The 288,358-nt window shown below is 36.6% G+C and overlaps 1 protein-coding gene, 2 non-coding genes and 1 pseudogene across 8 annotated transcripts; 3 read left to right on the top strand and 1 right to left on the bottom strand.

The window, feature by feature from the left end:
* Positions 1–52,076: 52,076 nt before the first annotated feature.
* LOC145674539 (uncharacterized) lies at positions 52,077–244,240 on the bottom strand. 6 transcript variants are annotated; one of them, XM_081744697.1, is made up of 6 exons: positions 243,697–244,240; positions 206,698–206,918; positions 202,020–204,104; positions 200,389–200,486; positions 192,598–192,909; positions 186,624–186,969 (listed from the first exon to the last, which is right to left on the bottom strand). In XM_081744697.1, exons 3-6 carry the CDS (start codon positions 202,147–202,149, stop codon positions 186,952–186,954), a joined length of 558 nt encoding a protein of 185 aa, XP_081600823.1. In that variant the 5' UTR covers positions 202,150–204,104; positions 206,698–206,918; positions 243,697–244,240; the 3' UTR covers positions 186,624–186,951. The 6 variants fall into 6 exon arrangements, 4 of the variants coding, with proteins under 4 accessions (XP_081600823.1, XP_081600824.1, XP_081600822.1 ...); XM_081744698.1 differs by having other exon boundaries at positions 192,619–192,909; XM_081744696.1 differs by lacking the exon at positions 186,624–186,969 and having other exon boundaries at positions 192,430–192,909.
* On the top strand, positions 231,105–231,176 carry TRNAD-GUC (transfer RNA aspartic acid (anticodon GUC)). The gene has a single exon. It is a non-coding gene; the product is annotated as a tRNA-Asp (tRNA).
* TRNAD-GUC (transfer RNA aspartic acid (anticodon GUC)) lies at positions 233,352–233,423 on the top strand. The gene has a single exon. It is a non-coding gene; the product is annotated as a tRNA-Asp (tRNA).
* Positions 244,241–249,543: 5,303 nt separating the features above from the next.
* On the top strand, positions 249,544–253,961 carry LOC145674004 (cytochrome c oxidase subunit 2 pseudogene; annotated as a pseudogene).
* The last annotated feature ends 34,397 nt before the right edge of the window (positions 253,962–288,358 follow it).

The following is a 288,358-nucleotide window of genomic DNA, read 5'->3' as shown; positions in this document are numbered from 1 at the left end:
TTTTTCATTTTCTTTTTTAATAGCGTCGATAGGTTTCATTTTAATAGTGGAATGAATAGTATTATTATATTTATGTAGTAATTCCGGCAGAATGCCAATCCATTTATAATTTCCTTGCAGTGTAAATTGTCTCCACATTAAATTACGTAATGATCTATTAAATCTTTCAATAATACTTGCTTTCACATCACTGTACGTGGAATAATGTTTAATGTTATTTTGGTTCATCACCTTCTGAAACTCTGAATTATAAAATTCTCGACCCCTGTCAGTTTGTAAAAATTTAGGGCTTTTGTTTGTTTTTCTCAGTACTGTTATAAATGCTTGTGTAATTTCTTTTCCAGTTTTATTTTTCATAGGAATAGCCCAAGCATATTTAGAAAATGTATCTATGACAGTTAATAAATATTTGTAATTTCGATTAATTTTTGCTAGACCTTTTAATTTTCCACTATTCATTTCGACTAAATCAGCTTGCCATAAATCATGAATCCCTTTCGTTATAACGGGTATTCGAGGATAGTTTCGTCTTGCGCTCTTATGTAATTCTGCAACTATTTGTTCTCGAACTGATTGTGACATATTTTTTAATACTAATATATCCAAAAAAATTATATCATATTTACAATATACAAATCGTACATGTTAAATCTTTATTATGATACCCCCAAGGAACAGTGTGTCTATTGCAATTTAAAATTTTTCTTTTGTCATCATACGGATCTAACGCTAATTTTGTCACCTGATTTGTTGTTAAATTATGGTATTTACTTTTAATTTCAAATTGTGTTTTATGAATCGTTTCGTTTTGAAATAAACATGATTTATAATCGTCAAACGTAATTTGTTCTTTAACTACATTTTTCTTGATCCCTTTACATTTTTTTAATTCTTTATTTTCACCAGTTTTTATTGCATAATTTTTTGCTCGTAAACCGACATATTCAATTATGGGAACTCCACCTAATTCATCTTTCATTTTACCTAAAACGTGTTTATTTTTTGTACTATATAAAGAATTATTTTCAGGATAATTTGAGGTATCAAAATAGTCATTCATATCTTTTATATCGTTATAAATATTGTTAGTTTTAATATAGTAAATGAAGGAGTCAGTATCCATATAAGCAATACTAATCTTATCTCCATATCGAGGTTTCATTATATTATAATGGAATTCATACATTGCTAATTTTGATAATTCTAAAACTGTCGCTCCTACGTAAATTGGTTTATTAAGGGTTACATATTTTTTTAACATATGAAACAATGCCAGATTATCTCCTAATTTTACCCAATTTTGAAACTGATCTTGCGCTACTATTTTTTACACTTTTTTTCATTGTTAATTAATTTTATATCAATTCGTTTTCGTACATTCTCCATTGTCTTTCCGTATACAGAATTATTTAATAACTTATAGAAATCTTTTTCAAATTCAATTGTAGCATTTGCACGGCGTTGAGTATTTTCTTGAATATAAGATGCAAGCCATTTAGATTGACGAAACCATAATATTTTATGTACTTTTACCAATATTAAACCTTGTTTTAGATAAAATTGTAATACTCTATAATGCAAGATATAATTCGATTTCGATTTAAGTGTCAATAGTAATTTTGAGTATTTACCATTTGGTGGAACTTCATTAGTGGGAGCACATGTAAAATCAGAATGGTATTCGTTTAAATAATTTGGATACTCTAAGTCCACTTCTAGAAAAAAAAACATTCACTATCCGTGGGCCAATTGATAATTTTATTTTTATCTTGCCAATTGTCAATTTTATCCTCCCACCGAAAACCACCATATGGTAAATAGTCAATCATTGATTGTCCGTACAGATTGTTCATGTCAATATACAGTAAATAAGATTTTTCTTTTTCCGCATCAAAATCATGTACGTAAGGATTATTAGCTTTAGCATATCTTAACACAGCTTGAGTAATACCTCCGCGAATCGATTTTTCTACAAACATATACATATTAATATCTGATAAAAGTTCAAGTTCAATTTTTGTTCTATATAACATGGCTTGCCATGCCAACCCAGGTGCAGTAAAACAATTAATCGGATCAATACAAAAAGCATTTAAACATGTCTTTCTAAAATTCTCCAACACATCTGCTGTGAGAAGTACATCACATTTTAAATATAGATCGTGGTAGTCCCCTAAATTTTCACATTTAAACACACGCCAAATCAGTTTTGCATATTGATAATCAGTCTCGGAAATTTGTGTTCCATTGAATTTGCTACTAAACGCCTCTCTTCCAGGAAATTCAGTTTCTTTAAATGTATCTAAATTTGTTATGTATTCATAAAAATAAATTCCCTTACGGAGAATTAAAGGAAACTTATCATCGGAAAAATATTACTTTGTATGGACAAATTGCTCAGGTTTAATTTTGACACCAAATTTTCGAGACTGTACCGCAGGAATTTAAATAAGTCTACAAAACGTAACTCGATAGGTCTACTATTAAAATTAAAGTGCTTAGAGAATGTTATGTATTTCTCAGTGCTTTCAGCAATTACAGAAATATTTCCAGGGGTGCAACCGAATTCTTTCACAAATAAATGTGCATCATACCCAGACAAATTACGGAAGAAGACAGGGATAAAATTACTTTGACGTTTAATTTGTAAATGGCAACTGTTGCACACCATGGCAATATACTGACCAGTTAAATGGTTATGATGTTTAACTTTTCTATTGTTACTCGTATATTTACTATCACAAACTGAGCATTCAGTGGATAGGTTAAACTCCTGTAACTGAGAACTATTTAATGGTATTAATGGTTTTTGTTGATCTAATATGTTTATATTTTTTCTTAATTCATTCTCCATAGCAGACATAAACTTTATCGATACATTTTCTCCTCGATAAATAACTAAATCTGATTTCATATAGTTGTTACTCCAACATACAATATAACCAAAACTGCATGGTATATGTTGCTGAATTTGTATTGTATGAGATCCACTTTGTTTATTTATAGGTTTTAAAAAACTTTCAAAATCTGCAAGTATTATCACATCATTCTGTAATGACAATTTCAAATTTCGAAATTTTAAAACTTCTCCTTGTTTCGGCATGTTAGTTTTGGTTGGAGTGTGTTCTTTAGATAGTTTGTCATGTTCATCTAATTTTGATTTGTTATAAAAAGATACTAAACATCGTCTACAAATAAATGTTTGATGAGTACCTAACTGATGTCTGACTAAACCATTTAAATTTGTAATTAAACAATAATGAGAGTTTAAATATAATAAATCTATATGTTTAAATACACCTGTATTTTCGCTTATACGTAACGGAAAAATACTTTCATTATCATAATTAATGCCATATATATTAATAGAAATTTGTTCCTTGGTAAATACATAATTATACATATGTTCAAATTTGCTTATGTGTGCTATTTCGACTGGAAATTTTTCAAATAACGGTAATAAAGTATTAATATATTGTATGTAATTATTCACACGATATGGATTATCTTTTGTGGGATGCAACGCAGCTAGAATACTATACATAAAACTTCTATTATCATTATTTTGAATATTTAAAACACATTTTGTGGATAAAATCCATTGAGGCAATTTTACATAAGTTTTCTCTTTATGACTCTTCAATAACGCATTGAGATTTTTTATTAAACAATAATGAGTGTTGAAATTTTCTTCACAATACAGTAAATCTATACGTTTATCTACACATGTGTTTTCGCTTATACGTAACGGAAAAATAGTTTCATGATCATAATCAATGCCATATATATTAACGGAAATTTGTTCCTTAGTAAATACGGAATTATACATATGTTAAAATTTGCTTATGTGTTCTATTTCGACTGGAAATTTTATATTCGTTTTTTCAAATAATGGTAATAAAGTATTAATATATTGTATGTAATTATTCACACGATATGGATGTTCTTTTACTGGATGCAACGCAGCTAGAATACTATACATAAAACATCTATTATCGTTATTTTGAATATTTATAACACATTTTTTGGATAAAATCCATTGAGGTAATTTTATAAAAGAAGAACCTGACAGAGGGTCATATTTACTGATTTTAATTTCTAAGTGATGGTTTGGTTCAGAACATAAAGACCACCCTGATTTCTTAATTGCTCTATTTTCTTGTTCAACTAAAATTTTATTAAATAGTTTTTCTATTATAGAATTCACATCTGTACTAGGTAAAATAATTTCGTTACCACTATTTACCAAGAATCTACATGTTTCTAAATCTACTGGTTTTACAAAAGTTGTAGCCAAAGAAAATTTTACTTTAAAAGATGAATTATCTTGTTCCTGTTTTAATATATCTAAACAGTCTTTTCTTTTATTCTTTAAAAAACATCCACTATCCTCATTTAAATCAGTATCACATTTTAAAATATTTTTTTTAATTATTATTAAAAAGAGTATCAGTTGGTGAATTAATATTATTTAATTTAACCTTTTTTGTTGCCATTTTTTAACTAACTCAAAGTTACTATAATAATTCTGAACTGAGTTTTTATAATATAATATTATTATTATGAAATGTCTTACTTACAAAAGAAAACAAAACCACACTAATAATAAACCACACTAATAATAAACACACACACACACACACAAAATATCTGAACTTTAGGCTTCAAACAGCAAACAGGAAGTGATTACAAAAAAAAACATGTCGGTCAGTCTTTTATACCTGTCTGACCGCATTACGTCATATTGCGCAATAGGTATGAGTCATGCTCGGGAATTCCCCTCTTTTTTATACCTTTGTGATTGATTACATTACGTTCAGGGATTCCTATCGTTGAATGACAAGTTATTGTCTGTTAAAGAGAAAACTAGTTCAATGTTTTTAAAATCCGGATGAATGACGTAATGAGAATTATCTACATATGGCGGAAGTTATTATGTAACTGATAACAAAACACGGAAGTTTCGCATTCCTTTGCAATCTTTAAATAATCTCTGTTATGTTCAAATATAGGTTAGAACAAGTTCACTCCTTAAATGATTATATTTACTATAGAGGGTTAGAACGAGTTTACCCCTTAAAAATGGACTATGCTCAAATAGAGGTTGAAAAATGAGAACGAGATCACCCCTTAAAAAGTGCTCATAAAAAAGAGAACGAGTTCACCCTTTAAAATGGACTATGTTTAATCTTCGATGGAACGAATACAACCTCATTATTGTCTTAGTTTTAAGTAATTTCTACTATGTTCAAATAGGGGTTGGAAAAGGGAACGAGTACACCTTTATATGATCTTCACTATGTTTCGTAGTCTCTGTCTGATGCGCTATGTTGAAATAGGGGTGGAACGAATACAACCTCATTATTGTCTTAGTTTTATGTAATTTCTGCTATGTTCAAATAGGGGTTGAAAAAGGGAACGAGTTCACCCTTAAAATGGAGGTCGTAAAAGACCATGGGCTCAAATAGGGGTTGGAAAATATACCATACTCTTTTATTAGCTGTGCTGTGTTCAACTGCTGTGTGTTCGTAAAAACGAGTTCACCCCTGCTATGTTTCGTAGTCTCTGTCTGATGTGCTATGTAGTCTGATGCTAAGGAGTTGAAAAACGAGTACACCCTTAAAATGGAGGTGGTTGTGTGTTACGTAGTCTTATGCTCTGCTGTGTGTTCATAGTCTCAGTGTAATTTCTGCTATGTTAAAATAAGGGTTGAAAAAATATGCTCATAAAAGGGAACGAGTACACCCTTGCTATGTTACGTAGTCTTATGTTCTGCTATGTTAAAATAGTGCTATGTGTTATCAACTCTTCTATGTGTTCGTAATCGTATGTGTTATCTCCTATGTTAAAATAGGGGTTGAAAAATATGCTCATAAAAGAGAATGAATACACCCTTGAAAAAGTGTTCATAAAAGGGTACGAGTCTTATGTGTTATCTGCTCTGCTGTGTGTTACGTAGTGTTATGTGTTCGTAATCGTATGTGTTATCTCCTATGTTAAAATAGGGGTTGAAAAATATGCTCATAAAAGAGAACGAGTTCACCCCTGAAAAAGTGTTCATAAAAGGGTACGAGTTCAATCTGCTCTGCTGTATGTTCGTTATGTTACGTAGTCTGATGTTCTGTTGTGTGTTCGTAGGGGTTGGAAAATATGCTCATAAAAGGGAACGAGTTCAACCCCTAAAATGTGCTCGTAAAAGAGAACGAATACACCCCGTAAAAAGTGCTCATAAAAGGGAATAAATTCACCCCTAAAATGGAGGTCGTAAAAGACCGTGGGCTCACGGTGTACGATGGTCATTTTCCCAGGGGCTCCTGAGTTGGCCTAGGTTGAGCCAGATCGATCCATTTTCTACTACTAGAACCTTCCATGAACTTTCATTTTTGGGCTTTCGGCCAGGTTTTCGGGGTTCCTGGTCCACTGTACATTGTTTCACATAAGAAATGAGTCCCTTGTCATTGCTGAATGTTTTCTTCTTGCATATGGACTTTCAGACGACCAAACAAGAAGAAATCTGAAGAAGCCAACTCCGGACTATAAGGAAGCTGAGAGACGACCTCCCATCCATTTTCTTGATTTTCTGCGGTGTTATTATGGCTGTGTGAAGCTTGCATTGTCATTTTGGAGTTTGAGAATTTACCTGTCAGTTCTGGTCTCTTGGTCTGGAAAGCATGTCGTACCTTATTCAGTGACAAGCAACAACACTCCATATTAATTTTGGAGCCATGTTACGAGAAGTCTATTAAAATGACACCACACTGGTCCCAGAAAAAGGAGGCCATAATTTTCTGGCTTGATCTGAAGTCCCAGTTCCTTACACCGATAAATCTAAGTTGGATACTAGTCAAAGTTTTGATCCTTATAACCCGGATTCAACTTTCTATAATTTTATGTGGATGATTCATTAACGGTTTCGAACAGGAATTCCGTTACCGAAAGTTGTCGGGTCCTACTTAAGTGTACATTATGGTTTATCTGTAAACAATATTAAACAGCAATTATTAGCCCTTTGAAGCCAAAGAATCTAACTATGTTCACCTAAAATTTCATTATGATATTATCACTATTAAAAATATCACACCCATTTGTGGAAAAACTTATTAAACGACCTTTGTGTTTTATGATTGTTTTCTACACGTAACGTAAAGGAAATTCCCAGATGGTCTATTTCAATTAGACACTGTTCATGTTGCTCTGTAACTTAACGGAAGGGAAATCGATCTCCCTTGTAAGGAGATCAGAGTAACGTAAGGATGTAGCTTCAACTTTTTGGATTTAGACTCCGGAAAGCAGTCTAGGTTTCTGTGACCAAAAGTATACATAACTTAGGAACAAAAAGCACGCACACCCATATATTTAACACTCTTATATAATGGATCTAAGCTTACCACAATGATAAGTTTGATATTAATGGGATGATTTCGATATATTGCTTTACGTTTTCGAAAATATGGCTCCAAATTTTATCGACCATAACCGGGAGATCGAACTACTCAACATAATATTTCACGATCTTTTATAGGAGGCCAAAATATATGACCATACCAGTTCTGACCTTAATCGAAAGAGTATGAATGAACTCGTACAATATAAAGTACATTTCATTTTTCAGGGTAATGTCAAATTAAAGACGAAAAACGCAAATTGATGGGCTGAAAAGCAAAAATGGTGCAGTTACTTGAAATTCTTAACTGTAACAGTTTTTCGCCAAATTGAACCAATATAGTTTTACCGTTGCAATTAAACTAGTTTCTGCTTTAGTTCAAATAATACAACAATACAACTTTTTCATTGCAATTAAACCATTTTCTCGTTAAATTGAAGCAATAGAGAGTTTACGTTCCAATTACGTTGTAATAATTGGAAAATTGACAGCACGTTAGCGACATCTACTAACGTCAGACAGGAAAGCGATTGCACACAGCAAGCGACACCTTTTGCTGAGAGAGTTGTCGTTTAAAAATAGGATCTTAAATGTATTACATCTGTAAAAGAAATAAAGAAAAACTCTTACTTTCTTTGTTTCTTCATCGCTATAGATCCATGCCTTGTACAGCACGATTGCAATACCTTCTGCTACATATCTTTTGCAGGTTTGCATTACAAAGGTGAAGTGTCTGTTAATTTTTCTGAAAAAATAAATAAATACATTAATAAAGTAAGTCAATAAGAGTGTTCGACATGTGTAGGGAGAATAGCTAATACTTGTTGTTTTGGAATATATTTTTCTTTAAAATGGATTCTGAATGTGTCACCCTTCTAGTTTCCTTCTTTTTAATTGTGAGTGGTTTATCTAACGTTACGTTTCAGAATTTACTTTTATATTCGATCTACAGAGAAAGAAAAGAGGTGGGAAGAAAAAGGGGTGAAGGTTGCAGTTATTATATTAAGATGTTCATATCCATTAAGGTTAGATATTTTTAGAAGAAAAATAAGTGAAGGTTGCAATTATAATATTAAGATTTCAATATCTCTGAATCCATTAAGGTTGCATATATTGCAAAGAAGAAGAAATGAAGATTGAAATTATAATATCAAGGTATCAATACCTCTGAATCCGTTAAGGTTGCATATATTGGAAAGAAGAAAAAATGAAGATTGCAATTACAGTTCAAGGTTTCAATACCTCTGAATCCGTTAAGGTTGCATATATTGGAAAGAAAAAGAAATGGAGGTTGCAATTATAATATCAAGGTTTCAATATCTCTGAATCCGTTAAGGTTGCAGAAAGGAATAATGGAGGTTGCAATTATAATATTAAGATTTCAATATCTCTGAATCCGTTAAGGTTGCATATAATGGAAAGAAAAAGGAATGGAGGTTGCAATTATAATATTAAGGTTTCAATATCTCTGAATCCGTTAAGGTTGCATATATTGGAAAGAAAGAGGAATGAATGTTGCAATTATTGTATTAAGGTGTCCATACCTTTGAATCCATTAAAGTTATAAAATTTAGTATTCAGACTTTTCGTTTAAAATAATTAAACAAGAATTGATACATTATCTAGGATTGAAGAAAGGGGGAAAGGAAATTCAGTGAGATTCCCATATGAGGTGTCCAAGTTTTGTTCGAGATTTTGAATCGAGGCTAATGGTGTGTGAAAGCCTAAGGAGGAACCTCCTGCAATAATACGCGGAACATTCATGTCCGTGAACCTGGCCCCACCCACATCGGCACTAATTTTAAAATATATGCCAAAAATTAGTGCCCAATTAGTGCTGACGACCTGTAATGTTAAAACAATTTGTGCCGTTACACAGACTTCAAAAAACAAAAAAGATTCTGGGTGGGACTAGGTTCACGCTAGCCCCACCCACTCAACCGATCGAGATGAAACCTATACCCAAGGTTAGTGTTAATTAGTGCTGTCGATACCACATAAAAAGAAAATTAGTGCTATTATCAGAAGGCCAAAATATATTCAAAAATGTTAAATGGCGGCGTCATCAAAGAGAACCAAAGGTCCCTCATTTTTATGATAAGATATATAGCACGAATCTTCTTTCTATCCAGTATCGTCAGCACTAATTTAGCACTAATTTTTGGCATAGTTTACAAAATTACTGTTTCATTACTAAAAGTGGGTGGGGCTGTCTCCACGTGAACGTGGCCCCACCCACAGCGGCACTAATATTAAAACATATGACAAAAGTTAAAGCCGAATTAGTGCTGACGACCTGTAATGTTAAAAAAATTAGTGTTGTTACACAAACGTCAAAAAACAAAAACGATTTTGGGTGGGGCTAGGTTCACGCTAGCCCCACCCACTCAACCGAGTGAGATGAAACCTATGCACAATGTTAGTGGTAAATTAGTGCTGTCGATACCGCATAAAAAGAAAATTAGTGCCACTATCAGTAGGCCAAATATATTAGAAAATCTAATATGGCGGCATCATCAAAGAAAACAATCGATCCTCATTTTATCATACTATACATAGCACTAATTTTCTTTCTATGCGGCATCGTCAGCACTAATTTGGCACTAATTTTTGGCATACATTTCTAAATTAGTGCTGTTACACAAACGTCAAAAAAACTAAAAAGAAGTGGGTAGGGCTAGCGTGAACCTGGCCCCACCCACTCAACCGATTGAATTGAAACATATACACAAAGTTACTGTTAAATTAGCACTGTCGATACCGCATAAAAACAAAATTAGTGCTATTATCACTAGGCCAAATAATTCGAAAATCTAATATGGCGGCATTAGCAAAGAAAACAATCGATCCTCATTTTTATCATACTATACATAGCACTAATTTTCTTTCTATGCGGTATCGCCAGCACTAATATAGCACTAATTTTTGACATAGCTTTCAAAATTAGTGCTGTTACACAAACGTCAAAAAACTAAAAAGAAGTGAGTAGGGCTAGCGTGAACCTAGCCCCACCCACTCAACCGATTGAGATGAAACCTATACATAATGTTAGTGTTAAATTAGTGCTGTCGATACCGCATAAAAAGAAAATTAGTGCCACTATCTGTAGGCCAAATAATTCGAAAATCTAATATGGCGGCATCATCAAAGAAAACAATCGATCCTCAGTTTTATCATACTATACATAGCACTAATTTTCTTTCTATGCGGCATCGTCAGCACTAATTTGGCACTAATTTTTGGCATACATTTCTAAATTAGTGCTGTTACACAAACGTCAAAAAAACTAAAAAGAAGTGGGTAGGGCTAGCGTGAACCTGGCCCCACCCACTCAACCGATTGAATTGAAACATATACACAAAGTTACTGTTAAATTAGCACTGTCGATACCGCATAAAAACAAAATTAGTGCTATTATCACTAGGCCAAATAATTCGAAAATCTAATATGGCGGCATTAGCAAAGAAAACAATCGATCCTCATTTTTATCATACTATACATAGCACTAATTTTCTTTCTATGCGGTATCGCCAGCACTAATATAGCACTAATTTTTGACATAGCTTTCAAAATTAGTGCTGTTACACAAACGTCAAAAAACTAAAAAGAAGTGAGTAGGGCTAGCGTGAACCTAGCCCCACCCACTCAACCGATTGAGATGAAACCTATACATAATGTTAGTGTTAAATTAGTGCTGTCGATACCGCATAAAAAGAAAATTAGTGCCACTATCTGTAGGCCAAATAATTCGAAAATCTAATATGGCGGCATCATCAAAGAAAACAATCGATCCTCAGTTTTATCATACTATACATAGCACTAATTTTCTTTCTATGCGGCATCGTCAGCACTAATATAGCACTAATTTTTGGCATGGTTTTTAACATTAGTGGTGTTACACAAACGTCATAAAACTAAAAAGAAATGGGTGGGGCTAGCGTGAACCTAGCCCCACCCACTCAACCGTTTGAGATGAAACCTATACACAATGTTAGTGTTAAATTAGTGCTGTCGGTACCGCATAAAAAGAAAATTAGTACCATTATCACTAGGCCAAATATATTCGAAAATCTAATATGGCGGCAACATCAAAGAAAACAATCGATCCTCATTTTTATCATACTATACATAGCACTAATTTTCTTTCCATGCGGCATCGTCAGCACTAATATAGCACTAATTTTTGGCATAGTTTTCAAAATTAGTGCTGTTACACAAACGACAAAAACGGCACTAATATTTTCGTTGTTTCTGCCAGGTTAACGCTGTTTTCAAAGGTTTTGTATTTACTTGTAGCACCTACATTAATAAATCAGGAACGGTAGGTTGTTGTGCATTAAGAAGCACTAGCGATGCACTAACAATTGCGCTGGAAGGGATCATCAGTGCTTTTGATTTTGGTGGAAATTTAACGGAATGAAAACTTCCCCATGGATTTCTTATGGCGTTTCCTGACATGTAATTAGCCATATCTACATCAATAGTTATGCATTTACGAAACTATGTGTGTTTTGTAGAAGCACAAACGATGCATGAACGAATGAAACTTACTTTCCGTTAGTGCTTAAAATGGGAGCCAAATTCACGCTGGTCCCAAATGTTTTTCTACTTGTAGAGCTTACACTAATGGAGCATTAACGTTAGTTGTCGGTGCACTAGGAAGCACTAACGAATGACACTAATTTTTTCATTAGTACTTGAAATTTCAGGTGCAGCGTTAACTTGGCGCCACAAAAGGTTTTTATTTGTAGCTCCTATAGTAATAAAGCATTAACGATAGGCTTTAGTGCACTAAGAATCATTAACGATGCACTAGCGATTGAAGGTGTTAGAAGGAAAACCCATCGTGGGACAATTTCTCGCTGCTACAGATACTTCAACCACTAACGGAAAAATTAGAGCCATTCGTTAGCGCATCGTTAGTGCTTCTTAATGCACCAACACGTAACGTTAGTGCTTCATTAGTATAGGTGCAACATGTAAAATACTTTGGGAAATAGTATGAACTTAGGCCGTACTATAAGCACTTAGGAAAAAATTAGTGCGATTCGTTAGTGCATCGTTAGTGCTTCTAGAAAGAGTTTCGTTAGTGTTTATAAGAAATTTATGAGGAATTTCTCAGTATATCAAAGTTCCACAACATTTAAAAGCACTCGTGACCTCTTCTAGTGGAATCGTTATTGCAGTGTTAGTGCTTGTTAGTGTAACAACCCCTAACGTTAGTGCTTCATTAGTGTAGATGATAAAACTAAAATATATTTGGAAGTTGGCTTGAACTTTCCCCACTTCAAGAACTAACGAGAAAGTTAGTGTCATTCATTAGTTCTAGCAGACACTAACAGCTTGTATACAATTTGATATTTCTGTAGTTTGTCCCCACCGAAAGCCTTAAAGAAATACCAAAATATGGTAGCAATGACGTTAGTGCCTAGTGCGTTTAAGTATTCTAACAATGCACTAACGATTTGTCATTAAGCCCATGTTTCTACGTCAATTTGTATAGATTTGGATATTTCTGAAGTTGCCCTCACCAAAAATCTTAAATAAACCCCAATATGTGGTAGCACTAACGTTATTGCTTAGTGCGTTTAAGGGCACAACGATGCATTAGTGATTACCGTTGACCCTATGTTTCTACGTCAATTTATATGGAATTTGATATTTCTGAAGTTGCCTCCCCCAAAAATCTTGAATAAATCCCAAAATATGATAGCACTAACGTTAGTGTTTAGTGCGTTTAAGTGATCTACTATCGATGTACTAACGATTGCCGTTAACTCCATGTTTCTACGTCAATTTGTATAGATTTGGATATTTCTGAAGTTGCCCCCACCAAAAATCTCCAGTAACTCGTAAACGCTGATAGCACTAACTTTAGTGCTTAGTGCGTTTAAGTGCACTTTCCATGCACTAACGATGTGCGACGTTTGGTATAATTTGGGAGAGGTGGGGGGCCAACTTCAAGCACGTGTATACATAGCAATATGTTTATTTCTATGCGACGTGTTTGAAGTTGCTCTCTCCCTACCTCTACCAAATTGCAACAAACGTCGTACATCGTTAGTGTATCGTTAGTACACGTTAGTGCAATCACAATTTACGAGATATTGAAGATTTTTGGTAGGGGCTAACTTCATATGTAATTATTCTCCCCACTAAAGATGGATTAGTGATTGCCGTTAACCTCATGTTTCTACGTCCATTTGTACGGATTTTGATATTTCTAAAGCAGCCCCAATACCAAAAGTATTCAATAAATCACAAAATATGATGGCACTAACGTTAGTGCTTAGTGCGGTTAAGTGCACTAACGATGCACTAACGACTGCCGTTAACTCCATGTTTCTACATAAATTTGTATGGAATCTGATATTTCTGAAGTTCGCCCCTCACCAAAAATCTTCAATTACTCGTAAACTCATATAGCACTACCCTTTGTGCTTAGTGTGTTTAAGTGCACCAACAATACACTAACGATGTGTGACGTTTGGTGTAATTTGGAAGAGATGGGAGCCAACTACAAGCACGTTTATACATAGCAATAATATTCTTTCTATGCGACGTGTCTGAAGTTTGGCTCCCACCTTCCAAATTACAACAAACGTAGCAATTGTTAGTGCATCATTATCCACTAAACAAATAAGCACTAACGTTAGTGATATCAGAGTTTACGAGTTATTGAAGATTTTTGGTAGAGGGCAACTTCAAAAATATCAAATTCCATATAAATTGACGTAGAAATTTGGGGTTAATGGCAATCCTTAGTGCATCGTTAGTGCGCGTAAACGCATTAAGCACTAACGTTAGTGGTATCAGATTTTACGAGTTATTGGAGATTTTTGGTTGGGGGACAACTCCAGAAATATCCATATCTATACAAATTGATGTAGAAACATGGGGTTAACGTGAATCGTTATAGCATTGTTAGTTCATTTAAACGTACTAAGAATTAACGTTAGTGCTACCATATATTGTGATTTATTGAAGATTTTTATTGAAGGGCCAACTTCAGAAACATCAAATTCTATACAAGCTGTTAGTGTTTAATGGAAGCACTATCGATATATTAATGAATATCACTAATTTTTTCGGGGGGGAGTTCAAGCAAACCTCGAAAGATATTTTACTTTTAGCACCTACACGAATGAAGCACTAGCGTTAGTGGTTGCTGCACTAAGAAATACTAATGATGCACTTACGATTGCACTAGAGGAGATCATTAGTGCTTTTGAATTTGGCGGAATTTGACACAATGAAAAATTAAACATACATTTCTTATCTGTGTTCTCTGACATGTAATTGGACATAAATACACTAACAGTGAAGCACTAACGAAAATGTTAGTGTTTCATACAACCACTAAAGATGCACTAAGGAATGGTACTAATATTTACGTTAGTACTTGAAGTGGAGGCGCAAGGTTCACGCACGGCCTATACTAACGAAACACTAACATCAGGTGTTGGTGCACAAAGAAGAACTAAAAATGCATTAACGATTTCCTTAGAAGAGACCCAGACAGCACAATGCACGTACAGTATCCGTATAGTACATGTACAATTGCACGGATGCAACATGTGCATCATCTGTATACATGCACGCCTGTACATGTGATGCACATATACATGCCAGGTTCTATTCAACATCTTCACGTGCACAGAACATGTGCAATGCACACGTACACGTCCTGCACAAGTGATTTACACCTACCGCGCAGGTGATTTACAAGTAGCACATATTCAATTTACATGTAGTTCACAGGTGATTTACATATAGGACAGCGGTGATTTACACGTAGCACACAGGTGATTTACATGTAGGACAGAGATGATTTACACGTTAACACACAGGTGATTTACACGCAGTACCCAGGTGATTTACATGTAGGACAGAGGTGATTTACACGTAGCACATAGGTGATTTACACGCAGTACCCAGATGATTTACATGTAGGACAGAGATGATTTACACGTAACACACAGGTGATTTACATGTAGGACAGAGGTGATTTACACGCAGTACCCAGATGATTTACATGTACGATAGAGGTGATTTGAAGCAGTACCCAGATGATTTACATGTAGTGCACAGGTAATTTCCTCGTAGTACAGAGGTGATGCAACGAAAAAAGGACTTTATATATTTGGTGTCTCACGCAGTAACACCATCTATAACTGCAAAGACATCACCTTCAAAGTATATAACAAGTAACTAATAATTGTCAGTGAGAATTTAGGTTTGGAGTTTATTATTTGCAACGAGCAAAGCTTTAGGTAGTATCTTTGACATGTTTGCCAAGTAACAAATAACGCAACATATTCTGCTGTAATTGGTCACGAAAATAATTTTGTAAACCTATGAACTGCCTGACTGTAGTTACATCAGTACAATGCTGCCACCTGTTTATCTTGTATCCTAGCTCAGTGGACGTTATGGAGTTTTTACAATCATTCAACTGTTATTCGTCGAAAAGTCTCTATAACACCGCCTGGAGGAAAAACGACACCTACTAAAAATGGAGGTTACTTTCTGTTGATGAGAACGAGAGTAAAAGAATGAAAGTAAAAGTATACACTTACACGGTATTATGGACGTCTCATACACACGTGCAGTAGCCGTGCAAATACCCATGTGCACACAACGGTTTAAGCACCGGTAATTTAAATGTGCTTCATCCACGCAAATGCACATGTGCACATGCACGGCTCACGCATGGGTTATGTACATGCACTGCATCCACGCAAAAGCACATGCATACATAACGGCTACAGCACGGGTTATATAAATGTGTGCTTTATCCACGCAAAAGCACATGCATACATAACGGCTACAGCACGGGTTATATAAATGTGTGCTTTATCCATGCAAATGCACATGTGCACATAACGGCTTAAGCACGGGTTACGTACGTGCGCTGCATCCATGCAAATGCACATGCGTATATAACGGCTTAAGCACGGGTTATATAAATGTGTGCTTCATCCATGCAAATGCACATGTGTACATAACGGCTTAAGCACGGGTTACGTACGTGCGCTGCATCCACACAAATGCACATGTGTATATAACGGCTACAGCACGGGTTATATAAATGTGTACTTCATCCACACAAATGCACATGTGCACATAGCGGCTTTAAGCACGGGTTCTGTACTTGTGCTTCATCCACGCAAATGCACGTGTGCACATACACGGGTTTTGTATGTGTGCTTCATCCACGCAAATTCACGTGTACGGCTTATGCACGGGTTATGTATGTGTTCATCATCCACACAAATGCACATGTGCAAATGTACGGCTTATGCATGGATAGTGCACATGTGTCGTACACGTAAGTGTTGTCTGGGTTGTGGTGTCCTATTTCCTTTTGTACCAACTAGAACCATTCTAACTGGCTTAGAATTTTATACCTTTTTGTATAATTTGTACCAAACAAAAAAGCAAGGGAATACTATTTGACTAACTTATAATTTTTGTGCCAACCAAAAAAGCGAAGAAAGACCATTTTAACTAACTCAGCATGCTATAACTTTTTGTGCTACACATTTGAGTGGTCTAGCCAATTTTGTACCAACGAGAAATGCCTTTTTAACTAGCTCAGAATTTCTTGACCATGTACTATTTAAACAAACAAAGGAATAAATTTGTACTAACCAGACTTAAAATTTTATATCACTTGGTAATACTCAAATGGACGAAGGAATAAATTTGTGTGACTTGTCCACTTTTGTAGCAAGCAGAAAAAGGAAAGAACTAACATTTTGTACTAATCAAATAAGCGAAGGAATAAATTTGGGTGGCCTATTTAGTTTTGTCCCTTCTGTAACTAGCTCAATATTTCAGTACCATTGTAACTAACTCAAACAAACGAAAGAATAAATTTGAATTGCTTACGCAAAGAAGGTCAATGGTTACTAGCTCAGCAATTTGTACCTTTTTTGCTATTAAAATACACGAAGGGTTAAATTTGAGTGACCTATTCAATTTTGTACCAAGTAGAAAAAAATGAAGAATGAATAAATTTTGTTTGCTTCTTTACTTTTGTGTTAGCAAATTAAAAAGCGGAGAAAGTCTATTTTAAGACGTTCATTATTTATGTACATTTTGTACTACTGTACTTATGTACATTTTGATATAATTTCTTCTTCTGACTTCCTCTATCAGCACTGTGATTCAAAATAGCCAAGCATGCTGTTTCTTTTTTTCTATTATTGTCACGATTTCTCGTCCTTCATCAGTTTTCTTTAGTACGTCTTAGTCTCTTAATAACTTCAATTGCTATGAAGTATGTTCTACAGAATTATGACGCAACTCTCTTCTGTAACCAAGGGCAACTCTGGTTTGTTAAATCCTACGTTCAAATATTTACTTAGTGACCGGGAATCTTTGGACTTTCGCGTCGCCGTTAGTACTTTGTAAAACTAATTCGCTAAACACACGTCAATACCCATACAGCTATGAACCTTACTTAATGACGGGAGATGCAATTAAACATTTATTTAGCAATGCTACTTTAAAGTGGCCATTTCTGTGGGTTACAAAAAATATACAAAATATAGCACCACAACTAAATGAACTTCTCGTTTATTTTAATCCCTCACAAAGGTATAAAATTCTCAGCTAGTTAAATGTATCTTGTTTACTTTTCTTCTGATTGTTACAAAAATGAAAAAACCACCCAAATTTATTAAGAGTAGTACAAAATGGTATAAAAATACCGAGCTTGTTATAATGGGCCATCTTCCCCTTTTTTCGTAGTTGGTACAAAACTAAAAGAGGCTTTTTCTGCTTGCTATAAAAGTGAATAGGTCACACAAATTTATTCCTTCGTTTATTTGATTAGTACGAAAGAATATAAAATTATCCTTCTTTGTTTCTTCGTTTATTTGAATAGCACAAAAAGGTGCAGAAATTCTGAACTTATTCCTTCGTTTGTTTGAGTAGCAGAATATGGCCTTTCTTTGTTTTTCTCTGGTTGGTACAGAAAGTAGAACATCAAAATTGATTCCTTCGTATATTTGAGTAGTACAAAATGTACATAAATACTGAACTATTTAAAATAGACCTTCTCTGCTTTTTAATTTGCTAATACAAAAGTAAAGAAGCAACAAAATTTATTCATTCTTCAATCTTTTCTACTTGGTACAAAATTGAATAGGTCATTCAAATTTAACCCTTCGTTTATTTTAATAGCAAAAAAGGTACAAATTGCTGAGCTAGTAAACGTTGACCTTCTTTGCTTAAGCAATTCAAATTTATTCTTTCATTTGTTGGAGTTAGTTACAATGGTACTGAAATATTGAGCTAGTTAAAGAAGGGACAAAACTAAATAGGCCACCCAGATTTATTCCTTCTCTTATTTGATTAGTACAAAATGTTAGTTCTTTCCTTTTTCTGCTTGCTACAAAAGTGGATAGGTCACACAAATTTATTCCTTCGTCCATTTGAATATTACAAAGTGATATAAAATTTTAAGTCTGGTTAGTACAAATTTATTCCTTTGTTTGTTTACATAGTACATGGTCAAGAAATTCTGAACTAGTTAAAAAGGTATTTCTCGTTGGTACAAAATTGGGTAGACCACTCAAATGTGTAGTACAAAAAGTTATAACATGCTGAGCTAGTTAAAATGGTCTTTTTTCGCTTTTTTAGGTTAGCACAAAAATTATTAGTTAGTTAAATGGTATTTCCTTGCTTTTTTGTTTGGTACAAATTATACAAAAAGGTATAAAATTCTAAGCCAGTTAAAATGGTTCTCGTTGGTACAAAAGAAAATAGGACACCCCAATAAATTTATTATTTTTTTAAATGGTACAAAAATTATAGAATGCTGATCCTTCTTCGTTTTTCTGGTCAGTACAAATTTATCCCTTTGTTTACTTGATTAATTCTTTCCTTTCTCTGCTTGGTACAAAACTAAATAATCCATCCAAATATATTTCTTCGTTTATTTGAGTTTTACAAAATGATATAAAATTCTGAGTTAGTTAAAATGGTTCATGTTCGCTTTCTCAAATTTATCCCTTTCTTTGTTTAAATAGTAAAACATGGCCTGGAAGTTCTGAGCTAGTTGCGAATGAAATTTCTCGTTGGTACAAAATTCAATAGGCCACTCAAATATATTCCTTCGTTTATTTAAATAGTACAGATATAAAATTTTCAGTTAGTTAAAATGGACCTTCGTCGTTTTTTAGGTTAGCACATAAATGTACATAAATTCTGAGCTAGTTAAAAAGGCATTTCTACTTAGTACAAAATGGAATAGATCACTTAAATTTATCCCTTCGTTTGTGTAATAGTACAAGGTGATATAAAATTGTCAGCTAGTTAATATATCATATCTTTGCTTTCTTAATAAGTACTCCATCCAAATTAACTTTTGCGTTTATTTGAATAGCCCAAGAAGGTACAGAAATTCTGCGCTAGTTACAATTGTGTTGCTTTGATTTCTTTCTCATTAATACAAAAGTAAAAAAGCCACTCAAATTTATTCCTTCTTCGATTTTTTCTGCTTGGTACAAAATTGAATAGATCACACAAATTTATCCGTTGCTCTGTTACGAGTTATTTGTCCTTTTGACCTCAATAGTCAATATTTTCGTACATGTAGTTAATGATTAGTTACTAAACGAGGAAACGTCATCTCAATATGTGGCTTCGTTTACGAGTTATTAGGTTTTAAGTATTTGACCTTTGACCTCGATGGTCATTATTTTTGGAATTTGTAGTTGTTGATGACCAATGAGGAAACACCACTTCAATATGTGGCTCCGTTTCCGAGTTTCTCCTTTGACCTCGAAGGTCAGTATTTTTGGAACTTGTAGTAGTTGATGACCAATTGCTAAATGTGGAAACACCACCTCAACATGTGGCTCCGTTTCCGAGCTATTAGGTTTTAAGTATTTTGACCTTTGACCTCGATGGTCATTATTTTTTGAACTTGTAGTAGTTGATGACCAATTGCTAAATGTGGAAACACCACTTCAATATGTGGCTCCGTTTCCGAGTTTCTCCTTTGACCTCGATGGTCAGTATTTTTGGAACTTGTAGTAGTTGATGACCAATTAATAAATGTGGAAACACCACCTCAATATGTATCTCCGTTTCCGAGTTATTAGGTTTTAAGTATTTTGACCTTTGACCTCGATGGTCATTATTTTGGTGCTTGTTGTAATTGATGAGCGTTTACCAAATGTGGAAACACCATCTCAATATGTGGCTCAGTTTCCGAGTTATTAGGTTTTAAGTATTTTGACCTTTGATCTCGATGGTAATTATTTTTGGTGCCTGTAGTAGTTGATGACCAATTACTAAATGTGGAAACACCATTTCAATATGTGGCTCCATTTTCGAGTTATTAGGTTTTAAGTATTTTGATCTTTGAACTCGATGGTCATTATTTTTGGAACTTGTAGTAGTTGATGACCAATTACCAAATGTGGAAACACCATCTGAATATGTGACTCCGTTTCCGAGTTATTAGGTTTTAATATTTTGATCTTTGACCTCCATGGAAAGTATTTTTGGAACTTGTAGTAGTTGATGACCAATTGCTAAATGTGGAAACACCACCTCAATACGTCGCTGAGTTTCCGAGTTTGAGCTTTGACCTCGATGGTCAACACTTTTGGGACATGTGGTCTTTGATGACCTATTACTAAATGTAGCTCCGTTTTTGAGTTTGACCTCTGTTCTCGATGGTCAGTACTTTCGGGACATGCTTGTGTCATTTCCGCTATGTTAAATTAGGGGTTGGGACGAAATCTGTGCTACGTTAAAATAGGGGTGGAGCGAATACACTCCTGCTATATGCTAAGTTAACGAGCACACCCTCATTATTGTCTTAGTAGACTTTGCTATGTTACATAGTTTGTGTTCGTAATGTCTGTGTAATTTCTGCTATGTTTAAATAGGGGTGGAGCGAATACACCCCTGCTATGTTAAATAGTTGTGTGTTCGTAATCTTATGTACACCCTCTTTGCAATGTTAAATAGGTATTCATTGTCTGATATGTTGAAAGAAATGCTCATAAATGGGAATGAATCTTATGTATTCTCTGCTCTGCTATGTGTTCGTATTCTTATGGAATTTCTGCTATGTTAAAATAAGGGTTGGAAAATAAGCCATACACTTGTATTAGCTCTGCTATATTACATAGTCTTATTTAATATGTGCTATGTTAAATAGGCCGTTGGAAGATGTGTTATCGATCTCTTATGTTAAAAAGGGGTTGAAAAAGTGCTCATAAAAGAGAACGAATACACCCCTAAAATAGGCTCATAAAAGGGAACGAAGTGTTAATGTTGATAGTCTTTGCTATAATGTGCTCATTGTCTGCTATTTCTGTTATGTTAAAATAGAGAACGAATACACCCCTAAAAATGCTCATAAAAGGAAACGAGTACACTCCTTAAACTGGAGGTCGTAAAAGACCATGGCTGGACGGTTCAGGGTGTTCGTAAATAGTTGGAACTGCTATGTTACGTAGTCTTATGTATTATCTGCTATGTTCTAATAGGGGTGGAAAAAGTGATCAAAAAAAGGAACGAGGTTTTACTCTGCTATGTGTTCGTAGTCTCCATGTATTCTCTGGTATGGTAAAATAAGGGGTGGAAAAAGTACCTAGTCTTATGTATTATCTGCTATGTTCAAATAGGGGTGGAAAAAGCGATCATAAAAGGGAACGAGTCCACCCCTTAAAATGTACTCATAAAAGATTATCTGCTCTACTATGTGTTCGTAGTCTCCATGTATTCTCTGATATGGTAAAATAAGGGGTGGAAAAAGTAATCATAAAAGGGAACGAGTACACCTATTAAAATATACTCATAAAAGATTATTTGCTGTACTATGTGTTCGTAGTCTCTGCTATGGTCAAATGTTCAAATAGAGGGGTTGACTGCTATGTTCAATTAGGGGTGGAAAAAGTTGTCATCAAAGAGAATGAATACAATTCCTAAAATAATTATCTGTGCTACTGCAATGCCCACAGGTTGTAACGAGTACACTCCTGCTATGTTACGTAGTCTTATGTTATGCTAAAATAAGGGGTGGAAAAAGAGAACGAGTCCACCCCCTCATAAAAGTGAACGAGTACAAGTAGGGGTGGGAAAATAGGCCAACTGCTATGGTAAAATGTTCAAATAGGGGTTGAAAAAGTGATCATAAAAGAGAACGAATCTTATGTATTCTATGCTCTGCTATGGTAATATAAGGGGTGAAAAAGTACCTAGTCGTATGTATTATCTGCTATGTTCAAATAGGGGTGGAAAAAGTGATCATAAAAGGGAACGAGTCCACCCCTTAAAATGTACTCATAAAGGATTATCTGCTCTACTATGTGTTCGTAGTCTGTTCAAATAGTGGTGGAAAAAGTTATCATAAAAGGGAACAAGTACACCCCTAAAATGGAGGTCGTAAAAGGAACGAGTACACCCCCTAAAAGTGCTCATAAACAGGAACAAATATACCCCTAAAATGGAGGTCGTAAAAGACCGTGGGTGGACGGTTCAAGGTGCTCGATTTCCCAGGTGCTCCTGAGTTGTTCTAGTATGTTTAAGATCGATCCATTTTCTACTACTCAAACAAATCATTACAAGACAGGAATTTTGATTCCTACGACAGTTTTATTTCCCAAACAACACTTTGTACAGTGTCTTCAATCCTTTTGTGTCTCCAATTTCGTTAGCGAAAAATGAGGTTTTAGGTTATGCCAAAGATTTAGCATATTTTAGTGAATTTCAATGTTTCAATGTACAGTCAGAGGATATAGATTCAGAGCAGTTGTTGAAAGATCAAAAATTGTTTGTAGTACAAAGCTAGATGTTGGTACAGAGGTTAATCCTGAGATTAGAGAACAATTGATTGATTTATGTTATAGGTATGCCAACGTGTTTGCTTGGTCAGAGGATTCTACAGGCAGAATTAAGAATGATGAGCATGTAATAGAGTTAAAAACACAGGTTCCTTTCCGTAGAAGACAGTATCCCATTCCTGCGGCCCTTAGACCACAAATTAGAGAACAAATCAACCTTCTTTTAGTCCAAGAAATGATTGAATATAGTGAAAGCCCATATAACTCGCCCGTGCTGTTTGTAAAAAAGAAAAATGGAGATTTACGTCTATGATTGGATTCACTTCTTCCTAACTCTCTTGCAGTGTTACAATCTGTTCCTTTACCACCAATGCACGACATTTTATCTACTATAGGAGGAAGATTGTACTATTGTTCGTTAAATTTCAAGAACTAATTTCATTGTGTTCCTTTGGCAGAACAATCTAGACCTTATACAGCTTTTAATTTGCCTCAAATTGGGTCATTTCGTTATCGTTCAACTCCCCAAGGTTTCTTAAATTCTCCAGCAATATTTAGTAGAATTATGTCCATGTGTTTAGCGAACGTTTATCCTGAACATGTGTCGTGTTATATGGATGATGTAATAATTTCAAAAATTCTCAGGAGCAGATGATTGAAATTTTAGAAAAAGTGTTTCAAAGATTACGTAATGTAGGTCTAAAGCTTTCTGTTGAGAAACGTGTTTATCCACGATAAAGTAATAGCGTTAGGACATGAATTATTCAGGTTTGGTAACAAAATTTCGGATAAGACCATTAATTCAATTAAAAGATTTCAGACACCAACATCAACTAAAAAATTAAAATCATTTTTGGGACTTACGAATTTCGTTTGAAAATTTGTTAAGGACTGTGCAGAAATCGTGGACACTCTTGAAAAACTGACGACAAAAATTTGAAATTTCATTGGACAGACGAACAGCAGAGAAGTTTTGATAGACGAAAATCAGAATTAATGAAGTCACCCATATTCAAGCCGTACGATCCGAAGAAACCTCTAGCTTTGTACACAGATGCTTCCCGAAAATCTGTGAGCGGAATTTTGATGCAATGCGATGAAGATAAGAAGTGGTATCCAGTAGCCTACTACAGCAGGAATTTACGAGACAGTGAGAAGAATTTGGACAGTTATTCTTTTGAGTTACTCGCAGTGCTAAGTGCATTCAAAGCGCTTAGAGTACTTTTAATTGGTCGAGAGTTCAAGTTGCTTTGTGACAATAGGTCAATTACCTACTTGAAAAATACTCCTAACCTACCATCGAAAGTAGCGAGATGGCAATTTCAGCTAGCGGAATATCACTCTAATCATGTTCAGTCTTCATGTTAAGTCTTCAGACAATGTGGCAAATGTACTCTCCAGGGAAACAAATAATCAACCAAAAAACGAGGACATTCAAGTTGAAAACCTGAATACATTAATTTCATTCAAGGAGGACGTTGATGTCGTCAAACTTAAGACGGAGGACTCTCTCTTCGGTCCAATCATCCGATTTTTGGAAGGAGAAGAACCGAAGGACACAAAGACGGAAAGACAATCGTACTACTTTGAGATTAAGCATGGACGCCTTTTTCGTAAACAAAAACATCCTGGTGGTACTAATTATTTCTTATTTATTCCTTCTTCTTTGAGAGACTATGTTTTTGACTGTGTCCATTCTTCTAATCTAGGAAGGGGACATCTAAGTTTTTCAAAAAAGTATTTAGCCGCAGTTAAGAAAGTTTACATGCCTGCCTTACAGCAGTACATACAGAAACGTTGTCAGCAGTGTATATCTTGTCAGGTGAGCAAACGAAGATCTGGTCGAACACCTCTACATCCACAAACTTATCCAGCATACTCTGCTATGAGTACGATAGTGATTGACGAGTGTGGTCCTTTTCCCTTATCGGCTACACACAGACATAAATACATTCTAACAATGGTGGATGCTTGTACAAGATATTTGGTGACAAAAAGACTTCCTGACATTTCGGCAGAAACGATAACTAATGCCATTTATGAGAAAATAATACTCAAGTTTTGAATTAATCTATTCATTTATTTATATCGATTAATATCTCACAAATCGAAGATCATGGAAGAAATGGCAGGACGATTCAACATCAAGTTGAAATTTGCGAATACAGCCAGTAGCTATACCATTGGGTTAGCTGAGAAATTTAATGACAAAATACCAACATGCCTTCGGCATTTTGTAACAAGAAATCAAATGACTGGGACACGGCATTGGCATATATAACATTTTGTATTAATACTCACAAACATGGAGGTGTCCGTTTTCCGCCTTTTTATCTTCTTTTTGGATTTGAAGCGAGAACGATGTTGGATGCGATGTTAGATTTTCCATGCAAGTTCGTGGAGAACGAAGTCCGAATCTAGAATGTACAGGATGCGAGGGAGATTGCAGCTAAAAATCTTTCCAAGAGATTTGTGTCGCAGAAGCAATATTTTCAGAGAAAGTACTCCAGTTAAAAATTTCATTTAGGACAGAAGGTCTTAATCCATGACGTTAACTCGCAGAAAGGAGTTTCAGCTTGGTTTGGAAACAAATTTAGAACGCAAGGGACAATTGTTGAAAAATTGAATGAGAATTCGTATCGAATTCGCTATCGAAATTCGAAAAATGAAGAAGTCGATGATTCATTTGACATTAGAAGACTACGTCCGTTTTACAAAGATTCCAATTGCCAAGTAGGAACGTTAGTGTAAAAAAAGAAAAGAAAATGAAAAGTTTATGAAATATAACATTAATTAGTATAGGCATTAACTGGTGGTGGACTATCTTATTATTTTGCCTCTTGATATGCTTCAGCGAATTCTGGACGCTGAACCTCAACCAAGTCCAAACAATCGACGGAAGTTGACATAGAAATATGCTAATATTTTCTAAATTTCAATATCAAAACGTAATTTAATAATCCTCAATTGTGTCGTTTTCTATTCTATCCTTTTGGGTTAGATTAGGAATTATGGATTTTTCTTCCACACTTAGAGAAACGAATCAACATTAGAAAAAAACGATCTTGTAAAGTAAACATTAGATTAGAAAACATCCTATAAATAAATTTTAAATCTGAGATTTCATTTTCAACAAGGCGCTTAGTGGAAATTTTTATTCATTTCAGATGAATTGGATTTCCATTACTCTGAGACTTATATGGTCCACGAGTACCTCCTGTGAGCTAAACTTTGACCCTCAGCAACAAATTAGTTTAGCAGAACTAGGCACTGCTATTTCGCAAGCAGGCCTTGCAGTTCATGATGCAGAGAACATGTATACTACACTTCGGATTCATTTGGATATTAATTTTACGTTACCACACAATGATAGTTGTGCAGATTGGTCTCAATTCAGGCAAGAATTGTTGCAACACGAAAAAGACGTCATAGATCAGAGACCATGTGCTTTCCAATTTTCGAACAATTCAGTCCATTGTGTACCTTAACAACGTAATCATAGGTCAATTGTATCTTGGATACTTGGTCTTACATCTTTAGGTCTTTCAGGTTATAATTTTTATCAAATCAGTCAATTAAAGGCATCTGTAAAAGCGTTACAGGAACATGATCATTTGTTAACAACAGAGGTTCAAAATCTTAAGAAAGCTTTTAATCATGAAGTTAAAATTATACAGAATGTAGCCATAACAGTCAAACACACTATGCTGAAAATGAAATCACAGATAGAAGAAGGATTTTGTAAAGTAGTTAGCGTAGAAACCTATTTGCTTGTAATGTTGACGTACTATCAATCACAGCAAAGGATTATGAAAATGATATATGATATTCTTCAAAATAGAGTGACTCAGGAAATATTAAGTTCAAAGCAAGTTTTAAGTTTAGTTTAAAACCACGCAATTTTAAAAGATACTTTGTATACCAATGATACAGGTTTATTTTATTCAATTTCATCTGTATTTTTGGTTAACTTCATTTTTGAGACAGGGAATGTTGATTTAGTTTTGAGAACACCAGTAGTAACACCAAACAAAATTTCAAAATTGTTTCAAGTTTTCAATTTAGGAATGTTACATTCTGATAAGTTTTGAAGTATAATATTCCAAAACAGGTATATGAAAGCGACAACAAATTCATGGAAATCAAGAAGTTATGTAAATGGCATTCATTTTTATTTTTATGCGTGACGTCTAGTTTACGAGTCACTTCTTCATCGACATGTTTAAAGTACGTGATTTTTAATAAATCATTTACTGATTGTGAAGTTCAAATTATCCCACAAAAGCTTGAGTATAGTCATCTTTATACTCCTGCAGGATTATTAGTTAATCCCTTAATACCAGGACACATTACAAAAAGAACATCTCATAACGTTCTTCATACTGAACCGTTAGTCTATGGTAACAACAAAACACAATTCATTTTGTATGAAAACTTTGAAAACATCTTTGTAAAACATACTGTATTGCCCTTAAGACAAACTATTAATGTGGTCAACACGAACGTTGTTTTGACAATAAATATCTCAGTTCCACACTTAAACGTAACGTATGGAGTTAAATCTTTAGATCAAATCAGTGCCGAATTTGAATCACTCAAACTTAATGAAAATAGTTTGCATATGCTACATTTTGACAACTTGCATATAATGTTTTCAATTGTAATCCCGATTATGTTAGTCTTGTTTCTTGCTCTATTGTTGTATTTATTTCTTTAAATTGCGAAAACTAGAGAAAAATTATGTTAATTGACATGCACACAATATTGAAGGTAGTAATCGTTGAGCTACTTACCGAACCATGTATATTTATTTATCCTTGTCAATATATTTATGTATTTAAGCTTATTATATATACATACATATCTGGAAAATATATTAAAAAGAAAACAGAAACAAAATATTAGTTTTCTTTTTACTTAAATACTTCCCAATATTAGTAGAAGAAAGTTAGTGTTGTTAGTAAATAGAGATAGTTCATAGGAATGTGGGCACTGTACCTTGCATGAGGCGCAAGTACACTTCCCCACCTCATTCCAAAGTCAAGTGTTGATTTTGGGAACTTCTAAAGTTTCTTCTAAATAATTTAAGATGTATTTAGTTTTAGTTAAATAATTTGTAGATGTATTTAGTTTTTATTTGAATTAACTTAATTCATGATCTAAGGCTACGAAGGGGTGAGACGTCATGCTAAATTTGTTAGTCGTATTTTCATGCAATCATGTTAACAGTATGTTATTTTTGGTCTGCGTACTAAAGCGCAAAGAACATTTAGTTTTTATTGGAATATTTTATTAAGGATATAAAATATTAATCGTAATACCAGTATATTTAGGCACGAGACTCAACCTGTCTCCCTATTTTACAGGCTTGAGACTGTTCAGAACATAGAGTATCCTGAGCTAGGTTAAGATTGAATAACGTACTTTTTGTTTATGATGATTATAGAAACTTATAGTTGATCTCTAAGGTTCAGTCAGATTAAGAGAACGCACAAGAAAGTAGTTAAGAAATAGAAAATAAGTTTTATTATTGCTTGTAGTTGTAGATATTATGTTATTTCATTTCGTTATGTTCAAACATATTTAGTAGTCCCTTCACTCTCTTTCTTTTACAGAGAATGGACGGACAAATTATTTTTATCATCGAACTTACGACACGAGTTTGTATAATTATTGCAGTTATATTATTTATAAGGCTGTTGTTCAAATATGATTGCACCTTCTCAAAATGCTGTACGCAAAACTTGGCAACAGCGCAATCCACTGGCACTCACGTATCTCATTATGTTTCTAATCTGTCATTCGAGTCACGTGACAACCAATTTATAATTGCATCTACGTCAAATTGATTACATTTATATGACGATATCAATATTTCTATTATTAGTAATTATGTTTCTAATATTCCTCTATCCATTGATAACTTTACCTCAATTTCTTTGAATAAAACTCGTTCAGCCGTTTGCGATATGCAAATGACCATTTTCTAAAACAGATCATTCCTTTAACCTATATACCCTTCCTAGGCAATGCAGGTTACCAATTTTTAGAACAACTAAAAGCAACATGACTGATTGATTGAGGATAATTTCTACAAATAAATAAAGCAGGACTAGTTATGAAAAGAAGTGAGGATGGATAAAGAAAAGGGAAAAAGTGGTTTCACTTCTGATGCACAACACTTCTGAACTGTAATTGAATTCACGACATTTGTTCACTTTTGTTCACAATCCACTACAACTCTAAAAACACAAAGGACTATCACTATATTGTGTTGGAAGCACCATGAATCACAATAAAATAAAAGAAAACATCGAAAACAGCAACTATTATTTTTCAATAAACTTTTTGTGACATTAGGTAACTTCATACACAGACAAATACAGACAGAATGCATTTTGCACTAGCACAAAAATTATTTTACGAGGGGATTCATCCATTCAGCGTCATCGTACGCATCTCCAGTATTTTCTCCCCGGCTTCCGCTGTCCATGAACACTGCTCCGCTGCAATTCAGATATCAACTGTGAATATTCAAGAGTGTTGCTAACTCTAAATATTCAAGAGTTACTGATATATAATGAAGTGATTTAATTTGCCCTTTTTTCGTATTATTTAATCATATTAAGTGATGAAATAAGTAAGTGAGTGTATGTTCCTAAACAATATATTTTTAGTATTGTGTGCAAGCGCTTATTCTAGTGATTATATACTTGTTATATTTTGTACTTCAACATACCTTGTGTGATTAAAATTGGTGAATTTAAATACAGTTGACAACGACCTGTGAACATTCATGAGAACTTAGTCTCTGAGCCAATAACAGAGAATGGTGTTTACTTCCCACAGACATAAAGTGATAATTAGATAGAAACATTATCTGTTATCTAACATGACTTCATACTATCTTTGCTTATTCTACGTTCTGAAGGTGTTACGTGTCTGCATTTTACAGACTTTAGCGAACAATATTGCAGAGACTTATTTACCATTGCAATAAAATGTTCTTTTTTATATACAGAATAATCCAATATGGACAATATTTCAGAACACTTTTTTTTATTCTGAATCAAGCATTATTTTTATTTTATTCATTCTGACGTTCATTTTATACATCATGTATTACGTATAGGACACTTCATATATCACATACAAGGTGTTTCATAATTTATGGGTCAATATTTTAAGAATTGATTGCTTATTGTTATTATCATTTTATGTATTTTTTTGATTTTGGTTTAACTTTTCATTATCTTTTCACGCTTTTGTTTCAAACACCAAAGAAATAAAATATTTAATTAAAGCACAGGGAATATTGCGTACCACAATGTGTAATCAAACAAAATATTTAATTGAATTTTAAAATGTGTATAAAATAGGCAATGTATCAAGTGGAGGCAGTTTGAATATTCTTTAGGATTCATAGTCCAATGGAAAATTTAGAGTGCCTTGACTTCTACAAGGCAAATGACCGGCTATGACTTCTAGAACTAGGAAGACGCAGAAAGAATGTGTAAGAATGTTGACATGACGGAAAAATCATAAATAATACTGGATTCTCTTCCCGGTATGGGAAGTTATATTTTGACGTCGAAACTCTGCGAGTCAGATCATTCATCATTAGTTTTGTCACTCCGTCATTCTGTCCATCAGAGGTTCTGCTCATCATCGTTACTAAAAGTATGTGATTATGCATTGTCTTCTCCAGTCTTTAAGTCATACCAGTTCATACCATGCTCTGTGATTATTCAATTATTAAAGATCAGTTCATTAAATTCTTATTCTAAATTATTTTTGTGTTATCGAATTTTATCTTTGAACTTCTACTCCCATGTTTCTAATTAATTCTGAGCTACGCTATCCAAGACGCTACGCTACCTTCTGTCCATCAGAGGTTCTGCTCATCATCGTTACTAAAAGTATGTGATTATGCATTGTCTTCTCCAGTCTTTAAGTCATACCAGTTCATACCATGCTCTGTGATTATTCAATTATTCAAGATCAGTTCATTAAATTCTTATTCTAAATTATTTTTGTGTTATCGAATTTTATCTTTGAACTTCTACTCCCATGTTTCTAATTAATTCTGAGCTACGCTATCCACGCCCCCAAGACTTGCATTAATTTAAATTACTTCTTGGAGGAACTGGGTGGATGTTAAGGCCATTCAGTAGTTTCATATACGAAAATTGTTTGGGGTTCGCGGCCTTTTACACCACAAAACCGCTCACGATTAAGGTAGATTGCGAACCTATTTTTAAGGTTTTAGCAATATATATATATATATATATATATATATATATATATATATATATATATATACACCAAAAGAGAAACATTTTTAGAATATTTCCACTAGAATACCAAAACATATTTTAGTGCAGAAATCCTATAAATGTTTTTTCTTTTGATATTATGTAAATATTTATACTAGAAATATTCTGTAAGTGTTTCATGTTAGTGGTTCAGTGAATATTTGAAAAGCAATGTGTGATAAAGATTTATGTAATATTAAATTACAATGTTCTACTTAAAGACAATATGTTTGCTTTAATAAACATTCATAGAATATTTATAGTAACATAGTTTCAATATTTAATAAATGTTCAATGTGTTGTCAAAAATGGGCCGGTTTTCAATATTCAATAAATATTTGACCTCCAGAAAGAAATGAAACTTCAATATTTTATAAATATTATTTCACGATTCCTTGTTATTAGGGATGAAATAGACACACAATACCATTCTCAAAGAAGTTGCTGCTTCCCTGTTATCTGTCCAAGCATATTTCTGTTAGGTAAAGCATAAATGTAAACTGGGTCCTACATCAGTTAAATGCCAACTCGGACCCTTAAAAGTACCAATAAAATTTTAAATTCTCCTTACCAGAAGTTACGGCACTGTTTACAACTTTGGTTATTAGGAACCTATAAAAGGCATGCGTGATGATAACCAAATTAATTTAAGATTTTATGACCGAATTGTTTGAAATAATTTAGATACGAGGGACGATCATTAAAAATTTTCCCTGTCACATTTTCAGACATCGTAGAAGCATGCGATATCGTATGTGAAGTTCTGCATATCTGTATAGATCGAGGTTCACAGTGGATGCCCCTGCCGACTATACCTATTGATTATAGAGAGATCCGAACCACTTTCTTCGGTTAACTGTACCCCACCAGGAATCGAATCCAGGACCATGCGCCCCGAAGGTATGCACTCTAGTTACTAGACCAAGCAAGGGTCCTCCTATATACTTTGGATTTGAAATTAGTCAGAAGGAAGAAAGAGGGTCGCTCGCGTCTACGATACATAGGATCACTCAATGTTTCATTTATTGCACAAAGGCCATTTTATACTATAATACCAACGCAAAAGGTATGTAAAAAGGCAGGCAGAATAAAGGTAGTGTCTGCCAACCCAGACAGCATTGCCAGAGTGTACGATAATTATTAAAACAAATTTTGTACTCACTGATTATAAAACGTATGATGGTTAGGTAGTGGAATATACAATTTCCTCTGGTACGAGTGCGTACTTTCTTTGTGCATAAAGAAGAACAACGCCATGTAAGTGGATTTTCTGAAAACGGGAGAAAATCGGACAACTCATAATTTTCAAAGAATTTTCGCTAGATTGTCTTCATGTAACGTCGCACGTATAGAAGTATATTGATATTATTATTTGTTGAATTGGCAACTATACAGTGAATATGAATATTTATTATTATTATTATTATTATTATTATTATTATAAGCGTACGTTTGAACTTGCACGGCCAAATTATTGCATAGTGTGTTATTATTTATGTAATTTTCCCGGATTGTATATTATTTCGTTTATCAGTGGACACTAATTTGTCTTTAGGTTGTCCAATAAAGGAATTTCGGCGTTCACTTTGGTGTAAATCATCTTACAGGAAGAAGCAAGGATGTTCCAAAACGAACTGAACTTAATAATACTTGAGTTATAATTTTAGGTGGCAGGATTCTGTAGGCGTAACGTCTTGGACTTACGAGTAGCATAGGTTCAAACAATATGTTCAGATCATGTTCAAGCCAAAGGTTATTCTTTTCACAAAGAGATCGTGAAGAATCGACGAGTGGCTTCTCATACTAAACCAGTAATCCGTAAGAATGAGGATGCAAACACCTTTATCATGATAGAGACGATTTACAGATGCTGGTTGGGAAAGGAAAAATTATGGCGAAAAGGGCAAACTTTGGAGGCTGCTGGGACAATTCAAAACACTTAATTGATCTGTAGTATCCTCTTTTCATGTTATTTTTCTCAGAAAGAAACACTATACCATTTGTTTCTGGTAGAGTAATTGGTTGAGTACTGGTATCGCACAAGACTTCCAAACGGAAAATCTCGATTCGAATCTCCATCAGATATTACCTTTTTCTCAATACATTCGCTAACAACAGAGATTCATCTGCGGTTCGAGAGGTTACAAACCATCACTGGGGCGAGAATCCGAGTAAACATTGTATGCGTTTTTCATCATACAGAGTAATGACAAGTAGTTTTCATAATTATATCTGTCTCTCTCTCTCTATCCATCCCTCTTGATGTTTCGTTATCATGTCTTGCATCTTTCTCTTCTCTCTCTCTCTCTCACACACACTTTTACACATACACACACGGTATGCCAAGGAATTAAGGAAAATCTTTTCTTCCTATGGGTTACCGAGACTGAATCGACTCAGTGGGCACTAATGCCACCACGGGTCTGTATCCTCGACCCAGTGGTGGACCATGAGCCAACCCACATCACCAGACTGATGCGATGACGCGTTTCAACTCTAGCGTGGTCATTCTATCAGTGCGAACTACAACGTTATATCCGCAATAGGTGAAATTAAGAGTGGATGTTCACAATAGACAAATGTTCAGGAACCACTAGGAATGGTTTCCATTTGGGTATTTCAAGAGATTTTATTTATATAAATTTGACACAAAATTCGTTTCCATCCTATAATTCAATTTCTTTTATCCATGCATGAATTACGAAATATGCAAGATTTGCTACGTATATAAGGAACGTGCAATTTTCCTTTTAAATATTTGTAACATTTCCTTACGATAAAATTTGGATTTTTAATATACGCTCTTTCTGATTGAAATTTAACAGTTAAATAGCACTCATTCATTTTTTTCTGAAGGCGCGGTGTCTTAGTGGTAGAGCGTTCACCTCCGCTGCTTGGGGACTCTGATTCGATCCCAGCTCGCGCCGTGTGGATTTTCCGGTTGACAAACAGAATGTGCTCGTAGGTTTTCTCGGAGTTCTCCCGTTTTCTCTCACTTTCTTCATTCCACCATTTCACTCATCTCTCATCACCACCGATTTCCTTAGCCTAACCGGCATAACCACGGGACGTAAAACTTAAAGATTACATTTCATTTCATTTTTCTTTCTTTCCTTTTTGTTCAGTTTGCATTAGTGCTCAGGAATTTCAGGTATGACCTACACTACCTACTAGTGTTATTATAATGCATTTGGGATCAGTACGCTTAACAATTGCCAGACCGAAATTGCGTAAAGTGTACCGTGGGACCAGTTTTATTGGATGAAAAAATGTATCATAATGATCAATTAATTTCTTTCAAAAAATCATCAAAAGAAGGAAACCAAGAGTACTAAATGTCTTTCTTATGCTTATGTGTTTGTTCATGACTGGTGATTCACACGCTTTCAAAAACAAGGATGCAAAGGTCGTGAACCACATTTGATGTACTTGGCTACGCGAAGTACACCCACTGTGAATGATCAGTGATCCATATGGTGGATAACATGTTCATGAACACTACCGAATTAGCAACCGTACAAAGCAGAAAGAAAGGGCGTGTGCTGAACTTTTGGTGTGATCCTAGATGTGTATCGAATCTCTACAGTTTCACTGCAAATTGAGTATTCAATTTGATCACCAAATGAGTAGTTTGAAAGTGACTTAATGAAGTTTTGAAGGATCCTCTATATATTCCAATAGGTCTGAAAAATATATAAAAAAAAACAAACGTTATTCCTATATTACTGTTGGGCTTGTGGAAACGGGAACGTTATAATGTTAGGTTCTTTTCTTGCTACGTTTAAATCCAACATTTTTTCTGTGCTCCCCTTTCCTTGTCTTCTTCTATCTCCTTTTCTCTCTCTGTCTCACTTTTGTACCTCTAACAGATAACTATCGGTTTCCATTTTTCATTGAGATGTGTTTAAGTTTCTCCCTACATCAACTTACGAATCTCAATTCGTCTCATTTTTATTCTTTCACTTTATTGATACAAATACATGTATATTTTGAAATTAGAATTGTGCTCATGTTGCTGATTTTAATACGGGAGAGAGAGGGTATCTCCTTAGCACAGGCGAAAAGCCCGGGGAATGAGGAGCACATTACCTCCTGAATCTTGGAACTGGTGGAATGTCACCCAAATAATCTGATTTGATTGCTTTTGCGAAAAACTGCACGGGACTGCCACTTTATCTACATCTCCTGATACATAATATATAAAAAGCTCACCTCAGAAATCAGATTCATCTTCCGTAATATGAGTCCTTTACCCTGCCCCAGAATAAGCCTCAACCCTGCCCGTCTCCCGATGTTGAAGACATTTCTGCTTCCCTGATCCACCATAGTATTCTTTTCAACTTCATAAATATTTTGAACATCGCTTAAATATATGGGAACGGTCTTACCCGTCCCCGAATGTTGAAGACAGATTTGCGCCACTGCTCTTTACCAGACACGATTATAGGATAAGAAGATGTATACGTACTGCATTACCTAGCAGCACAATATTAGCTGTTGCAATTTTTTCATGCGGAGTGTATAAGGTCAGTAATCACCGTGAATAGAGTCAAATAGAAGTGTTTTTGTAATTAAGAAATAACATCATGATATGTGATATATCCGTGAATAAGCTGTCGAGATTTGAGAGTCGACAAACTTTACACTTTCGGGTACCGATTACTTTGAAACCCCTGTCGGTAGCCTAAATTAGCTTGGGATAGGGGACTTATATTTAAAAAACGACATTCTCAGCAAAATGCAAAATTCTTTTAGTCTGAGAGATAAAAAGAAATAATATCTCTCATTTTTAGTTCTATTACCTTGTAGCTTTGAGTCTGTGGCAAAAGTACTGATAGAAATAAGGACAATGAATTATGAATATTTTGTATAACATTCCCCTTTAATATCACAGAAATTTCATCTTCTGGTTTCCTTAGTTGTGGAAAATTATAGAGCAATGGAGTCGTTATCTCTTTAAATCTGGGAACGGTCGGATGAATCAAAATCAAAGTCCTCTTTCCGACAAACGTAATATATACAAAGTTGTCTTAGTTTCTTTTAATACAATTGACTAAAATCTGGGGGATATGTCCCCCGACACCCCGCTAACGAATATATTTAGATTTTGATTGTTGATTTCAGTATATTTCAAGCATTATCTCAGATCTGGGCTTGTGTGATATGCCGATATATCGATATCGTCCATATCGATACTGGCACATATCAACATTCGATACAGAAAATATATCGACATCGATATATGAACATTCTAAATGTTCGATATCAATCTTCCTGGGGGCTATGTATAGGAAGCCAGTAAGACTTACGATGGGTGAGAAAATAAAACAATTTTTACAATAATGTCTTCTAATGACAATTTCTTTCTTGCCACAAATTTTAATATAAATAAATCCGCTTGCAAATTTGAGAATTATATACAGTAATTTCATAGCCACCAAATTTTTTCTTTCCGAAAAACACGAAACAAAGAGCACCTGTCAAAAGCAAGTGCTTGGACCTTTGACCTAGAATTTAACATAAGAAAGCTTTTTTGTTCCTCTCTCAGATGTGTCCATTCCTTTTGGCCTTTGGGATCGCTCATTGACAAAATTGCTTACATGATCGCTATATGCGGACATGCTCTTAGGCAGAGTCAGAGATTTGAAAAGGAAACGAGTTTTCGATAATAATAAGAATAAGAATATTATAACAATTGGGCTTACAACTAGGGTCCGGTCTCTTTATCTTGCTAAGGCACTGTTGTTCCTTATTCTATACTTGTCTCTTTCCGTTTCGTGTGGATGTTTGTTTCTATGCTGTTAGGCTTTTATATTAAATCTTTACATTATGCAACCTTTTTCTTTTTCTACGAGATTTTTTTTTGGAAAAAGGAAAGAAACTAATTAGAAAAGAACTTAATTCTTAACAGTTTACTTTATTCTATTATTTGCAGTTTGCCACACTGATATATTTATAACAAAATATAAGTTTATTCCAACGCCTTTCTAATTCTCAACCACCCAGCAAGCCTGTTATTTGGGTTGCCTACTATTGCAGGAAAGGGAGAATCGCAGGTGGTAATGCGATTTTGGAGTCGTCCATACATTTACGTTAACTCTTTGCATAAATATGATATGGTACTCTAATAATAATAATAATAATAATAATAATAATAATAATAATAATAATAATAATAATAAAACTAGGGTCCGGTCTCTTTATCTTGCATGAGAGGCCCGCTAGTGACCTAAGGCACTGTTGTTCCTTATTGTGTGCTTGTCTCTCTTTCCTTTTCGTGTGGATGTTTGTTTCTGTGCTGTTATGCTTTTATAATAAATCTTTACATTATGCAACCTTTTTCTTTTTTTCTACGAGATGTTTTTGGAAAAAGGAAAGAAACTGCTTTCCTCTTATGTCTATTTCTTACCATTCACCTTGTTTGAATTGCTTAAGTAAGTTCATTTTGTAACTTTTATGCCATCCATTGCCACTGACGATAATGAAATGGTAATTCTTAACAATTTACTTTATTCTATTATTTGCAGTTTGCCACACTGATGTATTTGTAAGAAAATTCAAGTTATTCCAACGCCTTTCTAATTCTCAACCACCCAGCAAGCTTGTTATTTGGGTTGCCTACTATTGCAGGAAAGGGAGAATCGCAGGTTGTAATGCCCTTTTGGAGTCGTCCATACATTTACGTTAACTCTTTGCATAAATATCGTATGGTACTGTAATAATAATAATAATAATAATAATAATAATAATAATAATAATAATAATAATAATAATAATAATAATGTAACAGTAAGATAACGACAAAAATTCACACATTGAAATTTTTTGACGCAAAGTCATATGAAAAAACTTGTTCTCTGCGGTTGGAGGTAGGTTCAGGCAAAATTCTGCATGTTATTTGAATGGGTCTTTTTTGGACCTATAATTTTATATATTAGGTAATTGAAATTGGAATAAAATCTTAAATTCGGTATGCTAGTAAGTTTTTGACAGCGTTAACCAAGTGATCACCAAAAATAAACATTTGCAACTTTACACTGATCTTATGGGGAACTGAAGAATCTTTCACATGTTATTTACATGGGTCATCCACACACCAAAATGTTTAGGCACTTCCGACAGGATTATAATGATCAATCTGGTATAATTGTGACGTTCTGGGACCAACCCACAGGAAAATTGCCAAAAGTGAATATTTTTAGATTTTAAGGAGTCTGAAGGGGGTGAAGAAATTCCCAGGTTACTTCAATGGGTGTTTTCTTGGGATACAAAATCTTATCTTTTAAACAGGTGAAACAAGAAACGAAACTTGAAATTCCGTAGAATTGCGGGTTTGAGAGATTCGAGGCTACAGGCCGAGCAAATTTGAAGACTAGTTATCATATAAATCCGAATTAGAAATCTTATTCTCAACAAAATATTCCACACTTTTTGCTTGGAATTTTAGTTTACTCAATGTTTCCAATTCATCCTTTTCGAACTTAGCCTTGATCTGGTTAATCATTTTTACCTGTAAGGGAGAGGTTACTCTTGAGTATTGAAGATGTCCGATGTAAGAAGGTACAAACTTGATTTGAAGCGTATAGATATTTAATGGCTGGGTTTGGGCTATTTTTCCATTTGGTTCCCATTTTCAGCATCACCAACGAAATTAACTAGTTAAGGGAGGCCCAAACCAACATAACGCTTTCTGGCATACAGGAAGCCGTTCGTAATCGAGTATTTCAGACGGAGAATCTTCTTGACCTTGCATCTCAATCTGGAATCTGCTTTCGATAACTACGATAAGTATGATAGAATCCACACCCAGCCTATGATAGATATGTGATAAGTTTACTACAAGCTTTCAAAAATATACACATAATAGCTTAAATTATTTTAGTCACTTAAAAAACTGGGGAGCCCGGCCACGAGCTAGATAAGCTTGTGAAAAGAGGAGAGGCTCCAATTTTGCTCAAGTTTTTTACATAGATAGTATCCAACCAAATAACAATAAATCTGAAACGGGACATGGTACCACCTCATAGAACTCGAGATATAGGGGCTTGTCTGATTGGTCAAACAAAGACCTCAACGAATATCCATCTACAAGTGTGTTTTCTCATCGGCTCCGTGTGAAAGTCGGAAGAACACGCGACTAGTAATCAAAAGGTTGATGGTTCGCGCCAAAGCCGGGTACTTTTTAAGTGTTGTTTTAGACTCACCTCAATATAAACAAATAACACATATAGGGATCTAACATTTTGGAGGAGTAATTTTGTGGTTCGTTGTCGTTTCGTCCCGTCTCTGCCGCTGGTGCTATAGTTTTCAAAATAGAAGTGGGGATACCGCGGACACTCGCTGCGGGGCGGCCAATTTTTAGCGAAAGATAGTTGCCCAACGGTAGTCCTCCGACGCTTACCGCATGGGGGGTTGTATCTGAAAAATAAGAGAATAAAGAAGCATGGTATCCATGAAGTTCATTGGCACAGCTGAAGTCTGAAACGGCGAGACAGGCCAAAACCGCAAGATATGCACTTCGTCATTTTAAAGGTACCGGGAGGAGTCCAACTCAAAATTTGCAAATGGCGAGGGTAATCAAGTAGTATATCATTTAAAAGAACTGCTAAAAGAAAGAAGTGGAAAGAGTCCCGAGTCTCTATGCTAAACTTGTGCAAAATAACGAGCAATCAAGATGATGATAAATCCTTCATTGAAAACTGCTCGGCTACCTTTAGAAATGTGAAGCTTTGAAACCGATATCAGAAGAATTGAATTGAATTGAAAAGGTTGGGGTGGGTGCGCCGACGACGAAGGTTTTTTAGCACCCATCACTAGGTGAGAGGACACACAGTAAACGCGAAGAAACACAAACACGCACAGCTAAAACACCGTACTGTCCGTAGAAGAGAAAGTTATAAGGAACACGCTAAAACCGTCACTCAGGGCAATAGTCTGAGTGCAGAAAAAGAAAAGCACAAGATAAAATAATAAATATTGCAAGAAATGTCAAAAGCGGTGCAGCCACATAACAAAACACTGCACAGTCACAGAGGCACACAGAAAAGTCAAATGGCGGATAAAACTTGGTGCAGAAATCGGAACACCTTCAAGACGATACCAGCATCATCGATGAGCAGAGTTCGGAGGTCAGCGGGTAGGCCAAACTGAGCACGCACAGCCGCACGAGGCACACAGTCCACAAGATGACGATTATTCAAGCGTTGACCACAGAGGTGACAGTCAGGAGGAGGTGTTCTCTGTAGGTGTCCGTGTGTCAAATGACTATGGCAATCCGAAGATAAGCCAAAGTCCTCTCTTCCAATCGTGAAGGGCAGAAGCTCTATGACCAGACTCCAAGACGGGGCTTCACAGCATGGAGTTTGTTGTTGATCTGTTGATCCCATGATGACTGTCAGCGCTGATGCAGAAGACGAAAAAAGTCGTGACGAACATCAGCGCTGGGAACAGAGAGGAGGCAACGACGACCATGAAGAGCAGCCTCCTTGGTAGCAGTGTCGGCCAGCTCATTTCCAGGGATGCCAACATGACCTGGCACCCAATAAAACTGAAGATCATAGCCCTCAGCAAGTAGGCCATAGCACTAAAGTAGTACTTGTTGGACAAGTGGATGCGGAGACGAGATATCGGCAAGGCTATGAAGGACACTGCTTGAATCAGAGCAGATCACAATAGCGTGAAGCTGGCGGCGACGAACATGCTGAAGAGTATCCAAAATGGCGGTGTGGACAGTGCAGAACGGATGAAGCTCAACTCGGGAACGATGGACTTCCAGAACAAGAGCAGAGCCAACAGAGTCATTCTGCTTGGAGCCATCGGTAATGATGAAGCGGTAGCCCAGAGAAGAGGCCATGAGAGAGAAATTGCTGGCGATATTCCTGGTCACTGGTAGTGGCTATCTTGAACTGCACCAAAGAGAAGTTGATCGCCGGTGGAAGCTGTTCCCAGGGTGGAAGTGGCAGGAAACCCAAAACAGCAAGTGGAGGTAGCTAGACAGCAAGATCTGCCAGTTCCAAGGCACGGATTCCAAAAGGTCTGGTGACTGTAGGCTCTGCCTGATATCGTTGAAGGCGAGGACCGGCTTCCAACGTAAACCCAGAGCGACGATCACGAATGGCCTTCAGATGAAGTAGATATCTTAGCTACAGGACTTGGCGACGGTGCAATAAATATGGCTCGGGAACTTCGACGCTCGTACGAAATGTCCCAGTGGCAATCTGCAGACTCAGATGATGGATGGTGTCCAGATGGCGAAGCACGTTGCGACGAGCAGAACTATAAGCCATACAGCCGTAATCAATCTTCGATCGAATGAGACTTCTGTAAATGCGAAGTAGCACAACACGGTCAGCACCCCAGGTGGTATGAGAAACTAGAGGCAACAATTTCATGGAGCGGAGACAACTATATTTTGAGGCGCGAACATGCTGATTCCAAGTAAGACGGCGATCAAACTGGAGGCCCAGGAAACGAATACACTCAACATACTAGAGGCGATCAGGTCCTCAAGAAAGATCTGGATCAAAAGCACAATTTCGGAGACGACAGAAGTGAACACAGTTGGTCTTGGCACAGGAAAACTTGAAGCCAGAGCGAAGGAAACACTGATGCAGGTGGTTGAGCGTCAGTTGTAATTTGCGTCCAATGGCACGAAGATCATGGGACTGACAATATATCGTGAAGTCATACACGTAGAGCATACCACGAACGAAAGTTGTAAGTTCGTGCAGCACACTATTCACAGCCACAGGAAACAGCGTTAAACTGAGCACATTTCGTTCCGAAACTCCATTCTCCTCTCGAAACGGTGCAGGAAGGGTGGATCCAATCTTCAGTAGGAAAGAACGCTCCGGAAGAAAGTTCTGGAGAAAAGCAGCCATATGATCACGGATGCCCCAAGTATGCAGTTAGGGCAGCATCCCATAGCGCCAAGTAGTGTCATGAGCCTTCTCCAAATCAAAAAAGATGGCCACAAGATGTTCACGGTGGCGAAAGGCGTTCTGGATTGCAGTCTCCAGGTGAAGGTGATCTATCGTGGAGCGACAGCTTCGGAGCCACACTGGAACTTGGAAAGAAAGCCATTATGCTCAAGGAACAAAAGGAGACGGTTGCTGATCATCTCCAAAACTTAGCAAAAGCAGCTTGTAAGGGCGATGGGTCGGTAGTTTGCAGGAAACGTAGCAAGCTTCCCAGGTTTTAGAACCGTGATAATGTAAGCCTCACGCCAAGCAGCAAGAAAACTGTACTCCAGCCAGAGCCGGCTGAAGAGATCTAGAAGATGGCGGTGATCTTCAGGCGGGAGATGACGAAGCATGGCGTTATGTATATGATCCGGACCTGGCGCAGTGTCCTTCGTGGAGCGTAGAACAGCAGATAACTCCGCAGCAGTAAATGGGGTATTGAAATTTCGATGTCAGCAGAGCGCAGGACAAGAGGCGTAAGCTCGTCACGATACTTGATAGAGAGGAAGGCCCCTGGATAATGCACAGAGTAGGAAACATCGCCTAAATGTTGACTCAATTGGGACACTATAAGATCTTGGTCGGTGACCAGGAGTCCATTGATAACTAAAGCAGGAATCCCAATAGAAGGAGAATGTCGTTGTAGACGACCAACCTTACACCATACTTCAGAGCTTTAACTCTGGGCAGAAAGTGAAGACACATACACGCGCCAGATGCATCGTTTGGCCTGTTTGATGATATACTTAGCTCGGGCACGGAGGCGGCGAAACTGTTCCAGCTTAGCATCACTAGAAGCAACGAAAAGCTCGCAAGGCTCGTCAACGTGCACGGGTAGCCTGGGCAATCTCTGCAGACCACCAAGAAACGACGCGTTTGCGACGAAGGCCATGGTGGACGGGAATGGCCGATTCGGCTACCAATAAGATACTCCGCTGAAAAGCCGCACACTCTTCCTCGACGTACTGGTGCAGATCTGGGGTGAAGTCGAAGCTGACAGTGGACCGTGCCAAGTCAACTAGGTGCAGATTGAATCTTGACGACGGTGCAGCTGGAGGGAGCTGAAACCCAGTAAGTACTAGTAAAAAATGATCGCTACTACGTAAGTACTAGTAAGATCATGATGTGCACGCCATTGAAGTTGAGCTCCCAGAGCTGGTCTGCAGGACAAATCCAGATGAGAGAAGGTCTCAGTATCAGTAGTGAAGTGCGTGGGACTGCCATCGTTCAACAGAATCAGGTCCGTCTCGGGAAGAAAAGCTACAATCTTGTGACCACGTGGTTCAGTCCGAGAGGAGCCCCATACGGCATGGTAAGATTTGAAGTCACCCACGAAGACAATAGGGGCTGGAATCTGGTGAAAGACATGTTCCAGATCGGCTCCTGTAAAGGCATCGTTGCGGGGGATGTACGCACAGCAGATGGTGATAGGCTGGTGCAGAAAGATACGGATAGCAACGATCTGAAGAGGACTCGTGACATGTAGTGTCGAGGAATGGTAGTAGTCAGGACGGCCGCACGACCATCCCTGATCTTGTCGTGACGATATAGCGTGTATCCGGAGACTAAACAGCTGATGGTAGGCGTGAAGTGAGTCTCTTGGAGACAGGAAGATCACTGGATCCAACATTGACAGGAGCTGACGAAATTCCGCATGGTGAGAGGAATATCCATTGTGATTCCAAGGGAATAAAGCCATAAGTTAAGCGGAATCTATAACAGACAGTTTCGATGCATGCCTCCCCTTATGACCAGGCACAACTTGAAATGCATCTAGATAGTCATCATCTACCCCCTCCATAGACGAGACACAATTCCTAGAAGGACTGCGTGGTTTCTGCTTAATCATCTTTTCGTCGGGAGGGCTCGAAGGAGGCTTACGGGAGGACTTAGACTTGCCAGCGTGATCAGAGGATAATGAATAAGAAGTTGGGGCCACCGTCTTTCTCTTTCGCTCTTTCTTCGGAGGCTTGCTAGTTGTGCCAGAGGTAGATTTAAGAAACTGGTCCCAGGGAGAGCGAACAGAAGTAGCTTTACTAGGGGACTGCGAGGCTGTAGCCCTGGCGGGCGAGCGAGGCGCAGAAACAGTAGAGGCAGCAGCAGTGGATGGAGTCGCACGAGACGTTGAAAGGGCACCACAAGTGCAAAAGCCAGCAGAAGCTGGAACAGGACTGCTCTGCGTGGATGCATCTGTTGCCTGATTTCCTACAGAGTTCATGGATTTCACCCAGGAAGAAAAACTGGTTTTAAAAGGTAACTTCGGCGCAGCTCTACGGCGGGCCTCCCCTGCAGAGATCTTTTCGGTCACGATAACTTCCTTAATCACCTTCTCCTCTCTGAACTTGGGACAATCTTTGGATCAAGCAGGATGGGCACCACTACAGTTGACACATTTCGGATCCATCGTGCAAGGAGCAGGATCATATGGAGGGCCACCACAATTCCCACAAGTGGCTGTCCCATTAAAAAAAGACGCAGAATGGCCAAATCGTTGACAGTTGAAGCAGGGAAGGAGTGGGAAAGGAATGTACGGTCTGACTTTCAACTGGAGATAGCCAACCTCCAAAGCAGGAGGTAAGATGGGCAGGTCGAACGTGACGATATATGAATGTGTCGTCTGTAGTTGTCCATTCTTCTTAACGTGGATCCGTTGGATTCCTGTAACATTGGAGTCGCGGAGCTCTGCACAGATTTCATCAACAGGCACATCTTGCTATTCGCGGCTACTAATCACACTCTTGCTGGAATTGAGCTTTTCATGAGCTTCAACCAGGACAGGAACGGTGCCGATGGACTCACATTTCGGCAGCAGCCGCGACTGTTTGTCCCTGACAGTATGGGCAAGTAAAGTGCCATTACGTAATTTCTTAATATGGTCATCCGGGAATGACCCCGTGGCGATGTGACAGAGTTGGCGATACAAAACAAATGGCGAAAGCTTTACTAAGGAACCAGCTGTCTCTGAACTTTTACCTTTAATTATCAGATAACAAGGGATAGTTTTATTCACTTCTACTTTGCTTTGATCAGGAGATGCGGACGAAGCAGGGTGATGCAAAGCCATAATCAAATTAAGCCCCAAATCTCCACTTCCCCGTCTGAGTTCCATAGCGGCCAACGAGGCTAACAGGCCCTATCTGCATGACCCTTGTCAGCAAGCTAAACCGTCACCCCAAGTCATGCTTGACAGGGGGCCAGACCCACTTGCACCGTCGACTGATGGGTACTCTTGAGAAGACGCATGTCCCACCGTGTTAAGGGAGAGATCCATGTTCCCTTGGAGATCCCTGTGTCGCAGACTCCCAGCGTTCCCTTTCAGGGCATCAGTCCATCCGGTTCCGCTGGGTGCGCACACGTTTCACTCCGCCGTCTCATGATCCCAGGCCTGTACATCATCCAAACAATCCAGAGGCAATCCGAGGCGAACGTTGCTACTATCGATCGATGAGTTTTACAGGCAGGGTGATCAGCCCTACCCAAACACCAAGCTGGAGGACCAGTAGCTGATTGCAGTTCCGAAGAACTGGGCGATGGGAGCGCCACTTCCCGACGACGGATATCAGAAGAGGTAAACACTTCTGTTATCATTGAATATAGAAATGGAAAGACTGCTGGAGCAAGATGACTTTAACAGCAGAAGAAACAGTTCGGCATATCCTTTCACAATATTTAAATTTTGTTTTTGTTTGTTTTTGCTTTTACTTTATCAAGCCCTTGGCTACGTGAGGGCTAGCCCCAGCACTTTTTGACGCCTCAACATGATATCTCACGCCAGTAGAAGAAATACGTATTAAGAGTTCACCGATCAAGATTAGAAAACGTAATGGTTGTCTTTTCGAATAACAAGATTTTGTATTTTTCAGAAAAGGAAGTTTTTATCGTAAATTTTTTATGTAAGATAAAAAGTTGAACTTTTTCACTTGAAATAAAAAATGTTTCGAAATTAATTTAAAATAAGTAAATAAAAAGAATATTGCAGGAAAGACAAAAAGTGTACCAAAAATAATCAAAATCGGTCCAGGCATCCAGTAAGTGCTTACGGACAAACATCGTTACATTAGTTTATATATATACAACAAATGCCCCTCTCGCCAATTTATGACTGGAATTTTCAAAATCGCTGAGACACGGGTTCTGTTATTGTAAATGAAGAATTTATGTATCAAGTTTCATCTGTGTAAGTTAAGAAAATCGTAAGACTCAATATTTTTTTAACAAATTTTGACCCCTCTTTCTCTCTCTAAGGATACGTATTTTCATGAAAATAATACGCATAGGAAACGATACTAGTAAACAAAACTTAAAACGATACGCCCTCTGCATAGACCCTGTAGGCCATCTACATCATCCTGTCACGGAACCTGCGGGAAGCCACATAAATTGATAGAGTTGCGACACAGTGTCAAACATCTTGCATGGACGGTAAAGTATACATACGGCTACGGTCCTACGGATAGAACCTGTAAAGACCGTACAGGGCCTACGATTGACAATGCAGCGTAAATAACACAGCCGCGGTAAGGGGCGAGATACATAACAGTGGCTGAAATGTTGCCTGTCGGAAGTTTGAGGCTGGTAGAGGAAACGTCACCGACGAGGAGCACACTGACCGACCCAGCACAGCATCAACAGATTCGAACATTCCTCGCATGGAGGATCTGATTCAGAAAAACAGGAGAATCACGTTATGACATCTGATGGTAGAGTTGGGAATGTCGTTCGGAAGAAGCATCTCGGAGGCCGTTGTTTCGCTTCAGAAGAGTTGGCGAAACACTTCATGACAACGTTTCTGAACACGCAAGAACAGGATTTTTGGCAGGGGGAATTCTTCAAAGTCATCCCACGATGAGACATGCGCCTCAACCGATATGGAGATTATCTAGAAAAATAACCTAGTGTGAGTACTATCTCTTGGCTGTATTGGTTGTATGAAATAATATATATACATTTTTCGGGCACTGGCTCTGTACACTTACTTTCTGATTAGCCCTCGTAAACATATATGATAAACCTAATAATTCTGCGATATATGTCGGTGTAGTATAAGTTCTTATTTCTATTGAGTTTGGTGTCGGTGGTAATTTTAGTTTCGGTGGTGCCAAATTTATGCCACACTAACATCAATTACCCGCTTCCATGGGTTAGTTCTTTTTCTTTTTTTTAGAAGTAATATGTTCCGTTAGTCAATCACTTTTTACTATTAATAAAGCCTTCTCTCATATAGGACATTTTCGATTATCTTTATATTTTTCCTCCCCTCCTAGCCCAAGTTGCATGGCTGAGTTTGAATTTCAACGGAATTAGAAGTATGACTGTTCATCTCACTGATATTATCATTTTCGATCATTATATATATATATATATATATATATATATATATATATATATATATATATATATATATATATCCTCCATTTCCCCCAAGTTGTGCGTTAAATTTCGATTTAAATGGCATCGGATGAGTCACTGTTCAGCTCAGTGACCTCTAAATTCATGAATTCTACACTAATATTGGTCAGTTTTGATCATTTTTATGTATCTCTCCCTCCCCGTTTCGAAAGTTACATAGTTGAATTTGGATTTAAAAAGCATTGTAAGTGTCACTGTTCATCTCAGCGATGCCGAAAAATGTGGGTTCGACACGGATATTGGTCATTATATATATATATATATATATATATATATATATATATATATATATATATATATATATATATATATAGTTATGTGTTTTTGAGATTGTCGTGTTTTGTGTACACTTTCTCTCGTGAAATCGTATTTGAGACTTCTCTACTCTCCACCCAGTATGTTAAAGTTGGTACTGAGTCCAACTCCCCTTAAGACTCAGTAGCGGGATGTCTTAGGCTTTACTGGTTCGATGATGATGAGAAAGTAAATGAAATGAAATCTTTGAATTTTACGTCCCACGGTTATGCCGCTTAGACTAAAGGAGACGGTGATGATGAGAGATGAGTGAAACGGTGGAATGAAGAAAGTGGGAGGAAACGGGAGAACCCCGAGAAAGCCCACGAGCACGGTGTTTGTCCACCACAAAGTTCACTTGGCGAGGGCTGGGATCAAACCCGGGGCCCCAACCACAAGAGGTGAACGCTCTACCACTGAGCCACCGCGCCCCCAATGATGAGAAAGTGTTCTAAAAGTCTCAATAATTGGGGGGAGACTTGTATCTCAGACGTAGAATTCGTACTGGAAATCGAAACCAAGGTAAATCATGAAGACTGTGGACTGAATCCAGATACGGAGGGATAGCATGACTAAATTAAAGAGATCACTTCCATCATTAATTTTATTTATAAAAATAAAGAAAAAATGAAAATAAAGAATTTTACAATTCGGAAATTGGAAAATAAATGCTTAAACTACGACTACATGACATGTATGGCCACAACCCCTACATTACAAAACTGGGTGCTAGAAGGTTATTACGCTAAACCGCGATTTATTGAAAATAGTAATTTTGATGATTTGTACTTGCAACTTGCATTGGGCAAAAGGGGGAGTGGTAAACTCCGAAGTGGAAACTTGGTCTCGTTTTCAAGTCGCAACTTAATCTCAAGTTCTAACAAGTCTCATAGTGCTCGTCCCATATCAAGGGAACTTAGAAAAATACTCACATACCTGATCTTATAACGAGCGTCCGGAACAAAGATCCAAGTACACTAGACGAATGCCGGAAGAGAACAACCTGAGCTCGGCTAAGGGCCTCGCTTATAAAGCGACTTCGTACCACGCATTTTTTGCTAGTTCTGACGTAGCTCGAGAGCTAGCGTCACGAGCCTTGACGAGCTTGGAGAAGCTTTTCACGCGCATGCCCAATAGTGGCCAAGACTTCTAGTTTTTCTATGATTTTCCCCATCACGCCGGGGCGGAAGTATCTATTTTACATTTGCTAATACATGTTTATTTCACGTTCAGCTCCAAATACATAATGTGTTTATGTATTAATTGCTTGCGTGATGTTCAATAAATTAACAGCAGCAACCCAGCACTGTGATTTGGGCAAATCAAGCCAGGGTCATGCCACTATTACATACGTGTGGGTTGGCGTCAATGAGACATCAGATTGCTAATACAATAAATGCCTCGCTTGACTCCGTTCTCGCTTTCTCTCTTTCTCTCCTACACACATAAATAGAAAAGCGCGGGCGTCTCACCTCATAGTTCGAGTCCGGCTTAGGACTTCGACGCTTAACTGTGTAACAGTTATCCGTCGACCTCATTTTTAAAAAAATGTCGAAAGTTATTGTCCTAATAAAATGTATCCAAGTACAAAAAAGGTTATCCAAGGCAAGTTGCAGGAATTTAAAGGGTTAATATAGAACGAGTCTTACTTAAGTCGCTAAGGAACCTAAAGAATTACCGAGAATCTGGAGATTATGAACGAATGAATTACAAGAGAGAGGAATTGTAAGGTTGCATGTCTTTCACCTATAGTACGTGTAAATGCTTACAATGGTTTCATTAACAAAGCAGTAGATTAGAGAACCATATATAATATTGCTTTCAGTAGAACAGGTAGATAGTATATACGAAGCTCTATGATTCGAAATTTGTAAAATCATGGTAAACTTACAATCATTGTATCCTTCTTGCATATAACTGCAAAGAGGTTTCGTGTGAAATCAAAATAATAGATTTTTTTACTAATACCAGTTTCTCACCTTAGTATTAAGCCTGAATTCAAATCAATTCTGAGTGCAACCGCTAGTAAGTTCACAATAAGGTCATAGAAAATTAAGAACTTATTATGAATAAACTTATTTGCTAAGTGCAATCAAAGTTGCTGGCAAATAATGAGTGAAGAATAGTACATAACTGAATTACAGATACATGTATTCAATGTTCTTTGTGTAGGTAGTTACACGTGTTAAATGCGATTGTCTCAGACTAATAACATGAGTCAGCTAAGAAATAAAAAATAAAATTAAGTACGCCCAAGAAATAGCGTGAAGCGCTTTAAAGTTGGACGGATCTGTACAAGATTGCAAGAGCAGTTCCATTTGTCTATAGCATAACTCAAATGAGAAACACATAACGATATAGAATTGTACACTCGACTTTTTTTTGCCCTATTTCTGAAAACTTGTGGGGTTGTGCCTTACATTTAGTGAACAAAATTCATTATGTTGTGTCATTCAATATATCATTTATAATTAACAAGCATAGGCGATACACTACTTTCTTATAAACAGAAATCAGGTAAATGTTTAATATGTATGGCATATAAGAAAAAAATATACCTTGCAAATTATTTAAGTACAATGCTACATATCCTGTAATAACATTTCTTGTAACACAAGAATCGATCGCATGCTATATGCTTAAAGCGTGTATGTAATATAATATGAATATGGTATTATACATTGCTAATTAACTATTATGATTTTAGTCATGTCCTTTACTGGTGATGTTATTATCTTGACCAATAATTAAACTAAGTTGAATAATGAGCAACTAACGATTAATAAACAATGCTTACTAAGTTTTTCGAGTTCGTCTATATACATTTGATATTAAAGTTAAATCTAATTTTATCTAAAAATATAACTAACATTATTGGCTATTACTATCTACATTGGTTGCAATAAGTGTAATACATTACAATCTTGCTGCATAACTCTGACCTATACCAGTGATCAAGTTATTTTTTTTTTTAATTTATCATTTTGTTTGCTGAAGCGACCTTGATTTGGTTCTCTCATCCTGTGTGATATGCATCACGCTAGACCCATTGACATTTACCTACACTAGCAATATACAGACATTACAAGCTGATTAACGCACCTGAGCGCACCTAGAGATTGAATACAAATAAATATGGATCTACTTTCTATGAGAGGTTCTGTCGGCAAGAAGGAGACTTAATAGTTGGAGAGCTGGCCCTATGGTTAGTGTGTTAGTCAATGCCCTAATGGCTTACAGTAATAACGGATACGAATTTTAATGGTCAGGAAGGCAGTTACATTAACAATACTAGAGTACATGTTTTTGAAGGGAATTGTACAAGAAAACTCTATAAATTATCTTCGTAATTAGGGAGGATGTTTGAGGGGTCTATAGGTTAACATTGTTAGTATTCTTGTCCTTATTATTATTAGTATTAGAAATAGTATTTGTATTAGCATTTGTATTCTTTTTTTCTTTTTTTAATTCTTTAAATACAAAACGAAGTCGAGAGTGATTTCTTTGTAGTTAAGAGGAAATCTACGTCGCAAAGTTACAGGGATCGTGTTCAATCATGTTGGTAGTTCCTGTTGTTTTTATAGGTAATATTTTAAACACAAAAGTTAACCACATCAAAAGCTATGGTTGCGATAGGGGATTTTACTTTTTTTTTAAATAACGGAAGTATATTCCATTCTCTACTTTTAAATCAAATAACATTGATTGATAATTCAACCATATGCTTCCTCTGTGGCGAACTTTTCTGTTGTAAACTTTAAACACATATTATAATTGTCTTAGTTATACAGAGAATAATTTTACATAGATACTAAATACATGCATATATATATATATATATATATATATATATATATATATATATATATATATATATATATATATATCCTTTTGTTGAGCAAAGGTTGTATGCATTTATGAATAATTTTAATGTGCAGTGGATAATTCAATAAAATACTTCCTTGTTCTTTCTCCTTTTTTTAACAACGGATAAATATACAGGGCTTACAAAAATTATGGCCTCTACCTTAGTGGAATGAGAGTGTGGAGATACCATTGCCATACTCACATATAGGTTTCTCAATTGTCTTAAACGAGTCTTGTGTTTTTACTTGACCCAATAATAGGGATTTTAAACTATATATCAGGCAACAAATTTCAATGGTTTTGTTACAATATTATCGCGGTTATTACATTGATATTGAGGTATTCCAAGTAGGATTTCATGGTCTCTTGACGTTTGCTGTTCGTTTACCATTACAATCTTCTTATGATTTGTCACAACGCCGATTAGAAAGAATTTTATTTCCTTTGCTTATGAGAATTACCACTTGTCCAAATTTTGTGTTGGGTCTGGTACGAGAAGAGTTTTTCACCTGTAAGAAATGAACTGGTGTTTGAAAAAGGTGAGTCTGTTTGTAGATGGAAGAAATTTTCTTGTCACTGCAGAAGTTCATAAGTTTTTGTGGCACAGAGATGTTCCATATCCGCATGGAGGTTTGGAGTTTAGATAACTGTTGTCCACTAATAAAAATTTGATCGCAAAAAAATCGATTTCCGTATCGTCCCTCTGAATCATCCCTGGATGGGGCCGACAAGCTGTGATCTGAACCCTTTGGTATCGCCAGATACTAGGACTGTGGGGGCCTTACTCTAGGCATCACACTGGGATAGCAATGAATGGAAACCTAAAATCAAAGAGACTATTAGACTACACTATCATTAATGCTTGACATAATAACCTTGGTTTGTGCGGAGTACTTGTTTATATGGGATGATCAAACGTATCTTTTTCGGGAGGATAGGTGTAATTGTTCATCATTAATGCAAAGCATAGGTATTACTTATGTTGTGTGTCGAGGATTAGGACATAGGAGCATGCTAAGAATGTGTTGGCTTAATTCGGAATTTTTTTAATGGGGCTGACCACACATCAGTTTAGGAAAGGTATAGTGATTGATGGAATCTGCGAAGGTTACTAATAAGAAAGCTATCTGGAAGTGAGAATCGAACGGGGAAAATATCTTTATCTAGATGTCCTTAGTGTGCTGTCCACACATCGTCAAAGACTAGGTATAGATATCTGTTTAAATAGCGTGTGTGATCATATTAATATCAGAATGAGATTAAGAATAAATTTTGTACCATGAACGAACGAAACCGGAAACCTGGAAATATGTGTATGTGCGCTGACCACACATTACTATTAAGATGCCTCTTGTGTTTGAGCTGTGACTGTGTGTGAAGATAAAGATAATACCACAGTAGGACAAGTTTTTTTACAAGATGATTTATTTACCTAATCTGGTCTGTTTCTTCGTGAATGGAACAATAATGATGGAGGAAAGTAGACTGTCAAATATAATTTTCATATACTAGAATGATTAGTGGGTGATGAGTCATATGGTGAATAAATCCAAGGTAATTTACAAGATAGGCAATACCTTGCATGTTATTGAAATGTCGGGAATTAGTTGTATTATTAACATACATCTGCCGCATATTTTGTTTTCAGAATTGGCCAGGTTGAGGGGTAGAGTGTTAAAAGGAAGTTTGGGTTGAGTCCGCTTGGCGGAAGTTAGCTAATTATGCAGTTTGTATAATGATATGTGGTTTGTAAATTATCAGCTCAGCTTACGTATGTTCGAGGGTGAGGGGAGTAAAGGAGGTTTAACAACGCAACTGAGAGAGAATATCTCGTATACTTGTTAAAGACGCCCTTTGCTCTACCAGTTTGCCAAGCACTTCAGTCCAGGGACATCATAACATTGTCAGATAAGTATATTTGTATTTCTTTCTAAAATAGAGAATGGGTGTGGTCGGTCGTTTGGACTGCTATGCATGAGTGCAGAAATTGTGTTGTATACGGTATTTTATACCTTGAGATGTTAACATTATCTACTCTTTTTTTAATTTTACCAAAGATAAAACTTAACGTGTTGATGAAATGTTTTCAAGTAACTTAGTGAAACATAGGACTATCAAGCAGATCTTAGATTCAACAAAATTTAATTGAATTTCTTTATACCTTTGCAATTATGCCAATTATTTCATGTAGATGGTAATTCCCGTAGCTTTATTTCAAATAAGGTACATTGGAGCATTTCGCTCCCTTTATTTTCAATTATTCTCGACTTTACTATTTTTATCTTTAGTTTGGAATTATCCATATTAGATTTTTTTTTTGACCAGGATAGGAACAAAGTTAGGGGGTAGTTCCAGGGTATCTTCAATATTTTTAGCAATTAATTAAACTAAAAATAAAAATAAAACAAAATCTCAGGAAAGCTGATATAAATTTGAAACATGTAGTATCTCGTAACTGAGATTCAATTCTAGTTTACATCTTATTACAACTTGTGTACGTATAATGTTCAAGATAAGACATATCCCACAAGAGGGCATAACAAGCATTTGAGAAATTCTCAGTTAACGTGCATATTTTTTTTTACAATTGTATGCCGATTTCCTCTTTTTTTAAATAGTGTCTCACTAGATCCTTGATGATATGTTATCTCAATTGCTATTAATTTCTCAAATCAATATTATAGGAATTTTTTAGCTTTGGTGCAACACTGTAAAGTTAATTATTGGCAAATTAGGCCCTCAGAGGAGGAGGCAGTCTTGTCTTGTGCACATTATGATTTGTTCATTATATCTTTATACCTTTGTAGGTAGCTTAGTAAGAATAACAAAGGAAAAGTGACAAATTTCTTTTAAAAGGAAATTGATAATTAAATGAGAAAAATTAATAACTTTTAACAAAAAATAAAAAGGAAAATGAATACTCAGTTATCTCCAATACAAGTTCATTCACTTCTCTCACCTGGGCAGGCGTCTGCTGAAAGGCTTCTAGAATGAAAGCTGTGGAACGAAAAATTCTCACACAAAATAGTATTATAGATTGAACCCGGGAGATCGAGTGTGTTTGTAGTGTCTCGAGGTTCTAGTTCCGAGTGTGTTTGCGTATTTATTTTGAAAATGAGTTGTAACCGAGAGTTTCGTGTGATGGAAACATTAGTACTATTTTCTATCACTCATTCATTAATTTTCTTATATCCTTTTCCTGTCTTAGATATTATTTAGACTTTTTTTTATCCATCAATAACCGTTTGCTGCAATATACCGGAGCTGACCACTTAGATATGTTTATGTTTGTTAATTTAGAGGTAATTATCATTCGGCGTGTTATAATAATGTAATATAATTATTAGTGGAAATTTAAAGAACTTGCTAGGTGAATGTTACTGGATTTGATTAGTGACTGATATTATCTGATTTCTACACTATGCTAATAATTAGGTATACTAACGAACGAGTTTAAATAAGTTCTTAACTTTGTGGTTCTTTTTTTTTTTCAGCTTGTTGGGATAAACTTATCATCTTTGCTCGGAGAATGCAAAGGAAAAAGGGGAGACTTACGTTTCCAAAGACAGACAATGTGGGGAGGTCTCCTGTTACCAGAAGAATTTCTTGAAGGAGAACAGAGAAGGAAAAAGGGGTAAGTACTATCTCCCTGGGTTTTTAGTGTATGATACTAGAAGCATGTATTTCCAATTACTTCAACTTCAAGTTACCAATTCGTTTAGCTATTGAGTGCTGACATGGTTCAGTGCTGAACTCTAGTGTGCTACGAATCGAGGTTCGTATCCCGGGAGTATCCCATACCGAATGCTATTATCACTGAATTAAGTGAAAGCCACAACGAAAAATAATGTCCAAAGTTGCAGTTTAACAGTGATTAGAAGGAGTGCGTTTTGCATTGCCGATAGTTGAAGCCGAGACTTCAGATAGTGTACCCTGTACTATCCTTTTGTGTGATTTCTTTTCTTTGTATTTTTCTTTTTTTAAAACAGTTTGCTAAGTACGAAACTCACTACGTGCTTCAAAATGGTAAATGAGAATTTAGACAAGGAAGTATCGATGTTTACAATGGTTCGTAGCGTATTACTTGAAACAACAATACTTTCATCGGGATTACGATCTCAGTCTTATCCGGTTCTTCACAGAGTTAATCGCAAAAGTGTAAATGCCAAGAGCTAACTAGAACTGAAATCATTGTGATAACATTTGGTTTTATACCGTGGTTCATTGTGGTGTTAAATGAAGTTATTTCAGAGTCTCGAGCTCAGAACCCCTAGAGTAGATAGTGATGATATGTGGTAAACTAGATTTCTATTGAAGGTATTTGATTTTAACCTACTTACACGTAACCAATCCGATTATAAACTTGAGCTCGTGCGGAGCGATAATTCAGATATAGGATAAAAGAAGGAATTCGTCGGGGATCGAACCAGAGATTGTTAAGAACCAATTGCTCAACAGAGACTACGGTGTATCCCAATCGTGATAATTTGTCGGGCAACATTATTGTTATTATTCGTTTCATTGTAGTTTCATTCCCCTATACTTAATTATTTATCTATTTTCTCGTTGTAAATGTTTGTTGGTGTGTTCCTCAATGTTGAAGTTACGCGCAACTATCATGAGCCCCTGATTGCAGCTGGGTTCACTCTCGTAACCTGATAAATGGTGATTTGCTCTAGTTTTAACGCTGAATGAGAGGCGGGTTTCCAGGAACTATCCACAAACATTTTACGAAATTTCATTAAACAAATGACATTCGATTAAATTTTAAGTTTGAAAGAGCACTATTTTGTCTGTTTGTTTTGACATTTAACTTATTCCAATAAAAATTATAATAAACGTCAAGTTCTCAAATTTATATCCTAAATTTCGTATATCACTCTGACGGATTATCTGGCTTTGACTTACCGTGTGACAACGGTGCTGTGCGCTGCTGCGATGTGATGTTACTCACCTATCAAACAGGGCCGCTTATGGAGGGGGGCACCCAATTTGAAAGTCTCATGACTTATAGTTTTTAAGTCTTTTGTTTGGTTTAATCATAAGTTTTATTCTGACTAGAATTAAGTTGGTTTATACCGGATTTATTAGAAACGAGTTGACAGAGCTCGAGTGTCCTTAATGTGTATCATATAAATTGTGATGGATTCTATTATTCGATTATTGAACTCAATTACGAAATGATGTACACGTAATGATTCTCTTCCAGTGTTTATTCGTTTACATATATATGTATATAATTAAGTTGGACCATATATATATATATATATATATATATATATATATATATATATATATTTAAAGTACGCAAGTGATAACGTGATTTAATACCACTCTGCCTTGTGTTATCTGCGTTGTGTGCGTTTTAATCAAACCGAGCTAAGCTTTTAACTTGTATCAAGGCAGTTACACACGGATGATTGAACAACACGAGTATAGTGGTGTAGTGGTAAGACAACATTTAGCAAGTCACTATAGCCCGCAATGATGTTATTTATGTAACCATTAATTTACATAACATATCGATAATTAATATAATAAAGTTGTAATCTTAGTTACAATAATTGAACTAGAAGCGGGGTCTAGCCCATTACTCAATGCGGGGGAAAAAATCAGGGCCTCGATCTACACCCAATGTCCTTACTTAATACATATGGTAGCCTTAGCACTAAGTATACTAACATTAATAGTTTTAATAGCAATAGATAAGCTAACATGTTTAACTATTAACCATCCTTGATGAAGTGTTAAAATATGTGGTGTTTGTAACTATTTAACTAGAATGTTAGCAATGAGATCAAGAGGTCGTAATACTTAAGTTCAGCGTGCCACAATGAACAAGAGATAGTGTTACAGTATGATACCACCAATTAGTTTGATATCATTAATGTCCTTATAACTGAAAACATTAGAATGAGCATCAGCCTTAATGAACATAACTGTTATTGCTTAATCATAATTCGACACGGGTTGAACATAACTAAAGGTAGCGTAATCTTACTAACTAAAAGTAGCGAAGTATAGTTCACAGGTAGCTATTTACATTCTTTAAAAAAGAAAAAAAAATAGCCGATACATATATAATTGTAAATGCATTATGTACAATATGCCCAGGACGCTAGTACATCACCGTTTTTTTAATCTCTTAGTAATTTTACAACAGCATAAGTTCACTTGTGCTCGCCCAGAAGGGTCGCAGGAAAGTTGCACGTATATATATGGTGTTCACAGCAGCAGAAGAAAAAGCATGACAGAGACTAAGGCGTATTTCTTCCTATATAAGGGGCAAGTCATTGGTGGAGTACACGAAGGCAAGTGAGAGTTGCAGCACTCACAGAGGGAGACCAGACGAAAGCTCATAAAAAGGCTAGAGAAATAAGAGTGCCTCTGGCAAAGAGAAGGTAGCAACAACACAAAAAAGAACAAGGCTGCAGGAGAGAGGGGGGAGGGAAGAGGAAGGGGGAGGAGGCTGGTCTTACCTAGGGAGTACCAGATGGGTATGACAATCACGGTCAAGGCCGGCTTACGCCATGGACAATATCCGTGGACGCTTCGTCCGTGTTTAGTGGTAGCTTTGGTCCATTCATGTAAGGTGTCTGATTTATTCGCCTCAGAAGCGGTCGCAAAGACACACTGGCTCAATGTTATAGCATGCGCACTGACCAGTAGCGGGACTGCATAACGGGTGGGAACTGCAATGGCGCCCCCCCAAGTGACACCTATCACCAGACAATGGGGTCATTCCCATCTGGTGTACAAATGGTCTTGGGTGCGAGACTGGATAGGCTACACCTCAGAGGCCCCTTAGTCCGGATCCCAGTTACTGGGACTAGGGGAAGGCAGATTCCAATTAACGTACGAGGTGTACATACGTTGTAGCGTGCTGTGGCTACAGCGCGTGGGATCGATTCCATGATGTGCCACCATCGAGCAGGTAAAATCAATCCCCAACTCCGGATACGCGAGCCATTGGTGCCAGGGGTTGGTGCACACCACTGCCAGGTCCATAAACAGTCGCTTGGGAAGTTTGACGTGTAGCAACTCGGTGGCGGCCTTACCGTATATAAAAATGACCGTCCCATAAGGGACATGAGTCATTAGCCTCCCCAGCACATCCTCTAAGAGGTGATGGCCAGCATTAAAGGCGGTGTGAGTGGACGCTTCGTGTATGGCTATTCGGAGCTGGTTAGCATAGGAGAGGTCAGCAGTGGAAGAAAAAGGAGCAGCCAGAAGGTAATTATCGAAATCATACACGACAGGTCCGTCCATGGGGGATTCATTGGTAACAAGAAAAGATAATTCGTAGGGGACAAAGAGATTGAGGTCCAAAGTGACCCCAGCAATGGAAAGAAAATAAGCGGGTGCGACAGAATTGACATTACCGAGCGGAAGATGTCTCTCTTCTTGGTCACCTCGTGCCATGACCAGGATAAGACTCAAGATTCAAGATGACAACCTGGAAAGGAATAACGGACATAGTTAAAGGAGCCCATGTAAATGTCTGGCGGGGAGAATCAAGCCCCCCCTTTTTAATTTACGGGTAGACAACCCAGGACAAGTGTAAAGCGAAACGTAAACATTAATATGTGTATCATAGGTAGGAGTAAGTCTGTAGGTGAGCAAAAATACTGAATCTATCTTATGTTCCAGGTCAATACATTCCTTGACACGAAGAGGGAGAGCGGCGGGTTTCCTGGAGAGAAATAAATAAAGTAATCAAGCGTCGGCAACGGATGGATCCCTGTAATGTGAATGTGGGACTTTTCAGCTGCAACGAAGTACACTTAAAGCCGGAGTTGAGTATACGCGGTAATACAGGGATATACACATGTATGTATAAATGTTCGGGATCATTAATAGTAATTTCTCTGTCAGCTATGCCAACACTTGTTTTCCTTATATGTTCTCCGTCTTTGTCAACATATTGGGAGTCTTATAGGAGAAGAAGAAGGGTAACTCAGTCGTGGCCGGCCACATTCACACAAAGAACAAAAAAATATTCATCCCAATGTGTTGGCAAAACATTCATGTAGGTATCGACTCGACGTAATTTCCCTGTGACGCGTCTAACATACTTGGTATGGTAGGGCCCTAATTCTAAAGTGACTTGTTTGATCCTTAGATCAGTCTTAGCGCCACCGAACTAAGATGAGTGCCTATCACACATGGCCTACTAGTGCCTCTTACGGCATCGAGGGGAGAGGGGAATGGATCCCAGGAAGTAAGAGGAGAATCAACTTTTTGTTTCTGATTCTCGAAGAGTACACTATAGTTTTTTTACATTTTTACTTTTTGTAAGAGATCCCTTCGTTGCTTTTGGAAAAACCTAGGGAAACCCAGGGTTCATACTTGAGATAAAGTGAAACTAATATCATGAGAAAGTGACAGGAGCAGACCCTAGTGGCCCATCCCTCTGCTGCTGGGGTGGAGTTCAAATTATCCTGAGGGGGGGATCTCGAGTCATGGTAATATGTATGTATACCTTTAGGCTCTATCTATAGCTATGTATGTACGTGTTCTGGTGTGCCAGAGGTCATGTTTAAATACGTGTACTCCACCTTTTAGTGGTCTATGCGATATATGAGATATTCAACAAACTCAACAAATAATATACTCCAAGTTTCCCCCCTTTTTTGGTATGGCATAAGCCGTTGAGGCGACTAGACCTCAGGGTCAACCTATACGATACACTTCACATTCCTCGTCCTTACTATCGCTAGAAACTTCCAGCATGCGTGAGTTGTCTCGGGGGAAATACTTCTTTAACCTTTCGATGGTTACAATCTGAGTGTGGTTAGGGTTTGCCACTAATTCGATTTTACAGGCATTTGTGAAAGAAATACTTCTTAAATAATACGGTCCTATGTACCTTGGTGTCAATTTAGGAGAAACGTCCTTCTTTGGTAGATAATCCCTACATAAAACTAAGTTACAAACCTTTAGTTTTATAGGTTGTCTAGTGCGGTCAACTCGTAATTTAGTCTGCTGCTGGACTTGTGTCACGGCCTGCTGGGCTAATTTACGGATTAATTTTAGTTGTTTCCGATGTTCCTCTATCTTTGTAAACTTATATTGGGTGTCCAACTGGGTAGGAAATCTCGCCTTTTGTCCGAAGACAATTTCATCACTAGTGTTCCGGTATCACTAGTTTCCTATCTTTGTTCATGACTCGATATAGAACACCGTCAACTACCACATAGGGTTTTAGAGCACGAAGAGTAGGGTTATCTTTCTTCTTTTGTATTAGTTCTCTAATTTTTTCGTCCTCTCTTTGCATTGTCTTTATATCTATCTTGGGGCATAACACTAGGTTGCACACGTCTGCACAATCTTCTTCTTGACTAAATTTGGAGGGTAACTCATCCTTCAACGGACACCTTGACAAGAAATCTGCGGTAACGTTATTGCGGCCTTTTACATGTTCAATCGTAAACTGGTAAGGTTGTAAACGGATGGCTCAGTGCATAAGACGAGAATTTAGCATCTTGTTATTTCTTAGATAGCAAATGCCGCAAGCATCAGTCCGAACAATAAAGGGGTGGTCTGCCAATAGAAAATGGAAGTGCAAAATTTTCTTAGTAACGCCTAAAGCTTCAAGCTCGACCGTGGAATACTTGAGCTCCGCTGAAGTCAAAGATTTCGAAAAATAGGTTATCGGGTGTTCCTTATTATCTTCCTTAATTTGCGCGACGTATCCACCGATTCCGTCTCGACAGGCATCCGAGTAGACTATGGCACCCTGAGTCGGATCAAAGTGTGCGAGGACTGGAGCAGATATCAGACAAGACTTCAAAGTATTCCATGCCTTTTTCTCGGTTTCTCCAAAGTCGAATTTGACGTTATTTTTAGTCAATGAAATGAGTGGTTTTGCGATCTTAGAGAATCCTTGGACAAAAGCTCGGTAAAATGAACAAAGTCCGATAAAACTACGTATTTCGCTGACTGTAGTGGGGTATGGTACCTTTGATATAGCCTCAATTTTCGTGGGGTATACACGAACTCCTCGTCTACTGACGATGTGACCAAGCACTGAAGCTTCTTCATAACCAAAATAGCATTTCTTAGGGTTGAGTTGTAGGTTCGCCTCCCGGAGCCGAGTTAGAATAATTCTCGTCCTCTCTATTAGAGCTGGAAAGGAAGGGCTAGGGCAAACCAAATCGTCTAAATAACATATTAAATACTTCCGCATGATGTCACCAAAGATAACATTCATCATGTTTAGAAAAAGGGCCGGGGCCGTGGTTAGGCCGAATGGTAATCTCAAAAATTCGAATTTTCCCCGGCTGCAGAAGAATGCAGTCTTCTCTACATCGCACGGACGGATGAGCATCTGATACTACCCATTTTGTAAATTTAAGGTAATTATGAATTTGGTACCATTTAAGAAAGCTAATACCTCATCGATGCGCGGCACTGGCACATAGTTGGGCCTTAATATTTTATTAAAAGACCTATAATCAATACAGATCCTTGGAGAGTCATCTTTTTTTAGGTACTATCACAATTGGTGCCGAATAGTGGCTCTTGCTTTCCCGGATAATATTACTGTCTAACATTTTCTGGATCTCTTCTGCGACTATCTCTCTCTGTTTTTGTCTCTCTCTATATGGAGGGTGAGAAACAGGAATATCTGTGATGGCCTCCAAGGGGCACATAAACTTATCGGTAGCTGCAGTGAGACAACATTTGACCCAGGCTAGAAGATCCCTAAATTCCATCAGTAAGTCCAGTAACTGTTTTTTTTCTTCTGGGTTTAAGTTTGGACCAATATTTAGAACTTGAGCTAATTCTTCCTTTGTTTGTGGGACTTTTTTTGGTTGTCCAGAGATTTCCAAATCGTCTGTTTCATCTTTGTTAGTAAGGTGTATGGTCTGGTTAACAACCTACACGTCTTTGTCTGTCTCGACATTTAATAACTCAACGTGGAGAACAAGTTTCCCTAAATAAAGGTTTTTAGACAAAGTTCTAGTTCGATCCGAATCATTAAAAATAGTCAGATAAATATTTCCATTTTCAGTAAAAACTGGTCCTCTGGGAATCATGCAGAAATGCCAATGCCGAATTCCTTTGGACGGTATGAATACCCAAATATGCACTTTCCCGATTGGCGCTGTAATTTCTATGTCATACGAATCCTTGGACGGCATGCGGACATTTGCTGGAAGGTGCACTTTATAGGTAGTGTCCGGATAAAGATCAAAAATTTCTTCATGTAACCCCAAAGAATTTGGCACAACCTCTTTTTTAATATGATCTTGAGCAAAACTCTCTAGGTCAGAGAGTGTTGTTGGATCATTTATATTTCTTTGCGTTATCGAAGGTTTTTCAAATGCCTCTGACTGTTTCCTATTTAATTTGTCCCCTTTAAGCTCATGAGGCGCCTGTGAGGCCAGGGGTGGCTTTACAGGGTGTTGGTTCTTTTCGCTCTGTTTCGTTGCATGAAACGCTTTCTTTTTCTTTCTGTGAATAGTCTCTGTACTAGAACTTTCTGTAGGACTAGCTACCAAAGTCCCACTAGGGGCTGGTTGAGGGGCAAGGTTGGATAGATTATTTTCCCCTTCTCCTAAGCCAGGCAGGTCGATAGGTTCCAGCTCAGGAGCACTGGAAAATACCTTACTTTTCTTAGTTCGTTTACGTCTTGCCTATTTACGCCTATTAACGTTTCCATCCGTTCTATTCGTAGGCTCCGGGGTAAATTTTGTAGATTCCCTGGAACGCACGAATACTCGAGATGTGATTCCTTCAGCAGGGAGTTTTTGTTTCTTATTAGCTATACTAGCAACGGAATTTGGGGGATTACCTGTGGCCAACTTTTGAGACGGATCCTTACTCCTTGGTGGGGGTTTCGTTTCCTATAGGTTTGTTTTTTCTACAAGGAGGGTTAGGGAGGTCCGGTTGTCTAGCGTTATCATCCTGTGCCAATTGGAAATCGTTATGCGATTCTTTTTCTAACTACAAACGGTGGGTATCGTTCAACATGTGTTAAATCTAAAATATCAATTAATCCCTGACGGTGCCCATTGGTACCTTTTGGGATTGTGAACCAGAGGTCTTCCACATGATTCCCGTCTTTATCTGCTAGCTCCAAGTATTTGGGATGAATTGTTGTGACATACTTGTGCAAAAAATCTACACCTAAAATAACATCATACGCGCAAAACTGTGGGTCAACTATAGCTACGTCTAGAAACCTTCGCCTGGTTGTCTTCAAGTGATCCTTGAAACAACACGCTAATCTCACCACAGGAATGTAATCTGTGGGGTGGGCACCTACCCCCGAAGCTTGACATAACCCTTCAGTCTCTCAGTTAGTGGAAATATTGGGGGTAAGAGGGTTTTCGAAGCCAGAGAGATTTCTGACCCCGTGTCAATGAGCGCTTGAGCCCAGCGGTTCCCTAATTTTATCTTGACTGTACTGAGCTGGGCTCGCCCATGACCAAAGCCATAGGTATTTTGAAGAGTGTTCCTATACATTTTATAGCCTTGCTCTGCTACTACTTCGTCTGAGTAACAAGAACTAACCTGTACAAATCCAGGTCGGGGAGTTTCTTTAAGGCTTGACCAGTCCAAGCGGTCATTTTCCCATATTATAACTAATCCTCTGTCTAACTAACCTTTGTGCTGTTTGATATTTACTAAGATATTGCATGCACTGTTCGAGATTATCACAATCATCCCCTTCAAGCATCAGCTTATTTAGGACGTCTGGTAACAGACTCATTCTAAGCTTACTCATCAGTTCACTTTCATTAATCCAACCTCGTAAGAATTTCAGATCCTTCATCAGCTTATAAATAAATGCTAAAGCACTTTCGTTGGGTTGTTGTTTCCTTACATCAACGTCATATTCTAATCTTGCGGTGTACTCAATACTAGGAAATGCCTTTTTAAGTGTTTCCTTCGACTCGTTATAGCTTAAGGGTGAAAGGTTTGCTATATCTACTAAATAGAAGGAGAAAGCTTCCCCTTTCAAACAACAAGGGAGATAATTCACTATCTCTGGGTTCGACCATTTGTATATGCTAGCCACTGATTCATATTCTTGTAGGAAAGTTTCCACGCACTCATGTATATCACCAGAGAAGGAGGGAATTTCAACATTTGTATAGATCTTAAATGCTTGTAGTTTAGCACTAATAGCAGAGTTTTGATTGTCACCCTCGGGAGGAGGGGTGCTAACTTGGCCTGTCTCAATTATATCTGTAAATTTAGATTTCTCAAAACTATATGGTATAGATCGTTCGGTAGCCGGACAAGTTTTAATTTCTTGCTCAGATTTTAAATTTATACAAGGCTTATCCTCAGGATCTAATTTTAAAAAGGACGAAAAATTTGATTTTTTGCTTGTCAAAGTTTTTATCCCCACTTGATGTATGTGAAAAAGGCTCATTCTTCATGTCTAAGGACCTGTCTAAAGAAGCTGAGGTGTTGAAATGTTCAGAAACTGACATATAGTCGGTATCAGTTGCGCTTCTACTTTCTAACCCTGAGGTTTGTTCTTGACTAAATTCTGATGTATAAGATCTAGCTTGCTCGCTAAGTACTGATTTTTCTGTCTTTTCTCCTTCGCTGAACTCTAATTCCTCCACCGGAGTCGTGGGTGAAACTACACTGCTAGGTGGCGAAACAAACACTATCTGTAAGGGATTTAACTTTTCTCCTTGTTGATATTTTTCATTTCCTTGGTCGCAGGTGATTCACTAGTCTCATGATAGGAACTAAGTTTAGAACTAGTACTAGCTGAAGTTTGAAATCCAATATTATTAACACTTAGTTTGTTTGTTAGATTTACTTTGGGTTGGAGGGGTTAAGAAATCGTCTCTATTTTCTACCTCATCTAAACAAATTACTGACGCACCATTTTCCGCGTATTCAAAAAGTCTACCAATATTCTCGTTTATTCTACTCTCAGACCAGGAATCCTTGTCTTCTTTTTCCTCAATTCGCTTCTGGTGGTCGGAGTAAACTGAGGGAAAAGCATAATCACTTTTCTTCCCATCGTATAACATCCTCTCAACTGGAGCAGGAGCGACGAGATCATTTCTCTGATCGGCGTCCTCTGTGGGAGGGTCTTGGTTCACTTCTCGGGGAGTAGAAACCGTAGGAGGGTCCCAATGGTCATATCGGAGTTCTTCGGAGTTCCAAGAAGGTTTTGACTCATCCTCCGGGGATGACGCAGGAGGAGGCTCCAGGCTGTCTTCTTGAAATTGGGCTATTTCTTCGTTTTGTAACTGGTTTAGTTCGTATTCCAACCAATCATCTTCCAAAGATTCAGCCCCATCTGAATCTGCACTAGTAATATCTCCGTTTGACCATCTAACTTTAGTAACTACACTAAGTATGTTTTCTATACTGTCCAAATATTGTAGTTTCTCTTGGAGGGTAAGACTATTTTCAAACATAATAGGGTTGGTCTGAGTAGCTGTTGTCCGAATAACATTGAGATCACGGTCCGTGTCAATCCTGATCATTTTAGGAAACTTATATTTGATCTGAACGCTAGCATCCTTCTTTTGAAAGACTTCGGTCTGTATTTCCATATCAAAATTCCCAACTACAATTTTCCTCAGGTAATAAATCTTCAAAGGGGGCTGAGGGGTCAACTTGAAAAAGAATACCTAATTTCTCTTCATCGTCACCCTGGCGACGAACAACTGTGACCTGTACTTTCTTGTTCCGTAGATGTTTTGTTAAAGGTCGAATTAACTTTCCTACTGTAGGAGACAGTTCTGTTTGTAATGAATTCCTAATCTGGTCTATTAACGCTTCATCGTTAGGTTGTGTCAGAGAGAGCAATTCATTTTCATTGTTCTCGTCAGGACTCTCAACTTTCGTTTCCCTTGGTTCGGTTTCTATATTCGCATAAATTGACTCTTTATTCGTTAAAGACTGGGGTTCGAGACCAACATTTTCGAAAATGGGCTTTTCAGTCGCTAAGGTCCATGGTTCGGGACCTATGTTAGTGTAACTAGGCTCTTTACTCGTTGAGATTCGTGATTCAGTATTTAAGTTGGCATATATAGTTCTAGGGCCGATCTCGGCATAAACTGTTTCATCATTACTACCAGCATAAAAAGATTGGAAGGCCGGACTTCGCATTTCTAACGGCGTTGTAGGATCTGACGGTTCATATTTAATAGGAAAATAGAACGCTACCGAGCTATCTGGTTCCTTTGAGACACCACTATTTTTATTTCCTGCATTTAACACTAAGTTACTTAATATATTGTCCTTATCAGTTAACTTATTATCGTTTAAGAGTCCTTGGTTCGAGGGAACACCAGGTATTACACCTGATGTTGATTCTATCTCAATTGTTACTTGAGGGCATTCCTGACCTGCAGTTATTAATTATGCGATTTCTAGTTCTTTTAAATTTAATTCATTCACTAGAGTTTTCGGATATACCCCCGGTGGGGTTTCGTCAGTATCTGAATTAATATATATTGTCCTAGGGTCTGGTGTTGGTTTATCACTCGGACCAGCACTTTGTATTTCTGTATCACCTATAGTCGGGATAGGACTGGACGCGGCAAGCGGCGTTAAGTCGTAGCCACTCGCCGGAGCGTCAGGAATTTGTGGGCTAGAGGTCGTTGGTTCGAGATGTTTGGGCTGACTCTACGTATCCAAATATCTCGGTAATGGGTTCTTTTTCCAACGGCCAAATTGAGGAGGAAAATGCCCGTGTATTTTCACTTTATTACATTCAATACAATAATAATTATTCCACCAATCCAAAATATAACGGTGCTTGCCCGTGGATGTCTTAGGGCAATGGGATTGCCCTAAATCTAAGAGTTTCTCTTGTATTTTCTGTGCGAAGCTCATTTTTGATTAATAAACACTGTTTTCCTAGTCAGTGGCCTCATAAACCGGGGCAGTGTGTAATCAACTTATTTCCTCCGATATAGTAAGAATTTAATAACTGATAGCTACTTCCCTCGGAAATGCTACGTCAATTTAAGATATTGAAAGACATTTTATTATTTCAATGTCTTACTTTTTTTATGAACTTTCTCTGAACTTGAATACTGAACTTCCCTTTCTTTATAAATTTGCTTTACTTTTTAGAACGGAAAACGGAAAGTGACTAGTTAGTTATTTATTTTAAAGAAAATGCTTATTTATTCACTTATGATGATTTTGCTTTTTACTTCTTTTCTTTAACTTTTCCCTTTACTGTTTTTTAATGCACACAGGAGGACTACGAAACAATCCAACCATTGGATCATGTACCTGCATTCCGGTTTTTGGGTTTATAGCATTTGCATAATTAAGAGTTTCAGGTAATTATCCTCACGCAGCCGACGGACGTTCACCCCTAGTATAGACAAGGGGGGCCCTGCTGAACCAGGAGGATAATATGCCTGTGACTCCCAAGCTTACACGAGAAAGGATTTTAAACATTTATCGCCGTACAAAACTTGACGAACTTTCATCCCTTGTAACAGGCGGTTCTGTTGTCCGGAGATAAACTGACTGTAATCCCCCCAAAGCTAGCAAAAGCATAAGCAGGTTTAGGGTTTTGCAAGTACATGAGACAAGAGCTGAATTATATCTTAACACTCGCGTCCCGATTTTACATTTTCATCACTACACAAGAAAACTTCGTGAGGTAGACTGAGTCTTGCTCTGCGGAAACTAGCAATTATTCCGCTGACTTATAACAACAAAGCGAGAGAAGTTGAGAATAGAAAATTTTCATCGCCACTTCACTCCTTATAAAACGCACTACTTATATAGAGCAGAAGGATTATGTACTTGTATATCAGAGTCATAAGCTGAACACCGCCTAGGCCAAGTACGCCACTGAACTTTAATGAATTTACATAGTACAGACACACCACTTGACTAGTTAAAAGAAAAAACTTCAAGTCTTTTATTAGTTTTTTCACCGTACACTTTACATTTTTGTGTATAAAAGAAAATCTTCGATAAAATTCACTCGCGATTTGCCCTAAAGCACAACTTAGATTTCTGGTTCACCAGCGAAGTGAGCGAGCACCAGGGACTTGTTCAAGGATTCAAGAACACAGTTCGTTACCCGGCGGTTCCACCATAAAACTGTTATGTGTTTTTTAGATTGTCGTCGTGTTTTGTGTACACCTTCTTTCGTGAAATCGTATTTGAGATCACTTCTCTACTCTCCACCCAGTATGTCAAATTTGGTACTGAGTCCGACTCCCCTTAAGCCTCAGTAGCTTTACTGGTTCGAAGATGATGAGAAAGTGTTCTAAAAGTCTCAATAATCGGGGGGAGACTTGTATCTCAGAGGTAGAACTCGTACTGGAAATCGAAACCCAGGTAACTCATGAAGACTGTGGACTGAATCCAGATACGGAGAGATAGCATGACTAAATTAAAGAGACCACTTCCATCATTAATTTTATTTATAAAAATAAAAAAAGAAAAATGAAAATACAAAGAATTTTACAATTCGGAAATTTGTAAATAAAAGCTTAAAGTATTACTACATGACATGTATGACCACAACCCCTACATTACAAAACTGGGTGCTAGAAGGTTACTATGCTAAGCCGCGATTTATTGAAAATAGTAATTTTGATGATTTGTACTTGCAACTTGCATTGGGCAAAAGGGGGAGTGGTAAACTCCGAAGTGGAAACTTGGTCTCACTTTCAAGTCGCAACTTAATCTCAAGTTCTAACAAGTCTCAAAGTGCTCGTCCCATATCAAGGGAACTTAGAAAAATACTCACATACCTGATCTTATAACGAGCGTCCGGAACAAAGATCCAAGTACACTAGACGAATGCCGACGTCCCACGCATTTTCAGCTAGTTCTGACGTAGCTCGAGAGCTAGCGTCACGAACCTTGACGAGCTTGGAGAAGCTTTTCACGCGCATGGCCAATAGTGGCCAAGACTTCTAGTTTTTCTATGATTTTCCCCATCACGCCGAGGCGGAAGTATCTATTTTACGTTTACTAATACATCTTTATTTCACGTTCAGCTCCAAATACATAACGTGTTTATGTACTAATTGCTTGCGTGATGTTCAATAAATTAACAGCAGCGACCCAGGACTGCGATTTCGGCAAATCAAAGCCAGGGTCACGCCACTATTACATGCGTGTGGGTTGGCGTCAATGAGACATCATATTGCTAATACAATCAATGCCTCGCTTGACTCCGTTCTCCCTTTCTCTCTTTCTCTCCTACACACACAAATAGAAAAGCGCGGGCGTCTCACCTCATAGTTCGAGTCCGGCTTAGGACTTCGACGCTTAACTTTGTAACAATATATATATATATATATATATATATATATATATATATATAGGGTGGGGCAAATAAAAGTGGCCCTAATGTAGGTATATGCATGGAACCACACCACGTGACGCGCACACTACGTGTACGCACACCGCCGGTTCAGATCTTAGTGCGGGCTCTGTCAGTGTGAGTTAAGCAGTGCACAGGTGAAGATGGTACTCACAGTGCAGAAGAGAATGTTCATTGTGGAAAGTTGCGTGAAAACAAATTCGTGGAAAGACTGTGCTCAAATATTTGCTTATGAATTTCACGGTGTCAAAGTGCATTGCCAGCAAAGAATGCAGTGCAACGATTAGTCGGAAAATGGCGTCAGAAGGATGTTTTGAACAAGACGAAAAATATTCCGAGAGTTGTCCGAAAACTTGAAATTGAGGTCATTTTCATTAATGTGGTCATTCAAGAGATGAATGGTGGTTATTTTCAACATCTACTATATGGATATTAGCGAACTGCTTCCTTTCCTTTTGTGTTTCTTTGTATCTTGAAATTCTGTTCTCCGGGCCACTTTTATTCTCCTTACCCTGTATACTCCTCTCCTCTAAGTTGCCGGACTGAATTTGGATTTAAACAGCATCGAAAATTTCACTGTTCTTCTCAGCGACACCGAAAACTATAGATTCGACATTAAGATCGGTCATTTTGAATCAATTGTAAATATTTACCCCAATCCTAAGTTGCAGAGTCAAAGTGATAAAAACCATGCTAAGTCTGAATTTCATCTATGTTGAAAATGTGATGGAGATCGGTCGGGTGGTTTAAGAGTGATGAAGTCACAACTAATTACTTTCATTCCCATTTTTCTTTTTTTTTAGAAACCTCTCCAGTTCCCCTCCCCTACGTTGCAGCGTCAAAGTGAAATGACGAAGACAACCCAGGCCCGTAATTTTTTCTATGTTTAAAGTTTGATCGAGATTGGTCTGGTGGTTCAGAGTTAAGTTTAATTCACTTTTATGTATTTTCCCTCCTCCCCTCCTAAAGTTCTACCTTCAAACTGAAATGATAAAATACTTCCTAGTTTTGAACCTCATCTATGTTGAAAATTTGAGATCGGTTGGATGATGCAAGAGTTATTAACTCACAAACATAATTACTTTTATTTTTATATACAGTGATTTTTGTATATCTCCCCCTCCCATTCGTTGCTCCGTCCAAGTGAAATAAAACACTCCCAGGCCGGAACCTCATGAATGTTGAATATTCGATCGAGATTGGTCGGGTGATTCAAGAGATTAAGTGTCACAAACATAGTCATTTTCAATTTTATAATACAGATCAGGGTTAGATTTGTTAATTTACCAGTTAACAATGTAAAACAGTGTATGTCCCTGTCTCCCAAGCACCCCAGTGTGGCAGTGTTGTCAACCAATGCTAACATTCAAGATTTTTGGATGAAGTCTACCGCATTGGCAAACATGACAACATGGGTGGTTGTGGGTTCACTAACATACTACACACCTAATATGGGCCACAGTCTAATTATATCCGCCACTCTGAGGTGCTTGGGAGATGGGGACACTCACACTATCTATTCCATTGTCCAATGCAGCCTCTATCACTTTTGTCATATATTCGTTCAATGACATTCACACCATTCTCAACATTGTAATGTTTACACTTGTTGGCAAAACTGACAACTTAGAATGGTTAGGAGACGGCCACGCTCAACATCTTTTTGCTTCAGTTCATGTGATGTTTCTGCCAAGCTTGGTGTACAAACGTCTCATCGTACGGAAAGTATTTTACAATTTCTTATTTTTATACTTGGTTGGCAACACCGATAAACTGGGGTCCTTGGAAGAGGAATATCTCCGAAGAAAATTTTCTCTAGTGACGAATGATGTCTATGCCGCGTTTTCATGGCTATACATCGAGTGGTACGGAAACCACCTGCCACATTCTATTTATAATTCGTTGGCAACACTGACGAAATGGGTACGTTTGGGTGCAAAGTGATATTATCAAACTCTCAGCCGATTCTCGTTCTAGCAGTGAGCCAAACAGGAACATGATGGGCTCAGGGGCTTACCTGTGATGCATCGTAATATTCACTTTTATTTCTGTCGAATATACCATACATAGGGTCACAAACACCAACAAACCGGCTCCATATAGGGTCAGTTTCCGGGTTTGCCCGTGATTTGAAAACGGTTTCGTACTTCTCATGGCAAGAACTTTCAGAAGATATATAGGTTTTACCCAGGTACTTGGTCCCGGTATGGAATCATCCCTAGTTAGTTTCTTATCGTCGACCATTATTATTACATGAAAAACAAAGTTCTACTGAAAAATGAAAACAAACATTATAAATATTTAAAAAAAATGACTCAGGATAGACACTAAAATGTTGACGAATGACAAATGGACTTATAGATATTAACAAAGTGCGCATTAAGCTGTTAAGCGAATGTGAACCAGTGATATTAGGAACTTAAGTAAAATTTCCCTCAAAAATGATCAAAAATTCCATTCGCACTGCCCATCTTTTCTTAGTATTCGCCCTCTTCCTCGAACCTTGTGCAACAAAAGCCTAGTCGCTTGAACTTCAATAATGTGCATTTCATTTACATTAACCATTAAGTGTGGTCATTGAACTGAAGCATTGTGCAGGAACACTGTTTATGACAAGGCGGAGCACCCTTAAGACATTTCCTTCTACTGTGATAATACAGCCCAATCCATAAGGAACATGTGCAGTTGACTTCTTTTTGTTTGTTGATTCATTCCCATTTTAAAGACATATTTGGTAGTGATATTCTCTATCAAGGTCGTGGAAGGGTTGTTGGGAGAAGAATGAAGGGTCTGTTACATTTATATTTTGTGCATGTGGAGGAACTGTAGAAAGAATGCCACTGTCCTTAGTAATATTACCGTAGTGCTTAATATAACATTTATTGAAAAGCTAAATTTCCCTACATTTTATATCATATTTGTAAAATCTCTTTTTTCCCTCTTTAAACAATCTTTCCTAAATCTCCATGAGCCACGAGAAATTTTCCTTAAACTGGCAATGCTTGTGAGTGTGGCATTCGTTCCAATGATGTAAGAGTCCATTTCAATTTCAATTGTAAAAGAGTGTTTTACAGCCAACCACGCAAAGATTACACTTTATTGTCCTTTTGTTGTATTTTATCTGCAGCTCAGTCTGTACAATGTTTCTGAAGCTATTCGGAAAATTTTTCATCGTAACATTTTCTCTAATAAATATTTACATATAAGACATAAAATTCCTTTTCCAGTTTGGTGCCCTCTTCACCTGGCGCTTTCTGCGAACGCGTAGTCCGCAGGATTAAAGATCCGCCCTGCCGAGCAGAGCCGGTTGACATCACTATCCTGGTTGAATTTCTGCTTGGGCTCTAAAATTCGACCGTAGTAGTAATGGCCTAACCTGAGGACACTTTTGGCCCCTGGTTCCCTGCCTCACAACCCATGGTCCCTGGTCCGGGTCAATGACCTAGGCGTACTTAGGACCACCGCCCCTAGATTTTGGCAGGGGTACCTTCGTCCACCCCTAAATCTTGGCAGGGGTAAATAGGACCACTCCCTTAAATTTTCGAAATTGCCAAATCTAAAAATTTGGTATGGTAGCCTAGAACCAGGGTATGTATCTCTATTAGTATTGGGGGTCCACCTCGTTTCCTTTTATGGATAAAAAATTGTCAAAAAGTTAAATTTCAGGGCTTTTTGACCTAATTTATCCCCTTTGATGAGGTCTTATTACCCTATATAGTTATATGAGCGTATACAGAGGTCCATTACCTTTCATAAGACATGGGTACATTGATGCACCCCTTTAAATTTTGGGAGGGGTACCTTGGCCCACCCCTTACATTTTGGAAATTCTCCAAATTAAGCAATCGGTATTATAGTACAGGAACTCAATATGTATCATGATAAATTTGGATGGTCTACCTTGTTCCCTTTCATGGGTAAAAGATTGTTGAAAATTAGTATGACCACGTGTTTGGTTTTGAACTAAGGTATCCCCTTTGATGATATAATATTATCTTATATGATTATATGGGTATGTATAGGGGTCAATTATCTTACATATGACATAGGTATATTAGTGTACCCTTCTTAAAATTTGGGAGTAGTACCTTGGGCCATCCCTTAAATTTTGGAAATTGTTTAATAGAAGCATTTGGTATTATAGTATAGGACATCTATATGCATCACTATAAATTTGGGTGATCCATCACGTTCCCTTTCATGGGGTAAAGAACTACCAAAAATCAAATTTCGGAGGTTATTGACCCCATTTGATGAGGTCTTATTACCTTATATGATTATGTGGGCATGTATAGGGGTCTATTCTATTTTAAGATATAGATACATTGGTGCATCCGTTGAAAAATTTGAAGGAGTACATTAGCCCGCCACCTTAAATTTTGGAAATTGCCAAATGTAAACATTTAATATAGTACTATAGGACCCTAATATGTATTAGTATAAACTTGGGTGGTCCATTTTTGTTCCCTTTTATGGATAAAAAATGTTAAAAATTCAAATTTCGGAGGTTATTGACCCCCTTTGATGCGGTTTTATTATCTTATATAAACATAGGTATGAATGTGTTCAGGGGTTTATTTTCTTTTATAAGGCATGAGAACATTGATGCTTTCATCTTAAAATTTGGTAGAGATACATTGGCTCACCCTTAAAGTTAGGAAATGCCCAATTTGGTATAATAATATAGGTTCTTAATATATACCATTATAAATCTCGTTCCCTTTCATGGGTAAAAATTACCATAAATTAGTATGACCACGTGTTCGATTATTGACTCAATTTATTCCCTTTGATAAGGATTTAGCACGTTACATGGGTATGTACAGAGGTTTATTACCTTTATATTTTTGTTCCCTTTTAAATTTGGTTGGGGTACATAGAACCATTCCTCAAATCTGGGAATTATCAAATATAATTCGGTAAACGTTTTCTAGGACCCTTTGAGAAATATTGATGTCCCTCTTATGGTCAAATATTCAAATTTCTAAGGTAATTGACCTATTTTATCTTCTTTGATACGGCTTTATCATTGAATGAGTACAGGGTTTCATAAGACACAGGTGTATTTGTGTACTAATATTAAATTTTGTGAGGGGTACTTTCCTTATTGCTAAATCAATAATTGGTAGTTGTTCTTAGAATTGGGTGGTATCTCATTCTTTGGGCAAATCATTGACAAATATTAGTATGATCACGTGGTCAGTTATTAACCTATGATGGGATTAGGAGTCCATGACATTGGTACATTGAAACTTTGTAGGATAATTTAAGAATTGTCAAAATGAAATTACGACATTAGTTTTGATTATTCCCGCCTATGGGCCAAATATAGACGTAAGCAATACGATGTACCACGTGATTGATCTTGATGAGGTAGTGAACAGGGATTCATTTCCTTTGTTATGGTACATCTTAAGTTTGAGTACACACTTCTAGAAAACAGTTGGTTCTGCTAAGGTGAACAATTGACGGACATTATTGACCTTATTGAACATATAATGATATGGTTAATTTTAAGACAGGTATATCGAGAGAAGTATTTTTTAAATTGGGAATTGTGATAAACAGAATTTTAACATAAGGCGCAAAATTTGAAACAATACTTTGAACTTTAGTCGTAGCTCATAGTCTAAGATCATTGGTGGTGGTTGATTTGCCCTTGGGCTTTAGAAATCGGATAGCTAATCTTATTCAATCTTATGACTCATCGCCTAAAGGCAATACATGCTACAACACTCAAATTTAGTCACAAAGTGATCTAATCTGACACTGGCAAAGTTATTATTGATGCAATTTGATTGGATGATCACTATCTTTCGTTCAATCTGATTGGTTGATCACTATCTTTCACGCAATCTGATTGGTTGATGATTTTGAAATCTTTGCTGCATTCAGTTTTAAGTTTTGTTTAACATTTATCGATTACTGTTTAAAAATTTTGGTTTCGTTTAACATTTTGCACTCTCTGATAAATATGATCAAAACTGTTTATTTGTTAATCGAATGGTTAAAAAACGGATCAAGTTTGACGGTTATCCGTGAAACGTAAAATTATTTGTTCGAAATTTTTTTGTTTGAAAATTTTTGTTTGTTAAATTTTTCATTTCAAAATTTTGTTTGAAATTTTTTTTGTTTCAAACATTTTTTTAAATTTGTTTGAAATTTTTTCGTTTCAAAATTTTGTTTGAAAATTTTGTTTGGATTTTTTTGTTTCAAAGTTTTTCGTTTTAAAAGTTTGAAATATTTTTGATGCAAATTTGTATGGAAAATTTTGGTTTGACATTTTTTAAGTTTGTGCACTCATTGGTAAAGAACCGTTTTGTAACTGTTTAGAACAAATCCATCTGGCAACCTTGTTTATCATGATGCAATAGTACACGTCCGAACATAGGGTTATAGTGGAACTGAAAAACACAAATCATTGAAATGAATCATTTTATTACATTGCACTGATTAATCACACAATCTATGCCAGATAAAGGATCTGGATATTGTTGATGCAATGTGTTTTGAACTTCTTGCACTAGTTTGGAGTTTCCGTATAGTTTTAATTCCAACTGAAGTCTTTTAAGGTCTATTGCAATGTCAATTGGTGGAAACTCAATGTCCATTTGATCACAAATAAACTGTTTATCAATACAGGTATGCACCCACGAACGATGTTGACAACCATCACAACATCTAGATACATGTTGTACAGTATGCATGACACATTTCTCAAAATAGTACTTTTTCAGGAATATACTTGTTTTGTTGCACACTTCCACTGCATGTTTAACACACTGGAATACATTGATGAATTTGTTCCATTCCGTTTGCGTTAGATCCACCATGTTGCAGACTTCATGCAATGTTCTCTTTTTACGTAACAGCACCACCATCTTCTCGAGGACTGTGCGTAGCACAACTTCGTGATTTGAGACTAATGATTTGACTGTGGTCACATTTAGCTCATCATGAAAATAATCATTCATTTGGTCGATTCGTGAACATAATACTTGCCATTCTTCAAAGTTCAGTTGTATACCAAATTGTTCTGCTTTGCCCAATCGAATCACAGGTTCAAACGTTGTAGCACAGATACCAACCATGACATGTTTTGTTTTAAATATATTTATCGGATAATAGCTTGCGAAGAGGAATTCTTTATCGTTAGAAGTGCACATCTTTCCTGCTGAAACGCACTTGCTCGGATGATTTCATGGGCTGACACGGTATTTGCTGATTTCATAGAGTTATTGCTGACGTCATTGGAAAGAAATCTGCTAACCAAACCAAATTCATAGATCGCATTGTGATTAAAGATTTCAGCATACAGCTAAGGCTGACGTCATTGAAAAGGAATGTGCTGACGTTTGAATTCATGATTTCATCACAATTGCTGACGAAACCAAATTCACAGATCCGGCTGTGTACTAAATTCAAATTGATAACTCCGTCCAAAGAGTCACGTAATAGTTCTTCTTGTTTTGAAGCTTCCATGGGTAAATATCTTGCCGGTAAAATAAATTCTTTTTCATTTTCAAGCTTCACTACGATTCCTTACCCCAACTTTGTAAAGACCATTTGGCTAGCTAAGATTCTATAAGGTACATTCTGTTCTAAATCAGTAATCTTGGTAAACGATTTCATCACATCTGAGTTTACAAACTGCAGACAAGTAGCCATGATGACGTTATGAAGAATACTATGTCGAACGAAGAAGCGAAACTAATAACGTTGCATTGCCATGTTCTGACGTGTACTATTGCATCACGATAAACAATGTTGCCAGAGGTTTTTGTTCTAAACAGTTACGAAACGGTTCTCTACCAATGAGTGTACAAACTTAAAAATTTAAACCAAAATTTTCCAAAAAAAATTTCAAACAAAAAGTTTGCATACAAAAATTTCAAACAAAAAATTTCAAACAAAAAATTATAAACAAAAAAAATTCGAACAAAATTTTTAAACTAAAATTTTCGGAACGAAAAAAGTATCAAACAATTTTTTTTTTCAAACATAATTTTGAAACGAAAAATTTTCAAGAAAGTTTCAAACAAATAATTTTACGTTTAACTGTTAACCGTCAAACTTTATCCGGTTTTTAACCATTCGATTTAGAAATAAACTGTTTTGATCATATTTATCAGAGAGTGCAAAATGTTGAACGAAACCAAAATTTTTAAACAGTAATCGATAAGTGTTAAAACTTAAAACTGAATGCAGCAAAGATTTCAAAATCATCAACCAATCAGATTGCGTAAAAGATAGTGATCAACCAATCAGATTGAACGAAAGATATTGATCATCCAATCAAATTGCATCAACAATAACTTTGCCAGTGTCAGATTACATCACCTTGTGACTAAATTTCAGTGTTGTAGCATGTATTATTGCCTTTAGACTATGAGTGATAAGATTCAATAAGGTTAGCTATCAGATTTCTAAAGCTCAAGGTAAATCAACCACCACCAATGATTTTAGACTATGAGCTACGACTAAAGTTCAAAGTATTGTTTCAAATTTCGCGCCTTATGTTAAAATTCTGTTTATCACAATTCCCAATTTAAAAAATACTTCTCTCGATATACCTAAGTCTTAGAATTAATCATATCATTATATGTTCAATAAGGTCAATAATGTCCGCCAATTGTTCAACTTAGCAGAACCAAATGTTTTGTAGAAGTGTGTACTCAAACTTAAGAAGTACCATAACAAAGGAAATGAATCCCTGTACACTACCTCATCAAGATCAATCACGTGGTACATCGTATTGCTTACGTTTATATTTGGTCCATGGGCGGGAATAATCAAAACTAATGACGTAATTTCATTTTGACAATTCATAAATTATCCTACAAAGTTTCAATGTACCAATGTCATGGACTCCTAATCCCAGCATAGGTCAACAACTGACCACGTGATCATACTAATATTTGACAATGATTTGCCGAAAGAATGGGATATCACCCAATTCTAAGAACAACTACCAATTATTGATTTAACAATAGGAAAAGTACCCCTCACAAAATTTAAGATTGGTACACAAATACACCTCAGTGTGATGAAAAGTAATAAATTCTGTAGTCATTCAATGACAAAGCCAATCAATTACCTTCGAAATTTGAATATTTAACCATAAGAGGGACACAAACATTTTTCAAAGGGTCCTAGGAAACGCTTATCGAATTTTGTTATTTGATAATTCCCAAATTTAAGGAATGGTTCTATGTACACCAACAAAATTTAAAAGGGAACAAAAATATAATAGTATTAAACCTCTGTGCATACCCATATAACGTGCTAAATCCTTATCAAAGGGAATAAATTGAGTCAATAATCGAACACGTGGTCATACTAATTTATGGTAATTTTTACCCATGAAAGGGAACGTGATGGATCACCCAAATTTATAGTGATACCTATTGATGTCCTATACTATAATACCAAATGCTTCTATTAAACAATTTCCAAAATTTAAGGGATGGCCCAAGGTACTACTCCCAAATTTTAAGAAGGGTACACTAATATACCTATGTCATATGTAAGATAATTGACCCCTATACATACCCATATAATCATATAAGATAATATTATATCATCAAAGGGGATACCTTAGTTCAAAACCAAACACGTGGTCATACTAATTTTCAACAATCTTTTACCCATGAAAGGGAACAAGGTAGACCATCCAAATTTATCATGATACATATTGAGTTCCTGTACTATAATACCGATTGCTTAATTTGGAGAATTTCCAAAATGTAAGGGGTGGGCCAAGGTACCCCTCCCAAAATTTAAAGGGGTGCATCAATGTACCCATGTCTTATGAAAGGTAATGGACCCCTGTATACGCTCATATAACCATATAGGGTAATTAAACCTCATCAAAGGGGATAAATTAGGTCAAAACCACCGAAATTTGATTTTTTGGCATTTTTTTCCGCTAAAGGGAACAAGGTGGACCACCGAAATTTATAGTGATCTATATTTGGGTTCTATGCTATAATACCAAATGTTTAAATTGGGCAATTTCCAAAATTAAAGGGGTGGACCAAGGTACCTCTCCCAAATTTTAAGAAGGGTGCATTAATATACCCATGTCTTATGATAGGAAATGAACCCGTGTATACGCCCATATAACTATATAAGATAATAGAACCTTATCAAAGGGGATAAAATGGGCCTAAAACCAAACACGTGGTTATGCTAAAATTTAGCAATTTTTACCCCTAAAGTGAACAAGGTGGACCACCCAAATTTATAGTGATCTATATTAGGGTTCTATACTATAATACAAATGTTTAAATTGGGCAATTTCCAAAATTAAAGGGGTGGGCCAAGGTACCCCTCCCAAATTTTAAGAAGGGTGCATCAATATACCCATGTCTTATGATAGGAAATGGACACCTATACATGACCATATAACCATATAAGGTAATAGGAACTCATCAAAGGGGATAACTTAGGTGAAAACGAAACACGTGGTACTTCGTATTGTTTACGTTTATATTTTGGCAATTTTTACCCCTAAAAGGGAACGAGATAGACCCCCAAAATGAAATGAAATCTTTTGAGTTTTACATCCCACGGCTATGCCGGTTAGGCTAAGAGAGACGGTGATGATGGGTAATGAATGAAATGGTGGAATGAAGAAAGTGGGAGGAAATGGGAGAACCCCGAGAAAACCCACGCACACGGTGTTTGTCCACCACAAAGTTCACTTAGCGGGGGCTGGGATCGAACCCGGGACCCCAAGCACCAGAGGTGAACGCTCTGCCACTGAGCCACCGCGGCCCCCAAGATAGACCCGCAATACTAATAGAGGTGCATACTATGGTCCCATTCTACCATACCCAATTTTTAGATTTGGTAATTTCCAAGATTTAAGGGAGGTGGTCCTAAGTACCCCTAGGTCATTGACCCCGGTCCAAGGTCTTTGACCTATGACGTCACCAAAATTTTCGACTTGATATAGAGGGGCCCCTACTACTACCGTGCAGGTCTCAGCCTTGACGGTAAGAACTACTGTATATGCTTATATTGGTGCTCACGACATTTGATGATATCGCGTTATAAAAATCTATTGTCTCGTTATTGAGACGAGACGAGATGCATTAGAAGTACAACACGAGATGCACTAAAAGTACGAGAACAACTGAACAACTAGAAGTATTCCTGTCTTGAACAACTAGGAGTATTCCACATTACTCCTTACATTTCTCATGGCTTTTGCTTTACAGTCTAATTAGGCCATGATTTCAAAACGAGCTGAACGAGCGAGCCATTTATGAAACTCGACTCAACTCGAAACTTGATCTCAAAAATAGTGACTCGGCTCGGAAGTCGACTCGAGACAATTACCTTTGACTCGACTCGTGCCCATCTCTATTAGCTGCTGTTAATGAAAGGCGTAAACGGAATACAAATTAAAATGATTTGTTTAAACTCATAACATATCTATCATAAAATGGATTCTGGCTGTCTAGTTTTTCCTGATAGCGTTGTATTAAATATCATGATATTTCTTATATCGGCGTGGTAGACGTTTCTATTTGTGCTGAGTTTGCCAGTGGCATTACAATTTCGGTGGTGGCTTAGCCTAATGTATACATTTTTGAAATGAAATAAAATGAAATCTTTCAGTATAACGTCCCACAGTTATGCCCTTTACGCTAGGGGCGACGCGTGATTAAAGCAAGTGAATGATGATATAATTGGTGGAATAATAATGTGGGAGTAAGGGAGTATCCCGAGAAAACCAACAGCCACGATGTTGTCCACCACAAATTTACTTGATCAGGGATGGAATCAGGGACCCTACGCACCAGAGGCAAACTTTCTACCCATGAGTCACCGAGGCTCCCTATTACATATTTTTGAGTTTTCTGTGCTAAATATGTAATAAATTTCGGGACGCTGAGTAGATTGGAAAAAAAAATCTTTTCGATATATCTTACCGTTTTTGCTGTTACCTGTCGAAAGATGGACGGACATGGGCGTTTTATGAAACTTCCGACAGGTATGCATAGCACAGTTTGGAACTCTAAAAATGACAAGTACAACCTGAATTGATTACAGAAAACTGTTTGTCGTGATATATTACCATTTTTGTTCTATGACGATAAATGTTGAAACTACAAGTGCTTAATTTGAATCACTTCCGGTTTAATAGAGAATTAATGGAGAAGGAAGAATCTATTTTGTGATAGCTGAATCAGTTCGGAAAACGCACCTCAATATCGCTTACCGTTTCTGCTCTACGGAAATCAGCATATAAACCGGAAGTAGTAGTAAATTTCAACCACTCCTGGTTTTGGTACAGTGCTGCCGATGATGATAGTGTGTTCTTGAATCGTTTGCGGAAAACAACTTGTTGCTAATACAGTGTTGTTACATGGTGATAAATGTTGAAACCAAAAATAGTTAATATAAAGCACTTCCGGTTTGAAAAGAGTGTTAACGGTGATTGCACCTATTCTTGGGATGCTGAATCAATTGCAAGAAACCGCATCTTGATATCTCTTAGTGCTTTTGCTCTTTGAAAATTAGTATTGAAACCGGAATAGTAAACTTCAACCACTTCCGGTTCTCGTAGAGTATTGCTGGTTGTGTCAGTATAGTCTGTTGATACACTGAATCGATTGCAGAAAGTCGCTTGCTGCTATCTATTAACGTTTTTATCTACGGTGATAAGTGGTGAAACAGGAAATGACTAAGTTGAACCGATTTCACTTCTGGTTTGAACAGAATGTTAACGGAGATGGAACCTATTCTTCGAACGCTGAACCGATTGAAAAAAGTTTCTCGATATCTCTCATATTTTTTTTCTGATGCCTGTTGGCAGACGGACGGACAAAGGCATCTGTAAAACTTCCGACTATTGTGCATACCATAGTTTGGAAGTCTAATAAATTATTACTGTAAGAATTTCTGCTCAATTGTTTTATGTGGCCTTAAACTTACTTAGCACAAAACGATACTCTTTTCACAATGTCAACTCAGTTCCAATATGTATAACGGCACTAGCCGTAAAAAGGGTATTAACTAGGCATAGCAAATTCCGGTATTCTTACTTTCCGGAATTCAGAAAAATTTCGGATTTCGAAAAAATCCAGAATTCAGAAAAAAATCGGATTTCGGAAAAATCCTGGTTAGAAAATTCCGGATTTCGGAAAAAATCTGAAGTCAGATAATTTCGGGAAAATCTGGAAATTAGAAAATTCCGGATATCCGAAAAATTCTGGAAGTCCGTAAAATATCCGGAATTTAGAAAATTTCAGAATCCGGAAAAATCTCCGTAAAATGAAATTTCCGATTCCGAAAAAGTTTGGCCATCACTAGTATTAACATTTGAAAACTAAGAAAGTATCGGAATTTATATCTGAATTGGACTCGATTTCAATGTTTGTTTAGAAGCAAAGGAGAAAAATTCTGGTAATTCTGGTACAAATACGGTGACTCCCTTCAACTTCATTTCTGCAGAGTAGGTATTACACTGAAGATTTCAGGGTCATTCTGTGGTAAGTTCCATCCAGAGCTGCAAAATCCCGCTAGAGCAAATCTCGGATCATGTTCAACAAGGGTTATAAGTATTTTCCCACTATTATTTTACCCCTTGTGTAGTGCAATTCCTGCCGGAGAAAATTGTCTAAAATTATAACTCCGATACTGTTACGTCATTTAATGTAAATATTTTGAAAGAGAATAAGGAAATAATTAGGAGAAAGAATATTAATTTTACAACAAGTATTTCTCGGGCCTCATTCAGTTTTGGTTTGCGTCAACGCAATCGAAAATTTGTCATTTCGTTTGTGATATTCGATATCGAATGCTGATTTTGCAATATGAGTGACAAATTTCCTCTTTTAAGAATCATTTATCCTCCGTAATTTTCCCCATAGACTCACTACCGTATCATAAGTTCTTAAAAACATGTTTTACGTTGCGTTGTGGTCGTAATCTTTGTGAAGATTGAAACGGAATGAGGCCATTAGTTTAGTTTTAAACTTAGGTAAAAAAAAAAAAAGGTTATGTAAATGATAAGTTATTTTGTCATGTCTTTTATTTCTTTGCTCCGATTTTTATAATGACACGTTAACCGGTTACTATCTTCGTTCTTCCCACCAGTTTGTTTGAGTAGCAATTTGGTGGCTCTCGAAACCCCAGCAAGAAAGCCATAAGTAAGTTGCATAATGTGTCACACTTGGAAGATAAACTGTGACACTTAATGTGATTAGCAGGGAAGCTGCTTAGTGTATAGCATCCGTCTTCAAATCCATTATGTAAAGAAACTTTCTGAATCTACTTTACTAATAGTACATAAAAGATGTCGTTAAGTCGTACTCCATGTAGGGAAGTCCCTACGCAAATAAATCAGGTAGTTGTATTGGGTGACACATCAGTGGGTTCCACATCTATCATCTATCAGATTGCTTATGGACAATTTGGACATTCATATGAAGCAGCGCCACTGTGTCACCAAAAGGATATTGTGTATTTAAATGGCCGTCAAAGGACATATCTGCTTGACGCAGAGATTTCTAAGCATGATAACATTGAAGCATTAATAAAAAGTGCAGACGGATTCCTGTGTGTGTTTTCCTTAGTAGACAGGGAATCTTTTAATGCTGTGGACAATTACATGAATCTCATATTGAAATTCAAGGGAGAAGCTACTCCAGTTATTCTGATCGGTAACAAGAGTGATCTGGTACAAAGAGAAGTTTCGTATACAGAGGGTGTGAAGAAGGCTGCTGAATGGAAAATACCATACATCGAAACCTCAGCCAAAACTAGGGAGTTTGTAGATGTTGCCTTTCGATGGATAGTCGAAAAGGTTGCGTATCAAAAATTAGTGGAGTATCATTTGGAGCTGGTTTCAGAACGTGAGGTAGAATCAACTGGAAACGTCAGTTCCAGAAGTGAAGACACTACAAAATGTTGCGTCATTCTTTAAAAATGCTAACATAGTTTATAGTGTAATGTTCTGTTTCGTGTTATAGTTGTGATTGCGAAATACGTCAATTTGTCACAGTATCGAATGAACTGCAACAAATGTAAGTAAGGTTCGTGAGATAAGGGAACTGAACGGTATTATTCCCCGAAATGATTAACTTAATGTCAGGCAACTTGTTATATGGAACTGTTCTGTTCGCCATTTTCTTTATCGTTGACTGTATTATCATATAAGTTGGATTAAGCATTACTCTCGTTAATGGCTTTACGAGACTATGAAATGTATGATTCCGTAAAATGGGTAAACTGATTTTTAAGATCAGTTCTAAGAAGGAGACTTCGGAACTGTTCCGAAGTTGTTTGGAACTGTTTCGATGATCAGATCATTATATGATTCATTTATGTTGTAATTATTCTGTCAAACAGCTAACTTAAAAATTCTTGTCTTGATCACTTGACCAAGGAAAGAGGACATTTATTGCCGAGTGTCATTTGGAAGTTACAGATAATTACGTTCAGAAAATGTATCCCAAATGTAGTCAGTAACCCTATACAGTTTGTGTTATTATTGTGTTTCTCTTGTGGAATGTAGTGGATGAATTTATGGTTAAGTTAAATGAACTGGAAAAAAATCGAAATACCATTCACGAATGTAACTGATTATGTACAACTAGTTTGTTCACTGTTCTCCTGGTACTAAAATTGTATTTGTTGTTACTTTCGTATTATTTCTGCATAAGTAGGCCTGTGTAAAATGCCAAGCAGACCATTATTATGAGAAATGCGTTTTGTGAATTCGGTTTCGGTGTTTCTCCAGATATAAAATGACTTAAAGTTGAATAGCATTGAAAAGAAAACATCAACTGTTCCAAAAGTTACAGAATGAAATTATTCACAAACGAAGCAAAAACCTCTACATATATTTGTTGTATCCCTTGTACCCTTTTCTAATACCGTAATGTAAATACTGGCAGTATTATCTTTGATTGATTGTGTAAGGTCTTGAGAGGTCAAATTGGTAAACATTATAATTTTCTCGCTAGAAAGTAAGAAAAGAGACCATGGGTAAAGCTAGGTTGTCATGCTGCAAGACTCTTGTAGCTGACCGTAAAAAAAAAAAAAAAAAAAAAAAAAAAAAAAAAAAAAAAAAAAACTTGCAACCCTATAATATTTCTCCATGTAAACATGGTCTTGAAAGGGACATGCAAAAATTTTTTTTTTTTCATTTTGCACAGAGTCAAATGAAGTGCAACTTTTTGGGATGTCTTGCTTGCTACCTGCTATCGCCCTCCCATTGATATATAGAAAAAGAAAAGTTTCCCAAACGACGGATTCTTCACTATTTGTCGACTAGAGTGTACTGATGCATATTTGGAGATATATTTGCTGCTTTCAGAAAATTGTGCTACGTAAACAGTGAATGGAAGGATGGGGTTGCAAGATGTTACGATGATACCTATAGGATTTCTGCAGTATAGCAACCTAGCTTGATGTTGAAATTCTTGTACACAAGAAATAGTACATTAAGTATTTCTTACCCTTACTTTGTAGCGATAAGACAATTTTTTCCAATGTGACTTACCTCAAGGGCTGGAATTCTGATCGAAAAATATGTGTTAGCAAAACTACACCGTATGGTTACATTCTTGGCTTTAGATTAATGATCATATATGCAGAAAAATCTTAACATATGAAATGCAGTAAATAGCAAGTTTTATGTATTTATGAGTTGTTTATAAATATGATTACATTTCTATATTTATTGTAATTTAGGCTGTAACGACCTCTAAGTAACGTATTTTTTTCTCAAAGATAATATATTTCACTATTTATGTAGAACTAAGTTCTTAATTTGTTTTGAAATTTACACTGAAATTTGAAAGAAAAAACAATGTCCATGAAAACATTTACTTTCATATTTGTTTGTTTGTGTTTGTTTACAGAGTTTAAAAAATGTAAAAACATTTAATATTTGCAGTTTTCGGTATTGCTTCCTTCACCTGAGTGCAGGCAAAATAAAATTTTATTGTTGATTCAAGACACTGTCGTACAAATTAATTACATCATCAACTCTTAGGTTTCTGACAAGAGTGGTTAAGGGTTTTACTTAATATTATAAGTTCCAATGTTGGTGGTCCGATTCAAGCAAAATTTTGAAAATTTACCGAGATGCAATGAATAATTTGCTCGTTTGTGTGCTTCATAATATATAAGAAGAGCAAAAGTTGTGTTTATTATTTTTGTACAGCTTGCGGCAAAAAACCTGCAACATGAGCATGTAAGTTGATTGTAAAACGACGAAGTATTCTGCTTCAAAATAAGTGTGCAGTTGAGGACGCCGTGGTTTCTCCTGGCGTGATTCGTGCCACTTAGCGTTATGTTGATTCCCTGCACTGTTAGGCGTAGTTTCACAATAAACTTACATGCTCATGTTGCAGGTTTTTCGCTGCGGATTGTACAAGTGGCTCTAAACATGGAACTATCTGGCAAGCGGAGGGAACTACTTGACGCAAGGTTACCACATGGTAGGATTGTGGAAAAGTAATGACGATTTGTGTTATAAACATTTATTTATTTAGAAAACAACACAACAGGCTTAATGCCTAATTATAGTGTCGTATAATAATATATAGACATTTGCCCGTACAAAGACGCGTAAATATACAGGCTGAAAATATACAGACGCGATGCCCTGGATGTGAGGTAAAAGTAGTACAGTTTGTGAAACAATGCGGCGACAATAAGAGAAACCTACTAAAAGCATCTGAAAGTAATTGCTTAATATAACTAAGAATAAATTGCAGAAAGTAGATAAGCAAACAACCGGAAACAAACTAGGAGAAAATTGTGCTTTTCACTGTAACAGTAACATAACCAACCTGGATACTAAGCGGCCTCGCTCGCTCGGCATTACTATGTAACTTGAATATTAAGGTTTGATCAAGTAAATTAAAGTAAAAACTGATTATTTTAAAATTTTCGTAACATTTATTACGCTTTTGGTCGAAAACTAGGCGGACGACCAACTTCGGAATAATGCCATTTTATATGAATAACTGTGACAATAAACAGTAGTGATAATTTTGGTTAAAAGGATAATTGTTATTTAGAAAACAGTGTTAAGTATGCAAAATGCTGCTTGCATGATTTTTCATGTGATGCAGAAATCTGAGTGCTGCCAGACAAGCTGGATCATATCAAATCGGCTAAGTATTGTCCATGCAGATTGGCCTACACGAAGTAACATGGAAACAACCATTTATGCTCATTTACTAAAATTTTGTAGATACTGGCTGACTTTCTGAACTTTTTACATTTTTTAAATAATTCAACAACATTAAAGAAAAAAGTAACGGAGAGCATACCGAGTACCCTTACGGAATAACAAAGGCATAACTTTGGCTTTGAGGGGCCAGAATCTTTTGCTTATTTTTTTTTTCTTTTTCCACTCTATGTATTTTGTGTCTGTTCAGGTTAGATTAACTTAATATTTACCTTCAGTTACTAATTATATTTAGGTAACATCAACTTATTTCCCCTGTATATATATATATATATATATTACCTGATTTTGGCCCCTTAAATCCAAATGTATCCCTAACAAACATTCAACTGTTTCAAATGTAAGGCGTTCGCTTCTCTAAAACTTTCCGATTACAGAGAAATATTTTTAAAGCGGACAGCCGAGGGGAATCGAAAATTGTCCGCTATAGAGAGGTGTCCGCCTTAAAGAGGTTTCAATATTTTCTTACGGAAATTAGTAAACAAAGTAGTATGCAATTAGAAAATAATATTTTTTTCATTTACGAATATTAAAAAATGTTATTGTACCTGCATTATCCTTCACCATCCAATACTCTTATTTCTAGCCACAACATGGAAATAAGATGTTATAGTTCTCTGCACTTTACACTTATCACTACTTACTACGTTTTCAGTATGTCGCTTTAATTTGTGCGTTAATTGCAGTCCAGTAGTGTCTCTTTTGAGACAATATACGTACCCGTGACAAAAAAAAAAAAACTTGTTTTCAGCTTGGTTAAAGATTCCAGTGGGACAGTAGAATAACGTGTCATTCCAAACGACGGGCAACTGTCAATCACTTTTGTGTCTAAAACAGCTGGAGTGGCAGTGGGATGCAAGCAAAGGACATGAGAATGTTGCTAAACAAAGGCACTTCGTCTGGATAGCTGAGCAAACAGTTGAGGAGGCAAAATGTTGTCAAAATTGCTTCCTTGGCGGCACATGTATGAATTACTAAAAATGTATTTTTAGTGTACTTTTCGATGTGTTTCTAGAGAAAGTGCCCGTAATATGGAGGTTAAGTAATACTTATAAAAGACAAAAAAAAAAAAAAAAACTGTCCGTGTCCGTACTAGAGAGTGCCCGCTTCAGAGAGGTTTGCCAATATATTCTTCCCTATTGCAGTGTTTGAGGTTTACAAAATATGTCAGTTACGGAAAGTGTCCGCTTTATAGAGGTTGCATTGTATATCAAAATTAAATTAAATCTTTAAGCTTTACGTCTCACGTTTATGCCAGTTACGCTAAAGGAGACGATGATAATTTAATGAAATGGTGGAGTGAATGAAGAGGGAGGAAACAGAAAAACCTAAAGAAAACGCACGCACACGGTGTTTGTCCACCACAAAGTTCACTTGGTGCGAGGTGAGATCGAACCAGGGACCCCACGCAGCAGAAGTGAACGCTCTACCACTGAGCCACCGCGGCCCAGAGGTTATATCAAAGTAGTGGGCAAACACTATGTATTTTTTCTTCCAGTTTAACAAAATTTTTACCTACTTTCTTGCAATTTATTGCATTTATCATTATTCTTGTATTTCTCTGTTTATTTGAAAAAGATATACGTAAGGTCTTATTTTGTATCACAAATGTTTGTGCTTCACTCAGAAGAGAGAAACCATAGCATAACTATCCAGTTTTAACAAGATTTAGTTGTTAACGATAAAAGTGCCAGAGAGTCTTGAAATCATCTGATTGAAAGAGAAAATTTTGCAATACGAAATAAAGCTGTTTACATTTGAGTCAAGCAGCCCATAGCTTCTATCAGCAGTTATATACACACACAGAGTTACATATATATACTAGAATTGCGATCACGTATTTAACACTTTGTTCGTCCACCTTTTACTCAGAGGACGGCCTGGACACAGCGTGGCATGGATTCTGGTAGTTGCTGATATGTTTCCAAGGGGATCTGACACCATACATTCCTGATGGCATTGACAGATGTCAGTGCAGGAGTCATGGTGCAAAGAGCTCGTTCCACAACATTCCATAAATGTTCTATAGAATTATGATCTGCTGAGTTAGGGAGCCAATTCATATGCTGAAGCTTCGTGGAATGTTCCTTAAGCCAAGCAAGTGCAGTACTGACTTGGTGGCATGGTGGCACCGTTCATTGTCGCCCTGAAAAATGCCGTCTTCGTGTGGGTAGAAGTGTTGCATTGCAGGGTTTACGTAATCCTCTTACATCTGCAGGAACACAACGGATGTCTCGCTGTGGCCCATGCGCACCAACGGTCCCAGTCCATACCAACAGAACCATCCCCAGCTGCCTGTACAGTATGCACCATGCACGAGTCATCCATAGCTTCGCTGTGGAACTTGATCCGTGCCAGTGTACGCCGTATAGTTTCGTGGAATATGGGTTTTGTGCACCCACCATTGTGTTGCTTACGTAATTCGCGGACACTGACGGTCCGTTTGGCTGTCAGGAGCTGTTTGAAGCGACGCTCGCCGCACATTTTGAACATCCGTACGCCCCTGCAGTGCCGTCTTCTGCAGAACGTTACACATTTTCTTCCCACTCCTTGTACACCTTCACTACACAGGAACGGACGCACCCGACAAGTTTTGATGTCTGGGTTATTGACGCACCTATTGTTCGGGTACCCATAGTCATGCCCTATTGGAATGCGGATAAATCCTGCTGACCTCCCATATAACAGTGTGCTGTCTGTCAACATGTAGCCTCGGGTATGTTCTTTCTCTGCAATACTGCTAGTCGGGGTGGTCATATAATCAGCTCGTCCGCTGGCACACTTTCTTGTATGCAGGGGTGGTTGCAATTCAATGAGTACCCAATGCAATTCACAGCATAGAAACATTAACATAGCAGGTAATAACATTTGGAAAAGAAATCTGCTACGATCTATACTCGAAGATGCAATACCAACCTTTCAATTGCTCTGGTAGGACTAAAGAGAACTGAGAAAGCTTTGTTATGATAGCGGGATTTGAATCTAAGACTTTTCAACTGCAGACTGATACATAAATTATTAAAACGATATGGACAGTTGATAACATGAGAATATATGGAGTTAATAGCAAATGTAAGTGGGGAGCAAGCCCAAGTGGAAAAATTGCGTTCAAAAATATCGGTTGCACATTTGTAAGATACACATTTAGTGACGTGATAACGAAAGCGAGCCGTATTTTACCTTGGATAGGAATATGTGGTAGCAACGTTACTACAATTGCAGTTAAGACAAAAACTGTGCCTCTGTTCTGTAAATTTCTCCGTATTGATATGTAAACTTTGCCTCCCTGAAGTGGCACTGTTGGCAATTTCCTTCTTACCCCTGGAGCTAACTTCCGCACACTATCGAAAACTTGCAGAAATGTGAAGACCGATTTCCATCCATGATAACCATCGACCAGAACTTTTTTTTTTTTGGGGGGGGGATAAATTCTATTTTTGGAGGTGGTAAATTTTTCCTAAAAATTGACCTTTTCGCTAAATATAGCCTGATTTTGCTTAAGTTATGTTAATTATTACACGGGAAGTTTAACTTTACAGCTCCATTACACACATTGCATTTCTATTCCACTCACTTCACAGATTACTCACACATTACTGTAACTACCCTTCCTTATCAACAACTCGTTTCTTCTGTAAACATTTTTTTTTACCTAGTTTTAGTCCCCAAATGCAGAATTAACCCCTTTTTATATCCTATAGATGTTAGTATCTAATTGTAGCCTACGTGAATTTCAGTTTCAAACTAAAACTAATGGAAAGTTTTAGTTTTCGATATTTTTTTCTTCGCCAAGGCTAGGTATTTGTTAGAATGTAAACTACTATGCCTTACTTTACACTAAGTTACGCAACTGAGAACTGTAAAAAAAGATACAGCACACAGCATGCACATTCAACTCAGTAAGATATACTCTGAATTAGAAAAACCTACTGCAGCCAGTTACAGTTCACTTTTAGCATACACGCGGCCCACGAGTCTCTTACTGTATGGCTAATAGAAAATAAACTTCTGATCCAATTTCACATATTTTCGCTCTGTGAATCCCTTTGATGATACGTATGCTTTGAGCTCTTTACATCTCGTTCGGAAAGGCAAGAGCATGTCGCTTCACGTAGTAGACCAAGCGAAGTACCAATGCGAGAAATGAAAGAATTAACATAAACGTTAAGAGAATGCATAAAATGGAAAAAGAAAAGTAACATTGTAAGATACTACATTTACGATATTTCATGCATTGATTTTTACGTCTACAGTTAAATGTAGGTAGTGAAACTGAATGGTTGCAACCTGATGCACAGCTAAGAACGTGAATTAAAAAGTGCCCAATATTTACAACTAATATATCACCATAGATCAGAAACCAGTAACGTCCATGACACATCGCAAATTTGGATTAGTAGTACCCTAAGGCATTGTTTGGTATTTTAAAATATTGAGAAATATTCAGTGTTATTATGTGAGGAGCTCCAAAGCAAAAAGCGCTAAACGCCAAATAATTTTTTTTTTTCAGGAGAGCAGAAAAAGTAATAGCGCCTTAACTGTCATGGACTGAAGTAAACTGTTAATGGTAAATGTAAGATAAAGTACTACAAGTTCAGATGGCATGATTAGAAAAATCAGTTATTCAGTAATAGCCGACTTATTGTTAAAAACATTTTGGACATACTGCATTTTGATGCGAACACACTGAAAATGATATATTTGAGACTCTATAAATGAAATACAAAAATAATTTTAAGCATGTTTTATTTATAAATGCTACACACAACAGTATATGGGATGTAATATAATTCTCTCTCTGTATATATATATATATATATATATATATATATATATATATATATATATATATATATATGTGTGTGTGTGTGTGTGTGTGTGTGTGAATTTGAAAGGGTTACACGTCATAAAACGAAAACATACTATTGAAAACAATGTACTTTTGTTTTAAGAATACACAATAATATACACATTAGCATGCTCTCGAGTAATATGCTCTCAATTTTGTTTTGTGTTTCATACAATATCCACTTCCTCGTCCAAGCAGTTGCATTCGAACACACTTTCGTTTTCAGTACAACGTACAGCCTATACATCTAGTGCATCATTATAGAACTGCAGCACAGGTTCACGTCTCCAGTGATCTCCGAATCGTTTTTTCAGATTTGCAACGTCAGCTTTCTTTGCATCTGAGATTCAACTTTCCAGGGGTAGTGCTGGCTGGGGCATCTGGTATGCTGTCAAACGTCATCCCTCGTTGCAGTGGTGACGCATACTGCTTAGAAGGGTCGTCAAAAGCATACGTTGGTTCCATTTTGAAAATAACTCCGGGACGTCCTTTGGGCATTGCTTTCTTCAGGAATACACGTTTCATGTCACTGATACCTGAAATTGGTTTTAGGGAATTGCTTAACGCTTTCACATCCCGCAAATGCTACGCCTAGAACTCTCACAGACCCAATTTCACGGTATATTGCTGTGTAGCTATCAGGATTCAGAATTTCGGAATGTTTACGAAACGACTTTTCTAACACTCCAAACATTCGGTCGGCGCGGAGATAGGAATGGCCCCGCACTGGAAAGTGCATAGTAATATTCGTGAGAGAAGGAGGAGATTTTCGCAGCAATCACATGATTAGGGCATGTACAATATGTGTATTTTTATTTTGACCACCACATCCGTCGGGAAAAAAATCGAATTGACTTTGTAGAGGCGTCAAACTCCTGCCTTTCTAAGAAATCTATCAAAGCAGACGCCAATTCAACAAAGCCTCTGGATGCTTGATTTTCTGTCCACACATAAAACACGGGACTCTTGCTCTCAACATCCGTTACGCAGAATGCATAATACGAAATTTGTCTAGAATAATACGCTTCGCCAACAGATAATTTCGGAAGGGGTTGCAACTGCTGCAGGTCAAAGCAATACGATACAGATGCAGGTACTTTTTTCTTCATAAGAGTGTGAATGGCACGTGCTCCTGCTTTGTGGCCAGTGACCTGAGCACAAAACATTTTCCTTTCGCTTTCATTGTTAGATACTTTGGCAAGATGATGCATGCGCGTACAATAACTACAGGTGTCAGTAGCGGGGCCCCCAAACCCTACATTGAATTGCGTATTAAAAATCTTATAGAAAAAACTCTTTTCACTTTCAACGACTCTGATACCTTAGCATTGTACATTTTGAATAACTTGTTGATTGATAGTTCAGAAGGGAGATACAATCTTTGACTTTTTTTTACGCGAATAATGACTTTCTCTTGCTCGTAAACTGACAATGAAATCCATCACCGACTTCTTTTTAGCAGCAAATTTGTCAGATGTGCGATCCCCTCCTCTTCTTTCTGTAATGCTCTTACCTTGCTTGATGCAAGCAGCAATGGTATTCAGGCGTCTTCTTGATACAGTGAAAAGGTCGGCAAAAAAGTTGGCATACACAGGAACGTCCTCGTTGTCCTTTTGTAAAAATAAAATAGAAAAAATGATCAAGGAATCTCCATTGTAATTGCATTTGAAATTAGTTAGACTAAACTTTCAATTGATTGATTAATTGGATTTGATTCAGTTGGATTAAATACCTAACATTCACCACAGTCCCATTAAATTAGTTTATAATGAGAGCCTCAGTGACAGTAAAATAGTCCTATCATTGCTAAGAATGTTGGTAAATACGTGTGAAAGGAAACTACATAACGTTATGCACACATATATAAAATAGCATCAGCTGAAGATAAGTGAGAACGAAGAATGGTGAAAAAATACTATTATCAGACCTAGTAATACTGTATATGAGAAGAGGAATTTGACTTACCTCTCTTCTACTTCTTTTTGCCTCTTCGTTGCTTTCGTCTTTATTCTTTTTCTCGTTCCTCTGCTACTGCCTGCAACAGCTACTTCATAGTCCATTTTCGCTCCTTCTGAATCTGCAAGATCTGCCTACTGTATACAGCGCTTACGTCATTCGTACCCCATCTATCGCCCTACAGACGCCAAGTGACGTCAACAAAATTCACACGTTGGCCGCCATGTGCATAATTCTGATGCACAAATAGTGGGGTACACAATACCCCGAAATATGGCTTGGCGGCTAACGTGTTAACCACAATACACGCATTCATACTGCTAACACGCAAGACAACTTAAAAGGTGATGTGATTGCACCTTCCGGCGTTGTCAAATAGCGCGTTCTGCTCTGGACAACACGGTGGACATAGCGCTTTCTGCATCAGATGCTGTATTTCGAGGCCGTTTTACGCAGGGACATTGTGTGTTCTGAACTGAATGGATAGCATAGATCGCTTCAGCGCTGGCGAATTCTACAAAATCTGTATCAAAAAGCATTTCGTCCGGGGATGGACTTAGCGCGTTTTGCTTTGGAGCTTCTCATGTAATCCACCTACATACAGGTGTAATAGTCACTTAGCATCTAAAATACTAAATGTAACTGGCAAAGGAGACTGAAAGTAAACGTTTTCCTTAAAGATAAAAACCAAAAAATATCTAGTGGATCACAGGAACACTGACTGAACAATTCGAGCCCTGACTTGCAGTACTGTTTTAAAATACTTGAAGCTGTGCATGCATGTGAATATGAAAAGTGAACTTAAATTTATCAGTATTACGTCGAACATTTGTACCGTGTAGGCAAAAGAAGACAGTGATAAGAATAAACGGAATGGTCGAATGAAGAAAGTGAGATAAACGGTCGAATCCCGAGAAGACATATGCGTAAGTGTCAGTCCACCACAAAGCACAACTGGTGCGAGCTCGGATCGAAACCAGAGCTCCCTCGTGGCTAAGCGGTTAGCGTACGCGCCTTTGGCGTGGGAGACCCGGGTTCGATTCCCGGCGGGAGCTCATGTGGTTCGGATTCCACGTTAATCAGTAGGTCCACGTCTCATATAGCCTCGCTGCTGAAAGGGACGCTAAACTAAAATCAACTCAACTCAACTCGGATCAAAACCAGAAACCCCACGCACTAGAGGTGAACGCTTTATCACTACGCCACCGTGGCACTCACACACGAATATGAATAACCCATGACTCTCCAACGAATTAGCAGATGTTAGATGGCGGGAGGGCTGATATTTCATTACGATGGAACCTTCTTCACTCGATTCAAAGCTTTAACAGGGATCAAACTAGTTGCGTTGCTGCAACACAGCAAGCAATGTAGTATTCATATTATCTTCTCGTCAGAGGACAACTGTTTTCACAATGCTGACGACAGGAATAGCAAAAATACCCGTTTATGTGACCCTTTTCACGCCAGCATCCGTGGGAACTTACATGTTAAAATGTCATCCTCCATATCTGTTGAAAGCTATCGGCATGAAAAAGTGTAACAACAGGCCTAGACAACTTGTAATTACAATCCGTTTTCAACGTCAGGCAGTGACATAAGACAGGATTCTCTCTATCCATTTCCTCTCTATATACTACATCGATGAACCGTTCGAGAGTTGAAAGCTAGGAGTTTGAATTAGTGCACAGTTCCTGACTGAGTTGACCTACTAGAATATTTTTGTCTTTCTATTTAGATGAAATTAGTAGAGCTAAACTGTGACTTGGAGAGGAAAAGCAATCATAAATAATACATGAAGTATACAGAGAGTTAGAAAAGATTAAAAAGTTTCAGTTAGCTATTTTTTGCAACAAGTGGTTCTGAAGCTGGTTTTAATAAACATACTTCAAAAAACACTTCATTTAGGAGATATACGCATGGCTCATTTGTGCTGAAATGGGAAGTCTGTAATTTAAGAAGTACCTAAACGTACAAACAGCAGAAAAGAGTCGCACAAACGAAATCAGTATTATAGAATCCAACACTACCAAAATTCCAGGCAAATGTAAGAAATAACAACACATTTCCAACGCTTCGAAGGTTTTTAAAACAAACAAGAAACCATTCATTAATGAAAAGAGGGAAAGAAACGATTTAAACTTCTTCTTACACAACAAATCCTCTGTAGGTGCGAATTCAATAACACATAAACTGTGAAAAAGTGGTCGACTGGACCGAGAGACGAGGCCGGGATGTCCAGCAGAATGAAATCACTACCGTCAAAAGGTGTTCTCAATATATGAACACTTAATTGTCCAAGAACAGTAGCTCGGCTGTGTACAAGCTATGTGGTCTGAGTAGAGGGCACCGACTACAGGAATAAGAGTGCGTGTGGCTATTCTGGGTGGTGTAGTGGTTAATACATCGGCACGTTATGCCGGCGGTCACGGGTTCCACTCCGGGTCCAATCGGTCACTTTTTAAGTAAACATTTCTCATTTAGTGAATCACATTCCATTGATTTTTAATAGGACTTGTTATCGAAAGATCTAATATAAATCATGCGTAATAATTGATTTTAGATATAGGCATCGAACCCACCACAATTTCAACACAGAGCGGGCAAAGTTTAACATTTACTGGTTCTGAGGTGTAGAGCGCATTGTTGTATAAGAAGTATTGAGCCTTTGCAGGTTAAAATTGGAAAGATACTTATGTGGTTTAAGAAGCACATTATGAAACCAAACAGACACCATTTTGCTCGATCACTGCCAGTTTTCCGGCACCAGAGAACTTCTATGTTTTTTGGTTATAAACAAGAAAAAAAGAACTGACACGTGAACTTCACAGGCCTTATTGGAAATTAACTTAACACCACTCAGAGAACTATACAGAGACTGAAACAAATGATAGTCTGACAGTACCAGGTTCGAGCTATACGTTTGATGCATTACAACCTCCAAGCAGAGTCCTCGAAATTTCTGACGGAAATGAAATTAAGTGAAGTGTTTAAGCTGTACGTCCCACGGGTATGCCGGCCAGGCTAAAGGAGACGGTGATTATGAAAAATGGATGAAATGGTGGAAACGAGAGAACCCCGAGGAAACCCATGAACACGGTGTTTGTACATAACAAAACCTACTTCACGCGAGCTGGGATCAAACCGAGGACCTCATGCACCAAAGGTGAACGCTCTACCACCGAGCTACCGCGGCCCCTACAGCATCTTGGATTCCTCAATGGAGACAAACTGTGATATCTCTGAACTTCTTAACTGATACATCTTTTTAATGGATTTAAAAGAAGTTTTCAATTTGACAAGTATATGTATAGGGTGGGCATATATTCAAGCATAATACTTAAGAGTCCCCATCACGGCGAAATTAAAATACCTCTAATTGTACAGTAATTATGTGATAGCTTCAAATATATAAAAGATAATCGAAAAGTGAAACAAGAGCTCCCTGGGCAATATTATTTTACATGAAATACCGTTATCATAACTCACTTATCTGCTTTCCATTTCCAGCCCTTTAGAAATTCGGCATTTATTTTCGCGTTTCTGAATGGCTGCAAACGGATAGCTACTATGTGATTCGTGACAACGAATAATATTGTCTAGGGCGATCTTGTTCCACATTTTGATTATCTTTTATCTATTTGAAGATATCAAATAATTACTTTAAATTTAGCGATATTTTAATTTCACAGTGATAAGGCCTCTTAAACACAAGCGCACTAGTTGTTCCACATAAACTTCATAAGGATCAGCAAAACCACGAAACTTCTCGGAGACCGCGGTGGCTCAGAGGTAGAGCGTTCACTTCTGGTAATGGCCCTTGATTCAAACCCAGCTCGCGCCAAGTGAGCTTTGTGGTGGACAAACGCGGTGTGCGTGCGTTTTCTCTGGGTTCTCCCGTTTTCTCTCACTTTCTTCTTTCCATCATTGCATTCATTTCTCGTCATTACCGTCTCCCTTACACTAGCCGGCATAATCGTGGAACGTAAAACTTAAAGATATCATTTCATTCTTTTTTCTCATGAAACTTCTCAACGGATGATAGTGTTAATATCGTAATTAACCGACTTCATTCTCTGCATGTTCAGACATAACTTCAATACAGATGTATCGATTTTGATTATTCCTTTTTTGCAGATTCTATGTAAATTTTCTAAATATCTAATGACAGGCTTTCGAGTTGGACCGTGAAACTCCTCAATAGATCATAGTCTTAATACCGTATGTATATTCACGTGCAATTCCATATCGGGTATATACGGTATATAATTGGTCACCGTAAGTTCACCAATTATACGGTGTGGTGAACTTACACCTAAGTTCCTAAGTTCATGTTTCCTAAGTTCACCCATTTTATAGGAAGTTGGTATGCTACTTTTAGTTTAGGCATGTAACTAAACTAATAGGGTTGCGGAAAAGTGGAATACAGGTTCAAGTCTACCTTCCTGCCCGGAGGCAGCAGATCATGATGCACAATGCCCTTCCAATCCCGAGAAGCGCACATTACCTTCCTGGGTGGTAGTAGTACGAGCTGTGCTACAGACTGTGGAGCTTCTCGCTTCGACAACGATCCATCTTGCACACTATTGTCGTAAGTCACCCACTTTTTACCAGTGGCGCTCAAATGCTTTAGAAATGGCTCGAGTTCTTCACGTTTCAGTAGAGATTCGCAAATAGAAATCCGCTCGAATAAAGAGATTAATACACGCAGATACGCGTGTGAAAAATGACAAAACGACAGGCAAATTGATCGTCTATGAGCTCGTTCATGCATGTTGAAAGTTTCCAAAATCTTTTGTAAACATGCATGATGGTTTTGCCGTTCCTCATGCATGTTTACCGTGTATGTGCTCGTTCATGCAAGTTGGTTGTTTTATATTTAGGTCCGCCAATCACGACAGCGGAAGAAACAATGACTCTTTCCTCCGCAATGCCAAGGTCGTTGAAGATGGATGATCTGCGTTAAGTTGGACAGCATGTTGGTACATGTGTGGAAAAAAATCCTTCGAACAAGCATGATGAAACGAATCTTTCACACATGTTGGTCATGCAAGTGTGTACGTCTATGGCCCTCTTAAATGTTTTTAAGTCAGATTATCTGGCACCAAATGGCTTAACACGATTTGTTGATGACTGTGTAGGTTATTGGCAAAGTTATGACTGCTTACATACCGGTCTTGCTCGACTTTTTCTGTGATTAGTCGCCCACTGCGAAGAGCATTTTGGACATCAAAATTTCTAGAACAAAAGCGCTTGAATCACCTTTTGCTGCTGCTTTTGATAACGTATCTTGCACATAAACAGAATGTGTTTATTTAAGGTCTGTGCAGCATATGTGCCTTCCTCGAAATAAAATTGTAAGTGTAGCTTACTTTTTCGGAACGTCCAACCATTTTCAAGGCGTGAAATCTTACGGATAGGGATTACAAGAATTACGACACTTTTTGCACATATATTAGCTTCAGCTATCAAATGACGTTAGGTGTCACTTGTTGCGACTTATATACCGTGAGATTTGGGACACTAACGCCATCTTGCGCGCAAAAGGCTCAATACTTATTCGACTAGCTGATATCATTAATGCCGGTAAAGTTTAAACCCTTCTTAATATTCTTTAATAGGCTTTTTCTTATGTGCCGAACGTTGCTTTTTATAATAATATGATGTTTGATGATGAAAAATCTAAATCGGGTGTTCTAAAAATGGCGCCCACTGACCAGAGAGCATTATTCTACGGCTCAAAATAATGCGAAAATGCTATATGATGAAATATTCTCCGGGGACGCAATAGAAGTTCTAAAAGGCACAAGTTCTAAACGACAGAAGTCCTAAAAATCATTTCGCGTCACAAGTCCTAAAAATCATTTCGTGTCACATGTCCTAAAAATCACTTCGCGGCACAAGTCCTAAACAGCACTGAGCCTAAAAATTTCTTGTGGAGCTACCATCACGTCCGTGCCAAGAATAATTTCAATCTGTTAGTCAAAGTTTTAGATATACTGTGTCATAGTACAGAACCTTAGTTCTTACAAGTAATTTGTATAAATACATATTCCATCGTTCTGAAATAATAAATAAATAAATGAAGCCTATTGTCCTTTGTTGCTCTTTCCATGATATATTTCTACGGTGACAAAATTTTAACTTCCTACCAAATGTGATTCCCAGATCTTTCAAAATGTCTGTTTTCCTCTATTCCACACCATTGACATATTAGTAACATAATATTGTGTTTTATTTATGTACGTCATAAATTTTGCTTTCCTTGTGCTGTTTTGAAGTAAATTATTTTGCACATATATTTATTGTATTCAAGTCTTTCTCTAGCAAATAGTTGTCATTAGGGATGTAATGGAGGGTATACGCGGGTATATGGCGTATATCCACCTCTAATTTTTAGAAACTATCGTATAGCTACCTAAAATTTAGGAAGTACACGCTACATTCGATCCATAGTATACTCACTTCATTGGAACAAACAACTGCTTTTCATGTACTGTATTTCAAAATAAAAATTCTCACTAAACAGCTGGTCGTCAGGCTGTTGGCGCAAATGATGTCTAAATTCTTTTAAAAATGTTTGCGTTTTCGGGGTGTGGGAATCGAGTTTTCCAAGGATCTCTTCTATAATGAAGAACAGCACTCTGAATTTGCAGTTGCTTTTCTTCAAGATGTCAGATGTGCTGTCCTTTAAGATCAGTGCAGAACTCTTTGTTTCTAAAGATCAGTGGGAGACAGAGTTGAGGGTGAGGAGTAGGGCCTATATTCATGTGGTGACATTAAAACTTTTTTGTTTTGACACAATTTTCACCCAGGCTTTGATCCAAATTCAAAGTCTGCCAATTGGATACAATTTGAGCGAGGCAATATGGGTTGAACAAGCTCCTTTCTAATCGCGGAAGTCGGTTCCGGTAAAATGCGGTTTTTACTTTAGTTTAAAGATTTAGAGGAAATTAAATGAATATATTTACGATAAGAAATCGTCGACCTCCACAAAAATAACAACACATGTGAACTATCATCGGTCTGGTTTGAAGCATTCACCGTCGTTCCCGATATCATCAACTACAACAGCGAACCTTGGATTAATATTGTTCATATGTAACCGCAACTGACATCCAAGAAAACGCCAATTGATTTTTATAAATACTCAGCACCTAGTAATGTAGTAGTAGTTTTCCGACAACCTACTGAGGAAACAAATGGAGAGGGTAAAAACAAACATTTTCTTTGTTGTTTTGGTTTCACTCATACACAAAAAAAAATGAAGAAAATTAGTTAACAGCAGGTATAGAAAACAAAAGTCAGGAAAGACTTGTAGCGTATAAGCATGTTACAGTAATCTTTGCTCATTTTAGTACAACTGACACTTTCAAAATTTTGCTTAGTAGTGTTTAAACTTTCTTTGTGGGTTGAAGAATTAAGAGTTACTTCGCAATTTGCAAGATGTCCAAGAAGGTGCTACAAAATTGGTTAAAAAGGAAAAGAGACAGAAAATGTAAAACAAAAGATATCGAGAAAGAGAGAAAAAATCCAAAGAAAAAGTTAATTTGCCAGCAACTACTTCCAAGAAAGACGTAAGTATATTTATTTATTTATTTATTTACTTCATATAACGTACATACAAAGCCGACACATGCGGATCTTTATCTCAACGCAAGCAGCTTCCATCACAAGTCACAACGTCTTACGTGCTAAACACTTTGATTTACAGAGCAGTCTCCGTAAATGACCAGGAAAGCTTAGAAGAGGAATTCAAACGCTACAAGAGAATGGCTACAGTCTTACAGATATCAACATGGCAATTAAAAAGGCCTTAATTTTCCAACACTAAGTGATGAAAAGAGTTTAGAGTGAGGATTATCTCCACCACCGTATAGCCTTTCATCGACCACACTACTAGCAAACCCACCAGAATGCTTGCCTTAGCATACATGGTATACGAGTTATTCATAAACCTCTAGCCAATTGATTTTACAAATACCACCATAGTAGTCAAGTGCAGCAATTTTTGGGACAGAATAATAAAGAAAGTCATAGCTATCTCACGTGAAAGGAACATTCCCAATACAGACAACGGGTTTCAACTCAGCGCTATCTGCTTCGCCCTTTTCAAAAATCAACAAATCCGTTTCTCGTAGCCACAAATATAGCCAATCAGGAGTCAACATTCCCTAGCCAACCATAAACCAGAATGTCGCTCAGCCCTAAATAGTCACCATATATACATAGCTCCGCCCTAAATAGTCACCATATATACATGCTCACATCTCCGGTCTCATCATAATTCAAGCGCTCCACGGACCGAGAGAGGTAAGCTAGAGTCCACGTGGCCGCAGAAGGATTATCGTCTACAGCTTACAGTAGCAGTACAAGTATATGAAAGCAAGCAGCAGCAGGATAAGTGAACGCACTATGTCCACGTCAAACTCTTAAATCGCAAAGAAAATTGACTGTTATGATTGACTAAGACAAGGATAAGGGATCGTGCCGCTCTTAAAGAGTAGTACCATTCGGCTCTTATTAGAGCCACCTTACAAGAGAGATTTTCCTCCTCGACAATATTGACCTTAAACAAATCGAACGGAGAGGTTTAACTATTTACTCCTCTGTTCCTCTTGAGTGACCAAGCTTTGAGCAGGCACTCTTGCATGTACAGGCCTTGCCGACAGTCGGACAACAAGTAGGCAAAGCTATAGCCCAACGGGACGACACTCTAGTTACACCCGCAAACAACTACACGTACACTCACCTAAAACATCATAGCTTTAGATTCCTTGTGGTGTTATACCAAGGAGCTGCTTACACCAAGAAAACAATCCTCTACACACAGAACCGGAAGTAGCCGATACTAGACGCTTCCAGAACGCTGACAATCACTTCAAGAAGGCCATTACACCAGAAAAAAGAAAACTTATTGAAAAAATCAAACACCACCACCTGAACCTAATCGAAACTGATAAAGCAGATATACACCCAGGAAACCATGACATACTGCTGCTCAATGAGATAACCCACTGAGAACTAAATGAGATACTCAAAACGAAAATATGCACTGCCGTGTCCCAGACTAGATCTCTGACAGTCATAAAGAAATCACCTCACAATCACACAGAACTCTACAATGCAAGCCTGAGAACATTTCAGAATACTGGCAATTCGATCAAAAAGGTCATCACACCAGAAAACTAACCGAAAAACTGAAACACATAATACAGCACCACCTCAATTTGATCGAAGCTAATAAAGCAGATATACACCTAGTGATGTTAGGTGGAAATTTTTCCGCTATATTTTTTCCGGAAAATTTTCCGTTCTAAAAAAATATCAGTAATCAAGTAACAATTCCTCAGTAATCATAAAACTGGTTGAATTCAGGTACAGAAGTGTTAAAAAATGAAAGATCGTTTAAAGAATCTGAAAATTTTCATGGCTCAGACAATTTTCGGTACTATGTAGGAACAAGTTAAACAATTTTTCATGAATCGAAATATTTTCTGTATCATATGGAAATACTTTCTCTCTCATTTTCATAGATCGGAAAATTTTCATGAAAATGTAGAAACAAGTGAAAAAGCTTTTCATAAGCCAGACAATTTTGAATATTATGTATAGTGATGTTAGGTGTAAAATTTTCCACTATATTTAACTGCACATAGAGCTACAAAGTTGAATTTCTGTAGAGGAAAGTTAGTCAGCAACAAATTATAATTTTCCAATTAGCTTTCGGGAACCGGAAAATTTTCTATTTCAAGTTGGGAAGTAAAATTTTACAGTGTTTCTCTCTCTCACTTCCTCTGCAAGCTCCTTCGTTGCTAAGGGGTTAGCATTCTCGCCTGGTATGGAAGACCTGGCTCCGATTCTCAGCGAGAGCTCATGTAGTTTGGATTCCACGTTAATCAGTTGGTCCCGTCTTATATAGTCTCGCTGCTGATAGGGACGTTAAACTCAAAATCAACTCAACCTCTCTCTCTCTCTCTCTCTCTCTCTCTATATATATATATATATATATATATATATATATATATAGAGAGAGAGAGAGAGAGAGAGAGAGAGAGAGAGAGAGAGAGAGAGAGAGATGCAAAGTGCAGGAAACATACATCGAGTTCGTAGAGTACAAATATACCATTCTATTATTTAAAATTTCAATTTATTAAAAGTCATGAATATTTTCCAATTCATTAAAACATGCTCCACTTATTCCTACATCGTTGTTCAGCCGTAAAATGTATTGGTAATAAATATTGTCTTAAAAAGTTTCATGAAGTGAAAATCTAACGATTCTTCATTTCAAGAATGTTCCCAAAACTTCAATGCGTTCTTCCCTCAGAATCCAACTTTGATCTTACAATATTAGATTTCGTCAGTTTAATAAGCATAAGACGGTTTTCTCATAGCTTTACAACTTTTATAGATTTACATACTGGAATATTTATAAATAAGTAGATATAATATAAAGTGCCTACTGGATATTGCTAAGACGGAAGTATTTATGAATGTGCAGAACTTAGCAAGAAGCAACAGTAAAATAACTGCAGGTAAACCTCCAAATTACGAGTTTAGGTCACTAGTTCATTTAGAAGATTCGTCTGAGTAACATGTCGGGACGACGATCACATGTCGATATGCTTCCTCAAAATTGAAGACTCGCCGTAGAAAACAATGCCACCTTGCAATTGCTATACTTACTTTTTTTTAAATATGTTTATGCCTTAGTTAGATTTTCATACTTCCTTATATGCTAGGCTATATTTCTAAGCAATAATATTTTCTATTTTGTGACGCTTGGGCACAATTTAATATATTTTGCTTCTACTGTTACAGTAACTTCTGTTTTTGGCACTTACATTGTTTTCTTCAGCGAGTCTTCAATTGTGAATCGACAAGCATGTGAGAAACAAGATAATTAGCAGATCAAGAAACTGTGAAAATATAAAACAGTATCTTCGAGATGTAGATAGTAAGAGTTCTAACCGCACTGAGTTGGCACGGGACAGAAATTAATTGTGAAGTTTTGTTCCTGTAACAAAGAATTAGTAAATTTACATTTTCATATTAGTATCTGATGAAGAGCGCAGAATACATTATAGGAAACACACACTCAAATTCTGCCAATGAATATCCAAAAACAACTTTGTGATCTCACTAATTTTCAGTTTCATTGTGTGAATATTTTTTACACTTTCAACCTTTCGGGTCTTCTCTCTAGACTTGGTCCCCGAAGAAAAAAATACGAAAGAAAACGCTAAAAATACCAACATGCCGAGGAAGTCAAGGAAAGGCCTGACCTCTCCATTCTACAGTGAGTTACTTTATCACTTGACGAAACACACTTAAATTACTACAAACAACAATATCTACACCGTACTTTCCCAGTGAGTCAGTTTCTTCTTATATCAAAGATGGCTTTATATTTCTACTGTAGGTGCACCTTGACAAAGGCTTCATAGAAAAGCCTAATCTTTCAAGTGCAAGGATTATTTAGAAACTGAAATTAAGAGCGAATGGCAGAAATATTCATGAGCGAGTCGACAGACGGTGAGTTCATAGCTATGTTTTCTATTTCATAAATCGAGTAAAGTAAGTCACACGTTTCTTACACGCTAGCTAAAATTAAATAATCGTAATTGTTAACGTAAGTTGTTTGAAACTTTGTCTTATAAACACACTAAACTAAAATGAAAATGAAATCTTTGAGTTTTACGTCCCACGTTTATGCCGGCTAGGCTAAAGGAGACGGCGATGATGAGTAATGAGTGAAATGGTGGAATGAAGAAAGTGGGAGGAAACGGGAGAACACCGAGGAAACCCACGCACACGGTGTTTGTCCACCACAAAGTTCACTTGGCGGGAGCAGGGTTTGAACCCGGGACCCCATGCACCAGAGGTGAACGCTCTACCACTGAACCACCGCGGCCCCCAACACACCAAACTAATTTACCTTGTTGTTCTGAACTGTATTACGAAATTATGAAGTAAACGCCAATCATCGAATTTTAGTCATCATGATAGGAAGCACTGTCAGGACATAAGTAAGAAAAAAGAAGCTAGCGGGAATAGTGAAATACGATTATACAGATAATAACTCCGGACAGGCATGTCCAAAGAAATCTTGGGCATGTACCTTTCTTTAAAAGGCCATAATCTGCCAGACGTATGTAGGAAATTCCATTACTGCAGCTCTATTCTTTCCCTTCCAATTCTTTTTAATTTAAAGCTAATGAAGAACATAAATATTTAGCAAGTGAGACACATAGTACCTACAAAACGCTATTAAAGAAACTAATTCCCTAAAAATTTTAAGAATATGAATCGACGCATATTTAAATATTGTACGCAGTAAATAGAAGTACTATACACGTTGTTATAATGTACCATTAGCTGAACTGTTTCGGTGTTTCCTGATACTTTTTTGAGCAGATCGGGATACTCACTGCCAATCTATATCTCTCCTCAATACTTACTCTTGCACTATTTTGTACACATGAAAATGTACATTCTATTTCAGTGAAAAACTTAAGGAAAAGACTACTCTGAGCATTATGTAATTCTGTGTAATTTCATAGAAACTTTGCTTACTGCTAACACGTGCATTATGAAGATGATCTTATAATCTTAAATTCGTAAGAGGATACTAGTCCAAGAGAATTTACATCTTTATATGAACAAAATAGTACAAGAGTAAATTCCGAGAAGAGAGGTTAATTGCCAATGAGTTCCCCGACATGTTGAGGAAGACGGCAGGGAACGCCGAAACAGTACTGTTAATGGTACATTATTTGGTCTAGGAATTAATTCGTGCGGGTGGACAAGAGATGGCGCAACGAACGGAGCGTCCCACAGTTCCGTGTATCCACACATGTGTTGCAAACCCCTGTCATCGCGTATCGTTCGTAGTATAGGGCAGTGGATTAAAGCGTCAACAACACCAGTTTGTAGTTAAGTGAACATGGCGCAATTTGTGCCTGATAAAGTGTTTTTGCGGGGTGTCCTGCTGCATTACTTTAACATGCAGAAAAGTGCGACTGAAAGTCATTGTATTTTGGTGGAAGTGTATGGTGACCATGCTCTAGCTGAGCGAACGTGTCAGAAGTGGTTTGCACGGTTTAGAAGTGGTGATTTCGGCTTGGCAGACCAAGAGCGAGCTGGACAGCCAAAAAAATTTCAAGACGAAGAATTGACAGCATTGCTCGAGCAGGATTCGTGTCAAACGCAGGAACAACTTGCAGCAGCATTAGGCGTTGATCAAACAACAGTCTCCAAACGCTTGAAAGCCATGGGAATGATTCAAAAGATGTCACATTGGGTTCCACATGAATTGAAAGACAGAGACGTTGAAAGACGAAAAAACATTTGCGAATTGCTGCTTCAACGACAGATTAGAAAGGGGTTTCTGCATCGAATTATTACGGGTGATGAGAAGTGGATCCATTACGAGAACCCTAAACGAAAAAAGGCCTGGGTGAAACCAGGTGAACCAGGTCCATCACAACCAAAACGAGATATTCACTGTGCAAAGGTTATGCTGTGCATATGGTGGGATATGAAAGGTGTGGTGTACTATGAGCTGCTGCAACCGGGTGAAACTATGAATGGAGAACGTTATCGACGACAATTAATGCGTTTGAAGCAAGCTCTGGCCAGAACATGACCAGAATGGGAGAACAGACATGATAAACTTATTATTCAACATGATAACGCTCGCCCACATGTCGCAAAACCGGTCAAAACCTATTTAGAAAATGTCGGATGGGAAGTTTTACCCCACCCACCGTATTCACCAGACGTTGCTCCTTCGGACTACTACTTGTTCGATTGCATGAACAACGATTTGATTGGACAGCGGTTTACTTCTTCAGAAGATATCGAAACATGGGTCTCTGACTGGATCGCTTCCAAGGATGAGGACTTCTTTCGCCACGGAATCCGTACATTGCCTGACAGATGGGCGAAAGTGGTGGCTAGCGATGGACAATATTTTTCTTAAGGTATTTATGTATTTTGTGTTTGTACTACAGCTTCAATTTGTGCGTACCAACCGCACGAATTAATTCCTAGACCAAATAGATAATAGACACAGCAAATGAAACAGTACATATACATTAAAAAAAATGTATAGAATAGCAAAGTGCCTGACATGACGTCATACACTGCGCAGGACGAACTTCGTGACCTATACGGTAAGGCCTGGGAACAATTCTTAATAGTTAGGCGTTACCTGGATTATTTTCTAAATTTTCGATGTCTTTCATTGTCTTTAAGCTATTTAAAAAATTCAAAACAGTAGAAATACGCGTAGCGAAGTCCTCTGGTTTTCGGTCACTTCTAAACTCTTCATACAGTTCACAGAAACTCTATTAGAAAGGTTCATTTTATTCAAAATGATCTTTCCAAGTTTCATCGTGTAAACGTCAGAAATGGGGATAGATTGAATTATGTGGTTTGTAGCATAATGTTCGCACACATCTAAAGTTTTACCAGCCATTTAGCGGAGTTCAGTATGTGCGCCATCTGTAGAATGCAGGTTATCTAAGTGAGATTCCATTTCTCCCACATCCGGCCTAACATGTCCTCCGTAACGTGTTCAAGCGGTGCGCTGATGCGAGCTCGTAGTTCCTTCGTGTCCCGTACTTGAGTCTTGTAGAACACATCCTTCACAAAGACCCAAAGAAAAAAAATCTTGTGGGGTGATGTGCAGAGATCTTGGGGGCCAAGTAATGCATCCTCCTCGATCAATTCAGAGACATCGAAATGTATCGCGGCCCAGTAAGGAGGGCACAGTCTTGCTGCATCAGGATGTCCGGTTTTAGGTGTTCGACATGTCGAGATGCAAACTGTTATGAGGTGTCCAGATAAACTGTCATAGTCCTTGACGCCTCTCCAAAGAAAAACGGTCCCAACACACGCTCATGAAAGACATCACACCACTCGTTTACCTCTGGACTGTCGCGCACAATATGTCGGCTTACGTGGAAGTTCTCGGATCCCCACACCCGCACATTATGTCAGTTTACCACCCTGGACATGCTAAAACACGCTTCGTTTGAGAATATCACTTATGCCAGAAAGTCTGGGTCCTTGTCCATGAGATTCAGAATCTTAATTGCAACTGCTTTGCAGTTTGGGCCTTCATCAGATTGAAGCGCATGCAGCTTTAGGCGCTTGTTTAGCACTCTGTGCACCGTGGTCGTAAGCTAAAATCTCTCCGAGAGCATTATTTCACAGGTGAATATTTGAAACAATTTTGCTGTCAGAATGATTCTGAGACATTTCTACTCAAGAAAGATGTGAAAGTTGGGCTGTTATACATATATACGTGAAATTGTTCCCTAAGAAGGCACTAAGATGTTGGACTATTTTGATTTCACTTTTGTTAAAGAGTCCATGATTGGGAAATAATAGAAGAAACGTAAGCTTGAGAAGGATTGTTCCATTCTTCTTTTCTTGTAATTTTCTTCAAATTCAAAATATATAAAACAATAAATATGTGTGTTGTACTGTATGGTTGAGAGACAGGTAGCTCATTTTTGAGTGTTGAACTCTGACTGAAATTGCTTAAAAATAAAATCCTAAGACAAATATTGGGATCGAAGAGGAACGGAAATGGAGAATAGCAGAAACTTCATAACGAAGAACTACATAATTTATAGTGTTTACCAAACATTCTTAGGGTCCTCAAGTCTAGGAGGCTCAGGTGGGCAGTTCATGTAGCCAGAATGGAAGAAAGTAGGAATACGTTCAAAGTTTTAACTGGAAATTCAATTGGAAAACGATCATTAGGAAGACCTAGGTGCAGATGGGAGGACAATATTAAGATGGATCTCGCAGAAATAGGAATACAAAGTATAAAGTAGATCCAATTGGCCAAGGACAAAAGTCGGTGCAGAGCTTTTGGGAATGCAGTTTCCTAGACGATAGATCGAGTTATGAATTTCTCAAAGCTTTTCTTAATTTGATTTGTAACGCACTGCGGGCCAGAAAAAAATAAAAATTATACTTTGAAGCATATCTCTCCTCTCCGAGATGACAGTTCACTTTAAACTAAAACGGTCGAACATTTTCTGAATCTTTGTTCTGTTTTGTTTTTGTTTTTGTTTAACGTCCCACAATCAAGTACAGAGGCTTAGGGAGATGGTGATAATAATGATGGAATGACAACAGTAGGAGTAAACAGGAGATCGAGAAAAAATATACAAACGATGTTTATCCAGCACAAAGATCATTTGGGCCGAGGTGGGATCGATCCAGGGACCACACGCGCCAGAGGTGAGCGATCTACAACTGAGCCACCCCGGCCCCTATCTTGCTTCTTGTTCCATGTATCTAATCGATTACAGCCTATGAGCTAGGAACACTTGAGATGTTACAAGAAGTAAGGCGAACTCAACAAAAGCTACGTACAATCTGAACGCCCGGAAATAACATTAAGGTGTTCGAGTAGTAATACCATAATGTTCTACGGAAGCTACTTCTCCTGCCTTTATGTATAACTTATGGAAGTCGTTCCTCTCCTCCTTACAAAACACAATTTCTAAGTAATGGTTGATTTTGACTGTTAAGAGTGCATTTCCGGGAAACAAGTCTTTCTTGAATTCGCCTTCACTACCTGGAAGTCATACTTTGAAATGTGAAGGCACGTGGCTCAGTGGTAGAGCGTTCACCTCTGATGTATAGGGTCCCTTGTTCGATCCCAGATCGTGCCAAGTGAGCTTTGTGGTGGACAAAGAGAGCGTTCGTGGATTTTCTCGGGGTTCTCCCGTTTCCTCCCACTTTATACACTCCACCATTGCACTTATTTTTCATCATCATCGTCTCCTTAGGCTAGCCGACACAAGCATGGAACGCAAAACTGAAAGATTTCGTTTCCTTCTTTTTTTTTCTTTCCAATTCGAAAGTAACTGTAGGAAATCTGCATCGGCCCTATAAAAACAGCTTTACCTTGTAGGATAGACTTGGTAACCAGAAAGGCTGAACAAAAAATTTTCAAAAATAAAAGCAAAAACTCGATTCTGTTGTATTATGATAGTGAATTATTCTCTTCCTATTATGAAAGAAAAGAAAGAAAAAACGGAACAAAGTGTTCGGCTCGTGGGCCGCCATTGGGACATCAAGGCATTTGATCCAAAGCATTTCCTGATGTTTCGCTCTTTTACGAAAGACATTACGGAAAAGTTCCGTCAAAGCAAACGAAAGGTGTGAAGAGCAGGAAAAACCATAGATCAGTCTTCATTAAAAAAGTACTCAGAATTGTACTGTGAACGTTACGAGAAAATGTCATTGCCTTCTTCAGCTCAGATCCTTTCAGAAAATTAACGATGTCTGTGAAACTACACCTCGTTCATAATGATCTAAATATCAGAACTCTTTAATTCCAGTAGTATTTCTTAAAATTTTCTTTGTACAGTTAGCGACAAAATTTCTTTCCCTTTGATGAAATTAGTTTCGTAAATAATTTCAGAATGGAATGATAATTTGAGTAGTTTTCATTAAATTAAAAAGAGTGTAATTTTCTGTACATTCCAGTCATACCACCGATGTTCCCAAAATAAGTTTTGCCAAACGGAATGAAGTTTTGTTGGTGACTGTATCTATGGACTCCTCTTTATGAGCACTAACAGATGTCTTATGTAGCTAACTACAAGACACACTGCTTGTAGGTTTTACATCCCTCATCTATGTTTCATCTTATTTAGATGGAACATATACGAATCTATAGATCACATTGAGCTGAACGAAGTGATATAGGCGAATTTAAATCCTCATCTGTAATTTATACAGGTAACGAAGAAAGTTCTGTCGCTTTTTGTGGAGGTCTGTGTTCAAGTGGCCCTAACACCTTCAGTTGAATGCGAATGGAGATAAGGCGAAGGTTACTTGTTGGTGTGGGTATATCCAACATAGTACCTGGTTGTGGCAACTTAGTTACACCGTTAACTTGCGTAAGGACACAGTGAACATTGAACGTCCACAGAGCGTCATAAGTGCGTGTATGCTGTACGAGTTCAATTGGAGTCAAACACCACTCCAGCGCGGCAGACGATATGGCAGGCCTTTTGTAAGGGTGTCGTGACTACGCGGACAGTGCAGCGGTGGTATAAGGACGGTGACAAAACACTCGAAGACGCACCACGTGCCGGAAGACCCAACACATGTACAAAATGAAGATCTTCAAGCAGCAGTTGAGGTGAACAGTGGCAAGACATGTGAGGAACTGGGACTACAATTTAGTGTGAGTGGAGAAACCACTCGGCAGCACCTCCATCAATTAGAGAAGCACTACAAGTTGGGTCGATGCGTCCCACCTGATTTGACTCCGGGCCAGAAGATAACGCTAGCAGACACCTGTGTTTCTTTGCTGTCTCGTCTGAGGAAGGAGCCATTTCTGGGCAGCTTATTGAAATGTGATGAGAAGTGGGTCCTGTACGAAGCTCTGTAGAGCCATCATCATTGGTTACCATCGCATGAACCGGTTCCATAACTGCCGAAACCAGTACTGCACCATAGGAGGTCCTCCTGTGTGTTTATTTGGTGCACTGCTCGCAGCATCTTGCATCGGGAACTGCTACCAGCTGGCCAGAGCATCAATGCAACTGTGTAGTCAGTAGTTAAGATGTGTTCAAGATAAATTCAAAACTCTGGACCCAGCACTTCTGAATCGCAAAGAGGTCCTCCTGTTACAGGACAACGCTAAGCTTCACGTGGTTAGGATGACCCGGAACACTATTTTAGGCCTTGGATGGGGAACACTATTACATCAGCCATACCTCCGGACTTTGCACCTTCCGATTATCACCTGTTCCATTCCTTGGACAATCACCTTAGAGGACGCCAGTCCAAATCTTTAGTAGATGTGCAAAATGCATTTGCTACCTTCGTCGCTTTACGGCCCACCAAGTTCTACCGCGACGGAATCCATGGTCTTCCACAACGTTGGCAGGAGTTCGTCCATACTGATGGGGACTATTTTTGATCTTCCAGGTACGTCCTAGGTGGCATATCGATGTTCGAAGGTGGTGTGTGAAAACACGACAGAACTTTCATGGTTACCTTATACGAGAAAATTGAGAAAAACAAATTTATTTGTAAACATAAAAGGTTGATGCTGTATGTGAACAACGACACCTATTAGCGGCAAACTAATACCGAAGTACATTTTCATCAAGCCTTCCATTATAACTAGCAAATGACTACACTGTTAGACTTCCCCATTAAACTTTAATTAATCAACGATATTACATTGTTCAATGTCCCCATTAAACCTCAATGAATTAATCAATGACGTTACATTGTTTGACGTTCCCACTACGCCTCACTCAATCAATTACATTTTATTTTTTACGTCCCCGCTAAATCTCAATCAATTAATGACATTACATTGTTTGATGTCCTGATTAAACGTCAATTAATTAATCAATGACACTGCATTGTTTGACGTCCGTATTAAAGCTCAATCAAACAATGACATTACATTGTTTGACGTCCGCATTAAACCTCCATCAATCAACCAATGACATTACATTGTTTGATGTCCCCATTAAACGTCAATCAATGTCATTACATTGTATGAGTAATGAGATATAGCGCAACATTATAATCAACTCTTGAGTTTTAATTTCTGTTTAACTGACACAATACTCAAAGTTGATATATACATCAATCGATAAAAGGCATCGAATTGAAAAAAAGAGTCGTGCTTAAGAGTAAATTTCTATGCGAAGTTTTTGAGAAAATCGAAAAAGAAATATTTTTATGGCGCCAAAAGTATATCGTTAATTGCCAATAAGAATTGGAACTTTTATTTTGTTAGAAAAGATTATCCATTTATGTACTGTATATGTAAAAAAATAAATAAATAAATATAAACGCTGTTAAGAAGCATATTTTATGTATTGTATTTAGTTATGCACACACTGCTTGTAATTAGTCGAAGAAAATGACAAAATTGGAACTTTATCTGGACACCTTTATTATTTTCTGATTATTTTTTCTAATGTGTCTCTAATTTACCATTTTTTCACTGAACCGAACGATCACTATTTAGTTGTTGTTGTTTTTTAATTATTTATTTTTTCTTTTACTAATCTTCAAATCGTGCAAAGAGGTTACATGAATTCTATTACTTAAATTAGATATATATAAAATATGCTGTATATATAAAATCTTTTTTGGTCTGCTACTTTCAAAAGTTGGGTCTCTAAACACCTGAGTACTTCTCAAACACTACAAGGAAAAACCATGCTGAAGTTTTTTTTTTTTTTTTTTTTTTTTTTTAAACCTATAATTTCCCTATTTCTGAGGTACCGTAAAACTTTGGAATAACTTTTAGTATAAACACAAAATTAAGAAAAATAAAAAGGAAATTTCTAAACAAAACTGGCTCAGCACAATAGCTTCAACATTTCGGTTTATAAATATGACTATAATTTTACTACCCGAACACTATGTACTGAAATATCCCTCCCACGTGTCTGCCCCAATGTTACCCCATCAACTGGGATAGCTTTCGGACAAGTCATGTTTTCAAGGAAGTTCCACTGAAAATTTCAAATGTACTACTATTATGCTTCTAAAGGGAATTCTTATTCTTAATTATATTTTGAACAATCGAGTTGACCGTATTTGATAAAGAAAAGAAAGAAATAAAGAAAAAGAGAAAAGAAAAGAACGTTTCTTTAAAAAACAAAAGCTGAGAATAATTGTTTGAAAAACAGATGCAAGATTTGAATTGATTCTTCAGTTTAACTTGTCTTTCAGCAGCGAGGCTATATGAGACGTGGACCTACTGATTAACGTGAAATCCGAATCACATGAACTCCAACCGGGAATCAAACCCGGTCCCACGCCAAAGACGCGTACGCTAACCGCTTAGCCGCAACGGAGCTCTAAAAATAAATGGAAGAAAACATAAAATAACTCCCATTGGACAAATTAACAATCGAAACTAAGGAAGTATAATGAAGATATAAAGAGAAAAAGAAAATGCTACACAAATGCTACAACTGAAACGAAGAGAAAAGTATCCAAAGTTAACTAAAATTAGAGCAAGCAGGTAATTAGTAATCATACAAATCCAGCTTGTTAACATTAAGTATTCTTTGGCAGCCACTTTGTGTGTGGGAATTATTATTTTAAAAATTTTGTTTGGTGTGTAGTTTAGGATATCTTCATTTCCCGTTCATTTTCAATAATTAATGCATTTTTGTATGGTGTTCAATAAAAAAAAATCATTGTTTTGGGTAATTTATCCGGGGTACAGTTAATTTTTATAGTGTCCAGGACTGTCTGAAATTACAGGAAAAACAATGTCTATGTTGCAGTCAACGACCATAGTCTCATGGTATCCGAGAGTACTATCACCAGACTTAGCTTAAGCAACTGCTGAGGAAGACAACGAACTTCTACTGGCACTGGTTTCCGCCTCATTTTACATATTTTTCTTCCCCTTCCTCTCAGAAGAAGCTCGCCTTGTGAGATAGATGTGGACTGTACAGATATACTTTCACCACTGCTGGAGGCCCCGCCATTTGCTTCTTGTATATTCTCAGAAGAGATGCTTTGTTCACCGAGAACGTTTAAACTTCCTCCGGGTATTTCGCTAAGGTTGTCACTGTTGCTTTTTGAGTGACATACAAGTATTTGAAAAACGTTTCTCCTGCCATAGACCACTTCTTCTGTTATCACGGATGATGGTAGCCTCCATAGCACTATATGATGAGTCTTACAAAGTTACCCCGCCTATGTTTCAATTTTGATAAAGACCACCAGCATAAAACTATTTTCTGGTAGATACCCACGTTATCGACAGATGCGATATATCTGGGTACTCAATACTCATTTTGGGTACCAGTTTCGTAACAATGGCTTCATTCTACATGCGCGATGAAAGTTTGTTAACAGTAGCCCACCCCTTACCTATGCGCAATACATTTCAGACTGTTGTGCTTCTGACAAGGCGTTTTCCATTAGTTCTGGAAGTTGCCATTAGAGAGCAAACGGAAACATAGAATTCCGTACCATACTGAACATGCAAAAATGTGTGTATCCCGAAATTACCCTTGCACTCCAAAAGTAATCCCGTTTTACGGTAGTGGAAAGATAAAGGGTTACATGCGTAGGATCGAAACTGCGTAGCATCGAAACTGCGTACGATCGAAACTGCGTACGATCGAAACTAAAACCGGCGTAGGATCGAAAACAGATAAGGTCTTATGATCGAACAATAAAAAAACAATTATTTTATAATCACAGAATATTAAGTAATAGTATTTTTTTTGAAGTTATATAGGGAAAAATCGGAGTAGGATCAAAACTGTATACGACCGAAACTGCGTAGCGTCGAAACTGCGTAGGATCGAAACTGCGTACGGTCGAAACTGCGTAGCGTCGAAACTGCGTACGATCGAAACTGCGTACGGTCGAAACTGCGTAGCGTAGAAACTGCGTAGGATCGAAACTGCGTACGATCGAAAGTGCATAGATACGAAACTGAGAAATAAAATAGTGACAAATATAATTAAATAATCATACAGGGGTGTACCCAGGAAGTTTTTCTTGGGGGACTATGACTTATTCAGGAGGACCAAAAAAGCTAAGTCTTGTCTCAGCAGGGAGAAAGGAGAATCCTCCCCCCAAAAGCCACTACTTCTGATCAAGTTGGCAAATTCCTTGTTCAGAAGATTGCCGTTAAGTTCAATTGACTTAGCTTAACATTTTCTTAGTTACCTAGTTGCTGTGAATTGTCACTTCTTTTATAGACTTTGCAGGTGGCACAATCGAAGGTTCATGTAATTAGTTCAAGTTTTTGCTAGTTTTGGCTTCGTCCCAAATTTACTAACTTCCACGGTTGTTTTGTTTAAAACAAAATATTTAAAACAAATGATTAAAACTTTTTTTTAACAATTGATTTGGTTTAAAACAAATTTTGTTTATGTTTTAAACATTTTGTTTTAAACACGTTTATTTTGAAGACTTGTCTTAAACATATGTTTATTTGCATTTTATTTTATGTTCGTAAAAAAAAAAAAAAAAAAAGAAATCTTCCAGAGCAAGAGAACTGTCCAAAAGTGCTCCCCAATCAGAAGACTATTTTCTTCCCATGTGAATGGTTTGATTTCTCGTGGCTACAGCAGGTCAATGTGGTGATCTACAATTTATTTTGTCTCTTTTCCCCCTTATTTTTAACGTATATTGTATTGTTTAAATGCTTCTCAGTTAACTTGCGAGAAAGTGTCGTAGTCGAAGGTTGGACTACTTATAGAACTGATATTAAAAAATAAATAAAATAATTATCACCGAAACAAACTGTTGTGTTGTATTCATTGCGACGTTGAGGTTCTGAAATTAAAATATCGCAAGCATTCGTTTGTACAGTACATGTTAGTTCTGTCTCCGTACAACATGGAATCGTTTAACATGGATTATGCGTGAAGAAAAGAAGGACATGATTTGATACAAATTTATTAGAGTAACTCAAACTCAATCAGGTAAGTAAACGATCAAACGAGTTTGTCACAAAACGTGTAAGAAAGAAATGGGTGGTTTAGTTCCAAGAACGAAAATCATTATGAAAAATGCAATGCTTGGTAAAAATGGAAACCCAAACAAATGGTAAAAATGTTGATCCGAAAATTGCTTCTGATGAATCTAACGTCAGTGGTGTGGCTGAGATGCAACTGGAAACTTCAGGTAACAACTAATTTTGTATCAACAATATCTTTTTCATTATATTATGAAAATTTTATTTCGTACCTCTTCCCCACCACAGTTCTAAATTTTCTTTGAAACTTTACAAATTGGCATAGCTTGTATGAAGAGACCAGGTGAGAAACGCAAGGTATGGCAGTCGATCGTGTAACTAACCAAGTGTGATACTTATTATAACGTTAGTGCTGAACGTCAAGGTCTGGGACAATTTGATCTCAATTTGTTTGTTTGTATGTATGTACCACGCTACAGGGTGCAATATTCAATCTTTTAACATTAATTTTTGAGGATAGAGACACGAGGCGTCGGAATTTGCTGTATAGCTTTTGACTGCGATCCCACGTAAAATTTCAAAATTAGTGGGTCAGATCCCACTTTAAACAAAAAGCCCTGTCTAATATAGCCTTGCTACTGATGCAAGATGTAATCAATCAAACTAAACAAACTAATTTTATATGTTTCGAACAAACTTTGGTTGCAGGATAAATTTGGCTTCAACTCAACATTTAGAGCACAAGGGATTTAAGTTCATTTTCAGAAAGGTTCACTTTTGCTCAGCAAACGTAATATCTTCGTAGCATAGGGTATGAAATAAATGAAACAAAAAACACGGGAAAGCGTGTGGACCAGACTTTCATAGGACAACCGCTAGACAAGGGCGTTGACGGAATGGGGAGGAGGGCTAATTTTCCCTTCCCCCCTCCTTGCTCATACATTTAAGATATTAACATTATACTTGTATTGTGTATGTTGCAGCGTTGGAATGATTAACAAGTCAAGCTCCGAATGTCATAGTCAATGATGCATAATTACGTTACATAAATGCAGAATGTGTCCAAAAGAATACATCGACGTAAAATGTCATATTTTCACAACCACGAATCCGAGATGAAAGAAAGAAAAACTACCTGAAAAAAAGGAATCTAGAATTTTGTATGATTGCCGCTAGATAGGGGCGTTCGTTTAGAAATCATCCGTCTTCTACCCTGAATTTCAGATTTTTGGGGCAGTAATGCAGATTTAGAAACATTTTGCTTAGCAAAGTACAACATTTAAAAATTGAAGTCCTTGCACCGAATAAATACGGATTTTGATCATTGGCCGTAAGGAGCTATAGGCCTATATTGCTTTCTTGTATATTTTTTTTTTTACCCAAGGATTTCAAAGGTGGCTCTACTTTCGAGTTTCGGGCCTGCTTAAAATTCAGGAAATTGGACCTAAGCAACTTCCCAGTTTTAATCATCTGTATGTTCTTCGTATTTATTCGGTGTAATTACCTCAGGCTTATTCTGTTGGACTTTGCTTATCAAAAGATTTCCAAAACTGTCTTACCGTCCCCAAAATCTGAAATGCAGGGTGCGGATGAGGGGGTTGCCCTCCTGTTCCACTGACGCCCTTACTAGCGGCTGTCATATGAAACTATCCCACGCCTTTTCGCATGGTTTTAGTTACATTTGTTTTGGATTCTTGACTGCGAAGTATTATTTTTTGAAATAGAATTCATTTGCTGAGGAAAACTGAAGTTTATTGAAAATGGATTTGGATCTATTGTGCTCTGAACGCCCCAAATATTACCTTTCGTCAATAAATTTTTGACTCAAAAAAACAACCAATTGCATAGACTTGCAGAAAATATAAAGTTAGCACAATATGAAGTGTGCTTCAAACATTACTTTTCGAAAACGTAGCCCTATTATTATAAAATAATTTTATTAGCACCAGTGTTATGAAATAGTAATCAAATTTTTCAACAAAAATCTCACCCGCCTCCACGAAACGCTAGCTTAGCCCCTAAAGGCATAACTACAAAACTTTTAGAAGCGGTAACTCGAAATTATTTTCTTTATGGTTAAAATAACCGCACAACAGCATTTCTGGTAAAATTCTAGCCCTCATGTAACATGACACCATTTGCATTTGAAATTTCGAATACTAAGCACAGATGTTCGCCATGATGTTTGATAGCACCATCTGATGTGTCAGACCACTTCCAAGATTCATCATTCTCCCTCAACCCGTTGTCAACGCACAAGGATGGTGAGAACTTTTGTTTTGCCATGTATATTGATAGATTGTGTGAAACCTCTATAGTTGGTAAATTTTAAAATCTACCTTAAAAGCTTACTATATCCAAGAAAATACTTACTGTATGAGAGTCACTGGCAAGAGGGTGTAATAAAAGGGGTCGTTATATGAAATAAGTTGAAAATTACTAATCTATACGGAAATGTTCTGTACCCAACACTGTGTAGTCTTAAAGAGAATAAAATAAATGAAAAGATCGGTTGAAAGAGCAAAAAGTCTTAATAAATACGTGATTACACGATTCTGAAATATGTTTAAAATAATATTTTAAACTGTTCAAAATGTTTAAAACATGTACTTTTTTGTGTGTTTTTTAAAACATCTTTAAAACATTTTAAACACTTTTTTCATGTTTTAAACACGCGTTTTGTTCTTTTTTAAAAAAAAACTGTATTTTTTCCAACCCTGCTAACTTTTGACCAAGTTGGAAAATTAGAATGCGTTGCTGCCAATATTTACTTAAAATACTTCCGTTTCTTTCAATTGACATTTGGATTAGCATTTTCTTACTTACCCAGTTGCTGTGATTTTCAATTTCTTTATGAACTTGGCAATTGGCAAAATTGAATGTTTATATAATCAATTTAGTTTTAAGTAGGTGGGAATTTGTCGCCAGATACAAAATTTCTCATCCTACGGCCTCGCGCCTCATAAACCTACTAACATACCAAAATTCCTAGTTTTTATTCCGATTTCAATTACGGTACCTAAAATATGAGATTTTGTACATCCAAAAAGTCTATTTAAATTACACAGTTTTTTTGTCTCTTTAAAGCTGCTAAAAATGGAAAATATTCACTTTTGGAAATTTTCTATATAGTCCCAAGAGGCTGAAAACTTTGCCAAATTTAATCCTTGTAGTTCTACTGGAAGTGCCTATACTGTAAAAAATCGTTGTATTATTTCAACGACATGCCTATGTGTTAGCACGATTGTGTTAAAATATAACACAAACAAGTGGTTAGAACAACTCACTCTCCGTTTGGAGTTGTATGTCAAATGCCGCTAGTTGAAATGACACACAGCCTGTGTGTTAACACAAGTGTAGAATCTTCGGTGTTGTTTTCTGCGTGATTGCCAAATATGTTGGGTATCTAATTATAAAGGCTTATGAACTGAAGCTACAGGCAAACACAGTAGAAAGAAATACTTAAACAAATCCAAGTATACGCAAAATTTCAAAATACAAACCGCGCGATGTGTTTTCAATTGTTTTACAAAATGTTTATGAAGAAACCCTAACAGCACAAGATGTGCTAGGCATGTACCATTTTGGTGTTCTAAATTCATCTCCCACATTTGATGCATTTATTGCTTCTTTTTCAAAGCGGTTGTGTACTAGAAGCAACAAACGCATCAACTTTATTAGATGGCAACTGGCGCCGATCATTTGAAAGTGAATATGGAAGAACTATAAAATAAAGTAAATAGACAGTCGTCATTTTGTAATAAAATTAGGTCTACATGGCGAGCAGATTTTATCTCGAACGGTTATCGTCGAATATACGCGGGTTAAAGGAGCACTTTGATTAGCCAAATTCAAAAGACCTTAAGAATTTATCCCTCTACAAGCGACGGTTTACGTGTTATAGGCTGCCAAAAACATGAAAAAAGGAATTTTAAAGGTCCACAGCTCCAAAACTATGGGATCTACCGCAGTCGGGTCAAGACTTAACTTAGGAACTAGTATGTGCCCTATCCAAAAATGCATGTGTCAGAATCCTGAGGTGCTTCCACAACAATTTTTATAGAGGGAGTTTAACTACGGGCCTATGATATAAAGTATTCTCCAACTACCTCCATAAAAATTGTTGCATGAGTACTTTAGGAATCTAAAACATGTATTTTTGGATAGAGCACATACTAGTTCCTTAGTAAAGTCTTGACTCGACAACAGTAGATCCCATAGTTTTGGAGCTATGGACCTTTAGAATTCATTTTTTCATGTTTTCGGCAGCCTTTAACATGTAAAGAAGGAACTGCCATTTCGCCCCGCTGCTACAACCGTCAGCGTCTTGTATCGTGTTTACTGTAGTTTTTCTTTCAGTGGTCGACGGGATTGCAATGATTGTTAGTGACTGAATAGGTGATTATTACTCCTTGTTGCACATTTCATGAGGACTTACGTAACACAAATGAACATACTAATACATACATAAAATAAACTATAAAATTGTATTAGTTTAGCGATGCCACGTTTTTCATACTCGATACATGTGGGGTGAAACCCGATTAGCATGTACACCTGGTCTTACCCCACCATTCGGGTACTTCCGGGTGATTTGCTTTTTTGTGAAAAACATATATGCAAAACAATAGACAGAACCTATCACATTTTTGTAGTATTCACGAATTATAAGTCAAGAGTAATAGTTCTGATCATCATTTCATTTTGTTGCCAATCTTGACTTTGACAACACATCAAACCTTAGTTACCCATTTCTATCCCACTTTCCCCTATATAAAAATTACTTTAATATCCTTTTTCATTCATACATCACAATATACGACTCAATTTCATTCATATAGTACTTTATAATATATATATATATATAAAGCCTGCCATATTTTTTCCATGATAATACGGGACACCTTCGATCTCTTCCCCCGATGATGAGAATAAATGGAATGGTGAAATGAAAGAGTTGTGGAAAAGGGAAACTCCGAGAAAACCCACACACACGGTGTTTGTTCACCACAAACTCCACTTTGCGCAAGTTGGTATAGAACCAGGGCCCCGCAGCATGTGTGAACCCTCTGCCACTAAGCCACTGCGGTCCGGAAGTCCTCGAGACGAGACACATAGGCGTATACCTAACGTGTAATTTGTTCGTAGCGGGAATTTCTGTTATGGTATAGTTAATTACATACAATGAAAAACCGAAAATGTGATGTGGACAATCGCGACCGAAAATGTAATGTGGACAATCTCGAACAAGCAATAAACAATCTGCGTGATTTGTTTTAGATTTCGGAAAATAGGTTCTGCCAGATTTACGCTTATCGACTGTAATCGTTTATTTATTTATTTATTTATTTATTTGGGAGGGAAGCAAAGTATAATACATTTCAGTCATTACACATGCAAAGAGATGTTTTATGGTAATTGTTTTTTGCTGAAATATAACTTCGGTATCTTTTATACGTGTTTAGGAGCTGAGATTATTATCTAATAATTATAAGGAAGATACAAGTTTTTTTTTTTTTTTTTTTTTTTTTTTTTTTTTTACGAAGATACAAGTTTTTCACCTTCGTACAACAATTCATGTTTAATAGGCGTATAGAAGGGGCTCATGCCCAAAACATTGGGACTCCATTTCTGGGGCCCCATGTTGGGGGCCCGGTTCCTGACCACCACTGTGCTGAGGGGAATCGGATCTTTCCAACGTCACCATCTGTATGCAACAACTCCATGCTGAAACGAGAAATAGAGTGGAATCAAGCCCAACATTTCGGAACCACATTTTCTGGAGCTTCGAGGCCAGGGCCCAATTTCTGACATTACCGCTTTCGTTAATCGACCCCGACCTTTCAAACGCTAACACTATAGTACAACACCATGTTAAATAGGCAAATAAAAGAGACCTGAACCCAAACTTTTGGGATCTCATTTCTGGAGTCTCAGGTCCCGAAGCTTTCCAACACCACAATATGTATCCAATAACTCCATGCTTAAAAGAAAAATATAATGAAGCCAAGCTCAAAATTTCGGGACACCATTTTTGGACCTTTGAGACAAGGGCCCAATTTCTGACGTTAACACTGTGCTCAGACGACCCGAACATTTAAAAACTTCACCACCCACCCACATACAATTCCATGTTTAATAGGCGTATAGAAAGAACCCGCGCCCAAAACTTCGGGACCCCATTTTTCTGGAGCCTCATGGCTGGGGCCCGGTTTCTGATATCACCACTGTGCTCGGGAGACCCAAACTTTTCCAATGCCACCATCTGCATCCACTAACTCCATGTCTAACACGGCTTCCCCATTGTAGGAGGATTTTGACGAATTTTCTGCAGGTTCTTTACAACTATTTACAACGTTTCAAACTATTCATAAGAAATGAAATTTCAATACATTAGAAACTATATTCTTTTAAAATGTTCAAAATGGATGACAGCATTGATTTCCAGTAATAGATGTAAACTTTCGTAATTTTATTCTCTATTTGAATAGTAGTTTAATTTCGAATCTTTTACGGTTAAAAATATTTTTGTGAAATGTAACGGAATACATTGAAATGCTCCTACCCCCACGGGTACGTGTTCCAATTATAAATCGATTTGAGGTTCAGCGTACAAATGAGAAACTCCCAAAGCGAAGTATTTGGTCTAGGAATTAATTCGTGCGGGTGGACAAGAGATGGCGCAACGAACGGAGCGTCCCACAGTTCCGTGTATCCACACATGTGTTGCAAACCCCTGTCATCGCGTATCGTTCGTAGTATAGGGCAGTGGATTAAAGCGTCAACAACACCAGTTTGTAGTTAAGTGAACATGGCGCAATTTGTGCCTGATAAAGTGTTTTTGCGGGGTGTCCTGCTGCATTACTTTAACATGCAGAAAAGTGCGACTGAAAGTCATCGTATTTTGGTGGAAGTGTATGGTGACCATGCTCTAGCTGAGCGAACGTGTCAGAAGTGGTTTGCACGGTTTAGAAGTGGTGATTTCGGCTTGGCAGACCAAGAGCGAGCTGGACAGCCAAAAAAATTTCAAGACGAAGAATTGACAGCATTGCTCGAGCAGGATTCGTGTCAAACGCAGGAACAACTTGCAGCAGCATTAGGCGTTGATCAAACAACAGTCTCCAAACGCTTGAAAGCCATGGGAATGATTCAAAAGATGTCACATTGGGTTCCACATGAATTGAAAGACAGAGACGTTGAAAGACGAAAAAACATTTGCGAATTGCTGCTTCAACGATAGAGCAGAAAGGGGTTTCTGCATCGAATTATTACGGGTGATGAGAAGTGCATCCATTACGAGAACCCTAAACGAAAAAAGGCCTGGGTGAAACCAGGTGAACCAGGTCCATCACAACCAAAACGAGATATTCACTGTACAAAGGTTATGCTGTGCATATGGAGGGATATGAAAGGTGTGGTGTACTATGAGCTGCTGCAACCGGGTGAAACTATGAATGGAGAACGTTATCGACGACAATTAATGCGTTTGAAGCAAGCTCTGGCCAGAACACGACCAGAATGGGAGAACAGACATGATAAACTTATTGTTCAACATGATAACGCTCGCCCACATGTCGCAAAACCGGTCAAAACCTATTTAGAAAATGTCGGATGGGAAGTTTTACCTCACCCGCCGTATTCACCAGACGTTGCTCCTTCGGACTACTACTTGTTCGATTGCATGAACAACGATTTGATTGGACAGCGGTTTACTTCTTCAGAAGATATCGAAACATGGGTCTCTGACTGGATCGCTTCCAAGGATGAGGACTTCTTTCGCCACGGAATCCGTACATTGCCTGACAGATGGGCGAAAGTGGTGGCTAGCGATGGACAATATTTTTCTTAAGGTATTTATGTATTTTGTGTTTGTACTACAGCTTCAATGTGTGCGTACCAACCGCACGAATTAATTCCTAGACCAAATACAATATTGTAACGTTGTTGACATACATATGAATAACTGGTGATTAAGTCGTTAAGCTGTACATAAAATCATATAAATTTTCATTCATATTACGCAGACAAGTACACACAGAACAGCATATGAATCTTTATCTGACTTTTGTTTCTCTAACTTTCTGATAGCCTTTAGAAATAATATCTTTACAATCGAAATATTCGTTAAACATTATTATTATTCTTATCCTTCAATATTCATTATACATCATATTCTTCATTACTTTAAATTCTTCATATTACATAACTATTTTACATTATATTTTGCCGAAGCTGTTTCAAAGTTAGTATTACACTTCTGACATAGTCATCATTACAAATCATAATTGATTCTCAATCCATACGCCTGTAACTTGTCCATCCTACCTGCAGTGTGGATCCTACGCAGTTTCGACCGTACGCAGTTTCGATCGTACGCAGTTTCGACCGTACGCAGTTTCGATCCTACGAAGTTTCGATCCTACGCAGTTTAGGTCCTGTGGAGTCCATGAATATAACCCTAATTTATAGCTGCACAGGTTAAACAAATTAAAGAGAGAGAAAAAAATATATATTTTTTGAGCGCATGATTAAAACTTAAATTATTTCAGGGCAACTGCGTACGGTCGAAACTGCGTAGCGTCGAAACTGCGTACGATCGAAACTGCGTAGGATCGAAACAGGTTTTGAGCTGAATTTTTCGATCGTACGCAGTTTCGATGCTACGCAGTGTCGATCCTACGCCGCATTCCCAAGATAAAGCCTCGAAAGTATATAATTCCAATACAAAATCTGAATAAAAGCACACTCAGAACACGAGATTTTTTAACATTATTCGTTCATTATTATTACGGACAGTTTTCATAGAACTGAGTATATTCTCCACAGCACACGAGCAAAGTATTATTGGCACGGCAAAACTGTCCTGAGGCAGCTTCAAAGGAAGCGGAACACTGCTGAAGAAAACCACATGTTTCTTTCTTGCATCAGAGAGATATTTCAATAAGTCCTTCAAGTTAAGGGTGGTCTTTAGGTTAATCTGGAAAAGAAAGTGATGCAATTTTCACCCTCTTGCTCACTGATTCTTCAGTGTAGTCTAGGCAGAAAGACACTGCGTGCGTGCTCTTTGATTTTTGAGTTCTGCTCTAATTAGATTTTTGTTACCTTTCTTTTAATTGTTTTAATTTCACATTGTTTGTTTTCGTTACTTTTTTTATTATTTTTATCTTATTTTATTATTACTACTATTATTATTTTGTTGATAGTTGGTCGCAACTTCAAAAACATGTGGAAACCTTGGGATACAAATGAAATAATTTCTCCTGCAAATGTTGCTGCGAACGATCTTTCGAATACCGAACAGCTCAGCATCAGCACATCCGGAGAATCTATCGAAAAAACAGCACAAACTTCAAATAAACAGAATCAAGCATTTGTGTGCAATGTACATAACTATGTTAAAAAAAATAATTTGGGGAAAGGAACAATTTCAGAAACAGCTAAAATTCTGAACTTACATAGAAAAACGGTGCGAAAGATTATACAGAGAGGTCCAGTCACGCCAAAAAAGAAGCGGATCAGAAAAGTAAAATGTAATAAAGTGCATGATTTTCCATGTGATTTAATTAGGAGAGAGATTTATCGACTTTATAACATAGGACAATTACCAGCTGTGAGTGAGCTGTTGAAATATTTGAAAGCAGTTTCTAGCTTTACCTATGAAGAAACAACGCTCCGAGGGAATTTTTTTTTCCGCTTTAAAACGAGGCACCTGGTTACGGAATCGGCTAGGATTGTTGCTTGGCGGTACCGGTACCTGCACAGACTATATGAACTTCGGTAGACAGTTTATGGTATTGTTTTCCTGAATGAGACCTGGCGTGACATCCATTATGTCGCATGAAAAGACTCGGATGAAGGCACTTTAATACGTATTTTGGAATCTCCATCAGGGCGAGGGATACGCATCACGGTGTTCCATGCAGGAACTAGTGAGGGTGGGTTCCAAATTATCTTTACCTATCGGCTAAAACCATTGGTGATTGCAAAGCCAATAAATAGCTATGACGAAATGACAATACAGGTCTTCGAAAATTGTTTATTAAAAAAAAAAATCTAAATAAGAAATGTGCCAATGTCATGGACAACGCCAGCTATCATTCACGTCTACTGGTAAAAAACGTCATCAATAAAGGACAAATTACAGAATATCGTTTCCCTTATGAAACAACACAAAATGCCGGTTCCGAACCCTGTCCCCATAAAAACTGTATTGTTAGAAGCAATAAAATAGGAAAATATACCCAAAAAATACGTGGTGCATGAACTTGTAGTCTCATATGTACACGAAGTGTTACGCCGTCCTCCATACCACTGTACGTTGAACGCCATTGAACGCGTATGGACTCGCCTGAAATCTTTTGTAAGAAAGAACAGTTGAGTGGCACTGTGTGTCAAATATTGCGGGGAGGAACAAAAAAAGAATTCACTCTGAGCTTTGGTTGTTGTGTATCACCCATAAAATGAAAATCCAAGAAAACTACACGAACCACGATAGATACAGCAGTCAGGAGAGATTTGTAATTCATGTAGAGATAGTGATGAAGATGGGTAAAGCTACGTCAGTTTATTCTATGCATATTAGTAGAAGTTTTAAATCTAGTGCCCGTGTCCTTTCAAAAATATTTAGTTATTACACTGTCTCTACGTTTCAATGTCCATAGGATGTCATGAAAAAAAAAAAAATGTAATTATTTTCATGGTGTGTGCTTATTTTACTTTTAAATAAGCACATTGTTAATATAGTATAAATTTCATAACAATAACGTTTGTACGAACCAAACATGTTCCTCCCCCCGCTAGCGGTACAAACACCAGTGCTGCAAAAGCCGAATGAGGAAGAAAAATGAACAGAATTTTTCATTGCCTTTCCCAGAAGTCCGTCCTTAATCTGCCACTGTCTGTATCACTACAATGGATTGTCCAATGCTTATTATTACTATTATTACTATTATTACGATTCATATTAGCCTAATGTATCACTTGTTAATGTAAGTTTAGCAATGGCAACAAGGCGTCACCTCGACACCATACACGTGCCGTTTATGGCTTGTTTGGACTGTTATATATGGAGGAGGTTAGGGAAATACGCTCCTGACACATCCGATTGTCAGTATTGCCAACCTAACACACAGTGAACTGCAACACAACCTTCTTCTTCCACGGTTCACTGTCTACTGAACTATTGCACACAGCGCCACAAGACTGACATCGCTCTTAACAGACATTTCTCGCACATTCGAAAACGGAATTTTTCCGAATTTCCCTCGTATTAATAAACTTTACAAGATTATTTACTAGCGTTTTAAAAAAAAAATGTTTAAAGATTAGACACACGAATCGATACATTTGATTGTGCTGAACTAAGTATCAGTGTAAAACTTCGTGTGCAGTTCCCGAAAAAATGAGGAAAATAAAGTTTTTGTATGTCTAAAAATTGATGTTGTAGCAGAACCGTAACACTTATTAAGATGAAAGTCATACTGAAATACGTATATTCTCATTTAGTTATTTTTATTTACGTACCAGGAAGATGACAATACAAAATCTGGTTTTAAAAAATATAGCTTAAAATTGTCTTAAATTTTAATTTGTGACTAGCTGAACCTGCGCTCTCTACACAGCGTATCATTCACATATGAACATGAATCTCCTTGTCTCCTTGTCAAAAGTGTGGTGCTGGAATGTATAACTCGCAGAGTATACTGCTTTACATTTTTAAATTTCTACACTTCCAGTTTACCCCTAAAAAATGTAATAAGGATATAACAGTCATGTTTTTTCCTTTTTAATATTCAATTAGAACTGGACAATCTACATACAATTTGGAATCGAGTTAGTGAAAATGACACATTTCTAGAACTTGTGGTTTTCGAGATCTCATTGTCGAAAGGACTGGAGACGAATATAAACTTTTCTTTGGAGACAAAGATGTAAATGCATCTCAATCAAAAGGGTAAGGATGAATTAAGTACCAAGATTTGCGAAATAGTTGATAAGGACGTAGCCAGTAAATTTGAAAGTAAGGAAGCAATAGCGATGCCATGGGTAGCACAGGAAAACCAAATTCACCCGACTCCATGAATAAAATTACATGGGGCCGGGTGAAAACTTCAAGTCTGACGACGTCTCTTCATTTTAGTAATATAAGTGGCATAATAGAGGCAAGGAATAATAATAATAGCTTTTCTAAGAACTATGGTACTATCACAGCTCTGCAGAATGTACTAATACTCCACTTAAATTTACAATCGATAAGAAACAAGTTGGCTGATCTTGAAATTTTCTTAGATACATTTCCCTGTGATATCTTATGCATTAATGAACATTGGCTTGCAAATGAAGAAATACATTTGTATGTTCCAACAGGATATAGGTTAGCCGCTATATTCTGTAGAAATTCAATACTCCATGGTGGTGTAGGTATATATCTCAAAAATACGTTTAACATTGAATACACTGTTTTGAATTTAGAATGTTTTTGTATTGAACAGAGTTTTGAAGTAGTTGGGTTATTGCTAAAAAGCATAAAAGTAATAATTGTTTCCATATACCGAACCCCAAACTCAGATATCAATATTTTCATTGCTAATTGAGAAGAGTTAAATATTTATCTTAATAAATACAAAAATTTCAAAGTATTCTTTATTGGTGACGTGAACATTGACGTTTTAACTAATTCACCGGTACGAAGTCTATTCTGTGATATTCTCAGATCTCACAACTATTATTACGTTAATGATCAACCAACTAGAAAATCTGCATGCCTAGATAATGTACTTACTAACGAAGATAAGACCAGAATGACGTGTGGTGTCATACAGCCTTTGCTATCTGATCATGAAGGTTTGTGGCTTCTGATTCCTGTGACAGTATGCATGGATTCTAACTATGTTAGAACTAAAAAGTTTAGAATAATGGGGGAAGCTAACATACAAACATTACGAAGTAATCTAAGGGAAACTAACTGGGAAAACGTAGTTTTAAACGGTAAAAATATTTCTGAAGTCTTTCATAATTTCATGTGGACTTTGACTAAATATCTAGAGGAATGTTGTCCTGTAAAAGAAAGAACTACTTCCTACAAGCGCGTTAACAAATTGACCAGAGGAAATCCCAAATGGTTTACACCTCGCCTTCAACTGCTCCGGAATAAAGTAATGACTCTTTATAACATAGCTAACGCGACAGGGTCAGCCAGTGACAAAGAGAAATATAAAATATCAAGAAAATTGTACAGAAAAGAAATTAAAATGGCGAAAATTGCTGCGAATGAGAATTTCATAAATAATTCAAAAAATAAGTGCTCTGCGGCCTGGTCTATTATTAACAAGGAGCTAGGGAAACAGGTTGTTGAAGACTCGATAAAGATATCCCCAAATAAATTCAATGAATATTTTGTAAATAGTGCTAACAAACTAATTGGTAGGCACAAAAATGGCATTAGTTCACAAGTAGATTTCGCTTGCTTATTGACACAGACAAATATTAATCAACATAGTACTCATTTTCTATGGACCCCTATAAATATTAGAACTGTACTGTCAGTGGTCAACAAATTAAAAGGTTCGAATAGTGAGGATATATATATGGGTTTTCTAACAACATGCTAAAGAAGATAATAGACATAATAGTTGAACCTTTGACCTATTTATTCAATTGCGTACTTCTCGAAGGTGAATTTCCGGAGTGCCTTAAATTCACTGTTACAGTTCCGATTTACAAGAAAAATGATAAAACGGAGCTTAATAACTATCGCCCAATATCTTTGGTACCAATAATATCTAAGGTTTTTGAGCAATGTATTAAGAATCAATTGTCAAGATATTTTGAGGAAAACAAATTATTTCATAATATGCAATTTGGATTTAGACCTGGGTGTTCCACGACTAAAGCCGTGGAAAATATAGTATCAGAAGTGTTAGATAATTTGGAGAACAATCTTCATGTTGGGGTTACATTATTAGATTTGAGTAAGGCATTCGACACCGTATCACATAATATATTAATTGCGAAGTTACACTATTATGGTATTACTGGCTTGCAATTATCTTTAATTGCATCGTATCTTAGCAATAGAAAACAAGCTGTTCGCATTGGAAATGAAAAGTCAAGCTTCATGTGTGTAACAAATGGTGTTCCACAAGGTAGTGTATTGGGCCCCTTTCTTTTTCTTGTATATATAAACGATTTTCCAAGTTTTTTTGCCCAATAGTTGTGTTTTATATGCTGACGATATTACTGTTGTAAATTCAGACAAAAATATAATTGATATTCAAAGTAGGAATAGCGAAATGTTAGAGTTGTCTTCTATATGGTTTAAATGTAACGGACTTACAGTAAATGAGGATAAAACAGAAACTATGTACATTAATCTTAGTACTTCTACGAGTCATTCAGATACACGTAAATCTGTAAAACTGTTAGGAATGTACGTCGATTCAAAGTTAAATTGGAATGAACATACAGAAAATTTATGTAGAAAATTATCCAGAGTATTGTTTTTATTGCGTAAATTAAAAACTGTAATTAGTGAGAAATCTCTCATAACATCGTACAATGCCTTTTTTCATTCACATTTGGAGTATGGAATAATATTCTGGGGTAATTCTTCTGGTGCACAGAATGTCTTCAAATGGCAAAAGAAAGCAGTAAGAATAATTAAGGGATTGCCTAAAACAGCATCATGCAAGGAAGTGTTTAAGGAAATTCAAATTATGACAGTGCCGTCTTTATTTATTTATCGATGTCTCATGTATATAAAAGAAAATTTAGATAATTTTAATCACCGAAGTGATGTTCATTCCTACAATACAGTAGTAGTGGTCCCCGTATGCGCGAATGACTCATCCTCACTCTCTTTTATGACCGGGGTGAAAGGTCAATGACCTGGCCCAGGGTCAATGACCTAGGGGTACCTAGGACCACCCCCTCTAAATTTTGGCAGGGGTACCTTGGCCCACCCCCTAAATTTTGGCAGGGGTACATAGGACCACCCCCCTTAAATTTTGGAAATTGCCAAATCTAAAAATTTGGTATGGTAGCCTAGGACCATAGTATGTACCTCTATCAGTATTGGGTGTCTATGTCGTTCCCTTTTATGGGTAAAAAATTGCCAAAAATTCAAATTTCGGGGTTTTTTGACCTAATTTATCCCCTTTGATGAGGTGTTATTACCCTATATAGTTATATGGGCGTATACAGGGGTCCATTACCTTTCATAACATATGGGTATATTAATGCACCCCTTTAAATTTTTGGGAGGGGTACCTTGGCCCACCCCTTAAATTTTGGAAATTGCCCAATTTCAACATTGGGTATTATAGTATAGGACCCTAATATGTATTAGGTTAAATTTGGGCGGTCCACCTCATTCCCTTTTAGGGGTACAAAATTGCCAAAATATAAACGTAAGCAATACGTTATACCACGTGTTTGGTTTTTGGTCGATTTTATCCCCTTTGATGAGGTGTTATTATCCTATATAGTTATATGGTCATGTATAGGGGTCCATTACCTTTCATAAGATATGGGTATATTTGTGCACTCCTTTAAAAATTTGGGAGGGGTACTTTGACCCACCCCTTAAATTTTGGAAATTGCCCAATTTAAACATTTGGTATTATAGTACCGGATCCTAACATGTATTATGATAAATTTGGGTGGTCCACCTCGTTCCCTTCTAGGGGTACAAAATTGCCAAAATTTTAGTACAACCACGTGTTTGGTTTTTGGTCGATTTTATCCCCTTTGATGAGGTGTTATTATCCTATATAGTTATATGGGCGTATACAGGGGTCCATTACCTTTCATAAGACATGGGTATATTAATGCACCCCTTGAAAAATTTGGGAGGGGTACCTTGGCCCACCCCTTAAATTTTGGAAATTGCCCAATTTAAACATTTGGTATTATAGTACTGGACCCTAACATGTATTATGATAAATTTGGGTGGTCCACCTCGTTCCCTTCTAGGGGTACAAAATTGTCAAAATATAAACGTAAGCATTACGTTGTACCACGTGTTTGGTCTTTTGGCCCAATTTATCCTCTTGGATGAGGGCCTATTACCTTATATGGTTATATGATTATGTATAGGGGTCTATTCCCTATCATAAGACATAGGTACATTTGTGCACCGGGAGGGATACTTTGGCCCACCCCTTAAATTTTGGAAATTGCCCAATTTAAACATTTGGTATTATAGTACTGGACCCTAACATGTATTATGATAAATTTGGGTGGTCCACCTCGTTCCCTTCTAGGGGTACAAAATTGTCAAAATATAAACGTAAGCAATACGTAGTACCACGTGTTTGGTTTTTTTGTCGATTTTATTTCCTTTGATGAGGTGTTATTATCCTATATAGTTATATGGTCATATATAGGAGTCCATTACCTTTTATAAGATATGGGTATGTTTGTACACTCCTTTAAAAATTTGGGGGGGGGGGTACTTTGGCCCACCCCTTAAATTTTGGAAATTGCCCAATTTAAACATTTGGTATTATAGTACAAGATCCTAACACGTATTATGATAAATTTGGGTGGTCCACCTCGTTCCCTTCTAGGGGTACAAAATTGCCAAAATTTTAGTACAACCACGTGTTTGGTTTTTGACCTAATTTATTCCTTTGGATGAGGTCCTATTACCTTATATGGTAATGTATAGGTGTTCATTCCCTATCATAAGACATAGGTACATTGATGCACCCCGGGAGGGGATTCGGTATCATAGTACATGACTCAACATGTATTATGATAAATTTGGGTGGTCCACATCGTTCTCTTTTAGGGGTACAAAATTGCTAAAATATAAACATAAGCAATATGTTGTACCATGTGTTTGGTTTTTGGCCCAATTTCTCCCCTTTGAGGAGGTTCTATTACCTTATATGGTTATATGGTCATGTATATAGGTTCATTTCCTATCATAAGATATGGGTACATTGATGCATCCTTTAAAAATTTGGGAGGGGTATTTTGGCTCATCCACTCGGTTTTAGAAATTGTTTAATATAAACATTTGGTATCATAGTACAGGTCTCCAATATGTACCACTATAAATTTGGATGGTCCACATCGTTCCCTTTTCATAGGTAAAGAACTACCAAAAATCAAATTTCGGAGGTTATTGACCTCTATTTAGCATGTTATATGGATATGTACAGAGGTTTATTACCTTTATATGTTTATGTTCCCTTTTAAATTTGGGAATTATCAAATAACAAAATTCGGTAAACGTTTTCTAAGCCCCATTGTAGATGTTGATGTTCCTCTTATGGCCAAATATTCAAAATTTAAATGTTATTGACCGGCTTTATTATTATTGAATAAGTACAGGATTTATTACTTTTTCATAAGACACAGGTGTATTTGTGTACCAATCTTAAATTTTGGAAGGGGTACATTTCTTATTGTCGTATCAATAATTGGTAATTGGATAGTATTTCATTCATTGGGTAAATCATTAGGATCACGTGATCGGTTATTGACCTATGATGGGATTAGGAGTCCAGGACATTGGTACATTGAAACTTTGTAGGATAATTTGATAATGCGTCATTGGTTTTGATTATTCCCGCCAAATATAAACGTAAGCAAGACGTTGTACCACGTGATTGTCCTTGATGAGGTAGTGTACAGGGATTCATTTCCTTTGTTGTGGTACTTCTTAAGTTTGAGTACACACACACACTTCTAGAAAACAGTTGGTTCTACTCAGGTAAACAATTGACGGACATTATTGACCTTATTGAACATATAATGATATGATTAACTCTAAGACTTAGGTATATCAAGAGAAGTATTCTTTAAATTTGGGAATGGTAATAAACAGAATTTTAACATAAGGTGCGAAATTTGAAACAATACATTGAACTTTAGTCACAGCTCATAGTCTAAGATCATTGGTGGTGATTGATTTGAAATCTGATAGCTAACCTTATTGAATCTTATGACTCATAGTCTTAAGGGAATACATGCTACAACACTGGCAAAGTTATTGTTGATGCAATTTGATTGGTTGATCACTATCTTTCGTGCAATCTGATTGGCTGATCACTATCTTTCGTGCAATCTGATTGGTTGATGATTTTCAAATCTTTGCTGCATTCAGTTTTAAGTTTTGTTTAACATTTAAAAATCTTGGTTTCGTTCAACATTTTGCACTCACTGATAAATATGATCAAAACCGTTTATTTGTTAATCGAATAGTTAGAAACCGGATAAAGTTTGACGGTTAACCGTGAAACGTAAATTTTTTTCAGTTTGAAAATTTTTTGTTTGAAAGTTTTTGTTTGAAAACTCTTGTTTCAAATTTGTTTAAATTTTTTTTGTTTCAGAATTTTGTTTGAAATTTATGTTTCAAAATTTTTTGTTTGAAATTTGTTTCAAAATTTTTTGTTTGAAAATTTTTTGTTTCAATTTTTCGTTTCCAAAATTTTGTTTCCAAATTTTTTGTTTAAAATTTTTTGTTCGAAATTTTTGTTTTGAAATTTTTCGTTTCCAAATTTTTTTTCTGTTTAAAAATTTTGTTTGAAATTTTTTTGTTTCAAAATTTTGTTTGAATTTTTTTTCGCTTCAAAATTTTGTTTGAATTTTTTCGTTTGAAATTTTTTGTTTAAAAATTTTTCGTTTGAAATTTTTTCGTTTCAAAATTTTGTTTGAAATTTTTCGTTTCAAAATTTTGTTTGGAAAATTTTGTTTGAATTTTTTTTTCGTTTGAATTTTTTTTTTCGTTTCAAAATTTTGTTTCAAAGATTTTTGTTTGAAATTTTTGTTTCAAAGTTTGAGTTGACATTTTTAAAAGTTTGTGCACCTATTAGTAAAGAACCGGAACTGTTTAGAACAAAAACCTTTGACAACATTGTGGTGCAATAGTACACGTCAGAACCTGGGGTTGTACTTGAAATGAAAAAACACAATTCATTGAAATGGATCATTTTATTACACTCCACATACATCCATACCAGATAGTGGTTCTGGATATTGTCGATACAATGTATTTTGAACTTCTTGCACTAGTTTGTCTTTAGCATATAATTTTAATTCCAGTTGAAGTCTTTTAAGGTCTAATGCAATATCAATTGGTGGAAACTCAATGTCCATTTGATCACAAATAAACTGTTTATCAATACAGGTATGCACCCAAGAACGATGTTGACAACCATCACAATATCTAGATACATGTTGTACAATATGCATAACACATTTTTCAAAATAGTACTTTTTCAGGAATATACTTGTTTTGTTACACATTTCCACTGCATGTTTCACACACTGAAATACGCTGATAAATTTGTTCCATTCCGTTTGTGTTAGATACACCATGTTGCGAGGGACATGGAATGTACTCTTCTTACGTAACAGCACCATCTTCTCTTCGAGGACTGTACGCAGCACCACTTCATGATTTGAGCCTAATGATTTGACTATGGTCACATTTAGCTCATCATGAAAATAATCGTTCATTTGGTCGATTCGTGCCATTCTTCACAGGTCAGTTGTACACCAAATTGTTCTGCTTTGCCCAATCGAATCACTGGGTCAAATGTTTTAGCACTGATACCAATCATCACATGTTTTGTTTGAAATATATTGATTGGATAATAGCTTGCGAAGATGAACTCTTTATCCTTAGAAGTACACATCTTTCCTCCTGAAAAGCACTTGCTCAAATGATTTCGTGGGATGACACTGTATTTGCTGGTTTATAGTTATTGCTGACGTCATTGGTAAGGAATGTGCTGATTCATGATTTCATCACAGTTGCTGACGTCATGCCGACCAACCCAATTCATACAACTACGGCTGACGTCATTGGAAAGAAATGTGCTGATTCATGATTTTGCTGACGAATCCGGCTATGTACTGATGACTTCGACCCAAGAATCCTTTGTAACATAAAGATACAGATCCAGTATTTAAGAAACGCAGCAGTTCTTCTTGTTTTGATGCTTCCATGGGTAAATATCTTGCTGGTAAAATTATATTCTTATCATTTTCAAGCTTCACTACGATTCTTACTCCAAACTTTGTAGGGATTTTTTGGCTAGCTAAGATTCTATAAGGTACATTCTGTTGTAAATCAGTAATCTTGGTAAATGATTTCATCAAATCACGTGTGTTTAGAAACTGCAGACAAGTAGCCATGATGACGTTATCATGAATACTAACTCGAACGATGATGCAAAACTGATGACGTTGCATTATCATGTTCTGACGTGCACCACAATGTTGCCAGAGGTTTTAGTTCTAAACAGTTCCAGTTCTTTACTGATGAGTGCACAAAGTTTTAAAATGTCAAACAAAAATTTCAAAAAAATTTCAAACAAAAATTTTCAAAAAAAATTTGAAACAAAATTTTCCAAACAAAACTGTTCAAACAAAAATTTTTTAAACAGAAAAAAATTTTGGAAACGAAAAATTTCAAACGAAAAAATTTTAAACAAAAAAAATTTTGAAACAAAAATTTACAAACAAAAAAAATTTCAAACAAAATTTTCAAACAAAAATTTTTTCAAACAAAAATTTCAAACGAAAAGTTTCAAACAAAAAATTTCAAGCAAAAAAAATTTCAAACTAAAAAAATTTTACGTTTCACGGTTAACCGTCAAACTTTATCCGGTTTTTAACTATTCGATTAACAAATAAACGGTTTTGATCATATTTATCAGTGAGTGCAAAATGTTGAACGAAACCAAGATTTTTAAATGTTAAACAAAACTTAAAACTGAATGCAGAAAAAGATTTAAAACTCATCAACCTATCAGATTGCACGAAAGATAGTGATCAACCAATCAGATTGCAGGAAAGATAGTGATCATCCAATCAAATTGCATTAACAATAACTTTGCTAGTGTCAGATTACATCACCTTATGATTAAATTTTAAACTGTTGTAGCATGTATTGCCTTTCGTCTATGAATCATAAGATTCAATAAGGTTAGCTATCAGATTTCAAATCAATCACCACCAATGATCTTAGACTATGAGCTGTGACTAAAGTTCAATGTATTGTTTCAAATTTCACACCTTATGTTAAAATTCTGCTTATCACCATTCCCAAATTTAAAGAATACTTCTCTTGATATACCTAAGTCTTAGAGTTAATCATATCATTATATGTTCAATAAGGTCAATAATGTCCGTCAATTGTTTACCTGAGTAGAACCAACTGTTTTCTAGAAGTGTGTGTGTGTGTACTCAAACTTAAGAAGTACCACAAGAAAGGAAATGAATCCCTGTACACTACCTCATCAAGGACAATCACGTGGTACAACGTCTTGCTTACGTTTATATTTGGCGGGAATAATCAAAACCAATGACGCATTATCAAATTATCCTACAAAGTTTCAATGTACCAATGTCCTGGACTCCTAATCCCATCATAGGTCAATAACCGATCACGTGATCCTAATGATTTACCCAATGAATGAAATACTATCCAATTACCAATTATTGATACGACAATAAGAAATGTACCCCTTCCAAAATTTAAGATTGGTACACAAATACACCTGTGTCTTATGAAAAAGTAATAAATCCTGTACTTATTCAATAATAATAAAGCCGGTCAATAACATTTAAATTTTGAATATTTGGCCATAAGAGGAACATCAACATCTACAATGGGGCTTAGAAAACGTTTACCGAATTTTGTTATTTGATAATTCCCAAATTTAAAAGGGAACATAAACATATAAAGGTAATAAACCTCTGTACATATCCATATAACATGCTAAATAGAGGTCAATAACCTCCGAAATTTGATTTTTGGTAGTTCTTTACCTATGAAAAGGGAACGATGTGGACCATCCAAATTTATAGTGGTACATATTGGAGACCTGTACTATGATACCAAATGTTTATATTAAACAATTTCTAAAACCGAGTGGATGAGCCAAAATACCCCTCCCAAATTTTTAAAGGATGCATCAATGTACCCATATCTTATGATAGGAAATGAACCTATATACATGACCATATAACCATATAAGGTAATAGAACCTCCTCAAAGGGGAGAAATTGGGCCAAAAACCAAACACATGGTACAACATATTGCTTATGTTTATATTTTAGCAATTTTGTACCCCTAAAAGAGAACGATGTGGACCACCCAAATTTATCATAATACATGTTGAGTCATGTACTATGATACCGAATCCCCTCCCGGGGTGCATCAATGTACCTATGTCTTATGATAGGGAATGAACACCTATACATTACCATATAAGGTAATAGGACCTCATCCAAAGGAATAAATTAGGTCAAAAACCAAACACGTGGTTGTACTAAAATTTTGGCAATTTTGTACCCCTAGAAGGGAACGAGGTGGACCACCCAAATTTATCATAATACGTGTTAGGATCTTGTACTATAATACCAAATGTTTAAATTGGGCAATTTCCAAAATTTAAGGGGTGGGCCAAAGTACCCCCCCCCCAAATTTTTAAAGGAGTGTACAAACATACCCATATCTTATAAAAGGTAATGGACTCCTATATATGACCATATAACTATATAGGATAATAACACCTCATCAAAGGAAATAAAATCGACAAAAAAACCAAACACGTGGTACTACGTATTGCTTACGTTTATATTTTGACAATTTTGTACCCCTAGAAGGGAACGAGGTGGACCACCCAAATTTATCATAATACATGTTAGGGTCCAGTACTATAATACCAAATGTTTAAATTGGGCAATTTCCAAAATTTAAGGGGTGGGCCAAAGTATCCCTCCCGGTGCACAAATGTACCTATGTCTTATGATAGGGAATAGACCCCTATACATAATCATATAACCATATAAGGTAATAGGCCCTCATCCAAGAGGATAAATTGGGCCAAAAGACCAAACACGTGGTACAACGTAATGCTTACGTTTATATTTTGACAATTTTGTACCCCTAGAAGGGAACGAGGTGGACCACCCAAATTTATCATAATACATGTTAGGGTCCAGTACTATAATACCAAATGTTTAAATTGGGCAATTTCCAAAATTTAAGGGGTGGGCCAAGGTACCCCTCCCAAATTTTTCAAGGGGTGCATTAATATACCCATGTCTTATGAAAGGTAATGGACCCCTGTATACGCCCATATAACTATATAGGATAATAACACCTCATCAAAGGGGATAAAATCGACCAAAAACCAAACACGTGGTTGTACTAAAATTTTGGCAATTTTGTACCCCTAGAAGGGAACGAGGTGGACCACCCAAATTTATCATAATACATGTTAGGATCCGGTACTATAATACCAAATGTTTAAATTGGGCAATTTCCAAAATTTAAGGGGTGGGTCAAAGTACCCCTCCCAAATTTTTAAAGGAGTGCACAAATATACCCATATCTTATGAAAGGTAATGGACCCCTATACATGACCATATAACTATATAGGATAATAACACCTCATCAAAGGGGATAAAATCGACCAAAAACCAAACACGTGGTATAACGTATTGCTTACGTTTATATTTTGGCAATTTTGTACCCCTAAAAGGGAATGAGGTGGACCGCCCAAATTTAACCTAATACATATTAGGGTCCTATACTATAATACCCAATGTTGAAATTGGGCAATTTCCAAAATTTAAGGGGTGGGCCAAGGTACCCCTCCCAAAAATTTAAAGGGGTGCATTAATATACCCATATGTTATGAAAGGTAATGGACCCCTGTATACGCCCATATAACTATATAGGGTAATAACACCTCATCAAAGGGGATAAATTAGGTCAAAAAACCCCGAAATTTGAATTTTTGGCAATTTTTTACCCATAAAAGGGAACGACATAGACACCCAATACTGATAGAGGTACATACTATGGTCCTAGGCTACCATACCAAATTTTTAGATTTGGCAATTTCCAAAATTTAAGGGGGGTGGTCCTATGTACCCCTGCCAAAATTTAGGGGGTGGGCCAAGGTACCCCTGCCAAAATTTAGAGGGGGTGGTCCTAGGTACCCCTAGGTCATTGACCCTGGGCCAGGTCATTGACCTTTCACCCCGGTCATAAAAGAGAGTGAGGATGAGTCATTCGCGCATACGGGGACCACTACTACTACTAATACTAGGCATAAAGGCGACCTTAATATGTCACAAGTTAGGTTAACCACTACTCAAAAGAGTTATAAGTATACAGGTATGAAATTATTTAATGTATTACCACAAAATGTATGCACAATGCCTCACGACAACTTCAAAAACTTTTGTAAATCCTTCCTTATAAGCAATTCTGTATATAGTATCTCTGAATTTGAAAAAATATGTTATCAAGAGTTGAAAGCAAGAACAATGATACATAGATAAAACTTGCCTGATAGTGTGATAAAACTTGTATATATATATATATATATATATATATATATATATATATATATATATATATATATATATGTTATATTTGACAATGTCTATTGCAACAAATGTTGTTTAATGACAATAAAGCATATCTTATCTTATCTTATCTTATCTAAACATAACATTTTAATATATAGATATCTAAAATAACTATCCAAAAATCAGCCGAAAGATCACATCGAGTTGAACAAAATAACATACTTATAGGTAAACCCTCATGCGTAGTTTTAGAGAAAATAAAAAAATACGTTTTTAGTATAAAGTACGCTATTCATTGCTGTTAATCAATATTATCAGTTAAGATCAATTTTCATACAAAGTATACCACTCAACGCCTCCTGCGGCGCCAACAATGTTGAGTACTAAATGTAGTTACTACTTTATAGGAACTTAAGAATCCCTCACTATTATAATCTATATTATTATAAATACAAAATCATGTACGTGTATCAAGATGTCGTGGGCACTCTGTATAGTGTGTCATCAGTCAAAAAAAAAGGTTGGGAACCACAGCATTATTCAATGGATGACACCGAACTGAACGAAATGATGTGTTAACTGTGATATCTCAAAAAGTATGTCGTTCACTGGAAAAAACAAATTATATTTTGTATTTTCCTGAAGCGGAATATTTATTTATTTAAGCACTGCATATGTTTAAGAAAGAAAGAAAAAAACTATTAACTAGCAGCTTGTACAATCCCTAAGTTTTCTAGATCAGTTAAACCTTTAAGAAAACCACAGTAAGCAAACTTCTCAATGCATAAAATATGCTATTTTGTTCATATACAAACACACTTATCAAGTTAATCAGATGTTATACGTATTCACCTTCGCTGGTACAGCAAACAGATAATCCATTAAGTCCTACATACATGCCAGCATACTACAGTCTACCAGACCCTTTGCAACTGTGATACATTACACTAGTCAACAAATTTCAACTTTTTTTCTGCCACATGAGAGAAATTACCTGATCTTAAAGGAACTTTGGCCGCTGAATTTGAATCTGCAATCCGTTTTTCTCTATCACGCACAGTTTTCCCGTGACAGAGGGATTTTCGGGAAATTTCCCCAAAAATTTCCCTTTTTCTTCATTTTTGTACCTCTACCTCGGGTACCCTTAGGCATATAAACATACAAATTATATTCTAGGGTAGCTTGATTTATACTTAGTAAACTATGTAAGTTTCATCTGAGTCGCATCATTCTTCATTGAGAAATAAATATATTTCTATAAATATACGCTTTGTGTACTGTCCATTTTACCATATACAATAGGTGCAGACCAGTACATGTAACTTCGACGGGAATTACAATATAAGCAAGGTTTATACTTCATTGGATTTGTAATGAAACATACTTTACAATGATGTATACACCATGTCCGCCATTTTTATAAGAGGGAAATTCTAGAGGGATTTTTCGGGAAATTCCCTAAAAAAGTACATATTTTGTCTCATGTCACTGTTCATATAGTGATACAGAAACGGGAATTGCGCCAGAATATAGATTTATATCAATTCAATAAATCAATAGCTCACTAGTAAACAAGGTTTTTGCCACATGAAAGAAAACATCTGATCCTAAAGGAACTTTGGTCGCTGAATTCGAAAGTGCAATCCGTTTTTCTCCATCACCCACAGTTTTTTGCGTGACAAGGAGAGGGGGCTGAGAAATTCCCTCAAAATATACCTTTTTTTTCAAATTTTCATACCACTGGCCCTTGAAATATAAATACAAAAATGACACCATATAAAACTTTGATTTATACTTAAGAAACCTCGCAAGTTTCAGAACAATCGCATTATTATTTCTAGAGAAATAAATATAGATGCATGTATGTTCTTGTACTACTTATTTTAAGACGTGATGTTGCGTTCTTTGCACCGAAAGAAAAAAAAAAAACAATTTCATTTACCCATACAGGCACAAATACGAAAAATGAGAGTATACGACATGGAGTAAGAGTTCTGTGGTTTTCTACCACCTGGCATGTGATTGCATTGATACAGCTGTACAACAACACGTGTTTAGCTGATGCAATAAAGCTGCGCAAAATCGGACTCTACTGATAAATTGTCAGGTCCATGGCAAATAGATAAGGAAATGTTGTATAACTGCATGCATATTGTAGGTTTAGTTTTAATTTGGATTTACCTGTGACAAGTTGTCGTAAGTGCGTGTGCGTGTTTGTTTTCTTTCTTCGCTATGAAGAGATCGCGGCGTGCGTGTACAAACTCACCGAACACTTTCTGTTACGTGTGTGGAAAATATACTGTGAAAAGTCAGCGCCGTGCATTAACAGAAACGTTAAAACAAGCTTATTATAGCTATTTTAGGTGTCATGTGGGTGATCAAGACAAAGTGTGGGCTCCCCATGTGTGCTGTGTAACATGCTATTCTATTCTTATTAAGTGGAAAAGTGGCGATAAAACTCGAGCTATGCCTTTTGCGGTGCCAATGGTCTGGCGAGAACCAACCAGTCATGTTGAAGACTGTTATTTCTGTCTAACAAAAATGTGGGGTCATTCTAAACGAACAAAATCTAATATTGAGTACCCAAATGTTCCATCCGCTCTAAAACCCATACCACATGGACCTGAACTCCCAATCCCTGATCCATACGCACAGTCAGAAGAATCTTCTCCAGCAGAAGAGCAAGTAGATGAGTTGCCCAAACCATCACTTTCCTTTGATCCAAACTATAGCCCAACCAAAAACACACCTCTTCTTGTTAACCAGTCCAGACTGAATGACTTAGTGAGGGATCTAAATCTGAGTATGCAACAAGCTGAGTTGCTCGGATCGAGACATCAAGAATGGAATTTACTGGCTCCTACCACCAGAATTTCAATTTTCAGAAACCGACATGAACAATTTTCAGGTTACTATATAATGCAAAATTCCCTCTTTGCATGTACAAATATAGATGATTTAATGGATGCACTAGGTTTCCAACACATCCCTGAAGAATGGAAGTTGTTTATCGACTCCTCTAAAACAAGCCTTAAGGATGTTTTGCTACATAATGGGAACACTAAACCATCAATTCCAATGGCATATTCCGTAGAGATGAAGGAAACTTATGAAAGTTTGTCTGTGTTGTTAGCTGCGATACATTATAACAAGTACTGTTGGCAAATTTGTGGTGATTTTAAGGTCATTGCTATATTACTGGGGCTTCAGGGAGGATTTACAAAATACTGTTGTTTTCTTTGCTTGTGGGGCAGTAGGGCAACTGAATCACACTACATTCAAAAAGAATGGCCCCAAGAGAAACATGTATGCCAGGGAAAAACCAATGTTAAGTATTCTCCCTTAGTTAATGCAGAAAAAAATCTGCTGCCGCCTTTACATATAAAATTAAAAACTTTGTTAAGGCCATGGACAAGAATGGAGAAGGTTTTGCGTACCTTAGAAGTCAGTTTCCAAAACTTAGTGACGCGAAAGTAAAAGAGGGGGTATTCGTCGGGCCCCAAATTCGGAAACTATTAAAGGACAACATCTTTGAGACAAAGTTAAATAATGATGAACTACCCGCCTGGAGAGCTTTCAGTAAAGTGGTGTATGGATTTTTGGGAAATCATGAGGCAGAAAATTGGTTCAAGAGCTTTTGGATAGCTATCAAAGGTTAGGATGTAGAATGTCCCTGAAAATTCACTTTCTTCATTCCCACTTGGATTTTTTCCCGAGAATTTAGGAGCTGTAACTGACGAACAAGGGGAACGATTCCATCAGGACATTCAAAAAATGGAGCAAAGTTATCAAGGTATATGGGATCCTCATATGATGGAAGACTACTGCTGGTTTTTAGTTAGAGAAAGTGACTGGCACTACAAAAGGAAGAATTAATTGTAAGTACAAATGTTTTATTTTCATACTTTGTAAAGCAGTTGTACATTTGATCCATTGTGAGTTATTGATATTTGTTTTTGAAGGTCAATATTAATTTTTTGTTTACTATCTTGAATAACGTTTAAAAGGCGTGGAAACTAAGAATTTTGTTGTATACTCTTGGAGTTAAAGAACAGTTTTTCAATAGGATTAATCTGGCGCAATTCCCGTTTCTGTATCACTATATGAACAGTGACATGAGACAAAAAAATCTACTTTTTTAGGGAATTTCCCGAAAAATCCCTCTTATAAAAATGGCGGACATGATGTATACATCATTGTAAAGTATGTTTCATTACAAATCCAATGAAGTATAAACCTTGCTTATATTGTAATTCCCGTGGAAGTTACATGTGATTTTTCTGCACCTATTGTATATGGTAAAATGGACAGTACACATAGCATATATTTATAGAAATGTATATGTTTCTCAATGAAGAATGATGCGACTCAGATGAAACTTACAGGGTTTACTAAGTATAAATCAAGCTAACCTAGAATATAATTTGTATGTTTATATGCCTAAGGGTACCCGAGCTAGAGGTACAAAAATGAAGAAAAAGGGAAATTTTTGGGGAAATTTCCCGAAAATCCCTCTGTCACGGGAAAACTGTGCGTGATAGAGAAAAACGGATTGCAGATTCGAATTCAGCGGCCAAAGTTCCTTACAGATCAGCATTCTTCTTTCATGTGGCAAAAACCTTGTTGACTAGTGTTATTAAGATCCTGGGGAACGGAAGCATGGGGGGTCACAGTGGCTCAGTGCTAGAACGCTTATCTCTGGTGCATTGTGTCCCTGGTTTGACGCCCGACCAAGTAAGTTTGCGGTGGATAATATCACGTCCGTGGATTTTCTCCCAGTTTTCCATTCCACCAATTCCTCCATCATCATTCTCACTTGCTTTAATCATCGTCTCCCTCAGCCTAAAAGACATAATTGTAGGACGTTAAACTAAAAATTCCATTTCATTTTCAGAGCACAGAAGCACATGGACAGGTTTCTCCACAAATTTCCATAAGAAAAAAAATCTTACAGAAGCTTAAATCCGAAGACGGGAGCGACCACCGTATTATCGCTCCATCTTGTTCTGTGAGTCCCATTAACCTTTGTCGTATATTTCAAACAAGATACACTCGAACATTTTCGTGGTAGTAAGTCCGGAAGCCATTGTCTTGAAAAATAACTCTTTTGAATAATGGAATCAACTAGTTTTCCAACATGTTCAAGCAAATTCACTGCAGTTACGGTTTCTCTTCAAAGTAATATGCTTAACTAGTGATATAGCTTATCCCATTCTAAGGGCTCCCGCGAAAAATGTTATAGAAGTCTTAGTAAGAGAGGATATTAAACGAAATTTGTACATGACATACTTTTATGGTTGTGAAATCAAGGTACATTGCAAGAGGTAACCACCCCCCACCTGTATATACAGTTCAACACGGCGCTGGATGTGCGTTGCCGCCAGAGTATTGCGCGTGTATAGTAGCGTTCATTTTTTTCTCTCTAAATCTTTTCATTCTTACTCTTCATACATTTGAATCTACACTAAACAAGTGGTTCTTAATTCAAGAAAATCAGATTTTAAAAATATTGTCCAACTTTTTTTTCTTCTTTCTTTAATCTCGAGAGAAGTTAATTCACTTTTACAGAATTTACTGGTTTGAGTTCTAAGCGGTAAGGATTGTGTGGAAATCCTAAACAGCATGGATAGCACACTATATCAAAACGGTACAATATTTACGAGTTATCGTGAAATGTTTTTCAGAACAGCTAATGAAGGGGGAGGGGAGAAAATAGAAAGAAGACACGCTATTATTCTCGGCTAATTTCAAACAGAAGCAGTAATGGAAATAATTAGGAAGCAACAAAAAATAAATATGCGCATTATTACTTCAAATACATATATATCAGCCACTTGGGTTCCATACTGGAAACGTACTCTATATTAAATGAAAAAACAACGTTTCCAGTTTAGCAGGGTGTTCGAACGAAACATAAGGACACGCAAAAATAACGTTTCCAGTTTAGCAGACTATTTAAAGTCTAGTTTCTTTTAATGCTGTCAATACTACTGGGCCATTCCATCGTCATCCTATCATTTACTACTGGACAATTCCATCCTATCATGTATAACCAATGTATACAAACTTTCTCACCAGTGGCATGTCCACTGTCGCGGGCAGGACAGGTTTTCAAATTGAAATAAATCGAAATTTATTAGCATCAGTCCAAAATTTTGTAGATGTGAAATGCATGTGCAAATTGATACTCCTACGTAAGAACCACACTCTCAAATTTAGTAATTCAGTACAATAACTTTTGGTACTTTTCTGTCACGAGCAGGGGGGCGCGGTAATTTTGGCACCAGTAGTTTTGACACGGTAATTTTGGCACCATTTATAATTGAAGTACAGAAAATGTGAGAAAATACTCTGAATGTAATAGATATTTAAATTCACATGTTATTAACTAGGGCTGTTCCAGCGCGACGAATCAAACCAGTGACGAATGTACAGTCAGCGACAAAATTTCTTTCTCTTCTGTAAAATTTATTTGGCTATAACTTTGGAATTGATGGGCTGATTTGAGAAGTTTTCTGTAATTTATGAAAATTTGAGTTCAGGCTCACTTTCGCGTGAAATGGCCCTACTGCATTCACGAGCTACTACTGTATAGTCCAACAGTCTACCCTGAACCAGAACAAAAAGAAAAATTTTGCTCGTAGTGACTGCATAACATAGGTTGTTGCAAGATTTACAATCGAATATTTTTTATATTGCTTCATAAAACAATGTATTTATAGCTGTAACGATTGTACTATCCTGAAGTTAACCTGCACCAAGGAGTACTATGTCACTCATAAAATATGAGTCTTGTAGGTATTAAGAATAGACAAGATCAAAAGGTAGAGTATAGGATACGTAATGGATTTTTAGTGGGATCCCTATTGTAAATCTGCATGATAGTAAGTATTACCTCTTTGAGCACCTAGCACAGCTTTGTGGTAGAGTTTTTCTTTTGCACGAATAATGTTTTCCTATTTTTGCAAAAAGTGTTGTTTTTATAGCTATTCCGGTTATGCCTTCCTAATATTAACGTGCATCTACAGAATATAGTGTTTGAAAGTACTAAGAGTCGATTATGTCAAAATCCATAGTATATGTAATACCTCTTTAATGGGACTGTATTTAAAATCTGAGCCAGGGATGTCGTTTGGGAAAAAGCAGAGGACAATTGACCCTCTCAAGAGTTTAAGAAACGGTTTTTAGTAAATAGTATACTAAAAAAAGTTAATCTCTTCTGTCGGTGGACAATCGTGCCTTCACGGTAGAAGCTAAAATAGCGCTACTGATTTGCACCATATATTTTATCTGCCAATAATAAATATTCGAACGTGCAGAACTAATTTAGTGCTAATGAGAACAGAAGTAATTCATATGTCACTTAATTATCTTTATTAAACGGCAAATATCAATTGCTGTACAACATTTGCTTCACTGGAAACATTCATAAATTAAGTCACAGATCAACCATAACGCCATATTTGTCACTACTCTGTAATGGAGACAAATATGCACACGGTCTTTTCCTAGAAAAGAACTTGACGTTCTTTCCTCTCCATCCTCTCCATCAATGTACGAATTACCGTAATCACCTAAGTAGTTTATTTGTGGATATTTTACAAACCATGACTTATGAACACATGGTCGGAGAAAGTCACAGGTACCACATTACAAAATCGGTCACAGAAGTCACTTGACACTGATCACAGCAAGCCACCGGTCAAATAAGTCACTGCCTATAGGCTCTAACGGTCATTGCAGTCACGTTTATAAGAGATGGTGTGTAATGTATTTCAGTTTAGCATCCCTTTCAGCATCGAGGCTATATGAGACAGATCTACAGTTTTGCGTGCGATTCGAACCGCGTAAGTTCCCACAGGGAACATTTATCAGAGAAACCAGTCATTCAAGCCGTATCGTATTCACTAGCCACATTGCATAGCTACCATAGCAAACAGAAAGTTCAAATTTGATCACATAAGCCACTGGTCACTATCCCCAATGGGTAAGAAAACACACATGCACAGTAATACCAAGTTGCTTTTCATACAGCCAAAATTAGAAGTTCTTCTGTCTTTCCAATCTTTAGAAAGTTTTAGTTAACATTACCATCGGCAGCTAGTGTCGTTCCGCTACAGAAAGTAACCAACTTGTCTTATGCGTCACTGCTAGGTAGTTTTGCACTTATTTCAGTCCAGGACAGAGCGAAGTATGAGGGCCTACCGGGGGTACGAATGTGGAAGCAGTGTTAATCCCTGCGTGAAGATACCAAGTGGTGATGTTAATGTAAACTTAACCGAAAACGCGAAGTTACTACAAGCTTATATGACAGAAGATTCCTGTAGGACAGCGAGTAGTCGTTACATGGAAATACCCTCATACTATATCTATACCAGCATACTGAGGTAAAACTGGATAGTTGCTGGTGTAATAAGTCTTTTCAAAAGTTAAATCTGATTTAAATTACTCGCTGAGCAAAAGAATAAGTTTATTGTAAAAAATATTAACGTGTGATAGTTTTGCCAACTATCCACTTTGGCTTCATCAGAAGACAGTGTCTGATGACCAAAGTGGATAGTTGACAAAACTGTTACACATTAATATTTTTACAATAAACTTATTCTTTTGCTCAGCGAGTAATTTAAATCAGATTTAAGTCTGTTAAAAGCAAAGCTTTTCAAAAGGTAAGAAATTATTTAAAAAGTAAAATTTACAGAAATAAAAAATGCTTGATGGCAATGCTGTACATAGTGGCTCCTATGTTCGTTGGCGTCTATGACCGCTAGTGTCAGTGACCAGTGGGTTGTTTGTCTACTTCTGAACTTTTGACTGATGTGGCTGCAATAGTATGGAGGTGGCTTGTATGACAAATTTCTCCGATAAATGAAAGTGACCATTAGCATCTATCACCAGTGGCATTGATGTAGCGTGTATTTCATGTAGTGTTTGTGACCAAGACTCGAATAAACACGGGATTAAACTAAATTTGAGCTTCTTGCCACTACAACCTTCAAAAGGATCAACAAAGTACGTTGAACTAGATAATGCATAGTCAACTCAATATCTTCCAACACCATTATTCTAACGTTTTAGACCGGAGTTCGCCCACTTTCTCTTAATTTAGTATCTCCCTAATACACTTATGATGTTAGTTCAATACGGAAATTCTATAGTTCCATCAGCAGTGGAACCACAAGGTACACGTGTTTACCATTCGACTATACCTTGAGGAATTAATTAGTAAACTATGCTGTGACAATTAATTTAATAAGTACAATAAAGTTACTTTAACTAAGTAAGTAATACTGATTAATAAAAATATTTAAATTAAAATATTTAGAGTTAGGTTTGTAGATGATTTTAGAATTTGTATTTTACGCTGTTGTTTTAGAGCATGAGAGGCAGGTTTTAATTTTTTTAAATATAGAAGTATAGTAAAAGAACCTTAATCTACTTTAAGATGCTTAGTTATAATTTTATTTACACTATGTATATAATGTGATTATTTACACAATATTTAAGTTATAAGTTACTAATATGATTGTTGTTAGGAAACCAACTACGATGGCTCGGATTGTTATTATTATTATTATTTTTTTTTTTTTTTTAGCTGAGTTTCTTACTAAAGGAGGTAGTTGAATTTATAGGTAAATGTAGATACCCTTTACTCAAAGTTTGTGATTTTTTTTTTTTTTTACATGGCTAACTTAAAATTACTTTTTGTATTTCGGCTGCCTCCGTGATTTCCCCCCTCCTCTCCTCTGTACACTGATTGCCCAACTTTATCAGTCTTTTTTTTCTTTACATTAAAGACTCGATGATTTTTTTTCAATTAAAAGGTCTCATTACGTTTTATGTCCATTGTCCCTTAGGACAAGTCGTTATAACCAAAAAACATTTTAATGGTTCCTCTTTTCTTTTCTCATTAAATCTGCTTTGAACACAACACAGAGGATAATTCTCCACACTAATTCAAATATATAAAGGTGTTCGGAGACAGCTTTGGAGAATTACTACCGTAATTGGTTAATACATTTTAAAGTAGAACAGTTTGAAATTCGAGGAATAATTTACCTCAATTTCTGCGTAAGAGAAAAAAATAATTTGCAGCTATGATAAGAATTATAGAGTCTGAAGCACTTTTTTTTTTATTTTTTATTTTTAGTAAGAACATTGACTATCACAAGCACAAAGTGTTAAACAATGAAATGTCAGATTTGCACATTTACACGAATGGGTGCATAGTGTTTTACAACCACATTGCACAAGCTCCGGCAATGTTTTGATGCATCTGGCAGTTGAGTCCAAAAAGGTTCATATTCATCATTCACTTCTCTCCAGCTCCAATGTTGAGGATCTGGAATAATGGAAACTGGTTTACACCACTGCGACCATATATAACCAGCTTGTAAAACTGCACGTTTGGTTGGCTCTTCTTTGTCACTAGAAATTTCCAACATTAATTTACAGTTTGGGTGGTGCTATTACGGTCATACCAAAGAACTGTAAATTGAACTTTCTCGAAAGCAGATGGCGAAATACTAGGTGGATAAGAAGACAACTCCATAAATGCTTTATTAATGTCAGGATTTTTCCGTCAGACATTTCATGCGGTTTTCTTCCCACGTCCTGCAAAGGCAGAGGTGTTATCGCAACCAGTGAATTCGTTTAAGAAAATAAGGCCAATACACATATTTATTCCAAGATTATCCACGTACTGATGAAGTGGAATGTACTCCCATGCGCAAAAAAAAATTGCGCGTATACTGTAACTCACGATTTTCCGTATTTATTTCTTTTTCCTTACGTTTATGGGTAAAATTGAGTTATTAGTATGTGGAGATAATAGAGAGCAATCCATCTAAGGAGATATTTCCAAAAAATATAATAAAATAATAAAAATATAAACAAAACACACAATTATGCTCGGTTTTGTGTATACTGGCAACGATGATTTCTAGGGATTTTTTCAGTAGCACAGCACGATTGCGGAGGGAATTCAGTAGGGGAGTCGAGGAGATGGATCAAGAAACTGGATACTGGACTAAAATGTTGCATTTATTGGTTAAAACCTAGTGTGTAGATTGCCTGCCAAATATAAATTAGCTTCTGTAACTAAGATGTCGTACAAAAATATAGAATCAAACAGAAAAACTCTTATGTTAAGGTTCGAAGCGATACGCACCATGGTTATGAAGATTATTTCTTAAGAAAAAAGAACAAACACAACGTAGCCTCTGTGGTTAGGTGGATAGAGTGGCGGACTCGTAGATATTTTATTATTTTGACACCACATCGAATCCCATCCTATCCCATCCCATTTTTTTTAACAAAACATTATTGGAAGTGTGATGTTAATAAGGACCGAAACAGTATAATAAGGAAATAAATTATTGATAGTATCCTTTAATCGACGTATTTATTCAGTATTAGAATACGTGTACTATTGGAAACAGTTATTGTTTTCAGTTTATGGTCTTGTATGTTACCTGCCCGTTCTTGAACAGCAGACAACTCACTTCGGATTTGTGTGTCAAGAACAGGAAAAATAACATACGCGACCTTAACAGTCTTCCCAAGTTTACCCCTTGTTATATCGACATGACGTTACATCGAATGATGCTTGTTGTCGTGAAAAAAAGGAAGAAAGGAAAAAGCTGATATCAAATTATCGTTTGTCTGTGTGTGTGTGTGCTTGTGTTTTTTTTTTCTTTTTAGAGTATTGACTTTCTCCCTCTCTCTCTTTTTTTCATATCCAAAATTGCAAGAAAATATGACCGACCTTTGTGGGTTTATTGGAAATAGGACGATTTTTTTTGGATTGCTAACAGACGACATTTTTTTAACCATTTGCTTTAAACTTTGGCTTTGTGGCTCTTAGCACCCAGGAAAGGTCATTATAAACTATATAAGCAGTTCCCGTTTTCACCGGCCGCTGAAAAGATATTGGGGAAGAGAAAAGTGCTTGCCGTAAAGATAATGAATAAAAAAAAAAAAAAACAAATTAAAACAAATAATTTATAAATCTTTATAATACACTGTAAAGTTACGAGCGATTACGGCTAAGAATTTAACGTGAGATTAAAATTACGAGTATTATGTATTATGATTAAACAAATAATATACAATAAGTAAACTACAAGCAAATTATATATTTAACAACCTGAGTGCTTAAAAATAATTACTTTATTTTTAATTTTTATTTTTTTAAAATTATTTACTTTGATTAGATGGTCTTTTTGATTTATAGGAATGATTTTTTTAAAAAAATTATTTATAATTTGCGCTAGCGGCAACGAATGAAAGTAGGGGATAATTTATATAACACTTGCGTTTTATTATGCACTGCACAAGGAGGGTGGGGATTAAGTCAGCCGCAGTTTTTTTTCTTTTGGGCTGTTTTTTTTTTTTTTTTTTACAGAAATTTGGTTTTCTGTAAAAGTCAAAAACTAATTTGAGTGTTATGCTTATATTTACTAAATTCTAACGACGACAAAAACACGATTTCAAAATGCAATCATAAGTCTGTGTAAGGAATGTTTTCGTTGAACGAAGCTAAATTATACAGATCTATGTATGCGGAACACGAATATTTCCAAAAGATAGCATGAATATGAACGATAATCATACCATATTTCTACATTATATAGTAGCGTGAAAAACTGATATTAAAATGATATAACAAACAGGCATAAGCTTTTTTTTTTTCTAGCACGGCAACACATTAAACTTAACTCATTAAATTTTGGGAATTACAAATTATCACCTTACGTGTCATTGTATTCCTATTCGTTTTCACGTTCGAGCGACGAAAGAAGAAATTGTAGTAATAGTGATAAAAATCGAATTCGAGATTTCAATGAATTCAAGTTTCACGCCAACACATATCGAAAAAGTAATTTTGATGTCTGTCCATCTGTTCGTCTGTCGGTTCGTCACGCTTTTTCATGTATTCAAATAGAGGCCATACTGTTCGACGTATCTGGACCGAATTCTAGACATGAAGTTTTTATAACACTTTAAAAAAACTAACTAACTATATGGCCTATGGAACCCCGAGGTTCAATGCCGCGTTCACAAAAGCTCTCCACTGACTTCTATTCTTAGCTAACTGCATCCAGTTTCTACTTTGTGTTCCCATCTCTGCGAGATCCATCTTAATATTGTCCTACCATCTGCGCCTAGGTCTTCCTAATGGTCGTTTTCCGATTGGTCTTCCAGTCAAGAATTTGAAAGCATTTCTACTTTCTTCCATTCTAGCTACATGACCCGCCCACCTAAGCCTCCTAGACTTGACGACCCTAACAATGTTGGGTAGATCATATAAATTGTGTAGTTCCTCGTTATGAAGTTTCCGCCATTCCCCATTCCCGTTCCTCTTGGGTCCGAATATTCGTCTCAGGATCTGTTCTCAAATACTTTCAGTCTATGTTCTTCCCTCAGAGTAAGTGACCATGCTTCGCAGCCATACAGAACAACAGGCATAATAATCGTTTTGTATATTTTAAGCTTCAAATTCCTCGACAGAATTCGCGACAACAAGAGATTTTGAACCGAATAGTAACACGAATTCCCTGCTTTGAGTCGACATTTAATTTCTTCGTGAATATGATTTTCCTCTCTTAATATTGATCCTAGATATTTGAAAGTATCCACTTTACCAAAAGTATTATTTAATATTTTAACGCATCCATAATTTGCTGTATTCCGGTCCCGACGCACTTCCATGTATTTAGTTTTCTCTGCATTTACTTCTAAACCCATGTCCCTGCAAGAGTTTAATAAGATCTCTGCATTTCTTTCTATTGTTCTCCTATCATCCCCTATTAAATTTACATCATCAGCATATGCCATAACCTGGTCAATACCGTTCAACTGTAGGCCCTGGTTGCTATCTTTGATTTTCCTTATAGCGTATTCCAGAACGAAGTTAAATAATAATGGCGACAACGCATCTCCTTGTTTCAGGCCATTTTCGACGTGAAAGCTCGTGGACAAAAATTTTCCTACCCGGACTTTACTTTGGGATTCATTTAAACATATCTTAATTAATCTAATTAGCTTTCTCGGTATTCGAAGTTCTGTAAGAACGTTGTATAATGTTTCTCTCCTAACCGAGTCGTACGCCTTTCTAAAATCAATAAATAATTGATGTACCGGGGTATTGTATTCCCACTTTTTTCCGAGTATTTGGCGAATGGTAAATATTTGGTCGATAGTTGATCGATTTCGTCTAAATCCGCACTGATAATCTCCAATAATTTCATCTGCGTATGGGGTCATTCTTGCTAACAGAATATTTGAAAGGATTTTATAAGATGTTGATAGAAGAGAAATGCCTCGATAATTATTACAGTCAGTTTTGTCGCCTTTCTAGTAAATTGGAACAATGATTGATTCTTTCCACTCTTCTGGAAATTCTTCCTTGTTCCATATAAGGAGAATGAGCTTGTGTATCTTGTTCCACAATTTTTCGCCTCCAGTTAAAATTAACTCAGCCGGAATTTCATCTACACCCGGAGATTTGTGTTTATAACACTATCGTTTCAAATTCTATATCCTCCGACACCTAAAAATAAGGGTAGTATACTGAAGGATGAAAATTTAAAATCATTAAATTGTCTCAAAAAGGGCTGTAAAGATTTTGTTTGTATTTTTACAAATATAGTATGAATCATTGCTCTGAAAAAATACGTAAGGTGTAATTTACTGTATGGGATGCATTTTTTTGAACAATTTTCTCAATCACATTTTATAAATAAATGTATCATTAATAACCTGACAATATGACACAACTCGTTCGTCCTGTAAACATTCAGAAGAGGCAGTTTAGCCTACTCTTCGACGATTTTCCCATTAACGCCTGACCCAATTTTGTTCGTATTTCATAAATAGCATAACTCGTTTGTCCTGAAAAGATATACAAGGGATATTTTATTCTTGGGGATGACTTTTTTAACGATTTTCTCAGAAAGTACTCAGACGCTTTTGCTCATAGTTCACATACAATTATCTCCTTAATAATTCTAATGTATGGCATAAGTTATTTCTAACAGAAATATGACGAATGGGTACCTTACTTTTGGACGTAAGTTGCTTCGAACAAAGTTTTCTAAAACACATTATTTTATTCGCATTTCCCAAATAAATGTTTCAGTAATAGCTGCAGCCTAACACGAGTCAGTTTAAGAAATTCGAGCGAGAAAATTCAGTGCGTTTCATCCGTACCCATTCTTAAATATATTTTTTAATGTTACACCCAATCACAATTTTCCTAACAAAATCGAAACTTCTTTTTAAATGTGCCTTGCTGTGTCCAAATGGTTCAAGTGCATTGGTTCTGGATTTGATTCCCGGTGAGAGCTAGTGTATTTTTATCCAACGTTAAGGAATAGGTGCAAAGAGAAAAGTGTTTAAACAAGTCTAACCAAGCTAATGAATAATACAAAGAAATAATACAATATTACGAAATTATAGAAGAAACGTTGTTAATATTAGATATTTGCGTGTAAAAGTCCAACCCATGACTGTCAACTCCAAAGGTAAGAAAGTGAAACATGCAATACCAGGTTAATCAGTGGTCTCTAGTTAAAGCTATCCTACTAGGAAGTGATTGAGATACCAAAAAATATTGTAATCGCTGGGAGACATGTTAGGAGAATACATTGGGTGAGAGAGTTTAATACTGGAACTCATGAATTGTCTCTGCACCTTCGTTGAGTATTGAAGTGCGTAGGTCTATATAGGTTTGCATTGAAATGAGCATTAATACACAACGTCTGTTGAACATTACGGGGGCTTGCGGACAGGTTTGCAGTATATTTTACGGGGTTCGATATTGTAACGATCCTAGCAAACTCCTCAGCCTTTCCGCACTGTACTCTATAAGTTAAATTCGTGCTTAATTAAAACTATGTGTTTAAATTTAACATTGTTAACCGTTAATACCTGTGCACAACGGGCAACAATCCGCCAGTAATTCTTTATTTTTGCCCTTTGTTTTAGCGCCATAAATGTCTTTGTTCATAAATTTCTTTGTCTATGGTTTTGCATATACGTAGCGTGGACATTAAATTTTGATTTCTACGCCATATGCATCTAATTACAAACACACCTATAGAACGAACACAACAAACTTGGAAAATATAGTTTATGTATGGAAAATCATACACGAGGCGCTGCACGGGAGAGCAGTGTGCATACATATGGCAGTCAACTTCCTAAGAAATTTATAATAATAATAATAATAATAATAACAGAAAACGAAACAGTTATTTACATAATGTTTTTATTTAAGCATGGAAGTGCAATAGACTTAAGTTATTTCTCTCTCTCTCTCTCTTTGAAGGCAACAACCTTTAGGGTGCCAAGACGTAGAAAAGGACTTGTGGCACTCATGACTATAGAGTGGTGTGTGTTTGGCACATCGGGTTCCTTCGTTGTTAGCCCCAGCTTTCTAGACCGGATGCAAGAAAATACAAGAAAATATACCTTTCTATTACTATTAAAGTAAATAATTACACTCATTCCCTCAACGTGATACTTGTTTGTTTAACTGTATACAGACAGCTGATCCATGGGAGAATCGTTGATAATAATAAATAAAATAAACTCGACAAATATTCTTGTAATTTGCTGGGCACGCCAGTGTGCCTGTTATCCGGTTGTGGCACACTGGAATATAGAGTAGGCTTTCTAATTTTTCCCCAACTATTTTAACTGCTTCAATTGAAATTAATCTATAATAATAAGAGTGAATTTAGTCTTCTTACCCTTCGATTTAGAAATAAGGTCCGCTAGAATTGTATATTTAAAAAATAATAATACTCAGAATTTTATAGAGTAGTTTGTTTTATTCGAAATGACATACTTCCTGCAACTGTCTGGGTTGGAATTATTTGAGATCAAATCTTTAAGTTTTACGACCCACGGTTATACCGACTAGGCTAAAGGACACGGTGATGATGAGAAATGAATGAAATGGTAGAATGAAGAAAGTGGGAGAAAACGGGAGAACCCCGAGAAAACCCATGCACATGGTGTTTGTCCACCACAAAATTCACTTGGTGCGAGCTGGGGTCGAACCAAGGATCCCATGCACCAAAGGTGAACGCTTTATCACTGAGCCACCGCGGCCCTTCTGAAATTATTTATAGGAGAGAGTGACTACTTTATGAAAACTTGATATCGAACACATTTGTTTAAAAATACCAGCTTTTTGTGAAATATTGCTTAATATTCAGGAAAACCTAAGTCAATAAAATAAAAATAATAATAATAATAATAATAATAATCTTAAATTAAAAACTCTCTGGACCTAGTGCATTGGCACAATTCCACGAATTAAAAAGAGTTTGTTTACTTCTCATGTAAGTGTAGAAGGACTTAATCCCTGTTGCTTTCAATATACGAAGAAAGTGTCCAACTGTCAAATGATATGCTACATAAAATGCCCTATGCAACATAATGTAATATAGAGTCATCATTTCAGATTGTCTAAAGAACACTTTCGTTTTAGCAAGAAGGAAGAAAATAGAAAATACTCAGTTTTAACCTAGTAGAAAGTTTGCAGATTTAAGAGAAAATGTACAGAGTTGTTGGATATTAAATGTAGTTCGGATTAATGGAGTAAGATACCGTAGTTCATTGTATGAAATATACTGGGAGTGACCAAGCCATTGCCTATGGAACTATCGAAAGAGATACGTTAATGGTGTTAGTTGCCAACTGTTGTAGAAATGAAAAATTTAAGGAAATCTCTAAAACTCTAAAATCACAGATCCAAATTGACTAACTGCTAAGTAAAACTGCTAAATCTGACTAAAGCTAGGGATGCGCTCGAGTCGAGACATGTCTCGAATCTCGACTCGACTCGACTCGAGATTCGAGTCGAGACACACTTTGTAAAATTCGAGACGAGTCGAGACAAACGTATTTCTCGACTCGAATTTTCGAGTGGAGACACGAGTCGAGTCGAGACGGCTCTTAAAAATCTCGACTCGACTCGAATGTCTCGAAAATCTTTCTATAATTTTTAATATTATTTTGAAGAAAGTATTCACTCAGAAACAGCCTTGAAACCAATTCCAGCTTTTATTCCTTCAGAAAGGTACAGAACGCATAAAATTAATAGTTAATCTTTAAAGATCAAGATTTAATTTTCAGCTCAATTCAGTTAATTAGAACTAATAGTTAATACTGCAAATTGTGGAGGCGTTAAAATATTAAATAATACTTTTGATAAAGTGGATACTTTCAAATATTTAGGATCAATATTAACAGACGAAAATCATATTCACGAAGAAATTAAATGCCGACTAAAAGCAGGGAATTCGTGTTACTATTCGATTCAAAATCTCTTGTCGTCGCGAATTCTGTCGAAGAATTTGAAGCTTAAAATATATAAAACGATAATCATGCCTGTTGTTCTGTATGGTTGCGAAACATGGTCACTTACTCTGAGGGAAGAACATAGACTGAAAGTATTTGAGAACAAGATCCTGAGAAGAATATTCGGACCCAAGAGGAACGAGAATGGGGAATGGCGGAAACTTCATAACGAGGAACTACATAGTTTATACGGTTTACCCAACATTGTTAGGGTCGTCAAGTCTAGGAGGCTTAGGTGGGCAGGCCATGTAGCTAGAATGGAAGAAAGTAGAAACGCTTTCAAAGTCTTGACTGGAAGACCCATAGGAAAACGACCATTAGGAAGACCTAGGCGCAGATGGGAGGATAATATTAAGATGGATCTCGCAGAGATAGGAATACAAAGTAGAAACTGGATGCAGTTAGCTAAGGATAGAAGTCAGTGGAGAGCTTTTGTGAACGCGGCATTGAACCTCCGGGTTCCATAGGCCATAGAGTTAGTTAGTTAGTTAGTTAGTTAATGCCGTTGTATTTGGTTGTACTGCAAATATAATGATAATAATAATAATAATTGATTATCTAGTTTGTATAAAACTATTATCCGTAGTCTAAATCTAGTTTGTATAAAACTATTGCGATAAAGTGAACTTCATAAATTCTCTGAATGAGCAGTTGGTAGTCTATAGTAATTTAGCATAGTTATAATTATTGTGTTTTCGTTCCCATGAACGCAATAGGGTTACGTAACTTCTGGATTATTCGCTTGCCCAACTATTCTGAGGCTTTAATATGCCGCAGCATATCACGAGCTACGGATAATATATAATGTAACATTTGTTGTAAATCACATATTATGATACGAGACTATTTTACATAGTATATCTTATCTAATATAAATAAAATAAAGAGCTTGTATATGTGTTTTCTGTCTGTCTGTGTGCGACCTGGGGACCAGACGAGTGGACCTAGAGTTCCCAAAATTTGGTCACGGATACCTTAGTCCAGGCCCCAGATCAAGACGAAGCGTTTTTTTTTAAATTTCGAACCAGGGGGGTCTCGGGGAGGACGTTTACTGGGACCGACCTGGGGACCAGACAAGTTGACCGAGAGTTACCAAATTTTGGTCACGGATACCTTGGTCCAGGTCCCAGTCTAAGGCGAAGCGTTTTTGTCAAAATTGGAACCAGGGTATCTCAGGGGGACGTTTAGCGAGACATGTAGTAAAAGTAATCCAAATTGATTGACATTAGTGTCAAATCCATAGTTTTCACGGTCGCTGAGATCAATGGTGACACTTCCATCAGCGATGACTTGCAAATTCAGCTACTACTGTATGCGGGCCGGGTGTCAGCGGGTGAGGAATACCGAGACATGTATAAATAGCCCATATTGATTGATACTAGTGTCAAATCCATAGTTTTAGCGTTCACTGAAATGAATGGTGATACTTCCACAGGTGTTGACTTCCAAATACAGCCCCCATGCGAAGAATGGGTATATTAAGCTAGTATTACAATAAAGGGACTGCTTGGATGCCAAGAACTAGTACAGATAAGTACCTTTCACTTCTATGAATAGGTATTTTTTAAAAGGATTTTTGTAAACACTAAGTTATAAAACAATGAACTACATACAGTAGTTATGGTTTTGGTTCCCAACATAAAAGAAATATGGATTGTTCATGAGATATTGAACTTCAACTTTCACTCCTGGAAAATTTCAATTTTGGAGTTAGGCCACTAGGCATCAAAGCAGTTCACTGTAAGATAAATACATTCCGCACATTAGTAACATAGTTGTTCAGGGGCCTTCGATTTCCATCCTCTCAAATGAAAGCTGAACTATTGCTTGATACATGCTGACTATATAGGAGAAATAGTGTATTAAGTTTTCGAGCTTTGGTGCGTATCCGTATTTACACTCTGATATAACTTTAAGTTCACACTCAAATCGAGCTAATTGTTTAATGCATTTCGAAAGCTTTTGTTTTTATGCAGCTCATTAAGGAAAATCTATTTCATAATCGTAACATTTATGTACTAAGAAACTATGAACGTAAAGTGGACTCGACCTAGCCCCATGGCCGCTGTGACTCAGTGGCACAGCTGTCACCCTTGATGTGTGAGGACTCTGATTCTGTGTGTGTGTGTGAACTCCGCGGCTAGTGTACGCATCTTCGCCGTGGAAGACTCGGGTTCAATTCCCGGCGCGAGCTCATGTAGTTCGGATTCCACGTTAATCAGTAGGTCTACATTTCATATATCCTCGCTGCTGAAAGAGACGGTAAAGTCAAAATCAACTCAACAATATATATGTGTGTGTGCTTATGTGAATTTCCTCGTGGCTGTATGGTTAACACATACGCCTTGATCGCGGGAGACTCTGGTTCGATTTACGGTGGAAGCTCATGAAGTTGTTACCGGTATCCCACTTTAAACTGTAGATCCATGCCTCATATAACCATAGATATAATATATATGCCTTTGATACACTTATTTTCCGACTTGGAAGCCATCGAAAATTTCCGGACACAGAGTCCCGTAGACCGAAAATGAGAAACATGGGTACAGAGTAAAACAGCCATAGAAATTTAAGCTTTTTAGGCTAACTTAATCCTTACATATAATGCAACTAGCTTGGCCAAGTTATAATGGGGGAAATGCTATCATTGCAACACTCTGAAAATAGAAAATGTTCGTCAGGTATTACTATCCCCCCCCTCTCCTGCAGAATGAAAACCCTGACTAAAACTATATATATATATATATATATATATATATATATATATATATATATATATATATATAACTATTTTGTGTAATGTAACAAACAGTGGCGGATAGTATTCATGTTTCCTTGCAGAGGTCCTTACGAGGGTTCGCTTCCATCTTCCTCTCCCCAAGAACTAAAATAAATTAAAAAATTGCTATTACTTGTTAATCTTGTACAAAGGACGCAATTAAAGTCCCCAGTGTAACCCCTTCACATTTAGATTTTTTCCCTGGAAGAAAACCAGTTATTATTGTTTCTTGATTTCTCAGTCTCACCTACATAAACATACGAATAGAATTACAGGATAGGACATGTTTAGATTGCTTGCACGTGACATCTAACTATATTTCTCATCAAATGTGTCACAGATGAAAATTTCCGTTTGTACTGCCTCTATTTTCTGGTACATATGTTTCATTTATGTTATGTTGCTAAAATTCGTTAGGAAAAAAGTACAGACTGCGCCTGTGTGCCTGATAAAACGTAAATGTACTGGATAATTATTTCTTCAATTTCTTCCAGAAAAAAAAGTAACCCATCTCATGTCGGCTAACAAAAGGAGGTAGCAGACCAAAGATAGCCGTTGGTTACCTAAGGTCGTTACACAGCAGGGGTTTCATTCAGTCAGAGGGAAAAGAAAAAATAACTTAAGGTTTCTACATTTGTTTTGAACTGCAATATACTTCTTCCTTTTATTTTAAGAACCATTTCCTTCTCATTTGTCTGCATCAGAAAAAAATGCAAAAAAAAAAATCACTAGAATGTGCCTATTTACCCAAAGTACGTACTAGATCACTAGTTCAATATTAAAATCACTAAATCTAGTACGAAATCATAAATGTGGCATCCCTGGGTTGGAGCGAAAGTAATGGTTGGAGTAAAAACTAGTCCGTATTTCTACTGCGTTCTGTTGTTGAATTCACAGAAATGTTCAAAAATAAATTCAAGAAGTAAAACACGATCCTACAAAAGACTGTTTACTTGCTCACTGGTTTTCGTATTGTGAACTGAAACTCAAGTGCGCAGTCATGTTGAATACTTCTGTCCCTTTCTACTTTACAACTTGAGGTGGGATGAGGGTCAGGATAGATCTAGTGATATACCGCTAAAGGAAGTGCTTCAGTACAAAGTCGGAAGCGGTATGTATTGTTTATACTACTTACAACGTTACCCCCCACATAAAATATAAATTCACCCTTTCTCCCTTCCCTTTTTCGAATACAATGAACCGACTCTTTTGCTGAAGAAAGATGCTAAAAGAAAATTGAAACATCTGTGTCTAAACTTTCTTTGAAGCGCAGTCTTTTGTATTTGTAAGGTTTTGCGAGTGTTTTCGAGATAGCCAAATCTTTTACCAAGGACTCCTGCTGCGAACTGACCGTGAGTAAACACCCGATCTCGCTGTGCTCAATTTCTCTCGCACACGTGAAATGGGTTTGTTGTTTTCAAAACAAATAGGAAGTTACCTTGTGCTTTTGCATTTCCGCACGCACACAGGTACCATTGTTGTTTTAATGATCAGAAGAAATATCAAAACCATCCGATATATATGATACGAAACAGCTAACAGAGGAAGGCAAAGATAAAAGTAGGCCTATACCAAGTTTTCCGCGTGGTACCATTACGGAGAATAAATATTTGATAAAGTCACGTAGATGCGCTGAAACCTATTCCATCTGTCCTTATAACTTTTCTGGTCTCATCAATTTCTCAGGAGAATACGTACAATATGTCCAAATTCCATATATACTCTTTCTAAACTAATGAGTAAACTCATTAAGAACACCAACTGATATCAATAAACAGGAAAGAAAACAATACATTATACTTCTATATTTGGTACACATCTCTATGAAGCACAGCTTGTTTCTTTTCGAAATAGCTCCTTCGTGTCACAACTGTGGTTAGTTTTGTTTTGTGTTAGGATGAAAGAGAGAAATGCAACATTTGCTTCGCGGTGAAGTTATATATATTATTAAGATGAGCGGTGATAAGCGAGGTTTAACAAAGAGTGCCTTTCGGATGCACAATTTAACGGGTAGTTGCAGTCCGTATTGAGAATCGAACCAAAGCTATGTAAGACATGTTATGACAAATCCAAAAAGTGTGTTGTATCGGTGCAGTACCAGTTTTTCACGTTTTTCAAAATGTTCCAAAACCCAAAGAATAATCTTTCATTTCTGATATTTTAGTCGACACAAATTACAATTTTATAATGTAGTCAATGTTTATAATTACTGGGCAGTTGGGCGTTTAAACTAATGACATCATAATAAAGTCAAAACCATAATTTTGAGTTGAATTGATTCTGAGTTTAACATCCCGTTCAGCAGCGAGGCTATGTGAGACGTGGACCTACGGATTAACGTGGAATCCGAACCACATGAACTCCCACCGGGAATCAAGCCCAGGTTTCCCACGCCAAAGGCAAGTATGTTAGCCACGAAGGAGCTCCACCATAGTTTTAGTGGGCGTTAAGAAATATCTCGCCAGTGCTTTTACAATAAATAAAATTTTATAAGTATTAAAGAATAGTGGTAAGAGATTTTATAATAGCTCTTTTATTTATGAGATATGAGTATTTTGAAAAAAACAACTAAAGAATAGGTTGGCGGAACCACAAAAGATTTTCTTATAAATACATACGCACCTTACTCACCTTTTATAATTGCCATGCTTACGTTCTCCATAAAACAGAAATTCTCTTTTAGTGATACTTTACACAAGATCATGAAGTGGGTTCAAATTTAATTAAAGGCAAAATACAATACAATAATCCACAAATATTGCCTCAAGTGAGTTTAAAGATTTCTAAACACTAGTGCGAAACCGGGCTCTGCCGTTGCGATCGATTTACAGGTCTTGAGACGAAAGTAAAAAGGGACTTACGCACACAGTAAGTAAAAACAATTAATATGCCTGTAACTTTCCCCCAAATGGGTGTATCTTAAAACTAACCTCACCATTATTTTTCTAATTAAATTCTAGCCCGAAATTATGTATCATATTACCCTATTCCCATTTTGAAAACTTGACCTTAACTCAAAATGGTGGATTTCAAGATGGCTGCCATCAAGGTCATATCTACCATACGACTTCCCCCCAGAACTTATATGTATCCACATGGTTTTCTTCACTTTTCTTCATTAACGCTCCGTTTACAAAGGGTAGTAAGGGACTTCTGTAGTAATCTATAATAACCACATCACAACTCTTAAAAGTTATTTAAAAAATAGAAAACATGCACCATGGCAAAAATTTGTCATCACAAGTAATGATGCATACATGCCTTCTATCAGCAAAAAAAGTTTCATTGAAATTGGAGCCGGACATTTGAGTGATGTCCCTTGTGGGATGTGATTGAACGTAACGTCATAGCACATCACCCCCCTTCCCGGAATTTACGGGAATTAGGTGACCTGAGTGAGCACATGTGGTGCCAGCTCTCTCCAGCGACCTATCAAGGATCATTGCGTGTATGCCAAGACGTGTCGCCGTTTTTATCCATGCCAAAAGTCGACATACTGACAATTAGGTAGGTAGTCATGATGGTCTGGCTGATGTGTGCGTATATTTTAACTCGTACATTTTGTCTCGACTCGAATTCGAGTCGAGTCGAGACAGAGACTGTCGAGTCGAGACAGAAACATATTTTCGAGTCGAGACAGAAACATATTTTCGAGTCGAGACAGAAACATTTTCGAGTCGAGACAACATTTTCTCGAGACGAGTCGAGACATGCTTAAATCTCGACTCGACTCGACTCTAATGCATCCCTAACTAAAGCAAGAAAAAAAAAGTCTTAATAACCTGTGTTACAGTTTCAGACATATCATTCTCATATCAAAACTACGATATAAGTAAATTATGAATACAGGTGAATTTGCAGTTCTGGAATACCAACAAATGATTTTGCAAGATGTAAATTTTGGGAAAACTTTTAGTAAGGTTTTAGATTTATTTATTGGTTTGTTTGTTTATTAGCTTCTCCATGCCATAAACGTCGCCAACACCTAGTGGCCCACTTGCTGGTAAATGGCGATCGTCAATATAGCGACGCGTCGAAGGATTGCCGCTAGTGTGCCACTAGTGGCAGGGATTCGTCGAATCGAAGCAGATATCTAGAATCGGGGATATTGAAGTTACCACCACGTAACAGCGAGGACTTCATTTTGATCCCCGCTCCTTTGATTTGTCACGGAGAATCGCAAAGGGACCAACACGAACTATCGCCAGTCATGTGCATGCGGTTATTATTATATATTACTTTTCCCTGACGAATTGTTATTATAAGGACAATACTTGAGCTCCGGGGGTCAAGAGTAACTCCTGCCTTTACATCATGAAGTGAAAAATCTTGAGATGGGTGCGTATAATTGTATGAATTTAGTTCGCAACTGTCGCCGGTCACTAGCAAGTGAATATGGGAGAACTATGAAAAAGGTAAATAGACGCTTGCCATTTTGTTATAAAATTACATGACGAGTGCATTTAATCTGATTCCAAACAGTTATCGTCAAATATACACGGTTAATGAAGCACTCTGATTAGAAATATTAAAAATACTTCAACGATTTATCACTCTACAAGCTGTGTCTTCATAATCGCCTCCGTGGCGAATTCGGAAGAACACGCAACTAATAACCCTAAGGTTGGTGGTTCACGCCCAGCTCAGGGCACTTTATTTTTACTTTTTTAAAAAATGTTTGTGGACTCACCTTAATGCAAAGGCGATTTAACGTATTTTAGGGGAACAATTTTGTGCTTCGTTGGCGTTCAGTCGCTTCTCTGCCAGTGGTAGTATAATTTTCAAAGCGGAAGTGGGACCAATTTTTGGCTGCGGGACCACCAATTTTTGGGGACATGTCGCTAGTTGCCTATCGGTAGTCCACCGACGCTTACGGCATGGGGTTGTCCCCTCACAAGTAAGGCAGATTGTAATCGACCAAGAGTGTTTGGGAAAAATGGGAAACATCTTCCGACTTCGACTTCTGAATAATCCGTTTAGGATCAAGTCGAATCAAGGCTGCGTTACGGGAAGGTAGAACAGGTGAGGCAATCTTTCCAAGCACTACGCTGAAGAGCCTCTGTCTCATTCAAGACTTAGACTCTTCAGGAAAAGTAACAAGTTTATTACTTGTAATTTATTCTTTGAGTCAAAGTATTTTGCAATAAACCATCGTTTTGTAAGATATTTTTACGATTGTATACTATTAATTTCGAAAATTGTACACATAATATAATTTCCCATCATGGATTTGAAAAAAATCAAAGTTCGAACAAAGAAAGATCTTCGATCCACATGTCTCTTTCATTATTGACCCTTGATTTATTTTAGTCCTAGGCAAAGCGAATCGACGGGATGGCTCTAAGTGAAAACATTCATTTAGATGGTTAAGTAATCTGGAAATTCCTGCTGTTGTTTCACGAAACGCAACAAATCTTGAGAAACAAAAACAATTTTGCTTACCAGGGGAAGGGAGTAAATCATCTGCTTACGTTTGCTTAACTAGGAAGAAGGCAAGGGCGCCGATCCTAGGGGGCCGGGCCCCCCAAAGCTCATGTAGGCCCCCTTTGTATTTATGAATATACAATATTTGGCATAACTTGAATGCAATTTGCTTTAAAATCCTAATATATATCGTCTGCATTTGAATGCCCTCCCAGAAAAAAAAATTACAGAGAAATCGGCGCCCTTGGAAGAAGGTCTAGTGAAAGGAATAAAAATGTGATAACGTAATGCTTGAACAACTCTATCTAATGGAGAAAAGTAAATTAGTGTTCAACACTTCTTTCAATTTTAAGCATTTCAAAGATTCTCGTAATTTAGTAGCGTCCCGGATTTGCATTTTTGAAGTACGGGTACTCTATCTATACCTTAACGTTTCAGACCACGCACTTAAGCCGCTTTGCCACAAGAGGCACATAGGAGTTTTTCTTTCGATTTCCTTAGGAATATTGAGAATGGTATGACTTTTAAAACTATGTTTAAAAAAAGAATACATATCGACACAATAAGATGATAATCTAATACCTAGGAAATATGTTGAATTGTTTTTAATTTGTTCTCACGCTACCAAAACAGTGTTTTTTTTTATTCCAGCCTTTTAATATAAGCATTTCACACTATTGTCTGTTCTAGGACAATACAATTCTAGTTTATGTATATGCTAGCTTTGGAAATACAGTAGAATTTCGCTTATCCGACATAAACAGGCAGGCAGAACGCTAGATAATATGGATGTGTTAAGAAAAGACCTATTAAAAGTGAAACTTATGATATAATTTTACATATTACACATTTAATAATAATGTTTTATAACAAATAACTGCACTGCACTGAATCAGGGACGTATCCAGCGTGAGGGCCTGAGTGCTGTCCCCCTCCGAAACTCAAGCACTTTTTAATAAACATGCTTTTACCCTTTAGAGATTCTTTTATTTAGTTTACTAATAGTCAGTGTCCAAACTTTGGGCAATGTGCTGTTGTCTTGTTATAATTCTAAGAACATGCCATAATGCCATTATACCATTTGGAATTAAAGAACAGGAATTAAATAGGATTAACATTTTGTTTCCGTTCTGTTTTTAACTTTAATATATTAGAACGATACACTTAATGTCTTCTTGCTATTTTTGTTATGTGATAGCAGACTGTTTACTTTAGTTACATTTCTCTCGAAAATATGTTTCATTTTGTTTGTGCTATAATGCAGTTTCCAAAGTAAACCGGTTTATAAATGAAAAGTAGGAAAAAGTTTAAGAGAAATACAGAATTGTTGCATTATTATTATTATTATTATTATTATTATTATTATTATTATTATTATTATTGATATTGATATTGATATTTTTAAAACATTAGAATTACGTGCTTACGAGGATTCGTGTTGGGCCCCCTCCGAATAGAAAACCTGGATGCGTGTCTGCACTGAATGATAGATGTATGAGTCAACGTGTAGACGGGCGCGCTAGGCGATATACTCCAGAGCATGAAAAATAGAGTAAGACCACAACTTGCAGTTCTTCTTGCCGATTGGTGCTCTTTCTGCAATGATATATCGGATCATACGGTATGTGTAACAAAGGATGGTCGGATAAGCGAGACCATAGTGTATTGGTGTTTCACGCACCTAAACCTGTAAAATGTTTGTATAAACAATTATCTTTCATTCCCTAGCTAAATTTGTGGGTATGATCACACACCTTGCCTCATAAAGTATAGTCTTATAAAGAAAAAAATATCTTTTTAGCTAAAAGCTAAAGGGAAGTCAACTTCAGTAATTTACTTTAGTTTTTTTTTTTTTTTTTTTTTTTTAAATAATGGCAAACTAGTCCATTTCATCACGATAAATCACGTTTGATACTAAGATGTCTTTTTCTGTCCGTATATATCCTTTACATTTTGTTGGAGGCAAAATTGTTATCTTCCCAAGAAAACAGGGTGAGAGAAGCTACACAACAACATGAACTGAAAACAATAGCTGTTACCAATAATACTGTAATCCTGGATATCAATAAGTTGTCCTTAGTATATTGCTTCGGTTCTTATTAACATGAAAATTATGTTGTTTTGTAAAAAAAAAAAAAAAAAAAAAAAAAAAAAAAAAAAAAAAAGATAGGATGGGATTCGATGTGGTGTCAAAGTAATAAAATAACTAGGAGTCCGCCACTCTATCCACCTAACCACAGAGGCTACGTTGTGTTTGTTCTTTTTTCTTAAGAAATAATCTTCATAACCATGGTGCGTATCGCTTCGAACCTTAACATAAGAGTTTTTCTGTTTAATTCTATATTTTCGTACGACATCTTAGTTACAGAAGCTAATTTATATTTGGCAGGCAATCTACACACTAGGTTTTAACCAATAAATGCAACATTTTAGTCCAGTATCCAGTTTCTTGATCCATCTCCTCGACTCCCCTACTGAATTCCCTCCGCAATCGTGCTGTGCTACTGAAAAAATCCCTAGAAATCATCGTTGCCAGTATACACAAAACCGAGCATAATTGTGTGTTTTGTTTATATTTTTATTATTTTATTATATTTTTTGGAAATATCTCCTTAGATGAATTGCTCTCTATTATCTCCACATACTAATAACTCAATTTTACCCATAAACGTAAGGAAAAAGGAATAAATACGGAAAATCGTGAGTTACAGTATACGCGCAATTTCTTTTGCGCATGGGAGTACCTGTGATTTTTTCCAACACCATACTCAATTCACAGACTGTGTAGCTTTAGTTCGTTAAATGTATGAACGGCAATTACAACAACATCAGAACCGACCGTTCGGATCATAATCAAGCTATGGCCGTGCTGACTGGCAAGTCTTGCATGCACTAACATGCGTGTGTGAGCTTCCTCGTATTCACAGGGAGAAAGAAAAGAGAGATCAAGACTGGAATTACAAGATACTCAACAATCATTGGAGAAAATATTAGTCTTCTTTTGTGGTATTTTAATTTCATTTACACCACTAGCAAGATATCTGAAAAGGTCTGATTTATTCTCGGCATTATGTAGGAAAATAGGCCAGTTTCTAGGAATATATGCTGATCCGCTTACTTTACTCGTGGTCCACTACCACGCTTTCTCCGCTCGCTCAATTTCAAGCTACGCTGCAAGTAAACGTCGAAGATAGCATCTACTCTTTCAAACTTGGAAAACATCGCTGCAATATATGGATACAATATTGTGTCTCTGCATTCTTTGAATGACTGCTGGGAGAGCGGTTTCAGCTTGTGGACGATTGCTGGTCCATTCACAATTATGCATGTAGCGACTGGCTCCACGTGTTGAGAATCTCCACAATTTTCTAAGCATGTGATAATGTCAGATTTTTTGACTTTGCGGAGAGTTCCATCTTCTGATAGTGATGGAGGAAACTCAAAGTTTTCATGTGTGAAAAAGTCAGAGAGGTCGCTTTTTCGTGTCTGACATGCTACGAATAAATGGCTAAATAGAGCACAGTCGTTTTTTAGGATTGTCACTTTCTGCTGTTCTTTTGTTACTTTTCGTACAGGTCGATCAAATGAAAAAGGTTGTTCCTAGGAATTTTGTCGTAAATTAACTTCTTACGTTCCACAAGGCAATCCTTGACGTAATTTTGGTATTGTTCTTTGCCGAGGGGTTCAGCAATGCAAACACAACGTACTGCGTCATCATCGGCTACAATTCCATTCGATAGAGAGAAAAGCACATTATCTTCTTGAGTGAATGGATTTCGATCATCTCGCTGGAATACGTCCATTAGCTTTATAACGTCTTGGAACAATCGCTTGTTAGCGGCTGGTGTGTCTTCATGGTGGACTTCGATGTCGTTATTTATGGTGCTGCATATACCACTGTCATTTTCAAACTGATGAACCAGATTCATGATAACGGGTCCAGAAGTGAACCACTTCAACAGAGCTCCGGGATTGTAAAACAACCCAACGGCGCCTCCATCACCCTTCAGATCTTTATTACACTGTTCATGCATATGATCATACGATATACATGTGTAGGGACGTCCACTTATAGAACCAACAAATCCCCTCTGCCGAAATTCCTCGTAAATAGATGTACGTTTTGTCCTTAATTCTTCCAAAGTGTTGATGAAAACTGGCATCCACCTCGCATAATGTGTATAATCAGTAGAAAACATCCATTGGCACAACAACTTTAGTGAAGGGATGAACTTTTCAAAATTTGCTGCACGAATGCTGTGGAGAAGAAGAAACAGTAAATACTCCAGCTGAAAGACTATGTGCCAATATTTGAACTGGCAGGATTCGTTCAGACTGTAGAACTGTAATCCACTTCTCAAAAGTCGGTTGCTTATCACTCTTTGTAGACAAACTATTTCAATATGCTTGTCTTAGAAGTAGATACAGTGTTGCGTATGTAAACTCGTGTACATATCTCGTTCTTTTAACATGAATACCTCGAAGACACTGCTCAGCTTTACCAGAAGTGAGGACCTCTGATTCTGAAAGTAGTTCTGCCCATCCAGTTCCTGTAAGCCAGTCCCCTAGCACTTTCAGCACAGTCATTTCAATGTGAAGTCCACCCATCATTACAACCATCTTGTCTTCTCCATACACATCACTCATGCACCACTGCACCTGTTTCGCAATAACATACACTGGTTGATCACACGTAGTCACAGGTATCTGGCCTGAATTTAATGACAACAGTGCTTGCTTAATGATATCAAAGCGATGACGAACGACTGCTGGTGATGCTATCGAATCATACAATACGGGAAGTAATACACCCGCACTCTTTGATGGAGGAGGAATGTCAGCATCTGTAGAATAAAAAGCACTCCGCGCAATATGCTGAATGGTTTCAGATCTTTCTAGATCAATTTCTCTTATTCATTTGCAGCCACTTGCCACAGAAAGGATTGTGCTCTACCCTAAACGTTAAAATTTCATTTTCAAATGCAGTGATTTCAGCAGTTTTCCTCACTGATGTTGGGGGGCGCGGTGGCTCAGTGGTAGAGCGTTCGCTTCTGGTGCTTGGGGTCCCGGGTTCGATCCCAGCCCCCGCCAAGTGAACTTTGTGGTGGACAAACACCGTGCTCGTGGGTTTTCTCGGGGATCTCCCGTTTCCTCCCACTTTCTTCATTCCACCATTTCACTCATCTCTCATAATCACCGTCTCCTTTAGCCTAACCGGCATAACCGTGGGACGTAAAACTCAAAGATTTCATTTCATTTTCCTCACTGATGTTGTAGGGATGCGAGTGTACCAATTAGGTAATGAGATAGTGATCTTCTTTGTCCATTCCTTATCACTTACCAACAAATGAGGAGCACTGCCATCGTTGGACACTTTTTGAATTAATGATATGGCGGCTCCATGAAACGCTTCCTGGAAAGTGTTCGAAGATGGATTATGATCGATATTATCTATAGCAGCACAGACAAACCTATTTTGAACCAGACCAGGAGGATACACGGCATTCTGGTCCTTAAAATAATGACAAAGTTTATTGGTTAGTGTTGCTGATACTTCGCGAATTCGATCGTATGATACACATAATCCAAGTTTGTTTAGTCGTTCTATAAAGCCTTTCTTCAATGTTTTCGTGTGAATAATCAAGCTTATGTACAGTGGAAAGGGAGTTTCATTTTCCAGGGAATGACGGGTTTTCACTTAACACTTATTATTTCGTCTTTGCTTTACGCAGTTGAACTTACTAGTTGAGACAGCGATAATGCTGCTGTACTGGCATCCACACATTCCTCATTTGAAATGTTTAGCCCTTCCAGAACCATTCTCATAAACGTTGTCAGCACTACAGGAACGGGCTTTATTTGGCTCTTGCTGGTGAAATGTCCATTAAATTTTGGGGTAGATTTGAAAATGTGGGTCCTTAGAATAGATGCTGCTCTAGCTAACGACATTCCATCTTGTTCAGAGCTATACATACATGCACCGTGAACAGCATCTCCCACGTTAGACTGATTAATAAGAAGAATATCTTTTTCTTTCTTTACTTCTGTTAGTTCACGTACAGAAGGTTAGAATTCTCTCCCAAAGCCTTGAGCTGTGTACAGTCTTCTCAGCAACGCCAAGTTCGATCAGGCGACGAATTACAAGTCTTTTAATGTCAGCTACTTTGAACACTAGGAGGCTTTCTCTCTGCAGCGCATCTTGAAGATGGGAAATCACTTCCGATAGCACCATCCCATATATTAATGGAAAATTTTCTTCTTCAGAGCTCTTCCTGTTACTTGCTACTTTACGTACACGATTGTATAACTGAGCAAAACATTTTTTTTTTATGATATTTAGCTTCCGTAGCGACCATATCACCGCTGCTAAGTTTTGCCAATAACTTAGTGTCACATAAAGTAACAGCCGCATCACGAACTCGGTTACTTAATTCAAGAGTACGAACGTTGACCAGTGTATCAGATGTGATGTCTGCATCACAGAAGAAGCAGATGTACTTGACGTCACCTGCGTGGAACGTTGATCGAGTAGATGGAGCACTATCAACGATTTCATCTTCGTGTTTTCGCTTTTTTGTTATTATCCTCTGTACTTTGGTCGAATCTGTCTCCACGCCTTATGAAATTTCTCCTCATTTCTGGTAATGGTTTCCTCGAGTCCACTTCCGTCATCAAGTAATTCACGGCGGAAATCATTACACAAAGTCCTGTATCCTGCGCCAACGTCTGATATTTTGGTTTTCGCTGGACATACGAGCTTTTCAGATGAATGTTCTTGACACAAAATACATAGGTTCCAGTTAATAATGTTTCCAGGTCTTCCACTCACTACACGTTGCAAATCTTGGTCAAGACTGATTAATTGACATTTCTTTCCCTTCGACATGGTTTCTCTGCGAAATGTGTTCCAAACATATCCCAAGCGGAAGTTAACTCAAGGGCGAAAGTAAAAAGACACAAAAACAAATAAAATTGTTAATATTGTAATTGTTAATGACATTCATACAACAATGATAAATGTGCTGTTTGAAAGCTCTTGAAACGTGGGATTTCGATTATTTCAAAGTGTTTTTGTGAGTTCGTACTCGTTTCATAGTTATTCACCGTTAAAGGCAAAAATTGTTTTCGAGTAATACTTTCTTTTCATTTTGAGGCGCCATTTTCAAAAATGGCGGCCATATATATAAGATATTTTCTACATAAGTCAAAATGTGGAGTATGTCCTCACAAATAAAGCACGAACGAAGTTTCTATGTTGAACGGTAGCCAAGTTATTATTTTTTTAATTTAAAGAAATTAATTGAGCTGGCGGCCATGTTGATGACGTCATACCAGGCAAACCACGCCCCCAGAAGTTTGGGTCTATATCCATATTTTGTCCTTACATAAGTACACGTCACTCCTAAAAGTGGCATGTTGGTATCACATTTTGCACGATTTTTCCACTAAGCCACCTAACTATAGTATCCTGAGTGCGTAAAGTCTGGAATTTAATTTTACTATTATTTTACGTTGGTTTCCCAAGTTAGGTTTTCATTTATATTTAATCCTGCAAATTTAATTTCATGGGTGAAATCTAGTTTTAGTTCAGTCAATTTAGTTTTGGTTTCTTTAATTTTTGTTTTTTGTGAAAAAAAATGTATTATTGTGAAATATATTTGTGTGAAAAAAAATTGTTATATGAAAACTACAATAACAATTTTAACCCTGCGTTACTCGCGCACGGTCTTACGTACCGGGCGTAGCCTTTTTAGTTAATTCATCGTCATAAGTTAATAACACGTGCGGACAGTTCGTATAGCTTTCGTTTCTACCTCTCGAAGTCCAGAGCAGTGAAGATAAACTTCCTCGTGAACTGCAAATGAGAGTTCGAAGAGTAGTGGAGTTCCAGATCAGCAACCTGCAACTGTCGAAGGTAATGCTGGAAGATGCTCGTTTTGGTCGTGGAATCACAAAACAAAAAACAGGTTTACAAGTGCCAAATACAAGAAATACATCTGTGGAGAGCATACAGGCCTAAAAGCAATGTTTTTTGATAAGTTATTTCCAGTAAAAAGTTTTTTTAGTTAGATATTTAGTTTCAAGATTTTAGTAGACATTTTTAAGTGCAGCTATTATTGTAGGCATGCAATTACGTAAAACATGTAATTACCACTAGCATACTTGCTACTGTATGCAATATTAAAGTTTTCCGTAAATTTCAACGTTTCCTTTCCATTATAACCCAATTTTAGCAATGAAAAGAAAACACGGTCTTTCGGTCCGTGCGCGAGCATTATTGTAACTTTTCTAGCGCGGGTAACGCAGGGTTAAATAATGTGTGATTCTATTGCACAATTTTACACTCCAATAAATTGACAATTTTAAAATTAAACAGGATTTCCACATTCTTTCTCACCGTCTTTTCCCGTCGGTAAAGGAACGAGTTGCCGCAAGTAAAAACCGCGATTTCGAGTTATGACCATTATTTATCCTTATTTAACCCGATCTGTCAATCGTAAAAAATTCGTAGCTGAATTTCTTAGATAAGGGGGACAAAAACTTTCTGCAGATTGTATATTTTGAAACAGGGTGGATTGATTTAAATCAGTCTGATTTAAATCACGATTTAAATCAAGATTTAAATCACTTGATTTTTTAAATAAAAATCGTTGATTTAAATCGATATCCGAAATAAATTAATTTAAAGTGAAAATAAGTAAAATCCCGTTTCTGTTCTAATATTTCGAGTATGGAAGTTAATAATCATAATACAATGAGACTCAAATGTACAGTATGTACAGCATAGTATGAAAACAAGTGTCATGCACAGGATGATTAGGGAAAATCCCGTTTTGAACGGGTAACGGAGCAATACTGCTTTCTTCTTTTCGCAACAATGGGTTTGGGTTTTAAAATCTTTAACTGTTCCAACGGGGAAATCACCATCGACATTTAAGACGAAAATTCTTTCGCGTGCGCGTCTGCTTGTTTGTTCCCAGGAAATAGGGCGTATTTAGAGGGGTCTTATCCCCTCTTCGATTATTTAAAAATTTATAACTTTAGGCGAAATTTATGTATTTCGTGCCTCAAGCTAGGTCCAATTTTTTAAAAATATGCCCCTACCAAATATCAGTAACTTTTGTTAAAAAAGTGACATTTTGATAAACGTTGCTATACTTTTTACTTAATGCTTAACCTTATAAATTATATTACCTATTTTCATTTTATTAAAAACAATCTTCATTATTCGATTAAAAAGTACCAATAAACTTTTTTATTGCTTTTTTTTTTGGCAAGACTGAAGGCATTGTAGAACATATTACATATGCTTTCACGACTTTCTGCGTCGAGACATAGTGTGTGATGACGACATAAATTTAAAAAGATATTTTTTTGTTATGCCTATTCTTATTTTTTGGCAGACTTATATTTTGCATTCAAAAGACTGAAATTTTGCACACTCGTTCAGTGCACCCCTTAGTATTTTTCACATGTTTTTAGATCTCTGCGTGAAAACAGGGGGGTCCAGAGGGGAAAATGTAAAAAGAAAAAAAATAGCTTTTTCCGCCATTCAGATGGAGACATACGAATGGTACCGTTTGAAAGGCTGTTCTATTCTAAAGAGAATGACGTACGAACCATGATCCTAGGATGAATAGGGATGTTTCAGGAAACTGTCACCTGATATCCTCTTTTATACAGGAATCTGGGGTATTTGGGGGATATTATTTTTCGCGGGCTTACTTTTGCACCTAGAAGATTGAAATTTTGCACATTTATTCAATGCACCCCTTAGTATTTTTCAGTGTTTCAGATCTCTACCTTAAATAAGGGGGTTGGTCCAGAGAGGTAAAAACTAAAAAGGATATTTTTAACAGAAAATCCCTTTTTTCGTGATTTTTCCGCCCCAGATACACGATGGAGACATTTGAATGGTACAATTGAAAATCTTTTTTATTCTGAAGAGAATAATGTACAAATCACGACCCTAGGATAAATAGAGATGTCTGAGGAAATTTTTATATTACATGCGGGTTATTTGGGGCATTGTGGGGATGTTCTTAGCTCATTGTTAAATATTTTCCCCGCCCTCAGTATTCAAGATAGCTTGAAATTTTATGCACACATTTAGTACAACCTTTAGTATTTCCCAGTTGATTTTGAGATATGTACGTTAACACAAGAGAGTCCAGAGGGGATGAAAATTTGAAAAAAAAAATCAGAAAAATCCCATTCTCTCTATTTCCCGCTTTAGGGACATGATAGGGAAATGTGAATGATACCGTTTCAAAGGCTGTTCTATTCTGAAGAGAATGAGGTATGAACCATGATCCTAGGATAAATAGGGATAATGATGTAGCTGCTTGACTGAAAGTTCATAATTTCTTTTTTTTAAAAAAAAAAAAAACAAAATTTAAAAGGGTTAAGAAACATTGTTTGGGATTAACAGAGGTTAACACCTGGGGATTAATTCAAAATTCAACCCTAATACTTTCATTTAAATGGCATAATTAGCATTTAATACTAATTTCTAATGCTTTTTCTTCAGTTTGCGACTTGTAACTTACGAGGAGAAAGATTTGATTTAAATCAAAAAAATCGATTTAAATAAAAAAAAAAATAAACAAAAATGACTTTTTTTTTTTAAATCATGAATTTTTTCCACCCTGTTTTGAAATGAGGAGAACGAAATAACGTTCAAGAGACATTTTAGATTGCTCTCCAGTAAAATTATAAAAATGAAGAACGCCACTTAGCCCCTTCACCGACGGTACACTTAACTGGCTCATATTAGCTTCACTATCCTAAACAACTCAAACTAGACAACAAAGCACTAAACGAAGCAACGGTTATTCGTTTGTTATGATTGGCTGAGTCCATTCTGACCAGCCAATCAGTGTTTAGAGGTGTGCGATAAAAATGGCAGGGTCATTTTTAGAGAGGAAAAGATGGCAGGCAGGAAAAAACAATATGTAAATACGTAACATATACACGTAAGAAAGCATTTTCAAATATATTACACAAACTTACCTCCTGCATGTATTAGTTGAATAACTTCTAGCCTTGTAGACGAATTATTAGTATTGGAACATTCAACAAACAAATTGACTATACTACACAATTTTTCAAACCAACATTCTGGTACTTCTTTTATTTCATTTTCATGGAATACTTAAAACAGATAGCTCCTTCAGAATCAGAAGATCTCATTCATTATTTTGATTCAATATATGTATCCGGTTCATACAGGAGAGTAGGAGGGGAAGAAGCTTGAGAGTAGGACACATTCCGCCACGGTTTCCTCCCCAACATTTGAATATGTATCAGGTTACTCTTGGAGAGAACGTATGCACATGCGAGGATTGGAAGGTTAAGTTTTCCCGACTTTCTTAGTACAACCATCCAACAATATGGAAGTTAGTTGAGTGCCTGCGCCAAGACTGCACGGCAGTGGAAACAATGATCCTGCAGTGTGAAAGGGGGCAAGTGCCGAAAAAGAAGTGAGTGTATGTTGATTTGCACAACAGGCTGAGCAGAGGAATTTGTATTTAGATTACATTGACGGAAACAAATCCCTTGAAGCCTTTATACGTACAGTCGCTCATAATTTGAGATTTTAAACATGACAGAGTACAAGGTTAAAGTACCACCTGGTTATAGTACAACGAACCAAACTGTGGATTTGCATTATACGAAATTAGACAATACAATATTATATAATAGTGTAGTTATTACTATTGCATTTAAGTTCTCTTATAGTATTGCGAATTTGACTACATAATTTGCATTATAAAAATAACAATGTATTGTAGTTACTGTTGTTTCACTTAAATTATGTCCTGTATATAGTATAATGTCGATCCAGAAATAATAGGAAATGAAATAAAATAAATACCAGAATATTCGTTTGTCAAGTTGTGTAGTATAAGCAATTTCGCTCTCGAATGTTCCAGTACTAAAGGCTAGAAGTTCTTCAGCTAATACATGCAGGAGGTAAGTTTGACTAATATATTTGAAAATACTTTCTTACCGTATATGTTACGTGTTTATGTACTGTTTTTCCTCTATGCTATTTTTTCCGCCTGTCATTTTTACCGCGATTCGTGTTCAGAACCAGTTTCTGAGATCTTGTTATATTTAGATGCAACTCAATTTTGTTTTTGTAGTGTCTGATGATCAGTTAGTTGGCGAAATTGCTACACAGTTATTATTATAATTTCCTTTAAAAGAAACGTTGCTTCGTTCAGTAATTTGTTTGCTAGTTCGACATTATAAGGAAATTGAAGTTTCTGATAAGTCTCCTCCATAAAGCACTGTTCTGGAATTCTTTCCCTGTTCGATTTTTCTAAAGCCATTCTTAACCATGTCTATTCATTTCCTTCTTTGTCTCGCTCTACATCTCTTCCCATCCACTTCCATTGCCATTATTCTTCTGACCATATAGTCGTTAGTCGTTTGTTCTTCCACATCGTGTGCAGATGGTAAAATATTTTATCTAGTTCTTAAAATGAGCTTCCCTTCTGTTAAATATCTAGGAATACTGCACGCAGGATATGAATTGTTATGGGTAGCATAGTAGCTAATGAATTGTTATGGGTATCTTGTGGTAAAGTGAATTGTTATAGGTATCTTTTAAATATCTAGGATCAATATTATTCTAAGGCCATCATAACCTAAGCTCTGACAGATGTAACATCGTGTAAGTTGACGATAGTGTTGCGAACTGTCATAGAAAGAAGAATCAAAGTGACCACTTGACAGAACGATGAAGGAATCGAATTACTTTATCACTGATTGAATCAGATTATAAGTTGAAATATTCACAAACTCGATATTTAAAAAATAATCGTACCTCACTTTACTCCTCAACATTCCAGCACAACGTAGTTCCACTAGGCTTAACGTTATTGCCAAAATAATGAATATTTTTTTCTTTTTTCTAATTATTGACACAACTTTGTCCTCTTGACAAGTTTGCTACGTAAATAGAAGTGGGGTTACACGGAACAACAACCGGTCTACCTCCCTGTCGCCGCAGGGAGTAGGTTTTCGTGGAAATGAAAGCAGAGAGGGTAGCGAGTCTGTATGGCTCTTCTAAAGTCGAAGGGCAATGACCCGTGATTTGGAATGTCAGGCTGAAATTAGTAGAATTTGTAATGGTCTTTGTAGGAAATTTGTTGACATCGAAAAAAAAAAAAATGTACATAGTCTATATACTACAGAGACCGTTATAATGAGCTTTTCATAAGGACTGATTTAGACATTGAGTAGTTGGAAACTAACGAACATGATCCAGCTATGTTTGTATTTTCGTAGAAGACATTTTTTTCACCAATATATGAAGGGGAGGATACGTTTAGACCCACAAAAATACATTTGGAAACACTAGGTTGTTTCCATGGTAACAGAACAGTGATGTCGCATTTATACACTCATTACTGTGAAAGATTTGGGTTGTCAGGTTGTTTTGATTTCTTGTGCTATCATCTCAGTGCAATGGTGTGAATATTGTGGTGTAATCGTTGTTATTTTCTTTCACCAGTGGAACATAGCTTGTATCCGTATTATTCACATAGAACTAAAATATAAATTTAGTGTGTGTATATGTATGTGTTTATGAACACAATGCCTGAAGTGCGGAAAGGGGGTGCCCTTGACAAATCAGGCACGGGAATTTGTGTTTAATCTTAGAGAATATTTGGAAAAAGAACGCAATGATGGTCCTTTATTGCCATTGAATAAAGTGGGGGAAATAGTAGATTCAGTTCTATATATTAGCCCTACAACTGTGAAAAGAATCACAAAAGAGAAGTGCCCGAAAGACCTCACTGAACTGACAGAAACTTTATCCACCCTAGGAAAAAAGCGTAGGATTTCTACAGTAAATGGAATTAAATTGTCTACAACTGAAACCCATTCTCTAACGTAAGTAGTCTCCATTAAAATATATATATATATATATATATATATATATATATATATATATATATAACAATATGGGTCTTACGCAGAGTCGTTCTGACGCGTGTTTAGTGTCATACTAAAGAGTTGAGTTGATTTTGAGTTTAACGTCTCTTTCAGCAGCGAGGTTATATGAGACGTGGACCTACTGATTAACGTGGAATCCGTACCACATGAGCTTCCGCCGGGAATCAAACAGGGGTCTCCCATACCGGGGTCGCTAACCGCTTAGCCACGAAGAAGCTCATGCTAAAGAGTTCGACTAAGATATGTTTCCATGCAGCAGTCAGGCATTTAGTATGACGCTAATCATACTTCAGAACGATTCTGCATAAGGCTCTATGTATTTAGAAGTAACGGTTGTAAACATTAACGATTTTGTGAGCAATACTAATTTGTTTGTTTCTTTTGACTAATACTTTTGTCAGGAATAATGTTAAATAACATTTTTGTTGCAATACATAGGTGATTCTTTTCCCACAAAATGTGTCCCTTGTTATATTGTATTGTTACAGAAGATAAACGTGGTAATCACGCTTGATCGCACGTGAGAGTTGTCAGAGCTGCTCTTAACGCGGCCTTACTCTAACGGACGAAAACCATATTGACGAAGAAATTAAATGTCAACTAAAAGCAGGGAATTCGTTTTATTATTCAGTTGAAAATCTTTTGTCGTCGCGAATTCTGTCGAGGAATTTGAAGCTTAAAATATATAAAACGATAATCATGACTGTTGTTCTGTATGGTTGCGAAAGATGGTCGCTTACTTTAAGGGTACACAGACTGAAAATATTTGAGAATAAGATCCTGAAGCGAATATTCGGACTCAAGAGGAACGGGAATGAAGAATGGCGGAAATTCATAACGAGGAACTACATAATTTATACCGCTCACCAAACATTGTTAGGACCATCAAATTTAGAAGGCACAGGTGGGCAGGTCATGTAGCCAGAATGGAAGAATGTAGAAACGCTTTCAAAGTTTTAACTGGAAGTCCAATCGGAAAACGAACATTAGGAAGAACTAGGCGAAGATGGGAAGATAATATTAAGATTGATCTTGTAGGAACAGGAATACAAAGTAGAAACTGGATCCAGTTTGCTACGGACAGAAGTCAACGGAGAGCTTTTGTGAATGCGGCATTGAACCTCCGGATTCGATAGGCCATAAAGTTAGTTTTTAGTTTAGTTAGCATTATACCTTAAGACATACCGGAAAAACATAGTAAATTGATTAAGTTAATACGCCACTTTAATATTTTGTAGACCAAATTTATTTATTTTATACGCAATATCTCTTACGTAAATGTCGAAAGATGAAAGAAGAAAGAAAAAGATACTTCACAACAATCAATTCATGCTCTATACCAGAGTTTCTTAATTTTTTTTTCCCATTTGGAACCACCCTTCATAGTCCCAATGTTCTGCAGATCACGCAGCTCTTGTCCTTTTCCACAACCAAATTCACCATTTTTTTTTTTTTAAATCATATATCAATATATCAGTGTACTTGTATTACAGCCCTTCTATTTCAAGTGTACCCATGCTGCTGCTGCTACCAATGTGTTTTTCCCGTACCTCCCTTGAAAGAGGGAGGACAAGTTACTGTCTCCCATATCTTTCAATAGGTGGATGCGACTCGCACCCTTTCTGCAGTCATCGATTCACTTATAGCTCACGGACCACAATTTAAAGACCGCTTCCCTACAGGATATTTATCATAATATATCAAAAACAAAAGAATTTTTAACACATATCATATTAATATATGGTACCAAAATTTAAATTTCGGTACAAGTCAACACAAAACGCATTGCTATAAAGATGCATTTCTCTATGTTTACATTTTCTCTGCGATTCAATGTGAGAGACTTGAGCACGAACAAAGTTTGACGAGCCTCGAGTGATCATAGGGAAGAAATGTCACGCAACAGTTTACAACCACCATCAGTTCAAGAAAACTATGAAAGAAACAGTGATTTTGGCTCATTTATATTTACAAGCATTTTCACAGATTTACATGCATTATTCACAGTACACCACACACGGCAGATCATTTCGAGAAAAGATTGATCTGGGGAAGCAGGAAATTGGTGATCACTAGTGGGTGTTGTAGTTGCGGGCAGAGCAACGATTGAAAGACAAAACAGTTTTTGAGTAACGGTCGTATGAAAGAAGGATGTGTTAAAGTGCTCTCGTAGGAAAAGAAAAAAAAAAAGAAAAAAGAAACTGTGTTAAAATATCACTTCAAAGTTACAAGAAAGTGCAATGGACGTGTATAGATGATTTCAGAACAAGAAATCGCAATTCCCGCTAGTATAGTAGTTAACGCGTGTGCCTTTTGGTTTGATTCCAGCAAGAAGAGTACAAAAAAATTAATTTCACAGTCATTCGTTTCCATTAATCACCCATGTCCTTTAGCCTAAAGGACACAACCCTGGGATGTCAAACTAAAATTGCATTTCAACAAGAAATCCGCAATTCCAGGTAACGCTTTGAAACATCTACGTTGTTCTGTCCCTTCTCAATGTCACCGATCAGAAAACACGAGCTCTCTTGTCTCCAGAAGTCATGTACATCTACATTTCCCACATATTTTTTTGTTACCTAATGTGGTTGGGAATATGATGAGAAACTTGGAGAATGTATTTTTTCCCCTCTACTCGAATGTCGTGAGAGAGTTCCTTTTATTTTTCTGGTGTTTTTATTATTCCTTATGTTTTTAACCTCTGTGACCAAGGCTGTAAAGAAGTATTTATATTCATTCTATATTCTTCAGAGCCCATCCTAAAATTTTGTAAGATCTTATTGATTTTCTTTTCAGATTCCGCAACAAGCGCCATATCATATGCAAACCATATACATATTTATTGAACATTGAATATACAAACATTTACAAATACCTACCTACGTACCACTCAATGCTACAGCCCGGAAAGAATCTTAGAATCCTCTGCTATCAACCTCCATTTTTCTTTATCCATCCTTATGCTTCTACTGTCAATTATCTTTCCAAAATCTTCGTTAACATCTTTCAAAAATTTCTTTCTGAGTCTTCTTGTTGTTGAGTAAATCCTTCCTCTTATCATCTTTCTAGGCTCGCCTCCATCCTGCATCCTTTCCATCTTTCAACACGTCCTACCCAACGCAGTTGTACTTTTATAAATCTTGCAAAATTTTCGCCACAAAATTATTTAATCGAAGTCGGCTTCATCATGTCCATCTTCTACAAGTGTCACCATAATTTCAACAGCTGAAAGTGAGAAAGAAAAAGGTACGTTAAAACTTTCACGGTAAAACATTACTGCAAAATGAAAATGTGAAACAAAACAGTGTTTTCTGTTCATTTATTGTGTACGTGGATAACAATAGTTTTACATATAAGCAAATATTTACAATAAAACTTCATTAAGGAATTTTGTAGTGACAAGAAAATATGAGCCAAAATACTGTCATTAACTTCATTAACTACTGAAAGCGATTTACTTACATTGATAACTCTATGGACTGTTATCATTATACTTTCATTGAAATACGTATCCTAAGAAAACGGAAGGAATGGGATCAAATACCTTCCATGAAACTATTTTCTCACGTGCGAAGAACGGATATTTTACCCAGTCCTCACATAAAACATCACCGAAAGGCTAAGGTGCAGTGCTATTACCCGAATTTAATTCTATGGTTTGGACATGTACAGTCATGTCCAAAATGATTGTCGCATATCTATAACTGTCTTGTTGTGGACACAATTTGATAATGATTTTGCAAGGCACTTTTAATACTGTTACTATGAGTATGATCGGGAAATGTATATTTGTGGTAAATTTCATAGGAAAAGAATTATAAATACGAAAATTAGAATGTGTAAAACAAAATGTTGCTAAATGGACAAGAAAGTTTTTTTTTTTCGTTATATTGTTCTTATTTACTGCTCTTTTGACATGAAAGTTACCACATACATGTCTTTACCAATTATACACATATTAACATTATAGGAAATACCGGCGAAATCGTCATCAAATCATATTTATACACATGCATAAATGCATAATTACATATTTATAGACATGCGACAATCATTTTGGACATGACTGTAGAAAGATAAGCCGTAAGTCTGTCAATATTTCCATAACCGAAACAGCAGGCGCGTGTATACGCCGTGATTGATAGGAAGTATAAGGTCAAACCGGCGAAAGAAGTAGTGTGGCAAGCGAACTATTTAATACGGAGGTCTCCTCTTCGTCAATATCGTCAGTCAATTTATAGTGGCAGTAACGATGAATGCTCAACAACGTCTGATGCCTGAACTTAGTGTATGAGTTCAAACTCAGGTATAACCCTATGGCAGCAACACAGCACAGCAACTCGTTGGTTGCAGAAATGTTGTGCATATCTTAAAAATGTCGAAGATCGGCTAAGGACCGGCCGCCTCAAGGTAACAGATTCTGAGGTTATACGAGACACCACTAAGGAAAATCCATCCACCGGACACGACAATTGTCAAACTAACTCTGCATGTCCGGATTCACTGTAGTGAGTCACTTCCACCAACTAGTAAAAACCACCAGGAGCTGTCGTATTGTGTCGTATGGGTTGATCCCAGCTCACTTGTTAGGCTTACGGCCGTGTGCACCAACCAAGTTCAACTGTTGAACGAGGATCATAACCAAGCTCAGTGAAAATGTCAGTTGCACCAACAACGTTCAAGGTTAAGCCTCGGTCAAATGGTGGTTAAACTTGGTTTTAGCTTGAACGGCCGACTTTGGGGGTATAAACTTCGTTGATCCAAGTCAGTCTGTAGTATTAGTGGAATTTGTTATTGTAGTGCAGACGATGTCCGAAAGTGATCTTGAGGATTTAGAGTATTTACAGGAGATTTGGCCTCATAGAGTAATGAAAGATCGTTGTAATCCATTTGAAATGTTTAGCGAGGAAGATTTTCGAAAAAAGATTCCGGTTGAATAAAACTTTAGTGTTAATGTTGTTGGGGAAATTTGAAGAGCAGTTAAGTTTCCCAACAAAAAGAAACAATTGTGTTTCGCCTTTAAATTGATTGCTAATTACGTTGCGTTTTTATGCAACTGGAACCTTCCAACTAGTGGAAAGTTATATGTCTGGCGCTGATCGTTCCACGGTATGCAGAATTGTGCATAAATGTGCAAGAGCTATTACCGAATTGGCAGGTGAATACATTAAGTTCTCTAGTACAGAAGCTGAAAAACAACAAGTTATGGGAACATTCTTTAACATTCGTGGTTTCCCTGGTGTTCTAGGTGCAATAGATTGCACGCACATAGCAATTCAATCACCTGGAGGACCTGACGCCGAATTACTTAGGAACAGAAAGGTTTCTTTTCTATAAATATTCAAACAGTGACGACGCAAAGCTGCGTGTAAGAAATATTGTTGCGCGGTGGTTTGGGTCTGCACACGATAGCACCATATTTCGTATTTCAGCCTTGTACGCCGCTTTTGAAAATGGTGATATTGCAGGTGGCTTTCTTTTGGGTGACAGTGACTACCCATGCAAGAGATACTTGTTGACTCTCATTCTAGAGCCAAGAAATCGCAATGAAGAACGATATAACGATGCACACAAAAAACGCGCAATACGGTGGAGAGGCAGTATGGAGTTTGGAAACGACGATTTCCAATTCTAGCAAATGGGATTCGTGTCCAGCTTCGTAATGTGCTCCCCATAATAGTTGCAACAGCTGTGTTACATAACATATGTATTGATGCTGGAGAAAACCTTCCACCAAATGACAATGACGACGACTACGTGCAAGTGCAAAAGGAGATTCAGGATTTTGGTGTTTCGCCTCTTATTTTCAATGAAGGCGATACAGCTGCCAGAGAATCAGTTATTCTCACACATTTTTTCGGGAAGGGTATAGAGCACTGAGCCCCTACACATAGGTTAGTAGCCAGTTTGGTTCCTTTTTTCATCAAATATCAATACTCAATTCACATAGTATTGCCGAACGAGCTAGCGCGAGTCAAGGCGGGTTAGAGCCCTGCAGGGCACGTTATTTTCTTCTATTATTATAGCTAAATGGAGATGCAGTCAGGTTCTAAACCCTTACCATACCTGCCATGATTTACTGAACCTAACTTAACCTAAGATAGGATCTAGTTTTCAGATCCATCTTAAAAATTCAATATAAATTTCTGTAACTTACCTGGATGACTTCCTAATTTATTTGAGGAGGATAGGAGAGCTTGCCCCTATTATTTAAGGAATTTATTTATTGGTAATGTTATTTTACGTAAGTGTTAGTTTTTTTATATTTTATAATTATTTTAGTAATTGAATAAATAACACTATTAACATGAGGCACATAGTGTAAATGATTGCCTCAGGATTCACCATCCAGAAGACAAGTCATGTGAATTACGGCGAAAGTTAACTAGGCAATGATCAAAACATTATTAACTTAAAAGGTTCAGACCGTATTGCGGAGCGAGCGACAGTGAGTGAAAACGGATTAGAAACCCTCTGGGTACGTTATCGTCCATTATAATAAATATAAACTATACTGTATTTTGATAAATTGATAGTTCTTTCTATAGTTGATTTTCGTCGTAATTCAAGTAACTTGTCCTCTGGATGGTCAGGGGGGACCTGAAATATACATTTCTGCCGAACATATACGGAGAAAATTAAGGTTGTCATTTGCGTTTTATAGTGTCAGCAGTTTGTTATATGATGTTCCTTGGATATAATTGAATTTAAATTTAGTGCTTCTTTCAGCACCGAGGCTATGGGAGATGTGAAACCTACAGCTTAACGAACCATATGAGCTTACGCCGTGAATCGAACCCGGGTCTTCTGTGCCAAATATTATGTTGATATTCCTTAGTAATGATTAGTAAGGGTAAAAGAATTTCGCTAACCGAAACGGTTCAAGTTTATATCACACATTATTCGATGTTCCGTTGCACTGCTCCAATTATAAGTGTATAGAAGTCACGTAAACAAATCAGTAATCGGAGCAGTGAATCGAAACAACCCAAAACAATATACAGTTAAATATTAACTAGTACTGTACTAGTACAGAATATGCATATCCTCCAGAAAAGATAGACATTTGTAAAAACGTTAAGGTGAAAAATAGCACTAGACCCAACCTAGTTGTAAGTCTGAAATTGAACGGAAATCTTCCATATTTCAGTTTCTTTCCTACAGGATATGCTTATGTTACGGAAAACGATCTTTAGTGACAGAAGATCAATGGTTATTTTTAATTAATCTTCTTTGTTAAAGTAATTATTATTCTAAAAAGCAGTTTAGTTGCATAGCAAGTCAATACGAAACTATTTAATATACTTCATGCATTTCCTCGGCTTCGTATGGCTCTGAAGAATAATTATGATTGATTTCGTTTCTTTTGCTTGCTTGATTGATTATTGTTAAACTTCCTTCTCTGCAACAAAGCTATATGAGACGTGAACCTAGAGTTTAATCTAGAATCGGAACCACTCTTTCAATGGTCTCCCACCGAAAATCGAACCCGGGACCGTTTACACCAAAGGAGGGCGTACTAGCCACTAGTCTAGCGGGGAGGGCATAGCTCCTTTTGCGCCAACTCTCATTCATTATTGTAAAATACTGTGAGTAAAGGTTGAATTTTTACCCAATCCGTTCGTGATTATTTCATTATTAATTTGATAGAAATTGTATTTGTGAAAGATAAGGATGAGCTCCATTTTCCATAGAACATGGTTCCAGTGGATAATTCAGTGAAACATAAAATATTTTAAAACCCGTGAAGCGTTGTTGTCTAAAATCATATTAGTTAGGTCAAAGGTCATATAGTGGCGGAAAAAAGTGAATATGATTAACGTTAACGACTGTGGAGAAAGTACAAAAGTGAGCACAACTTTATTCCATTCGGCAATGTTTGGGTTTCTATTTCAAAACTTCATAGTTCTAAGAATGCCTTTAGAACGAGCCTGCACTCGGCTTGGGGAAATGTATTTTTGCGAGGTATACAAAGTCGGAACCTTATACACTCAGTGACCATATACCACCAATGGTACATTTCCCGAAGACAGTTGGTGGCTCGTTTCAAAGATCTTACTGAGTGCGTATAAAATATAAGATAAAACCGAAACGTTGTAGATAAAAAAAAAAAAAACGTTGTGAACATTTCTTTTTCTATTCCTATAAACGATAATGTTAAATTAAAATTCAGTTTTTGCGCCTGTGTTTGGCCTTTGACCAAAAGTACATGTATGTTTCATCATAGTATTTGGTGGGACTATTGCCTACATATTTTTTTAAAAGTATGCAATGTATTTTCTGCATGAAATTTGAAGGTGCTTTTCCCTTCCCCCTAAATAGGGCATAGTGACGCCACTACACAAAACTATGATTGTGGTTTTATAATTTTCGTGTCAATTTTCACTCGACAACAAGTCAATTTGTAAATGATAATACAAACATAAAGCTAAACAGTAATATTTTGGGATTTCTTTTGCTATCTTAACATATAAAAAAAATAAAGGTGACTGAATCATCAGTGAACTTATTTTCCACCGTGAATACTAAAGGAAATAAACCGTACATCAAATGCATGAAGGAAGCAGTACATGGAAATTAAAAGAGAATCTGTTGCTTTAAATACAGAAAATATTGAAAAATATTGATATTTCGTTAAGGTTTGCTCTTTTATGTATTAAATAATAAATACCCATCTCATCACATATTAACAAAACTTTAATTATTTAAAAATTTTCCTGTACAGCAGATTTAAATGCGAGAATTACATATTATGCCTTCATCAATAATTTTTTTTTCTTCTTTTGCTTGCTTTAATTGCGTTAACTTAATTTGCTTTCGAAGAAGCTTAACTGTTAAAGCATGCTCGCGTACCATAAGTTTGTGTTTCCGTACCATGAGAGCGTGTTTCTTCTCATAGTATCTTCTCTTTGCTTCTGCATCTTCCTGTACCTGTTTCGTTGCTGCCGATGGTGTACAAGTTTTTGGCTTTTTTGTCTTCGGAGTGTTTTTCCACACATTTTCATAATGGAAAAGTGGTACTACAGAGTTCGGTGTGCTCGTAGGTTGAGTAGCAGATGTGTTGTCTTGCTCTAAAAACCGAGGTTCTTCACTATTAACTACTACAAGCGTAGATCTATCGCAATACACATCATGGTGACCACTGTCTGGGAAGTCTAGAGTTACCTGAAAGAAAATGAGAAAGAATTTTAAATTTATGTACGCTTTAATTCCTATTACAACTGTTCTAACTCATCCCTACTGACTGATCCCTCTCTACACATACACACACATATATATATCCGTTTCTGGTTTTTCAGTAATGAGGACATACCGTCTCTGGTTTTTCAGTGATCAAGACAATATTTAAATAGCCGGTATGTTGACTCAAAATCATAATGAAACATACCGCAACTGCTTTTTTCCCACTTCGAACACTGTATATATATATATATATATATATATATATATATATATATATATATATATATATATGTGTGTGTGTGTGTGTGTGTGTGTGTGTGTGTGTGTGTGTGTGAAAAGGGGAAAAAGTAGGCCCTTAAGATTTTTTATAAAGTACATTTTTATAAAGTAGCCCTTTAAGATATTGAGAATAAATACGCATATCTCCCACATACTCATAATTTAAAAGCAAACAGAACGGAAACACAACAAAACTTTGTACTTATAAAAGTATTTGGTTTCTATCATAGATTCTATCTAGCGCACAAGAAGCAAAATATCTCCAACGGCTGAAGTTTTAAGCTGCAATTATTTTGGACACTTCGAAATTGCTTCTTTAACATGACTTCGTGATAGAAAACATGGTTTACACTGTATCTGCATAAGCATTAGTACTGTGAATTTTTATCCACTTATCTACAACCTGTTAAAAGAACTACATGAAATTCAAATTTCCTTTAAATTAGTTACATAAGTATTCGAAACTAGGTAATAGCTGAAGGGTCCAAGTGTTCAAACAACGTAACGACGCTAATTTTAAATTATCTTTGGCACTTCAACTTGCATGCGTTCTAGGAAGAAACTATGCCGCTAGGAGAACAACACTATTTATCAGTATACTTCCAACAGTAAAATTTTATGCACATATATAATAAGTTTCCTTAAGTTGATGTTATTAGTTTTTCTAAAAAAACACTTGTTCAACTTTATAATTTTCAGTTCGGAAAAACCGACAAAATACCTATATATCGTATTAACATTCGATTACAATGCTGCTTTTTATTTTATTTTATTATTTTTTTTAATCACTCCAAAGTAAATCAGTAATTGTCAAGTTTGCTATTGCTACCTTTTTCAGGTCACACAGAAATTCCGACTTCTTAACTGCGTCCTTTAGGAAGAAGATACTACATAAACGTTAGTTTCGATTTATTTTTTACTAGCAGCGTTCACCCCGCTTCGCTGCGGTCACCCCGGAACGCAATAAACTTTGTTACTTAGATAATTTTTACTTTTTCGCTTTCAAGTGATATGATAAAAACCATAGAAGATTGCACTAATGTTAACATTATATCGCCTGTCATTTATGTTAACCCGCCCCGCTTCGCTGCGGTCACCCCGGAACGCAATAAACTTTGTTACTTAGATAATTTTTACTTTTTCGCTTTCAAGTGATTTATAGCGCCTGTCAGTTATGTTAACCCGCCGAGTCACAGGGTCATGCGGGTTGCATATAAATACGTTTATTTTTATACCTATGATGAACTAATAACAAAGGATTTGTACGTATGGACACCTGAATGGTCAATTATCTCAAGACACTGGTAATTGAAAATTAAAGTGATATGATAAAAACCATCTAGGGTCCACATCCTAACAACCCCCCAAAAATGAAAGAAATCGGTTCAGCCGTATTAGCGTGATGAGCGGACAAAGGATTTTTTGTACGTATGGACACCTGATTGGTCAATTATCTCAAGACACTGGTAATTGAAAATTAAAGTGATATGATAAAAACCATCTAGGGTCCAAATCCTAACAACCCCCCAAAAATGAAAGAAATCGGTTCAGCCGTATTAGCGTGATGAGCGGACAAAGGATTTTGTGCGTTCTCTTTTATATATATAGATTATTGTTCTTTCAAAACACTACATTTTTACAATTAGAAACGTACAACTGAAAAGTCTGTGGTTTATTTGCCGAAAAATACTTCCACAAAGGTTAGAGCATAGTTTTACCTCTTATCGGCTCATAATATTATAAAGAAAATACAAAAACTAAGGTGTATAAAAAGTAATTTTACATTGAGATTTACGTCTTTGGTTCTTTATTTTTAAGAATAAGACGGAGGTAGAAATACTTTTGATACATTCTTTATTTAAAGGGATAAATTGTAATAAAACCTGAAAATGCTAGCAATCGCAAATTCGGTAATAATCGTTTACGTTTGGACTGAAGTGGTTATATAAAAATACGCAAAAGAATCTTAAAGTGTATGAATGGGCAAGGCCAGATTAAGACTATTGGGATCCGTAAAGCAGGCTCCATTAAAAAAAAAAAAAAAAATCAAATTTCCAGACGACAGCTTCAAAAAGGAACATTCTGGGTTATGTAGTAATAAACACTTAACAAAAACTAAATACTTTGCATTCACAATTAGTCTTTGGAGTCCCCCCTTCAGCGATTGCTTCAACCGCTCCACCTTTAATACGGGCTTGTTATTAGGATATACGATTTGTCGGTATTTCCGAAGTGAATGTCAAGAACTGAAATTAGTGACGACGCTGTAGGGGGAAGTGGGTGGGTTGCCAAGCGGCATCCTTCTGAAACCCTAGACATTTATTATCATGTAGATGACATAATATAAAACTATTTTCGGTATTCAAAAGAATAATTGCAACCCCCTTCCCAAATGTATGTCTCTTCCCTTGCACACATCTCAAGAAATTAAAGCTGCTCTCATTACTGATTTGGAGATGGTGGGTTTTAATCATTAAGACGAAATATTAATAAAAGCGACTCATGGCAGTGGCGTAGCCAAGGAGTGGCTCCATTGGGTCCAGAACCTCTCCAAAAATTTTGGTGAAACAAGTAAAATACTACAAATAGATTAAATAGCAATTTTAACATCAACTTTATAAGTGTTGCCTGGCATAAGCGTAGAACGTAAACTGAATGATTTTATTTATTATTTTTTTTTTTCTTGAAAGTGTCACCAGTTAGAACTTCCCGAAATGAAGTTTCTGGCTAGGAGCCTGAAGCAAGGAAACGTTTTTAAAAAAGTAAAATCAATAGTGACAAAATATATGTGATTCTATTAACAACACAGTTTATTCTTTAAAAGGGTGCACGCAGGCCCGTATTTATATATTGTGCTCTAAATTCGCCGCCTCTCACAAAAAAAAGCCGCCCTTCCCACTGTCCTCAAAAACGACCAATATTAGAGTTGAATTGATAGTTTTTGGAGTCGCTGAGATGAATAGAGACAGTTTTAATACATTTCAACTTCAAGGTCATACTCCATACCCCAGGGAGGGGGAGAGATTTCATAAGTAATCGAAAACGACAGATATTAGTGTTGAATTCATTGTTTTCGAAAGTGATGAGTTTAAGGGTATCAGTTTTCATGACGTTCAAGTTCATCCTCACCCTTTGGGTGGGGGTGGGAGGATAACAGGGTTTGAAACAACCCGGGCTTTTTTGAAAAAGCCCAACCCACCTGGGCCCATATGGGTTTTTTCGGGTATTTTTGGGTTTAATTGGGTTTTTCGGGTTTAATCGTTTTTTTTTTTCGAAATATTTCAATATCTTTGGGGTAAAAGTGTTAAAATGTGATTTATATTTCAAGATTGCCATTGTCACAACTTGCAACAATTTTCTACTTACTGCTGTTTTGAAAAAAATGGCCGCCATTTTGAAATTTTACACTCGATCGCCGAGAAAATCAATACAGCAAATTTAGCATTCTCTTGCTTTCACCGTCAAAATTTCAACTTCAAAGACTGAAAATTGCACTTCGTAGCGTAAATACTCGCTGTTTGGAAAAATGGCCGCCATTTTGACATTTTACGTTGGTATGCCGCCAAAATCTATACAGGAAATTTAGAGTGTCTCGTGCTTGTATTCTAAAATTTTAACTTAAATGGCCAAAAGTTGTACCCTGTAGTGTGTGTGGTAGAGGCAGACAAACGAGTTGAGTTGATTTTGTGTTTAACGTCTCTTTCAGCAGCGAGGCTATATGAGACGGGGCCTACTGTGGTTGTGGAATCCGAACCACACGAACTCCCTCCGGGAGGCAAACCCGGGTCCCACGCCGAAGGCGCGTACACTAACCGCATAGCCATGAAGGAGCTCGGTAGACAAACGAAGGTCAAGTCATCCAGAAGCCTGACTGACGTTCGCCAAATATGAATACCAAAAGGGGTCTATTAATTTAAAACAAAGGTACAATTCCTGTTGTATGAAATAAATAAATGTTTTAAAATGTCTTATATGAAATTAACATATTCCAGCGTAAATAAACCTGCCATATTTTCTCCATGAGAATACGGGACACCTCAGAGCCCCCCTTCCTCAACTTTCCAACACAATGCAATGAACTGTAGTCTGGTTATGAACAAAAATATAATAGGCCGCGTTGGATCAGTGGTAGAGCGTTCACCTCTAGTGCATGGGGTTCCTAGTTCTATCCTAGCTCGCGCTAAGTGAGCTTTGTGGTGGACAAACACCTTGTGCGTGGCTTTTTTCGAGATTCTCCCGTTTCCTCCTACTGTCTTCATTCTGTCATTTCTTTCATTTCTCATCATCACCGTCACCTTGAGCATAGCAGGCATAACCGTAAGACTAAAACTAAAAGATTTTTTTTTTTAATAATATAATAGGCGAAAATTCACTAAGCAGCAGCTGCTTTTATCCATTCGTACCCTGTAATTAATTGTATAGACTGAAGATGCCTAAAAAGTTAAGATGTGCTATAAAAATGCTTTACAGGAAAACAATATGCAAATTATTTAAATCAGCGGTACAATCAACTTTCAATATTTTTCGCGCGTTTAGCAATATTTATTTACATGGCTGTATCTGCCAAAATTACGTTCGTCAGTTTAATCTGTTGAAAAGCTGATTTTTCTCCTTGTATCGTGTGTAATTGTCAGGTTCGGATTTACATTTTTCTAAGACCTGGGCCAAAGCACAATTCTGTGCCCCTAGGCACTGAAAAAGATTATAATTCTTGTTAACTTATCTAATGTGTTCCTGAAGAAAAGGTTAGTCATCTTCCCTGTGTTTGTAAATGTAGAAACATTCAAAGCCTTTTTTTTTTTTTTTTTTTAATGTTCCGGAGAGTATCCAAGTTTCCATCAAGTGCAATGGAAAAAGTAGCATTGCAAATTTCGCTCCCTATCAAGTAGAACAGGGTGGTGTTATAACTTCATCGAAACTGTCACATGCAACAGCGTACTGTTCATTCACTAATTCACAGGATTCCTAGCCAATGTCAGAATTTTTTGTTTTTCACTTTTCGAATAAGCTGATACTGATAGGAGAAATGGAACGGAGTTAAAATACGGACATTTCCCTGTCCCGACTAAATTTACGGGGACGCGGGACACTCAGGGCCCAAAAACGGGACTGTTCCGTTTTTTTACGGGACGTATGGCCAGCTTAAGCGTAAAATAAATAGTTTTATTGTTGAAGTATTCATTTCCGATCCTTCTGCATTTAATTCGGTAATTTCCCGAGCACTTCTTCCACGGCGTGTACATCAAAACTTCCACTAGTACGGACATTTGAACTCAGGACTTGAAATAGTAAGCGTTACATAGTCTTCGGAACCCCGAGCATTAAACATCTTAAATTTGACAAGAATTTTTACGCTATTGCTGCTGTTGATTCTACAGAATGCTTATTTGGAGAGTAGCAACAAATGACTGAATTAAACTGTTATTGTTGGAAAACCAAATTTCAGTTGAAGAACCTTGTGTTTTACATCAAAGGTAAGAAATAATACTAATAGTTTTACTAATGTATTTACATATGTACTATTAGTACCGGCACCTATGACCTTGAACTAGTCAAACGTATGAGTGATAATGTCCCTTGGTGTCGCCAAGTCGACGAGCATAATATTCACGGAAAATATTTTCTAAAGTACCAAATAGCTTCTTTTACTTCAAATAGGTTACAAGCATAAGCCATACACTAATTTGTTCTATAATTATCTTAAGCTAAGGTAAGTTTAAAAAAAAAAAAAAAAAAAAAAAATTCATTTAGTGCATTCAGAACTTTATAAAGGCCTTATGTTGAATGTTGTTGTATACCTTAACGTGAAAGCCTCTAATTCGCCCAAGGAAAGTCTAAAAACTGATAAAAAGCACTTACAATATGATCACCTTAGTTGTATCAATAATATACTAACAAATAGGTCAAAAACCCAGGTGGATTTTAAAGTGGGGTTTTTCAGGCGGGTCTAACCCGAAAAAAAACACCGGTTTTTTTCGGGCTGGGCCCACTTGGGCAAACCCTGGAGGATGAATTTTTAAAAATAATCAGATAAGCTAGCTAATCAGTAACTACTGTAATTACAGCGAATTGAACACACTAACATATTTTCTCGCGCTTGTGCGGGACTCTACGGGTTGCTAGTTTTAAATATTACTTTATTGTGAATCTTTAAAAAAATCCTGAGGGTCGTGGTGGCTCAGTAGTAGAGCGTTCACCTCTGGTGCATAGGGCCCTTGGTTCAACGCCAGCTCGTACCAAGTGAGCGGTGGACAAACACCGTGTACGTCGGTTTTCTCTGGGTTCTCCCGTTTCCTCCTACTTTCTTTATTCCATCATTTCATTCATCACCATCACCAACTCCTTTACACCTCCTCCAACCGTGGGACGTTTGCCGCTCCGTAAATTCTGCCGCCCTGTGCTGAAGCACAGAACAGCACTTACCTAAATACGGGCCTGGGTGCATGGTGAAACGACAATAGGTCACTGAAACGTAGCGTCGGTACGTGTACATATGAATGCTTGTGTAATGCATGAGAGAAGTGATTGAAAACGTACTTTCATTACAGAATATGAAAATTTATTTTCATCTCATTTGTAAAAGAAACTACTAAAACTAGAACTGAATATGGTACTTGAATGCTCGTCGTCAAAGTAATTACGTTACCTGTACTTATAACTGCAAACGAAGCTTAGGAAAAACAATTCTCATTTTTTTACTTCCAAAAATCGTAGGTTTCGAAATTTGACTTGGTTGCTAAGCAGTGGTATCATACAAAATGCAGTCATGATAAATCATTCAGGACCTAACATTTGCGTAATCTACTATAGTTTGGAATTAAGATCCGAGGTTGTCATAAGATGTATAAAAGAAAAAAAAAATCGGAGTAATTAGATTGCATATTTTGAATTAATGAAAATGTAAGAAAGACCCACAGGCCCTTGTTATGGAGATCGTTGTAACAGCTTCTAGAATAACTCCTATACTGTACATTTTTTTTTTTCAGTAGCATCATTTAAATTAATTGAAATACATTATTATGGAAAGAATCTTGGACGGATGAGATTTATTCAAGCAAGTATTGTAATGTTCTCCAAAGATGTGCGGCATTATTGTCCACCTACATATACTGAAAGTGAAATTTCACTCTCAATTTATAGGTGAACTTACCCTACAAATGTAATATACGAAGTACCAATTACCTCGCAAGCGACATCTGAGCTAGACACATCAATACAGCCTTGTGCATCTACACCAGAGTCGGTTGAACCTACAGTGCACAGCACAGCTACATCGGAACCTGTAAGGAAAAATAATGTACTAATACTTTTCTGGACATAAAGCAACTAAAAATTTATAATATAAACTCGAGTTTACAAAATAAATAGATAAAGGTTGACAAGAGTATCTTCATTTGTGATACAACTTCACCAAATTAAAGATATGTGATTGCTAAACTAGCGACTCGAGCATTGAAGCCTCTACTTTCTGAAGACGGTATGAAAGAAATAGAGTTTGACATTACTAATGCTCCATATGGTAAAAAGAAAATGAAGTAATGAATACCAAATTTAGAAACAGCTGCAAGTCCTGCAATTACAGTATTATTGTACTTTACGCAGTAAACCTGTTCACTATGCCAAGGTGTCCAATCAAGGCACACGATGTGCACTGCCCTTTTCTCTTACCTCTGGAGCATAAATGTGGGGCGTTACTTAAAAACTACTAAGTGTAACTATAACCAGAGGAAATCCATATGTATTCGAGTGTAGTAGGTTCATTCCTGTCTATACTGACAGTAATCTCATATTAGTTGTGCATCGTTAAGCAAACAATAGATCATGGGTCGGAGAAGTCGCGCGGTCTGAAAGGTTCATTGGTCACGTTTCCAAGGGATGGAATTCGGGTGAGGTTTTAAATTACAAGAATTCGAAGAATTAGAGCCACGTAGGGAACGTTGTTTTCTTCCATTACTAAAGCTAAATTGAGATGGTTCATTGTTCTAGACCATTTCCAACGTAAATCCCGTTTATTCCCCACCAGTACTAGTGTATTATTACCAATAACCTACTAATACTGCTACTAACCTACCTTTCAGTGATGTAATTGGGTGTATACGACTCATACGGGTGTATACGAGTGATAGCAAAAGTATTGTGTGTGTGTGCTCTTCCCTATCCTTTTTTTTACGCAAACCCTCCGTCGCTGACGCGCCTGCTTCCTACGGGCGCACCCCATCGCTACCGCTCGTGCCTCCCTGCTGCGCTCCTGCCCTGACTCGGTTAAGTAGCATTCGTGCTTTTTAGTGGCCACCTAGCACATATTGGCATGTGATTTATAAACCGTAGCTTTTATTCCATACTGTATTTATACTATGCCCTCCTCAAGTCAATCTGGCAATGGTAATTACTGTCCTCATTTAGAGCATGCTGTGCTAAAAGAAATAAAAAGGTTTAACCTAACCTGAAAATGTAAGATATTTCAAAATTTGGCTAAATCGTCTGCTCGAGTAATGCCCAAGAACGAGCGAAAATGGAAGTGTATACAATATATTGTTTCAAACAGTTTACCTTATACCTACCAAAAATATTACCATTATATCACTGCTAACTTCTTATGAAAGTTCGTAGCAATCTTCTATTTTACGCATTTTCATGATCTCGAATCTTGGCCCTCTTCTGCTACATAATAGCCAAGGATATTGTATGATATTTCAGCACGAACCAATTGCACAAATTTTATTATGCAGTATTATTATTATTATGCTATTATGCCCTATTTAAGCTATTGAACTGAATCCTACTTTCTGAAAATATAAAATAAAAGTACTTACACATTTCTCTTCTGGAAATTCCATCCGAATCGAATGGATTCGGAAGAGGCGTCATTTGTTTCCCAAGCTTTCCAACTAGCTTCTCTTCTATCAAATTTAATTTCTTCGGCTGCGCAGGACCACCACCCATCTTATAATAATCCTTCTGCCAGATTTCTCCTCGCTCTCTTCTTCATATTGTCGTAACAATTTTTAATTTCTTTCACATTCCGTTTGACAACATTTGGATTGTAGTTGAATTCCTCTACAATCTTCGCCCACATTTTTTCTTTCGCTTTTATGAAATTCCCATCAGTCCGTTTACATTCAACAATGTCTTTGTATTTTTCAACTAGCGAAATTCATGTTCGGAAAAAATTTTTGTTCGTGGTTTCATTATTTTTTCCATCACAATTACCACTGAAATTAGAGAACTTTATGCGCACACTCTCGAAAGTCGAAAAGACCGGCACGCGCTATGCTTTCTTCATTTGTTACTTTGTTGAACGAAGATTAGAGACAAAAGACGACAACCAATCAGAATCGATTTTACAAATTGACCAAAGTTTACTTAAACGAGATCTACTGAACCTCGAATTTCAATGGTGCAAAAAAATCCTGGAACCACGTTTAAACTTCAAAGTTCAATGTTGAACGCGTTTAAGTGAACGCTCGTTTAAACTTCGTTGGTGCACACCGCCGTTAGAGGAGAGTAGATGTGTGCCGAGAACTGCTGCCAAATACATGTACTTTGTGTTTCCTGGAACGGATTTTCATATGCGACGAAAAGGTGTGTTTTCCGTTATCCAAATGTGCAAAAATAGGGGTTGAGCAACGGCCACTTCCAGGAGCGGGTGTCAAGAGCATAAAGTTATGATCTGTACGTTCGGCAAATGGAGGGTGCACGGGGCCACGTTAACACATGCTGTTGATGGTGTTGGCGAAAGTGGTTCCAGAAAAAGGAGAGAAAAATTGCATGAGATGTATATTAAAACGGATTAATTACAGTGGATGACACCGTACGAACTGTACAGAGTGATTACAAAGTCCTGTTGATGAGTGCACTTATAGAAGAACGGATCGTAATGAGCACGTGGGCTTACAAACGACCGCATACAGGAAAATCAATTAGAGATATTCGGCATGACTTCACTGTAAGGTTTCAGAAACTTTCTTTTTCAAAATCAACAATTTTATAGTGGGAGAAAAAGCTCTTTGAATGGTTGCATAAAAGATAAGCCCCACTCAGGACGACCATCAACACGACCGGAAACGTGTGTGGAGACTGCAGCGTTTGTTAAGCGTTCGCCAAAGAAGTCCATTCGTAAGCAGTCACAGGAATTGGGTATTTATTACTCGTACAAAAACATTCGAAGAAGGATTTGCAGTTAAAGGCGCTTAAATTTTCGTTTCTAAATGAATTGAGAGATAGTGGCATGTGAAAACGTCAGCAGGCTTGCGGGCGAATGCTCGATGTGTTTAGAACTCTTTCTTCACTGGAAGTGTTTTTCTCGGACAAGTGCGTAATATATCGCAGTGCAAAAGCCAGAAACATTTATTTCTGTAGTAAAGTGAATCCACATTTTTATGAAGAACTTGAACACAACCCACAACATGCTATGACCAGGGCTGCAACGTCTGCAACCCACTTGGTAGGTCCATATTTCTTTGATGGAGTTGTGAATTATTGCGTATCTCACCATGTTATATGATTGGTTTATTTCATATCTGCAAGATCGAGGACTGCTTGACCGTGTATAGTTTCAGCAGGACTGAGCACCAGTCCATTATACTATTGCCGTCAGAGATTATCTCAATGAGGTATTTCAAGATAAATGGATTGGATGCGGTTTTGTCCATTTGCCTGCACCTTTGGAGTGGCCACCCCGAACCCCTGATCTGTCATCTGGCGATAATGCATTATGGGGGTTCATAAAACGAAAGGTTGCTGCCACACGTTACGAGACAGCTGACGAACTTAACAACGATCTTCGACATGCATTTACTGCCATCACTCCAGCAATGTTGAGGAGAATTTTACATCATACATGGAGGAGAATCATACTCTGCAATGAAAACTACTTGTATGGTGTACACACAGACGCTCTGGAATAAATAATAAAGAATAGTAACATTACCTCAAAGTTGTTCTCTGTCATAATCCCACAGTAATACAATGCGACCATATATGTATATGTGGACATGTGATAGGGGGTAACAGATCTTCGTGATCACTCTGTACAAGCGGTTACATTTTTTGTACTGTGTGTCTTGTCACTACTTTCAATAAAAAATGTTTCGGGGATCTGTTACATACACATTCAAATTTTCGTTTTGTAGAAGAAATATTTCGTGAACTAACTTCGTACATATTCACATTTGTCAACACAATTACACTAGCAAAGTTCTTTCAGTTTTTATACTGAGTCAAGTATAAACAAAAAGAAAATGTCTTCAAGGGGGTACTTTAAATAAAATGCATGTCAGTTATTAGATTCCTAAAAGAATTATGAACTATTGAAATGCTCTTTTTTTTTTTTCATTTCTTTCGCTTTGTATCTTACAACTGCTCATCGTATACGTAATTGCTCTTCAGCATCTACTATTTCACAAAATAAATGTTTCAATAATAATTGCTGCATATGATTTTTCTAAAAAATTGGAACGAGAAAGTTTCGTGTGGTAGCTTGTAGCTTTTATTTTATTTATTTATTTACTTTTTTTCAATCTGTCTGGATCTTTGAGCTTTTTCGTTTCTTCTTCTGTGGGTAACTAAAAGAATATTCCACGGCTCCTTTATGAAATACAGCAGATTTTTCTGACTGTCGGCATATTTTGAACCAGTTCTCTGATTCATTTCTATTGCCCTGACTTTCAAGGTCAATGTGAACCATGTAATACGAGCAACAGTGCACTCTCTTATTCCTTTTTTTCTGATAGACGCTTTAAATCGGAAATTCCTATTTTTATCCACATCGTCTCTCAACCAAATAACAAATAAAATAAAAAGATGAAATGAAATCTTCCAATTTTACGTCCCACAGTTATGCCGGCTAGGCTAAAGGAGACGATAATGAGAAGTGAAGGAAATGACGGATTAAAGAAAGTGGAAGATAACGGGAAAACCCCGAGGATACCCCCACACACGGTGTTTGTCCACCAGAAAATTCACTTGGCGCGGGCTGGGATCGAACCAGTGACCCCACGCACCAGAGATGAACGCTCTACCACTGCGCCCTCCCCCCCCAAAAAAAAAGAGAAAAAAAAAAACGTTGTAACTCGACAGAAATTAGTATACTTTCTTAATACAACTATAGTTGCTTAGCGGATAAACGAATCATGTTGCCTAAAGACTTTGTCTTACACTTCCTTCTCTTATAAAAACAATCTAGCTCTATCATTTTTTTTTCTGAGAGTATTGCCTTCTGCGGTACTTAAAAATTATTTTATCGTTTATTTGGGTGTAAATAAGATCAGTATTACATACACGTTATGTTTTGTACTATTGGCCACTCCCAACAACAAACCAGTGCACGGCTGTTTTGAAAGTAATACCTTCCAGCAAAAGTATACTCTGAGGAATAAGTTGGTCTTTTAGCGCATCAGTAGCGTACAGTGAGGGTAGCATCCACGAATAGAACATGTTGAAATAGTATAGAACTACTAAGAAGTAACAGAGTACAGGAAAGTTGCATAGTAAACTACAAAACAAGATAGAGAAAAGAGCAGAGAATGGAGAAGTGTAGATTAGAGGGAGAATAAAGTAGTATAACGTACATTAGGTTGCCAAACAAGAAAATACTTATATTCATGAAATATGAACTCTTAGCTGGAATTCTTACTGCCTTACAATGTGTTTCTTAAAAGAACAGTTGCATTAATGGATGGAGATCGACTTTAGGAGGGCTGAGTATAATGCTTTAAGTTTAAAACACAAGCCAACCAGTGGCGTACGGAATGGGGGCAGAGGGGCTGCCTATCCCAAAAGAGGTCCGACAATGTACTTTGGCATTTCGATGTTTGTAATATTTTATATATTTTTATGTTTATATATTTTTTGTTTGTAATTTTTCTATATGTACACATAACAGCACTTGCCCCCCCCCCCAAACACACATCCTGGCTACGCTACTGAAGCCAACTTATGCTAGGTGGCCAGTAGAAAGCGCGAGTGCTATCTAACCAAGTTAGGGCTAGAGCGCCGCAGGGGAGCCCGAGCGGTAGCGAGTGGGTCCGTAGGGTGTAGACGCGTTAGTAACGGTGGGCATATGCGTTTACGAAGATTTACTTCCAATATCTATTTCTGCATGCGTGGAGATTCTATATCCTTGTATTATGTGTATTTTTAGTTCATTTTTATATAGGGGAGGGGTAACATGGTACATTGTTGGTTGTCAAAATGTCATGTTAGTACTCTTTTATAATAAGATACCAATAATACATATAACACAAGAATATGGGATCTCCACGTATGCCAGAATAGCTACACCAGCGTTGTTATTTATTACCGTGAGCAGCTGCCCCTATAGCCCACTCATAAGGGAGGCTCTGACATGAACACATCTTCGATATTAATTAATTATGTTAACTTAATAGAATGAAATTGGGTGCCTGCGCCCAATTTTATTTACTTAATGCAGATGCATTAATACTAGCGGCTGTATTTGTGTACAACTCGAGACTTACAAATAGAACTTACATCATAACAAATTTCGTCCAGATAACTTTTCTTCAGACTCAACTCATCGGATATTCTTCTTTGGCAATACTTGGAGAGGAAATCTCTAAATTGAGAATTGTTCTTCGTTTTTTGGTTGGTAAATAGTGCCTCGTCTGAGGACTAGAAATGGCCTTTTGCTTGATTCTTATGTGTGTATCCGTTTCATGTTGAGATATTTCAACCTTCTTTCCACATGCCACCTGAAATTAAGAAAGAAATGAACATTTATAGCAGTTATGTTGACAGCCACTTGTAGTGGATATTGTTGAGATCTTTAAGTACGAAGTTTCTACAAGAAATAGTCTAGTCTTTGCGCCAACATGTGTTTGTGTGTCGTATGTTGTTTGAACATTCCTGATGACCGAAGGATGAACAAGAAGAACGTTGCCGTCTCTATAGTAACCGAACAACTGAGTTTCGTTTCACAGTGTTAGGTAGATGGAACTTAGTATATAAAATCCTTATGAAAAATAAGTTGAGATTTGTCCCAGGGTCTTCGAAAATACTACCTCTAAAGGAGGGATATTACCGTAATATTTTAATTTTCTATTTTGTATTTATAAAATAGCGAAATTGAGAACATGGTTGTATCTTTGAAAATGTTATTATTATTTTTTTTTTTTAATATAATGTGAGTTGACCTGTATATTTATCATTAGTTCTACACTTGGATTGAAATGCATATTATAAGGGAAGAGAGGTAGATGTTCACAAACAATAATGGCCGCGCCGTTTGAACTTAATTATTTTTTTTATTTCATTTATTACCTATTACATATTTTTCAAATATACAGATATATGACAGATATGAAATATACGACGGGGAGTCCGAAAATAGTAAGTTTCCCTCTCGTTTTCTCCAATAACCGAACAGCAATGGGAGAAAGAAGACAGTGGTTGCAGGCGCAACACACCCAGACACAAGTGAGTATCGTTCGCCCACGATTCGTCAGATGTCGCCGTCACAACGCTTCCGCAAAGTGGAGACGAGTCTCTCAGTCTGAGACAGATAGCAATGGAGAGAAGACGCGTTTCGACGTCGTAGTCAAGGGAGGAAGTGCGAGCGGTTGATCAGGCTATTCGGAACAAGCAGCCTGGCTTTCTCACATCTAGTGTTCTGTTGTTGGATGGCAATGCGAGACTACACTCAGCGACGGCAACGCAAAACCATATTGCAACTCTTGGGTGGGAGCGTCTTGTCCATCCGCCATATAGTCCTGATCTCGCACCCCGTGATCCAGGTCCTGATCTCGCACCCCGTCTCGGCGGTAGGCGCTTTGGAAGCAATACTGAAGCTACAGAAGCTGTTTGACGCTTCTTCCGTATGCAAAGCCCTGAATTTTTGCAGGAAAGGTTTTTGAAGCTTATACATCGGTATGACTAATGTCTCAATGTACGAGGTACTTATGTGAAAAAATAAAGATACGTCTGATCTTTAATGTTACATGCTATTTTTGGTCTTGTTTCCCCACCTCTGTCCACAGTCACCTGGGGAAACTTATTTTCGGACTCCCCCTCGTAATGTAAACAATATATTTCCATATTGAAACAACACAGTAAAATTTGTTTTTCACGACCAACATAAACTAACTATTGTCTCAATAATTGACTTGTTACTAACGTAATTAAAATTTTCATCTTTGATGTGACAAATGGTGAGGTAACAAACATGAAGACAAAGAAAGGTAAAACACGACCTCACAATTATTTCATTAAGGTGGAACAACAAAGGACGTATGTTACTAATGATGTCTCAAATGAACTTCAAATTAATGTTTTCAGAATAAAATTGCTTCCTTGCATCGCTAAAATCTCGCTTACAGCCACCATCCGTCATCCCAATTCCAAAACTGTATCTAAATAGATGGGCCAAGATCGACGCACGAGAAGCATCGAAAAAAAAAAAATCCCTAGGCCAAATTCTGCACCTTTACGAGCTACATTAAATTATCCAAGCAGTCTTCCACCTTCGGAACTGTTTCTTAACTGTTCTTCGGTTATTTGGTGTTGACCCTTATATTAGAGAAGAAACATTTCATCCAGCTCCCTTCCACGCGACAACGTGCCAAGAACCAACGTCACACTGGACAGCAATAGCTATACGTCCAATATCTATTTATTTTTTTTAATTTTTATTTATTTATTTATTTATTTTATCACATAGTTAGCATTTGAGTTCAGTTGGTTTCTACCTTTTCATTTCGATTCAAATACGCATCCTAAGAGGGTGAAGGGGTTGAAATATACCTTGCATATATTTACCATGAACGTGTGCTTTCCGTGCTAAGAGCGCTAGTGGTCTAGTAGCTAGCGTGTGTACCTTTGATGCATGCGGTCCTGCGTTCGATTCCGACTGGGAGAGCAAAATAATAATAATTTGAAAATAATTTACTTTCATTAATCATCTGTCTTCCGTAGCTTAACAAGAATAAGTAAATGAAAATTAAATTTGAAAAGAAACATCTTACATCTAAAAATCTTGCATATTATGGTTTTATTTTTATCATGCTGAGTGCAGATAACTTGAAACAGGGTTGGCAAAAACCATGGTTTTTATTTAAAAAAAAACGGTTTTTTGGTTTAAACCAGGTTTTTATGGTTTAAATAATTTGCTCTATATATTCATATCATATATGAACAAAAATAAGTTTGTTTCGCTTTGATGTTATTATGCAACAACCGGGTTATGCTCGAGGGGATCACATAAACTTAAAACGGAATAAAAACCGCTTCTCGAGTTACATCCGAGAGAAATTGTCCTCCATTTGAACTCGGAACCAGCACTAATTGGCCACAAATGCGATACGTCTGCCGACTCACTCACGAAGGAATCCTGATAAAAAAAAAAAATACGTTGTGCTGATCTTAATATGCTTCTTAATATAACTGTCAAGACTAATTTCAGAAGGACAAAAAGATAAACAGTTGCACAAATGAAACCATTATACAGAATTACATATGAACAATTTCAAAGTACTACGGAGTACAGAAGAACTAATTTAGTTCAAGTTAGTTAACAACGACTTTTATTGGTCCAAATTAAAGAAATACAACGACTTAATCTGCATATCAATAAGAAAAGTGAATAAAGATACGAATTATTTGAGTCCACTTTGGCTCAGACTCATTTATACATAAATAGATACCAAAGATACTTATTTCACGAAATGCCTCTCGTGGGGTCTGTATGACACCCCCCCCCCCCCCACACACAAAAAGTATGGCATTTTCGATGTATTTTATCAATAGTAAACATTGAAACGAAACAATATTTAGAATTTTTTCTTCGATTGCAATTACATAACAATAATAACAACTACAAAAAATCACAAAATAAACATTTATAAACTTATAAAAAAAGTTGCTTTTGTAGTATAATCTTTTTGAGTAATGAATGGGGAATTTAGGTCTGAATATAATACGAATAATATACGGGAGTGAAACGTGATAACCCACAAATGTGTGTTCATCAAGATTTTACAAACACACTTTTACGAACATTTTTTTTGTTTTTTGGTTTAAACCAGTTGTTTTTTTTAATTAAACCAGCCAACCCTGACTTGAAATCAAATATAACTTCTTACATCTTGACTCTGGAATTATTACTTAAATAATCAATATTTTTCTGACCAAAGCATGTACTTATTATTTAAGATTAAAATAAGTCGTAACAGTTTCAGTAACGTAACATCTATTAGTGTTGAATTAGTGCTGACGAAGCCGCACAGAAAGAAAATTAGTCCTCTTATCAGAAAGCCAAAAACACACGAACATTTTTAGCGGCGGTATCACCATCTTAATTTTATTTATACTCTTTAATAAGCCTAATCTTAGCAGTAACTTTTTACCCGATTTTCATAATAACTAAATGTGGTATTTTCACGCTCCTCCTCCTAAACTCTAGACTAATTAATCCGTTGAGAGAACTGCACAAATTACACTTTTATGCTAATTGATCAGCGGAATACTGCGACTAATTTTTGACGTATGTCTTTAAAATAGTTCTGGTGTCCGTAGGGCCAGAATCTCACTCACCTCCTTGCAAAAGTCGGGATAATTTCTTAGATTCAAAAACGGCACAATTTTTTTCTTCTATACTCAATGATCAGCACTAATTTTTGATACGATATGGAAAATTGAGGAAACAATCGATTTTTAACACAGCAATTCCTCCGTAAGTATAAATTCAATGTCACACAAAAAGTGAAAAAATAGATGAAGGACCGTGGTTTAAAACAGGGATTTTCGGCAGACCGTACCCAAGCGTTAATCACTACACAGCCCAGTCCGCTTCCAGAACGATCATACGCACTCTCATTCTTGAAGTCGGCGTCAGAACTTTTTAACTTTATATGTAATACAATTTGCGTCGTAACCGCTTAACTGAGTACGGTTATGTACTTCTTACTCCTCCATTCAAATTCTGGGCCAATTTCTCTGTTGGGTAATAACAGCATAAATTTTGCTTTATGCTCATCAGTAAACACAAATTTAGCACAAACTTTATGAATGTGAATCATCCCAATCGTTTAAGATCAGGACACATCTTAAAATATGTCAAAACTTAGTGCCCAATTAGTGCTGAATACCTACGCGCAGGGTTGGCAAAAACCATGGTTTTTATTGAAAAAAACAGGTTTTTTGGTTTAAACCCGGTTTTTTTGTTTAAACCAGTTTTTTTTTTTTTTTTTGTTTAAATTATTTGCTTTATGTATTTATATCACATATGGACAGAAATAAGCTTGTTTCGCTTTGGTGTTAGTATGCAACAACCGGGCTATGCTGGAAGGAGTCACATAAGCTTAAAGCGGAATCCAAACCGCTTCTCGGCTTACATCCAAGAGAAATTGTCCTCCATTTGAACTAGAAACCGGGACTAATTGTCCACAAATGCGATACGTCTGCCGACTCACTCACGAAGGACTCCTGATTAAAATACGTTGACTGATCTTTACATATTTGTTAATATAATCGTCAAGAGTCATTAGGACAGAAGGACAAAAAGATAAACAATTGCACAATTTCAAAGTACTGCAAAGTACAGAAGAACTAATTTAGTCCAGGTCAGTTCACTACGACTTTTATTAGTCCAAGTTAAAGGAATATAACGACTTACTTTGCATATCAATAAGAAAAGTGAATAAGGATACGAATTATTTGAGTCCACTTTGGCTCTGACCCATTTATAGATAAATAGTTAGCAAAGATTCTTGTTATTTTCAATAATTGCCTCTCGTGGGGTTTGTATGACCCCCTCCCCAAAAAAGTACGGCATTTCGATGTATTTTATCAATAGTAAACATTATTAAAACGAAACAATGTTTAGAATTTTCCTTTGGTTCCATAACAATAATAATGAACTATAAAAAAAATCACAAAAGAAACATCCATAAAGTTACATAAAAAAGGTTGCTTTTGTAATATAATCTCTTTGAGTAAAGAATGGGGAATTTAGGTGTGAATATAGTACGAATAATATATGGGAGTGAAACGTGATAACCCACAAACTTGTGTTCATCAAGATTTTACGAATAGTTACACTTTTACAAACATTTTTCGGTTTAAACCATTTTTTTTTTTTTTTAAGAAACAGCTGGTTTAAACCAAGGTTTAAACCATGATTTAAACTACCTTGGTTTAAACCAGCCAACCCTGCCTACGCGATCAAAAATGTGCTGTTATACAAGTCATAAAATCACGCGAAGATAGCCCCCTACTTCTAGTAATACAGTACTAATTTTGTAAACTATGCCAAAAATTAGTGGTGATGATACTGCATAGAAAGAACATCAGTGCTGTTTATCTCATCATAAAAATTAGATATTAATTATTTTATTTAATGATACTCTCATTAAAGATTTTCGTGTATTTTTGGCTTTCTGATAAGACAATTAATTTTCTTTTTATGCGGTATCATCAGGACTAATTTAACACTCATTTCATGTGCGAGTTTCATCTCAACTTAGCCCTACCCACAATCTTTTCTGTTTTGAGATGCTTGTGTAACAACACTTTTTTTTTTCTTTTTTTTTTTTTTTTTTAACAGTACAGATTGACAGCACTAATTGGGTACTAATTTTGGCATACATTTTAAAGTCAGTGCGGATGTGGGTGGGGACAGGTTCACAGATATTTATTTTGTAGTTTAGAAGATCAATTGAGGAGCTTATCTTCAAAAGGGAATATTTACATTTTGCTCGACAGCAAAACCTCAAACATCGAGAGCGTCCTATATTGTGCTCTTCTTATATTTTCAAACCAGTTTCAAGTCTGGTAAGGAGTTTATACAACTCTGAAACAACATTGATGTGTCTTTTCTTTATATACTGCGGCAGAGTTCATCCCCCACAGGTTCAGAAACCATTGAAAAATGTATTTCGGGAAGAAATGAACACCCCTTTGCAAATAAGCTCTTCAATTATCAAAATATTTGCTTTGCAAAATCTAAAACTTGACACAGCAATTATTTTCTGAAATAAGCAGATAAGTTCCCGAGTTTTACTTTAAGTGAGTTTATCAATTGCTTTGCATCTCGATCTCTCGAAACACGACTTTCCCACTTAGTCTTCTGTTATGTCCTCGATAACTTGATAACTTTACCTTCTTCTCATCTATGGTCCTTCTTTCGTTCAAATCAGTTTATTCCATTTAAAGTATCAATATTATCCATTGTAAATTATTGTTGTTTGTGACGGATAATGTAACGCTTAACAAAATATTCTAAGATATACACATAATTGGATGCAAAAAGTAATTTTATTTCTTTTAAACAAGAACATTAATATAGTAAAAACTGCCTTCAACGGGACCCTTATTAAACAGAAATATTTCATAGTCCCATGAATTTAGAGGTAAGAAAAACGTGTTAAAATCCCTTGATTATGTAGGCTCCTTGATTGACCTGTTTTGCGGACAAAGGATATTAAAATAAGCTTTTTAACAGAAAGTTTCAAGTTTCGAAATGCAACGTTTAGAAAATTTTTAGATTCTTTGTGAGAGATTAGGTGTACGAACTACATTATCTGTAAAGGTCTGCGTTCTCTTGTTACCTTGCATTTAACCTTTAGTCGGGACCGCGGTGGCTCAATGGTAGAGTGTTCACATCTGGTGCATGGGCTCCTGGGTTCGATCCTAGCTCGCGCCAAGTGATCTTTGTGGTGAACAAACACCGTGTGCGTTGGTTTTCTCGGGGTTCTCCCGTTTCCTCCCACTTTCTTCATTCCACCAGTTCATTCATTTCCCATCATCACCGTCTCCTTTAACCTAGCCCTGCATAATAGTGGTACGTAAAAGTCAAAGATTTCATTAACCTTTAGTGAACCAAGCCCGGCCCTACATACCGCGCAAGTTTTTGAACGAAGTTCAATTTTCATCGAGTTATTTTCAAATATCAGTAACTCATTCTCCAGTTGGTCTAGAGACATGGAACAAGGAACACAGTATATACAATACATCAAAAGGGAGCCAAAAATAGAGGACGGAGTGCGGAAAGGGTATACCATCTATCCTTTGTCTCGGCTTTGGAAAATTTTTGTTTCATTAAGTTGTACATATAGTATTTAGTAGTAGAAATTAATACTGTAACTGAATACGGTACGTACATCATTTTATTTTATCTCAGTACGTCCATTTTTTTTTTTTTTTAATGCATAGATCTACCTTCTTTAATCAGAAACCTATCTTTAACGGAAATTTTTTAGAGTTCTATTCAATTTCACTAAGCTGATGTTACTATATGCTTATGCCAGAAGTGCTTATTTACTTCTCTCGGTATATTTATTCTTTATTTACAGATACTTGGCACATTCTAATATTTTTTATTTGTATGCATATACATATATTAACTCCAAGTTTGTTGTTTGAGCCTTGAAAAAGCCAAATGTATTCAAGAAGCTGTGGACGTTTGCGGAGATAAAAACATTAGAATCCAACTTGCGTTTATCAATGCTCATTTCAGTTCAACTTCATTCATAACGAGGTTAGAAGAGTGGGGTTAGGGCTTCCTAGCGCATCTGAGTTCTTTTTAGTCAATAATGAAACAAATTCCATATAACCAGTTGGACAAACATTTGTTCGAAAAGCACAGTCAACAGTAGCGTAAAATTCTGGCCTAAAATGCTTGTCTGATGTAAATAAGATATTTCCGGGAACATTGAGGAGCGAATTTCCAGATTTATCGACAAGTAGCATTGCTTCTTTGAAATACTGTCCCTTAACGAACTGTGACACGGGAAAAAAACATTTCCTATGTACAGAAATGTTTTCACTGATAATCAAATTTTTTTTTATTTTTTATTTATTTATTTATTTATTTATTTTTTTTTTGTCCTACAAAATATTGTAAAATACATAGTTTCGTATCGTAACATGAATGCATCACAGTTATACACCAAGTATGTGTACTTCAAGCAATACAACTTTTTTTTTCTTTGAAATGTAAAAAAAAAAAAAAAAAAAAAATCTCACTTCAACTTTAGATTGTGATTGGTGCATAGTCACCCTTCTAGTGTATATTTGCATATTTCCAGTGTATGTTTTCGTGATTTTTAGCGCATACTTTGCTGTTTTTTTTTTCTTTCTTTTTAACTGCATATCGATTCGAGGTCTAATAATAACGTCAAGTAAGACGGATGAGACAATGCATATAAAGAGTACCTTAGTAACGAATAACATATGAAGAAATCCATTCCCCTGACCTTTGACAGGAAATTCCCTGACTTTTTATGACAGGTGTGAGATGACGTTGATATATAAATAAGGAATAAATAAAGGTGAATATTTATATATGAGAACATTTATTCTATAAAGACAAATAGTAATCAACTGCTCATACCTACGTTCCAGTTACCTCCCATAAATAGGTATTATAATGGTTGGCTAAACTGAAATTGGTGTACAATTAATGTCAGAAAAATATATTTTATAAAACTTCCTTGATTTTCCATGATTTCCAGTCTTTTCCCATGAGCTTCCCTGACCTGCGCCATTTTCCCTGACTTTCCTGATTTCCTTGATCAGTGGAAACGTTGATGAAGCACTTCCAGCAAGTAGGAGCATGAGATTGAAAATTTAACATCTTTTAAAAGATTTTATTCCGAAAAATGAATTAGCTAAGTAACACACCCAATCACATACATGGTTTTCCATGGGCGTGAAGATCATAATCTCGTTAGCAGTTTGATATCACAAACCATTAGACAATGTGTATGCATAGATATTGTCCCATAAAAATTTACCTAAAGCGATAACTCCTCCTCCTCCTTTTTTTTATGTTGTTTCTTTGCGCCAATAATATTACGGCATAGATTTTGGGAGTTGTAATTACAAGTTTTCGCATTTTGTAATTTTAAGCAGTGTCGGTTTCATACTTGCGAAACAATTTCAAATATGGAATTGCTGTAAAAGACACTATGATTTTTTTTAAATTTTATTTTTGGCTATTGGAAACTATAGAAGTCCTGGATGTGTTACTTACCTAAGGTGTTTTCCGGAATACTGCTTTTTTTTTAAAAAAAAAAAAAAAAAAAGACAATCAAATTTTCAATTTTATATAACTTTTTCCTACTGATTTTAAATAAGGTACGTCGTAGCATGATTATAGTATGTGACAAGAAAGTATTATGTATATGCAATGCCTAAACCGTCTCATTGCGTTATTACTGTCCTAGAGGTCTCCGAAATTTGGATGTTCTTGATACTCTAGCGCAGCGTTTCCCAACCGGTGTGCCGCGGGAAAATCGAAACAAAATTATTAATTCTATAGCAACCAATTTGCAAGAAATAAAAAAATGTATATTTTTGGAATAAAAGAACAAGCATAATGAATTGGCATATGGGAAAACCAGTTTCGAGCTTTCATCTCTGTGAGAAGGAGATCAGTAATCACAGAAGAAAATTACCATGGTATTTTATATTTGCAAATAATAATAATACCTATGGGTGTGCCGCGAGAATTCAAGTTACACCCGTAGTGTGCCGCAAGTTGAAAAAGGTTGGGAAACGCTGCTCTAGCGTCTTTAGTTTGCAAAGCTCAATAAGAAAAAAAAAAGAAATCTTTGAGTTTAACGGCCCACAATTATTGCCGTTAGAGTAACGGAGACGATGATTAAAGCATGTGAATGATGCTGGAAGAATTGGTGGAATGAGAAAGTGGGAGGAAACGGGAATACCCTGACAAAACCCACGGATACGATATTGTCCGCCACAAACTTACTTGGCCGGGAATCGACCCAGGGACCCTACGCACCAGAGGTCAGCGCTCTACCACTAAGCCACCGTGCGCCCAACGCTGAATAACAAATGTAGAATTAAAAGTTTTAGTTTTTCGTGTAGATTGGAATATAAGTAAGAATGAGATGTAGTGTTATTTGAAAAAAAGTAAATAAATAAACCTTACGTTACGTAGGCAACACTTATCTGATGGTACTGAAGAGCATGTCAAATTCCCTGTCGATGCTTGCATTCGACAAAATTTTAGTTTATCTTTTAACTCACAATGGTTGATACGTATACTAGTTCAAGGTTATCCTCAGATTTTGTGACCTCAATTTAACATTCTCCGACGTCATAGGAAAGATGAAATTTTGCAAAGCGACGTATGTCGAATGAGAATACAATTTGCTATTGTTACTTTTATATATTTCTGTGTTTTTATTACGTTATTAATACTGCTCTCTGCTAATTATATTTCCTATCTCGTCATGGAACCAAAAAATAAAACATTATAACATGAAGGGGATCTTTGTAAATTACTTTTCAGGTTGTGAAAGTACGATTGATTTCGAGACGTGGTACAATGTAAAAATATCTTACAAGTAAAAACATGGTTGCTGCGCATCTCGAGATACGAAATTCCCTGATTTTTCCAGGTTTTCCAGGTCCAATGCGTAAAATTTCCAGGTAACGTTACTACATGAGAAAAATGTTATATATAATTCTCGAGCATTTTAATTATACAGAAAGGACATAATTTTACACCAAATGCCTAAAATAATATTTTCAGTGAACACACTTTGATGTGAAAAGATTCATGTAATGAAAGAAACAACTTACTTTTTTTCCTTCTTCCAACGGTTTTCTTGGCGACCATATAATTATTTAATACAAAATATTTTTTTTGAAAAGTTTTAGTTTTATGATTTTACTAGGCATTACTCGAGTAGACGGTTCTACCAAATTTTGACTCATTTTTTTACATTTACAGGTTAGCTTAGAGATTTGTATTCCTTTTAGCAAAGCATGCACTAAATGAGGAGTTCCATCACTACTTGCAGATTGACTTCAAGAGGGCTCAGTATAAAAATAGTGTGGGCGTACGGCATGAAAAGCAGTGCATAAAACACGAACCAACTTGTGCTAAGTGACCGCTAAAAAGCACGAATGCTATCTAACCGAGTCAAGGTAGAAGCACCCGAGCGGCAGAGAGGGGGTGCGTCTGTAGGGAGCAAGTGCGTCAGCCACGTCGGGTAAACACAAACGAGAATAGTGGAAGAAACATTCAATACTTTCACTATCACTCAAAATTCATTACAATATGCTGGGCAATGACAATAATTACATATAATCACACTCTTTTTCCTTCACGAAAAATGTTTCACATCGTTTTTTACTTATGAATCTTATATTTGTTACAAGCGTCTGTTCGAATGAACCCTTTTACTGTCACACTTAAAATTTTGTACTGCACTATACGTGTCACTAAGGGACTGCACCTCTTCATATGTCTACTAGCAGTTCTCTCCAGCATACATGAAACTGTATAACACCAATAAAACATACACAAACAAACACACACAAAAAAAATGCATGTTTAAGATTTTTGTAATGTGTGAATATGGTCTTCAACATGGGCGGCGATTAGGGGGGCAAAGGGGGGCAGTTGCCCCCCACTTTTTTGAGGTGACCCATTAATGTATATATATCTAGTTTCATTTGGAAATGTAAAATTATTGTATGTATTACTTGTTCATAGAAAAAATTATGCCATATAATATTTGCTGTTGCGTGAGTATGTATTGGTTGTCTTCCCGTGGAGTTAAGAAAGCTACAAGAATTGCGTTGTGATTGCCACGGAAAATGGCTGAAAAATTAATCTATTGGAGCGCAATTCCAGTGTATTTTCATTTCTTCTTACAGTGTTATTCGGCTCGATATATTAGTCAGCCGCTTTGAAACTAATTGAGAGAACATTTCACAAAAGAAAAAAAAAGTCTTTCATAAAGTTATTCTTTAATTGAACAAAAATTTACAGTTTCTATTTTTTTCTTCTTCTTTCTAATATTAAGGAATATTGATTAAAAAGAGAGTAATAAGAAACAACTTGTACCTTTTCCACTGTTTTGCAGTGTAATATACGAGTGAAGTGATGCGTTTAGGGGTGTACGAGTGTATATACAATTAAATTTAGTGAACTCAACATAATTCTAGGTATTAGGATTATTTTGTATAACTGGAGTGTGGAGTGATTCTAAGTACTGTTGAGTTTAAATGTATTCCTAGAAAGTGAAAACTGCACCTAATGGCAACGAACATATTTCGGAAGGGCCTTGGTGGCTCGGTAGAGCATTCATCTCTGGTGAGCGAGGTCCTTGGTTCGATCCCCGCTCAAGCCAAGTGAATTTTGTGGTGGACAATCACCGTATGCGTGGGTTTTCTCGGGGTTCTTCCGTTTCCTCCCAGTTTCTTCCCTCCACTATTTCATTCACTTTTCATCATCACCGTCTTCATTAGCCTAGCCGGTTTAACTGTGGAACGTAAAACTGAAAGATTTTAATTTCATTTTAACATGTTTTGGGAAGCTGCAAAAGTACTTCTTTAAATTTTGTACATGTGCTTATAGTATTTACTGTCTTTCTAAGAGTAATAACATACATTTAGAAGCATGTGTGGAATTAAAAATAAAAGATGTTCATTAATCCCTAGTTTCAATATAACTTTTTTCAAAACAAGCCTCATTATTATTACTATGTGATTAATATTATCCTTTCTATTTATTTGTTTTGCAAATTTGTTATTAAATAGCTACCGGTAATCTGATCACAGAATTTTTCAGACAGAATTTCAAGATATTCATAAGCAAGGAATCATATCTCTTCTTACACCTTCGTTGTTTAAGAGTACCAAGGGTTATACGGTTGCTCTTGTCAATTGACTTAATAAAATATAAAATACGATGTACGGTATTTTAACTGAAAAAGATAGTATCCTATTAGTTATACAACCTTTCGTTAAACAAAGTGTTAGAAACAACCAGTAAAACTCACACTGATATACAAATATTCATATCATGTCTTGCCCCCCCACTTTTAACGTCCAACCGCTGCCACTGGTCTTCAAATAGCAGTGCTTCTTTATCCGTTTCAGCAACCACTTTCCTCTTCTTTTCTTCCAAATTCTTCATTAGTTCACTTCTTCGTTTCTCCGCCACGATAATTTCCTCATGTTCGTGTCCCTCCTGTTTCTCTCTGCTCACGGTTTTCGCGACATCTCGCTCGGATATTTCTCACATAATAGATCGTATCCTCTGTAATTTCTACCTTCTCAACATTACCAGTATTCTTTATTCTTTCCCATACCAGTCACTGTGATTCTTGAGATAAATTTCCAATTAAGCATTTTTTATTTACTGAAGAACCTCTTTCTACGGCAGCATTACCATGCGAAAGTACGAAAATCTTTTTAAGGAATGACATGAGTTCTGATTCAGAAGATACAATAACACTTTTCCAGAATGTGTTAAGTTGGATTGCCCTTGAGTACGGTAGTTATTCGTTTCTTTCTACTGGATCAGCGAACATTCTAGAAATCCACTTGTTTTCAACAAACATCTCAAGGCAAGAACAAAGTCGTTTCATAGCAATTTCTGGGTTTCTACATATTACATTAGCAGGGCTTGAAAAATCTTGCTTGTAAGTACTAGCCAATCAAGTAATCTACTAGCCAGACCATTTTGCAGTCACAGCGTTTATACTCGCCAAATGTAAAAAAGTACTTGTCACTGGTAAGCAGGCAAGTGGATTTATCAAGCAATATAGGCCTACATGGGGATCACAAAACGACAGATTTCTGTTGAACTGAAATTTCAAAACAGTCGTTTCAAATAAGTTTGTGCAAAATGACTGCAGACATTTACGAAGTTAACACTTTTTGCACTAACCAAGTTCTTCGAATCTGTTATATTAATCTTAGCGACATTTGTAGTTTTAAACAGTACATCATGTTTAACAAATCTATTCATTGCAGATGTCATTATTTGATAATTCTGAAAAAAAGAAAGGAATCATGAGGTGTTCGGCCTGAAATGCTCTTAAAAATGGTTCAACTTCACAAACAAGCAGTTTTAAAAACGCTAATTTTGGACGAATCATTTTATATATATACTAGTCTTTGGGTAGCTAGGAGCTCCACCCCCAGCCCCCCGAGTTTACTCGGCCTACGGTCTCGCATTCCTTATCTATCGGCCTTTGCATCAACAGTGAATTTCGTGAACTTGCTCTTCATATTTCCTGAATTTGCCCATCCGGGGGCTTCGCACCCACACACTGTCTTTGCTCGGCCTTCAGCCTCGCATCTCTTGAACCCACAATTCTATCATTTCTTTTCCTATGCCAACTATTTAAAAGATAACATTTTGAATCCCAAGAAAACGCCCATTTAAACAGCATGGAAATTTCTCCATACCCCTTCAGATCCCTAAAAAATTAAAAATTTTCACTTGTAGGAACTTTCCTTTCGGTTAGTCCTGGAAAGGTAGAGCCATGCCAAATTTCATCATTCTAATCCTGCTGGAAGTACCTAAACATTTTGGGGTGTAGAAGACGTTCCATATAAATAACATGGGGAAGATTTTTCAGTTCCCCATAAAACCACTCTACGTTTGGAAATTTTTATTTATGATGATTCACTTAGGTGAGGCTAACAAAAACGTACACGCATACCGAATTTCAAGCTTTTATTCCAATTCTAAGCACATAAAACATGAGATTATAAGTCCAAAAAATGCCCATTTAAAATAACATGGGGAAGTTCTTCATCCCCTCTTCAGACCGCCTAAAAATTAAAAAATATTCACTTTTGGCAATTTTCCCGTGGGTTTGTCCCGAAAAGCTACAATCATGACAAATTTAATCATTGTAGCCCTACAAGAAGCGCTCAATAATTTCGGGGTGTAAAGGAGTTCCATATAAATAACATGGGAACGATTTTTCAGTTCCCTATAAACGACTGTAAAGTTGGATTTTTATTTTTTTTTTTTATTTTTACTGGTTTACTTAGTCAGTGCTAAGGAAAACGTACAATTATACCGAATTTCAAGTTTATATTCCAATTCTAAGTACCTAAAACATGAGATTATAAGTCCAAAAAAAGCCCATTTAAATAACATAGGGAAATTCCTCATTCCCTCTTTATACCCCCAAAAATTTAAAATATTCACTTTTGGCAATTTTGTTGTGGGTTAGTTCCGGAAAGCTACAATCGTGACAAATTTAATAATTGCAGCCCTACAGGAAGTGCTCAATAATTTATGTCAACTCATGTAGTTTTATATATATGAACAAAATCACCAGAGGTGCAAAAAGTGCAGCCAAGTTCGTCAGCCTCAAAAAGTATTGAGATGAGGATGGATGAGCCAATTTCCTTGGTCACTGCATCTGAAACGAACACTGGAGCTTGGCGCGAGGTGTCTAACATATTCAAATACATTAAGATGTCAGTTCCTAGTTTCACGGCCGGGACATTTCAGCCCCAAGGCTAGTGGTGACCCCCAAATCCACCCGCTCACAAACACCATCCCTAAGGCTCGTTAACATCATTTACCTTGACACTTCGTAAAGGAATATAAGGTTTCCTTGTCTGGGTTTCGAACCATCAAATCTTACTGCAGTATACTGTATATGTACATTAGCGTCTTAGCAAAGTTGATATTCCTAAGGTTGGTGGTGGTCCCAAACTCACAACGCCCACCACCACTTTCCCTAAGGTTCCTTAACATCATTTTCCTTGACACCTCGCGCCAAGTTCCAGTGTTCGTTTCAGATGCAGCGGCCAAGGAACTTGGCTCATCCATCCTCATCTCAACACTTTTTGAGGCTGACGAACTTGGCTGCACTTTTTGCACCTCTGGTGTTTTTGTTCATATTTCATTTCTTTTTTTAGTTCAACGTGTCAATGTCATATATTGGGATTCTCAATTGTGATATATTGCTGGATTTAAATTTAAAATTGTACATTTTTAAAGGAGTCATAATGTGTCACACATAACATTAGTTCCCAAGGGCTATCCCACTGGGAATCGAACCCAAGACCCTGTACAAGAAAGGCGCACATGCTAGCCACTAGAACAGCGGGAAGGATTTATTCTATTAATATCCGTCAGAGAGTTATGTCCAAACGTGATTCTAATTCTTTTCCCCGAACTACAAAATCACGATCGCTAATATCTCATTTTTCATTACCTAAATACGAAGAGGATCAACAGGGCCCAAAACCCTGGATGCTGAATCCTCGCTGCTACATCACTAGACATAGCTGTCCACACTGCGAAATTACTGAGTTGATTACATGACGCGCAGTTTCATACTGTCTCGGTTTTTTTTTTTTTTTTTTTTTTTTTTTTACAATGATATACGCCTTTCAAATAGCTAGTACAGTAGAGCGTCGATTATCCGAACGTCGGTCAACCGAACGACCGCTTAACCGAACTGTGTACTCGCTCGCACCAGTTACTCTCCCACCCTACCGTCCATCATCCCCCTCACTCCCAAACCAAGTTTCCCACAGTAGTCGCCGCACTCAGCCACCGCTGGTGGACCATTGCTTCTAATGGGGCCTTCATAAGGCGCTGCTGACCGGCCACGCCGCCAGTCGCTGTGTTTCAACATGTACAGTTCGATTAACCGAACAAACCAGTTTTCCGAACACCCATGTCCCCCAATTACTTCGGATAATCGACGCTCTACTGTAATCTTAATTATATTTGCCACCAACATATCCTAATTGTATATAAAACTACATAAACTGACATAAATTAAAGGGCTGCTTCCGGTTGACGTGGAAAGTTGAAATGATGAAGGGGGATGAAGAATTTTTCCCATGCTATTTAAATGGGTCTTTTTTTGGACCTATAATCTCATGTTCTAGGAACTTGGAATTGGAATAAAAAATTGAAATTCGATATGCTTGTACGTTTTTTGTTAGTATTACCTAAGTAAATCAGTAAAAATAAACAATTCCAACTTTAGAGTGGTTTTATGGGGAACTGAAAAATCTTTCCCATGGTATTTATATGGGACACCTTTTACACCGCAAAATTATAGGGCACTTCCTGTAGGGCTACAATGATTAAATTTGACATGATTGTAGCTTTTCAGAACTAACGGACCGAAAAATTGTCAAAAGTGAATATTTTAATTTTTAGAGAGTCTAAAGAAATTCCCCATGCTATTTAAATAAGCCTTTTTTGGACTTGTAATCTCATATTTTAGGTACTTGGAATTGGAATACAAACGTGAAATTCGGTATGCTTGAACGTTTTCGTTAGTATTACCTAAGTAAGTCAGTAAAAATAAAAAATTCCAACTGTAGAGTGGTTTTATGGGGAACAGAAAAACCTTTCGTACGTTATTTATATTGGACGTCTTCTACACCCCAAAATGTTTAGGCACTTCCGGCAGGATCAGAATGATGAAATTTGGCACGATTGTAGCCTCCCGGGAATAACCTACAGGAAAATTGCTAAAAGTGAATATTTTTAATTTTTAAAAAGTCTAAAGGGAGATGAAGAAATCCCCATGTTATTTAAATAGGCGTTTTCCTGGAATACAAAATCTTATCTTTTAGATAGTTGAAATAGGAAAAGAAACTTGAAATTCGGGGATTGTGAGCTTAAGAGATGTGAGGAAGTAGGCCGAGCAAAGGGTGTGTGTGTGGGGGCGAACCCCTAGGATGGCAAATTCAAGAAATACGAAGAGCAAAGGTACGAAATTTACTGTTGATGAAAAGGCTGATACGTAAGAGATTCACACACTGTTCACAGATAGAGACACGAAGCATCAAGAACATTTTTACATAACGATTGTGGTAACTATAATATAACTCTGGTACAAATATATTTACGAAATCGGTTACATTTTGTTGCTACTCTCACATAATCTCGAAAAATTGGATTTCTTATTTCTTCCAAAAATTCATTAATTTCAAATCTTCTCACCTCAACATTATCTTATTTATCCAATTAATTTCAATATCTATTTAATACCAACGACTGCAATAAAGGAAAAATCTTCACCGAGAAAAGAAAAAAAAATATTGGTTTTCCTTGTCTGGGTTTTCAACCACGAAATTTACGGCAGTATATACGTGTCTTAGCCCACGTTTTTAAAAGTTAACTGATTCACAGAACGTGCCTCATTAACTTGCTTAACTACTTATTAATAGCTTTCACTTATTTTACTCGCACACTGAGAAAAAATGTATGTGGCGTACGTAAAAACATTGCTTACATGTGTAAATCCTGTAGTTTTTGTACCTAACGTATACTAAACGTATAACTGAAAAAGTATATTTTAACATACTTTCCGTATAAGTTTTCCGAATAAACGTACTTTCCGCACGAACGAAAGAACTGTATGGAGGCGGTCATGATGTCACATACAGATGGCCGTATGTAACTTATAGCTGACGTACGTAATGTACGGAAGACTGTTAGATGTCAGACATTCTGCAACGACATTGTGTAATATCTAAGCGGGAAAGAGGGCAGTACGTATATAGCATATGGATAACGTATGTTAAGTGTTGATTTCTGTAGTACACATAAAGATCCCGTATATTTGTACACTATACCGCTGTCCGAATAACGGATTTTTCTCAGTGACCTTAGCTCGTTTTTCTATTAAGCTAGAACTACAGGGACACGAACACAGAAATATCGAGGAGAGTTAAGATTCCAAAGGCTCTTCCACCGGGAATTGAACCAATTACCACATACACCAAAAACGCACGTGGTAGCCAATAGACCAGCGAGGATGGCACCAACTCGACTACTCGGACGATTGACAACATTATCACTATACACATGATATGTTCAAGAACGGAATCGTTCCCGACTTCTGATTGTAAGGATTTTTTTTTTTTTTTTTGCCAATGAAAAATTTTCCATAGCAAACTCCTCAAATTTCATTCTCAAGCCGTTATAGGGTACCTTTATGGAGAGTTTCGCATCTTTATCTCACTAAGAAGTACCTAATGGTTATGAACAGTTTTTCGCCCATAGAAAATTCCATAGCACATTCCTTACATTTCCCATGAAAAATGATCCATGAAAAATTTACCATAGCACATTCCTTACATTACTGTCCTTTTTCACAATCAAGTCATTATAAGGTACCTCTATGCACAGCTTCACGTCATTATCTCATTGGGAACTAGCAAATCAATGTGATAAGTGAGTAAATGAAAAGTTTTCTGCTTTGCTAAGGACAGTTTTTCGCTCTTGAAAAATTCCCCATAGCACATTCCTCACATTTCGGAATTTGTTCACACTTAAGCCATTATAAGATACATTTATGAAGAGTTTCACGTTTCTGTCTCATTGGGAAGTACCTAATCAACTTGATGACAGTGAGCGAAGCGATTTTTTTCCTGGTTAAGGACAATTTCTCGCCCATAAAAATCCCCATAGAACATTAATCATATTTCGGACTTTTTTTCTGTACACGAGTCATTATAGGGTGCTTCTATGCAAAGTTTCACATCTATATCTCATTGGGAAGTACAGATGGTGACAAGAAAAATGGAAACACCTGAACGAAATTGCAAATTACCAGATTAATATGGTGTCGGGCCACCTTTCGCCTTCAGAACAGCCTTGATGCGACGTGGGATGGAGGCATAGAGGTCGTGAATAGTAGCAAGTGGAATTTTACACCATTCCTCGTGCAGGGCATCGGCCAGTTCTGTGAGAGAGGATGGAGGTGGAAATCGTCGCCGGAGTCGTGTTTCCAAGACGGACCACAAATGTTCAATTATGTTGAGACCTGGGGATTGGATGGGCCAGGGAAGGTGTTGAACTTCATCCCGATGTTCCTCAAAACACGCTGCAACAACGCCAGGTGTGTGAATGGGTGCATTATCATCCTGGAAGATGGCATCATTGTCCGGGAACAACATCCGGACCATAGGATGCAAGTGGTCTCCTAAAATTGCGACATAATCATTGACAGGGATTCGTGCGCTAAGTGTGACCACAGGATCCAATGAAAACCATGATATGGCGGCCCACAGCATCACCGAGCCGCCGCCATGTTTCACAGTTGGGCGGAGACACTGCAGATCATAGCCTTCTTTGGGCGTTCTCCATACATAAACACGGCCCGTGGATGGGAATAGGGTGAAGGATGACTCATCCGACCATATCACACGTTTCCAGTCCTCAACGGTCCAAGTTGCATGGTCGCGGCACCATTTGCGGCGTGCGAAAGCGTTATGGTCCCTGATGAGCGGTTTGGCCCGTGCAACACGACCCCGTAAGTTCATGTCATGTAATTCGCGGCGGACTGTGATTGTCGAAACAGGGTGGGGGAGGTGTTGATTGAATTCCTTCGTCAATTGCTCCGAAGTGGCACGACGGTTCTGCGTGACAATGCGCTTTAATACCCGGCGTGACCTGTCACTCATGATTTTCTTCCGCCCACTGTTCCGCTTCCCCGATGTGGTTTTCCCGTGTGTTGTGTGGGCCGTCATCACCTTCGACACTGTCCCACGCGACACACCTAACACAGTAGCCACTGCCGTCACACTCACTCCACATAACCACGCACCAACAATTTGCCCTCTTTGAAAATCTGAGAGGTCTCCAATTTTACACTACCTCCGTCTGCTGCAGCCACTGGACACTGCTGTTTCACTGCGCCTGACGTAGTATGGAGACCGACCTAACACACCTCCACCAGCGGTCCGGCGCTGCGGACGCCACGACACCACTGCCAACCCATACATCTGACGTGTTGCCAACTACAGGTGTTTCCATTTTTCTGATCACCATCTGTATCTATTCAATTTGATGATTCAGAGAATGAACCGATTTGTTTGACTAAGGGCAGTTTTTCGCCCATGAAAAAACTCCCATTGCACTTCCTTACATTTCGGACTTTTTCCATATTCAAGTCATTATAGGGTACCTTTATGCAAAAAAGTTTCAAGTTTCTATCTCATTGGGAAGTACGTAACCAATTTGATGAGTGAGTGAGTGAAACAATTTCTTGCTAGGCTAAAGACAGTTTCTTGCCCATAAAAAATTCCCCATAGCACATTCCTCAGATTTCTGACGTTTTCCATACTCAAGTCATTATAGGGTAATTTTATGCAAAGTTTAAAGTTTCTATCTCATTGGGAAGTACCTAATCAATTTGATGAGTGAGTGAGTGAAACGATTTTTTTTCCTGGCTAAGGACAGTTTTTACCCATAAAAAATTTCCCATAGCACATTCCTCAAATTTTAGACTTTTTCCATACTCACGTCATTATAGGGTACCTTTTTCCAAAGTTTCACGTTTCTATCTCATTGGGAATTAAATAATCAATTTGATGAGTGAGTGAGTGAAACGATTTCTTGCTTGGTTAAGGACAGTTTTTTCCCTATAAAAAATTTCCCATAGAATATTCCTCAAATTTCGGACCTTTTCCATACTCAATCATTATAGGGTACCTTTATGCAAAGTTTTAAGTTTCTATCTCATTGGGAAGTACGTAACCAAATTGATGAATGAGTGAGTGAAACAATTTCTAGCTAGGCTAAATACAGTTTCTTGCCCATAAAAAAATTCCCCATAGCACATTCCTCAGATTTCGGACTTTTTTCATACTCAAGTTATTATAAAGTACCTTCGTGCAGAGTTTGACGTCTCTGTCCCTTTGGGAAGTACCTAATCAATTTGATGAGTGAGTCAGTGAGTCTGAAAACTGCATATTTTAGGGGTCCAGTACTGGAATATGGTTGAGGGTGGGAATGTGGGATTTGGCATATGAGTACATCTCTCGGATATCTCCTTAAATTCTAAATTTCATGTTTCTACCCTTAATAGGATCGTTTTTACAAAGCCTCGAAATCAGCGATTTTACCCAAACTCTTGTTCGTGTATAATATGCTTACGGCAGTGCAGGCCAGTTTTCATTTTCTTCGCGGAACTTGGCTGCCATGCACTGCAGTTCATGTTGATAGTAATATGTTACTAAATAATATGATACTAAATTATGTTATTGAATATAGCAACAATCAATTGTCACTTTAAGTAATCAGAATGCTAATAAAATGACAAGTGTCATATATTTGTGGTATTTATTAAAACCGTCACCATAAATGCAAACGATATAGATACAAACAATATTTACAAAATCATGATGTGAAATAGAAGTAGTACAATGGTAGGGGTCTATCAAGGAGAAATCCCTGATACTCTCGTGTGTTTATAATGTCACGTAGTCCTCCTTTCACGACATTTATGTCATGCAAAAGTTCATCAGCGCAAAGCTTATACTCACAAACACAGGCCTTCCATCACCGCTGTCAGTCCTGGGTGGTTCCTCTGGACGCAGAATAAATGTACCATACCACACTCTTAGCAGGTGTAGGTCGAAAAAAAGATGATAATTGTTTTAAAATGCCTGGTTTTATAGTATCACTAAAAACTGTTTTAGTTTTAGCAAGGCACTGTTTATGCTGGAAAATGTTTTTTCAATTTAAAATAGACACCTTGAAAGATTTTAACTTATATGTTTTGACACCATCACCTTGAATAAGCATGATATTATCACTTTGAAGGTTTTTATGTTTTGATGCCACTGAAAAATCCGTTTGCGTAGGACGTGTTGTTTTTCGTGGTTGTATCGTATTGTTAATCTTGATCTTAAATAGAATTTTCACAAGGAGAAATCACGATGTATATGAGTGTTTAATAATTTTAAACTTTTCATCGTTTAATGATTTTGGGAATATAATAATCCCCCTTTTAATAAAGTACAATGGTCAACTGTTCATGAGAACCAGTGACATGGAATCCCTTAAAATTTTTCATCGTTTGACTTTTATAACCATGGGGCTGGTGCACAAAAGAAAGAAAAAAAAACACTAGAGGAAGGAGGCACTAGTAAACACACACACGAGAAAAAAAATCACTAAAACTGCTGGATCCGTGTAGATGTCGAGCGTGATCCCAATGGTGTATCCGGGAAGGCTGGAACTCGGGAAATCCTGATCGTGGTGGTGCAGCACGTCGAGAGTCAAGGGCTATCCCCTGGAAGTCTGCTATCTGGAAGGCTTGATCCTTGAGCCAAAATGGACAACATCTTGTGGTCTGGAAGTCGAGAGGTCTTTCATCCAGAAAAGGAAACTGCGACTTGGTAGGCATCATCCATGGAAACGGGTAGCAAGATGATGGGTAGCCCAGGTGCGTTTGTGAAAATAGGCCGGATGCGGAAAAGAAATTACATGACAGGAGGCACTGAATTACTTGTTAAAGACCATTGTGAAAACATTTTTTTTAAAAAAAAAGGACTAAAAGAAAGAAAAAAGGGAGAAGAGAAAAGTAGGAAGAAGAGTAATGCTATTGCAAAAGGAACGTACAAGGAACAAACGGGATAACGTAAAAATACGTATAATGGCGTACTGAAATGAAGAAGGCACCTAATCAATCTTTAGGGAGATACGGAGATTCCGGGGTGTGTGACATTATTGGTATGAAAAAGAGGAAGATAGGTTGGGTTAGGAGCAGCGGGAGGTGTGTAAGATACGGTGTAAGTGTGGCGGGTAGGCGTTGGGTGGGTAAAGGAGCGACGAAATTTATGAGTTAAAAAAAACTTGATGTAAAAGAAGCCACCAATGATACAGAAGAAAAAGATGAGGGGGATTGCAATGTATAAAGATATGGGAATAAAGTCGCCAGCTACAACACCGGGTATAACCAGAAGGAAGAGGATGCTAAAAGAAAAGAGAGAAAAAAAATTGTAAGAGACGAGCCCCTTATTTCATTTTTATTTATTTATTGATTTATTTTTTTTTTTAATTATTTTTTTTACTATGATCATGTTTACTATTATTGTGTGTGCTGTGTACGGAAGTATGGTCGTGGATAGCGAAAGATTCCGTTATAGTAGAAGAAGTATAGAAATGAAGAGTGAATTTGCCATTAAGTAGGACAGAAGGAATATATATATATATATATTAGTGAGACGTAGTTTATTCCTGGCCAAGGTACCATAAGTTGACCTGGAAGACAAATGATTCGGGAGAAACTGCATGAGGTTGCCAGTCGTGAGCAAAAGGAGCTTGTATACGGGTGTTAAGAAAAAAAAATGGAGACGCGAGTAGCAATGGCAATTAATGTGTACCGTCCTCGGTAGTATAGTGGTTAGTATCCCCGCCTGTCACGCGGCAGACCGGGGTTCGATTCCCCGCCGGGGAGCCATAATATATTACTAAATAATATGATACTAAATTATGTTACTGAATATAGCAAAAATCAATTGTCACTTTAAGTAATCAGAATGCTAATAAAATGACAAGTGTCATATATTTGTGGTATTTATTAAAACCGTCACCATAAATGCAAACGATATAGATACAAACAATATTTACAAAATCATGATGTGGAATATAAGTAGTACAATGGTAGGGGTCTATCAAGGAAAAATCCCTGATACTCTCGTGTGTTTATAATGTCACGTAGTCCTCCTTTCACGACATTTATGTCATGCAAAAGTTCATCAGCGCAAAGCTTATACTCACAAACACAGGCCTTCCATCACCGCTGTCAGTCCTGGGTGGTTCCTCTGGACGCAGAATAAATGTACCATACCACACTCTTAGCAGGTGTAGGTCGAAAAAAAGATGATAATTGTTTTAAAATGCCTGGTTTTATAGTATCACTAAAAACTGTTTTAGTTTTAGCAAGGCACTGTTTATGCTGGAAAATATGTTTTTTCAATTTAAAATAGACACCTTGAAAGATTTTAACTTATATGTTTTGACACCATCACCTTGAATAAGCATGATATTATCACTTTGAAGGTTTTTATGTTTTGATGCCACTGAAAAATCCATTTGCGTAGGACGTGTTGTTTTTCGTGGTTGTATCGTATTGTTAATCTTGATCTTAAATAGAATTTTCACAAGGAGAAATCACGATGTATATGAGTGTTTAATAATTTTAAACTTTTCATCGTTTAATGATTTTGGGAATATAATAATCCCCCTTTTAATAAAGTACAATGGTCAACTGTTCATGAGAACCAGTGACATGGAATCCCTTAAAATTTTTCATCGTTTGACTTTTATAACCATGGGGCTGGTGCACAAAAGAAAGAAAAAAAAACACTAGAGGAAGGAGGCACTAGTAAACACACACACGAGAAAAAAAATCACTAAAACTGCTGGATCCGTGTAGATGTCGAGCGTGATCCCAATGGTGTATCCGGGAAGGCTGGAACTCGGGAAATCCTGATCGTGGTGGTGCAGCACGTCGAGAGTCAAGGGCTATCCCCTGGAAGTCTGCTATCTGGAAGGCTTGATCCTTGAGCCAAAATGGACAACATCTTGTGGTCTGGAAGTCGAGAGGTCTTTCATCCAGAAAAGGAAACTGCGACTTGGTAGGCATCATCCATGGAAACGGGTAGCAAGATGATGGGTAGCCCAGGTGCGTTTGTGAAAATAGGCCGGATGCGGAAAAGAAATTACATGACAGGAGGCACTGAATTACTTGTTAAAGACCATTGTGAAAACATTTTTTTTAAAAAAAAAAAGGACTAAAAGAAAGAAAAAAGGGAGAAGAGAAAAGTAGGAAGAAGAGTAATGCTATTGCAAAAGGAACGTACAAGGAACAAACGGGATAACGTAAAAATACGTATAATGGCGTACTGAAATGAAGAAGGCACCTAATCAATCTTTAGGGAGATACGGAGATTCCGGGGTGTGTGACATTATTGGTATGAAAAAGAGGAAGATAGGTTGGGTTAGGAGCAGCGGGAGGTGTGTAAGATACGGTGTAAGTGTGGCGGGTAGGCGTTGGGTGGGTAAAGGAGCGACGAAATTTATGAGTTAAAAAAAACTTGATGTAAAAGAAGCCACCAATGATACAGAAGAAAAAGATGAGGGGGATTGCAATGTATAAAGATATGGGAATAAAGTCGCCAGCTACAACACCGGGTATAACCAGAAGGAAGAGGATGCTAAAAGAAAAGAGAGAAAAAAAATTGTAAGAGACGAGCCCCTTATTTCATTTTTATTTATTTATTGATTTATTTATTTTTTTTAATTATTTTTTTTACTATGATCATGTTTACTATTATTGTGTGTGCTGTGTACGGAAGTATGGTCGTGGATAGCGAAAGATTCCGTTATAGTAGAAGAAGTATAGAAATGAAGAGTGAATTTGCCATTAAGTAGGACAGAAGGAATATATATATATATATATTAGTGAGACGTAGTTTATTCCTGGCCAAGGTACCATAAGTTGACCTGGAAGACAAATGATTCGGGAGAAACTGCATGAGGTTGCCAGTCGTGAGCAAAAGGAGCTTGTATACGGGTGTTAAGAAAAAAAAATGGAGACGCGAGTAGCAATGGCAATTAATGTGTACCGTCCTCGGTAGTATAGTGGTTAGTATCCCCGCCTGTCACGCGGCAGACCGGGGTTCGATTCCCCGCCGGGGAGCCATAATATATTACTAAATAATATGATACTAAATTATGTTACTGAATATAGCAAAAATCAATTGTCACTTTAAGTAATCAGAATGCTAATAAAATGACAAGTGTCATATATTTGTGGTATTTATTAAAACCGTCACCATAAATGCAAACGATATAGATACAAACAATATTTACAAAATCATGATGTGGAATATAAGTAGTACAATGGTAGGGGTCTATCAAGGAAAAATCCCTGATACTCTCGTGTGTTTATAATGTCACGTAGTCCTCCTTTCACGACATTTATGTCATGCAAAAGTTCATCAGCGCAAAGCTTATACTCACAAACACAGGCCTTCCATCACCGCTGTCAGTCCTGGGTGGTTCCTCTGGACGCAGAATAAATGTACCATACCACACTCTTAGCAGGTGTAGGTCGAAAAAAAGATGATAATTGTTTTAAAATGCCTGGTTTTATAGTATCACTAAAAACTGTTTTAGTTTTAGCAAGGCACTGTTTATGCTGGAAAATATGTTTTTTCAATTTAAAATAGACACCTTGAAAGATTTTAACTTATATGTTTTGACACCATCACCTTGAATAAGCATGATATTATCACTTTGAAGGTTTTTATGTTTTGATGCCACTGAAAAATCCATTTGCGTAGGACGTGTTGTTTTTCGTGGTTGTATCGTATTGTTAATCTTGATCTTAAATAGAATTTTCACAAGGAGAAATCACGATGTATATGAGTGTTTAATAATTTTAAACTTTTCATCGTTTAATGATTTTGGGAATATAATAATAGTTAGGATATATTTTCGTAGCAGGAAGATTTTCGTTCTTTCTTCTCTCTCTTAGGTATTTCAACACACTTATTAAGTTTTTAAGAATTTATAATGCTCTAACAGCAACTTCATCTTTCCAACCTAACGTATAGCATAAAATTCCTTTGGAAATTTTGTTGAACTAGTAAAGAACACAATCTGCTCTTCTTGCTGGTGTGCTTTTAAATACATTATATTAAACTCTTAGAAAGTCTACGATAATTCCACTCGGTAGCTTTTATAGCAGTTTTAGTCACGCTGTGTAGACCACGTGTTACAAACTCCAAGATAACTGGAAAACCATCTATATCCTTAAGTTCCCTAAAAAAACTTAACATTACCATTTCGTCCATCAACGAAGACCTGCAAAAGACGTCTCAAGTGAAAAGACTGAAGTTTACCTTTAAACGAGACTATTAAATGTTATTGTAGAACGTCCTAAGACCGATGATCCAAAATACTTACTAACAACCTGATCTTCCTTGTTACTACAAAATCTAACTATAAAGTCCATTTGTTCAGTTTGGCTTACTTTATTTAAATTTTCATCAAATGAAATACTAAAACAATCACTATTATATTCAAACTATTTGAACAAACTTCGAGAACTGATTCCCGGCACCGAAACCAGCAAAAACGTCCTGGGGAACTTTGATCAGTGAGGGATAGTTTCGGCGATATGAGGTGCCGAAAGCATGGAAAAATGAACTTCAGAGGGCTGTAATTCGATAACAACGCAACGTAGAGAGTGCGGTTTAGAACATGACACCCGAAATCATACCTGCTTGATTGAAAAATGAATGTTTCAAACAGGATTTTAAAAAAACCGGGCTTTTTTGAAGAAGCCCAACCCACCTGGGCCCATATGGGTATTTTCGGGTTTAATTGGATTTAATCGTTTTTCTGTTCGAAATATTTCAATGTCTTTGGGGTAAAAGTGTTAAAATGTGATGTATATTTCAAGATTGTCATTGTCACAACTTGCAACAATTTTCTACTCACTACTGTTTTGAAAAAATGGCCGCCATTTGAAATTTTACATTCGATCGCCGAGAAAATCTACACAGCAAATTTAGCATATCTCGTGCTTCCACCGCCAAAATATACACAGGAAATTTAGTGTGTCTCGTGCTTGTACTCTGAAAATTTTAACTTAAAAGGCTGAAAGTTGTACCCTGTAGTGTGTGTGGTAGAGCCAGACAAACGAGTTGAGTTGATTTTGTATTTAACGTCCCTATATGAGACGGGACCTACTGATTAACGTGGAATCCGAACCCCATGAGTTCCCTCCGGGAAGCAAACCCGGGTCTAGCACGCCGAAGACGCGTACACTAACCGCTTAGCCATGAAGGAGCTCGGCAGACAAACGAACAAATGTAGATCAAGTCATCCAGAAGCGTAACTGACGGTTGCCAAATATGAATACCAGAAGGGGTCTATTAATTTAAAACAAAGATACAATTCATGTTGTATGAAATAAATAAATGTTTCAAAATGTCTTATATGAAATTAACATCTTCCAGCGTAAAATAAATAGTTTTATTGTTGAAGTATTCATTTCCGATCGTTCTGCGTTTAATTCGGGAATTTCCGAGCACTTCTTTCACGGCGTGTACATCAAAACTTCCACTAGTACGGACATTTGAACTCAGCACTTGAAATAGTAAGCGTTACATAGTCTTCGGAACCCCGAGCATTAAGCTTCTTAAATTTGACAAGAACTTTTACGCTATTGCTGGTGTTGATTCTACAGAATGCTTATTTGAAAAGTGGAAACAAATGACTGAACTAAACTGTTGTTGTTGGAAAACCAAATTTTAGTTGCAGAAACTTCTGTTTTACGTCAAAGGTAAGAAATAATACCAATAGTTTTACTAATATATTTACATATGTACTATTAGTACCGGTACCTATGACCTTAAACCCGTAAAACGTATGAGTGATAACGTCCCTCGGTGTCGTCGAGTGGACGAGCACATTATTCACGGAAAGTATTTTCTAAAGTACAAAATTGTTTATTTTACTTCAAAAGGCTATACGCATAATCCATAAATTAATTTGTTCTATAACTATCTTAAGCTAAGGTAAGTTTTTTTTAAAATTCATTTAGTGCATTCAGAACTTTATAAAGGTCTTATGTTGAATGTTGTTGTATACCTTAACGCGAAAGCCTCTAATTCGCCCAAGGAAAGTCTAAAATCTGACAAAAATCACTTACAATATTATCACCTTAGTTGTATCTATAATATACTAACAAATAGCTCAAAAACCCAGGAGGGTTTTAAAGTGAGTTTTTTTCAGATGGGTCCAACCCTGGTTTCAAACCTTCGCAAGTTGTCTGCGAGGGATTCCTCAGAGGAACGTAGGGATTACTCGGCATGTCACAATTATTGACGTCCAGGCCAAACCGCTTAAGCTAAAAATTGAAATTTGGAAAGTTCATAGGATTTGTAACGATAAGATTTTACTTTGACTCGGACACTGACTTCAGTCGGTTCTTATAGGGTGGAACTGTTTGTGCCTCAGTCACTTGTTGGAACTGTTTGTACCTTTAGTGCTGTCACATGGTATATAATCACTTTTCGTGGTCCTGCGTAGTGTAGTCGCTAACGCTCTCGCCTTCGGTGCGAGCGATCCCAAGTTCGATTCCAAATGGGAGCACTCGGTCGAAAAAGTGTAAAACGTTTTTTCAGGTCAGCCACCCTGAATGAGGTTTTCCTGGGTTTTCCTCATTCACATCAGGCAAATGCCGGGGTGGCACCTAACTTATACGTCCCAGGCCGCTTCCTTCCTTCCTCAATCCTTTCTTCCTTCTCTTTCCCTGGATTGTGTGCTTGCCGAGGGACGTCATCCTTCATCCTCCGCCGAGGGACATCATTAAAACGTGAAGGGCTAACTGCCCTTAGATACCGAAAGCCCAGTAATCTAAATCCTAAATCCCTATAGTCACTTTTCACACAACCTTATTGATAAAAAACATGATTTACTCAGATTACGAAACATAGCTGAGTGAATGGAGTTAAAAGCCCCGGACGGCCTGTTTTATTCCACCCTTACTCCCCATGATAACACCACGAGACATTACGTCATGATCGGGTGCTGCAACTTCCTAAACTGCTCCGACAACCGGGTCAGATGAATCGGTTACGGTCACTGTCCGAGTCAAAGTAAAAACTTGCCTTTTTAACGTACGAGAGGGTATCACTACGGAATGATTATTGAAAATTGGACAGGGAAAGAAACTTGGTATTTGAACTAAAATTCGACATGCTTGCAGGTTTATTAGGTACGAGGCCAGCCGTGTGGGAATAACGTTTATTATCATAAAATGTTCAAACCTGGGAATCCCGAAAGTTAAGATACATGAAACTTGATATTTTGAACTGGAATTCGGTACGGTTATAGGTTTGTGAGGTGCAAATCTCTAGGCAAATAAAAACGTGATCTGAGATGGATGCTAATGCAATATACGAAAGCAAACATTTTACCTTATACTTTTATCCAGAAAATTTTAAGAATTCCCTGAATTTTCCAGTCGATTTGAAATTCCCTGAATTTTTAGGTTTTCCAGGCGCGCAGTAACCATAAAAAATTATTATTTCCTTTAAAAAAAAATATATCGTACGTACCAAAAAGTAAAAAAAATATTTTTTTAATAACATTACTTTTAAAAATCTATTTACGCATAGCTCAGGACAAAAAAAAAATAAATAAAAATAAAATAAAATAAAAAAAAAATAAAAAATGGGAAGCGCTCTCATATTATTTGTAATCTAAATTGATTGTATCAAAACACACTTCAAGCTTTTCTTATTCGTCATGCTGAAATATTTTTAAAAGTAGAGAAGTAATTTTCTTAAAAACATAATTATTTTTTCCTATTTATTTTTTTCTTGGGCCGCGGTGGTTCAGTGATAAAGCATTCTTCTTTGGTACATGAGGTTTTTGGGGAACAAACACCGTGTGCGTGGGTTTTTTCGGGGTTCTCCACTTTTTCCCACTTTCTTCGTTCATTCATTTCTCATCATCACCGACTCCTTTAGTCTAGAAAACCTAAGTGTGAGATATAAACCAAAGATTTCATTTGTTTTATTCTTGAAGAATGCTTTTTTTTCTATATCTTGTTTAAAATACATTTATCTACCAGAACCAATTACCCGCTTCGCTGGGTTAAATTAAGAAAAAATAGTAATATGTTTCGTTAGGCTATCAGTTTTTACTATTACAAAAGCGCTCGTCGATATTGGTCATTTTCGATGATTTTTATATATCCTCTCTCCTCCCCATGTTGCCGGCCATGGCATCGGAAGTGTCCTTGTTTATCTCAGTGACCCCGAAAAGTCTGAATCCGTCACTGATATTGGTCATTTTGATTCCTCCCATCATTTTTGCGGGGCTGAATTTGGATTAAAATGTCATCAAAAGTGTCACTGTTCATCTCAGCGACCTCAAAAACTAGATTCGACATTAATATCGGTCAGTTTCGATTATTTGTAAATGTATTTCCCCTCCTTTAAGTTAGATCGTGAAAGTGATATGACAAAAAACATCTCATGTTCGAACTTCATCTAGGTTGAAAATTTCATCAAGATCGGTCCGGTAGTTCATGAGTTATTAAGTTTTATTTATTTTTATATTTCTCCCCTCCTACCTCCTCCCCTAAGTTCTATCGTCAAAGTGAATATATAAGTACCATCCCAGGCCCGAACCTCATATATGTTGAAAATTTGATCGAGATGGATTGGGTGGTTCAAAAGTTATTAAGTGTTATTTATTTTTATATATCTGTCCCCTTCCCTAAGCTCTACCGTCAAAGTGATATGATAAAAAAAAAAAAAAAAAAAAAAAAAAAACATCAGGTCCGAACTTCATCCATATTGAAAATGTGATTAAGATCTGTCCTGTGGTTAAAGCGTAAAGAAGTCACAAAGAAAGTCACTTTTATTTATTTTTTTACATATATCTCCCGTATCCCCCAACCCTTCGTTGCACTCTAAAAGTGAAACGAAGAAAACATCTCAGGACCCAACCTTATCTATGTTGAAAGTCTGATCGAGATCGGTCGGGTGATTCAAGAGTTATTAAGTTTTATTCATTTTCATATATTTCCCCTCCTTCCCTCCCTCTCCCCTAAGATGCACTGTCAAAATGAAATGATAAAAAAATTGTCAGGTTTGAATTTCATATCTGTTGAAAATTTGATTGAGATCGATTGGGTGATTCAAAAGTTACTAATTCACGAACATAGTCACTTTTATTTTTATATTTATTAATTTTTGTGTATCTCCCCTCCACCCCCTCCCTTACGTTGCTCGTCAAAGTGAAATGATAAAAATCATGCCAGTCTCGAATCTCATCTACATTGAAAATTTGATCAAGATCGGTCGGGTAGTTCAAGAGTTATTAAGTTTTATTTATTTTTTTCTGTCCCCCTACCCTAAGTTCTACCGTCAAAGTAAATAGCTAAAAACACTCCCAGGCCAGAATCGCATCTACGTTGAAAATTTGATAGAGATCGGTAGGGCGGATCAAGAGATTAAGGGCTACCGATCACTGGCAACATTTTTCGGGTAACTATCTTGTTGCTCAGGCTAAATGCATTGAGTCTTATGAAAGTCCGCTCACTGATGCGACAGCGACAGAAAAGTTGCCGAAGCATTGCCAAGCAGGGCGACGGAACAGTTCCGCAACATCTAAAAATGCATTGAGTCTTATGGGAGTCCGTCCACTGCGGCGACGGCGACAGAAAAGTTGCCGAGGCACCTCCAAGCATACAGATAAAAAATAAATGTTTACAATTTTTTTCAGGTAACAGTTCGTTCCGTATGTAGCGCGTGAAAAGAAGTGTTTGCAACGGAAGCCAATACATGTATGTCTTTATTGATGAAGACAATGAGAAATTAATTCAGGAAATAGAGAAACGACTAGCCTTATATATATATATATATATATATATATATATATATATATATATATATATATATATATATATATAAAGTTTGCAAGAATAGTTATTCAGATATAAATATAAAAAAAAAAATTGTGGGAGTAAGAATGTTTCGTCGTTATAAGAACCTGGGATGAGCTTTCCAGCCAAGAAAAAACAACACAAGTAGGTAATTATTCGATAACTACACATCGCTGCCATACTACTATTTTTATTAAATTCCCACCAGGATGGAAAAAAATCATGATTTTTTTTAAAAAAAAAAACATTTTTGTTGATTTTTTTTATTTAAATCGATTTTTTTGATTTAAATCAAATCTTTCTCCTCGTAAATTACAAGTCGCGAACTGAAGAAAAAGCATTAGGAATTAGTATTAAATACTAATTATGCCATTTAAGTGAAAGTATTAGGGTTGAATTTTGAATTAATCCCCAATTGTTAACCTATATCAATCCCAAACAATGCTTCTTAACCCTTTTAAATTACGGCTTTTTTTAAAGGTAAATTATATACTTTCAGTCAAGCAGCTACATCATCATCCCTATTTATCCTAGGATCATGGATCATACCTCATCCTCTTCAGAATAGAACAGCCTTTGAAACTGTAACATTCACATTTCCCTATCGTGTCCGTGAAGCGGGAAATTTTGAGAGAAAATTGTATTTTTCTGTCGTTTTTTTAAATTTTGATTCCCTCTGGACTCCCTTGTGTTGTTAATGCACATATCTCAAAATCAACTGGGAAATACTAAGAGATGTACTAAATGTGTATATAAAATTTCAAGCTATCTTGAATAGTAAGGGCGAGGAAAATATTTAACAATGAGTTAAGAACATCCCCACAATGTCCCAGATTACCCGCATGCGACACAAAAATTTCCTCAGACATCCCTATTTATCCTAGGGTCGTGATTTGTACATTATTCTCTTCAGAATAAAAGAGATTTTCAACCGTACCATTCAAATGTCTCCATCCTGTATCTCGGGCGGAAAAATCACAAAAAAAGTGATTTTCTGTTAAAAATATCCTTTTTAACTTTTTACCCCTTTGGACCAACCCCCTATTTTAAGGTAGAGATCTGAAACACTGAAAAATACTAAGCGGTGCATTGAATAAATGTGCAAAATTTCAATCTTCTAGGTGCAAAAGTAAGCCCGCGCAAAATAATATTCCCCAAATACCCCAGATTCCCGTATAAAACAGGATCTCAGGTAACAGTTTCCTGAAACATCCCTATTTATCCTAGGATCATGGTTCGTACATCATTCTCTTCAGCATAGAACAGCCTTTCAAACGGTACCATTCATATGTCTCTATCTGAATCGCGAAAAAAAGCTATTTTGTTAAAAATATCCTTTTTTTAACATTTTTCTCTCTGGATCCCCCTGTTTCCATGCAGAAATCTGAAAATGCTAAGAGGTGCACTAAACGAGTGTGCAAAATTTCAGTCTTTTGAATGCAAAATGTAAGCCCGGCCAAAAAAAAAAAAAAAAAAAAAAAGAACAACAATAGGCATAACAAAAAATCTTTTTAAATTTATGACGTCATCACGCACTATGTCCCGACGCAGAAAGGCGTGAAAGCATATGTAACATGTTCTATAATGCCTCCAGTTTTGGAAAAAAAAAAGTAAAAAGGTTTATTGGTACTTTTTTAATCGAATAATGAAGATTTGATTTTTAACAGAATAAAAATAGGTAATATAATTTAAAAGGTTAAGCATTAAGGAAAAAGTATAGCAACGTTTATCAAAATGACACATTTTTTTCACAAAAGTTACTAATATTTGGCAGGGGTATATTTTTTAAAAAATGGAACTAGCTTAATGCACGAAATACATAAATTTCGCCTAAAGTTATAAATCTTTTTAAAAAATCGGAGAGGGAATAGGACCCCTCTAAATACACTCTATTATCTGGGAACAAACAAGCTAACGCGCACACGAAAGAATTTTCGTCTTAAATGTCGATGATTATTTCTCCATTGGAATAGTTAACGATTTAAAAACCCAAACCCATTGTTACAAAGAGAAGAAAGCAGGATTGCTCTCTTACCCGTTCAAAACGGGATTTTCCCTAATCATCCAGTGCATGACACTTTTTTTCATACTATGCTGTACATACTGTACATTTGAGTCTCCCATAACCGAAATAACAGAACAGTAACGGGATTTTACTTTTTTTTTCACTTTAAATTATTTTATTTCGGAATTTGATTTAAATCAAACTGATTTAAATCAATCCACCCTGGTTCCCACAACTAGAAAAATACAGATAAAATTAAAATTCTTAATTTTCTATACACTTCAAATGTAAAAAATCAACTGTACAGTATAAAAATGACTGAATTTAAAACGTGAAGAGTACGCGGAAAGAACAAGGAAAGTCATTTTTTTTATTTTATGACTATACGCAGAACATCTGAGAGTACAGTCATGGTACAGTGTTGCCGGATTGTAGCTAAGTTTCGTTTTGTTATTTCCAGTCGTTTTATATTTTCGTTGTTGTTGTTATATTTTGGTTTGAATAGTTCTTCCCATTCGTATTATAATTATATACGATGTACAGTGCTGTCATTTTTGTCCCTCATTCACGCTACCTTCATAAGCTTGATAGCATTGGCGTATTTAGGATAAGTTTTTGCTTACTTCTAAAAAGCAAAAACTTTTTAGATCTTAATATAATAATGTTATGTCGTCTGAGCCCATCCCCCTCCCTCGTTGGCAATCTCTTCGAATTATTTAGTTCCGCATTTCAGATGGGTGTCTCACTGTCGAAGAAATGATTCGCAGAATACTTATATCTTGCTTTGAACTTCAACACACCCAAATCCTGTGCACGCTTATTCCCAGTGTGAATTGACAAAGAACTATCTCTCATGACCACGTGAAAGTTCACCATGTGAGGATACATGTCTAATAGACCTTTGAGGACGCTCAATCCACCCAATTTTGAGATTATTTTTCTCCAGACCCCACAGATGGACATGTTAAGAAAAATAGTTCTATTCACTATATAGCGTGTAAAATTTTTCCTTCAGCAATCTTTCACTGTATATAGGAGTACCCAGTATTTAATCCTTCTTAAATTCAGCATTAGCGCCCTAACAATAGCACATTTTTCAAAGTCCATCGTACTGTATCTAATCCCGCCAAATTGTGATATCAAATACCCGGCAACTTTTCTATTGCCGTCGTCAGTGAGCGACGGTGTGGCAACAAAAGTGTTTTGTTGCCGTGAAGTTGCTGACTGTAAGCGACAGCGACAAGATAGTTGCACAACTGTTTTGTCGCCAGTGAGCGGTAGGTCTAAAAGTCAGAAACATAGTCGCTTTCAATTTTATAATATAAATTCGCTTAAAAGTTTCAAGAGCGTATCGCGGTAAACGATCATGATTACTTAAGCTCAATAATAGTTGATCCTTCGTAATTTTTTTTTTTCAAGCTAGCCAAATTACAAATGGTAGTAGCTCAGCATACCGAAAATTCAACCATTTAATAGGGAAAAAAAGATACTTACGTATTTATTTTCGTTTCCTTAACGTGTAAACTTCTGAAAACTCGCTACGTGAAAGTTTTTTTCTTTCTTTTTTTTTCTTTTTCTTTCTTTCTTTTTTTTATTTTTTTACATTTCAAATTTTCGATGTGCAAGTACCGGTAATGTTTTTCGCTTATATAATTTATAATTTCCGTCTTTTTCATTATGATTATAATTTTTCACCAACAAGCACGAATTTGTGCAGTCATTGCCAAAAGCAATAAAAAACGAACTTAATTCTATTTCCTTAGAATTAGCGTGAAATCAAAAATTGTCCTCGAAAAGTGCAAAGGGTAAAAACTGCAAATGTTTGTAAAAAATAATTACTTCTGTACGCAGCTGTACTTGCTTCAACACTGTCAAACTCTAACAGAAAGCACAAATGGTTTAATTTATAAATGTATATGTACTTCTTGTAATAGATGACACCAAAGAATTCGCTTCCCTAATTGAATTTTTTTTTAGCACACGATTATAAACAAAGCACGTTTTTCTTTGGCGTTCGCTGCTTAGATTTACCACTAGATGGCAGGCCAATTAGTTATTTAATGGAAGAGCCAGCTGGGTGTGGAGGTCGTCTGCTATAAGTGTAAGAAACTAAAATAAATATATCGAATAATAGCGAATTGTAATTTATGTTTTTATTACTTATGAAATTGAGAATTTAATGTTGATTGATTACAGTGAGATATTACATTATCTTAGTAAATTCCTGCTTAAATGTTTTTAATATGCTGAATTATCACTGTTGGGGATTCCCCACTCTGCTTTTATCTTTAATATTATACGCTTTTTCAACTTCCGTTCGTTAGCGGTTCTTTCAAAACAATTTTCAATTGGTTGGTAGCAACGAGTCTATATGAAACGTGGACTTACCGCTTAACATGAAATCAGATCTACATGAGCTCCTACCGGAATCTAAACAATTTTGTTTCACTGCAATGGTGTAGAGTATAATTGGTGATTCAGAGATCCCTCGTGGCTAAGCAGTTAGCGTACCACTTGTAGTGTGGGAGACTCGGGTTCGATTCCCGACGGGAGCTTACGTGGTTCGGATCCCACATTCATCAGTAGGTCCACGTCTCATAGAGCCTCGGTGCTGAAAAGGACGCTAAGCTGAACTCACAGTCACAATAATTGATTATTACACTATAGTTTATAACAAAACTAGTTACGATCCTCATACAGTGGAAGAATTTGTTTTACGAATGCTAATTCAGATCCTGAAAATTTGCCTTTCAAAAGCTGAAAACGCTTAAATAGGTCAGAGAGCATAAGTATAAGCAGTGGCATACTCAGAATTTCATCAAAGGGGTTCAAGCACTTAATCTTTTTAAGAAGTAATTTTTGTATAAAAAATTTAATATAGCAAATGTTTATTTTCCCATAACATCTTGTACAAGGTGGGATTGAAATCCCGACCCCCTGGTGTACGCCACTGCTCATGAAATAATGTCACGTAAAAAATAAATAGCGACAAGTGCATAATACATGAATGGAATCATATTTCTAGATTCATGTTTTACTTTTAAATCCTTTAAGCTAAAGGAAAATCTTTGTTTCGGTTTAACGTCTCACAATTATGCCCATTAGGCTAAGGGAGACAACTCATTAAATCAAATGAATGATGATAGAGACATTGGTGGTATGAGAATGTGGGAGGAAATGGGAATTCCCGAGAAAGCGCACGTACACGATGTTGTCCACCACATAAACTTACTTGGCCGGGGATCGAACCAAGGACCTGCACACCAGAGGCAAGTGTTCTACTACTGAGCCACCGTGCCCCCCCCATTTAGGCTAATCTTTAAACGGCCACCAGGGATTTGAACGAAATCGTAGACCTTCACGTTGCAGTCACTCGTGACCCCCTAATTACCACAGAGTTACGATTGATACATTGTTGGAGGGCTTATAGAACATCTAACGAGGTAACATTTCTGACAGTTTCCGCTCGATTCCTAGAAGAAGAAGAAGAAACAAAATGTTCTAAAAGTTAGAAAAAATAGACTTAGGAGGGCCCTGGCAACCCTTGCATTCACCCTACGCTGACAAAATTATGTCAATGTGTAGGAAACAGACTTGTGACAATAATATAAAAAATCGCAGTCGTTCCTGCAATGCAATGCAAAATAAAAATTCATAACGAAATTGCTATGAAAACTCCCTGTATATACTTTTCGAAGGACTGCTGCAATCCTTTGAATTGGCGGCTCTGGGACCCTCATAATTATAATAGAGTTATATGATCGATACATCATTGGAAAGCTTGTTGAACACAGAGTCCAACGAGGTTACCTTTGTGCAATTCCCATCCTATTTGTAGAAGTAGTCTTACGTGGAATCATCCTTAAAATAAATGTAATTTACGTTATAAAAACACAGACTCAAAAAAATGGCCGAAGTCCGTCCTCCCACCGTCCTTCCCCATATAAGCAACAAGTAACTTACACATACAGGGTATTACCATGCAGTGGACTTCTTCATTGCTTCACATACCAATTTTTATGAGTGTATCCCCAAGGGGGAATGGTGTCCCATAAATCTGATGTGAAATTTCCCTACTCTCGATTTAGTACCTATTTACAGGTAGAACTGTTTAATCTAGTATAAAAATACTCACCTATAACTATTGAATTCCACTCTATTATCGTAATAGTAAATCTGAGAATCTATCTATGAAAATGCTACAATAGCAATTAAAAGCGCCTGAGCTCCAACCTATAACTTTAGCTTTCAAATATTTCATTTACGGTTATGTGTGATTTCACTTTTAACAGAGACAAACATTTTAAGCATTTGTACTTTGAATAGTCTAAATTAGTTAACTATATCTTTTTCATAAAATTTATGATATAAAATTATTGTTCAAAGCCTTTGTATTTTAATAAGCCTTCTCTAAAATCAATGCATGTGAATTGTGCTTCCATCTTCCAAGTTCTTTTAAACTATATGTTGAGGACGTTTATATGTTTGTGGTCAGTCATTTCGACAATGAGATCTCGGAAACTACAGGCTCTAGAAAGATGACGTTTACTCTGATCGATTGGAAATGTTGCGTAAATGTTCAGTTCTAATTGAATATTTAAAAAAAAAAAAAAACATGGCTATTATTTCTTTATTACACTTTTACGGGTACACTGGAAGTGTTCAAATTAAAAAAACAAAAAAACTAAAGCATCATATCCTATGTTTTATACATTCCAACACAACATTGTTGTATATTGGGGTTGTATTAATATATGTCTCAGGCGTTTGTTTCATGGCCAAATAATAATGGAAAAGGAAGGATAGCCATTTCTCGAGTCTAAGATAAATCTTTATTTGTTGAGTGTTTGGCCAATGAACACCATATATAACTGAATTATAATTAATTGTATATGTAATGTGTTTGCTTATTACATACTGCATGCAAGAAGAAAGAAAACACTGGTCATACATGAATTAAAAACTCCAACCGGAAGTAGGCTCAAATCTTGCAAACGGTGCGAGATATTGAGAAAAAATAATCGAAAAATCTCCTTTTTATAATACCCGTTGCCGATTTTTTTTTTATCAAGACTTCTTTCACTTGTGTCTGTAAAGGGACATGTACATATGTTGTGAGGAATGGGAAGGAGATTTATGCTCATATGCAAATGATGCGCTGTGTAGAGAGCGCATTTGCCTGGTGTGAATGAGGAGAACCCAGGAACACCTCATTTAAAGTGGCAGGCCTAAAAATGCGTTTTTCACTTTTTCGACCGAGTGTCCCCACCGGAAATCGAACCCGGGACCGCTCGCACCGAAGGCGAGAGCGTTAGTGACTACGCCACGCGGGGCTATATGTAATGTATTATTACATTATATACTTTATATTCAAAGAAATAAAAACACTGATCACACATGACTTAGAAAATGCTTGAAAGTAGACGAAAATATCAAATCTAGATCAACTCTTGGAAATTAGTTTGTAAATCACTGTTTCCATTGACAGACGTTCATCTTTTTCTTTCTAGGGAAGAGAAGATCTTGCTTGTCACACTGAGTATGACAAGCCTTCACCTGTCATCAATGGCCTTCACCTAACCTTAATTCTATCTTAAGTTGTAGGTTCAGTTGGAGGACTAAACCAAACATCCCTACGTAAAATCATAGCATTCTTATCAATTAATCACACCGGCTGAATACTAATAGCTTTATTATTAAGCGACATAACATGATCGCTTTACTTTTTATTCTACGCACTACTTTCAACAATTGCAGTCACCCTTTTTATGATAAACAAAATATTCTATATTAATCAAACCTTTTCTAACAAAATTAATGTAACAACAAAGTTAGCTATTTTCACTAGTCTTTTGTCCTTAGGTGGCTTACCATCATTCTTAGAATTTTTACCCAAATGAATTATTATCATAAAAACTGCTGAACAAGTATAATTCATTATTTTCACCTTTATATTAATAACAGCACTAATTACTCTTTTCTACTACATGCGAATTGCTTATGCTGCCTTCATTATTAACCACTATGGCCAAACATGAACATCCTTAGTGAGAAAAAAAAGCAAGTAACATTGATTAGATAAACATTCATTATTATTTCACTGAGAAGCATAATTATTTTGCCCCTTACAATCAACACTTTCTAAATAAGACTAAGTTAATTAAACTAATGGCCTTCAAAGCCGTAAATGAAAGGTAGCCTTTTAAGTCTTAGTATATTAACCACTACTCCGGCATTGCAGTCCGACATTATAATGTTGACTATAAGACCTAACAGGAGGCTTATTACACCATAAATAGATTTACAATCTATCGCCTAACATCTCGGTCATTCTATTTAATTGAAACGATGATTATTTTCTACAAATCATAAAGACATTGGTACAATCCGCGGCAAAAAACCTGCAACATGAGGTTGTAAGTTTATTGTGAAGCTACGCCTAACAGCACAGGGAATTAACATAACGTCTAAGTGAAACGAATCACCCCAGGGTAAACCTCCGCCTCCTCCCGTGCACACTTATTTTGGAGCAAAAGACCATCATTTCACAATAAACTTATATGCACATGTTGCAGGTTTTTTGCCGCGGATTGTACAATATATCTAATCTTTGGGGCCTGAGCAGGAAAAATAGGAACATCAGTAAGCCTTTTTATTCGAGGAGAACTTGGCCGCCCTGATAGACTAATTGGAGACGACCAAATCTATAATGTAATTGTAACCTCCCATGCCTTTATTATAATTTTCTTCATAGTCATGCCAATCATAATTGGTGGGTTTGGTAACTGATTAGTTCCCTTAATATTAGGAGCACCCGACATTGCATTCCCTCTCTTAAATAATATAAGATTTTGATTGCTACCTCTCTCATTAACTCTCCTCTTAACTGGAAGAATTCTAGAAAGTGGTGCAGGAACTGGATGAACTGTATATCCTTCACTCTCCAGAGCTATTGCTCACGCCGCACAGTGGAGTATTTGCGCTGAAAACCTGGCCAAAACTCTTTGCCCTGATATTGCAGTGTTAGTTTTGAATAAAAAGGTTATATTTGAGTAAAAAAACAGTTTACACATTATAAATACTCAATACTATAATTGGAAGTGGTGATAAATAATATAATCTTAAGAAGCCAAGGATTTGTAAAGTTGGACATGTAAACATACATTATTGAATCAACATGCACTGTTATCTAATTAGAAAATGAGTGCTAGTGGAAATAATGGAATCTTTTCGCATCAAAAATGAGATATTATTTATTAATATCGGCTTCCTCGGAGAGTTGTCCTATCGGTACTATTGCATGTCTTATTACAGTTGCTCCATGCACTAAGACCTTATACAATGTCGGTGTCATGGGGTGCCATCCATAATGCTCTACGTATAATTTGGCTGTTGCATACTATATTCTTCAAACCTTTTCTCATGAATGTGGTGTCCACTTGTTATTGTTTCCAGGATGACTTTCAGTCTGGTGATCAAATCTAAGTGTATTCCTGTGATTTGTGAGGCTGTAGCTGGATTTTAAAAAAAAAGTCTGGCCGTGTTTCGGTCATTGGTGCTACCAAATCCCTGTTTAGGTACATCAACCAGGAGTCCTAATTCTTCCTTACATTTCATCTGAATTTCCTTTTTTCTTTCACTAACATTCTTCTTCTCTTCCGGACTTCTCGCTTGCCACTTCTTGATGTTCAGTTTGTATGAAAAATGGAGAACTGACTCGAGGAATCTAATCCTGGTGTGGAGGGTTGAAAGACCAAATTTCAAATTTTCAGGGTTTACAGCACCACGTTTTTCAAGGTTATTCAAATCTTTTGACGTCAACCCACTGATATAACACCTTGCAGTTGACGTTGTTCCTGATGCCGCGTTACATACTTTTCCGTCAACCATTGTAAGTAAAAGCGTGTGTTTGAAGATAGCTGGGTTGTCACCTAACTGAACTTCAGTGTTCTTTAACGCTTTTATTTGGTCTTCAACATACTTGATCTCTTCTACTGTTATGTCTGTACTTTCATGTACAAATCGTATACGTATCGGTCTGCACAACCTAGTGGAAGAAGGGGTTGGGTTTTGCCAAATAACTTTTCTCTTATCCTTTACGTTTGTCATCAGTTTAAGGGGAACAAACGAACTCTGAAAAATGCTTGCATCACTTTCACTTAAATTCTGGAACTTTTGCTTAAATTGTGACTGCTGTGACCCATCACACCCCCATTTTGAGACCAATTCTAAGTTTTGTTTCTCTTCAACACAGACATGTTCCAATACTTCCTCCAGATACTTACATAATCGGGAGGTTGTGTGGTCTAGCAATGCCTGCAGTTTAAGTTCAGAGAGTGATTCGGTAACGGTAATTGAATCCTCGGGTGGATAGCACTGCTTTTTAGCCTCCTTTACCAATGAATAGCAGGGATATATCTTTTTATTTGCATCCCGTATGACTTCATACTGATGTTCGGTAAATTCTGCATCTATCAAAATGCCTAATGTCTCAGTAGGTGTATGTTTCTTTATTTCAGTATGTTCGGAACTTCCTAATACCTTTCTGAATTTAGAAGCCCTAGTTGGGGTTTCCGTGATTTATTTAAACAAATCTGCTGCATCAGGATTCCCTGCAGCCCTCAGGCTCATGGAAGCAGCAAATGTTAATTCTTCAGGGGTAGTCTGCTGTCTCAACTATTCAGTTTTCCTCCGTTTATCCCTTTCGCTAGGCTCTTGAAATTCTTTTTCAGGGCGGCCTGGAACTCTAGATGAAAATGTTGGCACCTTTACATTACCCGCCAACCAATCTTCATTCTGCTACAAAAATCTTTCCTCCTTGTTGCATGACTGTGACCATCTTTGTTTAAATTGGGTTTAAAATATCGGAGAGACCGTTTCAGGGCACTTCTTTGAGCTTCGGGACATTTTGTCATTTCTGCTACTCTGTTTTCCATGTATAGTATATTTTCTTCAATAGCTCTGATTTCGCATTCCTTAATTTACTCGTATTGTTCTCGCCTTTTAAACACTTTCTCCATCTTCAGAATCCCAAAAATATAATAAAAAAATAAAAACTGAGTATATAATGATAATAATGTTTTATACTTACTAAATATTTTATGTGGTTAAAGGGTTTCGTTTCTCTGCATTTCTGGCTCATATGTATATATTTTATATATAAATACGTGTGTATATATTTACAAAATCAATGTTTTACAATTCTGTTATTTATATTCACCCCTTTTACGCACGTACATACAGTATAATAATTTGATTTTTGTGTTTCAACCTTATTATGGGCAGTAAATATCACTTCGATTTACTGAAAATCTATCTGCATCATGTTACAAAAGTATATATATAAGGAAAAAGCAACTGGTTGCGGGAAATTTTATTTTTGAATCAAGTAAATAGTATACCACTGATTCAGAATATCAATGGGATAAAGCTTGACAGAGCTTGACACAGTGTTAGAATCACTGTGGTAATAAATGTTCTGCAAAAATTTATAGTAAAACAAGTATTCTATGTTTAAACGACTAGAAAAAATAAAAGGAATAATAGTAATGCAAATATACGTACATAAATCAAAAGCTCTTACATTCCGTTACATCCAAGAAAAGTACGAAGTTGATCCTTTTATATACAGTTTCACAGAAAAATATAAACTGATCGAATACGAAAAGAATGAACTTGTGAAACACACACCCGCGCAGACTGATATCCAACCATCAACTAGGCTTGTGACCCACCAGGAGTGACTCAGGCAGCGGAAGTGGTCATTGTGTGACTCACAGATATGTCCCTTTGGCGCGGGAGTGCTTTTCACACCTATGTGACGGATTTTGAAATTTGCCTTTTTGGCAAGGTTTATGGCCGTAATACTCCACTGTGCGCCGGAGCTTCTGTTGACCTCTCTATTTTCTCCCTTCACCTAGCAGGAGTCCCTTCAATTCTCGGAGCAGTAAATTTCATTACAACTGTAATTAATATACGAACTCCTGGAGTAACCTTAGAACGAATACCTCTACTCGTATGATCCGTAGAAATTACTGCTGTGCCACATCTACTATCCCTTCCCGTATTAGCAGGAGCTATTACAATACTTTTAGCTGACCGAAATCTCAATACTTCCTTCTTTGACCCCTCCGGAGGGGGAGATCCTATTTTATACTAACACCTATTATGATTCTTTGGGCACCCTGAAGTATATATTTTAATTCTTCCAGGATTTGGTATAATCTCACATATTGTAACCCAAGGAAGTGGCAAGAAGGAAACTTCTGGTGTCTTAGGAATAATTTATGCAATACTAGCAATTGGATTCCTAGGATTTATCGTATGGGCCCATCATATATTCACTGTCGGTATGGACGTTGATACTCGCGCTTACTTTACCGCAGCTACAAGAATTATTGCTGTCCCAACAGGAATTAAAGTATTTAGATGAATTGCTACACTTCATGGTGCTCAAATAACTTACTCCCCCTCAATTTATGAACTTTAGGATTCATCTTTTTATTCACGGTGGGAGGTCTTACTGGAATTGTACTAGCAAATTCATCTCTAGATATTGTTCCACATTATACTTACTACGCAGTAGCACATTTTCACTATGTACTATCTATAGGAGCTGTGTTTGCTATCATAGCAGGAATTGTTCACTGATTCCCTCTATTTAGAGGAACAGCAATAAACCCAACATGATTGAAAATTCAATTCCTAGTAATGCTTTTAGGAGTAAATATCACATTCTTTCCTCAGTATTTCTTAGGCCTAAGAGGAATACCACGCCGATATTCGGATTACCCCGATGCTTATACTACATGAAATATAGTTTCAAGTGTAGGCTCATTCCTTTCCTTCGTCGCTGTCTTAGCACTTGTAATTATTATATGAGAAGCCTTTGCTAGTACTCGACCAGTATTTTTTTCCAGATCAGCAAACATCCCTAGAATGATTCCAAACGTTACCATCTGCAGAACATAGTCATGCTAACAAACTTCTAAGATGGCAGATAATTGCATTGGGCCTAAGTCCCAAACGTAAGATAATACCCATCTTTCTTAGAAATGACCATTTGAAATCAACTAGGTCTTCAAGATGCTGCATCACCAGGAATAGAACAAATAGTAATTTTTCACGACCACACAATGCGTATTGTAACTATAATTACAGTGCTTGTAGGCTATCTACTAACTTCTCTCCTACCAAACACATACATTAACCGCAACTTACTAGAAGGACAAACCTTAGAAACTATTTGAACAATCCTGCCTGTCATCACATTAATCTTTATCGCTTTACCATCTCTGCGACTCCTGTACCTGTTTGATGAAATCCATCAACCAGCAATTACTCTTAAAACAATTGGGCACCAATGGTACTGAAGTTATGAATATTCTGACTTCTCCTTAACAGAGTTTGATTCTTATGTAATTTCTGCTAATGAAATAAATCCTAATTCATTTCGTCTATTAGATGTAGCTAACCGTATCGTATTGCCCATTAACATTGATATTCGTATCCTAATTACTGCCGCGGACGTCCTCCACTCATGGGCTATGCCAGAATTTGGAATTAAAGCAGATGCTACACCAGGACGCCTAAACCAAGTAGCAGCTAATATTAGACGCACAGGCCTATTCTTTGGTCAATGTTCAGAAATCTGTGGAGCAAATAACAGCTTTATGCCAATTGTTGTTGAAGCCTGTCCTCGTTCAGTATTTATTAACTGAATAACAAAAATGATACAAGAACTTTCATTGGATGGCTGAAAGTAAGCAATGGTCTCTTAAACCAAAAGATAGTAAATTAACAATTACTTCCAATGTTAAAAATTAGTTAATTTAGAATATAAGCATGTCAAGCTTAAGTCACTATTCAATAGTATTTTTCTATTCCTCAAATATCACCCCTAACATGACTCATATTATTCATTCTATTCTCCCTATGTTATCTCTTACTTGCGTTCATTATATATTTTAATTCAAATACTCCCTACCCCTCACTAGACTGCACTAACGTTTAAAAAACAATTATAAACTGAAAATGATAACAAACCTTTTTTCAACCTTTGATCCCTAGAACAGTAATTGGTTTATTAATTATTCCCATGCCATTCTGGTTCCTTCCCGGGCGACCAAACATTTTACGAAATAAAATTACCCTAACCATTCATAAGGAATTTAAAACCATTCTTGGACCTACTAGTCATCAAGGAAGAACCTTCTTATTCATCTCTCTATTCTCTTCTCTCTTATGTAACAACTCATAGGCCTATTTCCCTACATATTTACTAGTTCTAGTCATGTAACCTTTACACTGACCTTGGCACTCTCCTTATGGTTAAGCTTTATAATTTATGGCTGAATTAACCAGTCTCAACACATATTTGCTCACCTTGTTCCCTCTGGAACTCCGGCCTCTCTTATACCATTCATAGTATGTATTATAATCGGTAACATCATCCGACAGGGAAATTTGGCCGTACGATTAATAGCAAATATAATTGCAGGGCATCTTCTTCTAACACTATTAGGTAATACTGGGCCTTCCTTATACTATCCATGCTTTCACTATTAATAGTTAGCCAAATTACCTTACTAATACTAGAGTCCGCCGTCGCAGTAATCCAATCCTATGTATTCGCAGTTTTAGTGACACTATATTCAAGAGAAGTTACTTATGTCAGCACCACAAAATCATTCTTATCGTCTAGTTGACCAAAGCCCTTGACTACTTACTGGAGCTTTGGGTGCCTTAATTACAACTACAGGTCTCACTAAATGATTCCATCAATATGATCCCTCGTTATTCTTCCTTGGTATATTAATCACAACACTAACTAATTCAATGATGACGAGACGTGACCCGAGAAGGAACATACCAAGGGCTGCACACTATGCAAGTAACATTAGGTCTTCGATGAGGGATAATCTCATTTATTGTCTCTGAAGTATACTTTTTTATTTCATTCTTTTGTGCTTTCTTCCACAGTAGACCAGCACCAACAGTAGAAATTGGCTCATTGTGGCCTCCCTCAGGAATTGTTCCATTTAACCCCATACACATCCCAGTCCTTAATACTGCAAATCTCCTGGCCTCAGGAGTCAGTGTGACATGAGCCCATCACAGATTAATAGAAGCTAACCATACTCAAGCAACACAAGGCCTACTACTCACAATCCTTTTAGGTTTATATTTTACGGCCCTACAAGCATGCGAATACTTCGAAGCCTCATTCACCATTGCAGATGCTGTATACGGATCAACATTCTTTATAGCAACAGGCTTTCATGGCCTACACGTTATTATTGGCTCCACATTCCCAGCCACCTGTCTCTTACGCCATCTCCTTTCACATTTCTCTCCCACACACCACTTTGGATTTGAAGCTGCTGCCTGATACTGGCACTTCGTGGACGTAGTATGATTATTCCTTTATATATCTATTTATTGATGAGGAGGGTAGCTTATTTATTATATAAAGTATATTTGACGTCCAATCAAAATTATAATCTAAATTAAATAGGTAATCAACACAATTCTAACAACCGCTCCACTAACCATCGCTATTTGTCTAATTGTTATGACCATTTCAACTCATCTTTCAAAGAAAACCATTAATGACCGAGAAAACAGTTCTCTCTTTGAATGTGGGTTTGACCCTAAATCATCTGCGCGAATCCCCTTCTCCTTACGATTCTTTCTTATTGCAGTAATCTTCCTATTTTTTTATGCATAAATTACCCTTCTCTGACCGATAACAATTACTATTAGCAACACGAACACATTATCATGATCCCTCGTTAGACTCATTCCTAGCAATTCTCCTCGTAGGGCTTTACCATGAATGAAACAAAGGATCTTTAACATGGGCCGACTAAATAATAGGAATAATAGTTAAATATAATATTTGGGTTGTATCCAAAAGGTGTTGTTACCAACTTATCTTTGATAGGAAGCAAAACTTGCACTCAGTTTCGACCTGAGCTTCTGGTCACTTTACCCCTAATTGCTTTGTTGAAGCCAAAAAGAGGTATTTCACTGTTAATGATATCACTCGGACTTCATTTTCCCCAACTAAGGAGATGTGAATATTCAAGAAGCTGCTAACTTCTATCTTTAGTGCATTAGAAGGTTAAAATCCCTTAACATCAAATAGCTGTAACCCCCTTAGTATAATAACAACATTACATTACTTTTTCGAGGTAAAAAAGAGAGTACTCTTCTCAGAGAGTGCTATTCAGAGAATATACTTCTTCGTATCTTCAATACTATGCTTTCAATATAAGCTACCTGCATATACAAGCATAAAGAAACAAGGAGAAATAGTAAAGATTAAAAAAATTAATAGATACATTTTAAATAAATTGTCTTGTGATTGCTGAATTAATATTGAACCACCCTTAAAACTGTCATATATATACCTTGGGCCCCAATATATTCACTTCAATCTTGATCAATATTATTATAATATACTCCCCCTACATGTAAAGGTAATTTAATAATATAATTTGTTGAAAGATAGGGCAAAAATCATACACTTCCTATTATTGTAGAACAAAAATTAAACTTTGGCCAATAGAATAACTAGCTAACAAAATACCAACCCACAGACCTACTACACTCGCAAGCAAAGCACCTATTTTTAAGTAAGAGGGCAACACAACACAATTAACACTAGGAAAAATTAATCAGCTTAATCTTGCTCCCCCCTAAAATTGCTATCACTACCAATCCTAGTATACCCCTACATATAATTCACCCTTCATTATTTCTGGTAGAATGAATAATACCTCCTCCAAACCCCTTACCTGTCAAATAAAATCTTAAACGCACAGAATAACATACAGTTAAACCTGTAGAAAAAAAATAATAAGAAAAAATCTAACTACATTAATTAAAGACAAAGAAGAAACCTCCAAAATTAAATCCTTAGAGTAAAATCCTGCTAAGAATGGTATTCCACATAGTGCTAAATTAGCCACATTCAAGCAGGACAAAGTAAGAGGCATTTGACCCACAAGTGCCCCCATTCTACGAATATCTTGTGTATCCTCTACACTGTGGATAATCGCTCCCGCGCATAAAAAGGTACTGCCTTAAATAATACATGTGTAAGTAGATGGAAAAAGGCTAATACAGGGATCCCTATAGATAAAATCATTATTATAAGACCGAACTGACTTAAGGTATACAGAGCAATAATCTTCATTAAGTCATATTCATAATTAGCACAAATGCAAGCTATAAATATTGTTAAACCTGACAATAAGAATAATACATCACCCGCATAAACATTTAATAAAACATCTCTAAAACGAATTAATAAATAAACGCCTGCGGTTACAAGCGTAGAAGAATGGACCAATTAAGATACTAGTGTTGGTGCAGCTATTGCCGCCAGTAATCATACGGAAAAAGGAATTTGTGCACTTTTCGTTATTGCTGCTAAAATAACTAGGCTAGAAATAATTACTATTTCATTATTATTCAAAACTCTATGCAAATAAAAAAAACATAATTTCAACTACCATAATTCAATATTCAAGCAATCGCTAGCAAAATTGTTACATCACCGATCCGATTAAAAAGAACTGTCAATATGCTAGCAATATAAGATCGCACATTCTCATAATAAATAACTAGACAATATGATACTAATCCTAACCCATCCCAGCCAAGAAGAATTCTAATTAAATTAGGGGAAATAATTAACAACACTATTGAAAGAACAAATATTAGTACTAGTATAATAAACCGATTGAGATACCGCTCAGATCCTATATATTTTTTACTATAATAAATCACTATTCTAGAAATATAAAGTACAAATCTTATAAATATAAATGATATTCAATCAAATAAACGAGTTAGAATAATTTTACTTCTATTAAAAGAAATAACCTCTCACTCAATAAATAATCTATATCTATTAATTAGAAAATTCAAACCTAATATGAATAAGAAAATACTTATGCCATTCAAAAAAACAAATCTAGTCACACAAATTGAAAAAGGTCAAACCATGGCCTGAGGGCACGAAACCTTCCTTAGTTCCTCAAACTAAAATTTTCTATTAAACTACTCAAGCAATTACAATCATAAAAATCTCGGACCTGCGAAAAAGATTAATAAATTTAAAGGCAATCAATGTAATATTAACAATAAATATTTCCGGATACTTCCACCTCAACAAGAATATAAATTAGAATAAGGTATTCCATGTTGAGTATATGAATATAAATTTAATCTATAAGCAGCACTAAAAAAGAAAGTAAAACCAAACCCAACATACTCAACCATAAACAACCAACAATTCTATTCAACAAACTAGTTGCCCCTAATAAATTTAACGTAGGTGGTGCAGCTTTGTTAGCAATTTTTAACAAGAATCATCATAGACCTATGCTTGGCGTAAAAGGTAATATCCCCCGACTAATTAATAATCTCCGAGTTCCCAAACGCTCACAAGAAATATTTGCAAGACAAAATAATCCTGAAGAACATAGACAATGTGGAATTATTAGTGTAAGAGCACCTCTAAACCCCCATAGGCCCATCGTTATTGATCCCATTAGTACTAAGCCTATATGAGCAACAGAAGAATAAGCAATCAAAGAATTTACATCGATCTGTCGTAAACAAACTTATCTAACTGATCAAATACCCACAACACTAATGCCAAACCAAATTAAATTTAAATTCACCGCTACATTTTCAATAAAATATATAATACGCAATAATCCATAGCCCCCTAATTTCAATAAAACTCCTGCCAAAATTATTGACCCACTTACGTGCGCTTCAACATGACCCTTCAATAGCCAAAGATGGACCAGAAATATAGGCATTTTAATCAAAAAAGCAACAACCAAGCCAAATACCATATATAGTATGTAATTCTTAAACCTACAACACTTCCTATATTAACCGTTAACAAACTACCCGTAACATATTCTAAATAAAAAATACCAATCAAAAGGGGTAGTGAAGCAAATAAAGTGTGAAATAATAAATACATGCCTGCCTGTACACGCTCAGGCTGGTAGCCTCAACACAAAATTGAAAATAAGGTAGGAACTAATGAACCTTCAAAAAGATAAATAATCTAGAAGAAGAAAATCTCAAATAAAGTACTGCAAGTAATACCAAAACTAAACTAATAAAATTCGTACTATAAAATGAACTATTTAATACCCCTTCTCTAGCATTAATTATAAGTATAACAATTCAAATACTCAACAAAATTAAGAAGTATCTCAAATTATCTCTTCATAAATAATAGCCCACTTCTCAAGGAATTTATCCTATACTATTTCCTATTATAAATAAAAAATAGACTTTAATAATACAAGACTGAACAAATCACCATAATTTAAAATTAAAGCCCAAAGGGATTAAAAACATCATAAACGTTAAATATTTTGACATCGTAATACAACTAAAGAATTCAAATAATCTCCCGCATGAGTCCGAACGATATATACTAAAATAGATAGTCCTAAGCTACCTTCACAAACTCTAAAAGTTAAAAATTATAGATAAAAATAATTTTCAACATATAAACTACCCAAAGAATAAGACAGTAATAAAAATACTCATCAACACAATAAATTCAAGTCTTAATAGAACCATCAATAAATGCTTACGCTGAATAACAAAACAAGCTATCCCTAAAATAATTAAGACATAAGAAAACAAAATAAATAATATCTTAATAAGCTTTTATAGTTTAATCAAAACCTTTGTCTTCTAAACCATTAATGAATCAAATTTTAAAAGCATCAAGGGAAAGCATGAACTTATAATTAGTCCCCAAAACTAATATTTTAAAAACTATCTCTTGAAATTAAAATAACCTGAATACTACTTATAATTTTAATAGTTCTAAGATTCATTTTAATCAAATATCCCATTCCTCATTTCTTCTCTCCTATACTAAAATTAGCTAACAACATGAGCGCAAGTCTTATTTCAAACTACACAGAGGAGAAAAGAAGAAAGAGAAAAGGGAGAACAGATAAAACTGTTTAATTCAAACGTTGTAAGAAATAAACCTAACATTATAAAGTTCCGTTTCCAGAAATCCAACAGTAATATAGAAATAACGTTTGTTTTTACATATTTTTTCAGAGCTATTCGAATATATAGAAGATGCTTTAAACATTCATTATTCCACTTTCATAATGGATAGCATACTCAATATCAAGTAGAACTGTAAATCTCCGAGACTCATCTAGGATAATATCAAAAGTTTAACACACATGATTAGGCTAGTTTTAGACGAAAGCATTTATCGTGGCATTTCTCGTAGCAGATGTGCTGCCAAAAATCTCGTATAATATTCTATGGCATCAAAAGTATATTGTGCTTTTACACGGTAGCATTTTAATAAGCATTTTGTCGTGACGTAGCAAACAAATCACTGGAGAAGAGCGCAATTATGGCTCCAAAACTAAAAACAGATATTTTAGTCATTATTTCTTCTAAAGCCCTTTTTCGCATATGCTTATTATGATACAAAGGACTTTTAACGGTGCAGTTATACTATACAGATCCATAGATTTTAAAATTTAGAGAAGAAATTTCTAATATGTTAATAGAGTAGTGTGTAAGTAATGGAAATATAGTGTGCACTTACATCTGAACAGTAGCGTATTTAGGGGGGGGGCTTCCGGGCTTAAGCCCCCCCCCCGAAATCTTACTTACTATAGTAAAGTATATGAAATATCTTGCAGAATTTTCACATTTTCAGGCAAAGCCCCCCCGAAAGTTAGCAAAGCCCCTCCCGAAACAAAATCGTAAATACGCCACTGCATCTGAAATGCGTATTTACGTGGAAATATAGAAAATAAAGTCGAACCTGAAATGCACGTAATCTTCAATAAGCTGCCATAAAATTTTGGCAAGTCTGTAATTTCTCCATTTTGTATCGAGAACAGAACTCAACCAACCCCTTTGGGGCTTCTAACCCGTTCCCACTACTGGTACTACTACTACTACCACTACTACTCTTACTCCTACTCCAACTACTACTACTACCCGTTCCTACTCCTACTACTATTATTACTACTCTTACTATTACTACACCTACTGCTGCTGTTACTATTACTAAGTACTCCTACTTCTACTCTTACTACTACTTACTCCTCCTATTCCTACTACTACTACTTACTTCTACTACTATTACTCTTAATACTACTACTACTTCTACTGCTACTCCTCCTACTACTACTACTTACTCCTCCTCCTCCTGCTACTACTACTACTACTTATACTATGGATCCGTATAGTAAAACTAAATGTTGCCACCTGTTAAAGTGAAACTGCACCGGAGAATGCAAGAGCACACTTCCGAAATGATTGCTGAAGGTACAATAAATGAAAGGAAAAAGTTCTTTTTTTTAAAGGAATTTCTGTGTGGATCCGTATAGTCAAACTGCACGCTTTTAACTTTGCACAAACAAGGATGTTCCTCATATTTTTTAATCAACATAATAGTGTCCCTACTCCAACCCATTTTTCTTTACTACAATTCAATTTCCCACATAAAACAAAGAGCATGGACATTTGACATTTTAACACACTACAGCGCTGCAATCGGAGCAGAAATGCTGGGGAAAATGCTACGAAATAGAGCAGGTTCTATCGACAAGAAATGCCATAGGATATGCCATGGCATGGGAAATGCTATAGCATCTGCTACTTTACACGGTAGGATATCGATGATACGATTTTTGCTACGAGAAATGCTACGATAAATGCTTCCGTCTAAAACTAGCCTTAGTTTCCGCGTGGTTCGATTGCAAATTCGGTAGTGTTCATTGGACGTACTGTTCCAAAGTATATATAAACCAAGTAAATAGCGTTGGTCATATCCACAATTTCAGACTACTAACGCAAACTGAACAAAAAAGCAAAACGAAAGAAAATTTAATAAATTGAACGAAAAGAAAAGATAAAAAATGAAAGAGAAAATTGAAAAGTTTTATTTTACTGCTAAATTTCTATCAGAAATACCCTATATTAAAAGTTCAAACTGTATCGTAACGAAAATTTACAAATGTTGGAAAGGAAAAGTTCATGTTCCTCATAGATGTAACATGTTTCAAATTTCAACGTGAGAAAAATACATTGAATTATAGGATGGGAACAAATTTTGTGTCGAACTAGTATAAATAAAATTTTGTTTTCAAATATCCAGAGAGGTTACCATTTTCTAGTATTTTCAGAAGATGTATCTGTTCCGAACATCCAGCATTGATTTCATCTCTTCCGGATAAAACGTAATTCGCACAGATAGAATGAACACGCTAAGAGTTCAAACGGATCATCGTGTCAGTCGGATGATGTTGGTTAGGTTATAGACCACCACTAGGTCGAGGATTCAAATCCGTAGTGACACGGTAACCCAGAGGATAAAATAGAGAATTTACTTATCCCCTTGCGTTTAAATAGTATTTCTATCAGAGATGTCCAGGACTGGAGATGTAGGAGCTCCCTCGTGGCTAAGCGGTTAGCGTACGCGCCCTTGGCGTGGGAGACCCGGGTTCAATCCCCGGCGGGAGCTCATGTGGTTAATCAGTAGGTCCACGTCTCATATAGCCTCGCTGCTGAAAGGGACGCTAAACTAAAATCAACTCAACTCAAGGACTGGAGATGTTATCCCCAGAGCACGAAAAACACGACGCCGAAGTTAACAGTTAATTAGATTCTTCAGACCAGGTATATCAAGCTCTTGCTCCGTTTTAACTTTGGAGCATGAGGTGTGTGTGTGTGAGAGAGAGAGGGAAATAAGGGGAGAAGTGAAAGGTGCAAAGACAGGATAGGGAAATGTCAAGAAAGAAAGAGAGAGGGACGAACTGTGTATGATATAGAACGCACACAGTGTTTACTCGAACTATCGCCAGTGATGCATTGTAAGTTCTCCAGCAGAAGATAAATTTCTGCAGCCATTATTTTATGCTAAAAATCATACTACTTGATGGGGAATCGAACCAAGATTTTCCATTTGAAAGTCAGGCACGTTACCACTACACCACCGATTGCTTTAGCCTAACTTTGTGTAACAAATGGTGTAGTGGTTCTTTCTGAGAACAATAACAAGAAAATGTATACTGCAGATCAATGATGTCGTTGGAATGTCTTGGTAATTCCCTTGCCCTTTCCCAACCAGCATTCGTAAATCGTGTTTATCATGATACAAGTGTTTGCTTCCACATTCTTACATATTGCTTGTCCATTATGATAAGTCGATTCTTTACAATCACTTTGTAAAAAATAACTTTGGTGTGAACAGGATTTGAACCTATGTTAGATAATTTTATTCATAAAGCTATTACGTTACCCGTACACTATCATACCATCTGAAATTGCAAATCAATTAATAGTTACTTTACCCCTGATTTTTGGAATAAACCGGCTTCTTCCTGTAAAGTTATTTGCACCAAAGTCCACAAACAAATTGATTTATTCGACAGGCTAGAGATAAATTTGTGTCAACTAATAAAGGAAAAACATACAATTGAAAAAAATAGAGAAATAAAACATATTTTGCAGTAATCTGGCCAGAAATTGGCTTATTCCACGGTCTAGAGAGAAATTAGTGCCCGCAAATAAAGGAAAAACACACAACACAGGAAAAATTACAGAAATAAAACATGTTTTGCAGTAATTTTGTGGTCCAAGTTTAAAAGTACGCAAATAATAATCATAATAACCTATATTATAATATTGAAAGTAACTATGTTTGTGACTCCTAATCTCTTGAACTACCCGACCGATCGCGAGGAAATTTTCAACATTGATTAGGTTCGGGCCTGGGAAGTGCTTTTATCATTTCATTTTAACGGTAAAACTTAGGGGAAGGAGGAGAGGAGGAGGGTTGATATATAAAAATGGATAAAATTTAATAACTCTTGAACCACCAGACCGATGTCTATCAAACTTTCAACATAGATAAGGTTCGGATCTGCGATGACATATCATTTCAGCTTGACGGTGCAACGTAGGGGTCGGAGAGAGGGATATATATTTAAACAAAATGAAAATGAAAGTGACTGTCTTTGTGACTTCATCACTCTTGAACCACCGAGCGATCTCGAATAAAGTTTCAACATGGATGAAGTTCACGCCTAAGATGGTATTTATCTATTTACTTTGACGATATAGCTTTGGGTTCAGGGGAGGGAGGACTTAAAGAGAATAAATAAAACTCGATAACTCGTGAAACAAAGGATCAATTACAATGAAATTTTTAACATAGATGAGGTTCGAGGCTGAGATGATTTATTTCATTTCACTTTCACGGGAGAACTTGGGGATGGGAATGGGAGATGGAGATACATATATAAAACTAAATAAAACTTATTGACTCTTGAACCACCAAACAAATCTCGATCAAATTTTCAACCTAGATGAAGTTCGAATCTGAGATTTTTCTGTCATATGACTTTGACTGTGTAACTTAACAGATAGGGAGGGGGAGTGACATTTAAAAAAGAACGAAAAATTACCAGTATGAGTGGCGAATATATAATTTTTGGAGTCGCTGAGATTAACAGTGACACATCTGATGCTGTTTAAATCCAAATTCAGCCCCTCAATTTGGAGGAGGAGGAGACAAACAAAAATGATCGCAATAACCAATATCAGTGTCGAATTCATAGTTTTCCGGTTCGCTGAGAAAAACAATGACACTGCAGATGCTGTGCCCCACAACATAGGGTGGGGATGGGATATACAAAACTCATCGAGAATGACCGATATCAAAGAGCGCTTTAGTAATCCTAAACAGTGACTGAGTAAAGGAACATATTAATATTTTGTCTCAATTTAACCCAACGAAGCGGATAATTGATAATAATAATAATAATAGTAATAATAATAATAATAATAATAATAATAATAATAATAATAACAATGATTATAATAATAGTAATAATGAGAGACTACTATATTGTGAATGTGAACATTATTATTATTATTATTATTATTATTTGCGTACTTTTAAACTTGGACCACAAAATTACTGCAAAACATGTTTTATTTCTGTAATTTTTCCTGTGTTGTATGTTTTTCCTTTATTTGCGGGCACTAATTTCTCTCTAGACCGTGGAATAAGCCAATTTCGTTGTGTACTTTGGTTCGTTCTGAAGATCAGGGCTAAATTAAGTAATCTTATGCTGTTAATTTCAGATGGAATGATAGTGTAGTGGTAACGTAATGGTCTTATGAATAATTCAGCTATGGAACGTAGGTTCAAGTCATGTTCACGACAAAGTTAATTTTTAACAAAGTGATTGTAAAGAATCGACTTTTCATACTGGACAAGCAATACATAAGAATGTGGAAGCAAACACCTGTATCATGATAGAGGCGATTTACGAATGCCGGTTGGGAAAGGGCAAGGGAATTACCAGTACATTCCAAAGACATCATTTATCTGCAGTATAAACTTTTCGTGTTATCGTTCTCAGAAAGAACCACTACACCATTTTTTAAACAAAGTTAAGCTAAAGGAATCAGTGGTGAAGTGGTAACGTGCCTGACTTCCAAATGGAAAATCTTGGCTCGATTTACCGTTAAGTAGCATGACTTTTTCGCATAAAATAATGGCTGCAGAGATTTATCTTCTGCTGGAGAACTTACAATGCATCACTGGCGATAGTTCGAGTAAACACTGTGTGCGTTCTATATCATACACTGCAATGTTAAGTATGTTTCACATTTATATTCGTCCCCCTCTCTCTCTTTCTTGACGTTTCCCTATCCTGTCTTTGCACCTTTCACTTCTCCCCCTCTCTCCCTCTCTCTGACACACACATCATGTTCTAAAGTTAAAACGGAGCAAGAGCTCGATATACCTGGACTGTAGAATCTAATTCACTGTTAACTTCGGAGTCGTGTTTTTCGTGCTCTGGGGATAACATCTCCAGTCCTGGTCATCTCTGACAGAAATAGTATTTTAACGCAAGAGAATAAGTAAAATCTCTTTTCTTCCCTCTGTGTTACCGAGTCTCAGTGGAATTACCGTGTCACTACGGATTTGAATCCTCGACCTAGTGGTGGTCTATAACCTAACCAACATCATCCGACTGACACGATGATCCGTTTGAGCTCTTAGCGTGTTCATTCTATCTGTGCAAATTACGTTTTATCCGGAAGAGACGAAATCAATGCTGGATTTTCGGAACAGATAAATCTTCTGAAAATACTAGAAAATGGTAACCTCTTTGGTTATTTGAAAACAAAATTTTATTTATACTAATTCGACACAAAATTTGTTCCCATCCCATAAAATTTTAATGTGTTTTTCGCACGTTGAAATTTGAAACATGTTACATTTATGAGGAACATAAACTTTTCCTTTCCAACATTTGTAAATTTTCGTTACGATACAGTTTGAACTTTTAATATAGGGTATTTCTGATAGAAATTTAGCAGTAAAATAAAACTTTTCAATTTTCTCTTTCTTTTTTTATCTTTTCGTTCAATTTTTTAATTTGGTTTTGTTTTGCTTTTCTGTTCAGTTTGCGTTCGTAGTCTGAAATTGTGGATATGACAACGCTATTTACTTGGTTTATATATATTTTGGAACAGTATGTCCAATGAACACTACCGAATTTGCAATCGAACCACGCGGAAACTAAGCATGTGTGTTAAACTTTTGATATTATCCTAGATATGTCTCGGAGATTTACAGTTCTACTTGATATTGAGTATGCTATCCATTATGAAAGTGACATAATGAATGTTTAAAGTATCTTCTATATATTCAAATAGCTCTGAAAAAAATATGTAAAAATAAACGTTATTTCTATATTACAGTTGGATTTCTGGAAACGGAACTTTATAATGTTAGGTTTATTTCTTACTACGTTTGAATTCCACAGTTTTATCTGTCTCATTTCTGAATGTCTGTGTAATAGAGATTAATTAGTTTCATTTTTTTCATTGTGTGTGTTTCAGTTTCTCTATACATCAACCTATGAATCTTGTTTCGTCTCGGTTTTGTTATTTCGTTGAATGGAAACTAATACATGTGTAGTTTGAAATAAGACTTGCGCTCATGTTGTTAGCTAATTTTAGTATAGGAGAGAAGAAATGAGGAGAGAGCGGGGGACTCTTTATCTGACACGGTTAAGGGATAAGAAGATGTATATTGGGTGGCCTAACTGCTCGGCGTTAACTGTCGCATTTTTTGATGCGGAGTGTACAACTAACTATCAAGAAATTCCCGGTATAAAATGTTACATAACATCAATCTTAATAAATTCTATGATATTAGCCACATCGTTATTTATTACATTAATTGCTGTAGTAAAAATTAGTACTTACTTATACCAAGGTCCTCTTCGACCCTCTAAAACATATGTCAACACCAATTCGCTTACACCATCGCCTTTTTAAGATTGACAACAATGCTCTAGTGGATTTACCTGCACCAATTAACATCTCATTCTGATGAAACTTGGGTCCCTCCTTGGTCTATGTTTAATAATATTGTTACTGGCTTATTCTTAGCAATACACTATGTATCAAGAATCGAATTAGATTTTAATAGAGTGATTCACATTTGTCGAGATGTCAACTTCGGGTTACTTTTACGTACGTTACACGCTAATTGTGCATCCTTTTTCTTTATTTTTTTACTTACACGTCGGCCGAGGAATATAATGCGGTTCTTATCTTTATCTTCACACTTGAAGAGTAGGAGTGTCCATTTTACTTTTAGTTATAGCAACAGCCTTCGTAGGATATATGCTACCTTGAGGTCAAATGTCCTTGTGAGGGGCAACAGTCATTTAAAATTTACTTTCAGCCATTCCTTATTTAGGGATAATACTAGTACAATGAATTTGAGGAGGATTCGCCGTAGATAATTACACTTTAAATCGAGTCTTCGCCTTTCATTGTAGCTGCTATATCCATAGTACACCTTCTATTTCTCCATCAAACAGGTTCTAATAATCTCCTGGGACTTAATAGAAATCAGGATAAAATTCCTTTCCACCAATACTTTTCAGCAAAGGATACTATTGGATTCATATTAATAATAATTACCTTAATATTACTTACTCTTTGAAATCCTTACATACTAGGAGATCCAGAAAATTTTACCCCGGCTAATCCCATAGTTACCTCTGTGCACATTCAACCAGAATGGTACTTCTTGTTTGCTTATGCTATTCTTTGCTCTATTCCCAATAAACAAGGAGGTGTTATTGCATTAGTAATATAAATCCTCATTTTAATAATTATGCCATTTTTCCACACAGAAAAATGCGAGGTCTACAATTCTACCCTATTGACCAAATTATGTTCTGAATTATAGTCTGTACGGCGCGTTAAAATCCGTAACGAGTGAGTTAAAGAAATACAGGATGGACGTAGTAGGAGTTCAGGAAGTTTGGTGGGAAGGAAATGGATCTGCGAATTCCGGAAATTTTAAGTTCTTTTACGGGGAAAGAAATAAAAATCACCAGTTAGGAAGAGGGTTTTTCGTTCATAAACGTATATTACCAGCAATTAAACGGGTTGCATTTCTTACTGACAGACTTTTTTTTATTACTCTTAAGGGACGGTGGTGTGATATTATTGTTTTAAATGTACATGCCCCAACTGAAGATAAGGATGACGATATAGAAGAGAGTTTTTACGAAGAAGTGGAACGGATATTTGACTAACTCCCGCGACACCATATGAAAATCCTATTAGGGGATTTCAATGCGAAGGTAGGACGAGAGGATATTTTCAAACCGATTATAGGGGACGAAAGTCTGCATAAGAAAAGTAATGACAACGGTGTTAGACTCGTGAACTTTGCAACATCCAAAAATCTAATCGTGAAGAGTACAACATTCCCACATCGCGACGTTCATAAATACACTTGGACATCACCAGACGGAAAAACACATAATCAAGTTGATAACTTTTTAGTAGATAGAAGAAGGCAATCTAGCCTAATTGATGTCCAGTCGTTTAGAGGGGCTGATTGTGACACTGATCACTACCTGGTAGTAGCGATAATACGAGAGAGATTATCGTTGAATAAAGGTAATATTCAATGTTCGAAAATGGAGAAATTTAATTTAAATAAATTAGAAGAGATCCAGGTAAGAGAGGAATATCAGATTGAAGTTTCGAATAGATTCTCGGTTTTAGAAGACTCCGAGTGCACTAGTGTTGATAATACCTGGATTGAAATTAGAGATAGCATTAAAAGTTCAGCATTAGAAAAATTGGGACACGCGGAAATACGTAGGAACAAACTATGGTTCGGTCAGGAATGCCTTAATCTAGCAGAGAAGGGAAAACAGGCAAAATTACGCTGGCTACAAAATCCGAATGAAATAACTACACAAAATTTTGCAGATATCAGGCGGGAAACTTCCAAAACTTTTAGAACAAAAAAACGCGATTTTCTGAAAACTAAGATCAAGGAACTCGAAGATAACAGTAAAAATAAAAATATTCGGGACATGTATAAGGGGATCAGCGAATTTAAGAAAGGCTATCAACCTCGTGCTTATATATTAAAGAAAGCTGACGGAACTGTTCCAACTGATACGGATAGGCTCTTAAATAGATGGAAAGATTTCTTTGACGATTTGCTAAACACGCAGCCAAAAACTAATGTGCGTGGAGAAAAGGAGATACACACCGCAGAATTGTATATTCCAGAACCCAACCAAATAGAAGCAGAAACCGCTATAAAGAAATTAAAGAAGCACACATCTCCGGGTGTAGATGAAATTCCGGCTGAGTTAATTTTAGCTGGAGGCGAAAAATTGTGGAACAAAATACACAAACTTATTCTCCTTATCTGGAACAAGGAAGAATTGCCACAAGAGTGGAAAGAATTAATCATTGTTCCAATTCAAAAGAAAGGCGACAAAACTGTCTGTAATAATTATCGAGGCATTTCCCTTCTGTCAACATCCTATAAAATACTTTCAAATATTGTATTAGCAAGATTGACCCAATACGCAGATGAAATTATTGGAGATCATCAGAGCGGATTTAGACGAAATCGATCAACTATCGACCAAATATTTACCATTCGCCAAATACTCGAAAAAAAAGTGGGAATACAATACCCCGGTACATCAATTATTTATTGACTTTAGAAAGGCGTACGACTCGGTTAGGAGAGAAACATTGTACAACATTCTTACAGAACTTGCAATACCGAGAAAGCTAATTAGATTAATTAAGATGTGTTTAAATGAATCCCAAGGTAAAGTCCTGGTAGGAAAATTTTTGTCCACGAGCTTTCACGTCGAAAATGGCCTGAAACAAGGAGATACGTTGTCGCCATTATTATTTAACTTTGTTCTGGAATACGCCATAAGGAAAATCAAAGATAGCAATCAGGGCCTAGAGTTGAACGGTATTCACCAGGTTATGACATATGCTGATGATGTAAATTTAATAGGGGATGATAGGAGAACAGTAGAAAGAAATGCAGAGATCTTATTAAACGCTTGTAGGGACATGGGTTTAGAAGTAAATGCAGAGAAAACTAAATACATGGAAGTGCGTCGGGACCGTAATATGGCAAATTGTGGATGCGTTAAAATATTAAATAATACTTTTGATAAAGTGGATACTTTCAAATATTTAGGATCGATATTAACAGACGTAAATCATATTCACGAAGAAATTAAATGTCGACTAAAAGCAGGGAATTCGTGTTACTATTCGGTTCAAAATCTCTTGTCGTCGCGAATTCTGTCAAAGAATTTGAAGCTCAAAATATATAAAACGATAATCATGTCTGTTGTTCTGTATGGTTGCGAAACATGGTCGCTTACTCTGAGAGAAGAACATAGACTGAAAGTATTTGAAAACAAGATCCTGAGAAGAATATTCGGACCCAAGAGGAACGGGAATGGGGAATGGCGGAAACTTCATAACGAGGAACTACATAAATTATACGGTTTACCCAACATTGTTAGGGTCGTCAAGACTAGGAGGCTTAGGTGGGCAGGACATGTAGCTAGAATGGAAGAAAGTAGAAACGCTTTCAAAGTCTTGACTGGAAGACCAATCGGAAAACGACCATTAGGAAGACCTAGGCGCAGATGGGAGGAAAGTATTAAGATGGATCTCGCAGAGATTGGAATACAAAGTAGAAACTGGATCCAATTAGCTAAGAATAGAAGTCAGTGGAGAGCTTTTGTGAACGCGGCATTGAACCTCTGAGTTTGATAGGCCATAGAGTTAGTTAGTTATTATAGTCTGTACAGTAATTCTTTTGTACTTGAATTGGTGCCCGACCAGTAGAAGATCCTTATATTTTAACAGGACAAATCCTTACAGTCATCTACTTTGCTTATTTCCTATTTGTTCCTTACTTCTCCACCCTATGAGATTTTTTATTAAATAAAACCTAGTTCTTTGGCTGAGAATAAGCACATGTTTTGTAAACACACAATAGAGCAAAGCTGTAAGAACTTATTCTCGTTTAATACACTTAAATTTGAAAAGAAATAAAAAGAAGTTTCATGCCACCTAAATTTAAAAATAATACGTCTATAATAAAATAATAAATAGAATAGTACCCTGTGAAAATAATACGGGCCCCTCAGAATACTAAGTGTGCCCCAAGGAACATTTTTTTTCCTGAAAGAGAAACAGCTTATTTTTTATTTCTTTGTTAGTTCCATTTTTTTCATGTAAACCGAGCCCCAAAATAATAAATTAATTACAAATTTCAGATCTTTGATTGATTTTGGCAACTGATTTGATTTCTGAATTAGAGGAAGTGGTTATAATTTCATCAAATGCTGCGAGAACATTTTTCAGCTCAGATTTCCTCCCACTTTCTTGATGTCACCAACCATCCCATTATTGTTCATACGGCCTTCCAAACTTGCGAGCGTTAATATTGCTTCGAAAGGTGTCCTCCTAGTTGCGACAGTGTTAGGTGCGACAGGAATTGTAAACTGTCCTATGAGCGACCGATTCAATCTGTTAACTAGCCTATGAGTGACCTATTCGTTCATATTAAGAAAATGGAAGAAGATAAGGTTCCCTCTTCTTTAACTTATCTCATGCTAGTGTGATTTAGAACCTAACAAAATGTACTATGAAAAATTTACGTTCCTAAAGGTCTCATTTCGAAAACACGATGTATCCGAAGAAATTATTACACAAGTTACAAATCTCTCGCAGAATTTAACAATTTATCTAGCTATAAGGGATTATATAAAATTGCTATACGACAAACTTTTATGTATAAGTCAAAACAGAGGGGAAGGCGAATTAAGCAATTAGTTTACGTTTTGGTAGCTTACAAGGAGGAAGAGTAATTTAAAGTAGACCAAGAGCTAAAACACATTTTATTTACTCCTGTTTACCATAAACTTAGTTATGTGCTTAAGATTACCCATAACCTGCAGTCTTTAGAAAGGCTTTTCTTAATGTTGGTGAGTGGTGGTTGTCAGAGTAATGACGTCATCAACATGGCTGCCGCCGGAATTCATAACACAAGCTTTAACTGAGGATAACTTTCCACTCAATGAAGGTGAAACTTCGTTCGTGTATCAAATTGAAGCTAATAAATGTGTCTAAAAGTTGATGTCATTTTTGTTTATTTACATCGCCGCTATCTTTAAGTATGGCGTATGATTCTCTCAAAATTTAGTTTCATTCGCGTTATTATTAATATTTACTGGCAAATAACTATGAAACCATTATAGATATGAGAAAACGATCTGAAACAAACGTAATAGAGCAAAACTTGAGCTTTTCATCGATATCAATTTTATTACCATATCTTTAAAATTGAATGAGTAATTCGGTTTTATGTATCACATGGTCTTATATTCTTGACCTCTAATATTATGCAAAGAAAACACGTAGACTACTTTTATTTATCCATTATTTACCATAAATTTCCTTAAGTGCTTAAGATTTCACATAGTCTATAGTCTTTGAAAAGGTTTCTCTCAAGGTTGGTGAGTGGCGGGGATCCGAGTAATGACGTCATCACTATGGCTGCCGCGACAACGTTCAATGCTTTACTTAAACAAATATAATTCTACAACGAAGCGTCGTAGAGAATTGTTCTTTTTTCCTAAATGCTCGTAATAAAGTACCCTTTGTTTTGTGTTATACCAATATATTTCGTAGCTCTAATAGTCTTCCTGATATTTAATCTGAAAGTTACATTTTATGATTTTTTTGTAACATAGTGAATGTTTTAAACATAACAACTTTTAAAACGTTAGGGAAATAACATTTATGAAAACACAGAAAGTTTCTTAATATTGTGAAGAATTAAATAAGGCTTTTGCGTGGACAAAGCGATAGTAATTGCAGTTATAGTCTTTTTCTCGAAATCAAGAACTTTTTAATCAATACAATGTTGTAGGGATGAGTTAAGATGTAGGTTATGGATAATCTTAACACACAACAAAGTTTATGGGAAACTTGGAGTAAATAAAATGTGTTCTCTCCCTTGGTCTATGAGTGAAGATTGACCTCTTTAATTTACTAGTATGGGTTTGTAATGTAATTTAATCATAAACAAAGATTAAGCTACAAAAAATGAAATATTTGTATGTGAAGTTTGTTTATTATGTAATAGGCACGTTTGTATCTAGGCTTTTGAATATTTTTTGTAAGTACTATAACGTAATATTTTGGTGATTAAGTAAAGTTAAAGGTATTGCTACCTCATTTGGTATGAGAAATAATATAAAATTCGATCTTGCGTTCTGCTTAAAGCATTGTTTTTATACCGATCTTACTACTCATAATTAGAGTCTCTGTCACTATCACAGCTTGTTGATGAAGCAACTTCATCCTCACCTTCAAAAGTATAGTCATGTTCCGGCAGAAGAATGTGAGATTACATAGGCCATTCATATTAGTTAACTTCGTACTTTTCGTCTTCTAAGTTCCATCCATGACAGGTTGGATTAATGTCTTAGAGAGGGTTACAGAGGATTGTACGTTTCTACGTCCAGGATATGTCATTGCTCCGCTTTATTTTTAGTTCCAAAGCTGTTTTTGACGGAGGAAAAGAGTGGGATCAACAGGTCTAAGTTTTGACAACGGTTTACTTCTTAACACATGAGACGTTTTCTTCTTAAAAATGTAGTATCTCACTTCTGACACGGAGGTGTATGAAGGATAGCCATACATACAACACACAAATGTCTCTACACCAGACAACATGATTCATTCACCAAGATGGGTTTTTCCTATTTAGCCGAAATTCTTTGGTGAGCCATACTTTCTATCAGAATGTTAAATGGTTTGATTTTTCCTTTGCTAAAAGCAACAGTATAATCTGTACCAGCGAAGACATGAAAATCTGGCAGGTTGTCAGCTATTTCACTTCCTATTTCTTTGGCTATGTTTGTGACATTGATATATCCTCTAAAGTTGTATGAAGATAAACCACATTTAAGTCATAATTGTACACCATTTAAGTCTTTTTGGTGATAGATCATTAACTAAAATATCGAAATCGTTTGCTCACACCAAAACATTCCTTCTTTCGCTATAACGAGTTATGGGAACATACATGAGTACATGGGAACATACATGAGTACTTGTAACAAGTCTGTTCTACAGCAACATATACCAGATAATGTTTTATTGTGTAGCAAGTGACAATATTTAGAATTTCTCTATTTGCATAAAAACTTTGTTAAAGATGTTTTGAATGACACGCTTCGTAGAGCCATTTACTGCTTGTTTGGGGTATTTTGTTCAGGTCCAGACAAGCTTATTTCGCTCACTGCCGTTTCAACATTGCTTACGTTATATTCAGTATCCTTGATAGTTGGAGGGCCATAGACTTCAAACAGTAAGTGAAATTCTCAAGCTTCTTCTCTATAGATTAATTTCAGAATGCGGTAACCGAGAACTTCATAGTTACCTGGGAATCGAATTGTATGCAGTATGAACATGGCATCAAAGATTATTGTGTCCACAGTAGGTGCAGATACTATATCATCCTTCTGAAGCTCTTCCAACATATGCATCAGTTTAGATTTATATGTTTTATTCATGGGGCCACTATTTGTCCAAGATCTAGAGGTACTGGCGTACGAGGATAAGTCAAAACATCCCGCATGTCACACATGTGGTCAGATGCAATATTGAGAAGTCGTGAAAAAAGAGCATGGGTGCATTTTACGACCTGCACTTTCTTATTTGACTTTTGGATAGTTTTAGAAGCACAATTAATAATAAGTTTTTTTTTTTGGGGTATTGGAAGTTCAACATTCCTTGGATCACTAAAATATAACGTTTTAAATTTTTCGAAGGCTTCTGTGCCTTTGAAAAACGCACTTAGGAAATTTTGATTTACTTTACTTCCCAAATTTTACCCATTGGTTATGTTTCTATCCAGTGGGATCTAAAAAGATCGGTATAAAAACAATGCTTTAAGCGGAACGTAAGATTGAATTTTATGCTGTTTCTGATACCTACTGTAATGTATAGCAATAGTTTTAAGTTTACTTATTCAGTAGAAGAATATTACGTTATGATACTTACAAAAAATATTCAAAAGCCTAGATACAAACGTGCCTATTACATAATAAACAAACTTCACATACAAATATTTCATTTCTTTGTAGCTTAATCTTTGTTTATGATTAAATTACATTACAAACCCATACTAGTAAATTAAAGAGGTCAATCTTCACTCATAGACCAAGGAAGAGAACACATTTTATTTACTCCAAGTTTCCCATAAACTTTGTTGTGTGTTAAGATTATCCATAACCTACATCTTAACTCATCCCTACAACACTGTATTGATTAAAAAGTTCTTGATTTCGAGAAAAAGGCTATAACTGCAATTACTATCGCTTTGTCCACGCAAAAGCCGTATTTAATTCTTCACAATATTAAGAAACTTTCTGTGTTTTCATAAATGTTATTTCCCTAACGTTTTAAAAGTTGTTATGTTTAAAACATTCACTATGTTACAAAAAAATCATAAAATGTAACTTTCAGATTAAATATCAGGAAGACTATTAGAGCTACGAAATATATTGGTATAACACAAAACAAAGGGTACTTTATTACGAGCATTTAGGAAAAAAGAACAATTCTCTACGACGCTTCGTTGTAGAATTATATTTGTTTAAGTAAAGCATTGAACGTTGTTGCGGCAGTCATAGTGATGACGTCATTACTCGGATCCCCGCCACTCACCAACCTTGAGAGAAACCTTTTCAAAGACTATAGACTATGTGAAATCTTAAGCACTTAAGGAAATTTATGGTAAATAATGGATAAATAAAAGTAGTCTACGTGTTTTCTTTGCATAATATTAGAGGTCAAGAATATAAGACCATGTGATACATAAAACCGAATTACTCATTCAATTTTTAAGATATGGTAATGAAATTGATATTGTTGGAAAGCAATACAAATAAACAAAAATGACATCAACTTTTAGACGCATTTATTAGCTTCAATTTGATACATGAACGAAATTTCCACCTTCATTGAATGGAAAGTTATCCTCAGTTAAAACTTGTGTTATGAATTCCGGCGGCAGCCATGTTCATGACATCATTACTCTGACACCCACCACTCACCAACGTTAAGAAATGCCTTTCTGAACAATGTAGACTATGGGTAATCTTAAGCACATACCAAAGCTTATGGTAAACTTTGGGTAAATAATAGTGTGCTATCTCTTGGTCTAAAGGGTTTGTTTACCTTTTGCATTGTTGAGTGTGCACTGCATTGTAATTGGTGGGATTGGTTGGGAGTAGCCAATCAAATGTAAGGGAGCTCAAAAGCTGTCTTTTATTATTGAAATGTTTTTCTTATTTTATTCGTAGAATCTTAGGAAGTACAAAACGTGAATGGCTGGCGAAACTGTTACACGTTTAAGTTTTCGAAAATAAAATATATTGCTTTGCTTAGTGAGTAATTAGATTTGTATTAAATTAAGAACAGAAAGCAAAGCTCTTAAAGAAAGGAATATTACAATTGGATTTTCAATAGTTACATAGGAATATATTTTTCATGGAAATATCCTTATTGTCTCGTTACGTTATTTGATATGTTTTATGTTAAATCTAACTCAAAATTAAGGTGTTTCAGTTACAATTACAGTAGAGGCGAACATATCAATGACACGTATATTTTTCATAGCGAGGTTGTTCGGACGCTAATAACGCAAGGGCAACCATATTTTACGACAGGGAATCATATCATCTTTCATAATCTCAATGTAAATGAATCGATCGCCCGTAGGACAGATAACAGTTTCTGTCGCTAATAGGACTGTCGCTTTTGGACTAATTCGCCTCGAAATAGCGCCCCCTACATGCTCTCAACCAAGTGCGCCCCGAAACAAATGCCCGATTTGCCTTCCCGTAGATCCGGCTCTGCTGTTTCATGGTTAGCTCTCATTGTTTACAACTGTGCAGTAGGAGTAACAAAATGAAACACACAAGCATGTCGGAGGTTGTACAAGAGGGATTGTCAAAGTGGGTACTCCTCAAAGAAATGAATACAGAGAAACTGAGGGTCCCTCAAACCTCAGGGCTAGAGCGCTCGCTTTCGCTTGCGTGGTCGCAGTTTCCAATCCTACTGGAAACCCACGGCCTCAGATTCAAGATCCGAGTAGTTATTTTCCTATTTTTTTTGCACGTGGGACGATGTCCCAGCAGTAGTGGGACATGTTGATCCCTCTAGCGACATTTCTCTGGTTTACCCAGTTTCTTTTTGAGCCCCTTCCACAATTTCAACTTGGCCTCAGTTGTTGCATCCCTATTGGTATGCAACCATGTAGATCATATTGCATCAGATTGATGGAATATTATCGGTGAATTGGCAATGGCTTTCATGTTCTTGATGCCATTCCTTACATTTCCGACGCTTTGAACTCACGTTTACTTAGTATGAGTGCATTTTTTCTGGGCATTTTTCGTTACGTGTTTCCACACATATAAAATCACGCTGCTTCATCTGTTGTGTTCTACCGATACGCCAGATGTCTTTCTAAAGCATTGAGTACAAATTTGCTACACTTAATACTGAGAGCGTCACTGTTGGCCTCGGAGGGTGGCAAACTTTTCGCCATCTTTTTCCCATGTATTTTTTTTCGATAAGGTCCCGTTAATAGAAATTGTATTGCAATTTGTTCAACATAAATTTACCTAAACTATAAAGGATGGTTATCAGAATGGTATCATAATAACTGATTAGGACACAGTAAGTGTCTAAGTTAGTCATGTGTGACTATTTGATTTAGAGCAGAGGGTACCCTAGTTTAGCCTTTAGACATACGGCAGGAACTTTTAGCAAAATCGTAGACACTCACGTTGGGAGCTCTGTTGACACCAATAATTATAACAGAAACGTGATATAGGCGCAGCCACGGGGTGTGTCGGGTGTGCCCGAGCACCCCAATGGGCTAATGTATCAAAGAAAAATAAAGACATATATTTCAATAAAAGAAAAAAATAGCGGAATGTTTCTTTTTGCAGGGCAAAATTATTAAATGTAGAGAATATTTGAAATATTAAACTGGCTGAGTATACTCCCGAATTCCATCTTCCTTCCTCAATATTGGTCTAACAATCACTAGATAGAGCTCATTGGCCATAGTAATCAAAATGTTGTTTACTTTTTTAAACTGTTTTTTTAGACTCACCTTAATGTAAACACATTATGCATATACGCGATTTAACATATTTTGGGGTGTAATTTTGTGGTTCATTGACGGGCATGGCATGGGGAACATAGCTAGAACATGCTACTCATGTTCTGCCGGGGCAATATCTTCCTCAATTTTTCATCAAACGTAATCATTGAAACGCCATATCTCCCTTACAATCAAAATATTAGCAATTTATATCGAGAGAATGGGAAATGGTAGAGTGATGGGAGCAACGTTGGACAGTATGCACTCATAATACTCAGAAAAATAAGCGATTTAAATGCACAAAGAACGAAGAGGCATTGTCATGGCTAGTCATGGGGCGACGGCAGAGCCCTTTTTAGGCAAAATGTCGATAACTTATATCGAGAGAACAGGAGGTGGTAGTGGGATGGGACCAACGCTGGACACCGTGGATCCATAAGGCGCATTGAAAAAATTGGGGGGGGGGGCGACAGCCAGCCTTACTTATATCCACATGATAATATAAAATTATATTGTGCGAAATATACGCACGAGTTAGCTAGTAATATTTCATATTATTATTATTATTATTATTATTATTATTATTATTATTATTATTATTAGTATTATTATTATTATCAACAGCGTCTTTTCATTACGTGTGCATGTTTGACATGAAACGAAAGAGAAGATCCATCATTCGTAGAAAGAATAAGAATAGACAGTTACTTTAACTGTGAAGGACGACGAAAAATACGAAATGTGGCTACCTGTAGCGGAAAGAAACAATACTTTCTCTCAAACGGATAAAAAATCAAATCAAGATAGATTAACACTCGGGTGGACGGCGCGAAAAGCCAGTGCTTTTATTCACTCACCCTCAGTGTCGTTAGGGATTACAAGCACTGCATTAACAGCTATCACTTCCGTGGGTTGTATACTATGATCATATGTTACATCTTTGCTGGAAGTCGACAATGTTCTTACATGTAGTAGTTAAACATACATGCTATGTAATACATTAGGTATTTAGACCTACATGTTTTTCATATAATGCAATAAAAAGGATCATGCTGGGAATAAGAAAAAGAACATTGCTTGGACTAAACGGAAACTATTGGCATCAGAAATATTTATCTACGAGGCATGCGCAGTAATATAATTCAGAATAGTTACTGTCTAGTTCAGTAAACGAAGAAAGTAGTATAGAAAGCAAACATGTCGCGTCAACGAGATCGACCAGAGTTGACAGAGGCGGAAGCAGATGTGTAGTAATACAACAACTTTGGTTAAATTGATATTTCGTTCTCTATCCTGTAGTAGATCTATCACAACTTTACGGGAAAGCAGAGAAAGACTTACTAACCCTATCATGTAGAAAGCTTTAGTAACCCAATCATATAGGCACAAATGGATGTAATTGTGAATACTACAACTTGGATTTAACGAAAGCCGTTTAGGCATTCAGTGGTTTGCAGGGTTTTATAAGACACAAAAAGATAAAACACAATACAATTCTTCATACCTCAGCTTCCAGGAGCTAGATACATACAATTTCTGCTTAGATACTGAAACTGCCGTCTGATTTTAATACATGACGTATTGCAGGGTACAAAAAGCTTTGAATAACTTCTTTGTTTGTAGACAGCTATTAGTTTAGTATTCTCAAAGGTTGTGTGTAAATTAGGAATGGCCAATTCCGGAATTTTTACTTTCCGGACTCCCGAAAGTAAAACCGGACAAATTCCGGAATTCGGAAATATCCCATTTTATAAAAATTCCGGAATTGGGAAAAATCCAGAATTTAAGGATTTCTGATTTCGTTAACATTCCGAAATTCGGAATTTTCCCGAATTTTTGGATTTTTCTGAATTTCGGAAATTGCAAAATTCTGGATTCTTTCCGAGTTCCGGAATTCTTCTTAATTCCGGAATTTTACCGAATTCCATAATTTTCCCAAATCCGGAAAGTAAAACTTCCGGAAAATGAATTTCTGTTGCTTAATTTGTAACGTGGCGGACATACGTCTTTGACCAGGTAATGGCTACTGCTTTGAAACAAATGCAAAGTATGAGAATTAAATCTGTTTATCTGTAGTTTCGTGTGGAGAAGAAAACGAACTTGTACAACAAACAATAAGAACAACTCAAGTTATTAATATAAAGTTGGGCGAAGATTATTCAATAATAATAATAATAATAATAATAATAATAATAATAATAATAATAATAATAATAATAATAATAATAATAATAATAATAATACGAAGGACGTTTTTAATCGAAGAAATATAACATATAACTTTGCAAGCGGAGGCAAAGAAACCTAATGTAACCAGACTAAAGACGAATCGTTTACCGCGTAGCGATCGCGGTTCAGTGGTCAAGGTGCTTGTTCGAATCCACGTCGCACATTCTTTTCTTTTACTTTAGGATTGTTGATGGCGATTGATCGGCGATGACATACGTTTTATTTTATTCAGATGTTTGAATACACGGATGTTTCAATACTTGAATTATCAATGGGGCCGCGGTGGCTCAGTGGTAGAGCGTTCACCTCTGGTGCTAGGGGTATCGGGTTCAAACCCTGCTCCCGCCAAGTGAACTTTGTGGTGGACAAACACCGTGTGCGTGGGTTTTCTCGGGGTTCTCCCGTTTCCTCCCACTTTCTTCATTCCACCATTTCATTCATTACTCATCATCACCGTCTCCTTTAGCCTAACCGGCATAACCGTGGGACGTAAAACTCAAAAATTTCATTTCATTTTTGAACTATCAAATCTTTCCGGTATAATAATAGTAATAATAGTAAACTAATAATAATTATTATTATCTCGTAGAAGATTAAAAGCTAGGAGCTTATTATTGCTCAGGTCATAACATTACAAGCAGAAACGTGACATTTGGAAAGAATATTTCGGTTTGGTTTAATGTTGCCCACGAGAAGAGGAATTTCTCATATCGTTTCTAAAACAAAACAAAGAAAATTGAGACAAGAATGAACATTTTACATTCGAGACGGGACAAGGCTGGCTCAAATTATCGTTCCGGTTTGGAGATGAGAAACGAGAGGAGACGAAAAGTATCGTAAACATTTCCCGTCTTGTCTCGATTCTCGAAATAGTGTATGTCCATTCTTTAAGTAACAATTGCTCTGTAGACTGAATCTTATAGGCTATTTCGTTACATTCTATTTCAGAGCTCATTGAATTATGGTATGTGTAGGTATTTTTGTAGCAAAGCTTTTATATTTATCTATTCATATCCTAAAAATTAGTTTATTGTATGCCTTACTGTTGCGTGATATTCAGTTATTTTTATTACAGTTATTTTCCTTAAAACATACAGTAGAATACTTTCTGCATGGAACTTTAGTGGAACGCTCTAGTTTACAATTTTAATAGTTGCAGAGGTGTGTCTTGAAGGTACGGAACCGTTTCCCCAAAATCTCTACTTTTAAGTAAGTTTTGCCAAATTTTAGGGCAAGTTTAAAGCTTTTAATACCATAATAATAATAATAATAATAATAATAATAATAATAATAATAATAATAATAATAATAATAATAATAATAATAATAATAATAATATATGAACACGGTGTATAATCTTTAAAAGATATGCGGTTTGTATCTGAATAGTAAAAGCTAATTGACTGTCGATCTCCGTCATCGAGAAGTCTTCAGGAGGCAAGGACATTGGTCACGTTCTGGGTTTGAGTTCCGAAGTGGCAAGTATTCGGGCTCGAGCCAAAAATTGTTAAAAGATATAGGCTTCAGCCAAACATGTTCAAAACAGCTAGGACTGGGTTTAGGGTTCTCAACTTCTCGAGCGGCTCGGCTTAGAGCTCATTCACCATCGAACCTGACCGAGAAGTGAGCCGAGCCAACAGCTCACCCAACCGAGCCGGTTCGAGCCATCGGCTTAGTTGAGCTGAGTCGAACCGTGCCGATCGACTAGTTTCAACTTAACTAGTAACAACTCAAACCGATGGTTCACATGAGCCGAGTAGGGGACCCACCCCAACAGAGCCAGCTTGAGTCATGGGCTCAGTTGAGCCGAGTCGATTGCTCGTTCCAACTAAGCCGACTCAGGTCATCGGCTCAATTAGGCCGAGCCGACGTCTCATCCCAACCGAACCGACTCAAGCTGTTCGTTCAGTTGAAACCAGCCGAGCCCGTTGATGTCACTACCCAGGTTGGTCTTCTGCTGGGGCTCAAGAATTCGACCGTGAAGGTCTCAGCCTTGATTTTAAGAACCTCAGTATATCCTTATATTGGTGATCACGACATTTGAGGCTGTCTCGTAATAAAAAAAATATTGTCCTCTCCTTATCTAGATGAGACGAGACACACTAAAATTGTCCCACGAGATGCACTAAAATTACGAGACGAGATGCACCCCTGTCGTGAGCAACACTAAAAGAATTCCACACTACTGCTTACATTTTTCATGGCTTTCGCTTTCCAATCTAATCAGGCCATTATTTCAAAACGAGTTAAAACGAACTGAACCAGCGAGCGAGCCATTATCAAACTCTACTCAACTCGAAACTCGACCTTCAAAACAGCGTCTTGGCTCGGAACTCAACTCAAGAAAATTACCATTGACTCGACTCAAATTGAATTCGAGGCGAGTCGAATTTTGGCTTGACTCGTGCTCATCCATATTCGTATTTGTATATTTTGTTTCCACTTCAACAAATTCTAATCTTTTTTCTCCGTTTACCTGTTGTTTCTGGATTTCTCTTTCGGTGTCGTCCTTTATTTACACCATGTACTATTCTTATTCCCAGCTTGTGCCCCGTTTCAATGTCTTATTCAGTTTAGGCTTTTCTCCTTACCTTGACTACACATGTGATTGATTTAATTCTCACTTTCCGTGCAGGTCCGATGGAAAATTATTATTATTATTATTATTATTATTATTATTATTATTATTATTATTATTATTATTATTATTATTATTATTATTATTATTATTATTATTATTATACTATTGAACTTGCACGGCGAAATTACTTTATAATACGATATCATTTCTTTAATCTTCCTCCATTGTATGTTATTTAGTTTATTAATGGGCACTAAATTGTCTCCAGATCATCGAATAAATTAACTTCGTCATGCACTTTGGTGGAAATATCATTACAGGAAGAACATTGCCGGTTCGTTTCAAACATCAGGGCCGAACTTAACAATTATTAGCTTATGATGTTGCATGAGAAGATAACGTAGGGGTGAATTGCTGGACTTCTGAGTAATACAGATAATCAATATAGCTTCAAATCCTTTTCAAGTTTTTTTTTTTCAAAGCAATCGTGAAGAATCAAAGAGTGATTTCTCATACTAAATGATCAGTCCTTAAGAAAGTTGACGCAAACACTTGTATCGTGACAGAGACGATTTACGCATGTTAATTGGGAAAGGACAAGGGAATTACTAAAACATTCGATACACTTTGTTTATCTGCTGTATGCACTTTTCAATTTATCGTTCTAAGGAGAAAAACTCTACACCATTTGTTTAACTAACTTTGGCTAGCGCAATCGGTTTAGTATGATGGTCTCTGCAATAGGCACATTTCTGAAGAAGTTTGCCTATTGTAAAAACTTACATATGTGAAATTCGGAAAAATTTCGTTTTATCGATCACCATCCTCTGATTCATATCCCTGATTAGATATACCTGCTTCCTCGTTTTCATTGTATCACTTCTCTAATAAATGTCACTGGAATTTTTACCTCGTGTTCACTTAAGATCTCAAAGGGGTAATACGCTCTCTTTTACCACCTCTCACGTGCTGTATGCATTATTAAAAAATCATTCTACTTGTAGTGGATTGGAACTTACGTCCTTTGTATTTTCAATCTAGCGTCTTAGCCACTACATTCCTGCGCTCTAACCATCTAGAATATGACAATTAAATCAATACAGAGAAAGCGGAGAAGAAAGAGTAGAAATTGCCGAAGTGGGAACATAAAATACAAATGCAAACATATATTCCAACAACTGAACCTTTACCAAGCAACGATCTTCGTGTAGTTTTTAAGGCGCTAGATTACAAATTCAAAGTACGGCGGTTCGAATTGCTCCAAGGAGTTTATATTTTTTTAGTTTTTTTTTTAAATAATGCATACAGAACATGAGAGGTGGTGAAAGAGAGCGTATTATCCGTTTAACGTGTTAAGTGAAAAAGAGTTAAAAATTTCTGTGAAATTTATTAGAGAAGTGAAACAATGAAAACGAGAAAACAGGTATATTTAATCAGGGGTATGTATCAGAGGGTGGTGATCACAAAAAACTGCAAATTTTCCCGAATTTCGCACATGTGAGTCTCTAAGATAGGAAAAATTCTTCAGAAATGTGCATGTTGCAGAGATTATCTTGCCAGAAATGCCGTAACATTTCTATGCAATTTTGCCCTTTTACCTATCATTACCTCTGAGACGGAAAGAAAGAGAGAGAGAGAGAGAGAAAGTGAGAGATGTTCTCGGAACTGAGAGTGAGGTGCTTCCATACAAATCAACGAGATGACAAATAGATGCTTACATAATGAAAATGCGGAATACAAACAACTATAAAACATCAAAGTGATAATTGCAAGCATTATCACTTAAGGTTCCGGAACCGTGACGGTCAATGAAACATGATCCGATGTCGGACGTCGAGAAATAATTTGATAATGAAATGAAAACAGAACTTTAGAAAAGAAATTATTATGATGCACTAGACACCACATGGTTGCCTGTTTCTTCTCCTCATATTAAATTGTTTTACTTTAGTAATGCGAGACGAAACCTGTGTCTCGTCTCTTGGCTATCCCAGTGTCATCTCGTGCTTCGGAAACTAGACCAATTGTTGTCTCGTCTCCTTTCGTCTGATTTTCTTTCGTAAGCCTCATAATAATGGAAATAAAATTGGAAGCCATGCGACTTCGAAATGTAACGCAGTTTACAAGTTAGAATTGATAATCGGACAAGAGAGGGCTATGGATGCTTTCAAGACATTTAAAACGCTACGAGTCCAGACAAGGACATGTCACGTCTCGTCTCGGAAAATGAGACGAGACAGCCGTTTTGCCTCGTCTCGTCACAGATTTAACAAAGTCTATATTGTCTCGCCCACGCTGAATTGGAAACCTCTCACCAGAGTTGAAGTGAGTCATGTGTCAAGTGAGACATGTGGGTCAAGATGTGTAAGTCGGTTAGTGGGTCGTGTGTCAACAAGATGTGACCCACTCCAACCCACCACCCACCGTGACTCAACATAAACCAGCGATCCACCAAAACCTACAGACTCCCTACGACCCACCGACACACTCTGCTTAATGCATTGTATATAGCATTCTCTGAACAATGGTGAATTTGGCTACATTTTACTTTTAGGATTTCCATTTTCTTCATCTTCTTCTTCCTCTTTTGCATTTGTTTCTATTTACTTACCTGAGATGACTATATCTAACAAGGAAAAAGCTAACTTTGTTAAATGAAGTTCGGTGCCATCTTTCGCGAGGTAGTAGTGCATATTTAAAGTGTTAATATTGCAAACTGGAAGAGCGCAATAGCCAGAAATAGCACAGAAAATGCGTCTTAAAGTTCCGACTCGCCGTATATAAGATACGACGACTAAAATTACCAAGTGACGGTGTGGCAGAGTGTGGAGCATTCACGATTTACGCGTAAAGGTTCCCTAATTCGATTCCCGCTCGAGTCAACTTGTTTTTGCTTTTACCAATAAAATAGTCATTTATAACTACAAGTAAAATATTAATTCACCATTTGTTTATAATGCATGAAACAATACGAATTTTTAAATCAGTTGTAAAACTTTTCAATGTTTCATGTGAACTAGATACAAAATATAACCTATTTCATAAAGTCGTTAAATGAAAAATGTTCTTGATGAGTCGTGTCTATATCTGTGGACAGAGTGCGAATTGCAAGGGGGATAACTTGGAAATCCCCTTTGGCTATAGCATAATCCAATATTCCCAAGCGGATTTCCCCCTCACCTACCTTGCAATTCGCACACTGCTCACAGATATAGACACGAAACTTCGGACACAACGACTGTGGTAACCGTAATACAGCTAGTGATATTAATATATTTATGAAATAGGTTATATTTTGTATCTAGTTCACGTAAAAAATTGAAAAGTTTTACAACTGATTTGAAAATTCCTATCGTTTAGAATATATGAACATATGGGGAATTAATATTTTACTTGTAGTTATAAATGAATACTTTATTGGTAAAAAGCAAAACAAGTTCACTCGAGCTGGAATCAAATTCTAGACCCTTTACACGTGAGTCGTGAATGCTCCACACTCTGCCACACCACCATTTGATAATTTTAAACGTCGTATTCATATATACGGCAAATCGAAACTTTAAAACGCTTTTTCCAGGCTATTTCTGACTATTGCGCTCTCCCAGTTTGTAATATTAATACTTTAAGTGTGCACTACTACCATGCGAAAAATGGCCCCGAAGTTCGTTTAACAAAGTCTGCTTTTTCCTTGTCAGATATAGTTATCTCAGGTAAGTAAATAGCTACAAATGCAAAAGAGGAAGAAGAAGAAGAAGAAGAAGAAGAAAATGGAAATCCTAAAAGTAAAATGTAGACAATTCACCACTGTTCAGAGGGTGCTATATACAATGCATTAAGCAGAGTGTGTCGGTGGGTGGTAGTGGGTATGTAGGTTATGGTGGGTCGCTGGTTTATCGTGGGTCACTGCGAATGGTAGGTTGCAGTGGGCCACGTCCTGTTGACCCACGGCCCACGATCTACTTCATCTCTGGTGAGAGGTTTCCAATTCAGCATGGGCGAGACAATATAGGCTTTGCTAAATCCGAGACGAGACGAGGCAAAGCGTCTGTCTCGTCTCGTTTTCCGAGACGACACGTCACATGTCCTTGTCTGGACTCGCGGCGTTTTAAATGTCTTGAAACCATTCCATAGCCCTCTCTTGTCTGATTATCAGTTGTAAATTTCGTTACATTTCGAAGCTGCATGGCTTCCAATTTTACTTCTTTTTATTATGAGGTTTACGAAAGAAAATTAGACGAAAGGAGACTAGATAACAATTTGTCTCGTTTCGGAAACACGAGATGACACCGGGATAGCCACGAGACCAGTGGCGGACCTAGAAGGTAAAAACTGGAGGGGGGTGCCTGAATTCAGAATATGATAAGTATATCATGATCTTACTATAAACTTTCAAAAGTATATAAATGATAGCTTAAATTATTTTCGTCAATCTGAAACTGTGTTGTCTAGGCCCCCGGCCCTGAGCTAGATCCGCCACTGCACAAGACGAGACACAGGCTTTTTCTCGCCTTTCTAAAACAAGACATTTTCACATAACGAGACGAAAGAGGCCACCATGTTGTGTTTAGCGCATCATAACCATTTCTTTTATTAAGTTCTGTTTTCATCTCATTATCAAATTATTTCTCGAAATCCGACCTCGGATCATCTTCTTTTCATTGGCTGTCATTGTTTCATTCACTAACTTGTGTTCATAATTTTATTTTTTAAAAAAA

The sequence above is a fragment of the Thermobia domestica genome, chromosome 17 (genome assembly GCF_964235325.1).
Source record: "Thermobia domestica chromosome 17, izTheDome1.hap1.1, whole genome shotgun sequence".
Classification (NCBI taxonomy): domain Eukaryota; kingdom Metazoa; phylum Arthropoda; class Insecta; order Zygentoma; family Lepismatidae; genus Thermobia; species Thermobia domestica.
The sequence above is the reverse complement of the archived record's forward strand: the minus strand, read 5'-3'. Positions and strand labels throughout refer to the sequence as shown.

What these genes read in the sequence shown, in the direction of transcription:
- LOC145674539 (XM_081744696.1), bottom strand. Translation starts at nt 202,149, where the DNA reads ATGGGTGGTGGTCCTGCGCAGCCGAAGAAATTAAATTTGATAGAAGAG. An exon ending in AATTTCCAGAAGAGAAATGT is followed by an intron (nt 200,487 to 202,019) that starts GTAAGTACTTTT and finishes TTTTCCTTACAG; the next exon opens with GTTCCGATGTAGCTGTGCTG. An exon ending in GCTCAGATGTCGCTTGCGAG is followed by an intron (nt 192,910 to 200,388) that starts GTAATTGGTACT and finishes ATTTTCTTTCAG; the next exon opens with GTAACTCTAGACTTCCCAGA.